This window comes from Hippopotamus amphibius, chromosome 1 (assembly GCF_030028045.1).
Source record: "Hippopotamus amphibius kiboko isolate mHipAmp2 chromosome 1, mHipAmp2.hap2, whole genome shotgun sequence".
NCBI classification, from domain to species: domain Eukaryota; kingdom Metazoa; phylum Chordata; class Mammalia; order Artiodactyla; family Hippopotamidae; genus Hippopotamus; species Hippopotamus amphibius.
In genome coordinates this window covers 183749872-184038229 of record NC_080186.1, presented here as the reverse complement: position 1 = coordinate 184038229, position 288358 = coordinate 183749872, and the positions used below count along the sequence as shown (strand labels likewise).

General features: G+C 38.0%; 1 protein-coding gene across 1 annotated transcript; it reads left to right on the top strand.

The window, feature by feature from the left end:
- Positions 1 to 64070: 64070 nt before the first annotated feature.
- Positions 64071 to 216575, top strand: KCNN2 (potassium calcium-activated channel subfamily N member 2). The gene is made up of 8 exons (XM_057737202.1): positions 64071 to 65177; positions 65825 to 65920; positions 102833 to 103251; positions 169710 to 169851; positions 190437 to 190547; positions 206915 to 207042; positions 213307 to 213376; positions 215934 to 216575. Exons 1-8 carry the CDS (start codon positions 64086 to 64088, stop codon positions 216219 to 216221), a joined length of 2346 nt encoding a protein of 781 aa, XP_057593185.1. The 5' UTR covers positions 64071 to 64085; the 3' UTR covers positions 216222 to 216575.
- Positions 216576 to 288358: the final 71783 nt, after the last annotated feature.

The window sequence follows — 288358 nt, the reverse complement described above, 5'->3', positions numbered from 1 at the left end:
TGGGCAATTTGACCATAAACAGAGCCAAGGTATATTTTTTTGGAATGTGATGCCAGGAATAAAGATTGAGGGGAGATAGGATAGGAAAGAGAGGAAGCAAATACAAAGATACATAAGCAAGTTGGCCACCACTGCTCAGTCCTGCAGGACTTTCTGAGAAGTTTTGTGTAGTAATCAAAGAAATACCCACATTGGTCAATATATGTATTTTATCTTAGAGCCTAATCTTGGCTTCTCTAGTGATTGAAACCCAATTAATATACAGGAGCAGGAGCAGTAGCTAATATGAGAGTAAGCTTGGTGAGCACTATCTCGGTGAGATGGAATTGCCCAGGGGTAGCCTGCATCTTTTCTCTCATGGCTATTTCATTCATGAGTCCATTGGGACGTTGGAATAGCTGTGAAAATATGCTGGTTGGCATACACAAGGAATGTTCTCTGGCAGACGTTGAGAGGAGACAGAAATCCATTCTTCTCCCATAGGTCCATCTATGTACTTATTCTCCAGAATTTCTTATCTCCAATTCTCCAATAATATCCATTCCAGGCCCCTGAGCAACAGCCAAGCTATTTACCATTGCCCAGGAGGCCATACATATCTATACTCAAGCTATGTTTTTCACATACAAAATGAAAACCACGTATACTGATCAAAGCTCTGCCCACTGGAAGAATTTCCCTCATCACTACCCTTTAGAGCCACCACAGAAAGAGAGTACAGGCAACAGCCGTCTGTTCTCAGCTGGTGCTAATATATGGAACCAACCCGTCTGCGAAGCAGGCTTGAGACTTTCCTCTTCCATCAGTGAGTTGTAGGGAATTTCTCATGGGGCCATAGGTGTGAGTTGGAGAAAATTTGGTGTTCAGAGGCAGATGCCATGGGAGTCTGGGCCATCTTATCATGCAATGTTTGTAGGCCTTTTGGACCTGTTGGCTCTAACCCTGAATATATTGGGTTGGCCAGAAAGTTTGTTCAGTTAGTGAATACGTTGTTCAATAAAGTTCTTCATGAAAATGCAAAACGTGTCTTATTTTTACTTAAAATTGAACGAACTTTTTGGCCAGCCTAATACCATGTTTACCGTACAGTACAGTAGATTGTTATTGAGCCTGCCCACACTCAGGATTTTGGTGAATTTTATAAAACCAGCTTATGATGGGAATTTTGGTCACATGGTCCCTTGGTGGCTCATAATCAAATGCTTCATCTCAACCAGGGATGAAGAGCATGCCAGAAGCTGTCTGTGGTACCTTCAAAATCCAGGGAGACCAGCCAAGTGGTATGCCTGTCTTTTAGTACAAGGGTTTTGTCTTTTACTTTAGAGGGGATGTCTCAGCATGCCACAGACCATTAGACTCTTGAAGTATTGACGAAAGTAGTAGATCCTGAATTTTTGTGAGAGTATATCTCTCAGGGTATAATCATATAAGTTTAATATCAAGAATTAACTATAACAGGAGAATGACTATCAAGGTTTAAAAAAACTCTAAAGGATACCCTAGGATCCAGAGAGAATATGCAAAGAAGGAACTGACTTACTAGGGGGTCCCCTCCTCTAGGCTGGGATACAAATTGTGGACTGCATGTGGTTGCAGCCCACTGGATAGCAGAGAAGTCACTGGTTTGCCTGGGCAAACAGGAGACATCTCCCCAGGATGCTGGCAGATCAACGCTAACGGGTGGGTTTACAGAGGGAGTTGGGGCATCAGGAGCTTGCTCACCAGCAGGGTAGCATAAGGCGTAGGGTGCTTGTGTCCACATCCAGCGGGCATCATCCAGGTGGTCCTTGGGCCAGGACTCGTGCTGCAAGCTCCCCAAAGGATTGTATGTGCTGAGCTTACAGCAGCGGCAAAGCATCTCTGAATGTCGCCATGCATGCACTTCCGGTAACTGCAGAATAGGAGTAAGAAGCATCAGAACAGCGCACCTGAACCAAAATGAGAAGCCCCTTTCTCTGCAATGTCTCTCCAGTGCCCTCTATTGACAAAGATTAATATTATATGCACTGCGAAAGGAGAGATGCTTAAATGTTCCTAAGTTCCCAAGTATTCCCATAGAAGTAGTTCGTAAAGGGTGAGGTAATAAATTTGTAACTCACAGAGGGATTCAGTCCCCACGCTGTGGCATACATGTTTCTATTAGGATAATTGTTTCCTGATCAGCAGGTCTAATAACATGATGTCATCAATGTAGAGAAACAGCATGATCTGTGGTATGTCAAGGTGAACAAGGTCTCCACAGCTTGAATTGTGTCAAAGAATTGTCATAGCCCTGGAGGTAGACAGTGAATATAAACTGGTATCTTTACTACATAAAAGCGAACTGCTTCTGATATCCTTACTGATGGGATTAAAAAAGATGCATTCACCATATAGCCTTCTCCTATGAAGATCTATGGCTGTATGCTCAGCACCAGAGTCTCTATTGATTCTCCCAGTAGGATACGTCATTCAGCACAGCAGCTCTGATTAGAGCTAGTCTGGTTGACTTTATGAGGGCCCACTGTCATGCCTCATACTCTAACTGGTTTTGCAGATAAATTGATATGGGAATATATGGGGGATATTTTCATCCTTTAAGTCTTTGGTAGTTATACTAATCTCTGCAATTCCTTCCGGAATATGCTGTTATTTCTAATTTGCTATTATGATGGGGGGGTTAGTTTTTGAGGCATACATTTGACTGTTTCTACAAAAACAATTCATATTCCAATGGGGGTTCTGCTAGCTACTATTGGTAGCCCTATATACCTAGGTCCCAGGAAAATAACCCACGGGATTGGTCTGAGAACCCAACTAAGGTGTACTTGGGGCAGAAATACACTTATCACCTGCCTTCCACCAGTCCCCACTTTAATAAAGGGACTGTGATGATGTTTTGGTACCCCTAGTGTCAGTGGTAGACTCTGTGTCCAGTGATCCCTGAAAAGTCGGATACTATCTTTTCTCCAGTGCAGGGTTACCAGTAAATGGCTGTAGAAACATTAGGAGAAGGATATTGGATATATTTATTGTACACATTTCTGGTGACATTGCAGGATTATCTCATCAGTCATTGGGTTGTGGGTCTGTTTGACTGATTTTGATCTGGAGATTGGATAAGGAATCACAATTTGTTCCACTGTAGCGACTGATATCAGAGTTCTGCTTGCTGGTTCCCAATTTTGAAAAAGGAAGTAACTTTAGTTACTATTCATTTACATATTGCTCCCGGCAATTCTAGGTCCTATGGGTCTGATAGGCACTCTGGCCTTCTTGCCCATTCTGGAAATTACATCAACCTTGCCTCTGATGGTTAAATGCCACCCACCTTACTTCTGCCTTTCTAGAATCCTGTCAACCTCATTGATATTATGAAGCCCAGTCCCATGGTAGAATCTCTTTTTGTAAACTCTGACCTCTAAGGAATAGGCACCACTGTGGTTTTCAAAGATATCAGTGTTTCCTCACTAGTGCATTTTTATTGCCTTAATGAAGGGACTATTCTCTGGGCTATTCTGGAAAAATAGTCAAGGGATGAGTTCTGTGATTATATATTGCTATAATGAATTCATTCAACATTTCTACCTCCTCAAGCATCTAACCTCCATACTCTGCCAAGACAGTGTCATCATCTCCATGCTGTCTACTCTAGGCCAACATTGAGGCTAATCTTCAAGGAGTGATCCCAGTAGCATATTAGGAGTGGATCTATGAGGGCCTGCAAGGACGTTGACCGTCAGTCCTACTCCTCCTCATGTCCCCTACTCAGCTTTATCCCTCCCCATACCACAGTCCAAAATCCTTATATTCCATCCCCACATTTACCTTGCTCATTCCTCCTGGTGCATGTTAGCTGATGCCTTCATTGTGTGAGTATTTCTTCCTGGAGAAGGAAATGTATTTCATCTGTCAGGCTTAGTTAAGCCTTTCTCCTACCCCATCCTAATCTATCACATCTGAGAATAATTCTGATGCCACTGCATACTAGGTATTACCACGACCCTGCTTACCACCAACAATGGGTCCTTACTGACATTTGGCTGTTAAGGGGGTCCAATTCCAAAATTCCGTGATAACATTTTTCTCCAGCCAGTCCTGGTACCAGCCATTTTATCCTTGGTCCCCCTGAAAGCTCAGCTTAAGATGAAGGCTTGAATGCAAGTAGTTTATTTGGGAAGTGATCCTAGAGTTAGGGACTTGGGAAGAGAAGCAGAGAAGGAGAGAAAGATATACAATCATGTTTGTGAACTCCCCTGAAATTCCAGGTTATGTATATGTGAGTATCAAGTGTATTCCCACAAGTGTCCTGCATGCCAGTATCAGAGAACTCCCAGAATAGGAAGTAAGAGCACACTGTTCAAGTTGAGGCATTGTCATGGCATGCGTGAAGGTATTCAAAGCCAGCATGGGCCAGGTGGTAGTGATAATGGCTCTAGTAAGAGTTGGGGCTTAAAGGATGTGAAATGATGCACAAGAGTTATCCAAATCACTAAGGGAGAACACAGCAATGGTTCACACTAGGATAGATGGACAAATTATTATTATGGATGGAGGCACTGAATCAAAAACAAATCCCTATTTTTCTGCTTCATGTCTTGACATAGAGAACCAAAACTTAATCCTACATTATTCCCTTTCTGAAGGGGAAAGTGAAATTTTGCTAATAATTGTAATTTATAGAAAATTTGTTTTCATGTTCTAACAACTCTTTGTCAAAAGATTTGGTTATTGTGTAGGAATCTTTACTCCAGGACTCCAGATTAAAGAAACTAGAATGTTTATTCCAACACTTGGTTTAGGCCTGAGGAACTGAAAATTAATCTTTCTGTCTGATTTATTTCCTTGCCCTTAGTAAACTAGTTGAAAATATATTTAATTTAGGGCATGTCAGTAGTTATTCTCATTCACTTGCGTCTCTTTAAGAGGCTGCACATTACCTTTAAAACGCTTTATATGGGCCAGTGGTTTTCCTTGAGGCAGACAAAATTAGGGCAATATGTTTCAGAGTAAAATAGCAATTCAAAGTTAAAGTCAGGGTCCATAACATAACATAACATAACGTAACATAACTAGACATGGTCATCAAAGGCAAGTCCAGCTTTCAGCTTAATCGTTCATGGGAAGCTGTGTAATAATACATCAGGGTTTTTAAACTGGCTTTTCCTCCTGACTTGCATACAATCTTGTAAGAAACCAATATGCAGAGTACAACCTCATGCTATAAGTCCCACCTTCATTGTGTATGAGTTTAAGCTTCTTAATGTATTTCCCCCCAGTGTTAGGAAAGAGAAGCATTTGCTTGGATTGCTGCTTTGTAGAAAGGGTGGGCACATAGTACCACAGGCCAGTGGATATAATGAAGCGGAAGGTAAATGAAGTCATTCATGTTTTTGTCACAGAGAGTCACTGGGGACCTATAATACAAACCAGACTACATGCTGAAAGGGACAAGGAAAGCTGGGAAGAATTAGCTGTCCAGTACAGCCAGCCGCTAAATACACAGACAAGTGTAATACAAGAAAGAACATGATAGATGCTACAAGAGGAGTGCGAAATGACTCCCGGTCCAAGAAATGCAAAGAAAATATGAACAGGTTCTGGCGTGGCTTCAGGAATGGCTTTACGAACAGGCTAGAGTCCAAAGGAGGGATAACTTGGATTTGGAAAGGTGACAGCAGACGTGGAATGGCATACCAGGTGCAGAGAACAACTCTGCTATCCTTTAAGGCTCAACCCAAATACGACTTCTTTTGTGAAGCCTTTCTTTCCTTATTCCTCTCAAGTTGCAGAACCACCTCCTCTTTAAGCTTTTTATACCTCTTGTCTAGCATTTATAACACACTGTTTTAGATTATTGCTGCATGCATGTCACAGTTGCCTTACCAGAGAGGGGACATCTGAAAGCTGGGTTCATGTCTGACTCCTTCATGGAGCGTGAGTATCCAGGACAAGACTCCAGACAGAGTCAGTTTGCAATAAAATCAAGGCATGAATAAGAAAGCACTGAGGAGCACAGCTCACAGATTTTGTTCTGGTCTTATTTTGCAAATCTTATTCTATGATCTTCTAAGGTGGTCTTATTCTATCCACCTGATAAGATTTTTCTCTCCAGTCAAGTCCTCCTTTCTGTCCTTTGGCCACGTGTTCTCCTGTGCTTATGTACTAACATAAGAGATGAAGAGAAGGGGGAAGGGAGAGAGAGATGAACCACCTTAATACACAGGGCCCACAGTGCTCCAGCGACAGCACTCCACGTGATAAACAAAAGAACCTGCGCAACACAAGGCTGCCTTTCACAAGGTCTTTGCAGAAGAGCGGTCCAGGTGTGCAGAAGTGACGAGGTTAATTTTCTTTTCTCTATTATAAAAGGACCAGAAAAAAAACAAAAAGTGTTACTTTACTAATAAACATAAAAACTAGGAGTTGGGGATTAAAATATACACACTATTTTCTATAAAATAGATAACTGACAAGGTCCTACTGTATAGCACAGGGAACTATATTCAATATCCTGTAATAACATATAATGGAAAATAATCTAAAAAAGATTATATATATATATATATATATATATATATATATAAAACTGTATCACTTTGCTGTCTACCTGAAACTAACACAACATTGTAAATCAACTATATTTCAATAACATTTTTGTAAAAAACAGCTAAACCTAGGACAGCTCAGTATCTGTAGAATATGTCATTTCCTTAGAGACTCCAGTTGCAGTGGGACTATACAGGATCCACACTAAAATACTCCAAAGGTTAAACTTTTTCAAATGACCATTTACTAAATATATTCAGAGAAACCTGGAAAATTATGAACAGAGAGCTAGGACATAGCAACTGTGACTATATTAGACATGGATATTTCATAAATTGTAAGTTCTTAAAGGGTTGGTGCTACATCTAAAGGTGGGTAGATAAAACTTCAGTTACCTGTTGAATAAGCACTATTGGAAGTGGAGGGCTTAGAGGCATATGTGAAACCAGTCTGTGTTTATCAACTGCAACCTATGGCTAATTAAATGCTCTATTTTTAAAGCAAAATGAATTTTCCTTTCCCTGAAGGCAAATATGTGCCAGGAAATGAGATGCAGTGCTATCTGAGGTCCAATAGATCATAATATTTGAGTTGCTCATCAATCAAAGTCTATCTTCCTTTGCTGGCATTTGACAGTTTCCTGCCTCACGTAAGCTGGAAACAGGGATGCTTTCTGACCGGAGACTCTGCTTTTCTATAAATCTGGGCAATGACCAGCTGAAAGATGCTCATATTAACATTAAGCCTAAGTGGACCTTATGTTTAAAGTGACCTTGTGTCTCTGCGTGGAGTGCATTTTTTTTTTTTTAGTTAGGCATTGGTAAATTTCCTCCTCAAAAGGTAATGGCACTGACTAGAAATGACTTAGCCCAGATATATTTGTGATTATTGAAATAAGAGATAAAAATATAAATAAAATGGCCTTTGGTTTGCCATCTCATTTGTGGTTAATGAAGATATTCTTTGGGTTCCAGGAATTAAAGCGACTCGATTAGCAACAGCTGATTTATACAGTAAGAATCTCAACAGTTTAATAGCCATGACCATGAATGTGGAATCTATCCCATGAGAAGCTGGCTGCCTTTGGCGAGCACGGCTTGGCAGAATCTTCTTCATCTAGAGTTGAATGAAAATTAAAATCTTCCTTTCAAGAAGTTTATTTTCACTGTTTTTGGTAGGCTCCCTCTCTCCTGGAAAACCATTGTCATGTCATCTCTATCTGCTTTGTGACTTGCCTTGATATGAAGATGTTTTTTCTCTTACTTTGTGTTGTTTTATGATGATTCAGGAATCAAGCATGCAGAATACCTAGCACAGGGCCAGATATTTACTAGGTGCTCAGTTTCTTACCGTTATAACTAAGAAGGTCTTTCTGCTTGGATTAGGAATGCACCTTTGGTTCCATTTTCAGTGAAATCCACTTGACTTGAATTTCCAAATTCTTGCTCTGCCACTTATTATGTTGATACATTAAACCACTCAGTTATAATTTCCCTGAGCCTCAGTTCCTCAGCTCTAAGTGGGAAGAGTCATACCATCTCACAGGGTGCTATGAGGTTTAATAAGATGCTAAATGCAATAATGATAATGCCTTGAATTCTGCGAAGTGCAGTACACACAATAGCAATTAGCATTGAGAGGAAGAGAAATCCAGATCTCACTATGAATTATTTCCCTTTGTTATCTACTGCTATTTGTATCAGTAAATCACAGACCCACTCTTAGAAAGTGATAGAATGAATGGAAGGAAGGATCTTAGTAACCAACCCACTTTAGAAAGTGTCCCTGGCTTTCTCAGACCCCTGGGGAGTAGAACCATTGACATGCTCATTCACAGCAGGGGGGCTGCCCCAGCCCTCTCAGTACTTGGCCTGAGTTTCTGGCACAATCTCTCCTCTTCCTGCTGCTGGCTCTTTGAACAGGCTGTCCAGGCATTTTAAGTTTGGCAACCAGCGCAATGAATTGCTTCTTCTTAAAATAACTCAAATCATTTGATTTGGCTTGCCACTAAGCCTTTTTCCCTTGGATTCATTCTGTAGAAACAGAAGGGGAAGATGTAAATGTCCACACAGACCAGGCCTAGTTCCATCTTCTGTTCTGTACAAACCCCCATATGGTCAAGAACCCAAGTGTTGCCCTTTTCCAGAACAGCTGACCCTGCCCAAAACTCTTAGCACTAATGCCTAAGGCCTTCTAAGGATCGACTGGAACCCCTGGAAAATTTATATTTGCTGAGGTATGTAAGCTATCCTCATGTAAATTCCTGTAGGGGTTAAGCCCTAATGATTGAGGAAGATATAAAATGGAAAAATCAGATATAACTGGAGAGGATTGCACTTGACATAATTCCCTAGCAACCTCCCAATTTTCAAGGCAGTGTTTATTTTATATGTGGTGCTTTTCAAAGTAATGCCTTTAATGTTATTGCTATGTAACAGGCTAATTTTCTCAGTAACATATGTAGCTCAAAGAAGCTCTATGATAAGACTGAAAAACACAAGTTGTCAGTAATTGCAAAGTGCCTGGTTAATTATATTTTGAGCTAGAAACATTTTTTTTCTGATTTGTTCTACTGCTATTATATTTATAAGCCACCCTGCCTCTCTGGAATCTTGTTTTGATCTCTGTAGAAAAGAAGATATTAGCCTGAGTTGCTTTTGTATGTTTCTTTTGTTTTTTGTTCATATGGCTTCCGTTAACATTGCTCCTGTACAGTTAGAGTCATCATTCAAACATTTATTCTGAAATACAGTGGGATTTTCACTTTCCTTCTGCCGAGGCACTGAATGTTCTGAACTCCTTCAAATTAAAGCAGACCTTCTTATTCAAGAGGGAACCTTGCCAAGGCCTTCAAGAATCCTCAATGGATTCATTTCAAGAAATATTTCATTCTTCCTCTCCACAAAACAGTTAACAAGAATTGAAAATATTAGCTGAACTCTTCAGACCCTTAGTGCTGGGTATATGAACTTGTCATTTGTACATATATAGCTTTAAAGACTAAAATAAGCCCAACCCTTTATTACATTGTAATCATTTGCTAGTAACTTAAATCAGCAAAACTGCCTCAGTAATGATAAAATGTGCAGACGTGTGGATAAGGGTGAAGATGAAGATGAAATGTATTATGTAGAAGCATGAAGTAAGTCACAGCATGGCTCAGGAAGGTGACCCTGAGTCATGGGGTGTATTTGCTAGATGTCGGAAAAGATGGTCTGATCTCAGACTCTTTAGATTCCAAAATTAGTTCTTCCTTCCTGGATATGCACATTTGCAGAAGGCATCTTCCTTTAATATATGTCCATTTCCTCTCTGAGGACATGTTTTTGCAGCTACACTGCCCTCTCCTATCAATTTCACGACATGCAACACTTCCGAGAACACTTCCTTAAATTTTACTCACAAGAAAGGTCAGCCTGGTAGTCTTACTGGTAGCTTCATAGAAATACTTGTACAGGCTTTTGGCTTATACCACTATCACTGTTCAGCTAAAAAAATTTTTAACATAACCAGATAACGAGTTACTCCATTTTGATAAACATTTATTTGCCAAAGGGGAAGCTGAGACGAAGTGAGAGAGTAGCATAGGCATATTTACACTACCAACTATAAAATAGATAGCTAGTGGGAAGTTGCTGTATAACAAATGGAGATCAACTTGATGATGGGTGATGCCTTAGAGGGCCAGGACGGGGAGGGTGGAAGGGAGTCTCGGGAGGGCGGGGATATGGGGATATATGTATAAATACAGCCGATTCACTTTGGTGTACCTCAAAAGCTGGTACAAGAGTGTAAAGCAATTATATTCCAATAAAGAGCTTAAAAAAAAACATTTATTTGCACAGGGTGTACATTTATTATACTTGATGAACCACTATTGATACATTATTATAAATTAATAATAATATATATTATTACTATTATTATTTAGTACATGGTTTACATTAGGGTTTACATGTTCTGTAGTTCAGTCTCATGGCTTTTGACAAGTGCACAATATCATACATCCAACTTTACAGTATCATACAGAGTATCTTCACTGCTCTGAAAATGCCCTGTACTCCACCGATTTGTCCCTTTCCCTCACCCTTTTCCCCCAGCAACTCCTGGCAACCACTGATCTTTTTGCCATCTTTATTTTGTTGCCTTTTCTAATACTGTTCACTGTTCAAAATTATTTTATTTCCCGGCTAAGAGCCATGCCTTGAATTTATATTATTCCCTTCGTTTTCATCACTGAACTAGGAGGGGATTTTCTTTTCAAGAAGGATATGAATATTACCACCAAAACTTATTGCCAAGGTAGCAAAAGTGTAGAACAAAAACGGCCAGCCTGAGCTATTGGTATTTAGAGACCACGTAGGCCTAGTAAGCTTGCTAAGTGACTCCTTCTTGCATATTAAGCTTTGAAGCCTAAGAGTCAAATATATTCCTTAACAAAATGATAAATTGCTGGGTGGCATGGACCTTCAGTTGCTCTGGAGAGGTCTCAAAACCCTGAGGGTTAAATCCAGAAATGCCAAAGATGAACTAAAACCAGCAGGTTGGAGCATGTCACCAAGGCTTGTTTCTTTAGCAAGATCACACAAGTTTGACTGCTGTCCTGCACCCTGCAGCTAAGCTTGATTCCTAGACTGCTAAATCAATGGAATTAAAAGGTATCAGTGACCCCAACTAGACCTCTTACAACAGGAACAAATAGGAATCAGAATCCTCTCAACAAAGCTTCATTGTTCTCAACACCTACCATTCTCCTGTCTCCTTGTATGTTGTCTAGTGGATTATGTTTCTCATAAACTACTATACCTGGTGAATCCAATTAATTCAAGCAACACCACCAGTGCCTACAGGCCCCTGATGATTTGAGTTCTTTAGGTATCTGGTCGAATGCAGTGCAAGCATTTATTTTACAGAGCTATCAAAAGACAAGATTAATGTGTTCCATGGTACACAACTAAAATAAACAGCTTTATACAATGACACCCATTGAAAGCAGAAACTTTTTAAAATATCTCATTTCTATGTCTAAAAAATGGGGCTTTTTTCATTATTTGTGACTCATTCTCATATTTTATTTCTTCCTTGGGGGTTTAAATGGTTTAAAAGTGAAATATTTTGTTAGATTTTCACCTTTCATGAAATAAGAAACACTGATTTAACACAGACTCCAATAGTTGTTAGTTACAATTACTGGAAACTCAGAGACCCATTCACATTTCTGTATTTTATTGCATTTGGGCTAATCAAATATTTTAATTGTTGGAATAATGTGTTTCTTAAAGTAAGGTCTTAACCCTGTTAAGACATTTAACAAGGTGATATCTAGAAAGATGTAACAGAAACATATGAAGAACACTTATGAGTTCTTTGGGTGCTTAATGGAGGAGATTTCCTTTGGAGTAATTTTATGGTAACATTCTAATCTTAGAAGGGAAAGTAATCTAAGACTCCCAGATACATAGAGAAAGGAAGTGGGCAGGAACCAGATGTTATTCTGAGAGTGGGATTTGGAGAGAGACAAGAAAACCGTTCGACCTTGGCCTTGTATTTACCAAGGACCTCAAATTGAGAGGCTGTCTCCAAGTAAGTTGATGCATGCAGAAACAAGAAACATTGACATCACTGAAAGATGTTCATCGCATACCTTATGTAGCTCATCATTTTTGGAACATTTTTTAGCTTTTCTTTATCAGGAGTCCCCCAAATGAAACTGACCATGAGTTTTCTTAACTTACAGGAGGTGTGATATGGTACCTTACAGAATTTACAGGTCTGGATTATGGTAAATTCCTCTTTAGCAATAACCTTTTTTCCCCATGACAGCCTGTGAAGAGTCCCAAAGTGTAAGGCAGAGCTGCTCTCTTAAAATCAGAGGTCACCTGGGTCTCCTCCTGGCCCTCTAGGTAGCACCAAAGATACCTCTGAGGAAACTTAAGACTTCAGAAAACAAGACTTGGAAACCACTAGACTGGCTTAACCAATCTTGACTTACAGTTACCAAAATCTAGATTCAGAAAGATTAGATATCCTATTGAAGATTGCCCATCTGGGAGGAAGTAGATCTCCAGATATACAATGGAGCACTTTTTCCCCAGTATGAATTGCTGAACAGTAATTTCACTTTGATCCCATGTTATTCTGAGTTTAGAAGGCCAGGGTCCTCAGGAATGATGATGTATGGTAAGCTATTAACATGGGTCCAGAGATACATCCTCATAGAAAACATACCACAACCAATCATGTTAAAACATGTGTGTAGAAATATTTAATACATATTACTATCTAGCTCAGCCATTTAAGACATGCTTCAGTGCAGTGATTATAGCATTAAGGTTTGTATGTATAGTTTATAAATATGGTTATATTCACACACGAGTGTAGTAATCACACCTGAGTTCATATACACACATGCACAAAAAGAAGGCAAGGAAAGGAGCAGTACAGGATGCTCTTTGAATCATTACATTCACTTAGTAAATGTTTACGCAATAAATTCCAGATTCTGGGCTCATGCTAAAGCCCTTTGAGACCAGCAAATGCCTTTCAGAAGGGGCTTTTCAGAAGAGTGGCTTCCTTGCAACTTTTTCCAAGATCATTTTTTTTCACTTGCTGCATTCTGTCATCTCTTTTCCTAGTGAACCTCTATCGACCCTTTGCTGCTACCATAACTTTCTGCTTTTGAGACAGAGCCCCTTGAGATCTTGTAGGAATAAAAAGAAAATAGAGGCTTGTCTGAACTGCAGAAATTTGGAATTATTGATCTCATTTTTTTTCAGCAAGCCAGCTGTGTAATATCTCAACTCTAGCTTAAAGGAATACACTTTTTACAAAGCTTACATCACCTGCCTCCAGGCTTTTATGAGCACATCACTTCTCAATTCACTTGCAGTTAAGCGGTCCCTTTCCAAGGTAATTTTGACTTTAGAAACCCCAGCCCCTTAATCAAAAGATACCGAATGTTTCATGCCAATTTTATTTATCACTGTTGAAAGCTTGCAACAATAGCAAAAATCATCCATTCTCCCTTAGACTATAATTGTTGGGCCCAAACCTGTGTTGACTTTTTCTGACTTTTTCTTCTCAGGGTTTTACTTTCATACCTGATACCCACACTCCTCTCCTGGTTTTGACTTTAGCTGTCTTTTCCTGGTGTTGACCACTCTGAAGAGTCCTGTCCTTCTGTGAGGTGTGTGCTATCGCACATTTTTGAGGGAGCAGGAATTTTGGAGATTATCTAATTGCTAATGCCATTTTTCAAATGAGAAGTAGGGGCTCAAGGAAATGAAGTGCTTTATACAGTCAGGAGGCTATTGGTGGTATCAGTAGTATGGAGCTGAAGTATGAGAAAGGAATCAAGAAGCAGATCGCATGTCAGAGAACTGAGGTGACGATTCAGAACACAAAGGAGAAATACCAGTAGAAATGAAAGTGACTTACACATTAGCTATTACACTCAATTCCACAATAATCCCATATTGAGCAAAACAGATATGATGTGTTGCCAAGGAACTACCCACCATGGCCAGTGTGCTTACCGATCTTCACAGTAGCATGAGTGTGACCATGAAATGGGTTGTAAGACACTAAGGAAAACAGAGACGGGACCAAGGGGGGCCAGAGCCAATGGGCAGACCAAAGCCACAGATCAACAGAACACCTGGATATTTGCTCCCCTGTGTAAGAACTAGAAATCGATGTGTACCCCCTAAGCTTTTAGTTCCATCTCTGCATTGCTGCATCAGGAGACCAATGAGCACTATGATGGTTGCTGCTCTGCACCTGACAATGTCCTGCTCATTACCTGCCTTCTCTTCAATTGCACTGACTACATTTCTACTCTCTGGAATGCTTCTTAGTTTAGATTCTTTTTGCTTAGGCAAGATAAAGCTGTGTTTTGAGGAAAAGGCAATACAGTTTAAAGACAGGTTCTCTAAGTGCCCTATTAGTAGCAGAGGTAGCCTAGAATTCATTTTGCAATATTTCAAGTTCATTGCCAAATTCTTGTCATCATTCACTTTTTGTTTGATGTTCTCAAGTAACATTTTTTCTTTCCTAGTAAAATCCAAAGGGTGGCCCCTTATGTAGCTATCTGTAAAGTATATATTTTGTTTAGTGGGTATATTTATAATTCCAGATCTGAAAGAGCTGAGACTTCAAACAATACACATACTGTAGCTGTAGTGTACCATATTATCATACAATATATATATAATTATATACTTTTAAGAATTGTAATTTAATATACTGCTGGATTTTATGAGTAATTTTTTGTGATAATTCTTTTTTATTGAAGTATAGTTGATTTACAATGTTGTGTTAATTTTTGCTGTACAGCTAAGTGATTTAGTTATACATATACATATATTCTTTTTTTAATATTCTTTTCCATTATGGTTTATCTTGGGGTATTGAATATAGTTCCCTGTGCTATACAGTAGAACTTTGTTGTTTATCCATTCTATACATAATAGCTTACATCTGCTAATCCCAACCTCCCACTCCACCTCTCCCCCAGCCCCATCCCCCTTGGCAATAACAAGTCTGTTCTCTATGTTCATGAGACTGTTTCTATTTTGTAGATAGGTTCACTTCTGTCATCTTTTAGATTCCACATGTAAGTGATATCATATGGTGTTTTTCTCTAACTTCACGTAGTATGATAATCTTTAGTTGCATCCATGTTGCTGCAGATGGCATTATTTCATTCTTTTTTACAGCTGAGTAGTAATCCATTGTATATACGTACCATATCTTCTTTATCCATTCATCTGTTGGTGGACATTTAGGTTGTTTCCATGTCTTGGCTATTGTGAATAGTGCTGCTGTGAACGTAGGGGTGCATGTATCTTTTTGAATTATAGTTTTGCCTGGATATGTGCCCAGGAGTGGGATTGCTGGATCGTATGGTAATTCTATTTTTAGTTTTCTGAGGAACCTCCATACTGTTTTCCATAGTGGCTAAACCAAGTTACTTTCCCACCAACAGTGTAGGAAGGTTCCCTTTTCTCCACACTTTCTCCAGCATTTGTTACTTGTAGACTTTTTAATGATGGCCATTCTGACCAGCGTGAGGTGGTACCTCATTGCAGTTTTGATTTGCATTTCTCTAATAATTAGCGATGCTGAGCATCTTTTCATGTGCCTGTTAGCCATCTGTATGTCTTCTTCGGAAAAATGTCTATGTAGGTCTTCTGCACATTTTGGGATTGGGTTGTTTGGTTTTTGCGTTGTATGAGCTGTTTATATATTTTGGGAAATAAGCCCTTGGTCTCATTTTTTGTAAATATTTTCTCCCATTCTGTGGGTTGTCTTTTCATTTTGTTTATTGTTTCCTTTGCTGTGCAAAAGCTTGTAAATTTGATTAGATCCCATTTGTTTATTTGTGCTTTTATTTCTATTGCCTTGGGAGACTGACCTAAGAAAACATTGGTACAATTTATGTCAGAGAATATTTTGCCTATGATCTCTTCTATGAGCTTTATGGTGCCATGTGATAATTCTTATACTTATTACATGTAAATTGTAATACCATATTACTATTCACTGGTTGTTAAGCACTACAATTACATTATTTATATAATATAATTTTACTGAGGTTCGCTGACAAAATTTAGACACTGTGAGTAAAATCATAGTTACTGTTTTAAATTCTCTTCCTTCAGAAACCCTCTTTCATACCTGCTACATTGTGTCCCTTTCATATTTCCTGTATAACCATGTGATACTTCAGTGTTTTGGTTGTGTTTATTTAACCATTCTCATTGAATAATTTAAGTGTTAGAACTGAAAGAGACATGGAGAACCAGGATTTAAACCAGTTTATGGGTAAACTCATGTGCAAAGATGCTGAGGCATTAGTCATGCCATCCTAATTTTTATCATTCTCGTCTTCATTCCTTTCTACCCTACCATGTGCAGACTTTGTGGATATGTTCAGAAATCCCTCATCCCTCCCATAGTTGACTTGCCAAAAATAGGGAACACAAGACTCCTTGCCTGGAGAAGATGAAGGTGGGGAAATGTTTGCAAACCCTCAATATAAAATAAGGAAAGAGGACAACAATGGGACAAACTGCACTTCTGTGGATTGGAAAAGCAAGAGTTTCCCAGCAAGCAACTCAATACTAAAGAAGGTAGCTAGGCTCAAGGTGCATTGAAAGGACTGCTCTGTGCAAAGATGTGGGAAAATAGAGATGAGCCGACTGGGACAGGAGCTAGGGAAGAACTTTATGGGTTCAGCTGGAGACTATGTCACCCCATCAGGGACTTGTGCAATATGGGGGACACTGTGATGGGGTGTCCCCTCTAGTGAACCTCATAAAAAAGTTGCATCTCAGTGCTTGCCTTGACAGAGGATATTTGACACCTAAGAGAACTGAGAGAGGCAGCATCAGCTAAACAAACAACAACAACCAAGCTCTGCTCCTTTACTTTCACTTTCTCCCACTTTATGCCTTCTCTTAAAACAGTGGGGAAGGAGATGCAGCAAGGATGGAGAGGAATAGACCATGCCCCCCACTTCCAATCCTGGCTATGGAATCACTGGTTGGGCCAGATCTGGTGGGAAGGGAGAAGCTTGGAATTGGATGAATTCTTTATAACTTTCTATTTACATTTGACTCGGTTTATTTTAACCCTAATATTCTATAGTACTCAGAAAATGTATGAGATCTAACTGGGAGATCATCCAGATTTAAGGAAGGACAGAGATTATTTAAAAGAAGTGGTAGGGAAATAAAACTCTTACCTGATTTCACCCTATGAAGTCAAACCATTCAGTAAAAGTTAAACCAATCAGTTACATGATTAGCCTTGAATCTCTCCTCATTTATGATTACTCATTCATGTTTGGGGGTGTAGGGGAAATGGGGAACTGTTTCTGCATTTGTGTTAACATTTCCATTGAAGAAGAAGACAGTGGGGTATCATTGTTATCCATTTTTTCCCATAATTTCTATGCATTTCAAAGAGGGAAACATGCTGGGATGGAAATGGGAGGTCTTTCTCTGAGCTCTGTGTCAAGGGAAACATTAGATTTCTTCCTTTGACTGATAACCAGGAAAAAGATGGAAAGTGTCTATAAGCAGATTATATATACCACAATTATCACATAGAAACATTACAGGGTGGGATGGTACAAAGGGTCTTTGGTTGGAATTTCTTTAAAAAAAAAGGGGGAAAAATGATGGCATTTTGGTATGATAATGGAACACTGAATAAGGCATTGTAAAACATTATATTATATAGTGTTTGATTTAAGAGCAAGAAATAATTGTATCATACTACATTTTGTTTAACCTGGATGCAACTTAAATCAGACGTTTTCCTGAATGTATAAAGATTTATTGACAATGAACAAGAAAGACATTAACTGTAGCACAGTAGATATTTTCATATGAAACAATGACTTTTTACCCAGCAACTCATCTCAGCTTTGAATATATTTATGACTCTAAAAAGATTCCTCTATCTCTCTGAGCTTCAGGCTATATTCTAAATTGCTGTGTATGAGAGAGTTAATTTCAACTATGAATTTCCACTATGTTGAGGCAAATAGCCAAATGATGATAGAAGGGCAGAAGCAAAGGCTGAGTGTGAACTGCGTGAAAATCCATCTGCACAGTGTCTTCTTACTTACCCTTGCAGGCTTCAGGGAAATACCTCACCCCCTTAGGAAAGCATCCTGCCAGGGAACTCAGGGTGCATACAGCAATGGAGAGGGGCTGAAAACCCTGTCCCACTAAGGAGAACATGGTAGGAGCCTGACTGTGGAAGAAGCCAGTGGACTTTTCTGCCTTCCGACCCAGAATGTAATCTTGTTGATGATCAAGTATCAAGGGTGAGTGTAATCACCCTTGATATACTTTATTTTCTCTATTCTTGTGAAAGTAAAGGAGGAGAGTTTTGTTCTGTCTTTGTTTGTTTAGCTGATAGTGCCTCTCTCAGTTCTCTTAGGTGTCAGATATCCCCTGTCAAGGCAAGCACTGAAATGCAACTTTTCATGAGGTTCATTAGAGGGGACCCTCACATCACAGGGCCCCCCTATATTGCACAAGTCCCTGATGGGATGACAGTCTCCAGCTGAACCCATAAAGTTCTTCCCTAGCTCCTGTCCCAGTCGGCTCATCTCTATTTCCCCACATCTTTGCACAGAGCAGTTCTTTCAATGCACCTTGAGCCTAGCTACCTTCTTTAGTATTGAGTTGCTTGCTGGGAAACTCTTGCTTTTCCAATCCACAGAAGTGCAGTTTGTCCCATTGTTGTCCTCTTTCCTTATCTTATATTGAGGAATGTTTCAAACATTTCCCCACCTTCATCTTCTCCAGGTGAGGAGGCTTGTGTTCATATGTGCTCCCAAACTCCAAGACCCCTGAGCTCTGCCAAGAACTCTGTTACACTCCTCTTTTCTGGTGGCAGCATGGGCAGGCCGACTTGTTTCTTCAGGGACTTTGGTGCAAGTTAGGGGATGAATGAAATAAAAGTGTCCTTTTCTGGAAAACAGCTACTCTCTATGAGTAGCTCTCTTGGCCTTCCCTTCACTTGGTTTGGTGACAGGGAATTAAAAGCACAGGGCAGGATAGGTAAATGCTACAATGTTCTCAACTATGAAAGATCCTTCATGAAGTTTCCTCTCTATAATAGATCTCTTGCCTTGTCTTATATCAGCTCTTATGTGTGGCTGTCACTAGAAATTTTATAGAGATTTGTAGAGGTGTATCTAGCTTCTTTCTTCAGAATATGGTAGAATTTATTGCCCTCCATTTCCTCAGCTTAGAAGCTTTAAATGAAATTCTAAGACAACTGGAAATCTCATTGAATAGCTTGTTACAATAAAACCCACAGTTAAGCTGCAAATAACTTGAAGACTTAACAGTTTGAATTTCCCATTTCTTGGGTGTATTTCAAAATTAGTTTATTTGTAGAACCCACTGTAGTAAGAGTTATTTAACTAGAGAATGACAGAATGTTGGTGCTTGAAGGAACTTTGAAATTTTCTTGGTTCAGTCACTCCACTTAGCAATTAAAAAAACTGAAAAAAAAAAAAAGAGACGTTAAATAGCTTAAAGACAAAGAAGTGTGTTTAGCAGATTAAAAGAAATTTTTCAAGTCTTGGAATTTTTAAAATCATCATTCAACTAAAAACCAGGACTTTTTTTAATGCAATCTCTAAGTTCTAGTTAAAAGCTACATTTTCAGAACTTGCTGGAGACCTAAATCTCACGTAGTCATATTCATTTATTTTGCAAGTCAAGATGCTAATTAGTTACAATTCAAGGGTTATAAATCAGATATGTTGAGTCCCAGCCCTCTTTTCATTGAACTTAGGATTTAGTGTGTGTGTATGTGTGTGGTGTGTGTGTGTGTGTGGTGTGTGTGTGTGTGTGTGGTGCGTGCGTGTGTGTGCACTTACACACACACACACACACACACAAATTTGGTTCCAGGAAAGCAGTGTAGCAGAATATTTTATAGATGCTTGAGGTAGTAGCTGAACATGTGAGAGACTTTGAGAGTGAGGGAGACTGGCTTAAGGAGCACCTTGGTCATCTTGTGCAATTCCTTCTTTGTTATTTTTTTGAGAGATTGAATATACTTGACATTTTGATGGTAATGTATTTAAACACAATAAAAAAATAAAATTACGATTCTTCTTTAAGTGAGTCCATGCTCAGACTGGACAATGAGGAGCCCAGCTTACATTAAGGTTACCTAATTATTAAGCCACCATCAATAGTAAATCTCCTCATTAGGAAGCTGCAAAGCATAGCGGTTAAGAGCATAGACTCGGCAGTCATACTTCTTAGGTTTAAACCTGGATTTGCTACTAACCAGCTGTAAAATTTTAGCAGAGTTGCTTGATGTCTGTGTGCCAGAGTTTTCTTATCTACCAATTGGAATTAATAGGGGTACTCATCTCATTTTGGTACCATCATAAGCACCAAATGCTGCATCTCCCTTGAGTTAATATTTAGAGTTCAACCACTTACACTTAAATCATTAAAGATAAAAAAACTGAAAATTAACTTGGTAAGCAAAATATTTATTTTGTCATTTACAGTGTAAATGGAATTAACTTAATGAGCATTAGTGTCACATTCACTGTATGATATTTTATGATTTGTTTTTCCTGTATGGATAACATGACAGAAAACATGTTGAGCATAGGGAATAGGTATCAAGATATAAACATATCAACAGATTTAATCAGTTAATCAGTGAGATCTGAAAGCACGTTTTATTCTATAAAGCTCTATAAAATATAAACAATAATTATTATTATAAACCCAATCTTGCTAGAATCCAAATTAACCTGTTAATTAACAGGTGTTCATTGAGTGTGAGCTAAAATGCAGTGCACGAAGATGATTGCTAATTTGATCATCTTTTTGTCAACTTCATTACAGAATAACTTTTGTTATGATGTATATTTTACATGCTGTACCAAGGCCTATGAAATCTTAAGTAAATACTATGTAGTAGGCAAAATAATGCCCCCATAAAGATGTTCATGTCCTAATTCCTATGAAAAAAGCATCTTTGCAGATGTGATTAAGGTTAAGCACCTTGAGCTATGGAGGTTGACCTGGATTATCAGATAGGCCTAACTTAATCATGTGAGTTCTTACAATGAAGAATCTTCTCTGGCTGTGGTCAGAGTCAGATGCAGATGTGAGTATGGAAGAAGGGTCATAAAGATGCAATATTGCTGGCTTTGGAGATGGAGGAAGAGGACCAGAGCCAAGGGATACAGTGGCCTCTAAGAGCTGAAAAAGGGAAAGAAATAGATTCTCCTCTAAAGCTGCCACAAAGGAATACAGCCCACAGAAACCCCTGTCAGACTTCTTACCTACAGAACTGTACAGTAAGATAATAGACTTGTTTTAAGCCACTAAGCATATGATAATTTGTTACAGCAGCAATAGAAACCAATACAGACTTTGGTACCTGGAAGCAGGATGGGGCTGTATCAAATAACTGAAATGTGGAGGTGGCTTTTAATTGGGCAGTGGGCAGAGGCTGGGAAATTTTTGAAAAGCATGACAGAAAAAGCCTGGATTGTCTTGAATAGGCTGTTAGTGGGAATTTGGACGTTGATGACTCAGCTAGTGAGGATCGGAAGCGAGGAACATGGTAAAGAATACATAAATTGGCTTAAAGAATACTTCAATCATTGTGAAAATACTGTTACAGGAATATGGAAGGGAAGGTAACTCTTGGTGAGAGCTCAGGATGAAATGAGAGACTTTTATTAGAAACGGAAGAATAGGGGATCCTTGATATATGGTGGTGGTAACCTTAGCAGAGTTGTGTCCTGTAGGTATGTAGAAAGCCGATTTCGTAAATGATGAAGTTGGCTATTTACCCGAGGAGGTTTTCAGATAAAATGTTGAAGGTGCAGCCTGTTTTTTTCTTGCTACTTACAGTGAAATGTAAGAAGAGAGATGAATTGAGGGGATGAACAGAACCAGGGTGTGGAATCATCCTGAAAAGATGGAATTATCCAGAAAAGACCTGCAGACAAGCCTTACTGTGGAGTGAAACACTGTGACATACACAGGCATCCTTGGGCCGTCTGATGGACTCCACAGTGCCCCAAAGGAGAGAAATGAGAAGAAGGGCCCCTGTGGGTCTGGGCCTGGGCCTTTCCCCTCAGACTTGCCGCCCCAGCTGGATCTTTGTATTCAAGGGGAGGGAGTTTATGGAAAATTTCCAGGAGCACTTCTGGTTCTCAGAATCCACATAAGTCTTAGGGCAGTACTGCGTACACCAAGTATGATTTAATACTTTCAGTGAAGTCTGCAATGGCAGCCTGTGGTCAAATATATGTTTTATTTTGGGTGTGTGTGGAGGGGGGTGTACAGAAAATGCATGAATTCTCATAACAGTGAAGTAAATCAAGATTATAAGTTAATTCAATTTCAGTGTTGCCACCAAATGAATTATGAAAAAACTTTCAACTTTCAGGATTTGGAAGATTTTGGACTTGGAGAGAGAGAGAGAGCACACACACAAGTGAGTGTGTGTGTGTGTGTGTGTGTGTGTGTTTATGTGTGTGTGTAGAAAGAAAGAGGGCGAGAGTGGGAGAAGAAGAAAGAAAAAAAGCAGAGATAGGTATTCAGACATACTGAGAAATTAAAGGGAGTGTTTTGGCACAAAGCATTAATTCTGTCTAGGAGAATCTGAACTAGACCCAAATGGCGGGTAGAGTTTTACAGAGGGCCATGGGACATAACAGAACATTATAGGTAAAAGAATCAGCATGGACAAAGTGGTCAAAGACTGAAAGTGAGAAGACCTCTTTGAGGGCAATGAGAAGGATGATGTGGCTGGACCATGGATGCTCAGCAGAGAATGGTAAGAGACAGAGCTCCTGCCAGATTGGGAAGGCAAAAGAGTGTGGTCTTTATTCTGTACCAACATAAGCCATCAGAGGCTTCCAGAAAGGGAGTACCATGGCCAGTTCTTCCTGCGGCCATGTGTTAAAGGGTGAGTGCATCTAGAAAATTGTGCTTCTCCACAATTTCTCTGAAAGCCCACGAGAGACCAAACCTTGCCAGACCGTGCCTAGAATTCCCTTGATGTCCTGTGGTCCAAGTTCACTTCTCTCCCTACATCCAGTACAGCCTGCTGGCCACATGAGGCATCCCAGCAAAGGATTTTTAAGGATAAGATTTCATTTTTAAATTACGTTTTTTAAAAATCTATGTGTACTCCAAGTCCTTGGTCCTGTTCTTGCCTTTTCATTTGGCAAGTTTCCTCCTGGCTCTAGCATCCATTTTTTCCTGGGACACACCAAATTCTGTTCTGTTAGCAACAGTGGGCTCTGACTTGGACAGAGAGAAGATGCTGTTTACAAGCTGAGGGAACGTACTGCAGAAGTGAAATATTCTCCTTCCTCTAACTAGTTCTTCCCACCCAATAATTTTAATTCCTCAAAATCCAGAGGAATTAAAGAGGGCAAGAGCAAATTACACACACACACTCACAGACACACATGCACGCACGCACACACAAGTGAGAGGTGAGGTGGGATGAAAGCAGGAAAGAAATGAAAACACTGTGTTTTGCTGTCAGTAGTTTTCCCTGAGCTCAAATGAAAACAATTCTTGATTTTGATACTATGAGAAGATACTGTGAAAGATACTGATGATCCCAGCATTCACCCTACAAGACACATTGTGAACAGTCATTTGAAACAAAGTCTTGGTGGGTATTAAAGCATCCCTGGTTTTCATTTTTTCATCTGCCTCTTTTTTAATAGATGTTTCAAAGTTGGTCTTATTGCAGATTGTTGTACACAGGAGCAGAGTCCCACAGCTCCCAGAACCAAGCTGTCCTTCTGAATGTCCTTCACTTCACAGTAGGATTTAAGTAAACATTTCTGGTGCAGTGCTTTTTGATCTATTAACACAGCTACCATTACATCACTTCAAAGCACAGGCAAACGTCACAAATCCATCCTGGAAAAAAAATTATCTTAAATTTATTTTAACTATATTGTAAGAACTGAGGAATAACTGTCCAACACAAACAAAAATGTGTAGGGCACAGACATTTGGAATTAGAAAAATTTACCCAAAGGAGTGATTTCAGTAAGTTGGTCATCATTATCATTTAAAGTGTCTCTATCCATGCTTGCTTTTTCTGTGCTATGACTCCTCTTGGACCAACGGTGAGGCAGAACTTGGGCAAAGATGTCCTCATTATCACTTCCTAAAGGAGAGTTCAGCTGGTTCAATTTTAGAAATCAGAGTGGTATATGAAAATATAATAAGGGTATGGCAAGTAGTGAGTTATCGTCTAATTTTACTTACCTTCTGGAAATACTGTTACCTGAATCAGCCAATCTGCTTGCTTGACATCTGACTCTACTTTCATCAGAAAACCTATGGATATTACTTATTGAACAGGCAAGTGACCTTCTATAAAGATGTAGATCCTGAAGACTTTGAGCACTTAATGCATGTCCTGTGTTTCATCAGGACTCATCCTGATTGCCATGGGAGCTCTTAGAACCTTTTATTCTATATCACTGTCAATGTTTTAGTCAATTTGTGGTTGGCTTTTATTTTGTATTTTTTGGTGAGTCTACAGTCTAACCACAACTTTAATCACGTTATATGCTCTTACTAAAATTTACAACCCCAGGATGTGCCAACTGTGGTTGAATCATTCATAAGACTCTACCCTGGGCCATGCTGGGTGGATCCTTTTTGTTTTGTTTTGTTTTTTTGTTTTTTTGTGGCTCACGGGCTTAGTTGCTCCGTGGCACGTGGAATCTTCCCAGGGCAGGGCTCGAACCCGTGTCCCTTGCATTGGCAGGCGGATTCGTTACCACTGCGCCACCTAGGAAGTCCTGGGTGGATCCTTTAATGGACCTGTCATTAGCTGTCATACTCCAGGATCTGAGACAAATTCTCCAGCAGCACAGTACCATGGGTTAAGGAATAGACTTTACTGAGGGCAGGAGAAACTGATGAAGCCATGAAGTAACAAGAAAAGGGAAGATTGCACCACCCCCACTACCCTGCCACCTTCTCACCATCACAGGATGCTTTGCTGGGACAGTTTATGTTTCTGTTCTTTCCCACCTCCCATTCTCTTTTATTATGGTTTGAGTGCTAATGCAACTTTGTTATTGGGGGATAAACAGAGATCTTGATGCCATGTTTGAGGGACAGCTGTTTACAGGTGTGGTTTAGGGAACCAGCTACCCAGTGCTTTCACCTTGGGGCCTACCTTGCAGCCCCCTTCTTCAAGAAGGAGGTCACTGTTCTGTGGGAAACTGAGCTTTGGAGCAGCCCCTCCTATAGGAAGAACCCTGCCTCCACCCTCCCTCCCCAACCCAGCTAGGTCATTGTAGGCAGTGCCAAATGGACACCAGGGGTCACTTTCTAACACTTCAGATCATTGCATCTCACACTGCCAGCCTTAGGATAGCAAATGCCACAGACATTCAACAACAGTCCCTTTAGCTGGCCAAAAAAAGTGTACTTCTGCCTCATAAATTCCTTAATTATAGTCCTACAGTCCTATCCTCAATGCATGCCTGCCCTCATCATTCTGTACTTAGAAAATTCTAGTAGCCTCATAGCCAATCTTTGTGTCTATATTTCCTTTCTTGTCTTCCCAGCTAAACTGTTCTTTCTGTGGCCTAAATAGCTCGTCCGACTTTCCTCTCTATGGATACTAATAGTGTCTATCCATCCCTGAATGTCCTTGGCACATTACACCCATCTACTGAGGCAGGATGCCCAGTCCCCTGCCAAGTCTAGCTCCCTCGAGACTCTGGAATCCCCAGAAGCCCTCCCCATATCTTCTGCCTGCCGACACTTCTCTGCTAAGAGTGGTGGGGCCCTCATGCTGCTCTGTCCTCGTTAGGGTGCCATCGTTTCTCCTGCTGCTCTTTCTCTGCAGGCAGCAACCCTGAACTCCCTTGTGAGAATCACCCTCTGTAGAGCTTTGCAACAGAAAAGGGAAAATGGACTCTGTCCCCTGTGGGCCCTGCTCTCTTAGATGGAGCCCAAGGCTCCATTGTGTTACAGAGCATGTTGAGAGAGCCTATGTTGGTACTATGTACAGCTCATTTTCCTATTAGGAACTTGACCTTTACTTAGTTGCCTGCAGTTGAATTGTAGCACGAACTACAAAGCTGAGGCTGTACTCAGATTCTTTCATCTTCTCAGCTAAGTGGTGGCCTTGTGTCAGGCTTATTGTGCCTGGTTCAGGCACTCCATTCGGTCGCAAGCGTCCCAGGCCGCTCCTTATCCACACTCTTCACCTGCCCAGCACCCCGGTCATACACACATTCTCATTCATTCTCTCTCTCTCTCCCTTAATGGAGTACTCACATTTCCCATTTATGCCCCCTGATCACTTTTGAATTCCCGACAATGTCCATACTCAGCTTAGGTGTTGATTACATTCTGAATGTAATGGATACCTTCATATTTTAAAGACTTTCCATTATATACAACATGACAGTGCTCTTAGAGTGGCCCCTATCATGCTGCACAAGATTCTTTTTGCCTCATTTCCTGCAACCTGTAAGCACCCCAACCACTATGTAACAGCCTAATGTTTGCCCCTCTCAACATATATGATTCTCACACATCCAAGACTCTGCAAAGGGTGTGTCCTTTCTTGGAGTCAGCTGCCCTCACTCTATTTGACAACAGCCCACTCAGTCATTAAGATACAGTTCAAAAGTCACTTCTTTGTGAAGCTTTCCCTGATGGCTGTAGTTGCTTCTTCCTCTGGGCCCCACGGGCACTTGTTCATGCTGGAGAACTTGCTTTTCGTGTGGTAATTACCCATGAGCAGAATCTTTCTCTCACATTAAACCATACTTCCCTGCTGGAAAGGATGACCTTGACTTACTCAATTTTATATCTCAATTGAGTGCATAGCAAATTAGCAGATGCTCAATGTTAATTAAATGATGGCCAAGTGTGAAAAGAATGACACTAATCATTATACACATATCTTTATTTACAAAACACAGCTACCTTATCATCATGAGTGAACTCCCCCCCAGATTTTCCACTTTTCTGGTGGATAATTTGTTCTGTTTCTATCACAGGCTGAAGTGCTGTAGAGCCAACAGGTTGCTTGATGGCTTTGCTACAACAATTGAAGGGGTAGTCCAGTTCTGAGTGTAAGCAGATAATGAAGATGGCAAAATTCTGAGGCATGGAGAAAACATTAAATGATAGCTTATAAGGAAGAAGATGCAAATGAGTGGAGGAAAGTTTGGGAGGAAAAAGAGCTAGAAGAGCTCACAGTTTGGAGACAGAGAGAGAGAGCAGTTGATGGGCTGAGTGGAAGAGCTGGGAGCCAAAGGACAGGTGTGCTGAATGATAGAGGTTGAGCTGTTCTACAGAGATTCTGTTCTCCCCTCCCAGGCTGCAGAAGGCAGTATGGCATGGGGTAAGGCTCGTTCAGCAATGCTTCAGCCACATGAAGGCCAAGAAGACATGTTGGTATTTTATTAATATAATCAAAACATCAGGAAACAAAGACGTCTCATTGAATTCTACTAAAGTAAAATCTGTGGTAATTTATGGGAATGTGGTAAAATGGAGCTTTATGCAGAATTTACTAGGCAAATTATAATATAAATAATTAATCTACTTAAAGTCAACTGCTTTCAAGTACCCTCAAGTACTTCAGAAGCACTGATTACATAAAAACAGTGATTAATTTTCATCTTCAACAAGTGACCAAGTATGTTCTCTATAAACATCTATCAGACTACAGTTGGCATAACATATTTTAAATGATAAATGTGCCTGTAACAGGACTGCATTTCTTGAGAGGTATTCCAATTTTCCTCCCATGCAAAATCATCCTCTTCTCAGAGAACACTCATCTGTAGGTTTAGGCCCTTCATTGCTTTAATATATATTGAACCCCTGCTCAGTTGCAGGACTTGTGCTTACCAGCTAGGGCTGCAGCAGAACCAAGTTCAACTCTATTTGCAAGTTGCTGAGAGTTTAGTTAGGAGTTTTATATATACAAAAATGTCTATTATACAAAAGCTAAAAGCCTAAAAGTTCCACAAGGGAGAGGTATGTATGAGCTCTTTGGGAGTTCATAGGAGGCAAAGATTGGATTAATTAATTCGTTTCATTTGTTTATCCTTTCTAGGGTTTTGAATTCCAGGGCCCTCGCAGATTAAAAGCATAAGATACTCTCTACCCTCAAGGAGTTTACAGTCTATAGCAGGGTGGAGTAGAAGAGATAGAGAGCATGTGACAGAGACAGGTTGATATTAAGTAGTGCAAGAGGGGGATGATCTCCTACTGCCTGAACTGAGTGTGCCGGTCTCCTCAGCACCAAGGCTGTGTCTTGAGGGATAGATAAGAATTTATCAGACATTGGAGAATGTCTCCTCCACTTTCCCCACCCCCTGTAAGAAAAACTAACCCAGTGAAAGGAAGTAGCATAGAAGATTCCAGAAATATTTAGTAGTTGGTGAGGCTTTATGTTGGGGAGATGAGTGGTGATGTGATAAGCAAAGCTGGAAAGGGATTATGAAATGGCTCATTTGTTGTGATAGGAATATGTAGTTTGTTTTGGGCTGTTATCCAACTAGATCTAAGGAGAATAAGATCTGAGGTGGTCTTGCGCTTCGGCCTAGCTCCTCCATAGTGGCAGAGCTATCTGTATCCAGCAAGCCACGAGCACAGTTCATTCATCACCACACCTGCTGAAGTAACCACCCATACACTTGCCATTGACTTTGGGGGTGAGGACATCAGCTGAAAACCATGAAGGGGCACCTCATTTAACGGCTTGTTAAATTAAATTAAGCCTTCACAGAATCCAAAGAACCATTCTTTCCTACATTTCCCTTGACTCCTTCAGATGTTACCCCTTTTTGTCTGCTTTCATTGGTGGTAACCCCAAATATAGATTGAGAAGAGTACTCTCAATGTCAGAGCCACCTAACTCCTCTTTGGGGAAATCCACTTCTCCCCACCTGCACTGCTGCATCATCTGGCCTCACCTCACAATAATACAGGCCTTGCTCACCTTAGTGGGTACTTTTTCTACCCATAAAAATCATCTTTATTGGACAACATATGGTGATTCATACCCTTTAAAAGTTTACAGTCTGAAAGAATAAATGCTAACATGAGTGAGAATGAAGAGAGCACCTGAAGGAAGAAGTGGCACATTTTTACAAAATTTAAATAGCGTAGGGAGAAGGAAGAGGGGGGAATGCGATATGGGGATAAAACGTGGAGGGGACATGTGGCAAACTGGCCACCGAATGAAAACTGGAACAGGGACTGAACGAGCAAAAAAACTAAAAGAGGAATGTAGATTGATACGGGGAACACAAATGAGATTTCTTTATCCTTTTTCTTCTTTATGCCTTAATTATAGATTGCATTTTTCAGTCTGTAAATACCAAGATAGAATATATTCCTACATATTCTATCTTAGTATTTTTACATTGAGGGTTATCATCAACCAATATTTCCTTTCCAAAATAATGTTTCTTGTAAAAGTTTACAGCACAGACAACCTTCCCCTTTTCTGGGTGGTTTATTCTGAATGAATGAAGTATATTTGATTGGTGCTGGGTGTCACAGGTGCTGGTATCATAGCTTTTGGATATCTTAGGTGCCGACTTCCGATATTTTCTATGCAGGTGATTTTATAAACAGTCACCAACTTGTGTAATTGGTGTAGATTTCTGTAGATTACATTTATTATTGTTGTTGGGATATTTTAATAAAGGAAATATTTGGGGAGATTCTTGGCTGTCTTCTAAACACTTCCATTTTACAGATGTATTATAGTTTCTTTGATTTATTTGCTTAGTAATTCTGGAAACAGAAATCAATGTTTTAGATATTTTATTGCTATAATCCTTCAATGCCCACCAGGTGCTGGGTTATGTAGATACATACAAAGGCAGAGTCCTTCCTCTATACACTGTCCTGAAACATGGAAGAATGGAGTCTAGGGCATTTCTTGTGACATTAGAATTCTGTGAGCTTGTTTGTTATTTACCAAGTCTAGAAATGTAAGATATGGAGCTAGTTAAGTTAGAGGCAAAACCTGGCAGGATAATTTACTAAGCTACTCAATTGTGTTTTGTTCTTTCTGCTGTAAAAATGATGCATTATTTTTCTCTTTACCATCCCAAGAAGCTTACATTTCTCATTCCCATGCCTGATCTTCAAACAGCCATGTGATTGTAAATGTATCTATGTTACTGGACTGTCTCTAACATCATTTTGCATCACTTAGTCTCAGTTGCAAATATGCAAGTGAGACCGTGGTTTCTACAGTGATCGCTCAGTATCTGAGATGGTTCCAGGACCCCTGTGAATGCTCAACTCCCTTATATAAAATGGCATAATACAATGAATATAGTCAGCCCTCGGTATGTGCGGGTTCCCCATCCACAGATATGGATGGCCAACTGTATTTGTCTCATAAACCCACCCAGCACCGCTACTTCTCAAGGTTCAGAGAAGCAGAATCACTTCTGTAAATGTGGAAGCAGTTTTACCTGCTGGCCCCCTCGAGCACAAGCCTCCTTCCATTTCCCTGTATTCTCCAGATAGTCTATCAGAGGGGTGTTTTGCAGGTTCTGGTTTGGGTTCTGTAACTGAAACCGTTATTGACCACCTTAGACTTTGGAAGCTAGATTCAGAACGTGAAGCTTCGTAGAATGGGGGAAGATGAAACATCTGTCCTTCATTTCTGTAGTAGAGATGACAAAACATAAATATCTCTGCAAGATCCCGACACAAAAAGAAAGGGAAGATACAGCACGGGGAATACAGCACAGGGGTGATAACTACGAATGGAATATAATCTTCAAAAATTATGAATTGCTATGTCGTACACCTGAAATTTATATAATATTGTACGTCAACTAAACCTCAATGTTTTTAAAAAAAGGTAAAAAACGGGGAAGGTAGTACAAAAGGAAAAGAAAGGTCTACATAAACTATCTATGTTCGTAAACTGAAACTATGTAAAAATTAAACAACACCTCCATGCAATTACACTGATGAGTCTTGTGACTATAATACACGTTTTGTTAATCAAAATGTGTAAAATATGCATGGACTAAAATGGCCCAGCACCATACTAGGTACTGTGAAAGATTTTAAATAACAACAAGAACCTTGAAGTGAACCCCGTCTGCACTCTTCACTATGTAATAGCATATCAGGGGCATGGAGTATGTTCCATACCGTGGGTCAGAGTAGCATGAAAAAGTCTCCAGGAGGTGAGCCTTTTTCATTCATTCAGAAAGGGAAGTGTTTGGGAGAAGACTGGACCACAATTAGCAGATTATTTCCTAAATAAAGCGTGAGGTACTAAGAGCTTTAAGTATGACAGGAGCTTTGCAAATAGAAAGAAAGGACTGGATGTATGAAACATTTAAGCAAACATTGACTTCACTTATTGACAGCTGTATATGAGGCTAAGAAGGGTGATATGAATTAGGAATCTCAAAATGACTGGGATAAAATTAGGATCATTGAAAGAAACTGGGAAGGGGAGCCAGCCTTCAGAGAAAAATAGTAGATTCAATGTCGGCTGTCTATAGTTGGCGCAGTTATGCATGGGACCCTTAATTTAAGCTGGTCGCAATGACATTTTTATGTGTAAGGGGAATTTTTGTGTACAGAAAAAATTATTTAAAGTGACTTGAATTTGAAATTAATACTGAATTTATTAAAATATAAATTTTACAATGTGGTTTTTCTTAGCTCCTTAAACTTACAAATATTTTTGTTTATAATTCTCAATCATATAAAATAGCTGTCCCTAACCTTTTTGGCACCAGGGACCAGTTTTCTGGAAGACAATTATTCCATGGATGGGAGCTGCAGGATGGTTTGTGGATGATTTAAGTGCATTACATTTATTGTGCACTTTACTTCTGTTATTATTCCATTATAATATATAATGAAATAACTATACAGCTCACCATAATGCAGAATCAGTGGAAGCCCTGAGCTTGTTTTCCTGCAACTAGATGGTCCCATCTGGGGGTGATGGGAGACAGTGACACCCAAAGTGTGTTGCTTATGTCCAGTCTACTTTGTAACCTTGTTTTGGTTGCTGTCACTGCAGAAAACCCTGCTTCACAAAGATAGGATGTTGGAAATGGAAGCAGGCTTTTCAGTGCTTTTGTGGCAATCTCAGGATATTCCGCCTTGACTTTAATCCAGAATGTATGAAGATTTGAAGTTGTCTCAGACATACTTTTAAGGCCATCATCACTTGCAATTTCAAGCAGTTGATCCTCTTCTAGAACAGACAAAGTCGATTCACTTGGCTTATTCACAAATGGGTTGAGGATCCATTCCTTCCCAGTTTGGGAGTCTTTTGTGGGTGGGAAGTAATGCTCAAACTGTTTTGAAGGCTGAGATAGGTGATCATGCACCAGCTGAGAGAAAGAAGGCCCTGGCTCAGTCTCTTTCAAAATCTCTGCTAAGTTTGAAGCATGTCAAAAATCCCAGTGTTCATTCATCACCCCCATAATTCTAGTTTGGCTTTGAATACAGCCACTTTATCTGCTGACTTGAACACAGTTGTTGCTCTCCCCTGAAGTAACAGATTAAATTCATTGAACGGGTTGAATATGTCACACAAGTAAGCAAGTTTTGTGACCTATTCTGTGTCACTGAAATGTGCTGCCAGTGGTGACTGTTTTTCTAAAAGAAATCTCTGGAGTGGCTCTCATAACTTGAAAACTCTGGCCAGTGATCTACCTTTAGAAAGTCATCTCACTTCTGTGTATAAGGGAAGACTTGTGTGCTCTGTGTCCCTCTCCTCACAGAGCTGCATGAACAGATGTGATCAAAGGGCATGTACTTTAATGTGGTTGATAATTTTAATTGCATCTACAAAACGTTGTTAAGCTCAGGGGACATTTTTCAGCTAGCCAGCATTTCTCTATGGATGACACAATGTGTAGACTCACATTCAGAAGCGACCTCTTTGACCTGAGTAGTGAAACCAGAAAGTCATCCAGTTATGGCAGCCGCTCCATCCTTGCATATACCAACACAAAATGACCAGTTCAGTTGTCCTGCTTTGTAATCATTCAAACTTGAATAGTTCTGCAGCTGTGGTGCTGGTTGGCAACAAAAGTGCCCAAAACATATCCTCATGCACATCCTCCTGAAAAATACATGGCACAACAACAAGCATCGTTGTCTGGTCAACATCGTTAGACTCGTCAACCTGGACTGCATACCACAGTGACTCGTTAATCCTCTCTAACAATTGTGCCTCAATATCCTCTGCTATTTCATCAATTAATCTAGTTATGGTGCTAGCCGAAAGAGGAACATGTGTCACCTTTCGAACTGCAGCCTCTCCTAAAAGTTCACGACAAATGCCCTTAGCAGCAGGTAGGATCAACTCTTCACCAATTAGTAAAGGGTTCTTAGCTGTAGCAATGCAGCTAGTCACTAAGAATGATGCTCTTAGTGCAGACACATTTGATGAAGTGGTGAACTTCAATAATTGCTTTTGTTCTTTGTTTTCACGGTTTTTTCTTTTGAAAAACTCCAAAGGCTTGTCTTTTAATGCAGGGTGCTTGGTTGCCTGGGATGAAGCAGTTTTGAAGATTTCATGGCTTCATTGGATAGCCAGTCCCCACATATTATACAAAGCAGTCTTAGAGAATAAGAATCACCTGTTACAATGAACCCGTAATTTAAGTAGAACTCTTGGTATTGGCTTCTTTTTTGTTTAGCCCTTTATTGGAATATAATTCCTTTACACTGTTGTGCCAGTTTTTGCTGTACAAAAAAGTGAATCAGCTGCATTGACACATATATCCCCATATCCCCTCCCTCCCGTGACTCCTTCCTGCCTTCCCTATCCCAGCCGAGTCATCACGCATCATTGAGTTGATCTCCCTGTGTTATGCAGCAGCTTCCCATGAGCTATCTATTTTACAATTGGTAGTGTATACATGTCAATGCTATTCTCTCACTTTGTCCCAGCTTCCCCTTCATGCCCTGCCCCCGCCGCCGTGTGCTCAAGTCCATTCTCTACATCTGCATCTTTATTTTTGCCCTGTCACTGGGTTCATCAGTACCATTTTTTTAGATTCCATATATATGAGTTAGCATATGGTATTTGTTTTTCTCTTTCTGGCTTACTTCACTTTGTATGACAGACTCTAGGTCCATCCATCTTACTACAAATAACTCAATTTCATTCCTTTTTATGGCTGAGTAATATTCCATTGTATATATATATGCCACATCTTCTTTATCCATTCATCTGTTGATGGACAGTTAGGTTGCTTCCATGTCCTGGCTATTGTAAATAGTGCTGCAATGAACATCATGGTACATGTTTCTTTTTGGATTATGGTTTTCTCATGGTATAAGTCCAGTAGTGGGATTTCTGGGTCATATGATATTTCTATTGGAACCTTCATACTGTTTTCCATAGTGGCTGTACCAATATACATTCCCACCAACAGTGCAGGAGGGTTCACTGGTAGGGTTTTGATATGAGTCTGCAAGCAATTGATTTATTATGGTCTCTGTGCAGTCAGACCTCTCTGCTAATAATAATCTGTATTTGCAGCTGCTCCTCAGCACTAACATACTGTCTCAGCTCCACTTCAATTCATCAGGCATTAGATTCTCCTAAGGAGTGCACAACGTGGAGCCCTCACATGCGCAATTTAAATAGGGTTCACGCTTCTAAGAGAATCTAATGCCACTGCTGATCTGACAGGAGGCAGGGCTCAGGCGGTAATGCCAGTGATGGGGAGCAGCTGTAAATACAGACAAAGTTTGGCTCGCTCTCCACTCACCACCTGCTGTGCGACCTGGTCCCTAATAGGCCACAGACTGGTATTGGTCCGTGGCCTGGGGATTGGGGACCCCTGATATAAAATAAGAACAATTATTTTCAAGGGATCTTTTGAATAATTTTTGTTAAATTCAGATTTATGAAATCTGTGAACCCCATTAAACAGTTTGCCCTGTTTACTAGCTTAGTTAATCCCCTTAAATTGCATGTATAAATTTACTACAAATAATTTAATGTTTAAACCCTTAACATGTCTAATTTGGTGGATTTAGAACCCTAACAAGCAAACCCTTCCAAATATGAATGTGCAATTTCTTATAAATCTAGTAAAGTATACATATTTGTAAGTACATTTATAATTTCAAACTTTTATACATATCAATAGTTTTAATAGAATTAATATATTTTATTTTAACTTTCAACTTAAAAAATCACAAGTATAAAATTGTTATTACATTTGAAACTGGATTTCAAGATTAATCTGTTGGATTTTCTAACATTGCTAACTTTTCTCACACATTACAACCGTTAAGAAAAATCAAATATGGAAATTATCTTGACCTTCACACTAAAGTACTAGTACTTGCATTTAATTTATCTCATTTTTATATTTAATTCTAAACTTTCTCATGGATAAAAGCTATCAACTCATAAACAGAATAATTTGACCCATGTGAGCCATGTAAGGTTTATTATTAACCAGTGATGTTTGAACAGGACAGAGGACTCAAAAGTCATGTGTTTTTAGAGTGATTCCACTTGTGGCACAGATGGGCACATTGTGTACTTTCTATGGTCAATATAACTATTGGGGACTCAGAGTCCTGCCTTTTCAGTGAATTCTTATTTCTCCTAGATTTAAATTCCCCTTGCATACCCTGGCATTCCCGCAAAGGTTGCAGAAACATCCTTTACTACTAGATTGGATTCTGCCTGTCTAGCTTTTAGGACACTTAAAGGCCATTTAACATTTCTCTTTTGTAGAAGGAAACCCGTACTCCTTACACAATGACAATTAACTGTCTCACAAACCTGTCAAATACCTTCTGAATGCTCTATTCTTTTCTTATTTTTCCACATCTTTTCTGTCAGGTTAGGCCCTGTCTCTTAAGTATTTTAATCTCATCCCTTGGGTTGTGCATACGTCACTACCATCATCCGGATCAGCGGTCACCTGAATATATTCGTGCTACTGAAAAAATCTGGAGAGGTTTGGGGTGGTCTTCATAAAATGCGGGTGAATTCTATATCCATAGAAGTGAGTTTGTGGGAATATTGTTTGTAGGAATGTAAGTTGGTACAGCCACTATGGAAAACAGTACGAAGGTTCCTCAAAAAGTAAAAATAGAGCTACTTTATAATCCAGCAATTCCACAAATCCATATATCTGAAGGAACAAAATCACTATTCTAAAGAGATATCTGCGTCTCTGTGTTCATAGAAGCACTATTTACCTTAGCCAAGACATAGAAACAACCTGTGTCCATTGGTAGATGAATGGATGTAGAAAATGTGGCATATGTATACAGTGGAATACTATTTAGACATAAAAAAGGAGGAAATCCTGCCATTTGCAATACCATGGTTGGACACTGAGGGCATAATGCTAAATGAAATAAGTCATACAGAGAAAGACATATATTGTCTTATTTAGATATACGCAGAGTCTAAGAGACTGAACTCATAGAAGCAGAGTTCAGATTCGTAATTGCCAGCAGTGGGGGAAAGTTGGGTAGGGCAATTGGATGAAAGTGGTCAAAAGGTACAATATTCCAATCATAAGAAAAACAAGTTCTGGGGATGTAATGGACAGCATGGTGACTGTAGTTAACAATACCGTATGTACATCTGAAAGTTGCTAAGAGAATGGATCTCAAAAGCTCTCATCACACAGAAAAAAAGTTTTTAATTATTTGAGGTGACGGGTGTTAACCAAACTTATTGTTAATCATTTTGCAATACACATGCACACACACATATATCAAATTCTACACTTTTAACTTACACAATATTATGTCAATTATGTCTCAGTATATAATTGACATATATAGAAAAAAATGAAAGAAATGAGTGAATGTGGAAATGAGCAGAGCAAATGATAGAGCCTTGAGTGTTGCTGAAGTTTAAGAGTCAAGAGGAGAGGGCAAAAGAAACAGAAAGAATGGTTAGAGATAATGCGAGAAGGTCCAGGATTCACGTGAAAACCAAGAATGGAAAGAGCTTCAAGAAATGGAGGCTGATGAATATTTTCAGAGAACTAAGTCCTGTGAAATTAGAAATGAGGAAAATGTCTTCAAGATTGGAAGGAACCTAGTTGAGAACTGGTCTTGATTTAAGTTATGTTCGTGGTATTATTGCCAAGTTACTCTCTCAAAAACTAAATGATGGGAATGATTGAAAGTTGACTTCTTAAAGACATTCTAAAGTAACTGATTGATATTGTCCAAGGCTGAAGGGTGATCATATTTGCCTTTAACCATATGAATAAGAATGAACAGTTGTGCAGCATGTTTTACAAAGTGCTTCATGAAAGCAAACATGCTTGAAGCACTTACATATAAGAAAGAGCCATTAAATATAGAGAAAAACATCTTAGAAGCTGTGGAGTATCTGGCCTTAGATGTCTTCAAAAGAAGCATAGAAAATAATTATAAGTATTGTGTGTATATGTATGTATGATCATTTCAGGAAAGCAGGAAAGTGAAATGTATCTAGATTCTTTTAAAAGCCTTATTATTAAGTCTTACTTTTAAAGGAATTGAATAACGTATCTGAAATGCCAACCAGAATTCCTAGAACATAAAGAGTACTCAAGTAATATTAGTCATCTTGTCACCAGCTCTAGATATTGCTTCATTCATTTCAAAATTTATGTGCATCCACTGTCCTAGGTACTAGGGATAAATCATTGAACAACATACTATACCAACACTCCTTATATCATAGTGAGGGAGACAGATTGAAAAAGTAAACAAATATATGAATAAAGTAATCACAATTTGTTAGTTGTTATGAAGAAACCAAATAAGGGATAGAAATGCAGAACCCACGAAAGGAGAATGAGGACGGCTCCTTCAGAAAGATCTTTAAGAGTGATACAATCTGATATTTGGTGTAAAACGACCTTGCCTTCTGTATAGGAATAGATTTGAGAAGGGCACAAGTGGAAGCAAGAAGACTAGTTAAGGAACTGTTCTAAGGATCAAGTTGAGAGGATGGCCACCAGAGCATAGATGGAGAGATCTGAGTTAGATTTGGGAGACAATATTGACAGAATCTGCTGAAATAGTGGGCGTGCTGAGAGAGAGAGAGTTGAGGAAAAGTGATTTATGCCATAGGCAACTTGGTGCCATAGACAGACACAGGAATTTAAGAGGTGGACAAGGTCTAAGAGGAGTGTGGGATGAATTGCCGAATTACTATTTGAACTCACGGAGGTTCAGGGACCTGGAAGACATTTTAGCTGTGCTGTCAAACCAGAAGAATGGTGTCCTATGGAGTCAGAGACAAGAACATCTGCATACAATAATGGAGCAACTTGCAACTGTTTATAGAACATGTCAGCATAGGAAAAACTGGACACAATCTACATAACAAGAGTACACAGAGTAAACATTTTCTTATCTTGCATTCTGTATGGCAGTTTAGTGCTACTGCCACAGAGAACGAATATACAAAGTTTAAGAATGTAGCCACAGCTCTCCTTGTTCTCATTTTGCCAGGACAAGGCTAGCTGATTTCTGAGAATTTCAAGTTGCTCATGGTGAATGACTATAGTCAATAGTTTTCATCTAGGAAAAAAAAATCTCTTGGCTTGTGTTGAATTTTGATATTCAGAGCCCAGCATGAATTTGTAACTTCAGTCCACTAGATTTTTTTCTTTCTGGTACAAATAAGCTCACGTATTAAAAGTTTTATTTACATTTGGCTTGCCTTCAGTCATTAGACAGAAAAATTAACTAAGGCTCCAAATCTGAATTACACCTTTGATAAATGTAGTCACTGGGAAGAAAAGGATTAGATGTAGTGAAATTATACCAGCTAGAGAGGCTATGTTTTCATTTTTCTCAAGGCTTTCAAGTCATTTCCTTGAACAAAATCAATGAGCTATGCACTTTGAGTACCTTTTGCAGTACTTTTTATGAGCAATTTTTTTTAAAGGTCCATTAAGCCAACATTGTACTTTTACGTCTGTATTTTAAGTTTTGCTTTCCTTTTTATTTTTCATGCACAGTTTGGTAGGTGAATACAAATCATTCAAGTACCATTTCCATCTGAAATCCTATTACTGAAAACTGGTTGGAGCCAAAAGGACTTCCATGAATTAGTAATAAGCACAGGGAAGTGATGATAAAGTAGATCTAAGATGCCACTGATCTCTCCTAAATATGCATACATATCTAGGGACAAGGAAACATAATCTTCTTGTTGTACACGTAAAAGAGTTTAAATATTTCAGGTCATGTCTAACTTGTGTTCTAAAGGTCCTTTTGGTACCTTTAGTAAGTATCAAAGTGAGTCATTCTCATGACATTCCAGAAAGGTAAGCACTGTCCTCACTTTACAGATTAAAATATTGAAACTTGGAAAGGTTAACTAATCTGACTAGAAAATGAGTGGAGCAGGATTTAAATTTAGTCTTCCTTCCTTTATAGCTTTTTCAGTTACTCTACATCACTATATCAGGAGGCTAGATACTAGCACCAGCCCGTAGAATTGGTTATAATCCACAAGGGAATGAACAATGGTACTACAGTTACAGCTTTGGAAAACCTAGCGTTATTTCTGGGTTTGGGATTTTCTCCTGGGAGTTGGAGCTGGAATTTCTCTGTCCCTAACCCCTGTTGTGACCCCAGCCGTCTGGGACAGCATCTCCACCAGGGTCAAATGTAATGAGGTAGGAGGCAGATACCTATTGATTTCTAGTGCACTCTTTCTTAGAAGTCACTGGAGAAGATGTTCCTGCAAAACAAGGGAGAAAACCCAGTTCCCATTTGAGAACCCTGGGACTTACAGGTCAGTCCTTGGTGCCAGCGTCTGCTGCTGCTTTGTGCCTGAGGCCCTTGGCCTATTCAGAGTAAGGCAGTTCCACTGGTGGTTCTCTCCTTCCCTGCCCATTCCCAGGGAATCATCACAAATGTTCCCCAAGCAACAGTACACCTGTCATGTGCTTTCTCATAGTCACCTAGTCAGCCACCTCTCCCTGGGATTTTGCTGCCCAAATAGCATATTTGAGAAGGCTGAGGTCTTGGCCACTCAGAAAACCTGTAACCGAGGACTCCTTCCCAGGCCACAGTTTTTGGTTCATTCCAACCTCTGTACCTTGTCAGATCATTCCAATTCAGTCCTTCATGGTTCTGGCCCCAAGTTGCAAACTGGTGGTATTAGATTAGCTCTGAGCAGAAAACATTCCCCTCTACTGCCTTGTGTTTTAAAAAAGTTTAAAGCTACAAATATTTAAAAATTAGGAGAGTTAATGTAAAATGTTGGGTTTCATACTTCTCTTAAAAACACAGGAACTCTGGCAATTCTAAGTCCTCAGACCTGGATGGCAACAGCTAGATTCAGCTGAATTGGGTCAGCTTCCATTAAGTGGGTCAGATACTTCCCAGTTACTACAGTCCCTACCATTCCCTATTATCTTATACCCTAAGGGCTCTACTCACTTATTTCAGGTCAGGCCCCTGGAGGTATTCGAGTTTGCAACCTCTCCCTAGACCTCCAAACCACAAAGTCCAGTTTATTTGCCTTCCACCTGGTGAATAAAGAGAGTCCCAGTTTGAGATGCAAAGTCCGAGCTTCCTCCTGAGAAGAGGGAAGAAAACACACCCATTACTTTTTCACTCATCCTACCACATACAACAGAAGAAACTTGCTTAGAAAAGATGAAACACTTGAGTTATGGATAACACATAACTCAAGTAAGGGTTTGAATTCAGGATTTCTGCCTCCAAAGTCCAAATGTTTTCCATTACACAATGAAAAAATGCATTGTGAAATAAAGTAGAAATTAACATTTTTCCCAAAAAGGAGATTTTAGTGATTCTATCTGACAATATTTAACTTCACCTACACAAAGAGAAATTCAAATGATTACTTGCCAAAAGATTGAACAAAATGTCAATGCTTGTATTCTTTTTAAGTTGTCCCAGCCTCCCACTTGACAACCAAATTATAACGGAGTGTACAAATATTTTCATTATTTATATGAGTAAATTCATATAGTCATATTCCAAATGACTATAATCTGAAGATTGCTGTGTGTATGTGTGATATCACATCTCTCTCTCTCTCTCACACACACACACGTCTTTTCCATGGTTGATGTTGCTTTCCCAAGTCTTCCATTAAAATGAGTAATAGCCAGAGTATAATATAAATTTCTCTAAAAATATATCATTAGAGAGATTTTACTCATAGAATACTAATGATGAAATTTTTTAGACTTTTCTATTCATAGTTTTGGTTTTATGGCCAAAATATAGAAGTTTTTAGCACTTTTAATCTTTTCAGTTTTATTTGATAGTGACACAAACCTGCTGTTGGTTAAAATAAGTAACAAAAGAGAAACTAAAATGTTTTCATAATATTTTTAAAAGTTCCCTCCTGAAAGATTTCTTAATAATTAATGTTTCACCAAATACCTTGACAGTTCACATAAAAATACTTATCATTACAGATGGTATTCCTGACTAATCAATAAGACTTTAAATTAAGTACATCATGGTCTATTTAATAAAATAGGGAACTATACAACTCATTTTAGAAAGAATTAACTACAGAATCATTAACTTTATCTTAGAATATTGATTTTCTACAAATAATTCTAGCTTTCCAAGAATTCACTGTAGTTGAGGTTGTTAAGACTTTACTGTGACACATTTACTTTGAGGTCACATATGTTGGTTTGACTGTTAACAATGAAGAAATCTTTCTGGAGGGAACTTTCATCTACCTTCCACAAATAGTGATCTTGCTCCACCCTCAAACCCCTCCCCACATACATCACATGGCTTGTATGAGATTAGAAAACTTCTGCAATTCTTGATATTCTGTGCATCTGGTATCAACTCACTGATGCCTCTAAAAAGTATGCTCTAAGGAATGAAGAGTCAGTTATAAGGGAACCCCCATAAGGGTGATTATTCTGCAGAAACTTTGCAGGCCAGAAAGGAGTGGTGTGATACATACAAAGACTTTAAAAGAAAAAACCTGCAATCTAGGATACTCTACCCAGCAATATTATTATTTAGACTACAAGGAGAGATAAAGTATTTCTCAGACAAGCAAAAACTAAAAGAATTCAGAAATACTAAACCCACCCTAAAATAAATATTGAAAGTTCTTCTCTAAATAGAAAAGAAGCAAGAATCTGTAGGAAAGGGGAAATCATAATAGGAGAGGCAAATACATAAAAGGATTGAAGATCATTTAAATAATAACAGATTAAAAAACAATCAAAACTTTGTAAAAGTGATGATAACTACGATTAACATCAAGAGGATAAACATGAAGATGTAAAATGAGACATCAGAATCACAAAATGTAGGGGAGAGAAGTACAAAAATGTAGCTCTTTCAGAATGTGTTTGAACTTAAGTGAATATTAGTTTAAAGCAGGTAGATATAGTTATGGGTTAACATAATTGAAAACGAGGGTAACCACAAATCAAAAACATACAATAGATTCACAAACACCAAAAATAAAGGAACTCAAGCATACTACAAAAGAAAAGTATCAAACCACAAAAGGAAAAACAAAAAGCAGAAATGAGCAAATAAGAAATACAAAATTAACTGGAAAACAAGGTTTAAACTGGCAATAAGTACAAACCTATCAATAACTAATTTAAATGTAAATGGACTAAATGCTCTAATCAAAAGACATAGAGTGGCAAATTGGATTAAAAAAATAAGAACCAACAATATGCTGCCTATAAGATGCTCAATTCAGGCAAAAGAGACACAGATTGAAAGTGAAGGCACAGAAAAATACACTTCACATAAATGGAAGTGACAAGAAAGTGGGGGTAGCAATACTCATATCAGACAAAATAGACTTTGAAATAAAGACCACAAAGAAAAACAGAGAAGGACATTATATTCAATATAACGACAAAGGGATCAAAACAAGAAGAGGATATTATACTCATTAACACATATGTACCCAATATAGGAGCACCTAAATATATAAAGAAAATAATAACAGATATAAAGGAGAAAATAACAGGAATGCAATAATGGTAGGAGACTTTAACACCCCATTGACATCAATGGATAGATCTTCCAGACAGAAAATCAATAAGGCAATGGAGGTCCTAAATGACACAATGGGCTAGTTCAACTTAATTGATGTCTATAGGACACTACATCCAAAAAAAAAAAGGGCTTAGGATACATATTCTCTTTAAGCACACATTGAATATTCTCTAGGATAGACCACATAATAAGTCACCAAAAGAGCCTAAGCAAACTTAAGAGTATAGCAATTATCTGAAGCATCTTTCCTTTTTTTTTTAATTTATTCATTTATTTACTTATTTCATTGGCTGTGTTGGGTCTTTTTCCTGTGCACGGGCTTTCTTTTTAGTTGCAGTGAGTGGGGGCTACTCTTCGTTGTGGTGTGTGGGCTCCTCATTGCCGTGGCTTCTCTTGTTGCAGAGCACGGGCTCTAGGTGCATGGGCTTCAGTAGTTGCAGCACATGGGCTCAATAGTTGTGGCTCACGGGCTCTAAAGCACAGGCTCAGTAGTTGTGGCACACAGGCTTAGTTGCTCCACAGCATGTGGGATCTTCCTGGAGAAGGGATCAAACCCATGTCCCCTGCATTGGCAGGCAGATTCTCAACCACTGCACCACCTAGGAAGCCCTGAAGCATCTTTTCTTACCACAACGATATGAAACTAGAAATCAACCACAGAAAGAAAAACGGAAGGCTGAACAATGAACGCATGGAGGCTAAACAATATGAGACTAAAAAATCAATGGGTCACCAATGAAAATTGAAGAAGAAATCAGAAAGTACTTCAAGACAAATAATAATGAAAACACAGCCATACTAAATCTATGATATGCAGCAAAAGCAGTTCTAAGAGGGAAGTTCATAGTGATTCAGGCCTTCCTCAAGAAACAAGAAAAATCTCAAATAAAAAACCTAACCTACCACCTAAAAGAATTACAGAAAGAAGAACAAACAAAACCCAAAGTCAGAAGAAGGAATAATAAAGATAAGAGATGAAGTAAATAAAATAGAGATAAAAAAAAAACAATAGAAAAGATGAATAAAACCAAGAGTTGGTTTTTTGAAAGATAAACAAAACTGACAAACCTCTAGCCAGGCTCACCAAGAAGAAAAGAGAGAGAACCCAAATAAGCAAAATAAGAAATGATAGAGGAATAACTGATACTGCAGAAATACAAAAATTCATAAGAGAATACTATGAATAGTTATATGCCAATAAATTGGACAACCTAGAAGAAATGGACAAGTTTCTAGAAGCATGCAGCATACCAAAGTTGAGTCAAGAAGAAACAGAGAATTTGAATGAACTGATCACTAAAAGTGAAAGAGAACCTGTAAATAAATAAATATTTTTAAAAAGGAAAAAAAAAAAGTCCCTGCAAACAAAAGTCCAGGACTAGATGGCTTCACTGTGGAAGTCTACCAAACATATAAAGAAGAACTTATACCAATGCTCTTCAAACTACTTCAAAAGATTGAAGAGGAGGAAACACTCCCAAAGTTGTTTTATGAAGCTGTCTAACCTACAACATAAACCAAAACCTGCCACCTAAATCTACCACCCTGACACCAAAATCAGACAAAGACACTATAAAAAAGAAATTTACAGGCCGATATGTTTGATGAATATAGATGCAAAAATCCTTAACAAAATATTAGCAAACCAAATCCAACAGTACATGAAAAGGATCATATATCATGATCAAGCTGGATTCATTCCAGGGTTGCAACGATGGTTCAACATAGGTAAATCAATCAATGTGATACACCACATTAACAACAGAAAAGACAGAAGCTACATGATTACCTCAATAGGTGCAGAAAAAGCATTTGACAAAATTCAACATTCATTCATGATAAAAACTCTCACCAAAATGGATACAGAGAGAATACATCTCAATATAGTAAAAAGCATTTATGACAAACTCACAGCCGGCATGATACTCAATGGTGAAATGCTGAAAGGCTTCCCCCTAAATTCAGGAACAAGACAAGGATGCCCACTCTCACCACTTCTATTCAACATAATATTGGAAGTCCTAGCCACAGCAATACATCAAGAAAAAAAAATAAAAGGTATAAAAATTGGAAGGGAAAAGGTAAAACTGTCACTATTCACAGATGACATGATACTATATAGAGAGAACCCTAAAGTCTCCACACAAAATTATTAGAATTGATCAATGAATTCAGCAAGTTAGCAGGATACAAGATTAATTACAGAAATCTATTGCATTTCTTTACACTAATAATGAAATACCAAAAAGAGAAAGTAAAAAAGACAATCCCATTTAAAATCATTCCCCCCTAAAAATACCTAGGAATTAACTTAACCAGGGAGGTGAAAGACCTATACACTGAAAATTATAAAATATTGAGAAAGGAAACTGAAGATGATTCAAAGAAATGGAAAGATGTCCCACAGAAGAGTTAATATTGTTAAAATGGCCATACTACCCAAAGCAGTCTACACATTTAATACAATCTCTATCAAAATGCACATGACATTTTGCACAGAACCAGAACAAAGAATCCTAAAATTCATATGGAACTCACAAAAGACCCCAAATTGCCAAATGAATCCTGAGGAAAAAGAACAAAGCTGGAGGCATAACCCTCCCAGACTTTAGACAATACTAAAAAGATACAGTAATCAAAATAGTGTATACATCAATAAAGCAGAATAGAGAGCCTGGAAATAAGCCCACACACCTATGGTCAATTAATCTACGATAAAAGAGGCAAGAGTAAACAATGAAGAAAAGACAGTCTCTTCAACAAATCATATTGAGAAAGCTGGACAGCCACACATAAATCAATGAAATTAGAACACTCACACCTATACAAAAATAAACTCAAAATGGTTTAAAGACCTAAACATATGACATGAAACCATCAAACTAGAAGAAAATATAGGTAAAAAAGTCTTGAACACAAATCATAGCAATATTTTTTCTTAGATCAGTCTCCCAAAGCAAGAATAAAGAAATAAAAGCAAAAATAAACAAATGGGACCTAATCAAACTTAGAAGTTTTGCACAGCAAAGGAAACCATCAACAAAATGAAAAGACAACCTACAGAATGGGAGAAAATATTTGCAAACAATGTGACCAACAAGGTGCTAATATCCAAAATATTCAAACAGCTGATACAACTCAATAGTGAAAAAAGTAACCTAATCAAAAATGCACAGAAGATCTAAATAGATATTTCTCCAAAGGAGACATACAGATGGCCAACAGGCACATGAAAAGATGGTCAACGTTGTTAATTATTAGAGAAATGCAAATCAAAACCACAATGAGGTATCACCTTACACAAGTCAGAGTAGCTATCATCAAAAAAAAAAAAATCTACAAATGATAAATATGGAGCGGGTGTGGAAAAAAGGGAACCTTCCTACACTTTTGGTAGAATGTAAAATGGTGCAACCATTTTGGAAAAAATATGAAGTTTCTTAAAAAACTAAAAATAGAGCTACCAAGTGATCCCATATGATCCAGCAATCCCACTCCTGAACATATATTCAGAAAAGATGAAAACTTTAATTCAAAAAGATACATGCACCCCAAAGTTCATAGCGGCACTATTTGCAATAGCCAAGACACGGAAACAACCCAACAGGTGAATGAATAAAGGAGATGTGGTACACACACACACACACACACACACACACACACAGGAATATTACTCAGCCATAAAGAGAAAGAAATATTGCCATTTGCAGAAGTATGGATGGACCTAGAGATTATTATACTTAGTGAAGTAAGTCAGACAGAGAAAGATAAATATGTGATATCACTTATATGTGGAATCTAGAAAATAATACAAATGAATCTATATACAAAACAGAAACTGACTCACAAACGTAGAAAACAAACTTACAGTTACAAAAAGGGGAAGGGAGAAAGGGAGGGGGTGGGATAAATTAGGACTATGGGATCAACAGATACAAACTACTATACTTAAAATAGATCAAGCAACAAATGTTTGTTATGTAGCACAGGGAATTATATTCAATATCTTGTAATAACCTATAATGGAAAATAATTTGAAAAAATATACATACACATAACTGAATCATTTTGCTATATACCTGAAACTAACAGAATATTATAAATCAATTGGACTTCAATTAAAAAAACATATATTCACCTTATTTTGGATTCAAGGAAGACATTAGGGATTATTCACATATGGAAGACCACTTACCCCATGTTGTGTTTTTTGAGTCTTTATGTTGTCTGCCTCTTAATGTGTATTAAGTTTTGTTTATAGATTGACTATTAGGTAGTTTCCCAAGCAATTAGTTTTCACCTCTCAATTTCTTGCTATTTTCAACTTTTCAGACTCAATAAATCTTTTTTCTTAGTCTTATTTTAAAGTTTTGTTATGTGGAAATCATGATTACTGAAAATCTGAAAGCTTGTTTAAAAATAACCAGCACAACTCTATGACATACATCAAAGCAAGATCCTTTTGGACCCACCTCCTAGAATCACGGAAATAAAATCAAGAACAAACAAATGGGACCTCATGAAACTTAAAAGCTTTTGCACAGTGAAAAAAACCATAAACAAGACTAAAAGGCAACCCTCAGAATGGGAAAAAATAGTTGCCTATGAAACAACGGACAAAGGATTAACCTCCAAAATATACAAGCAGCTCATGAAGCTTAATACGAGAAAAGCAAATAACCCAATCCACAAATGGGCAGAAGACCTAAATAGACACTTCTCCAAAGAAGACATACAGATGGCCAACAAACACATGAAAAGATGATCAACATCACTAATCATCAGAGAAATGCAAGTCAAAGCCACAATGAGGTATCACTTCACACCAATCAGAATGGCTATCACCACAAAATCTGGAAACAACAAATGTTGGAGAGGGTGTGGAGAAAAGGGAACTCCCCTGCACTGTGGTGGGACTGTAAGTTGGTACAGCCACTACGGAAAACAATTTGGAGGTTCCTTAAAAAACTACAAATAGAACTACCGTATGATCCAGTAATCCCACTACTGGGCATATACCCAAAGAAAACCATAATCCGAAAAGAAACATGTACCATAATGTTTATTGCAGCACTATTTACAATAGCCAGGACATGGAAGCAACCTAAATGCCCATCAACAAACAAATGGATAAAGAAGATGTGGCATATATATATATATACAATGGAATATTACTCAGCTATAAAAAGAGATGAGATGGAGCTATATGTAATGAGGTGGATGGACCTACAGTTTGTCATACAAAGTGAAGTAAGTCAGAAAGAGAAAGACAAATATTGTATGCTAACTCACATATACAGAATCTAAAAATGGTACTGATGAACTCAGTGACAAGAACAAGGACGCAGATACAGAGAATGGACTGGAGAACTTGAGGTTTGGGAGGGGGCAGGGGGTGAAGGGGAAGCTGAGACGAAGCAAGAGAGTAGCACAGACATATATATACTACCAACTGTAAAATAGATAGTCAGTGGGAAGTTGTTGTATAACAAAGAGAGTTCAACTCGAGGATGGAAGATGCCTTAGAGGACTGGGACCGGGAGGGTGGGGGGGACTCGAGGGAGGGTGGGGGGGGGAGTCAAGGGAGGGAGGGAACATGGGGATATGTGTATAAAAACAGATGATTGAACTTGGTGTACCCCCCAAAAAATAATAAATAAATAAATAAAATTAAAAAAAAAAAAAAAAGGGAATAACCAGCACAGGCTTTTTGGCATTCATTTTGGCTCCTAAAGGCTGTAGTTTGTTTCTAGTCTTTGGCTAAATTCTGGAAAGATGGATTGCTTGGTAAGAGAGTGCTATATAACTGACTTGTTATGTATTTTTGGTTATTGAGATAGAACAATATTTCCCTAATTCAAAAAATATTAATGTATAAATGTACATAAGTAGAAATGAATAAAAGGAAGCTTATGGCCTGAATACATCTTTTTTTTAACTGTGACTAAAATTAAGTAGGACAGATAGGATTTGGAGGAAATCTCAGATACAAAGTTTCTGGATTGGTTTCTGGACTATAAAAAAATGATAGTTGTGGAAACACTGATGAAGCTTGAATAGGACCTTAGCTTAGTTAATAGAATTGTAGAAACTAGAAATTCCTAGTTTTAATAAGCATATTTGTTGTATAAGATGTTAACATTAAGAGGAGCTGACTGAAGAGTAAGTAGAACGCTCTTTACTATTTTTCATAAGTCTAATATTATTTCAAAATAAAAAGTTTAAAAAACATAATGAGAACTCTCCAGGAGAGAGTTTTAAACTTAAAGCATGATTTTAAAAATTTAACGATTTAATAACGTGACTTAAAGTAAGAATGTGAATGATGAGTACCATACTAGCATCCTGGAAGATTAAATGGAAGTTGTATCTCAAAACATAGGCAAAAATACAAAAAAATTGAAACCCTGAGTGAAAAAAATAAATGATTTGGAAGACTTATCTAGGACACAAAATATATAAATAATTAGTATTCTAGAAAAAGGAAAAATAACAGTTGAAATATAAATAATAAAAAATAAGTAATAGAAGAAAAATACCCTGAACTAGAGAATGGCTATAGCCTTTAGACTGACTCGAGTTTGTAGAAGAATTAATGGGGCAGGGGGAACACACATGCATCTAAATATTAAAATTTCCTGAACTCTAAGAATATAAGTAAATATCGCAGGCTTCTAAATAAAGGGACTAATGGTTATTTTCATTAGAAAGGAAAGCAAACTAGCATCTGAATTCTCAATAGTGATGCTGGAAGCTGGAATACAGTGAAATAGCTTATGTTGGCTACTTAGAGGAAATGACTCCATTCTTAGAACCCTATAACTGGAATATATTGATATTTTATTCATCTGAAAATTAAAGGACATCTCAGGCATGTAAGGATTTTGAGAGCATGCCCCACTAAAGGGAACTTAAATCAAAACAACAGTTGAGTAGGGAATGATAAAGACTACAAGAAATTGTGATAAACAATGATATTTATACATGATATATATACAGACACATATATAAAAATTCACTGGAGGGGTGATGAAAATGTGAATAGGAATTGCATTTTTAGTGTGTTTTAAACTTCTCTAATCAAAGTCTTACTATGTAGGAAGATGTGGGTGAGCAAATGAAGTTAGAAGAGAAAAAAAAGGAGTCTAAAATACAATTAAGGATTATAAAATTCTTCACAGATATTATTTAGAAACATTATATTTGCAATGATTATAGTTTTGAAAAGGTTATTTATTTATTGCTTGCATGTGGCCTTACTATTTTCAGCTGCTAGAACTATCAGTTTTACCTTTTATATTGTATTTTCTTTAAGATTTTCTTGATTCAATTTCTATATTTTTGTTTATTTCTTAAAAAGCTAATGGGGTGTGTTTTGTTTGTTTGTTTGTTTGCCCATAGTTCTCATTTAACATGGTTAGAAAAAAATATTTTTTATACTTGCTGTTCCCTTAAAATAAAGGCAGGAGATTTTTTAACTCTATAGGGAACCGATGTTGCCACATGACCGTGACCATCTCTATCTCCTCCTCAACCAGTGATAGAAGAAATAGTTCCAGAGAGTTAAGTGGAATTAACCTTTTATTGCAAAGTTTAGGAAATTGTTATTTTAGTTTGCCTAAAGAACAAAAAAATCATTTGCCCCCAAAAGGTAAATGTGTTGCTACTTCATTAGTAAAAACCAGCTTCTGGTTCATCTCTAGTTTTGCTCTTACCAGCATAAAAAGCTGATAGCTAGAATCTGATCCTGGCACAGTTCTTGCCCACATGATTACAACCATTTCCATTTTGGAAAAAGAAAAAAACTTCACTGGAGGCCTAATTAACTCTGAGATGGCAATTACTGTCTGCAGTTAACGGACAACCAACACAGAACATTTCACAACCTTGATTAAAGACCACGATAAAATTTCCTTTCCATGAAGCAAAATAAAGCAAAGCAAAAATTAAGTTCACATCTATAAGTTCAGTAGTTCACTTGCTACATCAGTAAATAAAGAAACAAGACTTTGATTCTTGGATGTTTGCATAGCGTCTAGGTTTTACTTTTTTTTTTCTCCTAAAGCCACAATTTTAAAGTTATGAATTTAACTTTAAGTTAACAAACACTTACTGGACACCTCCCATGAACCTGATACTAACTGGGATGAGGAATCATTTGCTACAATATGGGGAAACAGCAGTGGGCATGTAAGAGATCAGGAAAGGATAGGTTCACATGCCTGAGCTTTATGGGCTTATTTTCCTTTCTTTTATTGTATTTTCAAAAATTTATTCATTGTTTAAGATTCACCCAGCAAGCAACACCTAAAAACTGCCCATGATGCCCACAGCCACATCTACACCTCAGCACTTACCACTACAATGCTAATGGTCTCTGTTCTATGAATTTATATACAGATAGAAGCATATAATTTTTATGTTTGAGATCATACTGTATAAATTGTTCTGTCATTTGGTTTTCTTTAATGATAAGAGTACTGGTGGTAATTCTATAGGTCTTATTCATCCTCTACATATAGGTCTTATTTATCCTTTTAAAAAATACTATAGGATGCTTTTTGATGTGCATTTATTTTATTCTGTTTTGTTTTCCTGTAATGTACATCATTGTAAATATATCTTTGTGCACACATGCAAATATTTTTAAAGAATAGACTCCTATTAGTGGACTTGTTAAGTGAAAAGATGTTGTTCATTTTACATTTTGAGGAGTCTTTTCAAATTGGTTTCAAATAGGCTTTACCAATTTACACTTCTATCTATGGTATATGAAAAAGCTGGCATCTTGCATCCTCACTGATGCATTATACAGTATTATTCAGCCTAGTGGAAATAAAAATAATCTCAATTTGTATTTCCTTGATTATTCAGAGGTCTTTTTTGCTTTCTTGGACCATTCACATTTCATCTTCTTTGAATTGCTTTTATTATTATATTTTTTATTATTTTATCCTTTTATTATTTCTCGATTCAGTTTTTTTTTTCTTTTTCTCATATCAAATTCTTGGACCTTTTTATAAAAGATATTTCTTGATATTAATCTTTTGTCTGTTAAATATGGCACTCATCTTCTTGGTTTTGGTCCCTATGGAGGTCTTGTAATGCTATAAGATAAAATCAGTTGTGTTTTCCTTTATGGCTGTTGGGTTTAGTCAATTGTTTAGGAAAACCTTCTCCATCTTAAGATAGTAAAACTACATCTCCTTTATTTTCTTCTTACACCTAGTGAGTTGTGTTTTTAAAGTTTAGTTAGGTCAGCTACATAGAGAAGGTTTAGAAAGCTTTTCTAAACATTTATTTGAGGTCAGTTTCCTTGTTTTTAGAAATTGAACAAGAAAGAAACAGAGTACCTTGTCCTTTTAGCTTCTAGAGGAAATAATCTATGTCATATCCATTACTATATTTAAGTGTGATCTAATGTTCCCTCTCCTTACCTATTTCTTCTTCCAGGCTGCTGGGAATTGAGGTTTCTCTAGTTAGTTATCTGAAAGATTCCATACTTCTCACATTTTCTGACTTCTCCTGAAGACTGTGAAACCATGATCCTTAAACCTTCGAGAACGAAGGCTGTTTCCTAGGAAAATCCAGACAGTCCTTTCAGGGAAAAATAATGAGAAAAAGAAAAAAGAAAAGAAAACAGATCGTAAGGGCCTCCTAAGGACTATAAGTCTAAGACATACAAATGTAAGATATTTTCTTTGCTACTTGTTAAATAAAGAAAGGGACAAAAGTGAAGTGAAAGGCCCTTCCTTGCCCTATCTTTGTAAATCCAAGCAAAACCAACTTCTCTACCCTCCCTGAGTGGAGATCTAAGAAAAAGGTCCACACTCAGGCACCTTAAAGTAGCAAGTGATACCCCATCAATTATGTCAGAATTTACTACTTTTAGGTAAAGCTCAGTTTTAAAATTGTTATTCTTCTCTCTGTTGTTCTCCAAAGTCCTGATCTTGGGATAAGCAAAATACTAAAATCTAGAACAGGAAATATAAGAGTCCTTTATCTTGGAACTCTGCTTAATAACCTAGAAAAATCTTTTTGATTAATCTTATTTCAGTGGATTAGTACAGTTCATATAATTTATCTTCAAGAACAAAGTGTTCTGTTTTCTGCATCTTTTTTTCCATTATCTATGGGACCACTAAAAAAAGTAAAAACAAAAAACAAAAAACAAAACTGTTTTAGCAAAGTATTTATTAAATTTAAGCAAAAAACATGATCTTTATCTTATCTAAAGATACAAACAAACAAAAAACTCCATGAACAAATTAGTTCTTCATGTAACAACGGGAAATCGTCAGCAACTTTGCATTCCCTTGATTTAATACCCAATTCTGAGCTCCCCTAGACAACCATTCATGAGACAGCTTTGAGCAATGGCTCAGCTTTCATAAGAGGGCCTCTGACTCCCCTGGTCTCTCTTTTGAAGTAAGCGTTGAAGTTAGTCTGATCCTGGTGCTACAGTCACTTGTCAATATCAAATGAGACCCCTGCCACCTACACAGTGCCTGCCTTATGCTATGTCTTCTTGACTGCTGAGTCCTTTAAGAAGTTTGCTTCAAACAGCTGAACCACATGCTGTGAGCTGGGTGCAGAGTGCACTTTTGCTGCCAGCCCTCAAGACTAAGAGTATATACTTTGCAAATTGCCCCGGATAACCTTTTAAAAAAGGCTTTAGTCTCACCATGCAATAAGTATTTGTCTGAACTACTGAAGGGTGATGGAGCTAACACATTACAGAGAAATTAATTAGGTCACAAGTAACCATTACAAGTCATCTTCAGAGAAAGCTTTAGTCTTAGTTCCTTTATATTGTTAGAATCATATGATGACAGTGATTTTAACTGTAGAATTCAGTAAAAAATATACCTGATCTTTTACTTATAAGTAAGTGAGAGAAATCTACATCCCACAATTAAAATAATAATGTCACAGCTCATTTTTCTATTGAAATTCTTCTTGTATATTTATTAAATCATGATACTGTTAGGATTTTTAAGCCATTTAGATAGTCTCACAGAAAAAAAGTTTTGAATCCTTAAATTTCTTAAAATACATAGATAATAGTCTCTCATACCACTTAGGAAAACTTATTCCTGCTCCTCTCTAATTTTATGTATGTTGTCTCAGCACTATTTGTTTTAAATTGATACTTCCACTTTAGCATTTAGTTTTGTTTGGGGATTTCTCTCATCCGTTTTTAACAACTTTCTTGAGCTATAATTCACATATATACAATTCACCCATTCCAAGTGTACAAATCAATGATTTTTAGTATATTCACAGCATAATATGAGTATTACCACAATCTAATTTTAAAATATTTTTATCACATCAGTAAGAAACACTGTACCCATTAATAATGAATCCCCATTTACTGCCCCGTCCTCACCCAAGCATAAGACAACCACTAATGTAACTTTTTGTTTATAGCTTTGCCTGTTCTGGACATTTCCTATAATAGAATCATACAACATGGTCTTTTGTGACTGACTTTCCTTCACATATTTCAGGGCTCCTCCATGTTGTAGCATGTATCAGTACTTCATTTCTTTTTACTGATGAATAATATTCCATTGTAAGAATATACCACATTTGATTTATAAACTCACCAGCTGATAGACATTCGAATTCTTTCCAATTTTTAGCTTTGATAAATAATGCTGCTATAAACATTCATGTGCAAGTTTTGTGTAGATGTATATTCTCATTTCTCTTGACTATATACATAGTAGAATTTCTGGGTAATATGGTAACTTTACATTTAGTATTTTAAGGCACTTCCAAACTGTTTTCCAAAGCTGCTGTACCACTTTGCATTCCCATCAGCAACGTATGAGTGTTTGAATTTCACCATGTCCTCTCCAACACTTGTTATTATATGTCTTTCTGATTAAAGGCATCCTAGTGGTTATGAAGAGATATCTAATTGTAATTTTGATTTACATTTTCCTTGTGGCTAATGATGTTGTGTATTTATTTTCATGTGCTTATTTATCACTATTATATCTTCTTTAGAGAAATGTCTATTCAGAGACTTTGCCTATGGGTTATTTATTCTTTTCATTATTGAGTTGAAAGAGTTCTTTATATTTTGGATACAAATCCCTTTTCACATCTATGATTTGCAAATATTTTCTCCCACTCTGTAAATTGTCTTTTTACTTTCCTTCTGGTGTCCTATGAAGCACAAAATTTTGATAAAATCCAATGTAGCTATTTTTGTTTTCTTCTGTAGCTTATGCTTTTAGTGTCATGTCTAAGAAACTATTACCTAACCCAAGGTCACAGTGACTCACCCGTATGCTTTCTTTTAAGAGTTTTATAGTTTTTGTTCTCACATTTAGGCCTTTGATCCACTTTGAGTTAATTATTATGTATGGTATAAGGAAGAAGTCCAAGTTTGCTTTTTACATGTGAATATCCAGTTTTCCTAGTATTGTGTGTTGAAAAACTGTCTCTGTTCCTATTGAATTATCTTGGCACTCTTGTCAAAAATGAATTGACCATAAATGTAAAGGACTCTCTATTTTGTTCCATTAATATATATACATATCCTATTCCATTATACATTATCTTGATTACTGTAGCTTTATGGTAAGTTTTTAATTCAGCAAGTTTGAGTCCTTCAACTTTGTTCTTTGTTTTCAGGGTTATTTTGACTATTCTGGGCTACCTGCATTTCCATTTGAATTTTAGGATCAGTTTGTCAACTTCTCCAAAAAAATCATCTAGGATTTTGATAAAGATTTGAGAGAATCTATAGATCAGTTTGGAGAGTATTGACATCTTGACTATACTAAATCTTCTGATTCATTAATATGGGATATATCTCTGTTTATTTAGGTCTTCTGTAACTTATTTCAAAAATAATTTTTAGTTTGTATATGTTTCACATTACACTGTTGTGCCAGTTTCTGCTGTACAACAAGGTGAATCAGCTGTATTTATACATATATCCCCATATCCCCCCCCCCATAACTGCTTCCCACCCTTCCTGTCCCTCCCCTCTAAGTCATCACCAATCATCAAGTTGATCTCCCTGTGTTATACAGCAGCTTCCCACTAGCTATCAATTTTACATTTGGTAGTGTATATATGTCAATGCTACTCTCTCACTTCGTCCCAGCTTCTCCTTCGTGCCCCTCCCCATCCTGAAGTCTGTTCTGTTCTCTACATCTGCATCTTTATTCTTGCCCTGCCACTGGGTTCATCAGTACCATTTTTTTAAATTCCATATATATGAGTTAGCATACAGTATTTGTTTTCTCTTGTTTTCACTCTGTATGACAGACTCTAGATCCATGTTGATATATTCTTAATCTTTTTTTTTATTATATTGCACATGAAATTGTTGTAGTGGATTCTTTAGGATTTTCTATATACAAAATCATGTCATTGGTGAATAGAGATAGTTTTACATCTTTTCCATCTGGATGCCTTTCATTTCTTTTCCTTGCCTGATTGAGTTGGCTATAACTTTGAGTATAATATTTAATAGCAGAAAGAATGGGTATTGTTGTCTTGTTTCAGATCCTAGGAGAGAAGTATTTAGCCTTGTACCAGTAAGTATTATGCCAATGGCAGTGAATTTTTCATAGATGCCTTTTACTGGGTTGAGAAAATGCCTCCTATTTCTAGTCTATTGACTGCGTTTGTTTTAAAAGGTATTTGAACTCTGTCAAATGTTTTTGCTGTGTCTACTGAGGTGATTATATTATTCTTGTCCTTTATTCTGTTAATATGTTGCATTACACTGATTTTTAGATATTAAACCAGCCGTGCATTCCTATGATAAGCCCCTTTTGGTCATAGTATATAATAATTTTTATATGTTGCTATATTTAATTTGATTGGATTTTGTTGAGAATTTTGCATCTATATTGATAAATGATAATCAGTCTGTAGATTTCTTTTCTTGTGATGTCTGCAAGTTCAGTGATTTTTTTTCTGCCAGCTCAAATCTACTGTTGAGCCAGGCCCTCTAGTGAATTTTTCATTTTGGTTATTTTACTCTTCGACTCCAGAATTTCCATTTTGTTTTTTTAAAATAATTTATGTCTCTTTATTGGTATTCTCTGTTCGATGAGTCATTCTCATCATACCTCCCTTTAACAATTTTTTAAGTATGGTACAGCCCTGGGTTTGTGAACTATGCTGGTTCAATAGATATGTCAAGAGAGTTTTTTGGAATGTTGGGACACGGATGATCTGCTTCCCTCTGAATAGCATGGTTGTGGATATGAAGCCTAGAACTGCTACAGCCATTTTTACCCCCATAAGGTAAATTAGTGTGACCAATGTATGAGAAGGAGGACAATGACAAGAAAATACCTGAGGAAAGTTGCTGGAACCCTGATGATGTGTTAACCTCTGAAACAAACAGCATTGTAGTCTTCCCTAATTATGATATTTTCAGTTATAAAAGCCAAGAAATACCCTTTGTTAAGAGAACTTGACTTGTGAACAGAAGTATCCAATAGTTTTAACTAATTAAAACATTTCTGAGAAGGACTCATTCTGAGGAACAAGGGTAAAACACTGTGTCAAATGGAGTGTTTTGTCATTATATTTGTGTAGTATATATCTGTTATTTTTTTTTCTGTCATATTGTATCATGTATGTCATTTTGTAGCATATGGATAGGAATAGTAGAGAAAAAGTGCTACTAAATTTATAGCTAAAAATAAAACATCAACAGAATAGAAGTCATTTTTTTAAAATAATCTGGCTTATTAGATGAGGATGAATATGTAAACCTTAAAGACTTATCAGCATTTACAGTGTTTCATTGCTGATGACATTGTTATGTTTAATTGTACTTAGAAGAGCATGTTTTTCACCTTTATATGAGTGAGCACCAGCTCTCTCCTTGCCCTAAAGCAGTTATTTGGGAGTAGGAATTTACAAATAGTTCCAGAAAGGGAGACAGTAACATAAAGATAGACAAAGGATGATTAATTGATTCCTGAGCCTGTTTGGCAAGAGGTAGAAAAGAAAAAGGAAAACATAGAGGGTTGATGAATAACACATGGGAATGAAATTATTAGGAAAAGAGAAAAAAGAGCTAACGCATCGTGGATCCTAATCCTGTGAGAGAAGAGAAAATAATGATGGGAAAATAGATTGGATTTCAGGGAGAAAAATAAACTTCAAGAACCTTTGTAGCATCATTATGTTTGAGCACAGAGCCACCACGAAACTTTGAGGATCATCAAGTGGAATCTTCGACCTCCATACTTAGGCAAGGTTTTGCATGTCCTTGATCCCGCTTTTGGTAACTCTCTATTCCTGCTGTAAGACACAGTGGTTTATCTCTCCCTGTGGCATTAGAGCCTCACCTCGTTTCTCTGGTTCCCTGCTCACTCTTTGGTGCAAAGGGAGATGCAATGAGAGGACAGCTCTGCCAGAGCACAGAAGAGCCAAGAGCCAGGCTGGATCCCTGCAGGACTGCAGAAATGTTCCTCTAAGCCACAGGGCAAACAGCTTGAGCCTCTGTCTTCTCACTTATTATATAAAAAGACAAAATAGACTCTGTTAGTGCTAATAAGTAGTCTTCATTGGCCTTCAGCTTTTACTATGGATATTGCCCAAAATGAGAAATGCCTAGGCTGCCAGCAAAGTCAGCAGAAGACTGTGTCTGAATAGACTAGAATCTGTATTTTTTTCCATACTTTTTAATTGGGCACCTTGGACCTGCATGACCACAGCATTGCCATTTCATCCACACTTGTATTAGATCCTCATGAATTATTCTGTTGATCAAGTGAACTTAACAAAAGGGCACTAGTTAAGGATCTCAGAATCCCAATCAAGCCAGTGAGGACATGTCCATGAAGTCACCCAAAGGCAGTGAATGGTAACGGTAAGCCACTGCTGTCTGTTCTTTGACTATTGGTGGGGTACCAGCCTGTATGAGTTGATAGTCAATAGGTTATTTTTCTGCTATGGAGGAAAGGCTGGAAGAGTGTTAAACAGACTCACCAGACAGACTCAGAAGAATGTATTTGAAGTCTGGTTTTTTCTCACTACTCACTAGCTGTGTGACCTGGGGTAGCCCAGGCACCACATCTCAGGATTATCTTTACCTGTAAAGTAGCGATGATCATAAAAACTGCCCTACCTTGCATAAGGGTTCTTAAGAGATGCAAATAAAATAACACATGAGGCCCTGCTTTATAAACTAGAATGTGCTATCCACTAAGTCTTTTTTTGACTTTCTATTTAGATTCGGATGTGTATTTCTAGCTGCCAAGGAATATTTGTTTATGTAATCCATAGACTATTTTAAAAAGACTTATAGTCAATAATTTCAACCTGTTCACCTATTTAATTGTGTAACATAGTTCAATTCTACTAGCAAAACTAGTATAAGTTCTTTTTTTTTTTTCTGGCACTACTGAGACTTTTATAGATCCGCTAATTAGCTGACAAATGGTAGGAGGCAAGGACGAGGGTAAAGCAAGTTTGGAAAAGTTGCTGATGTTAATGAATAGGCCCTAACAGGAAAATTAATCCCTGAATGATAGTGGTATTACTAAACATTAACAAGCCTATCCTCAATAAGCTCATTCAGGTCTTGATATTTTCTAGTGGAAACAAAAGAATACATGTAACAATGATATTCTAATGTTTCCTTCAGATGTACATTTCTTATGAAATTAGGACAATACATGGTTTAAGAATAAGTTTTTTAATGAAATGTGTCAGGAAGGAAACAGGAACAACTTTGATATTATCCCAAGTCCCAGTTGTACTGATTGCTAAGCAAACTTAGAAAGGCTATGTCTCGTCACAACCTCTGTGGTTGGTACCACCAAATAATTTGCTTAGGCAAAGAAAAAAAATCTCAGAAAAGCATTTACTTTGTAGGTCAAAGTATCCTTCGGAGCACTCAGTGTGGGAAACAGATGCTCTGGACCCTGCATCAGCTGTTCTGACTGCCTTTGCAGGTAGACCCGAAACATCCAAATTCAAGGGTCCTGCTTCTTTTTTTAAGGAACAGAGATACCACAGACTATTAATTCCTATGAAAAAGAGAATTATTTTTAAAAAATCATTGGCATAATATAAATCTGCATAAAGCAAGGGATCAAGTGCAAACAACCTGAAGCTTTTTCCCAAGCCCCTTTGGTCTGGGAAAATCACTCTTCTAAGACTGTTATTAAGTGTTTGTGGGGTGCTTTGGGGGTGTTACATGAATGTGCCTGTTCTCAAGCTTGAAATACAACACATATGGAAAAGCAATCTTTGCAATCCATACGGGAAAAAAAAAACAGGTAATTTTTACAAGAACATGACACTGGAAATAAAGGTATTTAATTGATAGGATTTGAAATGTATTTTGTGGGTGAGTATGACCTCTGGTGTTAAACTAGAGAAATTCCAGCGCTTATATATCTTAATGACAGAAAGAGAAGCAAATGCAATTTTCCAAGAGCTTATCATTGGAGGTTGCAGGCCCTTGTATTGTGACCTTTCTTTCAATCTTTCTTCATTCCCTCCCTCTCTCCTTCTCTCCTCACTCTCACAAACATAAATGAGTATTTACTATGTGTGAAGTACTATCCACGTGGAAGAATATTGTCTTTGTTTTTCTAACTGCTTAACTTTGCATGCTCATCTATAATCCTATATAGGGGAAAAATCAAAATTATGGTATAGTATATGAAAAGTTTACATATAAGCTTAAAATCCATTTGTTAATTTTATAAAGAAAAGAGGATTGATGAAAAGAGGACCTTCTTAAATATGACAGGGGTCATAACCCAACAGTGTAAAATGCCCCAAACAATAAAGTTATGAGGATTCAGACTAAAAACAAAACAAAGTTGTCAGGGCATCTTGTCCTGTTTCATCATCATACTAATAGCAGATTATCATACTCTCCAAATACAGACATTTATTAGCAAGAATATTTTTTGAGTGTGTGATCAGATGATTCTTTGAAACAGAAAGATGATAAATATCTGAGTGATTTGCTCTCCTCTCTCTCCAATCACAGTGGGTTTCACATTACTATATTATTTCGTGAGCTTTTGCAAGGTATTGGCTTGGTGGAAGCACTGGTAATCTGAATTCTGGTATTCTGACAGTTCCTCATTTTGTTCGCCAAATCTCTGTTTCTTTCTTACCTTATGCATCCTTTTCCTTCCCTGACCCTCCTCTGTGAGAGCAGTGGTAACTCCATCATTGCCATAAATCTCAGCAAACACTCTTTGTTTCTACATGACTAAAGGCACTGCACCTAATCTGGTACTAAGACATAGAAGTATGCATGGTAAAAGACACAATAATTTTTTTCCCTGTTATTTTGTTTATGGAACGTCTTTGAAGCTTTGAATTTGCTATTTGAAAAAGTCAGTTTAACAATAGATGATGCAGCCATTATTTTTTTTTTTGCAGCCATTAATCTTTTAAATGACATTTTAACAATTCTAGAACATTATATCTAATTTCATGCTGGTAACAATTATTGTGCTATTTGGAGAGGGGATTGATATAGCCTTTCATCCAAATTTACCAAAGACTAATGAAAGTATTAATTTACCGTGATAAATGTATTAGATGTATTTAGGTTTGGAAGGATGAATCAAACTTTTTCACTTAATCAATTACATGTAACAACTAGAAGAAGGTTATATAATTTGTTATAAAGTGAAAATAAATGCATTATGAATTTTGTGCTTGAGTTGAACTTTGTTTCACACCAGAAGGTGAACATTTTTTTAATTTGGAAGCTTTCACTGTAATTTCAAATTATGCATTAGAATTGTTTGTAATAGTTATGCTCACCGCACAATTCATGCAGACCTACTCAGCTACCCCAAAGATTCTATGAGCTTCATAATTCTAAACAAGTTTTATTAAATTGCCAAAGTCATACTAGAATATAAAAATAAAATGCTGTCTCCAATTTTTAGCCATTCAAATTCTATTCTTGACCAAGACTACTGAGAAGTCCAAGTTCTATGGGACTGAAAGCAACCCTTTCCCTTTTTTTCTTCTGGATCTGTTTACTTGCATGCACAAAAAATTGAAATTGTTTAACTCATGTCCAGATATCCTAAAATGAATTATTCACTCCAAGGCATTGAAAACACACACTCTTTGGAGCAGGTACCTGGTAAGCAACTTTAGGCAGCTGCCGAGTAGAATATCAAGAAATTGGATCCAGCTGAGAATTCCAATTACCTAATGAGGGTGATCCGTTTTCACTTTAATTTCTTGGTCTATCTAACTCGTTATAACTTCTCTCGTAAAAACTGTGCTTTAAAATCGCAATTTAAAAGGGAGGCAAATGTTCAACTGGCCAATGTATTTCATTCCCTTTTCTGGAGATGGGAATCTTAATTTACAAAGAAATATAAACGGTAAAGACTTAAGATGGAGCAGTAACAAGGAACACCTGAAAGGGTCCTCTACCGCTTTGTGTTGGTATATCGCCTAAAAAGACGTATCATAGGAAATTTGTGAGACACAAAACGTAATTTTTACTGGTTTACTAGCAAATAAATATCACATTTAACTCTAGCAAAACTCCAGCACTGTCCCCCGGCAGCTATTATTCAGCCTGAGTTATCATTATTAATAATTTCCCAACCAGGCTATGACTGCCGGTGTGAATCAGCCCTTGCCAGGTCCCTCTCCATCCGCTGCCGCTGCAGCTAGGGCTTGGCACAGAAGATACACGGTGTTTGCGCATCAGTGATCTGCCTTTGCTTTGTGTCTGTGCTGCAGGTGGAGAGGAGGAAGAGGAACCGAAGACGAGCTGATGGCCGGCAGTCGCTGAGTATCCCCCAGACCCGCGAGCAAGCCTCTTCTCTTCTCCAAGGCAGGAAAAGCCCGAGGACCTATCCACTGGGGCGGCCAGAGGGCCTGAGCGCCGTAGCCCAGGACCCGGCGGCCGGGGGCGCCAGCCCCTCATGTTCCGCAGAAGGAGCACATGTGAGCGGGCGGTAGCGGGGAAAGCCCTCCGCCCCCGCCAGGGGGACCCGGGAAGCCCGCAGGAGCTCCTCCCGCCGACTGAGGGGATCCCCTCCTCCGGCCCCGCCCCCATCCTCCCCAGGCCCAGGCGCCGAGGCGGTTAACCCTACCCGCGCTGCAGCGCACTAGGGCGCGAGCACCGCTCAGCCAATCCCAACTACCCGGGCGCCAGAGCCCAGCGGCGGGGGAAGAACGGGGAGCGGGGCCCGTTCGGATCTCTCAGCGGCCAGACTGGGGCTCGGGCCCCGGGGTCCTCACCAAGCCCTGCTGCACTGGCTTAGCTAGTCGTCAAACTTTTTCTCTCCAAAGCAGGTGCCCCCGCAGTTATTTGGCGGGCAGCTGGCAGCCCACTCTCAGCGGGACGAGTAGGGAGAAGTGGGCGTGGGGCGAGGGGACTGCTGTTCTGCAGCTCTAAGAGGCGTGCATGCTGGTAGAAGAGTGGCACGGGTTCCGCACTGCTCCCTAGCCTGAGCCCCTGGCTGGGGCGGTTCAACGTGGTGCAGTGCCCAGTGCAGGTGATCTAGACTGCGCGTCCGGCACTAGTTAAGGGGGTGGCACGGGAAGACGGGACGCCCGTTTTCTTTTCTCCTCCCTCGGAAGATCGCTGCACTGCCTGGGGGCTCCCCATCCCTGGTGGTGCTCACGAGTACTCCCAATCAGCAGGTGGAATCCCTGCCCTCACCCTGTCCTGGCCTGCGCATCCTCAGGTTTCCATCCTGCAGATTCCTCGCCCCCCCGCCGCCCCCAAACCCTCTCTCACGCGTTCCCCTAAACCTCGCGCGCCGCAAACTCAGTTTCGGTCCCGCAGGTGATGTCATGCCCATTGTTTTGGTGCGCGCAACCAATCGGACTCGCCGCCTGGATTCTACCGGAGCCGGCATGGGCCCTTCCTCGCACCAGCAGCAGGAGTCTCCGCTCCCGACCATAACGCATTGCGCAGGGTGCACTACCGCCTGGTCTCCCTGCAGCTTTAACAGTCCTGACATGGAAACCCCATTGCAGTTCCAGCGCGGCTTCTTCTCAGAGCAGCCGCCACGCTCCTCACACCTGCATTGCCAGCAGCAGCAACAGAGCCAGGACAAGCCGTGCCCGCCCTTCGCGCCCCTCCCGCACCCTCACCACCACCCGCACCTCGCGCACCAGCAGCCGGGCAGCGGCGGTAGCAGCCCATGCCTCCGGTGCAACAGCTGCGCCTCCTCCGGTGCCCCCGTGGCGGGGGCGGGGGATAACCTGTCCCTGCTGCTCCGCACCTCCTCGCCCGGCGGCGCCTTCCGGACCCGTACCTCCTCGCCGCTGTCAGGCTCGTCGTGCTGCTGCTGCTGCTCGTCGCGCCGGGGCAGCCAGCTCAATGTGAGCGAGCTGACGCCGTCCAGCCATGCCAGTGCGCTCCGGCAGCAGTACGCGCAGCAGCCGGCGTCCGCCTCCCAGTACCACCAGTGCCACAGCCTGCAGCCCGCCGCCAGCCCCACGGGCAGCCTCGGCAGCCTGGGCTCCGGGCCCCCGCTCTCGCACCACCACCACCACCCGCACCCGGCGCACCACCAGCACCACCAGCCCCAGGCGCGCCGCGAGAGCAACCCCTTCACCGAAATAGCCATGAGCAGCTGTAGGTACAACGGGGGCGTCATGCGGCCGCTCAGCAACTTGAGCGCGTCCCGCCGGAACCTGCACGAGATGGACTCGGAGGCGCAGCCCCTACAGCCCCCCGTGGCTGTCGGAGGAGGTGGCGGTGCGTCCTCCCCGTCTGCAGCCGTGGCCGCCGCCGCTTCGTCCTCAGCCCCGGAGATCGTGGTTTCTAAGCCGGAGCACAACAACTCCAATAACCTGGCGCTCTACGGGGCCGGCGGCGGAGGCAGCACTGGAGGCGGCGGCGGCGGCGGCGGCAGCGGGCATGGCAGCAGCAGTGGCACCAAGTCCAGCAAAAAGAAGAACCAGAACATCGGCTACAAGCTGGGCCACCGGCGCGCCCTGTTCGAGAAGCGCAAGCGGCTCAGCGACTACGCGCTCATCTTCGGCATGTTCGGCATCGTGGTCATGGTCATCGAGACCGAGCTGTCGTGGGGCGCCTACGACAAGGTAAGTGCTCGAGCCCTTAGCCCACCGTTCCCGGGCCGCAGAGGCGGACACCGGGTGGTTGGGATGGGCGCTGTTTGGAACTCCCTGCCTGCCAGTTCCGAGCCTTCCCCAGGCGATTGGAGGTGCCCGCCGGGACGGCGAACACCTCGCAGACTCGCACCCCTCAGACTCGCACTCCTCAGACTCGCACCCCTAATCCACGAGGCAACTCCGAAGAGGGAGCTTTTCCGTGCGCAGCCAAAGTTCTGGAGGCTGTGAATGCCCAGCGCGTTTGGGCACGTTAAAGAAGTGATTTCGGGAATCGGTGGGGAAAGCATGCTCTGTTCCTTTCCTGGTGCTCACCGTGTAGGAGGCCCCTTTCAAACCCAAGCGCTTAAACTCATGGATAACTTCCTTGAGGATTTTCAGAGCCACAAGCTGAGCTTAGGGCTGTGTTGTCGGACCTCGCTGCTTGGCCTTCCTTGATCTCCTCTCTCACTTTCCTGTGAGGCCAAGTGATCGTACAGATCGCAGAGCCAAGACAGGTGCCGCTACCCCCATCCTTTTCCTGGGAGTTCAGGTCCACTTGCTGGGGGCTGAGCTACCCCCAGGACTTGAAACATGGTTAAAAGTGCTTCTTTTAAAAAATGCTTCTGTTTGTGTTGCAGGCGTCGCTGTATTCCTTAGCTCTGAAATGCCTTATCAGTCTCTCCACGATCATCCTGCTCGGTCTGATCATCGTGTACCACGCCAGGGAAATACAGGTAACTTAGGTTCTGCTGTTTATGAATGACCCCAGCCTGGGGAAATGCAAGGCAGCAAAGGCTTTTTCCAAGCTCTGGTGTCCTTGCTTGAGGTTACAGAAGACACATGTTGTATTCTTACCTTAGCACCTGACCTGTTCTTTCAAGAAGTTAAAAACAAAACAAACAGTGCAGCATGTAAATGTGCAGTAGTTTCCAGGATGCATTTGTTAAACCTTTCAGATTTTTCCCGCTTTAGATAGATCCACTTCTCCATATCAGTCACTGCATTTGTTTTCCTTAAGGGCAGTTGTGCACTAGCCTTAATCTGTCAGGTAAATGTGTATTTTTGTCTAATATACATTTAACAAGATGGGTGGGTTGTTATGGAAGATTGTGCCCATCTATATCACCTTTCATAGCTGTAGCTTAGATAAGAAAATAGGCCCGTGATATTCCTTGCTAATGTATATCAGTAAGACAAGAGGAGAACTCTAACCTTTTCTATATCTTACTCTAATGTTAAAGAAAAAAATCTGTTGTAAATTTAGAATAGAAATTCTGTATATCTGGTAGTTTGGTAGATTTTAAGGTGCAATCATCCTATTATTCATTAAAAATGTCATTTAAGAGCAAAGGCCACTGCCTTTGTAAGTGGACTTGTTAGGAAAATGTTTGTTTCATTTAAATGCAGTCGGGATCTCTAGTGTTAGATTTGACTGCTACTGACAATTTCAGAATACTCCATATAAAATTCATAGATCATCTTTTGAGTTGTTTACTTTGCTGTAGCTTTCAGTTAAAGGAATAGTAAGGTTTGTAAATAAAATAACTGGAGTTTTCAAAAATTAGGAGAGATTGAGATTTTCTAGTTTAGAACTTTACACTAGTATGCATTTTCTGATTTTTTTGGATCAGTTGTTAGGCATTTGGCCGAACTATTAAACCCTCGAATTTAGGCTGCTTTCCTTTAGGAGCTGCCATTGAATTTAAATAACTTAGCGTTAATTATAGGTTAAACTAATTTTATGTTAGTAATTCACAAAAACATACTAAATATGGAAGAAACCAATTTTAACTATTGTCCAAGCAAAATAAAGCTACACATGACCCCACGTGAGGAGGGAGAAATTACTTCATCATGCTTTCAAATTTGCAAAGACTTTGAAAAGTGTGATTTTGAAGGAAGGAGGACAGAGAATGAGAATTAGAAAGAGCGAGACTATTTAGAGGTAAGTAATAAAATTGCTCTGGCAAAACAAGGCAAACACATTTGAACTCTTTAAAATTTTAATAATTTATACAGGTCCATCTTTAATTCAGCACTAGTGATCGGGGGCTTTTGAGATTCTTTCAAACATTTTAAAGTAATCCTAAAATGTAACTTAAACATGGTGAGAGTATCTTTTCATTTTGACTTGACGGATAGACACTTAAGGCTGGGGGACCGAGTAGGTCTAATGGCCCGTTTGACTTGGTTTTCAGATGAGGAACGGGCAGTCAGAGGAGGTGACCAGCTTGCCAGATCCCGCAGCTAGGCAGCGCAGAGCGTGACCAGCCCTGTCCACCTAGCTTCCACCCAGAATGCTTCCTGCTGCGCTCTGCTGCGGCTTGTCAGCAGCCCTGAACATGGACGTGCCTTTGTGTGTGGTTCCCCTCTAAATCCCAAAGTTAGGTATTTGAATAAGGTTAAACTCAAAAGATTTTTCTAAAATCTTCTTAGGTATTTATAAAAATCAAGCAACTTAATTTTTTTTTTTTTTTTGGCTTGAGGACCAGAGTAGTTTTACTTAATCCACCCTAGAAAGAGACCTTGCTGGGTTTTTGGTTTTTGTTTTTTTTTTAGTTAAACATCAGCTTTCGTATTATTCATGTTCCTTCTGAAAAACACACAGCTAAACAAGCATTCATGGTGGAGGACATTTGATGGTATTAACACCAAGAACAAAGTATCTTCCTGGAAACACTAACTTTTTAAGAATTATGGGGAGATTTTTTTTTGAAATAACTTATAGGAGTTTGAGAGAATCAAACACTGGCCATTAACATTGGCCATATGTTAATTACATGTTGTAAAAAACTTCTGATACCCTATTAGAACTCTTAAAATTTAGAGAAAGTAATACAAATTTAAAAAATCATATTTTTAAAGATCATTTCACACTTGAAAGAATTCCACCTCTGGCTAATTTTGAAGATGATTTCTGTTATACAAGTGCGTAGATATATCAATTAGAGTACATATAGTATGGGTGATAAAAATGAAGACATGGATTCCCCCTCTAAGGGTTATAAGCACAATGAACCTTTTACTGTTGAGGCAACATAAACATCACAAAAAGTTAGATTTTTATAATTGGGTTTATCTGACCTGATATGTAGTTTCTGCTAAACCAGTCACACTTAAGAGAATTTCGAAATGAATGCTTGGGTAATATCATTTAGTTGTTTTGAATGTAGCTTTTACATTCAGTGTTTAATCTAGAGGGATTTTTGTTTTCCTCAAGCTGAATTTCCAAATTCTTATCTGAGATGCTTTTTTAAAAAATATAAAATGGAAAAGGAACAAATAAATATGGAGACCCTGAGCTAGAAGTGAAAAACCAGAAAAAACATGTTATAATTTATCCAGAGAGTAGAGTCAGTGATTGCTGCTGAAATAGTTCACTCAGAAACACAGTAAAATCAGGTGTACAGGCTAATGTATCCATGTGTAGAAAATGATGAATTGTGCCCTTTGTAACTTATTGATGTCACTGCTGTAGATGTACTTCTTTCATAAGTTTTAAGCAAATAGGTACTTCTCAGTTTACTATTTAGAATTCCAAGTATATAGATTAGCTTTGAGTTAAGGGACTCAATGCAGAGCTTATGCTGCCATTCAGAGCATATTCTTGGATATAGCACACAGTCTAACATGACACTTCCTCATTTTCTTTTTAGCGTAGCAGTGTGATTGGATAGTGAGAGCTAGCTAGTATGAGTTTCTGGTACATGGTAGGATTTCTCACTGCGTTCAGGAAAAGTAAGTATTGTAACCAATGTTCTGGCTCTCTGTCCACCGGAATTGCTTTGACGAAGCTTGGGGAGGTCCTGACATTTCCATGGAGAACCTTGGAAAGCAAGTCAATGTGACCTTTTATGAAATGTTTATACACAGTCTATCAAAATAAGATGGTTCAGGTGAGTCATGGACAGAAGTACTTGAATTAAAATGGTGTGGTGGGGAGGCTTTGTAAGAACTTAGCTCAGTACATTTCAGCTTTGGTGTCATTTTTCAGTACCACAGACAGCTCAATGTACTAGGCTATAGTTTGCTCATTTCACTAATTACTTTTAGACCCCCCCCCCCCAAACAAAAATGTAATCACTTTTTTTTGGTGGGGGGAGGTCAGAATGCTTATATAAAATCAGATTTAGTGGGAACAGGTTTTCAGCTAAGTAGATATTAGATTGTTTCAAATAGACATTTGGCCTTTCTGTATTCGTCAGTAAAGCCAAAAAATGATGAATAAATGCATAAAATAAATTTCTGCAAATGCCTTTGTATCACAACCTTCTGACAAAGGAAAAGTGCTATGGGGATTGTTTTATACAATTTGGAAAGGTCACTTGATACTGAATAAGTAGCTTCCCCACCTAAAGTCCAAGGTCAAATAATAAGAAAAACAGAGGAATGATTTCCCATGACTTTTCTTTTTCTTCCCCCTCTTCTGTGGGGTTGGAAGTATTTCTTTGATAGAAAAAGAACAAAACAATGTTCAAATACTCTTTAAGATCTTCAACATCAAATAAGTTGAATGTAGATTGCACTTCATCTTTTCAACTTTAGTGCACTCCATTTTCTCTTGCAGAAGCAGTTTTACTTGAAAGAGTTGTTTAGTATTTTGGGATAGGCAAATATAAGATTCTAAGTTGGGAAGAAAGCCCCTTGGACCGTGATCTTTTTGGTTCTCATGGGATTTGGTGGAATGGAGAGCACCGTAAAGTTGAAAAGGATTTTGTTTCCTTGATTTTGTTTTGGTAATAATATAATTATAGAATAAATAGCACTAGGGGAAAAACTGACTTTCTTTGATATCTCTTGCAGTGGAATAACTATGCATTCTCCTTCAAGTTAGCTTTTCAGAGATGGATGATGTAGATCTAAAAGTGGAAGAGCAGAAATTAAAATTTCCCTTTACCCATGCATGTAGGCCACACAAAGGAGGAAGGAGTGAGTGAGGGCAGGGACCTTAGCAGCCTCTGAAGACTCCTGGACTGGTTGAGGACGGGTGGCAAAAAAAAGTGCCCACGGAGTAGACTCTGGCTCACCTTGCGGAGAGTGGGAAAGAATGCTCACTTTCCCACTTCTGCAGAGAGCAAGTCGATGCTTCTAGACCATGCAGAAAATACTGCATTTAGTTATTATTCTTATTAATAAAATAACAAATACATGTAATAAAAATAACTAGTACAGAAGAGCTTAAAATAAATATGATAGTCACATGCTCAGTCCTGTTTTTCAGAGACAACCACTTTTAAATTTCTCATACATTTCTCCAGAATTTTCAAAAATAAATATTTAGTTGTGTTTAGAGATGCACACACTGTGGTTTTTGTTTTTTTTTGTTTTTTTGTTTTTTGCTTAATATATCTTGCAGGTTTTTTGTTATCAGCACATGGAGACCCATCTAATTCCTTTTTAGCGACTGTTCCTTATCCCATTTCGTGGATGTACTGTGGCTTACTGTTAGGCTTTTACTGTTATAAAAGCCATAATAAAAATGAACGTGCTTGTATAGTATTGTAATCTGCTAATTAGAGGATACACATGTGGTATATATCTAGCAGACAGATTGCTGAGTCAAAGGGAGTTTGTATTTTAAATGGAAAGGTACTGCCCACCAGCCCCTGAGAAGGGTCTTCAGAGTTTTCATTCTCTGCTTCCCCAGACATTATTTCCCCCACGGCATTGTTAACACCGAATGTTATAAAAAGGGATTTTAAATATCTTTGGCTTCGTAAAGTTTACTGTCTTCCTGAAAAAAAAATTTTTTTTGGTGAAAAATTCATTGAGGACAAACCTCATGGCCTCATAAGCTTATTTGCAACGTTTTGCAGTATCTAGTGACAGTCCTACCGGTCCTTGTAAAGGTGCCATTAGAAGCAAATATTGGCCAAGTTTTGGGGGGTTTAACTTTAAAAAAATTTGGAGATGAAGCTGAAAGAGTAGAAGGAATGGTCTTCGATTGGTCTTTAGGTCTCTCCTGTATCTATTTGTATGAGGGAGAGAAGGGTTAACTCTTTGCCTGTAAGACTCCAAAAGATTGTGAGGTGGATACCTTGCCTGAATTGCTTTGTTGTATGGTGGTCAGCTCCGTGACCGCTGTCTATATTGTCAGCAACTCCTACAGCGTTGTAGTGAGACTCTCAGTCCCTTTGACTTCGTGTATACCCTGTAGTAACGAAATCACTCAGGACTAATTTTTCTCCACCTGCCTGTGTAAAGATCTCTGCATTATTAATGGGTGTGACACTAAATAAAGCGATCTTGGTGTGTTTACAGAGCAGCATCACAAATGAATGAAGAGTGGAACTTTGGGTTTACTGCAAGTGGGTTCGCTTGATCTGCCAACTCATTTCTGGGCCATATTTTGTACAGCTTGGAAAGAAGGCCACTGTGAGCTGTCATCATCCCAAACCACATCTGGGAGGGTGGACAGAGGAAGCCTGCATTGATTTAACTTCAGGAAGTTACTTTTGGTCAGGGTGTAAAGTGGTTTCTTAGGGCTGTTTTAGTGAGAATTTCTGCTCATTAGGACATAATGTTCGCTACTTTGGGAGTATATGTTTAACCTGAAACTCCTTAGAATTCTCTTTATAGAACTGGAAACTGTGTGGAGAGGACCTGGGTCCCACCTAGTGTGGAAACTTTCTTTATGTCATCTCAGGTAAAGGTGGCCACCAAATGCCTGCTTGAACCTCTTCCCATGGCAGTCAGTTTGTCTGTACAAGGCTGTCCGTTCCATTGCCAGACAGCTCTTAATTTTAGGAAGATTTTCCTTATGTTGTGGGTGAAGTCTGGCTTTATTCCGTCCCATATTCAACATTTAAAAAGTTTTTGAGCTCTGCTAATACAATGAGGAATAAGGTCCTTCTCTCTTGGAACTGACATTCCAAGCAGGCGAGGTTAAGGAGAAAGACAAAAATTAAGGAAGAAAATCCTTGGAAGTGTCATAAAGGGGCCACGAAAGGCTGCAGTAGAAAATTATTAGGAGCAGAGGGCTGAACACATCAGATAGGCTGGTGCCGGGAGTAGTCTCTAAGGAAGTGACTTGTAAACTGAGATGTGAAGGAAAAGAAGTTACCAGCTATTGGCAAAGTCTGGAGGAACAACTTTTCCCAAGGCCTCGTGACTGAGTGGAGTTTCCTACACTTATACAGTTGAGAGCAAATTAGTGTGGCCCAAGCGGGGCGATGGCCTGCTGGATGGGGTGAGAGGAGATACGCAGGGTTCTGATACTGAAGGGTCATGAGGCCGTGGTGAGAACTTTGTGATATTTTCTTCACAGTGCATAAGGCCATCATTAAAGCATAGAAGAATCATGATTCAGCTTACTGTTTAAGCAGACCTTGTGTTGAAGCTCTGAGGAGACTGGTCTGGAGACCATGAGGAGACCCTTGGCAAGTCACATGGTAGAGATGACGCTCACTTGACTTGAATAGCAGTGGTGGAAATGAAGAGAGGTGATCCGATTTGAGACCCAGGTTGGAGGTCGAATGTACATCTCAGTGATTGGATTTGACAGGTGAGGGCAAGGGATGATGCAAAGATGATTCCCAAAGTTCTGGGTGAAGCATCTGAGTGTGTGATGCTAAGAGGAGAGGACTCACATTGAAGAGTAGCATGTGGAATCAGAAATGCTTCTGGCGGAAATGCTTCTGATTATACAGGAGAAGCCTGAGTTCAGAGGAAGGTGTGGAGTGGAAATTTAAATCGTTGAATAATCAGCATAGAGACTATTTAAACCCACAGGAATTGATTTCACTTAGAGAAAATAGAGAAATGAGGGAAGAAGGTCGAGAGTGGATCAACCTCTGACATCTAGAGATTGTGTGAAGTAGGAACTAGAGAAAAGAGATAAGAATGACTTGTCCTTGAGGTGGTAATGGGAGTGTCGGAAGGAGGGCACAGTGCTGTGTATTGAATGCCATGAAGTCTGTTAATATCGGATAGAAAGCTGCCTTTTGGATTTGGCAAGTTCAAGGTCATTGCTGACCTTAATGGGCAGTTTCAGTGGAATGGTAGAAACAGAAGACAGACTGTAATCTCCAGTATAACAGAATAAACTGATTCCCCCCTTCCCAGAATTACAGAGCAAACATTTAAACATTGCTTAGGCTCCTTTAAATGCTCTCCTAATTAAATAGTTCTAGTTTCTTTGAATATTCCTGATCAGACTTAGAATGTCCCTGATCATATTCTTCTGGACCTACTCTGTTTTGCTGAATTCCCTCTTAGAATAAGAAGGTCAGAAATGTACTTCATACTTTCAGATGAGATCTGCCAGTGAACTTGTTACCTCCCTTCCTCAGAAATGCTCCATTATGCTGACTGTTATTTAGTCTAAAATGGTCAATGCTTCACATGAACTTTTGCCAAGTACACTTGTAAAATTGTTATTGAACTGACTGTAGGGCTTTACATTTATTGACTCTGTTAAATAGCATCTTGGTTTCAGACGGGTGTTTTAGCCTGTCAGAATTATTTGAATCATAATTGTGATGTTTATTTGACAAACACTTATTTAGCTTTGGAAAATGCTGTGTATGGACTGGCTGTGGCATTGGCAAGACCCAAATCAGTGCTAAATTCTGTTCGAGAAACATCGTCAATATTAGTGGCTGCTCCCCGGTTTTCATACATCCAACTCTTCTTCCTAGCTTCTCACTAGCCATGACTTTGAAAAGTATAGCTTGGGTACCCATACCCAAGGCATTAGTGAGCCACAGTCAGAGCGGGGAAGTAGGACCTTCTATGTAGTTAGCCATCTGCTCATCCGTGATATTTGGTAGCCTTTCAAGTACTAACACCTCTATACACCCTGACTATCAGCCAGCCTGCGTTTCTCTGCAAGAATGTCATGAGGACTGTCAGATCCCTTGCTGAAAGCCATGTATTATATGAAGTCTCATGATCTGCCAGCCTATTCATGACATCCAAGAAGGAAACAAGATTGATGGGCTTATCATTTTAAGCATTATAATATATTAGGCTTCATGACCAAATGCCTTTTCTCTTAAAAGTTTTGTTTTTCTCTCCAGATTATAAAATTAGTAAATATTTATGTTAGAAATCTGTGAAACATAGATAATGTGAAAAAGAATATGTTAGTTTAATCTTACCACCAGAGATAATTATTATTGTGATATAATGTATTTATATGAAGTAGATGGACCTGATATTTGCTATGTGTCAGTATAAAGAAATTTAGTGCTCTTTTCATGCAATTTTCTATTCATTTTCCCATGCCATTAAACATTCCAATTCTTTTACATCATATAGCTATAATCAATTTAATCCTTTCCCTTATTTTTAGACACTTAAGAAAAATGAGAAAGAACCTATTTAAAATATTTGTATAATAAATACCTTTGCAGATGAAGTTGTGTAAGCATCTCTGATGATTTCCTAAGGATAAATTGCCAAGGCAGAAATTAATTAGTTAAAGGATATTATTTAAGACAATTGAGAGTTCTTCGAATCATCCTCCCAAAAGTTTATATCACTCCTTTCATTTTTAAAGTACTTACAGACCACTTTGTTTAATAACTGTTATGATTATTTTCTTGAGTGTCTAGGATCAATTTACTGATTAGTATTTTGAGTACTGTCCTACTTTGTGAATCTAGAAATGTGTTTCCCTGGGGTCTCCTATAGCTTCCTATTTCTCCATGATTTTGGCTTCTTAATCCTGGCTAACCAGGTTTGGAAAAGGGGATTCCTGCTTAACAACTGAAGTTTACACAGAAATGATGCAAAAGCAGTATTGGAGGATAACTTTGTCCACAGATGTTCCCAGGCTTTGTTGTTATAGGAAGCTGTAAAAACCATAATTTCTGAAATTTTTCTCTACAAACTTTCCTGCTGAGCAAAGCAATCAGACTCTCCTTTGAGTTGTTTACTGTTTTTTGCAGCATTGCCTCGTGGCTTTGTCCGCTGCTTCTGGAGTCAGCCTGTTTGGGCTCATACCCAGCTCTGCCACTAATTAGCTGTGTGACCTTGGACACAGTACTTAATTTCTCTGTACTTCACTTTCCTTGTCTGTAAAATGGGGAATATAGAGTACCTCTCTCATTGGGTTGTTATGAGGATTAAGTGTATATATATTTATGTGTATATATATATGTGTGTGTGTGTGTGTGTGTGTGTGTGTATATATATAAAGCACTTAGAATGCTGCCTGGCATGTGGTGAGGGCTGTTTAGGTGTCAGCTGCTAGTTATTGTTAGCTATTTTGGGGTTTGTTGGGGTGGAAGGGGGGGAATTGCAGCCCAGCCTCTCTAGGCTTTAGGAAACAGTGATATTTTTTTCTTCTTTTACATGTCTTACAGGAGGGAACAGAAAAAGAAAAAAGTGTGCATTCAAACGGTGTTCATTAGTTTATTCACACTTAATCTAGAATAGGTGTATGTGTGTGCGTTCTTTTTTTTTTTTTTTTTAAATAAAAGCTTTTATCTCCATTAAGGACAGCCAATATTTTTTTTAAACTGAGTTAGTTCAGATTTTCCCTGTGGGCGCGTTGGCTGTCTGAGGAGATAAGTGTTCATTTTGGTTGTCACGTTTCAGATCAGTAAGTAGTGTTAGAGTACTACAATGTTAGGGCTCACCATTTTTTACCAAAATAGCCATTTCCCCTGTAAATAGGTGTGGCTTCTGGCTGGAAGCTAGGCTCTTTGTGAGCTACATTAACTCCTTCAGGCATCCAGGGCACAGCTGATGGCATCTCCTACTAATTAGGACCCTGGTGACTTAAAAGAGTTAAATGCAGCTCCCTGAAAAGTAAGCAAAGGGAATAAGTTGATAATGGAAAATTCTGGTATTAAACCTCTGCTGAAAGGATAAGAGGTAATAAACAGCTAAAGGCGTATGTATAAAGAACTGTAATTGACAGCATTTCTGTCTGTATGCATTGCAGGTCTACAGGATATTTAAATAAAAAGCACTTTTTTCTTTTTCTGGATTAGGTCTACCTCTGGCAAGAGTTTTGTTTAGTATGCCACCACCCTCAGCCGTGCTTGGAGTATGTTGGTTGGAAAGAATTGAGAAGAATTTTTGTGTGTCAATATGACAAGTAACATCTCAAAATATACTTGGTTCAGTGATTAGGTTTACTTTTTATCAGACAGCGTATATCTTCTCTTCTGTTTCGTTTCAAATGACCATTCGTTGAGTCTGTATTACGACAGTCTCTCTTTTATAACAGTACATTACTGTTGGGTGAGTTTTCTTCTTTGCTTTATGCATTTATAAAACACATTGAGATTCAGACATTATAAACTTTGAACTGAACCGTGTAGACAAGTTTTAACAGCCAGTGTTTCATATCTGTAATTTGTCATGTGCTTTCTTGAATATCTGAGCATTTTTACCTGGTTATATATTCATCTATAATGGTTATCCAGAAGGTATTAAGATAGGGTTGTTTCCAAGCAATCTGACTGTTGAAATTTGGATATGCAGCCATTATTGGTTTTATTCCTTGAGGTAATCTTCTTTCTATCAGGAAGTTTTGGTCTTCCAAGGAAATTGTATGCAATATTCCTATATCAGTTTGGACACAAGCATACTGAATTTGGGGAGGAGGCATTAAACACTATAGTATGGTTGTCATGGTCTTGGGTAATGCTTTTTTGAGGATAGTGTCTGCTGTCAAGAGGGTTAAAAAATAGACAGGTGCTAATCCTTAAACTGCTTATATTTTTGCTGAGTGAGTAAGGGAAATTACATCCTAGTATTGGATTTATTTTTAAGGTCACAGATTATTTAAAATATTGAAAAATAATAATTAGGCTGAATATTGAAGTTTCATTCATATAAAGTGACATAAAATGATGGCAGTGGGATTTATTATAGTCACCTCATGCCTTTTCACACATACATCTAATACTTCAAGACATACCCAAGCAAAGTTATTGACTGAACACTTCATTTCATTTATGTGGATTTAGCTATGAAATTGTAAGATGAAAAGTTTTAGCTTCTAGAAACTTGCCTTAGGTCAGTTTTCATACTGGTAAATCCTCCCATATCTGGAAAAAAAATTTTTTTTATCAAAGAGCATGAATTGCTTTCTGTCCTTTGAAGTGAAAATAACTTAAGATATATTTATTTAGTTAAACATGCTGTTAGTTTAAACCTTACTGCTTAAACTGGTGGATAATATTGTAAGTTTTAGTGCTGTCACTGAAAATTATTTTGAATAGAATTTTACTTCTTTCTCATTAGTATTTTAGTCAAGAACCATCACTATTTGTTCTCATTTGTCAATGTCAAAGAGGATACTTGATGAAAATGCATTTGGATAGACTTTCAAAAATTAAGCAGTAGTGATACGAAGAGAAGTCTCTAATTTGCTTGTTTTGGGGGGAAAAGCAATAATACTGTATTAAGGCTGAAAACTGGTTTTCAAAATATCTTTGATATGGAATTCACTGGCTTGTGTAGATTTTTTAAATATCATTTTTAAAGGCCTAATCTCTGTATTCTTTTTTTCCCTTTCAGCATATCTGCTTTACACAGTCTTTTTTATCCCTTTTGACAACTATTGCTACTTTTCAGTTGTTACGTTTGGGCCATGTTCTGCTTCACATCTCAGAATGTGTCCCTTGGGTGCTCCTTACATTGGGGGATGAAGATCCAGCCCACTGGCTGTCATGTTCACTGTGTCACATAGTCTGATGCTGTGTACACAAATTGCTTCAGTGGCAGCTATTTCAAAATCATGAATCCACCAAGTGTGTCTCATTGCAGTTTTATACAGCTGGCCACAGAGGGAAAGCAAATGTGTGTTTAGGACTTAGTCCCTCAAGCCCATGTCAGAACGTCCTGAGCAAAGACCACACAGAACAGTCAATGATGAGCATTTTCTCTGCAGCCTTTGCCCAGAAACAAGCAGTCTTCTCTGCACTGTTGTGCGGGAGCACACCTCACCACTGCAAGATGATCGGTGTGGTGGAGGGTGGGATGAAGGCTCATCTTCAAGACCTGAATTATGCTGTGTTGCCACATGGGAAACAAATTCAACAAACGCAAAGGAATAGGATCAGATCAGATGGCTGGTGGGGTGGAGGTGATGAGCTCAGATACCATGGTGACATGTACTCGAGCTGCATTCCCAGGCTGAATACAGGTTTTTATTAATTGGCTCTCATTTCCTCTCTCCTCTGTTGGTATAATGATGACCTGTACATTTACAGTGGGGTCAAAACAAAGTTGATGACTTTTACCCTTTTTTCTTAAACACAGTTGGGAAAATTACAATGAAGTGCTGCAAATCTGGTCCCCTTTACCAAGAAGATAAGAACAGTAGGATTTTCAAATCATCTCACTGACTTTGTTTTAAATTTGCCTATTGATTCCTTTCTTCTGAGGAGCAGCCCTTCCTACCCAGCAGTCTCTGAGGTCCCTGCTGGGTGTGTTTACATAACTCATCCCTCTCAGCTTCTCCAGCTTTGTTTTCATTGGGGAATATTCTGGGGGAACACATGCTGTGTTTTGATTCCAGCCGTGTCAGGATTCCCTAGCTGACTCTGAGCCTAGGGGACAAGTTGAGGATACGTGCTGATCTCTAATACTCCTGGGTGCATCACTGTTGTTGGAGGGAGGACAAACAGGCGTAGATACAACATTTTCCGGTCATGGTGCATCACATCTGGTGCTTGTACTTGTGTTTATGTCAAAACGTTGTACAAAGTAGAAGAGCCACTGCCTGGAGGCAGTAGATGCCATCTGGCAGGATCTGTCACTGTCCACCAGAGGGTGGCTGGCAACACAAAGTCTGCCTCCCCGCCCCCCCCACCCACCCAAGGACAGTGTAAGTAGGAGGAGTGGTCATATAGACACCTTCTGTTGGTGTCTGGGCAGCCACATGTGCTTTTGGATCCAGACAGATTGGGGTTAGAACTCAGCTTCACCCTGGGTGACCATGAGAAGAAACTTTGACCCCTGTCAGGCTCATTTTCTTTGTTTGTAAAATGGAGATGAGAATTATACCCATCTCACTAGATTGTTTTGAGGATTCAGTGAGACCGTGTTTATGAGGAACCTAGTGTGATACCTGGCGCATTGGAAATGGCACATCCAGTAAATGGTAACCCTTTCTGTTATCACTCTTCCATCATTGCTATTATTAAGCAAGTGTTATAGCCCAAGCAGGGAAGCAGAGCCTAGAGTCTAGGAGGATCTCAAAGTGGGAAGGGGGTTGAATAATAATGTACAGTATTTCAAGGTAGTTGAACCAAGCTCTGGTAAGAGGGAAGTTGGGCAGAGAAGGCAAATACTAGGTTAGTTAGGGCTGGGGGCTGGCAAAATATAGCCCACGGGCCAAAGCTGGCCTCCTGGGTAAATCTGGCTTACCTGTTTTTATAAAGTTGTATTAGCACACACACTTGTTTACATTCCATATACACCTGCTTCTGCACTACAACTTGCAGTATGAGCAGAGTTGAGTATTGCAACAGAGACCGTGTGGCTGCAAAGCCAAAAATACTTACTTTACAGTTAGAGCCCAGGATGGTCAACAAAGGCATAGAGAAATGTGCACAGAAGTGTTTCTTCTGCCTTTGCTTCATAAGTTACTTGCTCCAATTTTAGGCTTCTTAAGGTATGTGGTGAGCAGAGGGAAATGCAGGTTTCTGTAGGGGCGAGGTCTTGTGCTATGATGCAAGCGCTCCGTCTCCCTGTAGGATCTGCACTCTGGAATTGAGCTGAATGGCCAGTGGGAAGTAGTTACGTCATCACAGCTGAGTAGAATGGCTGTAGTAGGAACTACTACTTTCATGGAGAGTCTGAGCGGGAGCCTCAGAATTTAAGTGTCCTTTCTGGTGGAGGCCAGTGATGGGCCTGTCTGACCCTTGGTGCTTTGTAAGTTAGTCTCTGGAAAGCTAAGCTGGGGGTGGTTTACATTCTTATGATCCTGTTGGTGTGGCTGGCCTCAGTCGGGAAGCTCATTTGTTTCAAATTTTGAAGAAAGCGTTTTAACTCCACATTTTATCACAAGAAGAAATCACAAATTAAGTTGGGAAGCAATACAGAGTGTTGGCTCTCTTCTTTAGTTCTGGAATTCTGGCTGTACGTATAATTTATTAATTTGTGTATTTCTGGTCCCTCGTGATTAAAGTTATATTTCATGTGGATCATCTGCTTCATGTTCAGCTGCCGGCTGGACAGCTCCCCTTGGAAGCGCTGCTGTCCCTTCCCATTCCCACTCCTCCTCCTCCTCGCCTCTCACGCTTGCTCTCTTCCAGAAGGCAATGCCGTCCACCTAGGGCCCTACTGGGGACCCTTGCTCTTTCCTCCACTCACCTCCCTTCCCCACCCCTCACCCCCGGTAGAGTCACCGAGTCCTACAGGTATTTCCTCCTTAGTGTCTTTTGCCTTACCTCTGCTTTCTGGTCACATTCTCAAGGGCCTTGGTGTTGTGTTTCCTGAACTTCAAATTTTCTCAGTTACTCCTATAATCACTACTTTGCTTGCATTTCATTAATCTTTTATGTTTATATTATTTATAGTATATACTATATATTATATGCAATATATTTTATATTATATATAACTACATGTACATATATAATTACATATGTTATATATTGATATTTGTATAATATATACTTATATATGATGTTATAACAATAAAATATAAATATACTATATATAATATATAACATATGATTCACACTATATAAATATAATTCAGTAATATACATTGTAACTATTATATAATATACTATGATATAAATATTATACTATATAGTCACATATAATTTATATAAATGGTTTAATACATAGTATATATAATACATTATATTATCATTCATATTTTAATATTTCTATTATTTTATTTTTATACTATATTAATATTTTTCTTTCAGTCAGCTCCCTTCTTTTAGCCTCATCTTAAGTAACAATATCTATGAAATTTTGATTGTAGTATAATCGCATATGTGTTCTAATACACCATGAATTAAAACTGTAAATAAACAACACACAGTCTAGAATCACCTCAGAGGAACATCTCAGAAGAAACTCCTTTTGGGAATTTCTGCCTTGGTTGTTACCCTTGTTGTTTTTAATACGTGTGAATGTAGTCTCACTGTGGTTTGACCCCTCCCCCCACCTCTTTCTGTGGGTCCATCCCCCCACTGATGCAAGGATATCTGTCCCAAACATAAACCTGATCCTGTCGCAACAGTTCTAAAATGCTTCCATGGCTCTCTGTTGTTGTCAGGGGACATTCTTTAATGCAGATACTTCACAACACGTTTCTCATGACCTGGCCCCTGTCTGCCTATCAGCCTGCTCAGCCCTGTTTTTATCCCCCAAATAGGCCACTTCTGCTCTAGCAAGACGGAATCACTTGCAGTTCTGAAGGATATCATACTGTTCCATACCTCTGTGCCTGGAATGCCTTTCCCCTTTATTTGCCCAGATCCTGCTGGTGCATGAAAATTCAGTTCAAGGATCCTCTCTGCCAGGAAGCCTTCCCTGCCCAGCCCCTCACTCACCTGGACTTGGCCGCCCTCCTGATTTTTCTGGCTGCCCCTGCTGTTTAACACATTTATAAAGAGCCCTGATGAAAAATGGAACTTGATTCAAACCCAGGTTTCCCTGACTTTAGCAGTGCCCTCTGACAACCTATTAACAGCTCTGAGCTTCAGGTTCTCATTAGTAAAATGGGGAGAATAGAGCCTATCTCATGAGGTTACTGTGAGGATTATACTGAGATTATGTGCTTTGCCCAGCGCTAGACACACAGTAATCACACAGACTGTGGCATTATTATTGTCTTTGTTGTACTTGCCATCACTCCTCATGACCTCCATGATCCTCACTTTCTCATATGTCACTGGGGATAAGGCACTGGGGAGGCAGTCAGGCTGGGAGAGAACTGTGAGGTGCTGGTACAGCGTGTGGACCTTGGGATGCATCAATGGGAGATTATTACTACAGCAGCATTTATCAGGCTCTGACTCTGACCTTGTCAGCTCTCTGAGGGCAGGTGTCATGTCTGATTCTGCTTCCCAGGGCTGAGCAGCCCAGTGAGCAGCTCTGCGGTGGCTGCATCTGGGACTCATACATCTTACTGTGATCCATGTGATAGTGAGCAGGGTGGTCATCTCGTCTGTCCCTGTATGGTCGTCTGTGAAATGGAGACGGCTATCGCTGCTCCTGCTTCTCAGTTCACTGACGGGTAATGGAGCATGTGTGTAAAACAGCCTGTCTTAGAAGAGGTGGTATGACAGTCTAATACTAGTAATAGTTTAATGAATGTACCTTATCTTAGCATATGCTCTTTTACCTCTATTGTATTTCCTTACCATAATTTCTGTATCACTAAAGTAATTTAGCTTTCACTATTTGTCATTCAGTTTGACTTCAAAGTATTTAAGCTAAATATTAAAATGAGCACAAGTATAGTTAGATATCATTGGGTGAAGCTATAGCAGTGCATTTGTTTCTATTCCTCATAACTCTGTCAAACGAGATGGATTTTGTACATTTGTCTGAAAGAAATGTGAAAATGAACCTATCCCGATACAACAGTGCTGTGCTTAGGAAGCACTGGTCCTTTTAGGAGGGGGTTGTGAATCACGAGGCTCTAAGAGGTGACAGGTCAGCTTCCAGCACTTGTGTCTGATGGCAGAACCCTCCTCTTGGGGCCCTTCTCCATTCCTTGCAAGATGGTGTTTCCCACTATGCCTGTCCTCTTTCACCTCTTGATCCTTAATACCTTCTGACTTCCTCAGTTCATCTCAAACATCACCTTCTCTGTGAAGCCTTGTCTGATCATTTCAGATACTATTTTTCTCTTTTTCTGAGCACTGTTTGTATTGGTTACCATTCTGTATAACTGAGTGTTTAAGTCTCCTTGAGTTGTTTTCATGGATATGCCTTCTCACAGGCAGTTACACAGTTGTTTGCCCCCAAGCTGCACCATTGTGTGCTGTCATCCAAAACTCTTGTGGAACTAAACCAGGGGTGGGGCAGGGCAGGAGCTAGTTTGCCTCTGTTATCCGTGCTTTCTTCTGACAGTGCCAGGACAGTGTCGGGCAGTGGTTGGGGGGTGATACCTATCCTTTGGGTGTGCAGATTTCTCTGTAATCTAATCTAATATTATCATGTTCTTGAATCTGGAGACTTGTACTTGCAAGAGAATGACAGATTATCATCCTATTAACAGGTGAGCCATGAGGGTAATGTTCTTTCATGTATATAGCTTTTCCTGTATTTTAATCATGGTTCAGAAATAGGCTTTGAAAATGGTTGCACAGTGGGAAGCAACGTACAAGGCCATGGCGTATGTTTCCTTTTAGTTTTTCTTTATTAATAATCTGCAGCTCAGTCCTTGCTTTTCATGACTGTTAAAATGTTGTTTTTGAGCTTTTCAGTTAGTCTTAATAGATGACCATCTCTGGCATCCATAATACCTCCAAGTCGGCTGTCAGTTCTGATCCTCCTATGATATACAGCCATTTGGGGGCTTTAGTAAATTAAGTAAATTATTGTTTGTCGTGGATATTCACCAGCCTGAACTCAGGTTATAATTGTTCGATGCGTAGGTATCTACACACGATTATTGCTACCTCTGGAGAAAATAGTAAATCTCTCATCTTATGTTTCTTCACGTGCTGGTATTTGTGTTCTCCATGTCCTTGCTTGCATAGATGCCTCTTTCTCTGGATGTTAGAGACAAAAAGAGAAAGTTAACAGAGAAAAGCCACGTAGGGGAAAATTCCTCTCCCTCTCAGGAATCAGTAGTTCCCTCGTCTGAGGAGAGAGTTTTGTTCCCCTTGCCCGTTGGTTCAACTTTCTGCTATAAAAGTAAAGGATAGCTGGCGCCTGCTCTCACAGTGCTAGCCGTATGTCCGTCCCTGGAAATCGGCCACTCCCAGAATTAGCTGCTAGCACTGTTAAACCAATGTGATTGGACTGGTTCATGTTGAGAACTTCTCTCCGGGCTGTTTGTGTTTAATATCGTGTTCCCTGGCTTAAAGATGGTTGGAATAAACATTTCGTGAGTGTGTGAACCTTCTTGGGTGTAGCCATTGAGGCTAGTAGGAACAAATGAGTATCTCAGAAAAGAGTTTTCCAAATTGCTCAGGTGTTAAGCTATAATAACCAATCTGTGACCTTTAGTGGAAGAACCATTTAGTTGGGTTTCGTGCAGTTATTGGAAGGGTTTGGATATGTTTCTTTTAGTGCAAGTCTCCTGTTTCTGAATTTGAGCGTTAGGCTACAATGAGGTCTGTATATTTTGACCCTGTATTTTTTTATTGCTCTTGCACTCATATGGTATTTGGTGATTGTATCAAAAATTAAATGTGATCACTAAGATAATGATGAGATGCAAGTGATATTCCTTAAGGAATATGCAAAAAGATTGACTGCCTGAGGATGAATATGGCCTTAGAAGGAAAGACAAGGCAAAGGAGAGATATTGAAAGACTTACTAAGCACTTAATGCTTTTGAGTGGATATGGGGTAGGAACAGAAGACCACCTACATGATTAATGTGGAAATTGTTGAACTGTATAAAATAGAGGTCAGGGTTTGTTAGCTACATGCTTAATGGCTAGTCTTTGGAGAGGTGAAATAACTAATATGTATGAGAATAACCAATATATGTTATGTATCTACTATGAACAAGCGCTGCGCTGAGTATATTTATAAACATTCTCATTTTATGTGGATTATAATTCTTTTTTTTATTGGGGTATAGTTGTTTTACAGTGTTATGTTAGTTTCTGCTATACAAGGAAGTGAATCAGCTATATGTATACATATACCCCCTCCCTCTTGGACCTCCCACCCCCCGCCCCAGATCCCACCCATCTAGGTCACCAGAGAGCATCGAGCTGAGCTCCCTGTGCTATACAGCAGGTTTCCACTAGTTATCTGATTTACACATGGTAGTGTGTATATATCAGTCCCAATCTCCAAATTCATCCCACCCCAACCCCCTTCCCCTGCCCCCATGTCCACGCATCCATTCTCTACGTCTGCGACTCTATTCTTGCCCTGCAAATAGGTTCATCTGTACCATTTTTCTAGATTCCACACGTATGCCTTAATACACGATATTTCTTTTTCCCTTTCTGACTTACTTCACTCTGTATGACAGACTCTGGGGTCCATCCACGTCTCTACAAATGACCCAATTTCATTCCTTTTTATGGCTGAGTAATATTCCATTGTATACATGTACCACATCTTCTTTATCCATTCATCTGCCATGGGCATTTAGATTGTTTCCATGTCCTGGCTATTGTAACTAGTGCTGTAGTGAACATTGGGATACATGTGTCTTTTTGAATTATGGTTTTCTCAGGGTATGCACCCAGTAGTGGGATTGCTGGGTCACATGATAATTCTGTTTTTAGTTTTTTAAGGAACTTCCATACTGTTCTCCATAGTGGCTGTATCAATTTATATTCCCACCAACAGTGAAATTCTTATTCAGCAGGTGAGTAGCAAAAGCTGAGGATGAAATTCAGATCTAGGACTTCAAAAGTTCTTTTCTTTTCTTTTTGCAACATGGCCCTTACTTTTAGGTGTGAGTTTATCTGAAATTATGAGAAAAATACCATTTTCCATGTCAGCTACAGTCATAAAATAAAGTAACCACTTCTTGGAAACGTGATGTTCAAACATTTGATTTACTTCCATGTAGATGAGGGAGATCTTGCCTCTGAATTTTACATTGTGTTACTTTCACTTCACCACAGTTGATGCAAGGAGACTGTGGTAGAACAATCTTTATCCATAATTAATCGTTCCATAAAATGTCTTATTTAGTCTTTTTCATCTGTCTCTAGGAGTTGTTCAGAAAGAGCCACTGTGTTGGGATAGAAGCCAATGTTCAATTATCCATGAAAGTCAAGTAGAGGATGGGAAAGAACACTGATGCCTGTAATAAAATCTGATGGTATCTGAGTCGGTGCCATATCTGCACTTTACTCTGGGATTCCCATCTTAACCCTCTCATTCAGGTCTCACAGCTTTTTCTTTGGCATATTTCCCAAATGCAGTCCCATATTCAATCAAACCGAGTGACATGGTAGTCCAGGAAAAGATTTCTTGGGAAGGAGACGTATTCTAGTTGCATGTGGCCAATAGGTTTCCTCTCACACATCAACTCCTATTGGTTGATTGTCAGTGTGGCACAGTTTGTGATTGATTCTTAAGGCCACACAAGGGCTGTACTGGTGAGGATCTGGGTTGATGAACTGTTTCTGCCATGAGTATGGGAGGGGAAAGTGAGTGCTGGCCTGTGTAACACATACATGCCGTCCTGTCTCTACTATTTTAAATATATAATTTGTGTTCCCTTCTCTGTACAAATAAATTATGAATCTCTGAGTAAAGAAGTTACTCAATTTCAAAAATAATCATTAGGGAAACTGTCTTAGTTATGCTCTTTTTACATGCTGAAATTTGTCGCTATCTTGGGAAGTTTATTTTCACAGATGTGGAATGAATTCGGTGTGGTGAAATGCTCTACCTCGTAGCATTCAAGGTGTGCAGATATGTTGCCCCATTTGCTGTTGTGGAAATTGGAGTTTGAAGATGTAATCAACTGTCAGGCTATTGTGTTCTCTCTCCTGCCTGCATGCCTGCCCCCCTGTGTTGGCTTCCTTCCTTCATTTCCTTCCTTCCTCTTCTTTTTTTTCTTCTTTCCTTCCCTGCCCTCCCCCCTTTTTTTTCATCTTCTCTCTCCATTTCTTTACAGTATTGGACAGGAGTTAAACCCTGGTCACTAAAACCTTAATTTTTTTTTCTTGTACTGTTTCTGATTTGAAATGTACACGTACATATTCATCTTGATTTATATAACTGATATCAATCATGAGAATCGCCTTCAATACAAATAGTGAATACTGTGGTAAGAAAGCCAAAATCCTTCTCGTAGCCTATAAGTTTCCTTGTGGTCTGGTCTTTCCCACCCCTTCAGCTCCATTATTCATTAACAGCACCACCACCTCACCCCTGTAGACACACGTGTGCGCATGCGCACACACACACGTCAGTGGAACGCGTGTGTGTGGCTCTCCAAACCGTATGGAGAGCTAAAGCTGTGCTATTCTTTCAGCTTTCTGTGCCTCTGTGGGTTGTGTGCTACACCTTTTGCCTGGCACATACTACTCTCATCCACGTGCCTTTGGACCCAGCTCAGGTTTCCCTCTTGTGGCAAGCTTTTCCTCACCCTATAGGCTGACCTAGTTGTCCTTCTGTATTAGCGTCTTATCATGATCCTACCACTATGTAATACTATCATAAACCATGGTGATGCACATGGGTAACGTGTTCAGCCTTTTCTGTGTGCTAGGGACCATGCTAAGGGCCATACCTGGATTGTCTTAGAGTCATATGATAACTTGATGAGATAGATATTATTATTTTATTGAGGAAAGTGAAGTATAGATTAGTAAAGAGACTTGCCCAAGATCACAATGCTTGAGTGCAGTGGAGCCTTTTCAACAAAATTTTAACTGTTGATTTACACAGATTTTTCTCCACTTCATTGTGAGTTCCTTGATGTCTTGGGCTGTCACTGATTTCTGTGTCTCTGCTAGTGGCTGGCATGTCATATAGGCTCTAAACATTTGTTCCATTAAATTTGATTGATGTCTCATTTGTAATAGACTATCCTGTCTTTCATCTCTGCAAATTTTAGAGTGTAGAAACATATAGTACACTGGTTTTCCTTCTTTATGTTTCCTCAGATTTTTGTGTATTCTCTGCATATTTAAAAATCATGTATCCTCAGTTTCACTTATTGGCAGTAGCCATAGTTTTGAATTTAATATGTTCAGAAGAGTTATGGAACTTTAAAGTTCCTGCCACCTGAAAGATTGAGTGAATCTTTTCTCTCATTCTTGATTTTTTTGTCTCTACTGTAAACACCTAAGGAATATGAGGAGGGACAGCTGATATTGTGTATAAGGCAAAGAACTAGTTGGCTGAAATAACAGTTGATATTTTCTTTCTGCCTCTCAGATTTATTTTGCCAGGAATTGCTTCCACTCTCTATTTACCACCACTGATTTATCCACAAGGTTGGTGGTTCTGCTCTTTGATAGAGAACCTTTCTTAAGAAGTAGGTAGATTTTTACTTTTACCTTCTTTTCTACAGCCTGCCTGTACGATGCAGTATTTTAATGTTAGGCCAGTTGGCAGCCATGGAGTAAGTCCTGAATATGTGTCATTCTCCAAAGCGTTAGAGTGACGTGGACCAAACAAGGACTCCGGAGAGCACCAACTTCATTGTGGCCCCTCTGGTTATTTCTTCTTTATTGGAGCACTGAGCAAGGATATTTGTCTGATTTGAATCCAAAGAATACAAATGTGTAATCTTTATTAAGAATCACCAGCACTAGCCATGATTCGGACTTAATTACAGGCATGGCTAGTTGTGACAGACTTGTCACTTAATGTCTACCTTGTCATGTTGTTTTCAAATCAGGAAAGTAACTATTAATATAACAACACACAACAGACAGGAAAGAGTAAAGTGGAATGTTTTAAAAAAGGAAGTTTTGGGGATTCAACACTAAGCTACAGTTGGGAGCATTTTTGCTTAACCTTGAGTGTCATCAGACTAAGTTTAACATGTTTCATAAAGCTCCGTGCTAGCTAACTCTGAGGGCTGAACTTAGGAAAAGAAAAATAAACAACAACTAAAAAAGATTCTTCATTGTGATTTGTACTCAGACTTGGGGCTCTTGTTTCTTATGCTGCTGGGATGCGTTCCCAGTTGCCAAGACTCTGAGCAGCAGAGCTCGAAGAATCATGCTGGTGACTTTCTTCTTTCACAGCTTCTCCACTGGTTTCAGCTCCAACAGAGCCTTTTCGTTGTACATGAGAAAGGAAAGAAGAAAGGCTGCATAGCCCAGCACTGCAAGGGAGACTCTGAGTCTAGATTCCCTGACATTTCAGAAGGGTTTCTTTCCAGAGACTCTCTAGGTTTTGTTCTTCAGCAGTAGAAGTTTTCTGTTTCTTTTCCCCCCAGATTTTGTCATAGGTGAAACAGAACATTACAGCCAAACTTGAAATATTCTTCGTTTTCTTCCAAGTCTCATTGTTTTCCCTTCCTTCCCTAGAGGCAAGTGCCATTCAGAAATATGTGTGCATTTTTCCAGTCCATGCTTTGATGTGTGCACTAAGTTTATATGTATTAATAAACAATCTATAGTATTTAAAATTATTTAAATTTCACAGAGATGCTATGCTGTGTCTATCATTTGACAACTTGCTTTTTTTTCACTCAACACTATGTTTTAGATGTCTAGTATAGTTCAGTTCCATTAATTTTAGCAGCTGTTCTTTTTTGTACCGATTTCTGACATTTACTTCGAGTTTGTAATGTTTTTTCATGACTTCTATCTTTCTCCTTTCTTTTCTTATGTTGGGTGATGTAAGGATTTTTAAAAATTTACTTTTCCTCTAATTTTTTCTTAAATTTGTAGCAAATATATATATTTCATGGTGTCTGAAGTCAATCAGAATTTCTCTCCTTGTTTCATACAATAGAACGACCATTAGAGGCCTTCATTTAATCTCCCTTCCTCCCTCCATCTAGGTCTTTGATGTCCATTTTTTATTTATATATTGCTTTTCCAACCTCATCAAAATTAGTCACTATGATGATGTTGATGACTATCATTCTTTACAGCCAATTTTTTATTTAGACTTACTAGCATGCTTACCTGTTCCTTCCCTCTTCCAGCTCCTTCCTGAGTCCCATTTCCTGAGTGTGTAGTAAATCCTTTGGCAGCCATTCTCCTCTTCATCTTTATGTCTGAAATGTCTTTCACCTTTTTTTCCCCGAAAGAGGTTTTACCCATGTATAGAGGTTTACAGGCTGACTCTTATTTTCTTTTAGAACTTTGAAGATGAGAATCCATTATTCTATATCAATTTTTATTTTAACATTTTAGATAGAAATTTTTCTAAAATTTAGACAGAGGTGTAATGATTCTGCACACTCCTGCCTTTCAAGAGAGCATAAGTTAAGTCTCAGAGAGCCTTTGTGCAAGGCAGCACTGGTATCTGAAAAGTGAGCTTGTGTGTGTCGTAATGCCGTGATGTCCTTTGGATGATTGAAGCTGTACAAGGTGGTTTGGTCTTTCATTAAATGAGTTAAGACTGTAAGGTCTTTTAAGACCTTGTGTCTGCTCTGTGTGTGTGTGTGTGTGTGTGTGTGTGTGTGTGTGTGTGTGTGTGTGTGGTGTGTATCTTTCCTCTCTGTCAGGACTTCCTGCTACAACTGATTTACTAAATGTAATAATTCTCTTCCTTCAGTCTGCTGTTTCCTTCCTTATTGTGTATTCTTTGTTTCTCCTTAGCTGAATGCTAGCGTCCTAGGTAACCAAACTTGTCAATAATACATGGGTTTGTTTGATATTGTCACTAGCGTTGTCTCTGTTTTCTTCCTAAAATTGTTTTATAACTGGCTAAATGTGCGATGTGCAGTGGTAGATTTATTATGGATGCAAATTCTGAAGCTGGAGTGCTTGGGTTCATATCTCAGACCCATACCTTAGCACCATATAACCCTGGCTCACCCCCTAACCCCTAAGTTTCCTCATTCCTAAGAGAGATGAAAATTGTATCTACCCTTTTAGGGTATGTATTTAAGATGAATTAATACACATACAGGTTAGAGCAGTGCCAGGCCCTAATTAACACGTAGTGAGTTAAGTACACTTTAAAGCAGCTTTTAAGTTTCATCTCAAGTACTATGTACAATTTGAGGTTTATGCAACCAAAGTTTTTAAAAAGTATTCAGGATGAAGAATATCTAACTTGGAGAAAAGCTAAATGAGGAAGCGGTTTGTTACCACAGGGCATTGAATGCAGTGTGCAAGTTTACATAAGTATTTGCTTCTGCCAGTGAAGCAGGGAGTCTGAGGAGCTACTGTCACCTAAGATCATCAGGGAGAAAAGATGTGACATTTTAGAAATCATAATGTAAATTAGTGGGTAAGCGTTTATTTGCTTTATAAATGTTTGGTTTGCATCTAACTTTTCAGTTCAGCCTGATGCCCCCATCAAATGATGTGACTTTTGGATGCCCTGAACTTTAACTCCAGGCTTTTCAGTAACTCACCATGTGACCATGACTAAATCCTTTCAATTGCTTGTGCTTTAATTGGACTGTTATAAGGGCAAATGAGCTAATGCATGTGAACGGGCTTTTAGCTAGTTTTTTAAGTGCTTGAAATAACTAAGGTGATGATACTACATTTTAGTCATGTAGCACTAAATTGCTATAATGCTTCAAGTGAAAATATACAGTTTTTATTTCAGGTGAAATTTTTAGAATCAACTGATTTACTCATATTCAGTTATTTCCTGGCTTTAGGACTTACCATGTTTATTTTATTCGTTGTTTATCCCCTATCAACTCCCAAAATGATTTCAGGATGCTTACAAAAATTTATAGACAGTTAACATAAGCATGTCATTGAAACATTAGTAAAAAATTGACCATGGAGAAATTTTATTCCAGTTTCTTGTTTGCTCTATTCTTTTTTTAATTTATTTATTTATTTCTCTATTAGCAGCACATGGGCTTTCTCTAGTTGTGGCGGGCAGGGGCTACTCTTCATTGTGGTGCACGGGCTCCTCATTGCAGTGACTTCTCTTGTTGCGGAGTATAGGCTCTAGGCATGTGGGCTTCAGTAGTTGTGGCACACAGGCTCAATAGTTGTGGCACATGGGCTTAGTTGCTCCTCGGCATGTGGGATCTTCCCAGAGCAGGGATAGAACCCATGCCCCTGCATTGGCAGGTGGATTCTTAACCATTGTGCCACCAGAGAAGTCCCTGCTCTAATCTTGATTTTCATCCTTTCCAATACTATAATCAGTGATGTCAGTGTCTGTGACCATCTCTTCTTACTCTCCCTTCCGTTAGGTAAGAGTACATTCATTGGAGGCCACCTGTTGACCCAGGACTGAAATGAATTATTATGAAAGAAACTAACATTTGTTGAGCCCTGTCTCATCCAGCTGTCCTTCAGTCCTGTGAGAGAGAAAGACTGTAATTAGACCTTCTTAACAGATGATGAAGTTCAGGCTTAGAAAGTTTAAGTGGCTTTTCTGAGGTCAGAGCTAGTCAGTGGTAGAAGGTCAGAGTGAAGCCTAGGTCTGTCTGAATCTAGCCAGATTCTAGAGCACAGCCTCCCAAGCCATGCGCCTTTGTGCTTACTGTCATATCACTTCTATTGAGAGAAACAAGAGGAAAAATAATTGTTCTATCTTTATGGAAGTTCAAAAATAATTTTTGGACACAATTTGTATGAATTCCAAGACACTGTGACCACAATTACCCAATAATACATGAGCATGTGTAAAATGCCTGTGCGGCCCACAGAAGATGTGGGCCCATTTGTGAGAAACCATGTGAAAGGGGGTTAAGATTTTAAATAAGTTTTAAGAGCATCAGGGCATGGATTCATGATAACCTTATATCACCTGACCCCACTGGACAAATCTAGGATTTGGTCTGTAGACAAAGCCCTTGTCTAAGTCATAAGAGGATAATTTCAGAAACTCATAGTTGGATAAAAATTCTTTCAAAATAGGTACAGTTGAAGTTTCTAGACCTCCTTTCAATAATAATTTTGCTCTGTCTTTCCTTATGAACTTCCCTTCCTCCTCTTCCATGACTTTCTCATTTTCATATCATAAGTTAATATTCAATTCATGTTCTTGCCCCACTTGAGGATCTGTGGAATATTATTATTTATTCATGGGGTCATTTTTACTGGCGTCTTCAGACTGGGTGATTGTCTCATAATAATCATACAAGGTTGATTTTAGCTTAATTTTTTTTTTGTAGATGAGCAAGCTGAGGTTTAGGGAGATTAAGTATCTTGCCCCAAAACCACTAGCTAGTAAGTGGTCAAGTCAGAAATTAAATTCAAGCTTCTCTAGCTCCAAAACGTGTGTGTGTGTGTGTTTCCTATGAGTCATACAATGTGATATTCTGAGCAGTTGGTTGATATTTAAAAGGCATGAACAAAAGCCTCCCACCCAGAAATAACTCTACCACTCAATAGTTATTGTGCTTTAAATTCCAATATTTGAGAGGCATCCATTTTGAATTACTGGCTGCTCTTCCATTAAGGGTTTAAGTTAATGATTATTCTTTACTTCTATAGACCTTCACATAGCACTTTAATGTATATTAAATTAAATGTAGGCATACTTTTAGCTGCTCAAATAACAGAAAACCCAACTAACCGTGGCTTAAACAAATAAAGTACATGGTTGCTGGTGCAGTAGCTTAAGATATCAGGGCTGTCATGACTGTGATTCTTTTGGCCTTTTTCCTACGGTCACAAGATAGCTGCTGCAGACCCAGGCATCACCCCTATTTAGGGCCAGAGGAGGAAACAAAGAGTGCTTTGCCAGCCAGATGCCATTTTTATCCAAAAAAGCAAAACATTCTAGTAAGTCTTCCAGCAACCTTTTGCTTGTGACATCTGGTCACAGCTACATCACATGGCTACGCATACCTGCCAAAGAGTCTGGGAAAGTGGATATTTCTATAATGGAGATGGGCAGGAGAGAAGAGGGAGGGGAATGGCGTTGGGTTTGCCAGGAACAGTGTTGACCACAACATATGCTGTGTGTTCATTTCATCACTATAACGACTTTCAGAGACAGCAAATAACACTATCTCCATTTTACCGATCATGGAAATAAGTCCATGACGTTTAGTTGACTTCCCAAGGTCATATAACAAGTTAGACTATCTGGAATCTAAGCCTTGGTTTCCTGCATTCTAGGCAAGTTCTTTACACTCTTCGCCCAGGGAGGAGTTGGCAATAGTGATTAATGTTTTACTGCATTAGTTTTGAAATCCTTCTCCTTGGGTGCAGAAAACTCTCAGGGCAGCGTGAGTGCACAGGGCTGCTGGAAAGAGCAAGAGGTTCCAAAGGCGAAGAAAGGCTACAGGGTGGCTGATAAGGAAATGACAGACATCAGCATTGCTTGTTTCTTCGCAGTTTGCTCAGGAATGAACATTGAATATGAGTTCTGAATGTAGCTTTTCTGTTTTTCCCTCCTACAGTCCTGGGCTGAGGGTCTTGGAGGAAATTTCAGTGAAACCATTGACATCTTCTCTCTTCCCCTGTTTGTCCTTTGACCTCATCTGTGGCCGGCAGTTGTGGTCTGAATTCTTTATAACTTAGTCTTGGCAATGCCTTGATGAAGAAATCCTTATTATTTGTCTTGCCTCTGTAATGGTTTTTCACTCTGTTTCATCCAAAAGCTAGTTTCTGAGGAAAGAGCCTCTTTTTTGGATGAACACATTTTGTGCATTTTCTTTTGGGCCACTATCCCCCAGATATCTTAGAACTGAACTTGGAAGTTCCTAGTCCTGAGTTATATGAAGAGTCCAGGCAATGGCAGTAGAAGGGAGGAGTGGGTACCGTGTACTAGTCTATGATGGCGCCTCCTCTGTAATTTCTCAGTATCTTCTTCACACCTTCGTTCTGGCAATTTCCACCAGCACTGTAATCATTCAGTTATATTTCACTTCCTCATCAAACACTAAGAGGCTTTTTAATCTTTGTATTCATAGAAGCTTACAAATAGCAGCATTCAGTAACTGAATGAAAAACAGAGCTTGATTTTATTGAATGTTTGGTTTAAAGGTTAACCAAGAAATCTTATTTATTTTTGTTCATCCTGTTGAAAACAGTTATGTAATGTAATGGTTCAAGGTCTTGCCTTGGTAAGCAGAATATTTTCGATATAAATTATATTCAGTGTGTTTGGTTCTGTAGATTGTCGTTTTGAATGTCCGTTACTGTTTTTTAGTTTAGCAGGTTTGCACGTGTAAACTATTTGTTAGGGTGCATTTGAATGTCTAATGACCTCAGTCATTCTCATTTTCCCTTCCTCTCTTTTTTAGCAATGATTTTCCCTTATTTTTGTTATTAATTAACTTACATTTATTTATTCACATGGTTCCAAAATAAGAGTATTAAAAAATATACAATTAAGTCTCCCTTCCATTTCTCATCCCCAGCCACTCAGTTTACCTCCCCTAAGCAACACTTCTCATTAAGTTCTAGAATATTCTTTCAAAGATATTTTATGCACATAGAAATACAAATAGATGTTCTTCCCTTAACAAAGGTACACAAGTAATATCATATAGAATGCCTTTTTTGTTTGTTTGTTAAACTGAGTGACAGACCACTTTCTTAAATAGTATATAATAATTTTATCATTTTTTTAACAGCATACTATTCCATTTTGGGAACATCTCTGATTTGTTTAACCCTTTTCCCTATTGGTGGATATTGAGATTATTTCTAGTCTTTTGCTAATATACAATCAATGCTGTCACAAATGCGGTCATACATGTTCACTCTCACATCTGTAAATATGTCAATAGGACAGTTACCATCTAAGGAAATGGAATTGCATGATCAAAGAGTTTGTACTTTTATGACCTGATAAATTGCCCTCCCAGGGGTTATACTGATTTACATTTCTACCAACAATGTATGAGAGTTCCTGCTTCTCCACACCTTCACTAGTATGGTGTGTTATAAAACTTTTAGATATTGTTCAATATGACAGATCAAAAACACGGTATCACATTTTCCTCTTATGACTGAATTTGAGCATTTTTTTTTATAGGTTTAAGAGCCAGTTTTATTTCCTTTTCCATGACCTGCTATTTGTATCCTTTAGTTTTTTTTTTTCTGTTAGGCTGCTCATCTCTTTCTTAAGGATTTATAGGAAATTTTATACAATTAGGGAAATTAGTTTTCTTTGGTAACAGTTGTGAAGTGTTTCCCTGTGGTTTTGTGTGTTTGTCTTTTTTATTCTCTTTATTATAGTTTTGGCCAGGTGCAGAAAACAAAAGATTAACATAGTCAATTCAAAAATGTATCAGTATTTTCTTTTAAGGCTCTGTTGTTTTTGTCAGAGTTAAATGGCCTTCCTTACCATAATAGAAAAGAATATGAAAAAGAAAATATACATGTATAACTGAATCTAACACCTGAAACTAACACAACATAGTAAATGAATTATACTGCAAAAATAAATAAATAAAAAAGGCCTTTCTTTTAGTGAGCTTGCAAAATAATTCTTACATGCTTTCTTCTAATATGTTAATGGTTGCATTTTTATGTCTAAATCTTTCATCTGCCTGGAATTTTTCTTGATATATTTGGTATGAGGCATCCATTCAACTTTATGTTTCTCCAGATGGCTATTTAGTTGTCCCCAGATCATTTCTTAATAAACTGTGTTTTCCCCACTGATTTGATTGTCTGCCTTTATAATACTGTGAAATTCCCAGCGTGTTGGGTCTAGTGTGGACTTTCTGTCCTGTCCCATTGGCCTCTCTGTTATTTTATGTGCCAGTACCACATGGTTTCAATCATTGATTTGTTTAATAATCTATCAGGGCTATTTCTCCCTATTCCTCTTCCTTTTCAGAGATGGATTTGTTGTTGTTGTTGTTGTTTTGTTTTTGCTATTCTACCTATACTTTCTTAACAAACACATGCCTAAACTTATTGTATTTAGAATGAATTTCCAGCACCACTTTTGTGCTCAGCACTGCTGTGAATTCTCTACCAGAAAGGAAACCCAGGTTGCGTAAGACACTGTCCCAGGTCAGACCATAGAGCTTTCAACCTCATTGAAGAGGGAGAGCCTATGTCAAAGGCAGCTGAGGCTTCTGCAGCTGAGGCCCTCGCTCTCCTGAGCTGGCTGAGCAGAGGTGCCCAGGCGGCAGGCCTCTCCAACCCTCTTCCTGCTGACGACTCTCACTGCCAGTTCATCTTGGACAATGAGCTTGAAGCAGATTATGTTTGGGGTATCTGAACAAATATAAAGCAGTTGCACTGGAAAGTTCAAGCTCGTGGTGGGATATATTCGGAGGGCATATTCTGTTTTGCCTACAAGTTACTTGACTCTGGCAAAGACCAGTAACCACAGCTCTAGAATTAAAGTATATGAAAGCATCATGCTTTTGCCCTAAAATCTTTCTTCTTTTATCAACATCAAAATGAAAAATGAATACACAGATGGTTAAATATCTGTCATTTTGATTACTCTAACTCCCCCACAAGTTAGCTTAAAAGAGACCATGTGTATATTATATGGGTCATATGGAAGGTAAAGGGAATATTTTTACAGTTAGATTTTAATTCTTGACAGAAAATTAGCTGATGAAAAACATGATGTTTAGAGTGTTTTCATTTTCTATATAGAATATTGATTACATTAACATAGCTCTGAATCTGGTTAACGTTATTTTCACAGTTTATAATTGACAGCCCTCACCCTTGACTCCGAAAATAACACTTTCTTTTCTTCCTACTTCATAGACAGGCTTGACCTTCCAGCTGCCCTCCACATTTGGGGTTCCTCAGGACTTGGCTTTGTGTCCTGTCCTCTTCATTTTCTCTAATTTTTCTTTTGCTCTCATAAAACTACCTAAATACTGACACCTTCCAAATTTATTTCTGTAATCCAGACTTCTCCTCTGAGTGACTTGCATATCCTGCTGCCTACTTGGCATCTATACTCAAATGACAGTGGCCAAAATGGAACCTCCCCACTCCTTGCATCCAGCCATTTGTACTCAGGAAGTGGCACAGACATCCATTGTGTTTGTCAGAGTAGAAACTCAGTTGTCTATGATTCTCTTCTTTTTTTTAAAATCACTCCCACATTCAGCCCATCAGCAAGTTCTAGCAAGATCTCCAAACTATATTTCTCATGCACCCACTATTTTCATTTCCATGGCAACCCCTTACTCACCCTGGTCCAGGTCAGGGGGATACTAACTACAACCAATCAGAAGCAATAGAACTTCCTAACGAGTATCCTCCCTTGTAAACTCTGGTTTTCCCACAGGAGTAGGATGAGCTTTAACCTGTAAATCACATCATGTCATTTCTCTGCCTAATACCTTTCAGAGGATTCCCACTGCACTTGGACTGAAATCCAGTCTTGACATTCTGGCCAACAAGGTCCTGCAAGTCTGGTTCATCTTTGTCTCTTCAAACTCAGCTCCTTTCACTCTGCCCCTTGATCATTAACTTTCAGCCACTCTGGTGTTCTTTCATTTCCTTAAGCATGCTAAGCTTTTCTATTCCATGGCCTTTACGTGTGCTATTTCCTCTGCCTAGAATGTTTGTCTCCTGGCAATTTATATGACTGGCTCTTCTCTTTGTCCAGGTGTTGCCTTAAATGGTACTTCTCAAGATGTCTTCCCTGATGACCACATCTGCTGTCACCTCCAATTTGTTGTTCTCTATTTCATCTCTTGTTTGTTTCCTTCATGGCAGTGCCCACAGACAATAATTACTTTATTAAATTGCTTTAGGTCTGCTTTTTTGATTTTGTCTTTCTTTCTTGGTGCAAGTTAGTTCCATGGGGCAGACTCTCTGTCTGCTATAAATCCTACCGTGTGGCTAGTACGTAGTGCAGTGCCTGGGCACATAGTGAGTTTTCAGTACACTGGATATTTAGTATATAAATGAAGAAGCAAAGGAACAAGCAGCAGTTAAGGGTGGGGATTATGTGAAGAGTAGAAGGAAATCTTTCTTTCTTAACTTTGGCATTGAAGTATGTACTATGATAAGACAAAACCGAGAATTAAAATCATTTCAGATACTGATTAAACCCCTGATAGTAAAAAGCAACTACATGTTAGAAATTTCCTCTGGGGATATTCCTGAACTTGCTATGGAATTGCAAAATTATGCTGCTGCAATGACTTAGCATTTAATAGAATGCATTCTCTACAAATTTGCAAAATGTCATAGTTTTACTTCACTTATGTTCTGTGTTACTGTTCTCATCTCCCATGAGCATGTTTAATTAGTGTTAGGACCTGTCCAATGATTAGGATAATCAACATTAACTGAAGAATAGCAAGGTAGTTCATTTTCTAAACATTTATTATTCTCTACTAGGTAGATGTGGATCCTGTCCTCAAGGAGCCTTACAGACAAGTAGGGGTGACAGTCTGACAAAGAAATCCTTTTTGTCTTCTGTGGCAGCATCAATAAGAGGCACACACGGGATCATGGTGTAACAAAGGAGGGAGTTTTGCAGATTTGTCTGGGGCCTGGACAGTGTCCTCAAGGAGACAGTGGAATTGGTCTTAAAGGAATAAGAATTTGCTAGGTGGAAAGACTTTCCAGTCCTTAAGACATAATGTGCAAGGACATAGAAGCACGATTAAGGTAGCATATTCTGAAATCTGCAACCAGAGGAAAATGTAAGAAGAATAGCAGGCAATGAGATTGAAGAGATGGGCAAAACCAGATTGCCGAATGGGAGGCTTGGAATGGTTTTAATCTTGATGGCAATGGGATTATATAATTTACATTTTCAGAAGGTCCTTGGAGGATGGAGGATGGCTTCCAGTAGGAGGAATCTGGTAATGGAGATTAAAAGGCATGAAAGTGATCACCCAAGAAGGTACAGAAAGAAGAGTCAGAGATGGACCTCAGCAGAGCAAGGGGACTTGAATGGGGAGGAGGAAGATGCTTTTTTAAGGAAACTGAGGTGGATTCTTCAGAGTGGCATCAGATGAGAAAAGCAGTATGTCACGCATGCCAAGAGAAGAGATCTTTTTTAGGAAGGAAGGAGTGATTAATATCAGACAGATCAAGTGAGATAAAAATTAAGATGGAAGGACCAGATTTCATAACTAAGGTATTTTGAGTGACCTTTAGCAAGAGCTACATTGGTGGGTGATGAGGATAAAAGCCCCATGGGGTTGTGGGGGGATGAAAGAAAAGTGAGAAAATGATACCACTTAGGGCAGACATAGAGCCAGCAGGGGTACTTGTTTGTTTGTGTTGCTTTGATTTTAATGAACAGTAGAGATTTGAACTTGCTTGTATACTCTGCTGAGAGGAAGAAAGCACTGGAACTAGGCTGTCAGTGCAGGAGAACTGGATTTTTGTATAACATTGCTTTGAATAGGTGGAACAAAAGAGAAGGGAAATAAGGAGAAGAGGGTGAGGTGTAGGTGAGTTTGTGGCTGAAGTATAAAATAGAGGCACTTCTGATACTGGGGAGAAGTATACTGATAGGGGAACAAAATAGGCTCTAGAGGAGAAAGATGATTGTTCAGGGCAGAAGCTATAGGGGGCCAGGGCATGATCGCAGGGATACTAAGGGTTCAGCTGAGTTTGAACGCACAGGCATGTGGTGGCCCCAGCCCACCTGCAGGTCCCAGATGGAAAGTTACCAGGGCAGGTCCACCAGCATATAAAGAGTAAAGCTGCTGAGAATACCAGTGGTATAATGGTTGAAGCAATGGGAAAGAATAAAGAGAACCCGTCTAGTTAGGAAAGTGAGTAGAGGAAACAATGAATAGGGGCCTGGAAAGAGAGAGTAGCATGAGATCAGAGGAACAAGTGCTCTGCGAGTGATGGGAGGAGAGTCAGGAGACTGGAAGTAATATTGGGTTACAGAAAAACCCAAATGAACTTTTTGGCCAACCCAATAGATCAGAATTATACATTTCTTTACCACTTACCTGGGAAGGTACTCATTCTGCACTTATGCTGCTGTCGCCCAGAATGGTGTGGGGAGAGCCTATCTTGGAATTGTGCTCAGAATCTGTAGCACAGCTTTTGACTATCTGGAGTCTTGGTGCTTGTTACTCCTTTTTGGGGGTAGATTTGATTTTTTGCCAAGTCATTCAGAGCCATGTTTGGTGAAGAAAGTAGATAAACTGGGTAATACCATTTTCAGTAGAAATGGAAATGTAGATTTAAATAACAATACTGTTTTTCTTCTGTGATTTATACTAGGCCCTGATAGCAGTTTACAAAGAGAGCAGTGATAGCATCTCTAGAATGTATAGAGCCTCTCAAAGTAACTAGTTGGAGGGATACATTCTTTTGGACATAAATACCTTAAGAGATTTTGGGGTTGCACTCCTTTAGGGTTATATAGTACCTGGTAAATACTCACTGATATAAAGTTTAGAAGGCTTCTACCATTATTTCTATACAACCTTTTGTATATCTTTATTGATGAAATCCTTTATGCCAATGTGGTATTGAAAGTGTGAACTGAACAGGAATATTTCTGTAGCCAACTTGGAGGCTTTATTTATGATCTATTTCTTTATTGGACACTGGGAAATCTAATTTTTACTGTCTGTCAGCATTTATTTATCAAACAGTTTGAGGTCCCTAGATGAAAAGTTATGATAAAGGCACACCCAGAGCCATTATGTTGCCATAACTTAGTTTGTTAAAATTTTGACAAGAGATTCTGCTTGTTCTCCAACTTTTTGAAGTACCAGAAAGAAGTGATCATTTTTGCCCTCAAATCCCTGTCCTTGCAAAGTAGCACTGATGGCACTGTTTGAATAACAACATGAATAACAATAAGTAGCTGTGACCTGCAGGATAATTAACCTAGAATGGGAGTTTGTAACCATTTAAGTGGTGGGAAAATGGCTTTTTTGACCCTAGAGGAGCAGAGATCACAGAATCCAGTCATCATGGAAATCTGCTCAGCCAGCTTCCTTTGCGACTCACTTACCTGAGAATGCACTGTTCTCACTTGGGTTGCTTTCATCTCATGCTTTCTACGTAAGCTGGCTACTTACCAAAAGGCAAAGAATATGTCATTTTTCTCAGTGGGGGAGCACTTTTGGCATTCTGGGCAGACAGGTCTTTTTTCTTGTGCGTGGGACTCCCAGAATTGCAGCCTGCTTGGCACCGCTGACTTCCTGGCTCTAAATGCCAGTAGCCTTCACAAGTCACTGTGGCAGTCAGAAATGTCACCACACTTTTCTGGATGCCTCTGGTTGTTTATGGGCTAGAAGCTGGGGGCCTTGTTTACTGAACAGCCCAGGGAAGACAGGAAACATTCTTTTCTGTTCCTTTTACTGTCTATCTGTCTATGTTTATCTACTTACCTCCTTTTTCTTTCTTTTCTTTTTGTTTTCTTTCATTGCGGAGTGAGAAATTATAGAAATAGGAAAAAGTAAACTTTATTAGAGGAAGAAAGATTGAAAACAAATTAATAAACCAAGGGAAGACTACGGGAGAGCAGAAGAAAAGAGATAAAAAATAGAGCAGTAGCAAGGAAGCTGGAAGAAATGTTTTTGCCACATTTGTCTGTGGTCCCTTGTGATTTTCTCTCGGAAGCCAAGAATAAGATTTCCTGTAAGAATGCTCATGTATTGTTGCATTATAGGGTATAACTGATTGCAGAGGAACTGTAAATAGATTTCACTGAGAATATAGCTAAAATTGTGCAAGGTTTAGATCTAGACCCTCAAAGAGGAGAACAACTTGTTACAAGGCAAGTTTCTCTGACTTCATCTAAGAGGGAGGTACTGATAGGCCCAAGCCCCTTCTTTTAAAATGATATCACTTACATGATTGTCTAGGAGAATGGACTCCAATATAGCTTAAGCTCCTGTATAGCAAGTTTGTAATTTTAATTTTTACAAAATAAAGTTCTCCTTTTGTGCCAATACCATTTTCATAAAAGAGTGTACCTGACTAGCATTTAGAAGTTATGACCTAGAGCTCGCCATGATTGCTAAAAGTCACCTGTTATGTATTTTAAAAATCTGCACTAACACTTGTGGACCATTCATGCCATACTGAAGCTGATTTTCTACTTTATTTTTTCAGTTGTTCATGGTGGACAATGGAGCAGATGACTGGAGAATAGCCATGACTTATGAGCGTATTTTCTTCATCTGCTTGGAAATACTGGTGTGTGCTATTCATCCCATACCTGGGAATTATACGTTCACATGGACGGCCCGGCTTGCCTTCTCCTATGCCCCATCCACCACCACCGCTGATGTGGATATTATTTTATCTATACCAATGTTCTTAAGACTCTATCTGATTGCCAGAGTCATGCTTTTACATAGCAAACTTTTCACTGATGCCTCCTCTAGAAGCATTGGAGCACTTAATAAGATAAACTTCAATACGCGTTTTGTTATGAAGACTTTAATGACTATATGCCCAGGAACTGTACTCTTGGTTTTTAGTATCTCATTATGGATAATTGCCGCATGGACTGTCCGAGCTTGTGAAAGGTAAGTTCGTTTCTTTTCCTGAGAACATAATTTGCCTTATGGTGTCTTTGAAAGTGAGAGAAAGAACACATTTTAGATTAGAGGTGTATAGAGACTCACTCTTGAAAATGTGGTGTTTTATAATGGGCTTCTTTTAAATGAGTGCGACAGAATTTTTCTTAAGATTCTTTGCATACAGCAATGTTTTGATGATTGTGTATTTTTCTTTCTAATTTGATCAGTTTTCAGTAGAGGGCTGCCTTTATAATCCGTGTCAAAACTTGGAGACCTACAAATTGTATAGGAGACTTCTATCAGAAATGTTTGTTTAATGGTAATACTGAATCACTTTGGCGCCTCTTTGGTTCTGTGTTGATTATTGTTGAGACAGAAATCAAGTGCAGAAGTGAGGATGCAAAATATCTGAACTTTTAGGGAACGTCTCGAAGTGGTTTGTTGATTGTAGTGCCTGCTTATAATAGTGTTCACGTGATTACTGATAAGGAGCTTATAGGTATATATTTGGTTTTGTTGAGCTCTCAACAGGTAGTGAAAAGGGGCTGCGTGTCCTTGTTTTATTGTCTGAAGAACTCTGGTGGTGTAGAGCTAGTCCAGCCTCGGAACCCAGGAGCTGCTCAGTGAGCCTGGGTTAATCAGTTAGAGCATCTGTGATTAACCTTGCCATTTAACAAACAAACAAAAATAGATTTGTTACGTAAATGAGAGGAACTCCAACATAATGAGTGACTTCTTGTGACCTTGGTGAAGAAAATTCCAGTCGGAATTAGCAATAGACATATAGGAATGATTTAAGAGTTTACAGAACTGTTAACTATTAGAATGCTGGTGTTTGTAGTAACTAGGTATTTTTAAATTTAGTTTTTGAAATGTAAAGATATATACACATGCACAGATAGTTTAACAAAGAAAAATATCTGTATGAGAATTGTTCCAAAAATAGCAAACTCAAAACACACCTCCCCCATTTCTACTTTCCAGAAGCAATCACTTTAAGTTCATTTAGAATTTCTTTCCATGTTTCTAAATGACATTGCTTATATTGCTACCTTTAAATTTTTCATCTAGGTTTTTAGGGAAGTTGGAGTTTTGGTTTTCTTTCACTTTCACGTACACACTTTCCCGTCTCTACCCCCCACTCCTAAAAGTAATTTTTCTTCCCAGTAAGTTATGTAAATACCAATAATTTTTATTCCATATTTACATTATTGTGACTGTGTGAACTGCACTTGTAGTTGAACTATATAGTATATTATAGTCATTTTGGCTTTTCTGCACATCTTTTTACTTTCTCTGGAATTATTAATCTCTTTTTATTTGCTTACGTTTCTACATTGGATTTATATACTGGGGAAAATCTATCAATTTTACGTTGAACTTCTGGAGACTTTCTAAACTGCTTCTCCATCATATTGGGGATTTCTTTTGCCTTGTTTGTATGCTGAGTACCTTTTCTCTTGAACCTCATTTTCCCCTCTTTCTTCATTTATTCCCTCGTTCTGGCAACATCCATCTTCCAGTAGCTTCTGAGGAGAGGCCGTGGGTGAGAGGGAGATTTTTTAAGACCTTGCAGGTATGGCAGCGTTAATTCTTCCTTCTTGCTTCATTGACGACTGTGCTGGATAGAAAACTCTGGACTGTAAAAGACTTTCTCTCAGAATATTGAAGACTTCATTTTCTTCTGGCATCCACAGTCCAGCAGTCTGATGCTATTCTCATTTTTTAATTCCCCTCTTTTTTTCTGGAAGTTTTTAGAATCTGTGATCTAAAATTGCACCAGGGTATATCATGGTGTGCTTCTTTATTAATCCAGTAGGCCTCTTCAATCTTGGAATTAATCTCCTTCGGTTCTTGGGAATTTTCTTGAATTATTTAATGATTTTTGTTCCTGTTTTTTTTGTTGTATGGATATTGACCCTCCTCTATTAGTTCTTTAATTTTCTTCTTTCCTTCTGTATTGTTTTCCATCTCTGTTTTTGCTTCATATGTAGAAGATAACCTCAATTTATCTTTCAAACTCTTCCTTTTGGTATTTTATTTCTTGCTTACTGTGTATTAATTTCCATAATCTCATATTTGATCCTCAAATGCCCATTTTTTAAACTACCATCCTGCTTTTTTTTCATAGATGTACTGTTTTATTTCTCTAGAAATGTTAATGGTAATCTTTGAAATTTTCCTCTTTGTGTATTTTTTGTTTCCCCAAAGATGTATTTCTCTGATTTTTGTTTGTTTGGTTTTTGTTTTTGTTTTTGGCTTCTGTTTTAGAAGCTTTCCTTAAGTATTTAGGTAACCTTGGCTGTCCACTCAGACCTAAGACTGAGGCACTAAAGACCTGATTAGAAGCTTTCTGTACAAATCTAGAACTTGTCGATTGTGGACTTCACTACAGAGTAATTTGGGTGGGGGCATGGAACACCAATTTTAGTATCTTTACATATTTTTATTTTTCTCTGAACAATCCTACTGGCTCATGGGAAGTCTTTTTTTACTGTCCTGCCATGAAGATGGATGCTTGGGTGACAGTGTTCTGGAAATTGAAAGATAGGATAAAGAAGAGGCTTTAACAGTTAATATGTGAACATTTATTTATCTTCCTAGCTGCAGTGGAGTAAGCTTACTCTCTCCAGTGCTTAATGCCCTGCAGTCAGCCCACAGGCCTTGTTTTTTACCTTGCCAGACAATAAATTTGTAAACTTCTGCAAGGTTGGCAAAAGGCATTACCAGTTACACAAAGTGGAAGAGGGAATCTAGGTGTTTAACCGCTTTTGTGCAGTATTTGAACCTGTCCTTGTATTGAAAGCTCTGTCATTATCTCCTCTCCCAGAGGTACTGGTGCTGAGAATTCCTGAGTCTTTGGTGTGTGTGTGGAGGGAGGGGCAAGGTTGGTGGTTCTCAGTGCAAATACGGTTGTTTCCTGACTTTTCACCACTGCCGGTCTAGGATTCTCCTTTCTCAAGCCAGGTAAGCCAGTTATCACTTGTCAGTTGTCTTTCTGGCAACTTTATTACCATCTTGTCACTCATAACCCCTATAGGGTTATGCTTATTTTGTTCGTTTTCTAGTCATTTTAAGGGGGTCTAGGGAGGGAGCTGAGGCCAGCCTGTTTGTTGAGTCCACCTGCTTTTATGAGAAATTCTGTAGCGACTAGTTTTCAATATTATGTGTCTGAATATTTTTTTAAAACTTCTCTATATAAACATGGCACTTGAGGAATTAAAATTTTTCCCTTTAAAGAAAGGTAGACTGCTTATGGTAATGCTTTGTTTCCTAGCAATCATGGTATTTAGAGGCTTATGATATTCTCTGGAGTAGCTGTACCTATAAAGTTTGAAGAATAAATATGGAAAACCTTACTTGATATACCTATTTAGTTTATAAAGATTACTATTCCTTAAAAGTTGTGCATAATAACATAACAATGGAGATGAAAGCATGATTGAACAACATGTACATTTATATGATTGGTCCCTAGTGCATCTGCTTCCCAAGGACCAATTAAATAACACAGCTTCAAAACCGTGCACGTCATTCATTTTCTTTTCAAAATCGTTCATCTTAGCTTTTTAACCCATTGTCCCTAAATACAGAAAGCTTGAGGCAAGCTGTGCCAAATCTTCTTCACATCCCAAAGTCTGTGTATTTTTTAACGTGCCGAGATTGTTAGACAACGGATCATCCCTGCTTTCATATAAAGAGGCATGACAAAGCGAAAATTGTCTGTTTCATATCAAGTCTGTGTCTGCAGCCAGCAGTTACCTAAAGGGGACAAATCCATGGGCTGGGGAAGGGAGAGAGCCCACACTCATGATTGGGACACTGGGATTTAGTCCCAGCTGTGAAACTTAGGGGCTGAGTGACCTCGGGCCAACCAACTTGCTTCTTTTTGCCTTGGATTCTTTATTGCAAACTGCATGGATTGATAAGCTTTTCTCTTCCAAAGATACCATTCTATAATTGTACGAGTGTAGAAAAGAAAATCATTAACCAGCATTGTGATAGCAGAAGATTTTCCACGTTCTGTTTTTCATTAAACTTCCCGTTTTGCTGCCCACAGTCTCTAGACTGTAATGTGTAAGATACAAAGATATTTTTAAAATTTGCTTTGTTTTTCCAAGTTAATGTTGAACATGATGTAGCCTGCAACTTTCACTTCCTTAGATGTTTACTTTCTGGACTTCCTTCCATCCATCCATCCTTCTTTCCTTCCTTCCTTTCCTTTGTGAAATCTGCAATACTTAAGTATAATACACAACTCTCTTATTATCTGGTTTGGAATTTGGATTCGAATAGCTCTGCCAGGCCCATCTTTAATTCACCCAAACATTCTTTCCCTATGAAGGGGGATTCACACCTGACAGAAATTCTCTTCTTAGTTAATCAGAATAACTCTAAAAATATTTTTTAAAGGAGAGAGATTTTGAGAGAGAGAGAGAAAGGCAGATGGCTTTCTGGAGCAATTTATTTTGCAAACCTATCTGTCTCCTTCTACGGAGCACAGCACATCAAGAGGTTTCTGGAAAATATTTTCCACTAATGAGGAGGGCATCTTATAGGAGGCGTCTGTTCCTGATGGTGTTACTTTCCCTGGCAGATCATGTACCTTGGACTTACCTATAAGTAATAAGAACTCCTTTTTTTTTTCCTTCTCTTTTTTCCCTCCCTCCCTCTCTCTCTTACTTCCTTCCCTTCCCTCCTTCCCTCTCTTCTTTCCCTTCCCTCCTTCCTTTCTCTCTCTTTCTTTCTTTTTCTTTCTTTCTTTCTTTCTTTCTTTCTTTCTTTCTTTCTTTCTTTCTTTTCTTTCTTTCTTTTTTCTTTCTTTTCTTTTTTTCTTCCTTCCTTTCTTCCTTTCTCTTTCTTTTTCATTCTTTCTTTCTTTCTTTCTTTTCTTTCTCTTTCTTTCTTTTTCTTTCTTTCTTTCTTTCTTTCTCTTTCTTTCTTTTTCTTTTTCTTTTTCTTTCTTTTCTTTTCTTTTTTCTTCCTTCCTTTCTTCCTTTCTTTCTTTCTCTCTTTCTTTTTCTTTCTTTCTTTCTCTTTCTTTCTCTTTCTTTCTTTCTCTTTCTTTCTTTCTCTCTCTCTCTTTCTTTCTTTCTTTCTTTCTTTCTTTCTTTCTTTCCTTCCTTCCTTCCTTCCTTCCTTCCTTCCTTCCTTCCTTCCTTCCTTCCTTCCTTCTTTCTCTCTCTCTCTCTCTCTCTCTCTCTCTCTCATTTTCTTTCTTTGATAAGAGGAAGCAAAGCAGTGAGTATCCGGCACTTATTTTTGTGGCCTACATTTGTCAGAAGGAGGCTGCCCCAGAACAGATCACAACATCCCTTCTCTTTCTGATTCTGGTCTGGCCTTGTGTTGAGGTGGACATTGGGCCTGCAAAGAACACTTCCTTTTGAAGCAGCCTGAGAAGTGTGGCCTGAGGCTGTGCAGGAGAAACTTCAGGAACATTTATTTTATCTTCGAAGAAGTCTGACTTCCCGAGCTTGTGGTCCTGGAAATTGGGAGTTATCCCATCCTGACTTATACTTTTTGAAGCATCACTGGCTCTATAAAGATAGTATAGGTGAGTGTTCATCCAAAAGTGTGTTTCACTGGATACTGCTTCAGAGGAAGCTTCATAGCTGTTTTACAAGGGGTAGGACTGGATACCATGGGCTAGTGCTGTGTTACATAAAGTGTTTTGGTTTTTTTCTTTTTTACTTCTCAGAGCATTTAATATATGGATGTGCACTGAGAATATCCAAGAGGGGAGAAGAACAATTATTTGGCCAACATAGCACTAGGTCAATACTGAAGTTTCAGGAGATAAAAAGGGATTGTAACTTTCCACACAGTTTGAGAATTTTAAAAAATGTTTATTTGTTCACTATATTCTTTTTCTTTTTGCTACAAGTTTTATAATGTGGGAGAACGGCCAACTTTAGGATGGAGAGGAAGAAGGGGAAAGAAAGGCAAGCTGGGAACTTCGGTGGCAACGTTACCAAGCAGAAAAGCAGACATTGTAGAAATCTGTAATAAACTAGACATGTTGGCGCTGTTTCTGTCACTGGAAAAGATTCCTTTAGTTAAGACATTAGTAGCTGAAAACACTTTCTGTTTTTATTCATCTCATTGTTTTATCTCAAAGCATTTAAGTATGCATTAACGAATAGGCAGTAGTTAGAGAAAATTTTCTAAAAATGACTTAAGAATGCTTTGCTTTTTCTCAAAGTAGGAAAATTGGAGGAGCAAACAATGAAATTTATTTTGAATAGCTTCTAATAATCTAAACTGCATTTTAGGTGGATTAAGAATAAATTCTTTTCATCAATAAAAATAGTTGAAATTTAGCATTTATTTTTTAAATTATCCAAGACACCTGAGGAATGGAGTTTCAATTGTGTTTAGAATCTACTAGTCAGTGTCTTAAAAGCATGTTTCATTTTTTCCATTAATCAATTTAGACTTTGTGTTTTTTTAAACTCTGTCAATAATAGAGCATTTTAATTAATTGCTTGGAAGGTGACTGAAATGCAGTTGAAACTTACTTTATTATAGTGTAGGATATTGTGGAATATTATAGTCAAATCATGCCCCATAATGAAACATCGTACAACATACATTTCATGTAAAATAGCTGTTTTTAATACAAGGATATGTTATGTCTTAGACATCAGTATTTTGAAGGAGGACTTACTAAGGAAAGTTTTATAGAATTAGAATAGCTTATTTTGTAACTAAACAGGTTTTTATTCTTTTAGCACCAGTTCACAGAGAACATCTGATTTGAGCCTCCACTTTCTCTTGCATATGGGTCCTGAATATCATCTAAATTTTATACATACTAAGGTAAAATGAATACCCTTATTCCTGAGAACCAATAAAACCAAATTATAGAATGGTAGTTGTTTACATCTAGGAAATTAATTAACCATTGTGGTGGTTACTGTTTTATAACTAGGTGTGAACCTGTTCCTGTAAAATCATACAGATTTGTGGCTTCCTCTGTGTAGAGGACAATTTTACATAAAACTGAACTTTAAGTTTCAATATGTGATAAACTGTTTAGGATGATTTAATGATGTGGATTCTCATTTTCAAGTTTCTCGTTTCAAAAAAGTTTTTGTTTGCTTTAGTTTTTTTATATGATATAAGCCAGTTTTCAAGGAGGAGAGGTAGCTGGGATCTGAAAGTTTCATTTGTTCTACTTACTTGTTTTTTATTATTTATATAGGATCACATGTAGAGGGATGTGAAATGATAAGCTACATTTTAGAGTGTGAGCTTGTTTTCTTGATCTGCCATCTATGATTTATTTTTTACATTTTTTAGGAGACTCACTCAGAGGCCTGCCCTTTTTCAAGCCCTGATCCCTAGAGATGCCTCATTTCCTGTTGATTTACTTAAATTTGAAACATGTTACTTGTAATCAAATTTCTTTAATAGTTGTAAAAGTAGTCATAAACTATGCATGGCAGTGCTCAGGAAGTATCCTGCTGGCACCTTGATTTATTAGAGTATCCTGGATAATTAGATTATTTCTTACCACTTCAAGTTTCAGCTGTCACTAAGTAAAGTCTAAGCATTTCATCAATGGGTTTGTAGTTTGTGGTTGATGGTAATGTAATACTTTGTAAACTTATACTTCCAGGGTCTGATTCATACATACGGATATAGCATTTTCAGGCTCATAAGTGAGTCACAACTTTAAAATGGGCCCTTTCAAGTTAGAAAAGTCGGCAGTTTGAAAGCATTCATCACGCATCTGTGCCTTGCAAAGCATCAGTGCTCAGTATAATGTTCGCCAAATAAATTGGTTGTTAAAGTCTTACAGAAAGAAAGCCAGTACTCTCTCAAGCTCAGTCTCCTCCTCATTCCTATATAGATAGGATTTGTGTTTTGGTCTTCCTCCTGAGACAGCAATAAGCATTACTGTTTGTTGGCAAGATGCTTTGAGATCCTGGTCTGGTGAGTACAGTTTGAAAATACCAGCAATGGTTGTGTTAAAGCAGAAAAAAATGAGAAGCCGAACAGCTCAGAAATCCAACCTCGTTGATCTAGTCATTTCATCACAGTCCTTCCATCCTGACATCCATGCCAATGTCCAGATTTTATGCAGTATGGGTTCCGAGTGTCTTCCCTTTTCAGAAAACCCTTTGGGTCACCCATATAGTACATTGCACAGGATGTGTGTATGCAGTTATGGGCAGCGTCCTCATTCTCTCTAGCTTTAGAACCACCGTGCCAGATAGAATGAAAGAACATAAAGTCTAGACGTAGATGTTCTGACATTCAAGCCATTTTGTCTTTAAGAAAATTAATATATCTCTTAGACGTCAATGAGGCTTGATTGGCAAAAACTCAAGTGTTCCCTACTTGCCTAAAGGATTTTCTATGTTCTATTTCTTTTTAAAGTTTATATCCTTTATTTTTTTAGTTGTTCTTTCTTTTAAATTTAATTTTTATTTTATATTGGAGTATAGTGGATTTACAATATTGTGTTAGTTTCAGGTGTACAGCGAAATAATTCAGTTATACGTATACATACATCCATTCTTTTTCAGATTCTTTCCCCATATAGGTTATTACAGAATATTGAGTAGAGTTCCCTGTGCTATACTGTAGGTCCCTGTTAAATATCTATTTTATATATAGCAGTGTATATATGTTCATCCAAACTTTTAATTTATCCTTCCCCCTTCACCCCCACCTTTCCCCTTTGGTAAGCATAAGTTTGTTTTCGAAGTCTTGTGAGTCTGTTTCTGTTTTGTAAAGAAGTTCATTTGTATCATTTTTTTTTGGATTCCACCTGTAAGTGATACCCTTTGATATTTGTCTTTCTCTGTCTGACTGACTTCACTTAGTATCTAGGTCCGTCCATGTTGATGCAAATGGCATTATTTCATTCTTATTATGGCTGAGTAATATTCCATTGTATGTATACTGCATCTTCTTAACCACTACATCCTTTATTTTTAATGTTACCGTATTGCAACATAGCACTAGAATAACAAAAGAAATTCAAGACAACGTGCCTTTATATGCGATAAAATGTACACATTTTGAACATTTATAGAGTTTGGACAAATCTGCGTTCTAGTATAATGTTAAACTTTTATGACCTTAGTACGTGTCAGTAGTCTTGCTTAGTGTTATGAGAATTCAGTTAAGAAATGAGGTGGGTTTTCGAACTGTATCCCAGAGCTGGCGGTGTCGTGTAGGGCACCTGCTGTTGACAGGAGGGCTGCTTGGCCTGACTCCCTTGAGAGGGACTGGATGAACTGTCCCTCCTGCTTGCCAGCCTGGTCTATTGATGCTTCCCGAGGCCCCACAGAGGGGATTGTCAGTCCTTGAATTCCCCCACTTTATCAGTTCCAGCCCTGTTTTGTCCCTGGTTCAGAATCCCATGGATTAATAAATAGTCTGATCCCTGCCAAATTCCTAGGGATGTTGGAAAAGGCCCAGTCATCAGATATTTAAATGTAGCATGGTGGTGAAGTCAAAGCCATTTGGAGTCCATGGTCATTATTCACTAAATGTTTGGTGAATAAATAAAGGAATAAAAAAAAAAACTCACACAGAGTTCCACCATAATTTTTGGCTAAAGCATGAAAAGAAAAGAGGATTCTTGTCATGCGTGTGGGTTTCTTTTTTAACAACTTTATTGAGGTGTAATTTATATGCATATTTTAATTGTACAATTCAATAGTTGTAATTGTTTAAACCTGTGCAACCGTCACCACTATTGAGTTTTAAAACTGTTTTATTACCCTCCCCCACATCGTATTCCCATTTCCATCAAGTCCCTGCTCCCTCCACTCCCAGGCAACCGCTAATATGCTGTCCGTCTCCATAGATATGCTTTTCTGAGTGTTTCATAGAAATGGAATCAGATAGTATGTGGCTTATTTTTGCATCTGGCTGCTTTTACTTATCCTAAAGATGCTGATGTTCAGCCATGTTGTATGGTATGTATCATAGTCTGTTCCTTTTAATTGATGAATAGTATTCTGCTGTGAGGATAAGCCACATTGTGTTCATGCATTCACCAACCGATGCACATTTAGTCCCTGTTTGGGGCTGTTATGAATAGGATTGCTGTGAATTTTTGCACAGAAGTCTCTGAACACGTTTTTGTTATTCTTCGGCAAACACTTAGGAGAGGCTGCACCATTTTACATTCCCACCCACAATCAGTAATGCACGAGGGTTCCAATTCCATCACATTCTTAATCTTGTCATTCATATACATATACATGGAAAGATAACATTGTCAGTCATATATATATATAAAATCTTACTTGTATAACCATGTAACCATTCTAGTGAGTATAAAGTGACTGTAACTTACAGTTCTCTAATGACTAATGATGATGAACATCTTTCCATGCAGCCATTAGCCACGTGTATATCTTCTCTGGCAAAATGTCTATTTAAATACTTTGCCCATTTTTAAATTGGGTCATGTATCTTATTAAATTGTAAGCGTTCTTTATATGTTCTTGTTCCCGGTTATCAGATACATGTTTTGCAAATATTTTCTGTGGCTTGTCTTTTCATTTTCATTCCTGTTTTTTGGAACGTGTTGAAGCCCTGTATACTTGCCTCTCTCTAAATCAGCCTTGACTCCGAAAAGCCATACAAGAAGGAAGCCACCTACACATACCCAGGGGACTGTGAACTCTTTGAAGAGACTTGACTCCCTTGTTAAGTTTGCTGCTTCATGTGCTTCTCCTTCCTGCCCTTTTCCTACCCTGAAGCCTTGCTTTTCTAGTAACCACTATTTTCTAGTAACAGGAAAGAGAGGAAGAAGCAAGGGAGATTGTTTTTCAGGTCAACTTTTAAAATACCGTTCTAGTTCTTACATTGCTTTGATGATTGTAGTCACTATGAAAAATTAAGTCCAGACACTGTCTGTCATTTTGACGCTTAGGGTGAAGATGTTCCTGACTTGCCTCCCTCGGGGATATTTAAGATTCTTCCCCTCCTCCTCCAGTTGAGGCAATAATTTGATTTAATTGATCCACGGCTCTCTTCATAACCAAGGGCAAACTTTGTAACATGTCTGACCCCATTTTAGGGATGTAGCTAGAGATTGTTAAAAAACCAAGCTCCCCTCTTCTTTGTGTGACTTCGCTAGATTTTATGACAGTCCACGGTCATGACTTTGGAATAGTGAGGCTTTAGCCATGGGCTACCTGACCAGATGACCCTTGTTTGACTATTCTTCACAGTGTGCTTTGTATCACAGTGACAGGATATCATAGTACAAATCACGGGGACATGGCAATTGATACTAACACTCAGTATTTCACATTGGCTCAGGAACAAAAGATTTTTGAGTGACTAGTACCAATATCTTTGTGTTCAGGTCTCTTCTCATAGATTTCATGTTCTAAAAGCTTTCTGTGTTACATAAAACGTACTCTTTTAGTTTATCAAATTGTATTTAATATTCTAACAGAAGATGCAATTTAAAAATAAGTTTTAGCAGACTTTGTGAAACCTACTGCTGTGGCTTTAGAACTCTTATGAAACTTCGTGTAAGAATGATGGCCTATAAACATGAAAGCCACAATGTAAGGCAAAACATATTCAGATTGAGTTAGATTGGCAGAAAATATCTTTTGCCAGTAATCATAGTGGAAACTTAAATTTCTTTTTTTTTTCATGCTTGCATGATACTCCTCACAATTGTTGCATTATCTCACAACAATCCTAAAGGCAGACAATAACTTTCTTGATTTAAAGAAATGGTTCCCAATATTTCATGTGATTGAGTATATTAGTGATGATAAGCTCTCTGTTTTTGAATGAAACTGGGGACAGGCTAGCTATCTATGGAGAATTATCCTGAATCTCCACTTGTTATTATCTTGATGTAGTTTTATGCTTTTGTCCCAGAAGGTGTTACAAAATGAAGCATCTAGTACAGAAAGATCAGCTTGGGTCAGTAATTTCAGTCTGGTTTAGTGGTGGCCAACCCTTAGAATTTCTGGCTTGCTCTATGTCTGGAAAAGGATGAGTTTCTTAGATTTACTACTGTTATTATGATAGTCTGCCTAGTGTGCTTTCTAGTAGTTAGTAAGGTGGTTTTCTTAATACATTCTAAGAAGCTCAGGGGTGTCAGTGTGAAGTGAGAGGCCACTCTATCAGGTTTTATGTTCCTGTATAAGATTCTCCATTTCTTCAGAATTTCAGTATTTCAATACTGATAGCTTTTTTTCCTCTTCTCATCTACCATTCACCTGCTGTATCATCTGGATTCCTGTTCTTTCAGGCCTACTAAGGTCAGTGGCAGTTCTCATGAGGGATCAGGTGTTTGGGGTAGGGGTGTGATGATAAAGGGAATGAAGTTGCCAGGTTTGATGTGGCAGGTTTGATGTGGTCTTAAGGAAGAACCAGGAAGGCAATTGTAGTCATTTGTCACTGGTATAATATGCTCAAACATTTTATCTAATCCTGGTAAGATGAGGGGATGAGTTTTCTCTCCAGTTTAAATGTATTCTTTGAGTGCCAATGGCATTCTATACTCCGTGCAAATGGAGATATAAAAGCCCCACCTGAACTCAACTCCTCAAAGATAAAGATGATATCTGGTACGATCTTGAGCCCCACAGCCCAGAGCCCTTTAGTGTCTGGGTCAGATGAGACCCTACAAGTCATCTAATTCTGTCAGGTCAAGAGCAATACCACTACCATGGCTCCATGAGGACTTACAAGTCTAGTTTTCTGACTAATGTGTGCCCATTAGTCAGAAAACTAGAAGGCTGTTTTGTAACACTTCATGAGTGACTTCATGTATTAAAGTTGAACCCTACAGGAGTCACTATGAAGGATATTAGTAGTGGGAATAACAAATGTTAAATGTGGGGAAAAAATTCTTACATCTTTATCATCTTCTGGAAACTGGTTCGTTGGCAAGTAATTAGAGTTTTACTGTTTAGTAAGTTAACAGAGGTTAATGAGGAGCTCTGTGTTAATTTAAAATTTCTTTGAAGCAAGGGCAAAAATAGCTCTCAGTGAACTTTTGAAGAGTGCAGGCACATTGGTCTTGGAAATCTGAAACCTTCATCATATGCTGGACCAACAGGCAGAAGCCCTCACAGAAACGTGACAGGCATGGTACAGCACTGCTTGAAACGCTTCTCAGCGTTCAGCCTGGAAGTATTTTCATTGACTCTGCTGGAGCACACAGACTTCTGACAAGGTTTCTTGGTCTTTGATCTTGGGTGTCACTTTATGGGCTCTCGGCGTCTGTGTGGCTCCCATCACTGACTGGGGATTGCAGAGGGAAGGCAGAGGGAACCCCATCTCAAGGCGACAATAGTGAGAGAGCTCCACAGTGCAGAGAAGCATAGGGACAGAAGGGAGTGCCTCTGAAGCAGCATTCCATCTTTCCCATGTTCTAAGTTTCCCATGTTCTAAGATCACTGCTGTTGCCCCCTGTACCACTCAACCTGGGTCCTGCAGTGTGTTTCATGGAACGGGTACCTGAAACTGCTCCTTTGAGGAATGCACACAAGTGCTGCTCCCTGTGGTCTGCAGAACTTCCCAGAATCCTGACCACAGCCTTCTGGAAAGAAAGCCTCATGAGTTTTAAACCACCTGGATTCACTTCCTCATACGGTCATATCGTTAAGTAAGCACCGCACCGAAGGAGTCCAAGTAAGCTCTTTGAAAGATAACATGAGATTTTTTTCATGGCCCTTTATCCACTTTTACTTTTTATTAGAGGTCATATCTGGATTAGTCTTTGTCTTAATTGGTGCTTCTTATTGATCAGTTTTTATTGGAACAAATATTAGGATGAATCAAGGAAATGAAAATATTCTTTGCAGGGTGCTGAGCTATCTGAAGCGGGACTTCGTAAGCTATGGCCCAGGAGTCAAATTTGACCCACTGCTTGTTTTCAAACAGACCACAATAAGAACAGTTTTTACCTTTTTAAATCACTGGCTGGGGAATATTGTATGACAGAGACCACATGTGGTCTGCAAAGCCTAAAATGTTTACTATCTAGCATTTTACGAAACAAGTTTACTGACCCCCAATCTTAAAGAAACATCATTTTTGTCAAGTTTGTTTCAAGCACAATGTGATATTATCAATTACAAAGGATTTTTCTAATTTTACTTTGAGGTTCAGACAATGAATTTATATTTGCCACAGCTTAAATCAGGAGGGTTTTTTTTTTTTTTCAAATAATCTTTATAATATATTTAGGACTAACTATAAGCTACTTTTGGTGATCAAGGATCAAACACTGGCATTGGCTCAAGTACAAACGTCATACAAATGTTATTCAGTGACCTAAGCTATACTGACTAGTGCTAGCTAGATGCCAGCATGGTTTATTTTTAATATATGTTAAAAAAAAAAAAAAAAAAAAAAAACTACCTCCAGTGTCCACCTTAAGATAATGCAGCAAGATGTGAAAGAAGTCCTTTGATTTATCATGGGTCTAGTCTCCTGGGTTTTGACTTCACTGACCTTGGGTAACATTAGTAGAAACACTGAGTCATTAAGAAATCTAATCTGGACATTGTGGAGGAGCGGATCTTGAGATGGATTTAGAATTAAAGCCGTTAAAACGTGGTCATTGGCAGAATGACTCTCCTTTGCCTAAGCAAATCCTCTAATGTCTTCTTGCAATACCGTTCTCCACAGTGTGGGGATCTAGCAGCGGCTCCATGCTGCCTGCTGTTGGCACCTTAAGGGTCAAACAGTCTTTATTCTGTTAGATAACGGGAGATCATCATAACATACCATGATTGCCTTTGTCCTGTAGTCTCTGCTTCCAAATGCAGGACTGGTTCTATCAAGTCAGCTGATGGTACTTAACATGGGTCTTCCCATCTGACTTCCTTATATGAATCTCTCCTAAGCCCTCTCGTGAGGTTTGCTTGCTATTTCTCTTAGGCGTGACTGCCTTTTCTCTGAACATCATGTGCATGTCCTCAGAAGAATATAAAGGCAGAAGCTATAATTTGGCTAAGATACCAGCTATCTGGGACAATATCATGGTTGTGATAACATTTTTATATTAAGAAAGCATTCACAAAACGGGTTTTATAGGAGATCCAGAACTTGAATGGCATTTTAGCCTGATAAGAATTTCATATTAGTGTCACATCACCCATCCCCCCTCTCCATCTCCTCATTCCGTGTGACCCTTCAGAGTGGCTATAGATCTGTCTCATTTTGGCTGCGCCTGATCTGGCCCCAGGGGACTATCTTTGCATAGCCGTTTTCAAGCTAGGTAAAAATAATGTTCCTCTTCCTTACCAAATGTTTTTGATGGGCACATTTTTTCATTCGGAAGACAGGTAGGTGGGATGTGACTGAAAATTGCAACACGATTCTTTCTCCAAACAAGTTTATTTTTTGAATGCTGCAGATTTTTGTACCTTTCCAATACAGCCTTAAGTTGTCTTAAGCATTTTCCAATCTATTTTGCACATAGCCTTGGATGTTCTTGATTTAAGCATATATTACATTTCCTTTTTATAGACTGTCTTTGTTGGAAAGGAAGAAATCCTTTATGGTTACTAGTGAACCAGCCTATTTAGGTGAAATTGTAAAAAAAGAAAAGAAAAAAAGCTAACATGTGGGCTAAGTCTTGTTAAGGTAGATTACATTTTAAAATAAGTATCTGTAATTTGCCCACTTTTATTCAAATTGAAATTAATTTTCTTGGTATGTTTTGAAAGGAAGCACAGTGTTTGAACCACTTTTATGTTTCCCAGTTTTTCATTATCAGTATTTAGTCATTGGTAGTCTACTAAAACCATTCCATTCTTCTAATCAGGCTTTTCTAAAATCACCATGAGGCACAAAGGGAAAGCATGACTCAGTCAGAAGGAGAGTTCTTGCAGTTCCAGGTATATCGCCATATTAACAATATTGTTTAGATGTGTCTCAGTCTTCCATAAAGCACAGAAACAGGCTGTGTGTGTGCAAGACTCTTAAGGACCAGAAATGGCTACGCCTTCCCCCAGTAATAATAATAAAATATTATATCAAGTTATATACATTTAAAATTTGACTACCATATTTTCAGTATCCTTTGGATCAGTGTGAGTCAGTCCTTCTTGTCTTCGTGGCCCCTGTGCTGATGAGGCCAAGTCACTAAGTCTGACCGTGTCATCCCCTGGAGTTTGCTTTGGGCACAGGCATAAGTTCTTCTCTTTGAGCAAACGTGAACCTCATGGGATGGGCCATGATCAGAGACTCATAGATGACTGACACAGAGCTGACTGGAATAGTTCAGAGAGCAAGTTCTACTAAGGCCAGTTGGCATCTGGCCAGGATAATGATTAGTGCTTTCATAATCGTTAGAGTCCATGGTTCTACAAGTCTATTATTTAATAATAATGGCGCTTATTATTATTGATTGGCCAGATGCTGTCTTAGGGGGTGAAAGTGACAAATCATACACTGCGGCAAATACAATTAAAACAGAGTAGCACACACATCCCCAGTGCCCAGCACAGGAGCCGGTGCACAAAGCTGGTGTCCAGTAAGTTCATTAACTGTCCATTGCTAGTCACCTGAAACAGAGCAGCAAGGCTTGTGTCCCTATTTTCAAGGAGTGTGGTGTAATTGATCACAGCTTGGCTCCTCCAGGGCAGAATGGTGGCTTTGATTTTCTGTGTGCCTGGCACCAAGCATAGAATCTGGAACCACGCCAGCCATCAATAAATAGTTGTTGGATTAAAGAATAAGTGGTTAATCCTAATTTTTAAGGTCCTTTCTCCAACTCCTCACACTTAATTAGACTGGAATACAGCTCCCCACCTACTCATCCCCACCAAAAAACAGCACACAAAAAACAAAAAAACAAACAGGAAAAAAAAGCCAGAATCATATGAGTTTGGATGAGGAGACTAATAAAAATCTATTCTCTTCAGGGACTTGGGAAGTGTTTCATAAGTTGTTTTCCACTTAGTAAACTTGAGTTGCTCTTATTTATATTAAGACCAATTTCTAAAGTTACTCACTTAGTAAGAGAAAAAAAATGCAACCTGTGGGTTCCGGAGCAGACAATGAGATAAGATCGAAATTTCCACTTGTTATCTCATTTATAAAAAAAAAAAAAATACACACACACACACAAATATACAGGCATTTTCAATATCTATATTGGGAGCAGAAGTGTAAAAAAGGCATAGTCTTTGCCCCCCAGGAATTTACAGTATAGCACAGTACATGTGTGAACAAACTCTAACATGAGAGAGAATAAAATGAGCACCATGGCCGATGGACAAGCACATGGATCTGTCAATCAGAAGTTCAACACTTAGCGGAAGACTTCCCAGAGGAGAAAACATTTGACTCAGGACTTCAAAATAAATAGAATTGCAAAAGGTCAAAAAGTGAGCAAGGCTAGTACACAGGGAAAGAGCATCATCAATAAGGATGTGGAGCAAGGCAAGTGCAGGGCGTGGTCCCAGGGCAGAGAGGCCACTGCGTCCACAGCAGAGAATTTATGAAGCAGGGCTGTGGTTGGAGATGAAGCTAATTTGGGGCTGATGCACGGGAGAATGAGGAGTCTGGATTTTCGTCTATGGCTCTCTTGCCTTATACCTTCTTCGTGGTGCTTGTGTCATCTGCGTCATTTTTTATGAGAACTTTTATGAAATTGGCATATATTTTTCTTGAATACCTTTACTTTAAAATGGAATTTGCTGTCACTACGGTCAATAGTAAACCCATATTACTTGCTCTAAATAAATCCAGAAAACCCAACACAATTGTTAAATTCTAATTTGACACTGTTCCTTCACTACTGCTCTCAATTGAGCCTATAGGCTTGTTGAAAAGAGATCGGCAAGTATCTAAGGCCTGATCTGGACCTGCTGACACTAACCAATGCTTTTTCTTAGACATACGGAAAGGATCACAAGAAGAGCCAAATGAAAATAAACGATAAAAATGATATTTTTAAATCTTGAGTTTCTGTGCTAGGGAAATTCATCTCAAATACCTCCTAAAACTTTGGCCTGTGTCATTGCCTATATCTTACACTTTCAGAAACTGCTAGAGACACTGGAGAGGGCCTGACAGGTTTTAGGTATCTGAGTGATATGAATGCTGCCGGTCCTTTAGAAGGAAAACCCTGGGAGTGTGTTGTAAAGGGCTCTGGGAACAGGAAAACCAGCTGAGAGCCTATCACAGGATCTAGGCCAGAGGGGAGGGGCCTGGACTCAGAGACTGTATCCTTCCCTGTGCCAGGTGTTGAGAGAGCGGTACCCAGTGACGTATGGGGGTCAGGGAGAAGGTGTGGAGAGCAATCTGAGATTCTAACTTGTGTGAAGTGGTGACTGTTGTGGGGATTTAAAGATGCACTGAATACAGGAGGAGAGACTTGAAGAGGCAATGAAGGGATTTATTTTGGAGATACCAAAAAGATGTTGAAGGAAGAGAATAAGGTGGTTAAGACCAGCTTGGTCTTCATCGCAAGAGATGGGAGGAAGGAAAGAGGGGAAAAGAAGTTAAGTCTCAAAGAAAGGAAAATTAAGGGAATTCTTATCAGAAGGCCTTTGGTCTCTGAAATGGAAGTTAAAGCTACGTATGGAAAGCAAGCTTGGTGGAGAAATGACAATAATCTAAATTCAGTAAATGAAAGATATTGCAATCTGTTCTACCCAAGGCCTAGGTATGAATAAGGAGCTTAACTGTTGTATTACAAACTCTTCATAAATCTCAAAATATTACAATCTCAGTTTCACATGACGCCTTAGGACATTCAGCTAGGAACTGATATGCTCCGGTTCTTGCACATGTCTGCAGGGTCCCACCTTCCTAATTCCAACTGACCTATACCAACAATCCTAAAGTGTACACATCTATGTGTCAGAGTCACAGGATTTTGGAAGTTGAGGGATGGGAAGGACTTTCAAGGTTACCTTGCCAACTATTAGCTTAATTCTTAAGTCCTGTAAACCAAACAAAGGATCATTCAAGCCATGCTTGGAACCTCAAAGGACTCCCTTATCAACTCCTGGGGGAAAAACCCCTGTTCTATCCTTGGACCAACTTATTCTATTTTTAAATATACCAAAGTTTGATAAAACAATTTTAGTGCCTTTACTAGCTGGCTAAACCTGAGTATCTTGGTGACATCTCCCTGCCTCCCACGCCATCCCCGCCCTCCTGAATCCCATTAGAGCAAGAAGTAAGACTCAAGACTCGTGCTATGCTGACCCCTTGTTTCCTAGCAACAGAGTTTACTTGATACAAATATGGGGTTGTTTCTATTCGATGGTGTTTGGAGTATTTTAATTAAATATTTATAGTGAAATACCACTTGAATACAGGTTTTAAGATGCATTGTGTTTCTCTCTTCAAAGCTTCTAAAATGTTTTCATCTCTAACCTTCTTAAGCATCTCTCCTCATTTTCTACCTGGGATGATACTGCTATGGCTATTCACATTGGACCCATCAGACCGTGAGCTCTCTGAGGCATTTATTTCTCTGTCACACATTGCTTCAGTTATCCACCCATCAGCCACGTATGACGGCCTGTGCCATGCAGGGCTCTCGTCCAGGGCCAGGTTGAGAACAATGACAGGTTCCTCACATTCTTCTGACTCCTCTGTGGATGAATCAGTGGGCCTCGCCCAGTGTTGGGCACATAGCAACTCCTCCATAAATAGCTGACACATCAGTAGAATGTGTCGTAGAGCAGTTTGGGGGATGATAAGCTCCTTTGCTTTGGATAAGAAATGGGAGACAGGTGCTGGAGCCCTAGCTCCTATCTCAAACCTCACAGAATTTAAGGTTTTGACATACATTGAAAATCAAATAAATGAACAAAAAGTTGTGCCTGGTACCTAGCCTCAGGGAAGTTTGAATGCCACAGAGATGAGGAGGTAGGTCAGGAAGCAGGGGGAAGGAGCCAGTGCTGATCACCCCTCTCCTCCATCCTCCCTACCAGTTAGCAGCCCTTTCAAGTTCTGCCTTTTATTTGCCTGATGAGCACATGATTTCTGTGTGAGGTCATCTGGACTTGTAGCACAGCTGGGGCTACAAAGAAGAAAACTGGTGGTAAAACACTTATTTTTAAAGATATTTGAAGCGACGGCTGAACTGGGGACACAGGTGTGGCCAAGTGCAGGGTTGGAACTCTCTCCTTTAGAGCTGTGGGAAGCAGGGGAAACTGGTCCATGTGTATCCCTGGGCCACCTGTCACGGTCCTGAGCATTTGTCATTCTCTTTCTACCCCTGCTGCTTGCACACCGTTGGCAGCAAAATGAGACAAATTCCAGGGCTACATTGTATTTTCTCTCTAACAATAGTATCTGCTTCAGCCCTGTCACAGGGTCCCTTTCCTACCTGATGCTACCTTCACTCTTCAGGGTCCTGGTAGCAGTAGTTCTGTCTGTCGGCTCCTCAGGGCAGAGTTGTGCTTTATTTCACAAAGGAAGGGAAGGACTTGCCATGCTTCAAGGATGAGTCTTCAGTCTGCTTATTCAGCCTCTGTAAAAATTAGCAAATAATGTTTTTTTCCTGAAAATAACTGGAAAACAAGGATTTTCTTATTATCCTCAGTCAGGAAGAACAAACTCTGAACTTCGATTTACAGGGAAAAAAGAAAGGGTCATCCCTCAGTTATGCCTGTGAAATGATTGTATATGGCTACATGCAAACTGTCATCTCTTTAAAAGAGATGCTGAGATTTGAGTCCATAACTTCATTGAAAAGTTCACATAGTAGAAGAAATGGAAAAAATAATAAAGCTTGTTTCATGGTCACTTCTAAGTGTATAACAGTCTCTTTTGCATTAAATAATTAACATAAAGGAGTTTTTTAAAAAATCATCTTGACTTATGTTAAGGCACAGTTGAAGAGTACGTTTTGCCTTTCCTTAAGGTTTCACAAATTCAAAAGGATGTATACATTTTTATAAGGATTTTAGCTGGACATATTGCCTATCAATACCTGCAAGCTCAGTGCTTGTAACTCCACTGAGGGTCTCCTTCCTGAGAACTGAGGTTAAAAAAAAATACACGTTGAAAAGAGACCTGATTTACTCATGAGCAAACTAACCAGTTCAGTCCCTCCCAGCTCCGATTCTGTGTTTTGTGCTCTGTGACAGTTTAGAGGCCGTCAGTGGGGACCCTAGAGATGTGTCCTCAGCACATTGATCAAGTTCTGTTACTCCATTTACATTATTTAGCCCAGTCTAGCAATATGTGGTACAGGGATGCATTGTGATAAAGGATAACAGTTCCTCTGTCCTCAGGGAAATGTGCATATACATAGATTAACCACTAAGACATCAGTGCCATAGGAGAAAGGTCTCGACTATGCCTGGTGCCCAGTCATGCTCATTGACCCTTTGCTGAACAACTCTGGAAAACATACATCATTATCCCATACACCCTCAGCAGGGGTGATGGCACCTTCAAGGAGGTGGACATTGGTTCTTGGGGGATGAACAAATTTTGCTCTTTATGTGGAAAATTTAAATATACATGAAATACAAAATCAGACCTAGAGTAGCCTGTGGTATTGCAACATCATGTGGATGATTAGGTTATGAAACAGGCTTCTTGGTGTATGGAGGTGGGGAGTGGCGAGTGATATGAAAAAAAGGCTGAGAAATGCAGATTATCCTAAAGATGTAGCTGGACAATCTGTCCGCAGAAAGTTAAGGTGGCCTGCCTTTGGTTGAGCCCACCCTGACTGATCCCAAAGACCACTGTGCACTGCAAGCTTGTTAGCTGGCTTTGTTAGCTGGCTGGCAGGGGTCAGCAGTGCAGGTTTAGCGGCTTTGGATTATTGTTTTATGTTCATGAAGTTTACCCAGATGTTGATGGAGGCACGGGGGAAGCAGGGAAGGGAATCTCCCAGTGTTTGTTAGCGGGTTGTTGCCATGTGCAGATAAACATCCTGCCGCGGTGCTCGTGCTAAATTCATTTGACTTATTTCTGTGATAGCCAAGCTGGATTTTTAAAAGGTATTTCAGCGATTCTAAAAGATATTGCATTGTAATTGGGAGGAATATATATATTCTTTTTTAGATTCTTTTCCATTAGGTTATACAAGATATTGAATATAGCTCCTTGTGCTATACAGTAGGTCCTTGTTTATTTTAAATATAGTAGTGAATTCTTATCAATGAGTTCTTATGATAATGCTGTTCTTACTGTCGCTAGCTAATGACACAGGTGGAGGCGATTTGTAAGAACAACATTGCAGCTTTGGCTCCTCTGTGTCTGTGCAGCCAGAACCTCTGGGTTGTGTTTACTGAGAGTGAGACCCAAAAGCAGCACATCTCCTTGGTGACATATGCTTGTCCTCAAAGCCTCCCCACAGAGGTAATTTCCACTCAAGTCACATAAGGACGCTCGGTCACACCTTTGATGTCCCCAGCTTTTAATGCTCCAAGTTAAGAGCAGATTAGCAAGGGAATCACAGTCAGGGCATTTTGGACTTAATAATGAATGTAATGATTCAGCACAGGAAACTTCTAGGGTGTACAAGGAAAAAAAAGGGTGAGAGGGAGGTGGCCCTGAAATGAAATGGATTTAAAATTTCAGAGCCTAGCAGGCTGATTTTCAGAGACCTGCAAAGGGGAAATGTGCTTACATTGCAGCAGCAGTGTTTCAGGTTAAGTGGAAGAAGAATACCTTGGCAGTCAGAGGTATCCAACATTGGAATCAGTTATCAAGGGAAGTAATGGCATGGCCTCTCGAAGGCTCCTTAAATATAGGATTGATTTCTTATCTGTCTGGAAAGAAGTTGGGATACATCTACCTTGAAAATAAACACAATTTGCTGAAGGTTTCTTATGTCCAGTGAGTCTCTGATTTTTTTTTCGAAGAAGCTTTTCTGTATTGAGTTGAAGAAAAGTAGCACAGTGGTTATAGCACAGACCCTGGAGCTCCGTGGCCTGCCTCTGAATCCCAGCTCTGCTGTTTACTAGCTGTGAGATCTTGTGGAACTTACCTAAACTTCTTTGGGCCTCAGTTTACTCATCTGTAAAGTGGGAGTAGGATGGTACCCTCTTCATACAGGTGTTATGAGGATTCAATAAGTTAATATTTTAAATGCCATATAAGGGTTTATTAAAATAAAATCTTTTAAAGACATATCATGTGAAGACTTTAGGTCTCTTCATTTAAGAACTTAAAAAAGACTTTTATCAGTGCTTTTGAAATTGTTTGCATATATTACTATCTCCGTATCCACAAGAAAATTATTTAAATAAACTTTGGCGTGCTTTTAAAGCTTTCCGTATTTAGAGATGCAGATATTTTCACACTGTGTTTGAATTGTCAAGAGAACCCAAAAGAACAAAACTTTCCCTACTTTGATGATTTTGGCACTTTGACAGCTGTGGGTTGGATGTTATGTCAGTGTTACATTCGGTAACCTAAACGGACTGCCTCTTAGGACCCTGCTTTTCTGGATGCTTTCTCAGGTGGCTTTCACTCACACACCTCAATTACCTTCTCACTAAAGGATCGGCTGGGGTCCTTCTCCTGGGTTCTGCTCCCAGACCAGTGTTTCTCTCTCGCTCCTTAAAAGACTCCAGCACTTTTTGCAGCACCTGCTGTAGGTGCTCCTCCTGGTAGCAACTCTCTCCTTTCCTCTTGGCCACTTCCCCGGGCATGCTGAAGATTTGTTGACTTTCTCTCCACCACATGGCAGCATCATTCCCGATGCGGTCAATACCCATGTGGACAGCACATCCGTCACCCTGGACTCCCAGCTTCTTGAGCTTCCTGTCCTTGTCCTCTGTTCCAACTCAGCAGCCACCCCTGTGGCACCACCCTAGACTAGTGCTTCTCAAGCTCTACTGTGCAGAGAAGTTACCTGGAGATCTTGTTGAAATACAAATTAGATTCAGATTCTGCATTTCTTACAGGCTTCCAGGGGAGCTGCTGATGCTGCTGGTCCAAGGACCACATTTGGAATAATAAGGCTTTCAACTGTCGAAAGCATCTCACCTACAAATCCTGTTGGCTCTCCCTTCAGAGTAGTATCTGGCATCCATTCACTTTCTAGTACCTGCCTGCTACCACTCTAGTCCACGTCACCCCCATTTCTCATTCTTAAGGGAAAACAGGTTGTAAAGATTGATTCACACCAAATCACTTTGCTGTGTACCTGAAACTAACATACTATTATCAATCAACTATACTTCAATTAAAAATTAAATTAAAAAAGAATGACTCACATTCTTCTGCTTGGGCTCCCTGTGGCCACTTTGCCCCTATGTCAGATCCTCTCCTAGCAGCCAGAGGTCCTTCAAATTGCAGATAAGATCATATAACTTTCATAATCAAAACCCTCCAGGAACTTTCCATTATACTTTGAACAAATCCAAAGGCCTTTCCTTCTGGCTGTGTCTCCACACTGACCTCTTCTTCCTTACACTCCTCAAACCCCACCTCAGGGCCTTTGCACTTCCCTCTGCCCTGAATGCCTTCCTCACTTTTGCACACTTTTCCTCACAACACTCAGCCCCTGGATCAAATGTCACCTCTTGAGGGAAATGGGTCCTGACAACACAATGAAAATTGTCCCCTCTTCCTTCCCAGATGCATCTCTGTCTGTCCCCTTATGCTGCTTTATTTTCCTTCAAGGCACTTATCACCTGACATTTTATGCAACAAAATCCATGGTACTTTCTGCATACCAGGCAATGTTCTAAATGCTTTACATATATTAATTCATTAAACTTCTTAATAACCCTACACAGTAGCTATATTACTATCCACCCCCCCCCCAGCTTAGAAATGAAGACACTGAAGCACCAAAAGGGTTAAGTCACTTTTTGAGGTCATACATATGTTATATAAGGGAGCCAGCTTTTGTGCTTGGCTGTCTGACTTCAGAATCCATATTCGAAGTCATTCTGCCCTCCACTCTTAGGTATGATATAAATATATTTTGAGAAATATTATCTAATACATAAATATGTGTTTGTTACAGCCTCTCTCTCCTCCTGGAACGTAAGCTCCATGCAGAGCAGGACTTGATTTCTTCTAGTTTCTGCTGTATCTCCAGCACTTAGAATCCTGCCTGACATGTAGTAGACACTCCAGAACATTTGTGAAATAAAGGAATTCTGCTAGTTTTGCTCTCTGTATTTAAAAGCATCATTGGGTGAGTTAAGGAAATTTCTGTAAAGATTAGTATTTTCACGAAAGTTTGGGGCCTTTTTTACATAAGAGTATATGCTACTAAGGTTGTAAATTTTTAATAAATCTATTTAACAATACATATTTAAAACCTAGTCTCCCTTAAGAATTTAAGCTCAACTTACAAATCTCAATATACTGTTGACAAATATACTAAAATGAAAGACAGGCAGCTTTACTGTTTGTTTCATTAACGATTGATTCATTCAAGTTGATAAGACTAAATTCTTAAACATTCGTTCTCATTTACAAACTTTGTCAAATTGTCTTTACTTTTTTAAGTTCCGTTACAATTTAATATATTCATTTTTCTTTTTAAGCCTTTCAAATGCCTGACAAGAAACATTTACAAGGCAAACAAGCCAAACTTCTCAAACCCTTAAATTACTCTTATTGATCTAAGAAACTAACCTTAGAGCAAGTCAAATTCACTTAAACATTCTAACACTGTTTTACAAACTTAATCACATGATTTAATATCTCTTAGCATAAAATTACAACTTTGGTAAAAATAATAGATGATTCCTAAACTTAACTTTAAAAATAACTAATACAAAGGGGTTGTTATATGGCATTATTTCTGTTAAATTTTAAGCCTACTTAGTATTTAAACATTTAGCCCACCTTGGGGAGAGTTCTTTCCTCCCAGGCAGCCTGAAGTAGTGACCCAGCTGTTCACTGAGGACACACACAGGACATAGAGAGAATGCTCATCTGATCACTAGATCTACTCATGCTGCACGTGGACACGCCAGGCCTTTTCTTCTAGTTGTTCCAAAAGGAGGGGATTCGGAGGCCACCTTCCTTAGATGGAATTGATTCTCACTCCCAAGTCTCATCTTTGTGTCCTTTCCTTACCTGCTGCTTTTGCAATTTTTTTTCAACTTTTTAATTTGATTGCAACTACTTCCCTTACTGTGATTAAACTCTCCATCCTTTCCCACTGGTCTGCCTCATACCCTTGAGTCATACTGTCAGTGAACATTTGTTGAATTGTATTTCAGTTCACTGATCTTTTTTGAAAAAATAAAAGCTTTATTGAGTAACAATACACATATATCAGTACTTGTAGCATATATCAATACATCATTCCTTTATATGGCCCAGCAATATTCCATTGTATGAATACACCGCATTTTTTTTAATCCATTTGTCAGTTGATGGACATTTGGGTTGTTTTCACCTTTAGGCTGTTGTCAGTAATGCTGTTGTGAACATTCATGTACGAGTTTTTGTATGCACATATTTTTCAGTTCTTTGGGGTTTATTCCTAGGAGTGGAATTGCTGGATCATGTGGTAACTCTAGTTTTAACCATTTGAGTAGCTGCCAAAGTGTCTACACATTTTACATTGCCAATAGGAATGTGTAAGGGTTCCAGTTTCTTCACATGTTATTGCCTGACTTTTTGAGTCTAGCCAATCCTACTAGGTGTGAAGTGGTGTCTCATTGTGGATTTTATTTGCATTTCCCTGATGGCCAGTGATGATGTATATTTTTTTCATGTGCTCATTGGCCATTTGTATACTATGGAAAATGTCTATTCATAATCTTTATCCCATATTTTAATTGGGTTATTTGTTTTTTTAATACTGAACTGAAAAAGTTCTTTATGTATTCTAGATACAAGTCTCTTATTAAATATACAATTTGCAAATACTTTCATCCTGTGGGTTGTCTTTTCACTTTATTGATGGTGTACCTGGAAACAGAAATTTTTAATAAAGCTCAATTTATATGTTGTTGTTGCTCATGCTTTTGATTCATATCTAAGAACCCATTGCCAAATTTAAGTTCATACAGATTTACCCCTAAGTTTTCTTCTAAGAGTTTGTATAGTTTGTTACTTTTAGTTCTTACATTTAGATCCTATACCCATTTTGAGTTAATTTTCATATATGGCATGAGATAAGATTGCTAATTCATTCTTATACATATGGCTATCCAGTTGCTTTTGGCACCCTTGTTGAAAATCAGTTGACCATATGGATTTATTTCTGGACTCTCTATTTCTATTCCATTGATCTCTATGTCTATCCTTATTTCAGTTCCATTTTGTCTTGATTATTGTTGCTTGGTGGTAAAATTTGAAATTGGGGAGTATCAATCCACAGCTTTGTTCCTCTTTTTCAGGATTGTTTTGGCTATTTTGAGTCCTTTGAAATCCCAAGGGGACTCAGTTTTTGGGTCAGTTTTTTCAGTGTCCGCAAAGAAGCCAATTGGGGCTCTGATAGGGATTGCATTGAAACTGTAGATCACTTTGGGGAATGTTTCGTATTTACGAAGATGAAGTCTTCTGATCCATGAACATTATGTCTTCCTACTTATTATTTATTTATTTAAATTAATTTTTATTGGTGTGTAGTTGCTTTACAATATTGTGTTAGTTTCTACTGTAAAGCAAAGTGAATCAGCTATACATATACATATATCCCCTCTTTTCTGGATTTCCTTTCCATTTAGGTCACCACAGAGCATTGAGTAGAGTTCCCTATGCTATACAGTAGATTCTCATTGGTTATCTGTTTTATGCATAGTATCAATAGTGTATATATGTCAGTCCCAATCTCCCAATTCATCCCACAACCACCCCTTTTCCCTCTAGGTATCCCTATGTTTGATCTTTATGTCTGTGTCTTTATTTCTGCTTTGCGAATAAGATTATCTATTCCATTTTTCTAGAGTCCATTTATATGCATTAATGTACGATATTTGTTCTCTTTCTGACTTACTTCACTCTGTATGACAGTCTCTAGGTCCGTCCAAGTCTCTACAAATGACCTGATTTTGTTCCTTTTTCTATTTATTTAAATCTTTAATTTCTTTCAGCAATGTTTCATACTTTTCAGAGTATATGTTTTGCACTTCTTAAATTTATTCCTAAATATTTTTTTTCTCTTTGATGCTGTTTTAAGTGGAATTACATTCTTAATATCATTTTTGGGTTGTTCATTACGAGTATACAATTGATTTGTGTGTATTGATCTTGGATCCTGCTAATTGTATTAGTTCTAATGTTTTTAGTGGATTCCTTAGGATTGTCTATATACAAGATCATGTCATCTGTGAATAGAGATACCTTCACTTCTTCCTTCTCAGTATAAATGTCTTTTATTTCATATTTTGGCTAACTGCTGTGTTAGAATGTCTAGTACAATGTTGAGTAGAAGTGGTGAGAGTGGACATCCTTGTCTTGTTCCTGACCTTAGAGAGGAAGTATTCAGTCTTTTACCACTAAGTGTGATGTTAGCTGAGGGTTTTTCATAGATTAAATGGCCTTTTTCAGATTGAGGAAGTTCCCTTACATTCTTACTTTGGTGAGTGTTTTTATCATGAAAGGGTGTTAGACTTTGTTGAATACTTTCTTTATGTCTATTGAGATGATCAGGTGATTTTGTTTCTTACTCTGCCAATATGATATGTTACAGTAATTGATTTTTGGATGTTAAACCAACCTTGTGTTCCTGGGCTAAATCCCACTTGGTCATGTTGTATAATTCTTTTTATATATTGCTAGGTTTGGTTTGCCAATATTTCTTGATAATTTTTACATCCATATTCACAAGAGATATTGGTCTATAGTTTTTTTCTTGTGATGTGTATTACTGATTTTTGGTATCAGGTAAATACTAGCTAATAGAATGAATTATGAAATATTCCCTCCTCTTTTCTTTTTCAGGAGTGTTTATGAATAATTGTTATTAATTCTTTAAATTTCTAAAAGAATTTATTGATGTCTTTTTGGCCCACTCCTCTGACTTTCTGTCCCATCTTACTTATTCCTAAAATTTCTGCCAAATGTGAATATCTGGAGTATTAGTGGTTATTTGAACTAAGTTTTTAACACGTTAGCACTTTTTAGTGCTATTGTGGGTTGAAGAATAGCACCCAAATGAGAATTTTTTTAACGTGTATTGAATCATTTCATGTCGGGAAGGGAAGAAAATCACCTGAACTGTTCATCTCACATCATGTCTAGTACGTGCTTTTTAAGGTTATAGTTTTACATTTCCAATCTTTTCCCTCAGTTTGTAGGCAGATTTTCTAATGGAAGTACATAAAACTAAGTTCTGAATCTTTCCATGCGTAGAAGCACTATAAGGCTCTTAAAGGAAAGGACAGTTTCACATTTCATAGACATTTTAATGATTCCAAGTATACCATGTGGAAAAATACCTGTTGCCTATGCCTTTAAAGATGCTAAAGTCATCTCTGTCCTGCCACTGCACACACCTGTTTCCCTTACTCTTCCCTTCTTACCTTATACCTTTTCCCAGAGCAAAGTTGGCCTGGAACTTCTCTGACTTCTACCTCACCAAGTTCTCTCCTTTCTGCTCATCAGGTACTTTAGAAATTTTGCTATTTCTTGGAAAGATTTTCCAATTAACAATATAAAAAAAAAGTGACATGTGGGTGTGGTGGGAGTGCTCAGACTGCAGGGGAGAAAGAAGAGGAGAGTCATTACATAGGGCTGGTAGAGAAGGAGGGGGATTGTGAGGGCCAATGTGAGGATTGTCCAGTAGACGGGGACAGGGGATGACAGTGGAGGACAACAGCTCAAGTGGCTGTGGAGATTTTTCTGGCTTATAAATTCCCACCAAACCCACTCTTGTCTATTAAAACCTGAATGATGTTAATGTTGGTCTCAGGGTTTATAGATCCTATTCTCTGAAGCTGCTTTACTCCAATGGGTGATAAAAACACTATATAGAGAAGAATATTCCTCTTGTGTGCTGATTTCTCCTGGAATATTTCCTCATAGCTTTCAGTAAAGGGGTCTTCCCCAGATAAAGAAAGATTCTTTCTTGAAAAAGTTTTGGAGGTTGGTTTGGATGCTAAGGGAGAGCCTTATTGATAAGGTGGGGAATAAACTAAATGACCTGTAGGCCTTTGAACACTTCAGTGTTTTATTCTGTTTAATCTTTTAAAGGCGCCTTTTGCCCTCCTTAGCATTGCATCATAACAGAGTGAATCCATCATAGACGCGTATAAATAAATGAGGATCATTTTTTTAAAAAGTGCTATTTCAGACCGAAATTATATGTGTCTTTGTGTCTTGTGAAATTGGAATGCATCGTAATGGGCATTTGCTCTTATGGAAGGACCATACACGCGTGAGAAAGTAAGGAAGAGCGGAATGTAATGCCTCAGGCCTAATTCTGTCACAAGTTGGGAGTAAACCACATTTATTTCAGTGCATTTAAGGGCTGCTCAATGATTATTCCCTCTTCCTCTGTTTCTTTGTATCTTTCATATTTATTCAATGAAAAGATGATAGCTCTTTTATCTGTATTCATTCTCAGTTTTACAAAGTAATCTTGTTAGACTGTGGTTTTTCATTTCTTTCAGTTTTATGAGGATTTTCTCATTAGAAAAATGAAAGAATGTTTTAATAACAAATACAAAAAGTAATAAATGCTTTAAAGGAACAAGCATTAAATGAATCCACTATACTCTTTAAAGGGAAATATTAGTTCTTTCAGACATATTTGCGATATGTTATTTTACTACGGAAGACTTGATATCTCCTAAAGCATAATTCTAATTCTGTTCCTTGAACCTATAAAAATACTAGTTTTGAACACTTTAGAAAAACATGTTTTCAATATAACGTACTTTTCTACTTATACAAGTATTTATTTTAAAAGTGTGTTTAAAACACAAGTAAAATTTTTACAAGATCACCTAAAATAATTTCATCCAGATGTAATCAATGTTAATACTTTTGTCTTTCCTAAGTTTTTAAAAATTTCTTTCTGTTTCTTGGTTTTTTTACTTCTCAAGACTCTATAAACAGGATGTAATCCAAAGCCCCCGATGAAGTCTTGAGGTCACACTAGCCTAGCCTGTGCTTCCCTCATAACTGTATCTTTAGCCACTGTCCCCCCCCCCCTGCCCCCGTCGTTGCTCCAAATACCACACAAGTCTTTTTGGTCTCCTCACAAAGCCAAGACTTTTCTTGTCTTGGTGCATTGGAATGTGATATTTCCTCTACCAGCATATTACCCTTCCAGTGTCTGTCTTTTTTTTTTTTTTTTTTTTTCATTTAAAAATACTATTTTATTTTTTTTTAATTTTATTTATTTATTTATTATTTTGGGGGGGTACACCAAGTTCAATCATCTGTTTTTATACACATATTCCCGTATTTCCTCCCTCCCCAGTGTCTGTCTTTTTTTCTGTACTTCAGTTGCAGAATTAAGTCTGTCATACTCTGAAGTTCACCGCATCTTTATTAGTCTTTATTAGTTTTATTTTATTATTTTTTTTGTCTTCAGATCACATGCCTACTCTCCCCTTTCCCTTTCCCACAAAAGTAGCCATTCAGTTTTATTAAGTATATGTTTACAGATATGTCCATCTTTGAAAGATATATCATGTTTTCTGTGAGTGTCTGTGTTTTTGTTTCATTAATGGTATTGTGTGATAAATCTCATTCAGTTTTTTTTTCCTTCCCAACACTGTTTTGTTGCTGTTTGCAAATCTAGGTTATTCATTCTTCTTCTGGGTAGCACTCCATTGCATGTGTTTTTCAGACTTATCTTTCCCCCAGTAATGGGCACCTACGACATGCTGGGAACAAACATCCTCACACTGGTTCTTTTATTCCCCTCTTCACAAGGTTAATCCTTACTCCTCCTTTAGGTCCCAGTCTTAATGCCACTTCCTCAAAGTCACATTCCCTGGCCTTTAGTACCACTCCACTCCCCTTTCCTATCTAAATTAGGCCTTAGGTGGGCTCCTGGGACATTTCTTGAAAATCGTTGTTATAATTTGCAGCCATATATTTATTTGCATGACCTTTTGTTTTGATGTCTTTCTCACCAGACTGTGAGCTCTTTGGCTGTCAGGACTGTAATCTGTTATGTTCATCACTTTCTTACTGCTTAACATAATGCCTGGCACTCAATTGAGGTCATACTCTATATAATACTGCTCCTTTTTAACATTATACTATTACAGTTGTGATATAGAAGCATGTTTTAATATTTAATAGACTTCATTTTTTGGAGTAGTTTTAGATGCACAGCAAAATTGAGGAGGGAATAGAATTCCCACATACCCCTCAACCCCCCACACATAGCCTTCCCCACAGTCAACACGCAGCACTAATGTGGCATCCTTGTTACAGGTGATGAACCTTCCCTGACACATCGCTATCAAGCAAAGGCCATAACTTATGTAAGAGTTCACTCTTGGTGTTGCACATACTCTGAGTTTGGAAAAATGTATAATGACATTTATCTACCATTACAATATCATACAGAGTAGTTTCACTACGCTAAAAATTCCCTGTGTGCCATCTATTCATTTTTCCCTTCCTACCCGAAACTTATGTCAACCACTGATCTTTTTTACCGTCTTCACAGTTTTGCCTATTCTTTTCTTTAGTGTTATATGGTTGGAATCATGCATATGTAGCTTTTTAAGATTGGCTCCTTTTGTTTAGCAATATGTGTTAAGACTCCTCCAAGTCTTTTAATGACTTCATAGTGTTGTTTTGGAGTTTTGTTTGTTTGTTTGTTTTTTAGCAGTGAATAATATTCCATTGTCTGGATGTACCACAATTTGTTTAGCTATTCACCTACTAAAGGAAATGTTGGTTGCTTCCAAATTTTGGCAATTATAAATAAAGCTTTTATAGATATTTTATGTGCAAGTTTTGTGTGGACATAGCTTTTCAACTCATTTGAGTAAATACTTGAAAGTATGATTGATGGATCATATGATAAATGTATGTTTAGAGTTGTAAGAAACTGTCTTCCAAAGCACCCGTACCATTTTGCATTCCTACCAGCAATGAACAAGAGTGCATTGTTCTACATCCTTACCCACGTTTTAATGTCAGTGTTTTGAATTCTAACCATTCTAATAGATGTGCAGTAGTATCTTATTTTAATTTCCAGTTTCTAGTGACATGATGTTGTGCATCTTTTCATATGCTTATCTTTCATCTGTATATCTTTTCTGAAGAGGTGTCTGTTCAGATATTTTACCCATTTTTAATTTAATATAATTTTCATATTGTTGAGTTTTAAGAGTTCTTTGTGTATTTTGTGTACCAGACCTCTTTACCAAATGGGTGTTTTGCAAATATTTTCTCCCAGTCTGTGGCATGTATTTTTATTCTTTTAACAGTGTCTTTAGCAAAGCAGCAACTTTTAATTCTAATGAAGTTCAATTTATCAGTATTTTTTTAATGGATCATGCCTTTATATTTGACTATAACAGTTCATTGCCAAGCCCAAGATCACCTAGATTTTCTTCTGTGATATCTTCTACAAGTTTAAAGTTTTGCATTTTACATGTAGGGCTGGAATCCATTTTGGGTTATTTTCATGAAAGGTGTAAGGTCAGGGTCTATATTCATCTTTTTTTTTTTTTTTGCATGTGTTTGTTCAGTTGTGCCAGTACCATTTATTGAAAGACTATCTTTTCTCCATTGAATTGCCTTTGTTCCATTGTCAAAAGTCAGCTGACTATGTTTGTGTTGGTCTATTTTCTGGGCTCACTATGCTGTTCCCTTAATCTATTTGTCTAATCTTTCACCAATACCACATGTTTTGACTTATAGCAAGTCTCAAAGTCAAGTAGCATCACTCTTCCAAACTTTTTCTTCTCCTTCAGTGTTATATTGGCTATTCTAGGTCTTGTGCCTTTCCATAAATATTCATGAAATAACTTTCTGTGATTTTGATTGCAAATGCAATAAATCTGTAGATCATGTTGGGAAGAAATGACATCTCAACAATATTGTGTTTTTCTATCCATGAACATGGACTATCTCTCCATTTATTTAGCTTTTGTCTGGTATCTTTCATCAGAGTTTTGTAATTTTCCTCATATAGGTCCTGTACATATTTTGTTAGATTTGTACCCAAGTATTTCATTTTGGGGAGTACTTATGTAAATGGTGTTGTGTTTTTAATTTGAAATTCCAATTGCTTATTGCTTGTATGTAGGAAAGCAATTGACTTTTGTATGTTAACCTTGTATCCTACAATATTGCTATAATTGCTTATTAGTTTAGGAGTTTTCTTTGTTTTTCAAGGTTTTCTACATATAAAATCATGTCATCTATGAACAAAGACAGTTTTATTTCTTCCCAATCTGCACACCATTTGTTTCTATTTCTTATCTTATTACATTAGTTAAAATGCCTAGTACAATGTTGAATAGGAGTGGTAAGAAGGGATATCCTTGCCACGTTCCTGATCTTAACAGGAAAGTACCTAATTTCTAATCATTACGTGTGATTTCAGCTATAAGGCTTTAGTAGATTTTCTTTATTAAGTCGAGGAAGTTCCCTTCTATTCCTAGTTAGCTGAGAGTTTTTACCATGAATGGGTGATGGATTTTGACAAGTATTTTTTCTTCACCTTTTTATAATATCATTTACTTTTTCTTCTTTAGTCTGTTGATGTGGTGGATTACATTAATTGCTTTTCAAATATTGAACCAGCCTTGCATACCTGAAATAAATCTCATTTAGTTATGTTATGTAATTTTTTTTGGGGGGGAGAGGTACACCAGGTTCAATCACCTGTTTTTATACACATATCCCCGTATTCCCTCCCTTCCTTGACTCCCCCGCCTCGAGTCCTCCCCACCCTCCCTGCCCCAGTCCTCTAAGGCATCTTCCATCCTTGAGTTGGACTCCCTTTGTTATACAACTTCCCACTGACTATTTTACAGTTGGTAGTATATATATGTCTGTGCTACTCTCTCGCTTCGTCTCAGAAGGGGAAACTGTAATTGTTTTTATACATTATCAGATTTGATATTATTTTGTTGAGAATCTTTGCATCTACATTCTTGAGACATATTGGTCTATAGTTTTACTTTCTTAAAATGTCTTTGGTTTTGGTATTAGGGTAATTTTGGCCTCAAAGAATGTTAGGAAATATTTCCTCTGCTTCTATCTCTAGACAAGATTGTAGAGAATTGGTATAATTTCTTCCTTAATTCTTTGGTAAAATTCATCAGGAAACCCATCTGGACCTGATGTTTTCTATTTATTTATTCAATGTATTTGATCAATAATAGGCCTTTTCAGATTATCTACTTTTTTCCTTGTGTGAGTTTTGGTAGATCATATCTTTTAAGGAATTTGTCCATTTTTTTCTAAGATATCAAATTTGTGGGCACCATGTTGTTTATTATTTCCTTTATCATCCTTTTAATGCCATGGTATCAGTATAATGACTCCTCTTTCATTTCAGATACAGAAACTTTTGTCTTCTCTCTCTTTTTCATTAGTCAGGCTTGAAATTTACCAATTTCATAGATCTTTTCATAGATAGGCTTTTGGATTTGTTGATTTTTCTCTATTGATTTCTTATTTTCAGTTTTATTAATTTCTCTCATTTTTATTATTTCTTTCCTTCCACTTACTTTGAACTTAACTTGCCCCTCCTTTTTTAGTTCCCTTGGGTGGGGGCTTAGATTTTTTTTTTCCAACACGATAAACAGCATATATTTAGAGTGTACAATTTGGTATCCCAATCTCCCAGTTCATTCCCCCCCAACCCTCCCCGCTTTCCCCACTTGGTGTCCAAATGTTTGTTCTCTACATCTGTGTCTCTATATCTGCCTTCCATTTCCTCTCTCATAGTTGTTAGCATTTGCCTTATGTATTGAGGTGCTCCTATATTGGGTGCATATATATTTATAATTGTTATCTCCTCTTCTTGGATGGATCCCTTGATCTTTATGTAATGTGCTTTCTTGTCTCTTGTAACATTTTTCATTTTAAAGTCTATTTTATCTGATATGAGTATTGCTACTCCAGCTTTCTTTTGACTTCCATGTGCATGGAATATCTTTTTCCATCCCCTCACTTTGTCTGTATGTGTCCCTAGGTCTGAAGAGGGTCTCTTGTAGACAGCATACACATGGGTCTTGTTTTTGTATCCATTCAGCCAGTCTGTGTCTTTTGGTTGGTGCATTTAGTTCATTTACATTCAAGGTAATTATCGATATGTATGTTCCTAGTACCATTTTCTTAATTGTTTTGTTTTTGTTTTTGTAGGTCCTTTTCTTCTCTTATGTTTCCCACTTAGAGAAGTTCCTTTAGCATTTGTTGTAAGGCTGGTTTGGTGGTGCTGAATTCTCTTAGCTGTTGCTTGTCTGTAAAGCTTTTGATTTCTCCGTGGAATCTGAATGAGCTCCTTGCTGGGTATAGTATTCTTTACTGTAGGTTCTTCCCTGTCATCACTTGAAATATATCGTGCCACGCCCTTCTGGCTTGCAGAGTTTCTGCTGAGAAATCAGCTATTAACCTTCTGGGAGTTCCCTTGTATGTTATTTGTCGTTTTTCCCTTGTTGCTTTTAATAACTTTTCTCTGTCTTTAATTTTTGTCAATTTGACTACTATATGTCTTGGCGTGTTTCTCCTTGGGTTTATTCTGCCTGGGACTCTCTGCACTTCCTGGACTTGGGTAACTTTCCCATGTTAGGGAAGTTTTCAACTAGAATCTCTTCCAATATTTTCTTGGGTCCTTTCTCTCTCTCTTCTCCTTCTGGGACCCCTATAATGCAAATGTTGGTGCGTTTAACATTGTCCCAGAGATCTCTTAGGCTGTCTTCAGTTCTTTTTTCTTTATTCTTTTCTGCATCAGTGATTTTCACCATTCTGTCTTCCAGGTCACTTATTCGCCCTTCTGCCTCAGTTAACCTGCTATTGGTTCCTTCTAGTGTATTTTTCATTTCAGTTATTGTGTTGCATATCTCTGTTTGTTTTTTAATTCTTCTAGGTCTTTGGTAAACTTTTCAATCTTTGCATCCAGTCTTGTTTCAAAGTCCTGGATCATCTTCACCGTCATTATTCTGAATTCTTTTTCTGTACGGGTGCCTATCTCCTCTTCATTTAGTTGTTTTTCTGGGGTTTTATCCTGTCCCTTCATCTGGTACAAAGTCCTCTGCTTTTTCATTTTCTCGATCTTTCTGTGGCTGTGGTTTTCAGTTCCACAAGACAAAATACTGGGTGGAGGCTTAGATTATTTTTTTTAAAATCTTTATTCTTTTCTAATATAAGCTTTCAGTGCTATAAATTTTCCTCAACACTGTTTTTACTTCATGCTACAAATTTTGATAAGTAGTGTTTTCATTTGCATGTAGTTCAAAATATTTTTTAATTTCTCTCGAGACTTGTTCTAGGAGCTTTGTGCTATTTTGAACTATGTTGTTTAATCTACAAGTATTTGGAATTTTCCCGCTATCTTTCTGTTATTGATTTATGGTTTAATTTCATTGTGCTCTGAGAACATACGTAATGATTTCTATTATATTTTTAAGGTGTGTTTAATGGTCCAGACTGTGGTCTATCTTAGTGGATATTTTGTGATCTTGGGAAGAATGTGTATTCTGCTGTTACTGTGTAAAGTATTCTATAAATGTCAATTAAATCCAGCTGATTGATCATGCTGTTCAGTTTAACTGTGTGCTTAGTAATTTCTGCCTATTGGATCTTTCAGTTACTAATAGCAAAATGTTGAAATTTCCTCCTATAATAGTGGATTTATCTATTTCTCCTTGCATTTTTATTCACATATTTTGGTGCTCCATTGTTAGGCCAATACACATTAAGGATTTTTATGTCTTCTTTGAAAATTGACGCTTTTATCATTATACAATAAGCCCCTTTTTATTCCTGAAAATTTTCTTTGCTCTGAAGTCTGCTCTGTGAAATTAAGATAGATAATCCAGCTTTCTTTTGATTAGTATTACCATGATATATCTTTCTCCATCTTCTTACTTTTAATTCATGTGTCTTTATTTTTTTAAAGTTGATTTCTTGTGGACAACATATAGTTTGGTTTTGGGTTTTGATCCATTGTGTTTTAATTGGTGTATTTAGACCACTGACATTTAAAGTGATTATTAATATAGTGGGATTGATAACTACCATATTTGTTGTTTTCTGTTCATTGGTCTTATCCCTTCTCTTTTTTGTCTTTCACTCCTTTTGCCTTCTTTGGTTTTAAATGAGCATTTTATATAATTCTACTTTCTTTCCTTTTTTAGCATATTGATTATACTTCTTTTTTTATCCAGTGGTTGTCCCAGAGTTTGCAGTAGATGTTTACAACTAATCCAAGTCTACTTTCAAATAACACTACAGGCATACCTTATCTTATTGTGCTTCACTTTAGTGGATTTCACAGATAGTGCATTTCTTACAAATTGAAGAATTGTGGCAACCCTGTGTCAAGCAAGTCTATTGGTACCATTATTCTAACAGTATTTGCTCACTTCATATCTCTCTCTCACATTTCGATACTGCTCACAATATTTCAAACTTTTAAAATTATTATTCTGTTATGGTGATCTGTGGTCAGTGATCTTTGCTATTACTATTATGATGCACTAAAATCTCAGATGATGGCATTTTTTAGCAATAAAGTATTTTTAAATTAAAGTATGTACATTGTTTTATAAACATAATGCTAGTGCACTCTTAATAGACTATAGTATAGAGAAAACATAACTTTTATATGCCCTGGGAAACAAAAAAATTCATGTGACTTGCTTTTTTGTAATATTCACTTTATTGCAGTGGTCTGGAACTGAACTGGCAGTATCTCTCAGGCATGCCTCTGTATTGCTTCACTGGATGGTGCAAGTATCTTATAATTCTTTGCTCCCATCTCTTATATCATTCCTATCATTTATTTCATTTCTCCATAATATATAATCACCATATACATTGTTCCTGTTATTATTTTAACCAAACTATTGTCTGTTAGATCAATTAAGAATAAGGAAAAAAAAAATGAAAAAATTTACCTTCACTCATTCCTTCTCTAATGCTTTTTATTTCCTTTATGTACATACAAGTTTCTAACCTGTATCATTTTCCTTCTCTCTGAAAAACTTCTAACATTTCTTGCAAGATCTACTGACAACAAATTCCCTCAATTTTTGTTTGGTCTGAGAAAGTCTTTATTTCTCCTTCACTTTTGAAGGATGATTTCTTTGGATACAGAATTCTAGGTTGGTGGGGTTTTTTTTTCCTCTTAAGACTTTAAATATTTCAATCCTCTCTCTTGCTTGCATGATTTCTGAGAAGTCTGATGTACTTCTTATTCTTGCCCCTCTATAGGTAAGTTGTTTTTTTTTCTATGCCTTTTTTCAGGATTTTTCTTTATCTTTGATTTTCTGTAGTTTGAATATGCTTTCCCTGGGTGTTGATTTTTTGGCACTTATTTTGCTGAATGTTCTCTGAGCTTTCTGGATCTGTTGATTAGTGTCTCATGTTAATTTTTGGAAATTCACAGTCATAAATGCTTCAGATGTTTCCCCTTTTCCTTTCCTTCTTTTCCTTCTGGTAGTCCCATTACATGTATGTTATACAGTTTATAGTTTCCCATAGTTCTTAAGTATTCTATTTTATTTTTTTCAGTATCCTTATCTATTTTCTGTTTTGGAAGTTTCTACTGACATATCTTCAAGCTTCAGCCTTATCCAGTCTTACAGTGTTTTGTCTTATTTTTAACCTCAAGCATTTCTTTTTGGTTCCTTCTTACAGCTTCCATCTCTCTCTCCTTATATTATGAATCTGTCTTCCATGTTGTCTATTTTTTCCATCAGACTCCTTAGTATTTTAATCATATTATTTTAAATCCTGCTCTGAGAACTCCAGCATCTCGGCTGTATATGAGCCTGGTTGATGCTTACTTCATTTCCTCAATTTTTTTTTTTTTGAAAGCCATACATGAGATATTGGGTAAAAGGAACTGAGGTAGACTGGTCCGCTGTAATTCCCTGTTATTATGCAGAAGCCCTATTGATGTGGTAGTGAGGTGTGGGGGAGGGAAGCATTCTATATACTGTGATTAAGTCTCAGTGTTTTAGTGAGCCCAGGTCCCCGGGCTATGATCTTCACAAATGCCTTTTAGGTGCTTTTTCCCCCTTTAAGTGATACATGAGGATCAGAGGGGGCTAGAGTTAGGTAATGCTCTTCCTTCGAGTCAGACTGGGGAGAGTTGGGTATTGCCCTTTCCCTACTTGGTTAGATGCTGGTAAAATAGTTATGAGAGCAGGCTTTTGTTAAGGAAAACAAATTGCTCTGGGTTTATTATAAAATGGTTATTTTCCCCTTCTTTCTGGGAGCAGCATGGAATTTTTCTGTGATCTTTCCCCTAAGTTCCTGGTGGAGCTCCTGAAAGTGAAACTCACCAAAGTGTTTTGCCACTCCCACCCCATGCTCAGGCCTCCAGAGGTTGTGTTATCTCACAAGTTAGTTCATCTTCAGTCTTAAGCAATTAGTCAATTAGCCTTGAAGTGTTCCCATCAGATACTGGCTTCAGAGGGGGTTTCTGAGCAGTTTCTGTGCCAGGTAAGTTTTGGTTTTCTCTGTCCACTTGTGGCTCTAGTTTTCAGGGTGGTTATTTGTCCAGTGACCTCAAGTGTCTCCTGGATCTAAGAAGAGTTGTTGATTTTTAGTCGTTCACCTTTTTCTTGTTGTGAGGATGGGCGTGACAACTTCCAAGATCCTACATATCAGACTAGAACCCAGAAGTCTAGAAGCATTATTTTTAATTACTGAACAGTATTTCATCATGTGGATGTATGTCTAACTCTTGACAAAATTTTCTTTTGAAAGAAGAAAAGGTTTTTTAGTTCGGTCAAAGACCCAAGTGTAAGTATCATAGAATTTTTGGCATTTTTACACTGGGAATTCATTTTATTTTACATGTTTGTAATTTTATTTATTAACTTAGGCTTTTTAGATTCTTTCTAAGCCTTCCCTTCCATAGTTTCAGGAGTAAATATGAAGTATTAGATGGTAATCATTTTGGAGTCTTTTAATTTTAAATTTTTACATGAATCTAAAAGCAAAATTTAGTCATTTCTTCTACAAGGAAACTATATTTGGGGTTATCTTCAAGAAAGCATAGTTCATTAACTAGACATATTAATGAGCATTTGAAGTTTATTTTACTTTTAGTTATTAAGCTTCTTAGAAAGGATTGTCTTAAATTCTTCTGATCCCCCAGGTGTGGGTCCTTATCATTGAAAACCTGGAACTGGGTAGCAGGGTAGCTTGCTTGCTTTAATATGCTTGCATGTTCTCAAAAAACTACATTTCATTTTTCCTGTTCTAGTGGAGTAGTCAAAGTCATCTCATCATAGATGAAGTATGAAATGACACGGTACAGCTCATCATTCTCTGACTTAAAACTTTAAGAAAAGGCTCTATCTATTGGCTGTAGTTTATAAATATCAGAGTAGTTAAGTCATTCCAGATGGCTGTTTTCTTGCTCTCTGTACATCCCCAGCTCAACCAGTCCTTGCTTCATTCATATAAGTAGCCAATTCTTTTCATTATAGGGCTTAATTAGTCCCTGGTAACTTATGAGCCTACCTGGCATCAGTTCCTCCCAAAATGGTAGCCTCCTTCTCTCCCAAGGAACAGAGCCTGCTGCCATGTCCTCTCCTCCAGGACCCTTTGTGTAAGATCCCTCTGTCCAATAAGCCATTGATGTCTCTGTTGCTGTCTCCAGGCTCTTCCTTCAGTCTCAAAGATGGCCCACTATAAGGTTTATAGGCTTGCAAGATGCAGTCCAACACTTTATATTGGTTTTTGTAATATTTTTTAGGTTTCAGATGGTTGGTCAGAGTAATAGAGTTAGGAATGGTTTTCTACCAACCTTGAAATAGTCTGTAACACACTATATTGGACCTGAGTGTATGAATATAGTAATAAACAGTTCAGATGGTTCTCTTCTTTCCCCTGTGGAACCATTAAACTATTAGGAGGTCAGGGAATGCCTTAATATCAACAGTCTTGATTTTACTTGTATGAATGTGATTAGGTGGGTAAGGCCTTAGAAAATCCACCCCTGTGAAGTCAGCATTCAAAGTCCTGACTTTTGACCTTGACATTTATTCTGAAACTCACTTGGACTGGAGTTTGTTTATTTTTTATCCTCATAATATACTTTATTTTTCCATCTTTTGAACTGTATCTAACTGACATTTAATGAAAGACATCTGTGTACATTTTTCATTTGGTTAAAAGAAAGAATGTAAAAACATGAAAAAAAAATCAGTGAGTCATGTATTTCAGCTTTCCAGTGTTTTTGCAAATTCTATAGACATTTTAAAACAATGCCATCCAATAGAACTTTCTGCAGTGATGGCACTGTTCTTTTGCATTATTCAGTATGATAACCTCTACCCATATGTGGGTATTGAGCCTTTGAAATGTAGCTAACATGATTAAAGTACAGATTTTAAAATTTTATTTAATTTTAATTAAATTTAAGTAGGTACTTTTGGCTAGTGGCTACCATTTTGGGTAGCACAGATTTGGACTTTGGTTTGTTGACTAGTTGGTTTTTTAATGTCTATAAGATTGGGTGTGTGTGTCTATGTGCATGTGTTGCAAGAAAAGTTTAAGGACAAGTCTTTCATCCAAAGAAAGCTACCCAAAAGAAGAACTGGTGCAAAAACTATACAATTGGTTATATATAGAATCCTAAAGGATTGTCTAAGAGATAATTTAAAGCATAATAAATTTGATACACCAATTAAATGGACTTCTTCCCAGAACAATGAAAGAGTAGTCTAGGAATTGAAAACAGTGTCTGCTAGAAAGAGAGAAGAAGAGAGGGAGCCAGTGTGGAGAGAGAGATGAAGGGAGAATATGGATGAATGTAGGAGTTAATTGTTGAAATTTTAGAAATTCTAAATGACGTGCTATTACTGCACTGGCTTTCTAATACAGTAGGGGAAAAACTGATCTGCTTTATATGGTGAAGACCCATGAGTTACAGTTAAATAAACAATGCTCTGCAAAATCTGCTTATTCCTCCATAACAATTAACTTTCAGATTAAAGATGGAAAGAACTATAAGTAGAAAATAAAAAGTTAAATGTATAGATTTGGGTACTCCTGAAACTGTTACATAAATCAGATCCTTTATGATGAACTCAAGAGTTTTTCCAACTATTTGTGGTCCTATAATACAATTTGAAATTAAAGGATCAACATTCCTGTAGGACAATCCAGTGTAAGTGGATCTCCTCCACCGTGGGAAGGTGGCAAATTGTGATTCTGGGGAAGAGGAGGTCAAGCAGCAGTTCCCCGGGTGATGTGTAAGGAGTCAGACTTCATCTAGGTGGGCAGTATTTTTTTTTTTCTCTCCAAAGCTTTATTTCTCTCTTACTTTTTTTTTCTTAAACATTTATTTTTCTCTAGTTACATTTCTCTTGCTTTTTATCTATCCCAAAGGATTATCATCCAGTTCTATGGGCATAGTAACATATTTAAATGTTTTGACCAGTTAAACCAAAACAAAACGCAAAGCCCCATCTTACCTCAGTCAATCTGTTAATGTATTTCATTTCACCTTTATCTCCTTCTTAGCGTTTCTAAAGCAACTGTGCAGCTGTTTACTTCCTTGGAGAGAGAAAACAGATTGCCTGCAATCTGCCAAATTTCAGTGTTGTGGTTTGGGTGTGACAGTTCTGTACATAATGATTCCAGGAGAACATACTTACTATATTTACAGTTTAAAATGTAGGAGCACAACAACAGTAATATAGAAGGAGGTTGAAAGTTTCAGATAATGAGATGCTTAGCCTGGTTTGAACAGACTGCACTGTAAACTAATTCCTATCACTCCACGCAGGTGGATGGAATTTTGGCCAGGTCGGTTGCGTTTGGGGGGATTAAGATAGGAGAAAGTGTTGAATTCCAGAGATGGGACATAGCAGTATTAGAATAATATTTCTATTGCATCTTTTGATGTGTTAGGGAGAGAATAGTAAAAGGGTTTAACAGCTAGAATCCCTAATCTCGCACCTCACTTAAAAAAAAATTGTGCTAAAGAGCTTTGGGAAGGTGCTTGAATGTTCCCAGTGGCTAGTTTAGCCATACCAACAGCAACAACAACAACAAACACAGTGTCTATGATGCCTTCAGTTTACTGGGAAGTGGTAACGTTTCTACGCTTCAGCCATGCCCTTCACTTTGCCCACTGGTTATCTTACTTTAGCACTTGGTCAAGAAGAAATTCTGCCCTAGTTCTTCCTGTTGAGTTCTGGCTGTTCTCTCTTATTTCCCCATCTGAAAACTCCTGTTGCTCTTGTGAACTGGGCAACAAAAACTTCAAAGCCCCGATTTCTAAAGAATCTTCCTACAGATCTATGACAGGCTTGGTGCTGCTGTGGGTATGTTGGAAAGGCACAGTTCATTGCTTTCTGTGATGTCTTTGTAGAATATATTAATATTCATAGAGTATAATTACAGCACATTTTAGGTGTAAAATTAACTTAGACATTATAGTGTATGTTTTTGAGTAAACTTCAAAGAAAACAGAAGTGTATACATGAATCTGGAATTTCATATTTAGCGATATAGTAGATTTGATATCCTGATAACCTTTTACCAAACACCTAGAGGAGCTGGATGAAATGGAAATGTACAGCTGAATGTCCAAGAAAGTTAGGGAAGTCTCCACATGCCAAAAAAAAATTGCAGTAGGAATGCAGGTAAGAAACTGTCTCTCATGCTTCAGCTACTCTGAGGTCAGCTTCTAATCTTGGTAACCAAGAGGCTTAATGTTTTTAGGTTTTTTTTTTTTTTAAGGGAAAACCACAGTAAAGAATAGAATTTATATTAGAACACGATACATAGTCACACACACACCACTGAGCAGCAGCTCTTGTAGCAATGTGCAGAGTTCTCACTAAGGAGCAGGACTAATGTACTCTTAGTTCTGTTGTATTCCTTTCTGCTTTATTATAAAATGCTGGTCATGATGATGGTTCTCAATCTTGGCTATTCATTCAGGTCCCCTGGGAGCTATAAAAAAAATATACATTGTTGGCTCCTACCCTCTGTGATTCTGATTTAGTTGGTCTTAGGTTGTGGCCTGGGAGTCAGTGTTTTAAAAGCTCCCTTGGCGATTCTAATGCATAGCCAAGGTTGAGAACCACAGCACTAAATTGATTTCACTATCTACTAACGGGACTTGACAGCAGTTTGAAAAACACTGCTCTAAGGGGATATACCTTTAATGAAAGAGTAGACTAAATATAAAATCTCCCACCACAGAAGGAAACCAAAGAAACACAAAACATATACCTAGCATATACCTATCTCCCAGCCTGGGTGGTATGTTGAAGTGGAAAGTGGTCTCCCCTGAAGAATATGTAAGCACTGACTAATCATACTTGCTTTTGAATTTACTACACATTGAGAGATCAGTATTTAAATCCCTGGTATGTGACATCCTGAGTCACCTGGCAGAGCAGACACAAATCTCTCCGGAGGGACACACCTCAACCCAGGTCCAGCAGGAAGTCTTCCCTCACCTAAGATGTATGCCTGCCCCACCCCATTCTCCATCCTCCAAAGCTGCAAAATGCACGAAGATACAATCCACCAAGAGAGAAAGCAGGAATAACAAACAGAAAAATTGCACACCAGTCCCCTCAGAACTTCAAATGTGAAGAATAAGTATGTCTAAACTGATTGAAGAAAGATAAATGAAAAGCAGGAATACGCTATCAAGAAGACGGGGGGGAAACTTTAAACATATCCAACAGGCATCTCAGTGATTAAGTAGCAGATTAGATACAGCTATCTCACAGAGAGTTAATAAATTTCAAGATAGAGCTAAAGAAATATTTCTCAAATGGTGTATATTTCTTTATGTATAGAAGTAGATGGAAAATATGAAAGAAGAGACATATGGGTACAATGAGAAGATATAAGTACCTCAAATTAGACTTCCACAAGAAGAAAATAATGAAAATGGGAAAGTGGCTTGGAATTTTTAAAAATCGATGAGATATGAATCCTCAGATTCAGGAAGCCAAATAAATCACAGGAGGGCAAAGAAAAAGAAATATTTACGTAGACACATTGTAGTAAATTACAGAACATCAAGTAAAAGATCTTAAAAGGAATCAGAAAAGGAAAAGAAACTTGTCACAGTGATTACTATTCCTATTTAGGTGAGTATCCCAACTTCGAAAAAAACAGAAGCGGGAACACAGTGGCATATCTGCAAAGTGTTGCAAGAAGGTAATTGACAATCTAGAATTTTGTAACTACCAAAATTCCATTTAAAAACAAGGTCAAGATAAAGGCATTATTAGATAATCAAAAAGTAAGGGTATTGACCACCAATGGATCCTCCCTATAAGGGACTTCTAAAGGATGTCCTTCAGAAAGAAGGATTAAAGTTCTACAGGCCATGTAGCACTTGGGGGAGAGGGTTATTGAACTTAACGTCTAAAGTTCTTGTTGAAAGTTGTAAGGATAACCAGTGAAAGAAAACTAGAATGCATGACACCCGAGCAAATAGAGGATTGAAAAATATGTGGTATGGAGGAGGCGTATAACAAATAGGACAACTAGAAATTCGGAATAGTGTGATAGAAACAAACCCACAGACACTAGTAACCGCCATAAATGAGATTATTATTTTTCTTTTAAATTCTACCCACGTAAAGTTGACAAGAGATATATCTAAAGTACATGAAGAGGTTGAAAATAAAAGACTGGGAAAAGATACATCAGGCAAATAATAATCAAAAGAAGGTTGATATAGCTTTGTTAATATCAAATAAAAATTGTCTTTAAAGCAAAAATTTTATTAGGAGTGAAAGAGATCATTACATAACATAAAGGTACAGTTCACCAGAAAGATTTAAGAATTCTAAACTTGTCTGTGTCTGTCTCATTATATAACTTCAAAAATATATAAATAAGATAACGAACAAATCCTAAACAGAAATTTACACATGTACCATCATAGAGGGAGACTAATACACCTCAGCTTTTAATAGGTTATGCAGACCAAAAGTTAGTGAGAATATAAATGACTTATAGATGATTTGAATAACAATTAATAACCTTGATCTTATAAACATATATTCAGCCCTGTGGCCAGCAATTAGTGAAAGAGAAGACATTCTTCCTAATTTTCATAGACTTTTCCACTCATTGCCAGATGTGATCTGCAAAATGTCTTAGTAGATTTCCGAGAATTAGCATCAATGTGTAGTCTGTGTTTTGGACAATAATGCAGAGAAGTTAGAAATCAAAACTCTAAAGATAACTGACGTTAAACCCAAAACATCCCACTTTAGCCTTCCTGCTCCCTAGCAATAACTGCTATTTCCATAGCAAAAACTCCATGATAATAATAGGTTTGTATTCTTCCAAGCTCTATATCAATATAGACTTTTAAAATGGATTATTCTTATGATTACAACATTCTGTGTGTCTTTTAACTCAGCAGGCTATCACAGATAGGCTCCCATGGAAGTACCTACAGGTGTCCTTCTATAAAAGATTACTGACATAACTTTCTATCTAAAACAAGAGCTTCATAAAAGAGGCACATGACCTTGGGTAGACTCTGCTCCCAGTGATCTATTTTCTAACAGCCTGTCCTTCTAGAATTCAACTGAGAAAAAAAAATCAAAATTGTCAGTGAGTCACCAAAAATATAGGTTTTAAAGCTGAAATGTGCTTTATTCATAGAAAAAAATAATTGGCAGTCTCAGTGAGAGATTTTTACCTTTGATTAGACACTATTTTAGAGCAGCTTGGAATCCCATTTCTCTAATAGCTTCACAGTAGAAAGGGAAGAACACTGCTGAAGTGGGATAACAGCAGTTAGTGACAACCTGTCTGCATGGGAATAGGACAAACAAAGCAATAAGAAAGCTACTGCATTACACACCACAGTCTAGTGCTTTTTCATTTGGGGACAAACGTCACTCCTCAGTGCCGTGTCACTATCGCAGCAGAACAGATACCTAGAGTCAACTGGAGAGACAAGTTTTTCTCATGAATGAAAAAGGAACTTCTGTGTAGTCGAGTCAGGAGGACAGGGACATTTAAGTAGTGAATTTTAGAAAAACATATATAAGCAGTAGAAATGATTTGATGCAGAAAGTTAGCTGGTTATTTGGCATTCAATGATTAGAAATTCCCCGGTGTGGGCTTAACTTTGGCAAGACCCTTCGTCAACCTGGACTTCTGCATCCTGGGATTCAGCGGCTGTTTCTGTGCTTCTCAGCTGGGGTAGATTAGCCTCCTTCCTGCCCTCGTTCAGCACATCCTCCTTGAGTGCCTTCTGGAACAGGTCTTGCCAGATGCTGTCATGGCTGATGGATGCAATTAAAGAAGACTCGGACCAAGGACCCACCTTGAAGGCCCACAGTCTAGGAAAGCGAGACGATGTGCACCACCACCAACGATGAAAATTGGAAAAGCACACATACCCAAGGGAGGGACAGAAAATGCTACGATGGTATGAAAGAAGTGTCATTTGAATAGAACCTTAAGAATATGTAACAGTTGTGAACCAGGGATACATGTGGGACAGATTGAAGAGAGAACACCCAAGTTAGTTGTTCTGTTTGAGAACATAGTGCGTAAAGTCAGAAGGGCAGTTTGGAGCCTCACATAACAGACCCCAAATGCCAGCATAAGAGATTTTTAAAGTGTTTTCTACAAGAGAATGACTGATTATTTAAATGCCTGAGGACATGAGGGTCTTTAATTCAGTACTAACAGTTGATTTAAAATGTTTCTGCTTCAGTGGAAGTCTTTTAGGTTCTTTTCAGCATTTGGTCACATAATGTTCATTGTTCTCATGGAGAAAAAGCTTTAAAATCATTAGGAGCTGCTTCATGGGGATTATGTAAGGAATATCTTGCTTCCCGGGTCTACATTGGATTGAAGAGTTAAAAAAGAACAAGAACACAAGGATCTCAAATTATCCATTGCATAAAATATTTAATTTCTTATGAATAAGTGGATTTTACTAAAATTATTTTTCTGCCCTCAAGGGCTCTCAGGAAAGCAGTTTAATGAAGGGTACTGATTTTAGAAGCTTTTAAAAATTTTATAGTAGAAATAATCTGTGAAGGCCTGTGAAATAAGTCCATGGGGAGCAAGTCTTGAAACCTGGATGCTGGTTGGCAAAGCTCAGATTTACTTAAGAGGGAAAGCCTGAGTATGTGGTTGGAAATAAGAAGACCTGGGTTCTAACTTCTGTCTGGTGATCGTTACTTTTCTTACCTTGGACATTCAGTTCACATGTCTAGGCCTGTTTCTTTAGCTATTATTGAGTTGGTTGAACTGAATGGCTTATAAGATCTATTTATCGGTTCATAAGTGTAGGAAAGTAAGACGATAAATAAATAGAGAAAAAACTTCAGAGGGAAGAAATTTAAGTTGTCATTAGTGTGTTCCAATTTTCTCTAAACTGAAAGTAATGGAGAGGGGATTATTTTTTTAATTTAATTTCATTTTTAAAATTTTTAATTGAAATGTAGTTGGTTTACAATGTTGTGTTAGTTTCAGATGTACAGCAAAGTGATTCAGTTATACATATATATAGATATATAAATAATCTTTTTTTATATTTTCTTCTGTTATACTTATTACAAGATATTGAGTCTAGTTCCCTGTGCTGTACAGGAGGTCCTTGTTGGTTATCTGTTTTATGTATAGTAGTGTGTATATGTCAATCACAGACTCCTAAGTCTAAATCATTTCTCCATCTTTTTTTTTTTTTAACTTTATTTTTTGGCTGCACCAAGCAGCTTGTGGTGTCTTAGTTCCCCACCCAGGGATTGAACCCACGCCCTCAGCAGTGAAAGTGCAGAGTTCTAACCACTGGACCACCAGGGAATTCCCCATTTCTGCATCTTATGGGTACAACTTGTTTTATTTAATAAGTTGTTTTGTTGATTGCCGTTTAAAATCAGGTGACTGTTTTACTTCCCAACCTTATCAACTTCATTTTCTGCGGAGGCCTTTGTTACCTTTTGTCCTATGGATTTTGTAATCATCAGACCCTTTGGAACTAAGGTGTATTTCTGTTTATCTGTGACACACATACATGGTAATAACTGGGGGTATTTAATACAGCAATAACAGTTGTTTTGAAATTGTTTTCTGTCGCAGTGCTATTTCTTCCCATCACCAACTATATGCCAAACTCTGCTGCTTTTGTCCTTTGGCTTCTAATTGTCCTATACTGTCCTACACAAATAGTGTAGGCTTTTTCCAGCATTTTGTCACTTAATCTTCGTTTTTCACCTATGGAAAGAATTTTAGAATTATTAGGTGCTGCTTCATTGGGTGCTGCTTCATTGGGATTATGTAAGAAATATCTTTCTTCCAGAGTCAAAATCAAACTGAAGAGTTAAAAAAAAGAACAAAAACACAAGAATCACAAATTAGCAAATGCCTAAAATATATAGTATCCTACACATTGAGGGATTTCTCTTTTTATGTTGAGAAAAGGGGTTAGTAATAATTTTAATTAATTTGATAGGTTTAGAATTATTGAACCAAAACTAATGAAAATCCAGATTTTCTTTGCATTCACTAGTTGATCTTGAGACTCATAAGCATCTAGCAAATTGCCACATATTACAACACAAAGCAATACAAACTAGAAGTGAGAACGTGGACATTGATATTCTAAGTAATGTATTTATCTTACTGTTTGGCTACATGACAAAAATACACCTGTATTAAGTTTGATTTGTCCTCCCTTTATGTTCCTATTTAAAGCAAATAACTTCCAAAACTAAAATTCCTTTAGAGATTAAGCATGTAGGGTTTAAACTTGTTGTAATTTGGTATTCAAACATTTATTGGGCTCCTATTGGAATCAAGTATTGAGCTAGTCAGTGGGATTTAAGAGACATTCCCTCTTTGGGTTCTTAATGACCAGTGGAAGAGACAAATAAACAACAAAATAAAATTACAGTTTAACACAAATGCAGTGACATAAGGACTTATGCCTCAAGAAAGTAAGGAATACTTCTCAGATGGGATGGGTGTTTAAGATGGAGAAGTGAGATAAGGACAATTAGAAGCCAAGGGACAGAAGCAGCAGAGTTTGGCATGTAGCTGGTGATGGGAAGAAATGGCAAGAATGGTGGGTTGGACCAGGTTATAAATGGCCTTGGATATTATGCTAAGGAGATGGGACTTTTCTTTTTAACAGGGAGCTATCCAGGGTTATGAGACAAAGTAGCATTGTTAGATTTATGTTTTAGAAACATAACTCAGGGAACAGAGAGGAGGAGGATGCAGAAAGAGAGGACGGAGACAAGAAAGCTGGGAAAATGTCTGTTGCAATTGACTAAGCCTCCATCATCTCAGCCCTAGAGTACAACAGTGGGAATGGGGAATCTTTCACTTGTTCATTCACTAAAAACATCTATTGTTTATCTACCGTGCATTGGTCACAGTATCAACTAGCCCTGAGCATGTAGCTTTGAACCAGAAACAGTATGCACCCCTGTGGATGAGTGGTGGGTGGTAAGGTGCAGTGTGGGAGCCATGAGACCTTCCAGTGCCTGACCCACTCTTAGGAGGAAGAGGGTGTAAGTGTTAAGATATGACTTTGTAGATGGAATTCGAAGGACCAGAAGCCAGGCTAAAAGGGGGATTAAGGTATAAGAAGAAAGGACAGTATGTGCAGAGGCCCAGAGGGGTGAGAACAGCGTGTACCCCGTGAATTGTGAAAGTTCTTCAGCTGGAGCTTAGAATCCAGGTGTGAGACGAGAAAGAATTAAGACAAGAGAGGCCAGGCCAAGAAGAAATGGCTCAGTGTGGGAACATTTGAAGGTGGATGCCTCAGAACGTCACGGCTCCTTGATTGTAGAGATGAGGCACCTGGTCACCCCAGCTTGTCTGACTTGGGGCAGCTTGGTGTCTGGAGTTACCCTTGACAGAGGAGAGGGGTCTGGAGGGAGAACAGCAGTATGCTGCAGAAATGGCACAGATTGGAAGCCGTACTGTTTCTGTGTCTTGGTGCCGACCGACCAGAGCCTCCGCAGAGGCCGGCGTGCACCCCAGCTGTCATGGTGAACACTGTACCTCTTGTCTCTCCATGCAGCCAGGGGATTAGACACAGACCTGCAGGAAGCCCGCTGCTCCTCTTAGTCAACCCCGCAACAGCCCCTGAAATAGTTTTTCCCCTTGCACCCTACATTGCACTGAGCACAGTGTGTGTCTTCATTACCTATACATCATGTTCTGTTCTTAAGCCACCATACGTCCATGCTGGTCATTCTCAGAAAACAAAATTCAGTGGTTCCTGAGCTGCATATGATGGAGATTACAATTCTAAATGCACTAGTAATATAACATATATGTGTGTATGCATGTGTGTGTGTGTGTGTGTGTGTGTGTATATGGACAATATATACTGTGACACGTACCAGTTGATTGCAGGATGAGCATGCCTTATATTCATAATGTGTGTATATAAACTGAGAATGATATAAACCTTAATATGGAAACAGAAATGTCCCAGAGTAGACCTTATGTCCATTGAATGACTCAGGAAAAAAAAAAAAAAGTTGTGGCAGTTATTCCTGAACCCCCTCTGTAATTTTAGAAGTCAGCACTTGTATAAAGTGTTCAGCTGACTTTACATCAGTGACTTTATGAAAATATCATTTTTAAGTAAAATATTACAAGTTCAGAAACAAACATTCATTAAATCAAATGAAGCAAAAGAAAGCCGTTGTGGGCTGCGTGATTCTTCACACTGCTTCAAAACTATTTCTATGTAAGCTAAGTAGCTGCATGAATAAAATATTCACACCATAGAAACATCTGTTTGGGAATAATGTTGACATTTATCAAAAGATGCAGAGTAGTAGGAAATCATCCATGCACCCATCCCCATGACTTTTTTTTTTCTGTACTTTGCTATCAGTATACTGACCACTAAACATTACACAGGATTATCTTGTAAATATATGAATGGAGGCTGCTTCTGTCATTTTTCCCAATAGGATGCCATGTGAGCAGAGTTTGAGTACTGACAGAGGAGAGCTCTGGTGTTCAGGTTGTCTGATTTGGAAAGCAGTCAACCCAAACGACACCTGCCCTGCTATAATCTTTTGTGTGGATTCCTCCTTGGGTACCAGCTGTGTCCCACTGTATGAGCAGGATCATGGAAAGTGACTAAAGTAGACCTGATAGAACAGGGTGCTTTGCCTGCCAGTGCAGACTAGGGTGATCCTTCACTCACTGTGGATTTCAGAACCGTTGGGTAGGGTACTTTGCCTGTCCTGCTGGCCCAAGCACCTGGTACACACTCTCTGAACTTGGGGAGCATTGCATGTCTAAATGGATTAATATACACAAGGTAATCCAAATTCAATTTATTTCCTTAAAATACTTCTTTTCTTTATCCAAGAAGCATAACAAGAAAATAAGTAACCAAATGACAATGGAACATGGAATATCACGTACGTATATATGTAGTTTAAGGTCTTGGGAGTCAGGGAATATATTGTACTTCTTTACTCTGTTTCACTTTGGTGGAAAGTTCAGTGTGAATGTTACAGCTGGATTAAAGCAGCTGTGTATTAAAGCATGATTGTGTGTGTTCTGTGGCTTTCCTGCCAGTGTGGCCCACTTGTCCTCACTGTCCAATATGGTCGGCAGGCAACCCACATGGATATTTAATTTTCATTTTAAATTGATTACATCAGTTCCTCATTTGCACTACCCGCATTTCAGATCTTCAGCAGTCACACGCGTGTAGTGCCACTGAATTGGACAGTACAGATAGTGAACGTTTTCACATTTTTTGCAGCAAGTTCTTTTAAACAGTGCTGGAATATAGTTCATACTTCCTATTCTAATTTGTATGTTTTCAGGTTAGATATTTCCTATAAGCTGCTCATGGCCGTTGTAGAACCCATGCAAATACTTTATCCCCGGGACACTCTACAATTACCAAACTATACACATGGTCATTTTTAACCAGATTTGGTAGGATGGAGGAGAAAACTAGTGTTGAGCGATTGACTTTCACCTCCATAGCTACCCCTTCATTATCTAAGTTCGACACACAGAGGACTCTGCTTTTAGATCCAGCTGTTGCACCTGGCTGCTATAAGCCCAATTTTGTCATTTTAGCAGAAGGAAATTGTTTCTGGCTTGGTAGGTTCACATTTGGTTAGTGCAGTTTACCAGGAATAAAGTTTAAGGAGATCACATCATTGCCATATGATAGTACTATAGAGATGAAGAGATGACTGACAAGCATTACAGTCCTAGGCTTAAGCTCATGGGTTTCTTTGATTGTTGTAATTCTGATTCTTGATGGCTTTTGGTTACGTGCACACAGCCAGAGTGCAGAGGTCATTTTCCACCCAGGTTTCCATTTGCAGTACTCCTTTTTATCCATTCCTGAATTCTCTGGTTAAAGATGTGAATCTCACCCATTTGGCAAGCTAAAATTATGATTCTTTGGGGACAAAATATCTGTTGTTTCTCACATCAGCTATCATCTCCAGTGTATTTGGTGAGTTGAGCAAGTAGCCCACTTTACTGAGTGTATACTCTCCCCACGTTGCTTTTGCAGGTGATACACATTCAGCCAGGAGTGGTTTTGAGTATCATTTTAAGTTCTGAAAATACTAAAAATTGAAGGATAATAAAAGAGTTTTGAGTTGGTTTTTCTTTTCTCGTTTTTCTTTTTCTGGAGTGGTTGGAAACTGAAGTAGGAACTAGTGAAGGCTATGGGATCTATTTGTGCATGATGCTAAAAAATGAAGCTGATTTTTTGTTTTTTTCAGTTAGTAAGGTTTGGGGGTTTTCATGGCTTATGTAGTGATTTTTCTCCAGTCATTTATTTACATTTTTCCAGAGTGTTACTTGCGGTAATTTCCACTATTTTTTATTTGCTTTTGTCACTTTCAGCCTTTCTTGCATGTTAGCCCCTCTACTTCCCTTCCCTTCATCTCTTTCCTCTTTTATTTTCTGCTTGTATAAAAGCATGTTTTCTAGGCTTTAATGAGACATATTGTTTCCATTGCAGACCTCTGAGTACTTTACATAGTGGAGGATTGACAGGTCCTTCTTGACAGCGAGTTGGGTTTGAGGAAAGTCTGTTCCCCACCCGAGTTCCTCCTTCATGAGCCTAGACCTGGGTTTTAGTTCAGTTCCTGATGTTTTGGTGTTGCAGTCTGTATTTTCACTGCTCATGCTTATTCAAGCAAGGTGCAATTAGCAGGCCCTCGAAGATGCATTTTTAGAATGGAAGTAGAAAAATTTAACTGGTAAACCTTGCAAATGACCTTCTCAGAAAGCCTGCGATCCATCTCCTCAGCCTGGCCAGAGTCGCCTTCAGCTCAGTGTCCCTGAGAGCTCTCTCTCTGCTCTCTTTTTGATTAGGTGGCTCAGTTTTCTGACTCTCTGCTTCTTCTTGTCTCTCTCCCTGAGAAATAAAATGACATTCTGGAATGTTTAGCTTCCCTAGAAACGTAGCCTGGAACTGTGAAGTGCTGGTGGCTAAAACTTCTTGTCATCCTACGTTCTAAGTGGGAATATTCATATGCTGTTTTTTGAAAACTCAAGCTTTAAAAATCAATTCATGATAGTTGCCTGCTGTTGAGGAGGCAACTGAGAGCTGGGCTGATTGGGGTCCCTGGGGTATATTCTTCTTTAGTTGACTGAAAGCCCTTAAAAGAAGTCAAACATTTCTCTGGAATGCGTGATAGATGCTGAGACACAGAAATGTACCTTCCCCACCCCCTGTCCCCCTGAGGACAGAAGTCCTAGGACGTGTGGGAGGGAGGGCAGCTGAGGAGTAGGGGGACAGAACGGCATAGAAAGGCGGTGAGGTTTTTCTTGTTTCTTGTTCAGACTTCTTACTCTCCTTATTTTGCAGACTGATCTACCCTAACCCCCTGCTACCTTTGCTGTGCCAAGATAGTGCCAGACTTACCGTTTCCCCTCCCTCCTTCCTTTCCTCGGTCCTCTTTCCGCTCTTTTACATCTCCGTGGTACTAGTCACTGTGCTCGCTGACAGTGACAGCAGAAGCCAGCAAACCCAGAAGTTGCCTGTGCTCGGAAAAGCCCCAATGTTTGCCACTCCGCCTGCGTGCAAGAAGGCACACTTACAAAAGCAGTGGCTTTTCTTTGTGTCTGTTTTTACACACATAGAGAGGCATTTGGTCAAGGAGAACACACACACAGTCTGTATGTACTGATCAAGTAGCATTTGGCTAGTGCTTCCTGATCTCAGTGCTGGCAGCCACCTGGGAGGTAGATGGTGTGAGTCTCACAAGAGAAGAAAGGGAGGCTCAGATGTTAAGGCTTGCTGCTTTGGGTGAAGAAGCTGGGGCGTGGATGCGATCACTACCTCTGAATACAGGGCAACCCTTCCTGGACGGATCTCAGAGTGAGTAAACAAGACCCTGGCATCTGTATCCTCAAATGCTGGTTCAATTCCAACATGGCCTGGTTAGAAAAATCCACAGGGATTTTTTTTTTTCTTACACATTTATCAGGTATGGTCTGGTATTTGATCTAGAGAATCTCAGAGGGTTGAAATGTGAATATATGCAGCTACCCTAGATCTACATTAGATTGGATCTAGAATGGAATGCACGTCCAGACACACATATACACACGTTCTCTCTCACCTCAGCTGATGCCGCTAAGATGCTTGGTAACCCCTGAGGGCTGCTGGTATAGGCATGGCCCCGGGCTTGTGTGTATTGGTCGTAACTGCTGTTCCTTAAATGGGACAACCTGTGCTTCCAGGATGCCCAGGAGAGGGGCTTTCGCTTTTCCCAGGAAAGATATTCCCAGGAAAATCCCCTCAGAAACCTGACACTGGCACTGGTCAGCCCAAACTTCAGCCAGGCAGCAGTGGGGATAAACTGGTGTGGCACTGCCACCTAGTGACTGCCCGCCCACCGCTCTTCCCAGAAGGCAAGTGAATCACTGCTGGTGGAAAATCACGGAGGGTGGGGAGTAGGGGGCCTTCTAAAACCATAGCCCACCAGGCCAGTATAGACATGCTCTCTCTGCTATCAGCAGAGCCTGGCACGTGTCAGACATGAACTGTATTAAGGGGTTTTGGTAAGGGAATGCTTGAAAAATTGACTTTTTTGGTGAGGAAATCTTGGGCCTGACCAAGTGTGGCTCCACGTCTGTCTCCCAGCTTCTACCTTCGCCTCAGAGGAGCTCGCAGTGTGTGGAGGATGCTTGGCACATAGCAGGATTGGAAGGAAAGGAGTTCACTCCAGAAAAATTAAAATAGCTACTGGTTGGGGAGTTAGGAAAGACACAAAGAGGGAAGAGAAGTTTGGTGGAAATGCAAGCCATGGTTATAACATTGCTCTGGAACTTGGTATGTTTTTGATTGCCTGGGTTGTAGCCACGGCTTAAGAATATAATTTGTGCCAAATTCCAGGCACAAAATAAATTCAAAGTAGAAAACTCATTTTGGTGTTTTAGAGTTAAAGCATTATACAGTTAATGAGAATTGAATCTGGCTTGTGCCCAAAGGAAAGTTAGGCTTTATAGGTAACAATACACAGCCTGTCTCTGCCGCTTTTCTCTGGATACTTATTGGTTGAAGGAAGTCTGTATCCGGATCCCAAAGCCCCTAAAGCCATGTCTGTGTTTTCGTGACTCAGTGATAGGGAAAAAAGTAAGAGTATAAGAAGGGATTAGGAAAAAGTCACATAGATTGGGGCAATTCAAATTCTCTGACCTGAAGGGATTTCTGTAAATTATTTGAGTAGTTTTATACATATAATTAAAGTGTTTTCACTTTAGAGCACCCTTACTCAGAGAAGTTTTTAGTAAAGGGACCTACAAAACTTTACATTGTATTAGAATTTAAAACTATAATTTCAGCTGTCAGTGTTATATTAGACACACGTTATTACTTCTAATCTGTTAAATACATTTTTCTTGATCTGCCTTTACTGCTCATATTCACATTTATTGCAACTTGCATATTCCCTTCTTATTTCTTGCCATCCGTTTTTCCCCTTACTACATTTTAGGCTCTCATGAATGCTTACTATTTTTTATTCATCTACATGTTCCCAGTGCCTCCAAAAGTTCTTTTATGCCTATACATGCTCAACATGTTATGATATGAGAACTTCTGAAATAAAGCTAATAGTTGGTTCTCAGCCTTGACAACACATAAAAATTATCAGAGGAGCTTTTTAAAAAAAATCTCTGTCATGGCCCCACCCCCAGAGTTCTTGGCTTCATTGGTTGATCATGGGGCTTTTGCACAGCTTATTTTTAGTGCTTCCCTGGTGATTTTAGTATGCAGCTACAGGTATGCACCTTTAATATAGATCAGTGGCAAATAAGAAGTACATGTCATTTATCTGAGCCATTTGGCATGCAGCACTTTTCTCTTTTGAACCTAAATATGTGCCTTCATTGGACTTCTTTTATATGTTTTAATTATTGAATCATTTATTTGTTTGCTTTTACTTTAGGTCAAAACTACATGCACATATTTGGAGCTTGGAGGGAGATAATTTCTCACACTCCTCTCACTTCTCTGGGTCTTCAGCTGGCATACATCAAAATACCAGTTTCATTACTGACATGAAGCAGATGTGGACACCACCTCTTGACCTATATTCCAGTGGGCTGCCTGGTGTTCTGATGATTCACCACTGAGTTAGATGGAGTCACAGGTGCACTTTTCTACCCTGTAGGGGATCACCGCTGGCCTAGGAAGCTTACCCTGTAGAGAACCATATACATCTGTTCTGTGGACAGGCAGAGCAGGGAGAGGGCCGGGACTACTCCTGTTCAGTTCCTTCCCCCAGATTCTCCATCCTTCCCCTCTACAAACCTGGGAGAAATATATTGCCTCCCCTTTCCTCTCCCCATACACACACCACACACACACACACACATTAATACAATTAAGTAATGTTAGAAGCAACGATTTTTATTTTTTACACTTTATTGAAGTATAGTTGATTTACAATGTGTTAATTTCTGCTGTACAGCAGGGTGACTCAATTATACACATATATATACATATATATACTTTTTCATATTCTTTTCCTTTATGTTCTATCACAGGATATTGAAATCGTTCCCTGTGCTACACAGTAGGGCCTTGTTATTTATCCATCCTGTATATACTATTTTGCATCTGCTAATCCCAGACTCCCAATCCTTCCCTCTCCTACCCTCCTCCCCCTTGGCAACCACAAGTCTGTTCTCTATATTTGTGAGTCTGTTTCTAAATATGTTCGTTTGTGTCAGATTTTAGATTCTACATATAAGTGATATCATATAGTATTTGTCTTTTTCTTTCTAAATTACTTCACTTAGTATGAGACTCTCTATGTCCATCCATGGCATTATTTCATTGTTTTTTATGGCTGAGTTATATACATATATAGACACATACACAATAGTGCATGTGTCTTTTCGAATTATAGCTTTTTGTTGGTATATGCCCAGGCATGGGATTGCTGGATCATTTGGTAACTCTATTTTTAGTTTTTTGAGGAACCACCATACTGTTCTCCACAGTGGCTACACCAGTTTACATTCCCACCAACAGTGTAGGAGGATTCCATTTTCTCAACATCCTCTCCAGCATTTATTTGTAAACTTTTAAGTGATGGCCATTTGACTGGTATGAGGTGGTGCCTCATTTATGGTTTCCTTTGCTCGTAAGTTTGATTAGATCCCATTTGTTTATTTGTGCTTTTATTTTTATTGCCTTGGAGACTGACCTAAGAAAACATTGGTACAATTTATGTCAGAGAATGTTTTGCCTGTGTTCTCTTCTAGGAGTTTAATGGTATCATGTCCTGTATCTAAGTCTTTAAGCCATTTTGAGTTTATTTTTGTGTACGATGTGAGGGAGTGTTCTAATTTCATTGCTTTACATGCGCTGTCCAACTTTCCCAACACCACTTGCTGAAGAAAGTGTCTTTTCCCTATTGTTTATTTCTGGGCCCTCTATTCTGTTCCATTGATCCATGTCTGTTTTTGTGAGGCAACCATATTTAATATTTATCTGTGATCTATTTTTCCCCTCTGAAACTTTCAAAGATCTTCTCTCTATTCCTAGTATTTAAAAATTTACAGTGATCCCCCCTACACAGGTTTTTGTTATTCTCTATGCAGACACTAAGTAGAACTTTTCCTTTAGAAATGCCTGCCTTCCAGTTTTCCTGGAAAATCAGAGAAAAAAAAAGAAAACTTCTCATGTCTTTTCTTCCACTTCTATGTTCTCCTTTTGGAAAGTTAGTTGTTACACCCTCTGTGTTCTCTGAGAATATATCTTTTTTGTTCTCTAATTGTATTGTGATTTTTTTTTCATTATACTTTTGTTTTTTTTTTAACTTTTTTTGTATTCTTTAATTGCACCACTTTGTAGCATCCTGTTCCTTTTTATGGATGTCATATTTTCCTTTAGTTCTTTCATGATATAACTTCGAAAGTTCAGGAGTCCCACACCCCATCACTCTACACTGTCTGGAGAGTCTTCTCTTTCCTCCCTTTTCCCTTCTTCCTTTCCTTTCTTTTCCCCTCCCATTTTTGTCTGTATCTTTTTTTATAGAAAGTATACTTCAAATGTGTGGTCATCATTTGCTATTCTTTCATGTTCAAGAGTCGGAATTGGAAGTTTTGCACGGGGAGAGGCTGGAAGCAGAATTCCCCATGCACTTTTGTTTGCATAAAAGTCTGTTATTTTTCATTCTCTGATTTCTCTTTTCCTTTCTTTTTGTTATTGTGGGTTTATATCTTTTTAAATTGCCTTACTATCATATTAATGGTATTTAAGGAGAGAATGGTGGATTCAGGAGAGAGAATTGATGGTAGATTGATTGCATGCATTTAAATCTCCATAATACTTTTCACTATATAACTGAGGCTGACATTTGAGATCAGAGCTAAAAATTAAGGTATTTTTGCCATTCATAGTATTAATAGCATGTTTAATAGAAAAGGATTAATGAACATAGTTTGTCAGGTGTAAACCTCCATTGCTGAATTATTTTTCATATGTGTAAAAATAACTTATAAGTTGCATACAGATCTTGGAACATAACATGGCAAATCTCATTCATATTGATTGATGGGAAAGACTCATTTCTATCCTCTTTTTGTATCTTTATATATGTGCTCCTGAAAGCCTAATATGTGGCCAAGGACAAGTCAGTTTGAGAAAAATTGTTTCATATTGTCATATTATTTAATTCAGTAAACACCAATTCCCTGCTATATTCTTCTAAGCAAAGATGAAACAATGAGTAAGGCATAAACTTTTTCCTCAAATTCTTTGTAATTTATATTCTTGGGGCATGTTTGATAAGCAAAGTATACATTATATGTGTTATGACCCATGTTGACATTAACTGATGGCATGAGAGATATGTATAAGAGGCTTCTGGGATATAGAGAAAGGAGGTATGGTCCAGCTTAGAGGACCATGCTAAAAAATGCTACGTAGAGTCTAGAAAAGGGGAGTTATGAGCAGATTCTCAAAGTACAAATCAGGGCTAGGAAGGTGGGGGAAGGGTGTTGTTAGGCAGAAGGAAATGTACCTGTAGAGAAAATAGCTGGGGAAGAGGATGGCATAACTGCTGCCTTGACTATGGCCAGAGCTCCTGTTGCTTGTGGAATGGTGCTATGAGAGAGGCAGGAGTGATGGGCAGAGGCTGCCTCTTTCAGAGGGAGGAATTCAGTAATGCTGTTGGAAAGATCACCCTGAGGAATTTAAGCAAATATTATAGAAAGCTGTCATAGTTGTGATTGAAGAAACAATGGTAGACCCACAGTCAAAAATGAATGAAGAAATGAATAGAAACTAAGTAAAGGAACATTTTACTTCTTTTAAAACCTTAAAACTGATCTTACAATCTTTAAGTCTCTGAAGCATGCAGTTCTGTAAAACAGTTCAATAAGTCCTCTCCCTAAACCCTAAAGTCCTTTTTTAAAAACCCTGAGATCATTAGGCATTCGTTACACCAATTTTAATCTTCTTTAATATATTTTAATTAAACAAGCATTCATGTTGATTAGAATTTGAAATTTGCCACGTGAGTCATTTCTTCAAGTCTTTCCCAGAATAGTTCTTGTGGAGAAGGTTGGAATTGTCTGAGTAAGTTTGTAAAGTGAACTTGAACTGTAAGAAACATTTTGAAAATTTTTAACCATTTAAATTTTATATATTAATCATTCACAGTGGTGTGACTCTGGCATAAATTCAAAACCTGGAAGTGTTCTAAGCGATAATGTCATCCTGCTGACATATTAAGTCTAATATTTGTTTCTGAGTTGCCAGGAAAAGGAACCTTGATTGTTCTAATAGTACCTAATGTGGTCCCTAATTACCTGCCTCTTCTTGACTAGTCACAACTAAGTATGCCTGAATGTAACATAAACGTTAGTATGAAATGTTATTTTTCCATTCTGAGCTACTTTTCAGGTAGGTTAATTGTTTAATAAGCAAAAAAGATAATTTATCATTGAGCCCCCCCAAGCCCTTAAATACCAACTCCTAGAAAGACATTTCTTTCTAATTAGGCCCTTCAATACAGCAGTACAGTATCTGACCCAATATAATGTGCATAGCATATTACAAATAATGACTGAATGATATAATGGCATAATACTTGAGAATGGCAAAAAGTTGAATGAGGATGGGGGAAATTTGTATATTTAAAACTTGTGTATTTATTAAATGTAGGCAACTGAAGAAGAGTCAGTGAATGCTTTTCATTGTAACTTTCAAAGTCATTTACTGCTCTAAACTTTGAAAACCAAATCAAAGTGCTTCAGGAAGAAGAGATGAGAAAGACTTTCACACCCTTGCCAAAGTTGAGGAGATTGACCTCTGGGCACCAGCAGTGAAGATGCCCCTTAAAGACCTTTGTTTATAGTATGAAATCTCAAACTCCTTTTTGTAGTTGCTCTACCAAAGGAACACCATGTGCCTAGCAGATGTCTTCTGGTCACTAGCAATGTAGCAATAACTTGAGGTGGTCACATTTTCTAAGTGGCTAGTGATTGAGGACACTTTGTTGATGTAGAAAGGGAGAAGAATATAGCTTTTTCAGCCAAAAAGTTGTCCATGTCTTTAAAACATCAATGTAAAATGAGAAAAGGCAAGTCAAGTGTTGAACACATAGGGAGGGCTCAACAAATATTTCATATGCATCAGGGAATTAGGGCCATCGGCTCGTACATGTATCAGATCTTTGTGTAAATCATGCTTTGTTAAGAAGAAACTTTGTCTCACAATTAAAAATTGAATAGGACATTAAGCTTTTGCTTTCCCTCTCTTGTGTAGCCCACACCCATGCCAGGGTAACATATTCCCTGTTTCAGGCAACTGCTTGATGAGGACTATTCAGAGAGTCCAATATCATAAGTGGGTTATAATCCAAAGCTTACTTCTAAGGGTCTTGTTTGAAATAAAAACCACATTGTCCCATGGAAGCCTCATCACCCAGGCATAGCAGTCTCCCCAAGCAGTCCACGGAGCCTGGTAGCTCACGTGTAGCTGAACTGAGCACGGATCGCATCACTCTGCTCCTATGTGCTTGCTATTTAACAGAGTTTCTCAGAGGAAATACACTCATCTGGCTTCCTTAAAAGCTAGGATCGAAAAGATACGTGCACACCGATGTTCACTGCAACACTATTTACAACAGCCAGGACACAGAAGCAACGTAAGTCCATCAACAGAGGAATGGATTAAGAAGATATGGTACATATATACAATGGAATATTACTTAGCCATAAAAAGGAACAAAATAGTGCCATTTGCAGAGACGGGGATAGACCTAGAGACTCATACAGAGTGAAGACAGAGAAAAACAAATATCATATAATATTGCTTGTATGTGGAATCTAGAAAAATGGTACAATTGAACTTATTTGCAAAGCAGAAAGAGAGACACAGATGTAGAGAACAAACTTATGGATACCAAGGCGGGGAAGGGGAGTGGAATGAACTGGGAGACTAGGTTTGACATATATACACTACTATGTATAAAATAGATAACTAAGGAGAACCTACTGTGTAGCACAGGGAACTGTACTCAATACTCTGTGGTGACCTAAATGGGAAGGAAATCTAAAAAAGAGGGGATATATGTATATGAACTGATTCACTTTGCTGTACAGCATGAACTAACACAACATTTGTAAAGCAACTATACTCCAATAAAAATTAAAAATATAAATAAGTAAATAATTAAAGAAATAAAATGCCACAGAGCTAGCTTGCTGTTCGTACTTTAAAAAAAAGCTAGGAATACATTTTCTTAAAATTATAGTTGATTTACAATGTATTCGTTTCAGGTATACAGCAAAGTGATTCAGTTGTATATTTCAATATATATATGTGTGTGTGTATATGTAATAGGTTATTACAACATATTGAATACAGTTCCCTGCACTATATAATAGGTCCTTGTTGTTTATTGTATGTATGTGTGTGTATATATATATTAAGTGTGTGTGTGTATATATGTATAAAGTGTATATCTGTTAATCCCAAACTCTTAATTTACCCCTCCCCTACCCCCCCCTTGTTAACCTTAAGTTTGTTTTCTGTCTGTCTTTTTTTTTTTGTAAATAATTTCATTTGTATCATTTTTTTTTAGATTCCATATATAAGTGATATATGATCTTTGTCTTTGTCTGACTTACTTTACTTAGTATGAGAATCTCTAGGTCCATCCATGTTGCTGCACATGGCATCATTTCATTCTTTTTTATGGCTAATATGAGTACATCTTGACCTCCCTTCTTTTGTCAATGGCAGCCTCTCCTCCGAGCCATCCTGCCAAGAGGGGACTGTGCATCTAAGTCATAGTGGTAGTTCTCTGGGGTAGAATGGTGGAGGTTGCTGCCCTCCCACCACCATACACTCACAGGATGCTCGTCAGCCGGGGTGGCTGCCTGTGCACGTGCCCTGCGATTTTCTTTTTGAAAATACCGTGATGCCCTCACTGTTCCTTACTCTGGGGTTCCACTCACTCCAGCCAGAGGTTTCTCTTTCCCTAGACCAAAGTAGCAAAAAATACAATATCTTAGCTTCTTTCTTCTTTGGAAGAAAACAAAGGTACAAAAGTGATAAGCGCAGACCTTTCTGTATCTAAAGACAGAGGTAAGATCCACTGTCTCTACTGTCAGAGGTATGATAATGCGGAGGAAAGCTTATACTCTATAAACTTTCTACACTTTGGGCTATAGATGCAGAAGCCTTGGAATGATATGAAGGACGGAAGAAAATAAAAAACTCAGAGAGTGCAGTGGCCCAGTGTAGGTTATATATGGGATTGATCCTGGGGCTCAGGTCATAGGGCAGCCTCGTTGCCTCCACAGCTCTGGCTACACAGACAGGTAGTTGACTTGAAAGGCAAGACTGAGTAAGTGCAAGCCAGGGGATTATCAGCATGCTTTGGAGAGCAAGAAATAAGGATGGGAAAGCCGTCCCCTGTAGTATCTGAGAGCTGGAAAGAAAGGGTGGTCCTTAACAGAAGCTGGATGAAGAGCAAGGAACGCCTCTAGTGAACAGAAAGTCTGGGATGTGACAGCCACGGAGGAGGGCCACTCTGCCCCATGACTACACAGAGCATACATCCAGGGCAAGTTTTTCTACAGGAACAACTCACATGGCCTCCCAGTTGTATGCATGGTAGATAGTAGTGCCCCATGACGGGCCAGGGTTACTATTTAACACTGATAATTCAAGCAAAATGTTATATCTGTTTCTGATATAAAAATCCTTCTCTTCATTGGAAAAACTTGACACCTCATGGAATAATGAGGATAAACTACATCCCTCTCTCTCTTTTTGACTACAAACTCTTTGTGTGTATCTGGTGAGGTAATAACCTATATTAAGCTCCAGTTCTGAGCATGGACTATGCAATCAAAGGTACATTTTCAATCTTCAAGGAGCACAGCTAGTGCAGGACTTCTAGGTAGACAGTTAAAATATAGTCCTGTGATGGAGGAATACACAGGATATTGAGGGAGCCCCAGGGATGGGTTGGGAGCAGAGTAGACAGAAGAGGCTTCCGCCTGAACTTATTTTGAAGGATGACTAGGAGTTGGCCCATTAGGAAATAAGGGTAGCAAAGGCAACATCATGGCTCCTTTTGGTACTAAGGTGAGGAGGGAGATCAGGCAACCGTATATTGTCTCTCAAGTTGGGCACATCAGTGGGCATCAAGGACAGATGAGATGTGAGCAAGACTAAAGCAGGATTCAAAGATACATGTGTGTTAATCAACGTAAACCAGTGAGAAAAGCAATTTTCATATTTTACGGTTTCTCTTTCAGATAATTTTTAAAGTTGAGAAATTGTAATGTCTTTCACATCGCTTAGGTAGAATCCCAACTTTATTTATAATAATGAGCTTTGAATATCTCTAAATAGAGCATTTTATAGAAGCTACTTAGTAAATTCACTGAATTGAATCAGATTGCCCTTGGCAGCCCTACTCTAGATTAATTATAAAGGACTGGCTTTGTTTGCTATTTTTCAGGTATCATGATCAACAGGATGTTACTAGCAACTTCCTTGGAGCAATGTGGTTGATATCAATAACTTTTCTCTCCATTGGTTATGGTGACATGGTACCTAACACATACTGTGGAAAAGGAGTCTGTTTGCTCACTGGAATTATGGTAAGTGTCTTTTCACTTTCTGTCTGTTGATGAACACTCAAGAAGGTACTTAGACCGTTCCATCCATGTGCATAAGTCAGAGTAAACTACTTCAATTTCCAAACAGCAGGAAGGCAGCATAAATAAATCCGCTCTCTATTAGGGGAGAACATCAACAGTTTTCATCCTAATTCTCTTCATTAGGAAGCTCCAGTGAGGAGAGAGTGCTGTTAGAATGCTCTTTGTGGGCTGTGTGCTAATTTGATGAGTAAATGTGATCTTAAAGCTTCAGCTTCAAGGTCAGGAAGTTCTTTGTTTAAGTCTGGATTCTATTAGCCAGGTGAAGTTGAGTGAAATCCTCTTCTCTGAAATGTACTTTCCTCGTATGTAAATTGTGGACCATAATAACTATTTTGCAATGTGTTGAACGGTTGAAGAATTACATTTTTTTCAAGTATACAGTTAGATAATATTTATCAATTTAACAAATATTTGTTGAGTGCCGATCATGGTGCTGGCCTAGCAATTGAGAATACAGCAAAAAAGAAACAAAGTATCTCTGTCCTGCCTTCATGGAACTTATAGGGGAATGCCTACTTTTTAAAATAATTAACAAATGATCATTATTTACATTTGTGACAAGTATGTGAGGAAGTAAATCTTCTGATCAGATTCAGGGACTAAGGGAGAAGAATGGGATCTACTAAGAGAAATAAATCCCTGGAAAGTTGACTTTTAAACTGAATGGGAAGGGTACGTAGCCAGGCAAAGTCAGGGGAAGGAAGGGCATTCCAGGAAGAAGAAATGGTTTATTTGAAGAGAGTGAGACATGGAGGAACTTGTTATGTTGGTGCAAGACCACTGGGCTAGGCGTGTACAGAGTAAAGAGGGAAAGTGGCATGAGGCTGGGGATGGAGGCCAGATCTTGGGGAGCTCTTGGCTGAGGTTTGCTGCCTTGTGGTGATGTGGCCACTCTTCTAGGACACTTGGCAGACTCAGACATGTTCCTTGCCCCTTACACACTATGATGTAGCCAGGGCTGGTGTGTACCATTTGTTTTAGATGTCTGAAAATGAAAAGCTAGCAAATTGTCTAAAATTTATTATAATGTGGTGTGAACTTTGAAATGTCTAAACCAGCTGCACCAGTTTTAGTGACCTAGGTTCTCTCCATTCCTTATCTGCTTTTTATGGCTGGGTTACAGCAAAGAGCACTATCCTGATACTTGTTTGGTTCCTGCCTACAGAAGGATGTGAATTAGTACTAGAAGCTCCTTTGGCAGGAAATTCCCAGAATGTCTGAAGTTAGGCATCTCTGCCCAACGCCTCCACTGTGTCCACCCCCAAGTTGGCAGCAGAGAGGCAGGCTCTCCATGTGAAGGCCTTTGAATGGTGGCCAGGGCAGCATGTACCCTTGTAGCAGCTGCCTAGGAAGATTGTTCCAAGACTCAGAACTAGCTGGAAGGACTGAGTGCCCATGACATGCATAGTGTGGTAACATTCTTCTCCCACTTAGTAGCACTGAACAGCTAGATGTGAAAATAAAATCTGGGGGCTAATTTTAAGGTTACGATAGTAACAAGATGACCATTTGTGGAAAATGTAATTTGGGGTCATAATTTAACATTGTTTGTTTATAAAAGAAAAATACAGCTTTGTGAATTTTAGTGGGTTTTTTTTCATTATAATTGGTATGATCCTTTATGTTTACTCTTGGATCACTTCCTTTTTCCTCAAAAGATAGCATTCTATTATATAGTATAATGCTTTGGGAAATAAAATTTGCACGGATGTATTTTTGGAGGGCCCATAACAAACCCACAAGGGACATAAAAGATGCTATTTATAAACACAGAACTGATAATTGCAGGGTCTTTCCCATTATGCTTCTTAGAAACAACTTCCTTGGTGTTGCTTTTTGGCAAGATATTCCCCCTTTTATTCCTGAATCAGGTATGACTCAGGGTTTGTGCAAACCGCTTCATTTGTCACAGATCAGAGCCAGGTTTGAGGTTAACCTTGCCTGGATCTTGTAGTACTTTTATCTTTCCTTGATTTCTCTCTCTGTCTCTAATGTCTCAAGAACAGCTCCTGCAAAGTCTCATCTGACAGCACAAATTTTTTATTTAGTTCCTTGAACTACTTCCTTGCTTTGGCTTCACTGGTGATCTTACTGTTTTTAGAAAATATTTTATAAGCCACTTTTAATCTATATGGATGCAAAAATGTTATATGCGAAATTTACAGTGACTTCACGCCTGCCCTCCAAGTGGACAGTCAAAACAGTTCCTGTGTCCTTAAGCTGAAGCTCCATTCTGTCTCCCTCTTAAGGAACAGACATTTCTTAATTGACCCAATCAAAAATTGTTTACTTGCATATAGAGCAGTTGAGTTCTCTTTGACTAGCCTATTTGAAATATGGTGTAAAGTTGCATTGTCTCTATCCATCAGCCAAGCAAATTCGCACAGTCAGGCCGCAGAGCAGTCTTCCAGGGGTGAGCTTCTGGGAATGGGTTTTATTCCATGTAAATTTCCTAGGGATCAAGAGCCTGTGTATTGAGGTTACCTAGAAACTAGTACAAAGAGTGGCTGACAAATATAGTTTCCTAAAACATGTTTTTTTAGGATGTATATAAAAGGTTAGTTTCCTTTAGATGAACTGTGTTTCTATTTTGTCAGACAAATATTTTTTTGCTTTTGATCTCAGGAAGTTTAAATACCAGTTTGTCACTTTGGGATTATCTAAGCCAGATATGTTTTAATTTCAGGCTTTTTTTTTTTTTTTTTTTTTCCCCTTTCTTTTTCTGTCCTATTCTCCCCTGGACTTTTGCAATGCATATTTAGGTAAAATACACATTGTCACATTTCTCATGAGTCATCTCTCTGTGTTTCTCTGGCCTTTAATAAATCGTGAAAAAGAAACACAATTCATAACACTCCTGGGAGGGCACAGGGTCATCCCTGAATCATCTTTTTATTGTCTCTGAAGTACTATGATTCTTTGTGTTTTTTTTATATTTCAATTTTCTTGTTCTTGTGTTTATGAAACTTTGGTAGAATTTATACCTTCATGTGGTTTTTTTCACTTTGAAGTAAAATACAGTTGATCTGAATGCTAATACCTACAAAGTTTTCCCGTTTCAAAAATGTAAACATAAAGAAATTAGCACTGCATTATTTCTTCATAAAGCTAATGAAACTAATGAATTATTTCATAGAATCATATTACATGTTCACAGGTCCTTGGTAAAAAGTCAAAATTAAAACTGTAATTTTAAATTTTTAAATAGCTTAATTTATGTCATGAGTTATATTTTTGGGAGCCAAGGACATGAAAATTAAGGACATTTCTGCCATGGTCTTGGCAGAAATATATTGTTAAACCATGAGGAGAGAGAGTTTTCCAGAATATTTCTAAGAGAGAAACAAATGGTCTTATCAAAAAATAACTTCTCCTTGCCCAAAATGTAAATTGTATATCCAAGACAATCATGCGAAGCTTTTAAAGTAAGTTTTAGGTTGTGATTACAATGCTACACATAGATGATTATGAAAATACTAAAACAAGTGGATTTTATATACTCAAATGCCTGAACAAGATTTCCATTGTGATAGGTCAAACAAGTCAAATAGTAATTTTTTCTTTTACTGAGACCTAACTAATATTAGAGCTTAAGAGACGAAGATCTCTTCTTCTCCCTGGGTATTGTTTTGAACACATGAGATCATAGGATTGCCTAATAGCTAAAGTCACTCGTTACCCTTCAAGAAAACACCGTTAAGGTTGTAATTATTTACTTTTTCCTTATTCTTCTATCCTTCCTCCATTTAAAAAAATTTTACTGGCATATAGTTGTGTCACAATGCTGTGTTAGACTCTGCTGTACAGCAAAGTGACTCAGTTACACGTTTCTCATAGTCTTTTCTCTATCGTTTGTCACAGGACATTAAATATAGCATAGCTATATGCAGTTACAGTGCAGTTACAGTACATTTATACACAGTAGGGCCTTGTTGTTTATCCATCCTGTGTGTAATAGTTTGCCTCTGCTAATCGCAAACTCCCACTCCTTCCATTCCCTACCCCACCCCTCTTGGCAACCACGAGTTTGTTCTCCATGTCTGTAAGTCTGTTTCTGTTTTGTAGATATTTTGATTTGTGTCGTATTTTAGATTCCACATGTAAGTGATAGCATATGGCACTTGTCTTTCTCTTCTGACCTACTTCATTTGGTATGATAATATCTAGTTACGTCCATGTTGCTACAGATGGCATTATTTCATTCTTTTTATGGCTGAGTAGTATTCCATTGTATATATGCGTCACATCTTCTTTATCCATTGCTCTGTTGATGAACATTTAAGTTGTTTCCATGTCTTGGCTATTGTCAATAGTGCTGCTCTGACCATAGGGGTACTTGTGTCTTTTTGAATTATAGTTTTGTCTGCATATATGCTCAGGAGTGGGATTGCTAGATCATAGGACAACTCTAGTTTCAGTTTTTTGAGGAACCTCCATACTGTTTTCCATAGTGGCTGCACCAACTTACATTCCCACCAACAGTCTAGGAGAGTTCCCTTTGCTCCAAACCCTCTCCAGCATTTATTTGTAGGCTTTTTAATAATGGCCATCTGACTAGTGTGAGGTGGTACCTCATTCTAGTTTTCCTTTTCATTTCTCTATTAATTAGCAACGTTGAGCATCTTTGCATATGCCTATTGGCAACCTGTATGTCTTCTTTGGAGAAAAGTCTATTTAGGTCTTCTGCCCATTTTTGGATTGGGATTTTTGTTTTTTTGTTGTTGAGTTATGTGAGCTGTTTGTATATTTTGGAAATTAAGCTCTTGTCAGTTGCATTGTTTGCAAATATATTCTCCCTCTCTGTAGGTTGTCTTTTCATTTTGTTTATGGTTTCCTTTGCTGTGCAGAAGCTTGTAAGTTTGATTAGCCCATGTGTTTATTTTGTTTTTATTTCTATTGCCTTGGAAGACTGACCCAAGAAAACATGGATACAATTTATGTCAGAGAATGTTTTGCCTATGTTCTCTTCGAGGAGTTTTATGGTGTCTTGTCTTGTTTAGGTCTTTAAGCCATTTTAAGTTTATTTTTCTGTATGGTGTGAGGGTGTGTTCTAACTTCGGTGTTTTACATGCAGCTGCCCAAAACCACTTGTTGAAGAGACTGTCTTTTCTCCATTGTATATTCTTGCCTCCTTTGTTGAAGAGTAATCATTTTTAGGTGTGTGGGTTTATTTCTGGGTCCTCTATTCTGTTCCATTGATCTGTATGTCTGTTTTTTGTGCAAATATCATGTTGTTTTGATTACTGTAGGCTTGTTGTATTGTCTTAAGTCTGGGAGGTTTATGCCTCCAGCTTTGTCCTTTTTCCTCAGGATTACTTTGGCAATTCTGGGTCTTTTATGATTCCATATAAATTTTAGAATTATTTGTTCTATTTCTGTGGAAAATGTCATGGGTAATTTAATAGGGATCACATTGAATTGCTTTGGGTAGTATGGCCATTTTAACAATATTAATTCTTTCAATCCAAGAGCATGGGTTATCTTTCCATTTCTTTGAATCACCTTTAATTTCCTGTATTAGTGTTATGTAGTTCTCAGCATATGTCTTTCACCTCCTTGGTGAGATTTATTCCTAAGTATTTTTTTTTTTTTTTAGTGTGATTTTAAAAGGGATTGTTAGTTTACATTCCCTTTCTGATATTTCATTGTTAGTGCAAAGAAATACAACTGATTTCTATATGTTAATATTGTATCCTGCTACTTTGCTAAATTAGTTTATCAGTTTTAGTAGTTTTTGTGTGGAGTCTTTATGGTTTTCTATATATATTATCATGTCATCTGCATATAATGACAAATTTACATCTTCTCTATGAAACGGAATACCTTTTATTTCTTTTTCTTGTCTGATTGCTGTAGCTAAGACTTCCAATACTATGTTGACGAGAAGTGGTGAGAGTGGGCATTCTTGCCTTGTTCCAGATTTTAGTGGGAAAGCTTTCAGCTTTTCACCTTTGAGTGTTATATTGGCTGTGGGTTTGTCATAAATAGCTTTTATTATGTTGAGATATGTTCCCTCTATACCCAATTTCATAAGGGTTTTTATCATGAATCGATGTTGAATTTTATCTAATGTTTTTGTCGCATCTGTTGAGATGATCATGTGGTTTTGTCTTTTCTTTTGTTGATGTGATGTATTACATTAATTGAGTTATGTATGTCAAACCATCCTTGTGAACCTGGGATGAATTCCACTTAGTCATGGTGTATGACATTTTTAATGTGCTGTTGGATTCAGTGTGCTAATATTTTGTTGAGAATTTTTGCATCTATATTCATCAAAAATATTGGCCTGTAATTTTTGTGGGGGGTAGTGCCTTTGGTTTTGGCATCAGGGTGATGCTGGCTTCATAGAATGTCTTTGGGAGTGTTCCTTCCTCTCCAATCTTTTGGTAGAGTTTGAGAGGGATCAGTATAAGTTCTTCTTTGTATGTTTGGTAGAATTTCCCAGTGAAGCCATCTGATCCTGGAGTTTGTTTGCAGGGAAATTTTTATTACAGATTCAATTTCATTTCTAGTGATTGTTCTGTTCAAGTTATCCATTTCTTCTTGATTCAGTTTTGGTGGGCTGTATGTTTCTGGAAAGTTATTCATTTTCTTTGAGGTTGTCAAATTTTGTTGGCATATGATTGTTCATAGTATTCTATTATGGTTTTTTGTATTTCTGCAGTATCTGTTGTGATTTCTCCTATTTGATTTCTTATTTATTTATTTGGGTCATGTCTCTTCATGGTAAGCCTGGCCAGAGGCTTGTAAATTTTATTTACTCTTTCAAAGAATGAGCTCTTGGTTTTATTAATTTTTTCTATTGCTTTTTTATTTTATTTTGTTTTTATTTTATTGGCTGTGTTTGGGTCTTTGCTGCTGTGCACAGGCTTTCAATAGTTCCAGAGAGCAAGGGCTACTCTTTGTTGCAGTGCTCAGCCTTCTCATTGCGGTGGCTTCTCTTATTGTGGAGCACAGGCTGTAGGCAAATGGGCTTCAGTAGTTGTGAAGCATGGGCTCATTAGTTGTGGCTTGTGGGGTCTAGAGCACAGGCTCAGTAGTTGTGGTGCATGGGCTTAGTTGCTCCACGGCATGTGGGATCCTCCTGGACCAGGGATTGAACCTGTGTCCCCTACATTGGCAGGGGGATTCTTAACCACTGTGCTGCTACCAGGGAAGCCCTTTTATATTGTTTTTTAATCTTTATTTCCTCTCTGATCTGTATTATTTCCTTCCTTCTGCTGACTTCAAGTTTTGTTTATTCCTTTTTTTTTTTTTTTCTTTTTTTTCTTTTAAGGGGTCTTCCCGTATCAGGGCTCGAACCCGTGTCCCCTGCATTGGCAGGTGGATTCTTAACCACTGCACCACCAGCGAATTCCCTGTTTATTCTTTTTATAATCCTTTTAGGTGGTGGGTTAGGTGGTTTATTTGAGATCTTTCTTGTTTTTTAAAGAAGGCCTGTATTGCTATGAACTTCCCTCTAAGAATTGCTTTTGCTGAATCTCATAGATTTAGTATGGTTGTGTTTTCATTGTCATTTGTCTCAAGGTATTTTTTAATTTCTTCTTTGATTTCATCATTTACCGATTGGCTTTTTAGTAGCATATTGTTTAGTCTCCATGTAATTGTTTTTATTTTTGTTTTTCTCATTTCTTTTTCTGTGGTTGATTTCTAATTGCATGCTGTTGTGGTCAGAAAGGTGCTTAAAATAATTTTTATACACTTAAATTTGTTGAGGCTTCTTTTGTGCCCAAGTATGTGGTCCATCCTAGAGAACGTTCCCTGTGCACTTGAAAAGAATGTATATTCTGCTTTTTTTTTTTTGTATGTAATGTCCTAATTGAGTCTAACTGTTCTGTTGTATCATTTAGGATCTCTGTTGCCTTATTGATTTTCTGTCTTGAAGATCTATCTATTGATGAGAATGTAGTGTTAAAATCTCCCACTATTGTTGTATTCCTGTCAGTTTCTTCCTTTATGTCTGTTAGTGTTTGTTGTATCTATTTGGATGCACCTATATTGGGTGCATATACATTGACGAGTGAAATATTCTCTCCTTGTATTGATTCTTTTATCATTATATAGTGTACTTCTTTATCTTTCTCTATAGCCTTTGTTTTATTTTATTGTTTAAAGGTTTATCTTATTATTCATTTATTGATGGCTGCATTAGGTGTTCCTTGCTGCACACAGTTTTTTTTCTCTAGTTGTGGAGAGTGGGGGCTATACATTGCAGTGCATGGACTTCTCACAGCACTGGCTTCTCTTGTTGCAGAGCATGGGCTCTAGGTACATGGGCTTCAGTAGTTGCAGCACATGGGCTCAGTAGTTGTGTCTCGCACGCTCTAGAGTGCAGGCTCAGTAGTTGTGACACACAGACATAGTTGCTCCGAGGCATGTGGAATATTCCTGACTCAGGGCTCGAACCTGTGTCCCCTGCATTGGCAGGCAGATTCTTAACCACTGCACCAGCAGGGAAGCCCCTATAGCCTTTGTTTTAAAGTCTATTTTGTCTGATGTGAGTATTGTGACCCCTGCTTTCTTGTCATTTCCATTTGCATGAAATATCTTTTTCCATCCCCTCATTTTTAATTTATGTGTGTCCTTTGCCCTGAAGTGCATCTCTTGTAGACAGCATATTTTAGGATCTTGTTTTTTTATCCAGTCTGCCACTCTGTGTCTTTTGATTGGAGCATTTAGCCCATAGATATTTAAGGTAATTATTGATAGATATGTATTTATTGCCATTTTAAAGATTGTTTTTCCATTGATTTTATATTTCTTCTTTGTCCCTTTCTTTTTGTTTTTCCTTTTGTATTTTGATTATTTTCTGTTGTATTGATACTATATTTGTTCTCTCTTTGTGTGTGTGTGTGTGTGTGACTCTGTTGTGTGTTTTTGATTTGTGGTTGCCATGTTTTTCAAGTATGATAACCCCTTCCTGTATCTGCTTGCTTTAGACTGGTAGTTATATGGACCCAAACACATTCTAGGGGTAAAAAATCCACATTTTCTTACTCTCCTTCCACACATTTTATGATTTTGATGTCCTGCTTTGCATCTTCATGTTCATCCTTTTTCTGTTCATTGTGGTTATCATTGCTTTCACAGAATTTTTTTTTATTTATTTTAATCTGTGTACTGTCTTACTTAAGTGATTTACTTTCCAATTGTGGTTTTCTGTTTTCTATAGATTCTTACTACTTCTCTATTTAGAGAAGACCTTGATATGTTTCCTTTAGGATAGGTTTAGTATTGCTGTACTCTTGTAGTTTTACTTTATTTCTCCGTCTAGTCTAAATGATAATCTTTCTGGGCAGTTTATCCTCAGTTGCAGATTTTTCCCTTCTAGGACTTTGAATATATCTTGCCACTCCCCTCTAGCCTGCATCATTTCTGTAGAGAAATCAGCTAATAGCCTTATGGGGATTCCTTTGTGGTTAATTCTTTGTTTTTCTCTGCTGCCTTTAGAATCCTCTGTTTATCTTTACCTTTTGCCATTTTTATTATAATTGTCTTGGTGTAGGTTTGTTTGGATTTATCTTATCCAGGAACTTTTGTGCTTCCTTTATCTGGATATCTGTTTGGGGGAGTTTTCAGCCATAATTTCTTCAAATACATTTTCAATTCTCTTTCTCCTCTTCCTGGCATCCCTCTTGTGTGTAGACTGGCACACTTTACATTATCCCATAGGTCTCTTATATTGCTTTCTTTTTTTTCATTTGGGTTTCTGTCTGCTGTCCTGATTGGGTGATTTCCATTATTCTATCTTCTAGATCACTTATTTGTTCTTCTGCATTATTCATTCTGCTATTCACAGCCTTTAGTTCAGCCTTTGTATCTTCAAATGAATTCTCTAATTTTTCTTGTCTTCTCAATAGTTTTAGTTCCTTTTTATATCAATCTGCATTTCTGTCAGTAGCCTTTCTTAATTCCTTCAGTATTTTCGTTATCTCCATTTTGAACGCCATGACTCTTAGACTGAAGAGGTCTGTTTCATTGTTCTTTCAGGGGAACTATCTCAATCTTTTAATTGGAGTGGTTCCTCTGCTTCTTCATTTTACTTATATTTCTGTTGCTCCATGAGTTTAGGAGAAACAATTATCTACTGTGGTCTTGGAGGGCTATTTTTATGTGGGAACATCCCTGTGTAGCCTGCATGGGTTTAATATTTTTGGTGTGAGAGCTGTTTTTAGTGTGGATGCCTGTCACCTGTTTTGTCAGTGTATGCTGGCCATTATCCCCTTGATAGGACGTGTGACTGATGTTGTGGTGACCAGAGTCTGCCCTGGATATTGAGCAGGGCCTCCTCTTTGCTCTGTGGTTGTCACTCTTCTGTCCAGGGCAGGGTCTGCCCCCAAGTTGTTGGAGTAGAAGCCCTCAGCTCTGTTTCTGAGCTTTGTTTCTGATATGCAGTGTGAGGTAGTCAGGATTGGAGCACTCCCACAGGGAGAGAAGCCGCTGAGTATTCCTCCACTTGGCCTGTTCACCTGTGAGTGCACGCTATTGTGTCACCTTTCACACATTGTGCAGGCTCACAAAGTACACTGTTGTTGGCACTGTCCTTGGCCCCACCATAACCATGGGTATGCTGGCTATCAGCCCTGGTGCCTCTCAGGCTTTGTTTTTCACAAGGCCACCAGCACAGGTCCCCTGAAGTCAGGTCCCAGGACTGCAGTAGTCACGCCCCTGGACCCACTGTGGGAGCTATGGAGGCAGCCCAGACCCTGGTCCAGCCCAGCCCAGCCCCTGGCCCAGCCTGGCCCAGCCCAGCCCAGCCCCTATGCCTATGTGCCCCCAAAGCCTAAGGCCAGCCATGGGAGCACCAGTTGTCTGTTCACATGTTCCAAAGGCACTGAATTTACAAAGCCAAAGCCAACAGCAGAGGTGTAAATCTGCAGTTTGTGCAGCCATGGAGAAAGATTTCAACTCTGCTTCATAAGTTGTACAGCCAGTGGGGCTCACCTGTGATTTCAGCTCCACTTCTGTGTGTGGACAACCCATTGGTATCTGCTCCCAGGGCCACCAAGGTGGTGGCTGGAGTACACAGGCCTGCCTGGGTGTGAGGGGGCCAGGTCAGGGGCTGAGTTGTGCAATCCTGCCTGTGAAGGAGCCTCTCCTGGAGCCCGTGGAGCCAGGAGCCAGTGGGTGAGGAAAGAGGCTATAGTGGCAGCCCTGCCCCTTCCTTTTCGTGCCACTTAACAATGGCACTTCGCTTCTATGGCAGCCCAGGGTTCTTCCATGAGCACTCCCAGTTGCTGCATCCCACACCCCAGCCCCTTCAGGTGTCTCCACACAGCCAACAGCAGTCCTCTCCCCGGGTCTGTCCTCTAAACCCCGTGTTACAGCACCCAGCCCCTGCCCATACCAGCAGATATGCATCTAAAGCTGGGGCACACAAGGTGGTGGCACAGACCATCTGTGTAGGTCTCTCTGTGTCCTACTTGCCACTAATCAGTTGTTGTGCTCTTCTCTGAGTCTCTGAAGTTCTTTTCTGTCCCAGCTGATCTCCCTGCCAGCGAGGTGAGGGGACTTTCCAGGGTGCGGGAACCTCTCCTTGCCTTCAACTCCCTCCCAGGGGCACAGGGCCTGTCCCACTTTTTTTTTTTTTTTTTTCCTTTCATCCTACCCAATTACATGGAGATCTTTCTTGTCCTTTCAGATGTTTGAGGTCTTCTGATAGTGTTCACTAGGTGTTCTGTGAGAATTATTCCATTTGTAGATGCATTCTTGATGTGTTTGTGGGAAGAGGTGAGTTCTACATTCTACTGCTCCACCATCTTGATTCCGATTCCCTATCCTTCCTCTTTTTGGGGAGGTACTAAAGACCTGAGGATGTATTGTTGTGGATGTCACAATAAGCTCTGGGATGAATTTTAAATGGCTTTATTCTTTTGGTTGAAGGTAGGCAAATAACATTGCTAGATCATGGTGTCTTAGATGTGTGTCAGTACCAGCTAGTTTCTCAGTATCTCCAGCTTCATAATAAAGTAATTGATTTGCTTAGCATTTAAAAAGTTAACCCTAGCTACCATTTTATATCTGTACATAAAGATACAACACAAGCTGAGTGCTATCATTTTTCCTTACCTATGAGTATATATGCTTGTTTCAAGAGTAGAATACAGCCTCATTGGTAAGAGTATCTCTTATATTAAAATGAAAGTCATTCATTTTTAATTTTTGCTTGTCTATTTTTGTAAAATTATGGCATCTCTTGTTGACCCTTTAACTATTTAGAGTATGGATGACTATTTTTTGGCATAGATTATTTTTAAAGATGTAGCAATATCTGCACAGTCCTAGGGGTATTGGTTATTATCTGATAAGTGGTCCTCTACTGATAGTGACCAAGTTTTAGACAAAGTTGATTATGGATTCCTCAACAAAAGTAAGGTCACTTCAGATTTGAGCAGTTTAAGCTTCTTGCATCCCATCAGTAATTCTGTATAAACAGAAGCAATGCATAAAGGTTTTCCACTTTGTAACAATTTAAAAATCACGCCAGTTAATTTTTAAAATTTTTTATTCAGGGAGCAAAAAAAAAAAAGTTATCACTTTTTACACCACGTTAGGATAAGAACACTTTATAATTCTGTCATCATCAAATTTACCAGGTATCAAGGAGTCTTGATTTAAGGTCACATGGCATCTTAGTCAAGTGTCAGAATTCAGTAGTTTTCATCCTGAAGGGTAGTAACACTACTCTGTTAATTCAATTAGAAAATATTCCAAAAGAGAGCCATAAATTAGCCAGCGCTTATATAAAGAGAATGACTGGTATTAAAGAAGGCTAAACCTAAAGTATGTATATATTCCTGCTACTTCCTGTGTTTGCATTTAAGGATTACTTTTCCCCTGCCAGTAGAAGTAGGAGTACTCAGAAACTAGACTAAAGCCATTCCTTGGTGTTGCATGCGTGAATAAGGAAAAAAAAATCCTAGGATCTTTTATATGTCTTGTACAATTGGACATGAGGTGTTTAATATCAAATAATAATTTTTAACAGGTTTTTACTTTGCTTTTTGTTTGTGGTTCTTTTTGGTGTATTCATTGAATCTCATCAAATAAAGAGAGCATATCTTTAAATTCTTACCATAGTTTCTGTTTTGTGCAGAGCAGCTGGAGGGGATGATGGGCCTTTTCAGTCCTATGGGTAAATTCCCCACCATTGCCCTAAGCAGACCTTCGCTTCTCCCTAAGAAAATTTCTTAAGAAATAAGACAGTGCTTTTTTTTTCCAGGTACAGGCAAGTATAACTGAAAGTTGTTGTGACCTTCTAGTCTTCTACTACCTGACTCTACCATTTCACCTACATTTTCTAAACTATCAGCACTCTGAATTGGCAGAGCTGCCCTTCCTGTTTCTGAAATACGTGTGCTCACATTGGCACCGTTGCTAATAAGGAGATTTAAACCCAAGGATGACTCATTGTTGATGACCAGTTTTATGCACCTCTTCCTTCTTTCCAGCCACCAAAGCACACAAGGAGAAGCTGAACAAACAAATCACTTGAAAGGAGAGTTGGGGTTCCTAAGCCCAGCTTTTATCACTGAACTCAAAAACCCACACACACTTTCTCCCCTCTTCCTTAGGACATGACATTTTAACTGACCTCTACCCTCCTATCAACAATGCAATTGAGCCTTGAACAATACAGGTTTGAACTGCATGGGTCCACTTATATGCAGATATTTTTCAGTAGTAAATACTATAGTACTACATGATGTGGAGGTCCCACTATAAGTTATATTCAGATTTTCAACTGCAAGGAGGGTGGGCATCCCTATTCCCCTCCTTGTTCAAGGACCAACTGTATTTGAAGACACTCAGAGGGAATTTGTCTTCAAAGTTATCTTGAATGTTGCTTATTTTCATGACCTAAAGAGATCTTGTAAAACTCTAGTGGGATATAATATTGCAGCTGAATGTTTGATAGAATCTTACTTGCCAGAAATGCGTGTTTTATGTATTTTTATGAAAGAATAATTGTGTCAGGCAAGTGCACTAAAGATGTATTTATTGTGCTAGGATATTGAGTCAGTCAACCTCAGGGACAAAAAAATGGGCAATGTTTTCAAGTGCTCATTTTACCTTCTCTTTGAAGAACAAGTTAATATTTAAAAATGAAAGTTAATCTTTCAGCTATTTTATTAACTTAGGTGTATTTTAGGTAGAAAGCACGATTTTTTCAAAATAACTATGTTAAGAAATTTTTATTAGTGATCGTCAATCAGTTTTCAAACTGAAGTTTGACCTTTTTAGGAGCTATTGTAAGACCCAGGAGGATAATTAATTTAACACTGGAATAATTTGAACTTTAGCAATTTTTAACAGATTCATTCCCTGCAGTGGTAACTATTCTGGAATTTTCCCCAGAATTATTATGTTGAATCTTTGGTGGATGCCTATTTAAATACAGAAAGAATAGAAACCTTTCCCCAGTGTGCTACTAAAGGAATTTCCCTTTCCTTAAGCTTGTGTATTAAGTTATTAAACCTTGATCCCAAAGTTATTAAAGCTTGATCTCAAAATGATTCTTAGAAGTATTTGTAGGATCAGCATCACCAGTGATCTAAAGTAAAAATATGTCACTTCTCTGAATTTTTCAAACACTGATACATGATCTTGGGGAAAATGAGCTACTTGAATTTCTTTTACATTCTAGGGATCGATGTGGCTTTCAGTGTATGTGCTATATTAGAGAAGAATACAGCAGAGAAAGGCACTACATCTTATCTTTTTTTTATTGAAGTATAGTTGATTTACAACGTTGTGCTAATTTCTGCTGTATAGCAGAGTCACTCAGTTATACACATATATACATTCTTTTTCATATTCTTTTCCATTATGGTTTATCACAGGATATTGAATGTAGTTCCCTGTGCTATACAGTAGGACCTTGTTGTTTATCCATTCTAAATGTAATAGTTTACATCTATTAAACTCAAATTCACAGTCCATCCCTCCCCCCTCCACCTCCCCCTTGAAAACCACAAGTCTGATCTCTTTGTGAGTCTGCTTCTATTTTGTAGATAGGTTCATTTGTGCCATATTTTAGATTCCACATATAAGTGATATCATATGGTATTTCTCTTTCTCTGTCTGGCTTACTTCACTTTGTATGAGAATCTCTAGGTCCATCCATGTTTATGCAAATAGCATTATTTCATTCTCTTTATGGCTGAGTAACATTCCATTGTAGATATATACTGCATCTTCTTTATCCATTCATCTGTTGATGGACATTTAGGTTGTTTCCATGTCTTGGCTATTGTGAACAGTGCTGCTATGAACATAGGGGAGCACTATCTTTTTGAATTGTAGTTTCGTCATTATAGTTTTGTCCAGATGTATCCCCAGGAGTGGGATTGCTGGATCATATGGCAACTCTAGTTTTTTGAAGAACCTCCATACTGTTCTCTGTGGTGGTTATACCAGTTTACATTACCACCAACAGTGTAGGAGGGTTTGGCCATTCTGACTGGTTTGAGGTGATACTTCATTGTGGTTTTAATTTGCATTTCTCTAATAGTTAGTGATGTTGAGCATCTTTTCATGTACCTGTTGGCCATCTGTATACCTTCTTTGGAGAAATGTCTGTGTAGGTCTTCTGCCCATTTTTCAACTGTTTTTTTTATATTGAGTTGTAAGAGCTGTTTGTATATTTTGGAGATTAAGCCCTTGTCGGTAACATCGTTTGCATATATTTTCTCCCCTTCCATACATTGTGTTTATGTGTTTTTTCATGGTTTCCTTTGCTGTGCAGGCACTGCATTTTAATTTGGCAGCATCTAAGACTCTCCAGGTGTTGGGATTCAACTATAGTTTATGCTTTCTGATTGTCATTGGTCTGTTCACTTTGATCTGGCATAATGAGCATTAATACTTCCCTTTTCGAAACACGTACCACAGTGTTCATTGCAGCACTATTTACAATAGCCAGGACATGGAAGCAACCAAAATGCCCATCAACAGATGAATGGATAAAGAAGATGTGGCACATATATACAATGGAATATTATTCAGTCATAAAAACAAATGAAATTGAGTTATTTGTAGTGAGGGGGATGGACCTAGTCTGTCACACAGAGTGAAGTAAGCCAGAAAGAGAAAAACAAATACTGTATGCTAACGCATATATATGGAATCTAAAAAAATGGTACCGATGAACCCAGTGACAGAGCAAGAATAAAGATGCAGATGCAGAGAACAAACTTGAGGACACAGGGTGGGGGATGAGGGGAAGCTAGGACGAAGTGAGAGAGTAGCATTGACGTATATATACTACCAAATGTAAAATAGAGAGCTAGTGGGGAGCTGCTGCATAACAGGGAGGGATTGGTGATGACATAGAGGAGTGGGATAGGGAGGGTGGGAAGGAGTCGTGGGAGGGAGGGGATATGGGGATACATGTATATATATACATATATATATGTATAGCTGATTCACTTAGTTGTGTAGCAAAAACTGGCACAACAGTGTAAAGCAATTATATTCCAATAAAGAGCTTTAAAAAAATCACACACACAAAACAAATTAAAAATTAAGAGAATATTTACCTTTTCTAAGGACAAGGCCTTTCTCTCCACTCCTCCTTTCTCTCTTGCAACATCTAATTTGTTAGAAGATGATAAACTAGTCAAGGAAAACCTAAACCTTTGACTTTAATATATTGGCTTCATGAACAGTGTGTTGCCTTTTTTTTTTTTTTTTTTAGTTTTTAGTTGTCTGAGCATCTTGAAGTGGCAGGTTAGTTATTTGCTTAGCTTTTTCTTAATAACATAAATGAAATGGAGATAAATTACCAGGATACATTTTCTGACTTTGGTGAAAGGACTATGACTCATCTTGTTAAAGGCATGCAGGGATCTTAATTTCAGAGAGTAACATATGTTAGTCCCAACTGTTTCTATATCCATTGTGATCATGACAAGAGTTGGAGAAAATGTTGTAAAAGCATATTTACTTTCATTCGTATTCATTTTATGAAACAAAATGATCCAGGAAATAGACACTGAGTGGACAATAACATCATGCCATTACTTAAATTACTATAAATTTCTATACAGGAACTTACCTTGAACCTTTCAGGAGTAAGCCAGCTTCATTTTGCATAACTCTAAAAGTTTTTTGTAAGTTACTTTTTCAAAACCTCCTATGATTTATTAAGAACCTGGGGAGGTATAAGACTTACATATAAGGAGTAAAGGACTTTGAAGGAAAAGAAGTTTCTAAGTGGCTCTTGGGATATAATTTAAAGGGTACAGTTAGAATAATGGAGTGAGGGATACAGGCAGTGGTTTCACTAATTACTTAATTGTCAGATTCACTTGCTTCTCTAGTTTGAAACAGAAGTCATCCTTTAATACACAAGACTTTTGCTGAGCTAGAGAACACTCAGCAAGGAATGGGCCTGCAGTGGGAAAAAACAGAGCTCAAGAATAAACACAAAAATCAACTTCCAAAGGCTCTTGATACCAGTGATTTTCCACTCCTGTTGGGATTTTGATTTCTTTCCAGAAGAATCGCGGCAGTGGCCTCCTGCCAGGGGAGAACAATATTTAGCTTATAGTGCCAAATGCCACTTACAGATATTTCTCCAGTGGTAGAAGCCCCTCAGAGTTTTATACCTGCTGCTTATTGAAAAGCCACTGCTGCTCTTGACTTTCCCGTGGCTCACTAATCGAGGAGTACCTGGCAGCGTACGTGCAACAGGTGATCCTGTTCCTGTCAAAAAAAATGCTTTCACACCGTGGGTAGGTACAGAAGGCTAGCCTCAGTGGCCGCCGATTCCTTCCACCGATTCAGGCTAGCCTCTCATCAATATACTTGAACTTATTTAGATTGTGTGCCAGATGTCTGAAAGTCAACAAAATAGGTGTAGATGTTTCCAAAGGCCATTCTTTTTCTTCACTGGTATCCAGCTCTAAAATGACTTGATTTCATTGTCTATACATGGCCCAAAATATCAAGATAGCTATCAGACAGCCCATACATTTCTGACCTTGACCTCCCTATCCTCTGCCTTTATGCTCCTTGTTTATCATTTCCTGAATGTCTTAATAAGTAAGTGAAATGACTCTAGTGAGAAAACTTACCTTGTGTTTAAAATAGAAAGTAGTGGATGGAATTTGCCATTTTCTTTCCATATCCTCCTTCACTTAAAGCAGTGACTCTGTGCTGGAATCACATGAATTAAAAGATTTAAAAGATTCTGGTCACAGTTAAGTTTAAAAAAAAAAACACTGGTTTAAAAGTTGCACCAGTTATAAAATAAGAATAATGTTTTGCCTTATTTTGGTAACTAACCATATTCCTCAATTTTTAAACATTCATACTTTAAGAGTTTATCGTATAAAACAAGCTGAATTTGTTTTGCTCTGAAATACAGGGTTTCATATCGTATCATGGATATGAAAGTTAGACAAGTTAGACTATACGTGATCTTACATACAGATAGAAGTGTTATGAGATGAGGTAAAGGCTAGGAAGTATACCAATGCTAGTCAGAGTTCATAACTGAATAATCACTGATTCTGCCTTCGTTGCCTCATCTCCAAAATCAGAAGGTTTAACCAGGTAGGTCCAATACCTTCCGGCCTCTTTCTCTGACTATATGATCAGTATCACTTCATTTCTGAGGATGCTGATTTCTCCATAGAGCTAGGTGAAAGGGGATATTTAAACCCTCTGGAAATATTGTATTTAAATGGTACTGGCTCATTAATAAGGCCACATTTTTATGATTGTAATTATAAGATGGTAGCAAGTCAGGGCAAGTGTATTTATTTTCTCCTTTTCTCCTCGCTCTTGTCACTTCTGCCATATTTGTTGCCACAGCTCATGCAGTGAGACTGAAAATTCCTTCTTTGGTTAGTAACTGAATGGTTAAATTATACTTATTCAAATAAAGGCAATTTTATAATTAATTATGTAATAAAACATAAGTATGAATCATGAAGAAAGATCATTTTCATAGATTGAATTTTTTAAGGTTAATAAAGATATGTAAAGTTTAGGTTAGATGTTTTCTTAAACTACAAACTTGTCACTTTTTAAATGTGTAGGCATTTGTTCATATAAGTAATATCATTCATTGTAGAAAATGTGGACTGTTCAGGAAAGCACAAAGAACTAAGTAACTTACTGGTATTCGAACCATTGAGGGAGGTGCTCTTTTCACAGTTGGACTTATCTCTCTGCTTCACAAATATGAATTCCTTTTAAAAAATAAAAGTAGGAGCAAATTTTGTATACATGTGTCTAGCTTGTTTAAATATTATATTGTCTTTAAATATTATGGAAATAAAGTTTTAATATATTCGTAATATATTATGGAAATACTGAAGTAATAACCAATCCGTCAAACTTAGATATTTAAGATGTAGACCACATCTTTAAGGTGCAGAGTTGCTATTATAACTAGTGATTTTTAGACCTATTGAGAGTGAGGAAAACCAGGTTAACTTGTGGGAATTTGAGACTCTCTTGGATTGCTATCCAGTGAGCATCCTACCATCTTAGCTAACATAAAAGGGATGCTATTTAAAACTAGTTGAAAAGGATTTCAGTCTGTTGAAAGATCCCCACATATTGTAACATCTCATTGTTTGTGCCTCTCTTCTGTGGGTCCTGCCTGTGCCCTGTGGCTCATTGTTGTCTATCTGCTGAGATGGCTAGGCAATTTTGACTCTCTGTGGTCCTGCCATAGGTGCCCCAGCCTTGCCTCCTGATCCTGCATGTAATCACTGGTCTTTCAACCAAGAAGAGCCCATACCTCACAACTTGGAATGCATTCACCTTGCTCACGGAGCAGGAGGGCTTTAATCTCTGGGGCACCACACAATGTCACACATCTCCTCCTAAGAGATAAGCACAATAGCCTATAATTCCAAAAAGGACCACGGTTGAGTTTTGCAAAATATAGGTAGGCCATGCGTTTCTTCATACTGGTAACCCTCTGGAATAGTAAGGCAGTTATCCTTTCAGCACTTCACGTACGTCTGTTGTCCAGGCTCAGATCACTGTGTTCCTTTCTCTTCTGCACGTGGACCAGTATGAAGTTCTGTGTATGATGCATCAGTTCCCATTCCTGGCTTTTCACAGTTGATTGTCCTGAAGACTTGCTGCTCTCATCTTGACAGAAGATTATAGAATATTAGTTTTCAGAGAATAATTCTTGCTTCCTCTCTGTGCATTTATGCTAATTCAGTAATTTATATATCCATGTATAACGGATTTGCTCTATTTTTAAGTCTCTGAAAATTCAGCAAGTTTCCGTTTTACCATTTTTTTATGACTAAAATGTGTTTGATACAAACATCATGCTTTAGTTCTTAGCTCACCTATTTTAAGTTTTTTACCATCAATCTAAAGGCATGTTACTTGTGCTTATTGGCCATGTGGTTTCTGTCGTATTGATGGAAGGCACTACAGGTTTTTATTTCCAGATAGTTGTGTACTTAGTACAAAACATCGTCTAATGTGGTCAAGACCAAAAATAATAACGCTTCGGGGTTCTTTTCTCTCCTGGCTTTCAGGGTGCTGGTTGCACAGCCCTGGTGGTAGCTGTGGTGGCAAGGAAGCTAGAACTTACCAAAGCAGAAAAGCATGTGCACAACTTCATGATGGACACTCAGCTAACAAAAAGAGTAAGTTACCACCCTTGTATCTCCCAAGGGAATATTAGTGTTTTTTTTCTTTTCTTGCTTTAAATTTTTCTTTTATTTGAGACTGGAGTATTGTTGATTTACAACGTTGCGTTAGTTTCAGGTGTACAGCAAAGTGATTTAGTTATATATACCCATATATCTGTTCTTTTTCAGATTCTTTTCCCATATAGGTTATTACAGACTATAGAGTTCCCTGTGGTATACAGTAGGTCCTTGTTATCTGTTTTATACATAGCAGTGTGTATATGTGAATCCCAAACTCCTAATTTATTCCTTCCCACACCTTTCCCCTTTGGTAACCATAAGTTTGTTTTCGAAGTCTGTGAGTCCATTTCTGTTTTTTTACTTAAGTTCATTTGTATCATTTTTTCAGATTCCAGGTATAAGTGATATCATATGATATTTGTCTTTGACTTACTTCACTTAGTATGAGAATCTCTAGGTCTATCCATGTTGCTGCAAATGGCATTGTTTCATTCTTTTTTATGGCTGAGTAATATTCCATTGTATATCATACATACTATATCTTCTTTATCCATTCCTCTGTCAGTGGACATTTAGGTTTTTTCCATGTCTTGGCTATTATAAATAGCACTGAAATGAGCACTGGGGTACATGTATCCTTTCGAGCCATGATTTTCTCCAGATATATGCCCACAAGTGAGATTGCTGGATCATATGGTAGCTCTACTTTTAGTTTTTTTAAGGAACCTCCATAGTGTCCTCATAGTGGCTGCACCAGTTCACATTTTCACCAACAGTGTAGAAGGGTTCCCTTTTTCCCACACTCTCTCCAGCATTTGTTTGTAGACTTTTTGATGATGGCCATTCTGACTGGTGTGAGGTGGTATCTCATTGTAGTTTTGATTTGCATTTCTATAATAATTAGAGATATTGAGTATCTTCTCATATGCCTCTTGGCCATCTGTATGTCTTCTTTGGAGGAATATCTATTTAGGTCTTCTGCCCATTTTTTGATTGGGTTGTTTGGTTTTTGTTGTTGACTTGTATGATCTGTTTGTATATTTTAGAGATTAAGCCCCTGTCGGTTGCCAATATTTTCTTCCATTCTGTGGGTTGTCTTTTTGTTTTCTTTATGGTTTCCTTTGCTGTGCAAAAGCTTTTAAGTGTAATTAGGTCCAATTTGTTTATTTTTGTTTTCATTTTCATTACTCTAGGAGGTGGATCCAAAAAGATACTGCTGCAGTGTATGTCAAATTGTGTTCCACATTTTCCTGTAAGAGTTTTATAGTATTTGGTCTTACATTTAGGTCTTTAATCCATTTTGAGTTTACTTTTGTGTATGATGTTAGAGAATGTTCTATTTTCACTCTCTTACATGTACCTGTCCAGTTTTCCCAGCACCACTTATTAAAGAGACTCTTTTCTCTATTGTGTATCTTGCTTCCTTTCTTGTAGATTAATTGACCATAGGTGTGTGGGTTTATTTCGGGGCTTTCTATGCTGTTGCATTGATCTATATTTCTGTTTTTGTGCCAGTACTATACTATTTTGATTACTGTAGCTTTATAGTATAGTCTGATGTCAGGGACCCTGATTCCACCAGCTCCATTTTTCTTTCTCAAGTTTGCTTTGGCTCTTCAGGTACTTTTGTGTTTCCAGACAAATTTTAAGATTGTTTTGTTCTAGAACTGCAGAAAATTGGTAATTTGATAGCAATTGCATTGAGTCTGTAGATAACCTTGGGTAGTATAGTCATTTTGACAATAATTGATTCTTCCAGTCCAGGTACATGGTATATCTTTGCATCTATTTGTGTCCTCTTCATCTTTCATCAGTGTCTTACAGTTTTCTGCATATAAATCTTTTGTCTCCTAAGGGAGGTTTATCCTAGGTATTTCATTCTTTTTGATGAAATGGTTAATGGGATTGTTTCCCGAATTTCTCTTTCTGACCTTTAGTTGTGAGTGTACAGAAGTGCAAGAGATTTCTGTGTATTTATTTTATATCCTGAAACTTTACCAAATTGATTGCTGAGCTCTAGTAGTTTTCTGGTAGCATCTTTAGGATTTTCTGTGTAGAGTACCATGTCATGTCATGTTTACTTCGTTTCCAGTTTGGACTCCTTTTATTTCTTTTTCTTCTATGGCTAGGGCTTCCCAAACTATGTTGATTAAAAGTGGCAAGAGTGGACACCCTTCTCTTGATTCCTGATCTTAGAGGAAATGCTTTTAGCTTTTCATCATTGAGTATGACGTTAACTGTAGGTTTGTCATATATGACCCTTATGTTGAGGTATATTCCCTCTATGCACATTTTTTGGAGAGTTTTTAACATAAATGGGTGTTGAATTTTGCCAAAAGCTTTTTCTGCATTTATTGAGATGATCGTTTGGTTTTTATTCTTCAGTTTGTTAATGTAGTATATCACACTGATTGCTCTGCAAATTTAGAAAAATCCTTGCATCCTTGGAATAAATCCCTCCTGATCGTGGTGCATGATCCTTTTAATGTATTGTTGGATTGCGTTTGCTAGTATTTTGTTAAGGATTTTTGCATCTATGTTCATCAGTAATGTTGGCCTGTAATTTTCTTTTGTTGCGGCATCTTTGTCTGGTTTTGGTATTAGGGTGACAACGGCCTCTGCAATTTTTTGAAATAGTTTCAAAAGGATAGGTGTTAACTTCTCTAAATGTTTGATAGAATTTGCCTGTGACTTCCATCTGGTCCTGGACTTTTGTTTGTTGTGTTTTTTAATCAGAGTTTCAATTTCAGTGCTTGTAATTGGTCTGTTTATAGTTTCTGTTTCTTCATGGTTCAGTCTTGGGAGATTGTACCTTTCTAAGAATTTGTCCATTTCTTCCACGTTGTCCATTTTATTGGCATATAGTTGATTGTAGTAGTCGCTTATGATCCTTTGTATTTCTGCAGTCAGTTGTAACTTATTTTCCATTTCTAATTTTATTGATTTGTCGTCTCTTTCTCTTAATGAGTGAATAAAGGTTTATCAATTTTATCTTTTCAAAGAACCATCTTTTAGTTTCATTGATGTTTTCTATTGTTTTCTTCCTCTCTATTTCATTTATTTCTGCTCTGATCTTTATAATTTCTTTCCTTCTACTAACTTTGGGTTTGGTTTGTTCTTCGTCCTCTAATTGCTTTAGGTGTAAGGTTAGGTTGTTTGGGATTTTTCTTGTTTCCTGAGGTAACATTGTATTGCTATAAACTTCCCTCTTAAAAATGCTTTTCCTGTATCCCATAGCTTTTGGATCATCGTGTTTTTTCATTCTCATTTGTCTCTAAGTATTGTCTTTATTTCCTCTTTGATTCTTCAGTGATCCATTGGTTGTTTAATAACATATTGTTTAGCCTCCACATGCTTATGTTTTTTAGGTTTATTTCTTGTAATTGATTTCTAATCTCATAGCGTTGTGGTCAGTAAAGATGCTTGGTGTGATTTCCATTTTCTTGAATTTATCAATGCTTGGTTTATAGCCCAGCATGTGATCTCTTCTGGAGAATGTTCTGTGTGCACTTGAGAAGAATGTGTATTCTGCTGCTTTTGGACGGAATGCTCTATCAGTTAAGTTCATCTGGTCTAATGTGTCATTTAAAACCTGTGTTTCCTTATTGATTTTCTGTCTGGATAATCTGCATTGCTGACAGTGGGACGTTAAAGTCCCCCACTATTATTGTGTCACTGTCGATTTCTCCTTTTATGGCTGTTGGCATTTGCCTTACATGTTGAGGTGCTCCCATATTGGGTGCATATATATTTATAATTGTTATATCTTCTTCGTGGGTTTAATCCCTTGATCAATATGTAGTGTCCTTCTTTGTCTCTTATAACAGTCTTTATTTTAAAGTCTATTTTGTCTGATATGAGTATTGCTACTCCAGCTTTCTTTTGATTTCCATTTGCATGAATACCTTTTTCATCCCCTCACTTTCAGTCTGTATGTGTCCCTAGGTCTGAAGTGAGTCTTGTAGAAAATGTATATGTGGGTCTTGCTTTTGTATCCATTCAACCAGTCTGTGTCTTTTGGTTGGAGCATTTAATCCATTTACATTTAAGGTAATTACCAATATGTATGTTCCTGTTGCCATTTTCTTAATTGTTTTGGGATTGTTTTCATAGGTCTTTTCCTCTTTTATTCTCTCCTCTTCTGACTTGATGAATATCTTTAGTGTTGTATGGATTCCTTGTTCTTGTGTGTATATGTGTTGTAGATTTTTGGTTTGTGGGTACCATGAAGTTTTGATAGATAGATAGATAGATAGATAGATAGATAGATAGATAGATAGACAGACAGACTGCTATAAGTTTTAATTTGCTGGTCTCATGATTTCAAATGCATTTCCAGTATCCTGCATTTGAACCCTCCTCTTCTCACAATTGCTGGTTTTGATATATTTGCGTGTGGATTATTTCTTACCTTTACTATATGTTTGTGTTTACTGGTGAGCTTTTCCATTCGTGATTTTCTTGTTTCTAGTTGTGTCCTTTTCTTTTCTGCCTAGAAAAATCCTTTTAGCGTTTGTTGTAAAGCTGGTCTGGTGGTGCTGAATTCTTTTAGCTTCTCCTTGTTTGTAAAGCTTTTGATTTCTCCATTAAATCTGAATGAGAGCTTTGCTAGGTAGAATGTTCTTGATTGTAGGCTTTTCTCTTTCATCACTTTAAATATATCATGACACTCCTTTCTGGCCTGCAGAGTTTCTGCTGAGAAATCAGCCGATAACCTTATGGGGAATTCCCTTGTTGCTTTTAATATTTTCTCTTTAATTTTTGTCAGTTCAATTAATATGTGTCTTGGCATGTTTCTCCTTGGGTTTATCCTGTATGGGACTCTCTGCACTTCCTGGACTTCAGTGAGTGTTTCTTTTCCTATGTTAGGGAAGTTTTCAGCTATTATTTCTTCAAATATTTTCTCAAGCTCTTTCTCTCTTCTCCTTCCATGACCCCTATAAGGCGAATGTTGGTACATTTAATGTTGTCCCAGAGGTGTCTGAGACTGTCCTCATTTCTTTTCATTCTTTCTTTCCTGTATTCTGCTTTGTGGCAGTGATTTCCGCCATTGTCTTCCAGCTCACTTATCTGTTGTTCTGCCTCATTTAATCTGCTATTGATTCCTTCTAATTTTTTTTATTTCAGTAATTGTATTATTCATCTCTATTTGTTCTTTATCTAGCTCTTTGTTAAACATTTCTTGTATCTTTTAGGTTCGTGCCTCCATTCTTTTTCCAAGATCTTCACTCATCTTTACTATCATTATTCTCAATTCTTTTTCAAGTAGCTTGCCTATCTTCACTTCATTTAGTTGTTCTTTTGGGGTTTCATCTTGTTCCTTCATCTGGAACATATTCTCCACCATTTCATTTTGTCTAACTTTCTGTGTTTGCAGTTCCACAGGCTGCAGGATTATAGTTCCTCTTGCTTCTGGTTTCTGCCCACTGATGGGTGGTGCTGGGTCTTTTCCCTCCAGTGGGCAGGGCCATATCAAGGGGTTTGTTTTTAGGCAGCTGTATACTCAGGAAGCCTTTAAGCAGCCTGTCTGCTGTTGGGTGGGGCTATGTTCTTGCCCTGTTGGTTGTTTGCCCTGAGATGTCCCAGCACTGGCGCCTTCTGGCTGTTGGGTGGGGCAAGGTATTGGCATCAAAATGGCAGCCTCCAAGACAGCTCATGCCTATGAGTGTTCCCCAATACCTCTGCCACAAGTGCCCTTTTCCCTGCAGTGAGCCACAGCTGACCTCCACCTCCCCAGGAGACTCTCCAAGAGCAGCAGGTATGTGTACTCCAGGCTCTAATGAAGTCACTGCTTTTTCCGCTGGGTTTCAGTGTGCACCCTCCAAGAGTGGTATTTCTGCTTCCCCCAGTCCTGTGGAGTTCCTGCTATCAAGTCCCACTGGTCTTCAAAGCCAAATGCTCTGTGGGCTCCTCCTCCCGATGCCAGTCCTCCAGACTGGGAAGCCTGATGTAGGGCTCAGAACTCTCACTCCTGTGGGAGAACCTCTGCGATATAATTATTTTCCAGTTTGTGGGTCACCCACCCAGGGGGTATGGGATTTGACTGTATCACAAATGTACCCCTCCTACCATCTCATTGTGGCTTCTTCTTTGTCTTTGGAACTAGGGTATCTTTTTTGGTAGGTTCCAGTCATTTTTTGTTGATGATTACTCAGCAGTTAGTTGTGGTTTTGGTATTTTCATGAGGGGGAGGTGAGCTCAGGTCCTACTCTGCCATCTTTTCCAGGGCTCCTGTTTTCTTTCAGTGTTGGACAATAATAGTTTTTACTTTGACCTCTGAGGTTGAAATGACATGGTTTAAAGTTAAGGCATTCTTGGAGTCAGTTCCAGTTTTTCATGTTGAGAGTAAACTCTTCCTAATTTTAGATCAGTCAGGAAATAATTGGAAAACCTTGGTATTTACTAAAGTATAAGAATAGACCACATAAATCGAAAATAGGCATACTTAACATTTAAGTTTGCAGCATACAATAGGAGACCAATATTGGACTGAGTAAGAAAAAACATACCTTCAGTGTATTATAAAAATTTTATGGGAAGGTGATTTAACCTTCAACATTTTACTGAGCGTCTATGAGACAGTCACTGTTCTAAAGACTGGGGATTCAAAGACAAAGAGAAAACAACCACTACTTTTAGGACCCCAAGGTAGGGGCAGAGAGATATTAAAAATGGTATGGTATCTGGACAGGAGAAAACAGTAATCACAGTGTTTACAGAGCCCTTGCTCTGTGCCAACCACTGCTCTAGGCATGTCACCTGTGTAAACTTGTTTTATCCTTACAACTTTCCTAGGATCATAGCCATTATACAACTGTGGATGCCAAGACACAGAAGCTAGGTAACCCATGTAAAAAGAAAAAGATTTTTATTATGCTAAAATTTTAGCTTCTTCATAGTCACTTGAGACACCAAACTAACAAGATGAAAAATAACTAAAAATTATTTTAGAGCAGTCACCTTGCTATATAACCACTCCTAAACATGGAATCCAATCAGTCTGTCATGGAAATAACAAAAGACGTTGTCATACTTTACCCATAAAAGAATCAACAGAGGTTTCAAGCAGTGTTCTACTTGTAGTGTTTTTGAGACTTCATTGCAGTTAGTAGGTCCACACTGTCCTAGATGGTCAAAGACACTCGGTTGCCACAATGCTTTCAACCTGGATTTACCACTTTGGAAAGTCTTCTACTTTACACAGTTTTCTCTCATTTTCTTCAATTCCTGAATTCATTCTCCAAACTTGTGAACATTTCTGAGTGTGACAGAGAAGCACGTGGAAGTTAGAAGGAGAGAGGTAAATGAGCTGAGGGAAGGTTGGGGTTCTTATAACCTTCAAAGATATCCCAGGAAATAAAAATACATGCACATTCGATGTATTAGTCCACATGTAATCCAAAATTGTAGCTTGTGTTTTGTGTATCTCATTGTGTGTTTAAGGATCAGAAGTTCTACAATATCAAAAGAACTCTGCCATAAAGTCCCTTGTATAATCCAAATAATTTTATCATGAAGATTATATACATTATAATTTTCACAGGAATTAACTTAATGCCACACTTAAGATACTATGCAGAAAAATACCTTAAAACACCATATAATCCATATATGTCCATGTATTGATGAATCTTTTCAATAGGAAAAAAAAAAAAACTTATGACAAAATACAAATAAACAAAATTTAAAAAACCAAATTAGCATGTGTTTAGACAGGTTCCCCTGTGTTTTCATAAGCAGATATTTAGCTTTATCTTGAGAAGGAAAAAATGTAATTTCTTTACATTTACCTTGGGATATTGACATTACATATCCTTATTGAAACATTCTAGGAGCTAGAAAAGACAAGGGCTTTGATTTCAAAATCTATAGTTTAACATTGTTGTAAACTGCCTTTAATGTATACTGCACAGTTCCTTTCAGGAGACACTCCAGGTTGATTTTATAGTTCAGTTACTTTACTTGAGGATCTCTCAACCTGAGCACTATTGGCCTTTCGGGCTGGATATTTGTTGTGTGAGACTTTCTTGTGAGTTGTGGCATATACAGCATCATCCTTCACCTCCACTCATTAGATGCCAGTAGCACGTCCCCTGACTTTTGACAACAAAATTGCCTCTAGACATTGCCACATATCTCTTAAAGGGACAAAATCGCCCACAGTGAGAACCACTGCTTTAGCTTGTTACTCCCAAAAGATTTAGAGACTGGGACAAGTCCTCTTAACAGATATTCTTTGAGTATCCCGAATTCATTGTCATCTCCTTCTTCCTGGGAATAACTTATTCATGTCACAAAAATATACCATGGATCCAATATACTTGAGGTTCTGAGTTAACTGCTATAATGCAGGAATCAGAGAATTTTAAGCTTTTATAATGCTGTTCCTTCAGCAAATCAGGTGAAAGTTCTGCTTCTTCCTGCTTGGCAGAAAAATGCACTTGTGCTACTGCTAATGTTGCTCTTAGGTCCCCTTTAAGGAAATATGGCTTCAGGATCTAGATCTATGGATCTAGGTGACCTTCCTTTAGATTTTATGACTAAGAGTCATTTCCCCAAACTGATCAAATTTTCTGATGTTACTGCTTTTCTATTGTAAGTTCTTGTATATAGTTGATAAACTCCCTATAGATAATGTTGAATTAGGAGTCATATTGTTTGTAGAAAGCTTTTTTTCCCCAGTCTTCTGCTATTATTTTTGTTTTAGATCTTTATTAGAATATAATTGCTTTACACCATTGTGCCAGTTTTTGCTGTACACCAAGGTGAATCAGCTGTATTTATACATATATCCCCATATCCCCTCCCTCCCGCAACTCCCTCCCACCCTTCCTATCCCACCCCTCTAAGTCATCACCCATCATCGAGTTGATCTCCCTGTGTTATGCAGCAGCTTCCTATTAGCTATCTATTTTACATTTGGTAGTGTATATATGTCAATGCTACTCTCTCACTTCGTCCCAGCTTCCCATTCGCCCCCCCCCCCCCGCCCACCGCTGCCGTGTCCGCAAGTCCATTCCCTACATCTGCATTTTTATTCTTGCCCTGTCACTGGGTTCATCAGTACCATGTTTTTAGATTCCATATATATGAGTTAGCACATGGTATTTGTTTTTCTCCTTCTGGCTTGCTTTGCTCTGTATGACAGTCTCTAGGTCCATCCACCTCACTACAAATAACTCAACTTCATTCCTTCTTATGGCTGAGTAGTAGTCCATTGTATATAAGTACTGTTCTAGTTTCAAAACTCGCATTCTCCATCATGCTTATGATGCTTAATTCTGTTATCTCACTACTCTTTCTTAAAAGTGCAGCTACTTTGCAGTATTTCTCATGAGCAGAGTCTCTGATAGGTCTGAGAAAGACACTTGAGCAGGCCTGCTGACAGATCTATTTTTATAGGCAAAATGCCACTAAATACAAGAGGAAATGTTAAATGGTATTAAAATCAAACAAATTTCTAGTTTATGATACCCATTCCATTATTATACTCAATACAACATATGAAAATAATAGCCCTTTTATGGTCCTCTCTGTATTATTTTATACAAAGACTTGGAATTGATTCCATTTGGTTATTTATGGAATTTTTAAGTGGGCCTATTTATAATTTTTTAAGTAAATACTGAATGATCACTTAAGAATTATTTCTGGATAATAACCAAGAGTAAACAAGAACCTAAAAGCCATACATAGTTACTAAGATGACAGATTAAAAATGAAAATTCAAGGGTGCTACTCATTGCTTCAGAAAAATGCAACTATCCCCTGAAACACTACCTCGAAGTTTTTTGGTGGTCAGCAGGGGTAGTGGTTACAGACATTCTGAAATCTTAATATGACTTTAAAGAAAAAGCAGTATTAATGTTAAAAAAATTATTCTTCCAGGAAAAAGTGTAACCTTCCAAGCCTTCCATTGGGTATTTTAACTAAACTGAACAATTTCCATGAAAAAAATTATTCACCATGTACAAAGTTTGAGGAACAATTTAATACAGAAATCATTTCTCTGCAGGACTACATTAACCACATAAAACACTATGTTTGAGAGTAGAACAGACAATTCCCTGGGCACTGGCATTGATGGAGGATTGCCCTATATAATTCCAAAAGTTTACATGACACTCTGCGATTCAAAAATGGTCCATGTAACCTGAATAATCTATGGATTTCAAAATCAAAGCATAATAGTGATAACTTATAAGTAGACTTAGTAAGACAGGACCAGCTATGTACTACATTTGTAGCATATCACCTTATAGAGGCAATGTGTCTACCATGCTAAAGCTTTAGGAACTATATTATTATTCCTATTCATTCAGGTTTGAACCAAGAGAAAATCTTGGAGTTTGGCCCTCTGGCTACTTTCATTTTGGAAAGAACCTGGAAAACTAACAATTATGCCTGGGCGCTCAGAATTGCTTAAGTCACTAGATGTACCATGTAGGATAATTATACATATTAATGTCCACTGTGGGTGTTTCCAATCCTGTTAAGAATTCTCAATAAGATCCATAATAAGAACACTATTATGCAGTTATGTAATTTTTGTTGTTGCATATCTCTTAACAAGTGAACAGAAGTTCTAGAGGATTTACTGTGTGTAGCTTTTATATCATGCTTGGCTACACATCCCGGTGGGTTAAAATACAAATGTGTGGATCCCTTGGCCTTGCCCTGTTCCATTCACCCCGCCCCAGATACCTGGTCTAAAGGAGAATGGGCTGGCAAGACAGTTTGGTCCCTGAGCACATCCATTTCCACTGCTGCAGAGGCAGTGAGAGCACATGCTGTCCTACTAAGCTGCACAGGCCTTGTCCCCTGGGCATCCTGGAGGCATCACCCACAGCACCACAGCATTTGGAGCAACAGTTTACGGTAATTATCAGAATGAGAGGCAAGAAACTCTTATGCTTCTTAAGACGGGGGTTATGTTCCTTCCCCTTAAATTTGGGAAGAGACAAAGTATTGCACCGAAAAAAAACGTTTGAAGGGAGAGGCAAGAGGAAGAAAAAGAAAGAAATATAAGTCGAGAAAGAAAGTAGTAAAAAAGCAAAGGAACTCTATTAAAAAAGTAGCCTGTTAAATAACTTAAATAGTGCTCTAATTATATGTATCATATAGCATTGAACGAAGCATTCAATCAGCTTGAAGAGCTTTTATGGTTTACAAAGTATTGTTTCACTTGAAAAATATATTTTACCTTACTACCTATGGCTTTAATATTTTATAATTACGTATGAGTCAGTAATATAACATGTCATGTCCTTTATACCTATGAAAGTGGGTTGAAGGCATCTAGTGACTATTACTACTTTTAATAGTATAAATTGCTTACAGGGCCTTTGTAGTCTCAAATTTATTACTAAAGTATCTGATTATTTATATACCTTTCAAAGTTTTTCTGATAAAAAAAATAGTGGTCAACTCATGTGCGTCTTCTACGTTTTATTTTATATTAGAGTATAGCTAATGAACAATGTTGTATTAGTTTCAGATGTACAGCAAAGTGATTCAGTTATGCATATATCCATTCTTTTTCAAATTCTTTTCCCCTCTAGGTCATTACAGAATATTGAGCAGAGTTCCCTGTGCTATGTAGTAGGTCCTTGTTGGTTATCTATCAATATTTTAAATACAGCAATGTGTACCTGTCAATTAGTGAGGTAGAACAAATGTTCTTATTTTCCTTTCTTTGGATGTGAGTGTGTCTTTAGGGGTAGAGGAAATGGAGGGAGGAAGGGAAGGTTCCTGTTAAGAAAGGACCCTCCTTTCACTTTCCTTATTTTTTGAAGTAGAGGAAATAAGTTATATTTCATAGTGATGCTGGGCCATTAATTAGCAATAGAATTATTACAGCTACTAATTATTGAGGGATATCTGTGAATCCCTAGTACCAACTCTCATAGTATCTAGCAAGTGATAGAGACTCAATAAATTTGTTGAATTAATAAATGGAAATGCACTGACCCATTTAGACCCTAGGTCTCTTCTTTAAACCTGTACACCCTTCTTATCAGGAGGGTCCTTTGGTTGATAAATATGCATCTATGGTTCATGATTAGAAGAAGTTTTTATGATAAAAATTATGTATACTATGGTGCCAAATTTAACACTATAGACATTCATTTAGTACCAGCTATGCCCAAAGCACTGAGATAGGGAGACACAATAACATGACCTTTAAAACTTTGTAAATGCCCTGGAAAAGGGAATAGGGGGCTCCAGAGTTACATTGTTATCTGACTGTAGGACAGGGTTCTTAACTGCAAACAGACTTTCATCTCAATGATCACAAATGCATAGACCTACTTCTCCTGTCCCCACCCCCGTTTTTCCTGTAAGTTTGTATTAGCATTTTCATGTAACAATTCCCATTCTCCAAACCTGTAAAACGCTGAGGTGCTTCCACCCTGTCTTCTGCTCCCTTTCAACCCTACTGAGAAGCCTAGAGAAAAATCTACTGTTATTAGTAGGGGATACGTTTTTCTATGTTTGGATGTATTGTTTTGTTTCTGCTGTATTGAAAAGTAGCAGTTAACTAAGATGCTTTAAGAGACTTATTCCTGTATTTGAAAGAGAGGTAGAAAGGGGATGTTTCACCATAAATGCATATATTTCATAGTTCTTAAAAGCAGCTGTTGGAGTCAGTTTTCAGATGAGGAGTCAATTATTTTTCTGCCTGTCGACTATATTGCATGTTTATTGAATACTAATCCTACAATAAGGTCCAGGGGTTATCGCCTACCACACTACACTCTGAAATTGAGGTTCCCTACTCCCCTCCAGTCATCCTCCCACCATCCCAAAGAAAAAGAATCACTTAAAATACATTAAGGACAAACATTGGACCACCTTTGAAAATTTTATAGACTTTAACATTTGCTCCTTGTAGATGAGAATCGAAACCAAAATTAAATGCTGTGTTCTGTTCCAAACGCTGCTATGTTCAATGCTGTGTTCTTGTCTCATCTCTTCTTACCGGTTTTCTAGCTGCCTCACTGGTCTATATTCTAGGTTCTTACTCTGTGTCTTGGGCTGATAAAACTAGGGAGGGAGGATACACTGGGGGCCTTACCAGTCTTCCAGGCATATAGCTGCTCAGACAGCTGAGACTTCCAGTAGCCAGCCTTTCTCCTTGCTAGCAGGGAAGGGCCTGTCCTAACCCCAGGCAGTGTTGGCCAGTCACTTCCCACTCCTCTCTTTAAAAGCAAGGTCCTCCTGCAAAGCTACAGTCATCAAGACAGTGTGGTACTGGCACAAAAACATAAATATAGATCAATGGAACAGGATAGAAAGCCCAGAGATAAAGGCATGCACCTATGGGCAATTAATCTCTGACAAAGGAGACAAGACTATGCAGTGGAGAAAAGACAGTCTCTTCAATAACTGGTGCTGGGAAAACTAGACAGCTACATGTAAAAGAATGAAGTTAGAACATTCTTTAACACCATAAACAAAAATAAACTCAGAATGGATTAAAGGCCTAAATATAAGCCCAGACACTATATGACTCTTATAGGAAAACATAGGCAGAACACTTTGACATAAATTGCAGCAAAATCTTTTTCGATCTGTCTCCTAGAGTAATGGAAATAAAAAGAAAAATAAACAAATGGGACTTAATTAAACTCATAAGCTTTTGCACAGCAAAGGAAACCATAAACAAAATGAAAAGACAACCCACAGAGTAAGAGAAAATATTTGCAAACAATGCAACTGACAAGGGATTAATCTCCAAAATTTGCAAATAGCTCATGCAGCTCAATAGCAAAAAACCAAACAACCCAGTCAAAAAACGGGCAGAAGACCTACACAGACATTTCTCCAAAGAAGACATACAGATGGCCAGGAGGCACATGAAAAGATACTCAACATCACTAAGAATTAGAGAAATGCAAATCAAAACTACAATGAGATACCACCTCACACTAGTCAGAATGGCCATCATCAAAAAGTCTACAAACAATAAATGCTGGAGAGGGTGTACAGAAACAGGAGCCCTCCTACACCGTTGGTAGGAATGAAAATTGGTACAAACACTATGGAGAGCAGTATGGCGGTTCCTTAAAAAAATAAAAATAGAGCTACCATGTGATCCAGCAATCCCACTCCTGGGTATATATCTGGAGAAAACCCTGGTTCAAAAGGATACACGCACCCCAGTGTTCATTGCAGCACTGTTTACAATAGCCAAGACATAGAAGCAACCTAAATGTCCATCAACAGAGGAATGGATAAAGAAGATGTGGTACGTATATACAATGACATATTACTCAGCCATAAATAAGAATGAAATAATGCCATTTGCAGCAACCTGCATGGACCTGGAGATTGTCATACTAAGTGAAGTAAGTCAGAGAGAGAAAGACAAATATCATCATATGATGTCAATTATATGCAGAATGTAAAAGAAAAATGATACAAATGAGCTTATTTATAAAACAGAAACACAGACTTAGAGAACAGACTTATGGTTACCAGGGGAAAGGATGGGGGAGGGATAGATTGGGAGTTTGGGACTGACACGTACACACTCCTATATATGAAACAGATGACCAATAAGGACCTACTGTATAGCACAGGGAAGTCGGTTCAATATTCTGTAATAACATAAATGGGAAAAGAATTTGCAAAAGAATGGATACTTGTATGTTTATAACCGAATCACTTTGCTATATACCTGTGACTAACACATCATTGTTAATCAACTATACTCCAGTATAAAATAAATATTTAAAAAAAGTAAAAATAAAAAAATAAAAGCATGGTCCTCTAACGTCAGCAACTTACACTGCATCCAGTTCCCTACCTTTGCAAAGGAAGTCAGTGTCAGATGGAAGAGGCTTCTGAATGGTGACTCCCACCTTGTGAAGAAGAGAAATGTGTTTCCATAAGAATGAAGAGCCGAGAGATAACTGGAACATCTTTTTAACTTCACTGTGGACGTGTCATTTACATGCACTGTTGGTGCTCAGTGCCCCAGGTTTCAGTCATTTTTCTGTCGGGTGGAGAATGTTCTCCATGCAGAGTCTAATGAATATCCACAGGAAGTCACAACTAAAAGCAGTCTTCAGAAACCAGCCATTTCCTTAAAGTGGGTTCTGGCAATACAAATTTCACTCAAAAAGAAAACTTTTCAGCACCAGGAAAAAGCATTCACTATCAGCCACCCAACCCGATGCTTTCTCTGCTGAAGTGAAAAAATATACACACTTGGCCCATAGTTTTGGTAAATTATAGTACTCTTCCTTATTTTAAATCTAAGTGCTGAAAAGGACTTCAACAATAACTCTCTCTAACCTTCCCATGGTAGAGAAAACTAAAGTTCTACAAGGTTAGCTAGTCTCCTTGACCTGACTCGGTTGGTCCAAAGTCAAGAACTTAGAATCCATTGCTGAAGCCCAGTTCATTGTTCTGTCTCACCCCACCACACTGCCTTTCTTAAAAAAAAAGCTGTCTTCCTCCACCGAGGCCCCCTCTAGCCTGCAGCTCTTTGTGAGACATCCTTTATCCATCACTCAAAATAATTAAATGGGATCAACTTCTCAGAATAAGTAGCTAACAACAAGCACAAGTGAAAGCTCTGGGTCATCAGTTCTTGTCTCGTGAGCAAGGAAGAGGACTTACCAATTTGCAGGAATTTCTGAAGACTCAAATCAAGCAAGCATGTGCTTGAAGTATCACTAGGAAGTAGTCACACCTTCCATCAGCTGCAGCAGGTCTTGGCAGTGTTACTATAATGCCTTCATCCTTTCGGTTTGTCCCGTCCGTGTGAAATGCAGTGTATTTAAATTACCAACAAAATCATGACAACACAGACTCTCTGTCAGTTGACTGAAGTGTGCTAACAAGTATGCAGTTAGCTAAGCCACTCTGGGAGGCTGGATGACTGGGTCTCCTTGTACATTCAGCAGTGGAAACATGCGCTTCCTGTAGTGCACAGCCAGAAATGCCAAGCTAGCTTGCAAAGGACAAGGTTAACCATGGCCTTCTGGCATTTTGTCTTTCTCCAGGGAAATGAAGAACAAGGAGAGAGCAATTGCAATATAGGGTGAAAAAAGCAGCACCTCTTGCTTAAGAAAAAAAAAAAAAAAGTTGGAAAGTTCCTCATGGGGTGGGGTAGAAGTTAGCCCAGAAAGAAATCAGTAGCCCCTCCTATTTCAAGGTAAACATTCCCAGACAGATATAGGTACTTTAAAGAAGGCACAGATTCAAGAAACAAATTTTTGAGAACTAGTTACTAAACAGAGCTAGAGCTCACCATGATCATTGGGGTGAAGAGTATGACCCCCCGCCAGGTTGCAAAGGATTCTGCTCTGGGATTTATCAACTGCTGTGTGTGTTTGTTTCCCTAACAGGTGAAAAACGCAGCTGCCAATGTACTCAGGGAAACATGGCTAATTTACAAAAATACAAAGCTAGTAAAAAAGATAGATCATGCAAAAGTCAGAAAACATCAGCGGAAATTCTTGCAAGCTATTCATCAGTAAGTACCATTCTTCACTTTCATTCTGCATTTGTATCTCTGGGTTTTAATTCTTGCACCTGCTTATTCTCCTCTCATGAGGGCGGGAAAAAGAGAACATTATCATGCTTGTTCCCAGAAGACATTAGTTGGCATTTTAATAATTCCATAATTTTTCTCAGGATTTCATTTGTCAGTTCATTTTATGATTAAAATCATTTATTATTGGGAGAACAACCACATAATATATTAAAGTATCTATTCAGTTTCTGTTTTTAGATAGAAGCAATCATTTCAGTGAAAATTGTATTTATGTATCCATATAATTTGCTTTAAGATGTTTAGTTTATATCTACTGCAAAATCTTTAAAGATATTTAACATGTTATGATCTACCTGGATTTTTTTAACATACTGCCAAGCATCTTTATATGAAGGTAGTACATACAATTGACTTAATACTCTAATTTTGAAATTAGTTTTTAATCAGGACTTGCAGGATTTTCTATATGCTACGTATTATACATTATAGATTTTAGAGTTCCTATAGGCCTTGCCGTCTTCTGTCATTTTTATGACTTTATCCAGGCCACTATTATTCAATTTGTGTAAGTCCTTCATGCCATTTTATTGTTATACCTACCGTCATAGACTTGTAAAGTACACATCTCAATCTAGTAAGTTTCCATGATAATTTGAAAGCACAAGGTCTTTCTCCCCCAGGCTGGCAACATCCTTACCGTAAGTACCTTATGCCATGCAGCCTTGCTCTCAATGCCATTTCCATATGGGGAAGGGTAGAGGCATCACGTTTGTGGGTCAGAAAAGTGGCTTTTCTCATGCAACCTGGCAGGGTAATCATGGAAAGGTAGGTAAATACTAGGTATCCTGGTTATAGAGATGTGTTTTCTCAGAGCTAATTAGCACAGCAGACAGGAAGTTTTGAGGCTGAAGTGTTAATTTTACCTATTTAGGTAATTCATATGTATATTATACTCACATTCTGTGAAAAATCACCAAGCATTCATCTTCTACCTTTTCACCTGCCCAACCACTGCCCTTTTTAAATGGGTATCACTAAAAATGTGGAATATGTCTATAATGATAGACATACATGTGCTTCTATAGAAATCGCTACCTTCCTTAATGAAAATAACTCCAAGTACCCTGAGCTCTAAAATAGGAGACACATATGGTAAAGTAGCTGGTCCTCGTGGCTACTCTCAGCAGTTCATACGTGTTCTTTCCCTCACTGCCACCAACACCAAAGTGACAGTATTTCTCCTTTAGCTCTGTGACTTGACTGGACACACAACTATGCATTTTCCCTATATAAGGAAAAGAATTTTAAGATGGTACTCTTTCAAAGTCTGGGAAAGAGTAAAAGTGAAAAACACAGAGAGGAACATTGTATTAGATCTGGCTCACAAGCAGGAGCTTGCTCCCTGAAAACTCACAGCTACCTTTATCACCAGGTACCACCCCCTAGGACCCCTTGCCTCCACATCTTGAGTCCTTGAAGATTAAACCTAAGAGAGTGGGTCCCCTGAGAGATGCTGAGCCTTTACTCCCCTCAAGGGTCACCTGGTGAACTTTTCTGGTAGAGTGATCATTCCTACACCCCCCCCCCCAAATCGTACAACACCATAACGCCAACATTCATACGAGATGTACACGTGGTATACAGTGGAGAAATCATTCTTTGTGCTCTGAGTGTTTCAATACTAACCTATATTGTTCAGATCTATTAAAAAGAAAACTTACCTTTGTGGGTGTGTGAAAATGTGGTGTCCCAGGATGGAAAGGATGTGAGGTGACGTGGACGTGGGCAAGTGGGTCAGTCTTTGGGGTGAGCAACCACACATCCCTTTTCCTCCAGGATTGTATTTGTGTCCTTTCCTGTTAGTGTCATTTACCTATTCAATATGTAATGAAATGTGACTTGCCTTTGATGCTGTTGATAAATTTCCATATAACAAGAAAAAAAAAAGAAAGGGAGGAAATGCTTTGACAACTTTTGTCATATAATTCTGTAGCCATGTGTAAATGGTGGGTATTTATATATTTATATAAATTGTCATAGAACTCTTAAGTTCAGCGTACATTAACACTCAAAACCCTGGGGGACAATTTAGGGGTGTTCATTGTAAAATGTTTTCAACTTTGCTTTAGGTTTGAAAATTTTTTAAATAAAATGTTAGGCAGAAAATTTTTGGTGAAACTCAGGGTAGGAACTGTCCCTAAGCAGTTGTCATATTGCTGCAAGTTGTACTGACGTGGTCTGAAGGGTTTCATGGTGTAGGTTACATGGTTTGTTCAGCATGCTGCTTTTGGGTAGAGTAACAGAGGAAACCACACATGATTCTTCTGCTTCTTTCAGACATTTCTCATTGTTTCTTCTGTAGCCATGTGTACATCTAAAGTAGATGAGCTTTAAGCAACTCAAAAATGTTCTGAATTGCTTTACAGATTATAGTCTCGGGGCTACTGGGTTTTCTTTGAGGTGGGCGGGTGCTTTGTGAAAAGTAGATGGGCTGGATGTGGCTAGGTTATACTAATTATGCATAATTATCTTTCATTTGAACTTAGTGAGTGACGTCATAAAAGAAAGCACATAGGGCTCGATTCTCAAGGGCAAGGCCTTTACTGCCTTCACTGCCCAGCCTTGTCAGTCAGCACCGGTGAAATCGGACCTTGCCAGTTGAGGGAAGAATGTACCAACTCATTTGCTAGAGCTCTCCCGGCCTCTACTCTCCTCTGCTTTGTCCAGAGAGCTTTTGCAGTAGCTCTCTTCCCCTTCCACCAGCCTCCTCTATCTCAGCTCTCCTTCTCTCTTCCCAGCCTCCCAGCCTCTCTCCTGGACACATGACCTTTCTAGTCTCCGATATTGCCTAACTCTGCAGGCCTGTGTCCTCCTTTTGTGATGTATCTGTCTTTGGCGATCGTCACTTAGTGCCATGAAACATTCTATTTCTGTAACTTTTACCACTTTTTCTGGTATCAGCTTTATGGTTTCTCATTCTTCGGTCTCAGCTAGAGACCCATCAATTAACATGAACTTGTCTCACAGCCAAGAAATCCAATAAACGTAATGTCTATAACAAAGAGCATTAGGTTACCCACCTCTCAGAAGACCAGGCTTCTTAATAGCCCCAACTTAGAAAAGACATACCCCCCCCTTCAAAAACATTATAATCCTATTGTTTAGAATATTATCCTTTTTAACCATATCCTATTCATACTAGGCAAAAACGTCCCCTATTATTTACTTGAATATCATGTTTCAAAGAGGCCAAGATGACTTTACACAACTTCTTCCTTCCGAACTCTAGTTCTGGAGGAAGCTGTATGCTTTCAGGTGGGGAAGTATAATAGTGATACAGAAGGATGATAGCCTAATGGAATAGCGTTTCTCTCTGATCAATATGCCAAAGTCCTGCAGAATCTTAACAGGACCTTCCAGCTAATGAATCGAGCCCCCTGTGCACAGCTGAACACCGCTCTGTGTTATTTTGTTCCAGAATATTTTACAGTTTCTTTTCTTTTGTTTTGTCTTTTTATTTCAACAAAATGAAAATAGAGCTCGGAAGTAAGTTGTGTGAGCCGCTCCTTTCAACATTCGCAGAATTTTCTACTGGCTGCATGCACCCAAGCGGATCCTTTATTTGTGAATTTTAGTAGTCTGATTGCTGCTGTGGAAATGTGTTCCAAAATCATGATATTTTCCTGTGATAAGTGAAGTTCACAAGGAAGAAATCAACATATGTTTCTTATTCTTTTTTGGGGAGTAGAAAAGAAGTAAAATACACATCTGCATGGTACCTTTTATTCTGGCAGCTGCAGCTTACATAGGCTTTTTGTACCAGTTCTACTTTTCAGGCAGTCTAAGCGGCAATAAGGCAAGATGATTTAAGTTAAGGCTACTCGATGTTAGCTTTCCAGATGAGCAGAAAATAAAATGGGCAAAATTCTACTGTCAGAAACATAATCGAGTAACCCAAGAGAAGTAAATCAGGCTCTGTTGTTTGGAAGAGGAAGGACCCACCTTAGCCGAGGGACCAGCATTGGCCCTTCAATCTGGCTTGCAGAGGTCAGGACTATGCTGCCCTCGCCAGTGGCTGGAGGCTTCCAATCTGGTGTCCTCAAACTTTAGTTGTTCATGTGCCAACTCTGCTATGACTTACCTATATTTGAAAAGAAAGCTTGATATAAATCCCTTTCATAAGTGGATTTAAAAATATATTACTCCCAGCAAAGAGAGAGAGGTAAAGATAACATCAGTTGACAATTGAAACACTGGTATTGAATTCTAGCCACAAGCTATCGCCTGCAGAAAGCTCTAAACTGAGATTCTGCTCCCTCTTTTTTTAAAAAAAAGGGGAAGAGCAGGTGTTAGAAGATAAAAACAGCATAGGACTAGCCCGAGACATTTTTCTTATAATAATCAAGAATTGGAAGAGAATTAAAGGGAATAACTCTCTCTCCATCTGCTTTAGTATTGTTTATTGTCTGGTTTGAGTATCACTTAGTCATCTAGAACACCTCTGTTGGTATAAATCCAGCACTTCAGAAACAAAGTCCTAATCTAAGCCTCTTCTTTTCATACATGAAGAAACTGAATGTCAGGTTAGGGCCAAGGAGGACAGAATCCATGTCTGACACTGTTATTCTTGCTAGTACGTTTCTCTATAATGACTCACACATGTTTCAACTTGGTTTGCTTGGTTTGGGGGGTTTTGGGGGTTTTGTGTGTGTGTGTGTGTGTGACTTGTTTTTAAAAGGCACACATCAAGAATTGTAACCCTTGTAAGTACGTAGAGAAACATTTCTCAACAACATATTAGATTTAAATATATGTTTCTAAATTTCTTTCAGACTAAAACATATTCCATCACTATACTAGCAAAAAGGAGCCAGTTAAATTCGTTCCAAGTCTTCTAATAAAGAAACACATAGTCACAATCACAAGTTCTAACCTTAAACTGTTTTAGATTGTTAAAAATCGTGTTGTAAGCAGGTGTCAGTTAAACTTTTACTGGCAGAAGGAACTGTCTCTTCACTGTGGAGCAGATTTGGTGACATATTGGATATCCACATTTCAGAACAAAATCACTGAGCATCATGAGCATGTGTTACAAAAATCTCCCTGGCAGTAAAATCTTGCCCTGTGAATTTTTTTATCCCTTCTAACCAACTACCTTTAATTTAAATTGGGAAATAATTAAGAGTACTCTCTCCAACATTAAAACCATACTTTGTAAAATGACTCGTCATCAAAGTAATAAGGTTAGTGTGGGTTTTTCACAAAGTAGCTCAGAGAGACCTACTTCTCTTTTGGAGCATGGCTTTGAACTGTTGGTTTAAAGAATAATAAACTAGTTTTCTCTGGTTGGAAAATCTTTATTCAGTGCTTGTTGTGTAGCAAGAAATTAATATTTGTTGAAATATCACTGCCACTAAGTTAAGGAATAGTAAGTACTCATTCAGAATTTTTTTTAAGAAAACAGGCTTTTTGATTGTCAATCAGATATATGCAATGATATTTAAAAGTTTCTAAAAGTAACTTTGCAAGTAGAAGAGACTCCACCTGTCGGACACTTTAATTGTCCTGTGACTTTAATCTGCAATAAAAATTAAATTCTCCCAAGGAAATGGTCTGGCTTCCCTTCAAATTCAGTGGCAGTTTAAGACAAAAATCAAGTGAAATACAATGGAGAAGAAAGAGAATTATGTGCTTTGAGTTATCTTGCTGCTGGTTGAATAAAAGTTTTATTTTTGCTAATGAGAATCTCACTTATCACTGTGTTTCATCAGGTTCAAATACCTAACCCAATCCATTTCAGACTAAACAGGGCTAACACCTGTATCTAGTCATGTAGGCATAGGAAGGTGCTCACTGCTCCAACACTGATAAAATTCCAGTTGCTTTTCATGTTTCTTCCTATGTCTATTTGTCACGATACTGGGGCTTTAAGGAATGTTTTGGCTTTTCTCATATGGTTAAATCCTTATGAGCCTTTCTCAATTCAACTTTAACTACCTGGTAAATAGTTGTCCTGAGGACACCTCATTCCTTACTCTCTCTCTCCCTTCCTTTCTGCGGTGTTGGGGAAGCATGCTTCTCATTGTACCAGATACATAACTAGTTTGGACTTTACCCCAAATATTCAAGGCATTATCCATGCAGTTATTTGCTCTTGTCAATTTCGTGCATGCTCTTTGGAAGGCTTATGACAGTCATAGGAAAAAAAAGGGAACCTTTCTGACTTCAGATTCTGTCTTTTAGATTAAGAAGTGTAAAAATGGAGCAAAGGAAATTGAATGACCAAGCAAATACATTGGTGGACCTGGCAAAGGTAAGCTGAAGTCTCAGTCCTCATGATTGCATCTGTTAGAACTAACCACTGCACAGAAATCAATAATGCTTCAGGAGAAGGCCACCCCAAACTTATTTAACAAATCAAACCAACAAACCATGCTGACATGATGGCACAACTTGCAAGAATTTTTCTAAAACTCTTACTTAATATGCACTTTCCCTACATACATTGTTAAACCCCATTCTAAAATCTTTCCTTCTTGCAGTGATTCGGAAGTTCAGTAAGACACATAAGTGGGCTATAAGACAGTACCTTTGGGATGCCTGTATATAGTATAGTCTCATTCCTGTGAGAGCAGAACCACATCCTGGGTTTGGCTATGAGGTTCAGGGCTAGATCATAAATAAAATTATTTTTTATGTATTTTAAGCAACAGGCTTTCTATCCTGTTCTGTTGATCTGTGTGTCTGTTTTTGTGCCAGTACCATACTGTTCTGATGACTGTAGTTTTGTAGTATAATCTGAATCAGGGAGCCCGACTCCTCCAGCTCCTTTTTTCTTTCTCAAGGTTGTTTTGACTATTCAAGGTCTTCATACCACTTTTTAAAAGTACATTAATAGTCCCCAATTCTTCTATCACATTTATATGCTTTATCTGCTTTATTTTTGGTTGCTCCTCTCAAGTGAACTCCACTTATAAAATGTGAGTATTTGTCAGCAGTGACAATATTGCCTTTCAGTGTTCTAAATTTTAAAGGCGGCATTAGGATAGCATTTACATAAGTGTTGAGACTAACACAAATCCTTTGAAAGAGGCAGCTCTCAGTTGGACCTGTTTTGCTGTTTTTTGCTCTATCAGCTATGTCCTTTATAAAGCCTCCAGTGTATTCTTCAAAAATTACACTTATTTGTCCTCGTCCCATGAAATATCACAATTAATTATATTCATTTTAATGTGTATCAATAATACATACTATATAAATATACTGGAGATGAATATTTGATATCTTATAAATAGAAGATGATTAGTGATGTATTTAATGACTTACCCCTGGGAGATCACATATCATTCATGTAAGCTGGGCAGCACACATATATGAGGCCTGAAGAGGTGTTCAATTAATATTTACACACATGGTTCTCACTGGGACACATCATGAACAAAGATGGGGCGGGTTCTTACATGACTCCTAGGTCAAATGATAAAAGAAATTGGGTATTTTTATGAAAAAATAAGAGACTGCTTGAAAATAATATGTCATTTCACTATATGTAATATAGCATATATATAAATACATGTTATATATACTATTATATGAGATATACTCTTTTAGTAAAAAAATATATCCATGAGGCAAGATGCTGTGTCTTTCAATTATTTCTTTAGTGCCATGTTTATTATTTTGATTGCAACCATCCATGCCATAAGGGTTCAGTATTTTCTGAATGAATGGATGTTGCTCACATAGTCTCAAGACTGTGTATCAATAGTAAAAATAAAGTAAATGCACTCTGTCTTCCTGGCCAAACTCAGACACAGTGCCTGTATCGGAACCCCCTTATTTAATCAGTTCACTTATCATCATTAAGCGGTTGTTAAGCAGGATAAGAGACATATTATAGAGGAAATCAGATGGGAGGGCAGGCTTAGCCAAAGGGGTCTGAGGCTTGGGAAAGGCTGCACTGGGCTAAGGTTTATGTCTCCAGCCTTCCTTTTTTGACCCCCCTCTCCCCTCTCTGGCTCTGAGCTGATCAGCCCTGAGGTTCTCTTTCCCTGTCTCTTGGCTATTTCTGGAACTATAACTGGGAGTCAGAGTTATAAATACCCTCTGATGAGGACAATCAATTGCAAAATTCCCTAGGACACCAAAAGCATTTTCCTATTTCAAACCACTTAGCTCTGATTCAGCCGTAGCCAACAAGGTGGATTGGTAACTTTAGTATCTCCCCCAACTGTTATTCTCTCAGTGGTTATCTATAAAAATGCTATTTGACCCAATGGAGAGCCTATACTTTGTAACATAGGACAGCATAAAGATATTTAGGAATTTTCAGTTCCTTTAAGTTACTAAATTACTTGCTCAAATCAGTTTGTCCTAAACTTCATTCATATTCCATGCTCCAAATTTCTGCTACATTCCTATACCATCTGTACTATTATATATTATTCTTTAAATCTTGTTTTCGAAAATCAGCCTTGACCTAATTGGTAATACATGTCACAAAATGAATTTGGCATACTAACTTTTCTAACAGCCATTAAAATACATACATAAATATGAAATTGAAACGTTTGCCTGCCTGCACACCACCTAAAATCCTTGACATACCACCAACAGTACCTGCACACCATTTTCTGCAACTGGGTCAAATTAATGCCTAGGATCTTACTTTTCTAAATCTTGGCGTTGAACAAACATACTGAATTTGCTTTGCCAGGTCAAGTGTTCAGTTAGCTGACCTCACTGTTGCATTGCACATCACCAAAAGGGAACCAGCCCTCAAGCTCTGAGAATTGATAGTTTGCTTCCAGGGCAAGTGTAATTAAACCTTCATTCTTTGTGTCTCTATTCCTCTTAATCCTGTTTTCTAGACCCAGAACATCATGTATGACATGATTTCCGACTTAAATGAAAGGAGTGAAGACTTTGAGAAGAGGATTGTTACCCTGGAAACGAAATTAGAGACTTTGATTGGTAGCATCCACGCCCTCCCTGGGCTCATAAGCCAGACCATCAGGCAGCAGCAGAGAGATTTCCTCGAGGCTCAGATGGAGAACTACGACAAGCACATCCCTTACGATGCTGAGCGGTCCCGGTCCTCGTCCAGAAGGCGGCGGTCCTCCTCTACAGCGCCACCAACTTCATCTGAGAGTAGCTAGAAGAGAGTCAGTTAACCACAAAATAAGACTTTTTGCCATCATATGGTCAATATTTTAGCTTTTATTGTAAAGCCCCTATGGTTCTAATCAGCGTTATCCGGGTTCTGATGTCAGAATCCTGGGAACCTGAACACTAAGTTTTAGGCCAAAATGAGTGAAAACTCTTTTTTTTTTCTTTCAGATGCACAGGGAATGCACCTATTATTGCTATATAGATTGTTCCTCCTGTAATTTCACTAACTTTTTATTCATGCACTTCAAACAGACTTTACTACTACATTATATGATATATAATTAAAAAAAAGTTAATTTCTGCACATACTTGTTTGGTCACTTGACATTTCTAAAGGTTCACTTTCCACATTATTTTCAAGGTAAAATGAGTGGTTATCATCTGATGCATGTTGATCATTTTTATCCCCCAAAGTTTGGCCGAAGAAACCTTTCAATTACTCCATAGCATAGTCACTAAGATTTTTCCCTCATTATGAAACATTATAGTCAAAACCATTTGACCCAGCCAGGTTACTATTCTTTTTGACTTCACGCTGTCTCATTTCTAATTCAGTTTGTTTCTAAGTTACGTGGAAAGTGAGGCTGTTACATCAAAGCCTATATATAAACTAGAGGCACAGATGCTTTCAAGAATTATTTTATTCCCAGTTTACCAGCAAATTTACTTGAAGACAGTATCAGGGTACACCACTGTCTATGAACTAATGTTGCAGAATTTTAGACCTAAACTCTTCATATGTACTTATTTATTATGAGGGGCCCGTGGTGCACTGTAAATGTTTGGATTAAACACATGCCTATTTACATATACATATAATTGCATAGCTGCTAATAGCATAATCAACGAGCGTAACTCTTAATATGTCACATTCCTCCTGGCAAATGGTCTGTACTCTTGGTCTGTGCTTACATTTTTGGTACAGGGAGGTGAGTGGCATCTAGTAAATTTCACAAGTTTTATTACACTTGTTTCATGGGCAGTTAAGATTGGTTTCTGTGAGAGGGAACTGGGTAGTTACTGCTGCAAACACATCTCTTTCCAGATTCATTCTAAGAATCCAGCGAGTTTGGAAAGACCACCTTCGTGGTGACAACAATGTGGATTTTGCTCACACGGTGGTCTCTAGAGTCCACAAGAAGAGCTGATCAGTTGTAAGGGTAATACAGCATGAAAATAAGGCTTCAACTGGACAGCTCTTAAACCAGCCCTCTTGGATTGGCCTAAACTTACAAATGGCTCCATTTTCAGAGAAATCTGCTTTGGCCGTCTTCTCCTTTTATTCTACACCATACCCTTTAGTGTCTACCTTACGATATTGCAAGTTGCTAGCCTGCCACATTTTTTTCTTCTTTAACACAAAACTAGAGCTGTATATTCACCACCTTACACAATTCAATGAATAACATTACTTTCATAACTATTCTATATAATTGAGGCAAAAATCAAACATTTCCATTCAAGATCAAGGACATAAAAGTATGATTCCTTTGGATTGCTTGAGACTCACTTACCATTTATTACCCATCCAGAGTGGCTGAAAAGAAAGCTCTTTCGCATGTCTTATATATGTCAGTGTAGGATGAGGACAAAGCCTGGAAATAAGTGAAAGAAAAACTGTTAGATCACTGCTTACCAGAACATACTGCTGAGTTAAATGAACTTCAAAATTCTACTCCATCAGGATCTCTACTTCACAGATGAAATAAAAAAAGTCGCTTTTATTTATTCTGGGTAACATGCAAGAATATACCAAGTATTAGGTGTAAATACTGGATGTAAGGAAGAGAGATATTGTGAAAAGGTGATTAATTTCTTGCAATTATTGCAGTTAGTTCTTGCATATTCTACCTCACTGTGACTAAAAGGCAGAATATTCTGCAGATAATTCAGTTTCATTATCATCTTACTGATCAATTAGCCCCACCTTTCCCAGAACACTAGAAGATTAGGGCAAGAATAATATATTGTTTCTCTTGTTGAAGAAGAGAGAAGAGAACGTGGGTTTCAATTTCTATTTCATTGTCTGGTGTTTATTCTCCTATTCCCAATTAACTGCATCTCATGTAGGATGTAATTCTTTAGTCCAAAATTAATCTTACTTTTCCTGTTTCTTTATGCAAAGTATGTGAAGACTGGTAATGATTCAACCAGTGTATGATCTCTTGTTTCTGTATTTTAAACAATACCAAGTAACCAAAATTTGGAAGAGGAGGTGAGGACCCATCTGTTGCATAGACCTTGCGGTTAACGATTTGCTGAATGAACCCAACTTGACCTGACGTTACCAAGCCTCTCCCCACATGGCTTGGAACATTAAGAAAGATCCTCTGAGGACTCCTTAGATAACCAGTCTTTGGTGAGATCTATGACTTGCTCTAATTTACACTTTGTTTTCCAAAATTTTTAATGATAATTGAGTCTGTTAGACTTCAACCTACCACATCCTAGCCTCTCTCTTTTCTCTACAGCCAGTACCAGAACATATGACCACCACCAATCATTGTGAATCACAGTGGCAGTACCTTTCTCAGTAATTTTCTTCATTTCCCCTACTTATACACAGTGTCATGAGTTAGCCACTAGAAAGAAGATTCTATGCTCAAAAAAAAATGATGAACCAAAGTCATAACAGGTAGTTGATCTAGGAAATTTCATATGCTTTCTCCCTAATTTCACCTCCATTGGCAACTGTTTTCCCAGAGACTCTCCATCAAAGCATCTGTAATATAATAATTATATTCCAAAACAGTATGGGAATTGGGAGAAAATTCTGTTGGTTAGGTTTCATTCAAATATTGAGAGATGGATTAAAATTTTACAGCCCTACTGTCTTTCAACTTTGACAAGTTTGGGGAAGTAAAATGACAAAATGGAAAGACTAGGGGGTTAAAACAAGTCACAGTTGGGTTTGGAACTGAGTTCTGCCTCTTGCTAGCTCTATGTACTTGAACAGCCTTAATCCTCCTGAGCCTCCTTTTCCTCATCTACAAAATGAGTATAAAAAGACACAGATATCAGTAGAGCTCTGTAAAACCTTGCATCTACTTTACCAAATGATGGCAGTTATTTTTTAATGCTATGTCCAATATAAGGCAACAAATATTAAACATCCCTACAATATTACCTATCTTATAACTTCTAATACCTCACAGTAGAGGTTATAAATTCCCCCCCCCCCCCCGCAACCTAATTAATTCTTAGAACAAGTTACTGGACTCTGGATTCATGTATTCACTTCCTGATTCTATCACTGTTTTTTTTTGTTTGTTTGTTTAATGTGGTCCTAGAATATCAACAGGTATATATGCTCTTTGTGATTCTGTGATACCCTTTCTTCTTCTTGCCATCCCACAAAATCTTGTCACAAAAATGATCCAGAAATGTTGATGGTGCTTGTGCCCTATGCTTAGGACTTGGAATACTTGATTAGGGGTGTGCTGGTACTGTCAACCAAGACTTGGACCAAAGGGCTCACTTCCTTTTCCAAATCCATCCTTATAGTCCATGAGCCTTCACTTACTTCTCCCTGTCTGTGTAACCCTCCCTGACACAGTGTGTGTGTTCTAGCTGAATTGTCAAGGCAGCTATTCAGAAAAAAATTATCAGACTAGTTATTTGACAAATCGAGTCCTGGAAGATGTGAGCCCCTGCATCAATGGGTATGACATAAGGAAATTTTCACTCTCACTGTCGCAAGAAGCCCTGATGGGCATGCTCTGTTTGTTTCATAGGCCAGGGAACAAAAAAACAAAAGCCCTGTCAATAATGCTTTCTAATACTTCTATTAAATACGTCACAAGTCAGTGAACCCAGAAATAGAAAATGTAAAGTCACAGATATTTCTTATTTCAAATTGCTAGAAGTACTTTGAATTTTTTCCCCCTGACCTGGCCTTTTCTTCAATTAAGAGTTTTCCTCTGACCCAATGTTCTTGGCATCCCCACATGGTAATGGGGGTAGGGAGCGGCTACAAAAGTAATTAGAAACTACTGGGCCTGCTTATCCTGGCAGTGTTAGGACCACTAGATAGGAGCTCTCACTCAACTTCAGATCCAGCTAAAAGTTGAGTGAGAGGGAGGCAGTGGTCCGCAGACTGCAGCCATGCAGAAGACAGCAGAGGGATACTTCCACTCCAGGCATCCCACTTTCTTACTAACTTGCCTCCTCTACTCCTTATCAGGAAAGCAACTCTTGCCTCTCTCCACAGCCCAACTATTTAGTTATCGATTTCCCTGGGATCATCTACCCTGATCAAAAAAAGAAAAGTAAAATCTGGAAAGAAGATATTTCTTGGTAATCAGTTCTAACACTTAAAAAAATATTTGGGGGCAGTGAAATCTAGTGCCCTCAGCTAAGGTACAAGAATGAACATATTTGAGGACTTTAACTCAGAGGAAAAATGCACATTCACTGTGGGATATTCTGTGGATATGAGTGACAAGGGACACAAAGAGATCACAGAACAAACTGTGTTGCCACCCATGTTCTGAGGCAATACCACCTACCACCTCTGCTGAAACTGGGCAGTTACTGAGCCCTCAGTCATGCAGGTCAACACCTCACATGCTTGTAGAGACTGTGGGCACCAGCCCTCCTCAGATGGAGGGTAAGGAATGGGATGTGACACTAAAATGAAGATATCCGTATCTTTACTATAAAGAAAGAGTCAAAACTGCTTTAGGAAGAAGGCATTTGGTACAACATACAACAAAAATCTAACACCTTCTGGTCTTAACATTCTAAATCTACATTATTCTGTCTAAAAGCCCAGAAGTTTCAACATGTCACTGACCATCCCTTTCAGAGGGCTAGAGTAGATGCAGCCTGTCTCTTTGGTTTTTACACATATAATGTGATGATGTGTCTGAGTCTGACTACCTATCACCCCTCTATCTCATTCATTCTCACTTTCATTCCTTTTACTGCTTATAAATGGAATTGTTAGGTCAAACATTCATATTTTTGGAAACATAAGTCCAAAATTAGCATTTCTGTTGGATAAACATCACAGTGCTTCAGAGAGAAATCTGACAGTGACTAGATAAAAGGCTTTAAGGGAGCCAATATTTTTATTTTTGAATTTGTAGAGGGAAAAATATATACCATGAGGAAATTCTGGCATCCCTTAAATATGACTGTAACAGGGCAATTTTCACTTTCTTTAAAACCTTAATTTTATATTACTTGTATATGTTCTAAAACATGTTCATGGAGTTTGAAGGTTATAATTCACTTAACAGAGAGCACTGGTGACAAAGGTGTCATTGCTCTTAAATCAGGCTGCAGTGGGGAAAAAATGGTTAAAGAAAATTTCTAGTAATTGGGCAATAGCTCCAGTGTCGAATCCTTTGTACCTTCATGAGATTCCTGGCCCCTCTCTTTTCTAGAAACAATCCCACTAAGAGGATATTTTTTCTGTATCAATAATAAAGAGGACCTGAAAAATTAGTAAAAAGCCAAATACTGCTTTTTAAAAAAGCAGTGTTTGTTTTTATTTGAAGATTAAATGTTTAGAGGAAAACCGCTTTGCAACAGTATTTAATGAAAACTTGTTTATAAAAAGGAAGAAAATAAAGGTCTGATGTGTTTTCATTCTTGACTTTGAAAATTAGAAAACTGTAAATTAAAATGATCTTGGAAAAACAAAAAACACCAGCAAGAAAAAATTAAAATGAGAAAGCACAAAGAAAGGAGTGCAAAGTAAAATGTAACATGACAGCCTGACAAGTAACAATGATTTAATTTACACTTTTCAAGAATAGAGACTATACGATTGAGTTCAACACAAAATGCATCCATGTGCTTTTAACAAAAGACATAAAATTATAGAAAAAAAAATTAAAACCCACATTTCAGGGGATAACTTAGGCTAGTGCAAATAAACAAAAACAGTATTCATTTCAGATTAATGGAATTCAAGAGAAACAATATAAAATTATAAAAGGAAGGCCATGTTAAATTGATCACTGAAGAGAAAGCTGACATGAATTGTAAGCACTAAAGAGCAAAGCATATCAAGCAAACCTATCAGAAATAAAATAGAAAACAACTGTTGTGGTACATTTTAAGATCCTTTTCAGCCTGGAGGGATCAAATGAACCAAAAATTAATAGTCATGGTATCAAGAAAAATAAATATTATCAGAATTGGCCCAAGAACTAACAAAAACATGAAAGATGTACTTTTTAATAAATGACCTGGAGGAACTAGATAGGAATTTTTAAAAAGATAATATTAGTTCCATACTTTACATCATACAAAAGATTAAACTCTAAATGAATCAGAGAGCTCAGTATTAGAACAAAACATGGGTGAATTTCTCTAAAACCTAGGTATAATGAAAGGTTTTCTAGACTCTAGAGGCAATAAAAGACTGATAAAGTAGACTACATAAAAATAAAAGAACGATTGCATAGCAATAGAAGAAAAAAATGGCAAGTCAAGTTAAAAGAAGGTGATAAACTGAAACATTTGCAATATTTATCACAAAGGATCAAAACCTCTAATATAGAGAAAGAACCCCTAAAATTGAGAGAAAAAGTTCTAAAACCCTGATAGAAAATAGAAAAATGGGCAAAAACACATGACTTACCAAAAAGGGACATAAACTAATTCTTAAACAGATCGAAAGATATGCATTTCATTCATAATAATAGAAACGCAAATCAAAACCACACCGATATACCACTTCTCACCTATTAAATTGGCAAAAATTGAAAGTTTGACAGCCTAGTTTCCTGGGAAGTGTGCATAGAAGCACTTCAATACTTTGCAGGTGGGAATGTCAAAGGATCCAACCCTCTGGAAGGAAACTTGATAGTATCTAAGAAAACTACATTGGATTTCTTTTTGACACAGAAATCATTCTTTTAGGTTTTTTCTCTGAAGAGTTAACATCAATGTTATGAAATTATATACAGAGTCATAAATTATAGTATTACTTGTAATTGCAAAACACCAGATACAATGTAAATTCAGACATTTAAAAATTTTTTTTGAAATGGAATACTATGAAACTACATAAAAGACCAAGGAAGACCGCCATGAACAAATAAGAAATGACTTCCAGGATTTACTGATAAACATCAAGAAAGCAAAATGTAACAGTATGTATGTATGTACCTGTGTGTGTGTACATATGTATATATGTATACATACATATATATATATATATACATACGTATATGTATAAAAAGAAGGGGAAACAAGAAAACCACATCCATTTTTGCAAAAGGAAATACTGGAAGGATGAGCCAGAAATAAGTGAAATTACACCTACAGGGCACAGGTGGGAAAAAGGTGGAAGGGATGGAGGAAGAACTGCTGACACTTGTCTGTGCATAATATTAACAATTTTATACTTTTTGAATCATGTTGATATTTTTGTGCTCAAAAAATGCTATCAATGAGAATATGGGAATAATCCTAACACAGAATACAAGCAAAATAAACCTCACTGTATTTCAAAAGAAAAATACAACCATATCAAATTGCATGTGTTGGGAGAGGGAATAAACTTAGCAATATTTTATAATTTTTTATTCTGTACTAATCATAGACTTATAGAGAAGTTGCAAAAAACAAGTTTCCTTATATCCCTTAGCTCACTTTCCCTAATGTTAACATCCTCCATAGCCAGAGTATAATTATAAAAACAAATTAACATCAGTACAGTATCACCTAATCAACGGACCTTAAATAACCTCAGTCTAAAGAAATGCACTAGGCTTGCTTTTCACACTAGAGTGGGTTAGCATTTCTGAAACTATTTTCTGTATAGTGGAAGGCTGAGAAAATGAATAAATCTATTGAAGACAGTTTCTCGCTATTGGAGATGGGAGTTACCAGTGCAGAACAGCATTAGGCTGGGAACAACCTTGTGCCATTGGAATGGAATTGGAGGCATCCGTGTGGACTCATGGATACAGAAATAGACAGAGATATATGCTTAAATAAACATATGTTTGTGTGTTTATTTCCGAATTGTTTCCTGAAAACACCTAGAAGAAGAAAAAAAAAAAAAATCCCAAACCTACTGTTCCAATCTTGTATTCTTAAAACAAGTCTCCACTAAACATTGAATACCATCCTCCTTGTAGAAATGCAGATTCCAGGAGTAGGGTGGGGAAGTTTCAGATAAGTCTGGACATCTTATGCCTGAGGGTAGGAAACATTCAAATGAGAACATGAGGACAAAGAAGGCACATAGGCCAGCCTGAGGATGCACAAATCATAAAATCATAAATCTGGGATAACCGGAGCATCAAAAATACTGATATTAATAGTTTATAACTTTAAATTACAAAAAAAGAATGCATGAGTCCATGCTTAATAAATAAAAAAGCAATACTCTTCCTTATAGTGGGTGAAAGTTTGTGGAGAACAGTATGGATATTTACAGAGTATCAAAATATCTCCCAATACATTATTCTACTAATTACAAAGGGTTAATTGTAATTTTACTGTTGAAAAAAAAAGTAAAGGAAAACCCAGTGACCGCTTCCTTAACCAAGGAAACAAAGTAACATCACCAGTAATGGTGCAGACTAATGTCATACGTCTCCTGATACGATGCAATAAGGAGGATGCTCCACGTTTGTGATAGTCCTGCCAGAAATTCACACCTGAATCTTGTGATGAGGAGCTAGCAGAAAGTCCAGACACAGACCCAAAAAAATGCAAATTGATTTCTTTTAAAAAACAAACCTATACTCTTCAAAACTGTCAATTTTAGAAAAGACAAAGCAAGTCTGAGGAAATATTCCAGATTAAGAGAAACTGAATATATATAACAACTAAATGTTAGTCATTTTTCTGGATTAGATCCTGGACTAGGAGAAAAAAACACATTATTAAGGACATTTACAGGGAAAACTGGGAAAATCGGAATAAAGACTATGGATTAGGTAATAGTTTTATATCAATCTTAAATTTTCTAATTTTGCTAGAGACGTGATTATAAAAGACAAGTCTTTGTTCTTAAAAAATACGCATTTAAGAATTTATCATAAAGGAGCATAATGTTTTCAACTTACTCCCAAATGGTCCAGAAAAACGTCACCTGTCATGAGGCAGAGAATGGGGAGTGGGTGGGGACTGAAGGGAGACTGATAAAGCACTATGGAAAAAAATGTTCATAATTAGTGAATTTAGTTGAAAGGTATACCAAAGTTCTTTGTATTATTTCTACAACTTTTCTGTAAGTTTGAAATTATATCTCAATTATATCAAAATGAAATTACAGTCAATGGGGGCAGATATAATAAGAGTTCTTCACAGAAAATAAAAAGAATAGGATAGGTATATATACAGTCATGGAAAGTTCTCCAAGGTATGGTATTATAGTTTTCTTTTTAAACTTGGAAAATAAATGAATTATTACCCCACATATGTAACACACAAAACCATCCATGCCTCTGCTTTCATGTACATATGTGCAAAGGGTATGAGAATCCTACCTCTCCTCTGGGGCTCAGTGCAAACACTCCTTCCTCTGTAACCTTCCCTGCTCATCCCAGCTGAAAATAAATGCTTCTTCCCCTGGGCAGACAGTTTCCACATTTTCCTTGAGTGTTTAACACACCCTGTCTCCTGCTGCAGCTGAGACACGCAAGACCTCTCATCCATGAACAGAGAACAGACTCGTGTTTATCTGGGCATCCCTCAAAGAATCAAAGTACAGCGAATTGCACACACTCTGCACCCGTGAATGTTTGTTAATTGAACAGAAATATGTTGGCCTGGCAGCCGATATCCTAGCAAGAATCCTCGATCCTGATTAGAAGGAAAATATTCCTTGTCTCCTATCTGTGTGTTTGGAGTTCTAAGTTTTCTCAAGATAATATCTTGAGCAGTCAGTTGCTCTTAGCCTAGAGCTTGATCTGGAGCCCCTGCTGCTTGGAGCCTACCAGCAGGCTGAACCACACCAAGGCCGGGCTCCAGGGATATTTGCTTTCAAACACTTAACATTTGCTTTGTGTTACCCTTTTATTAGGAAGATTAAAACTGAAAGGGAAGCAAGTGAGGCAGGGCTTTCTTCTTTTCTCTCTGCAAGAACAGCTTGTTTCCATGACATTTATACAGGGAGCTTTTTCTAAATGACAAGCAGATTGTTAGAAGATGTTATTTTCTGTCTCTTTGCTTTGGATCTTCACTTAGTGGGTGTAATGTAAGAGAGACAGCCTCACTAGGAGGGTGACTGTCAGGTATATGGATCCGGGAGGGGGTCGGGTGGGGGTTTGTTGAATCCTTTCTGTTGGGGTTGCTATAGCAGCAGCCTAACAGATTCTGGCTAGGAGTTGTAAGATGTATTCATGTTGTTATTTTTTACATGGAGTAACATTTCTGCAGATATAAGTGTCTGCTCTTTTTAGCCTTTTCTCTTAGTGAAGAAAATTGAAGTCTCCCAGAAGAAGCCGTCCGTGGGGGCAGCAAGAAGTCCTGAGCACCCAGGCCCAGATGAAGTAGCCAAGTTTAGGCTGAGGACAGGGCCTGTCTTCTGCACAAAAAGGTCAGCCTCGAGGCCATGACAATGGATGAAGGGAACGCCAGGCTCTCTAACCCTGACCCCAGCCACACTCCATGCATGTAGGGGTTACCATCAACTCCCATGCGCACCACACTGTGCTGGTTACAAATTGCTTTCACGTTACCCTTTTGAAAGAACTCTGAGGGAGACTGGCTTTATTCTACATCACAAATCTCTCCTTTTACTAAGGCACTCATCAGTCTCACTATTACTGCCTTGGTTCAGGCCTCATCCTGATTCCCATGGATTTGAATACTGTGTTTCTGAGATCTCCACATCCTCCGTGGGGGCGGGGGCAGGGGAAGGGAGGTGGAGACAAACTACCCTACAAAATAAACCTTATTATGTCATTCCTCCTAATGGAAGGACACAGTTGCTGTCTACAAGATAAACTTCAAACGCCTTAGGCCCTTCACACCTACTTCCAAATCCCCTTTTCCCCTTGCACTTTCCCTACTGTGCTAGCTGCCCCTACCCCCAAGCATCCTACAGCGTGTTCCTCACACACATTATGCATGGAATTACCACTATCTGCCCACAGATTTTTGTTAGTTTGGTCAGTAGAGCTTTTAGAAAACTATTTTGAGCTTGAGTAACTTGAAACAGGCATACTCTTGAGTTTGCCACAGGCTCCTTTGGCATCCCGCCTACCCCCACTCCACTTTGCATATTTATATCACTTTCTTGGCCCCTGAAGGCATTGGAATTTATGCCTCTTGATTGGAAACTGTATTTCCTTCCTGGTAATTAAATCCCCACCATAAGGATCTAGAACAAATATCACCTACCAATTTAAAGCATGGCACGGCTTGCCCAGGAAGGTGGGCTGCTGCATTGGCTGGGCTCCCTCCCACTCTTCTCATTCCTCTACAACAGCACTGATGTAACCATTATAATTAACATATAATTATGTTTATGTCCTTCTACTCAAACCATATTGTCAGCTTCCTTAGAAGAAATTAATCTTAAAATATTCTATATACACACTGACAGGCAGAGTGCTGGACTGCGTGAAAATTTGTTAGATAAATGAGCACCATTTTACAGGTGACAAAAGCAGGTCTCAAGCTGGTTAAGCATATTCAATGGGACAGTCCCTGTAATAGGCAATGCCTTAAGCTGAGTTCTGGACTTCTAACTCTAAGACCAGGTTTTTCACATGCCCCCATGCTCCCAGAGCCTCAGAAGCAAAAGGGCCACCATTCCTTTGTTCTAGTTAGCCTTCTTCATTACATATAGCTGGTCCTCACATCAGGGAGGTCTCAAAGCTAAAACATTGATTGAGTCCATGTGACATTTATGGTGGAGACACTAGTAATAAATATCAATATCCCCAAACATTCTCCTTCCCTCACCTTCTAAGGAGGAGTTTGGCTATGGGTCTACTGTTGTATCTTCAAGGGCAATGGAATGAAGCAGAAGTAAAGAAACAAGCCCAGAAGGAGGAATGTGAAATAGAAAAGATCGAAAATAGGAGGGGAAACAAGAGAAGCTGAGGCATGTGAGACTTGGTAAACAAGAGAAGTTTTAGGAAATTTTGCTGCATATGGAATTAATTTTCTGCCTCACCCCTCCCCTGAAGAAGACCTTCTCATAGAGATCTCTGCGACCTCTCCTCCAAGCCCTTGGAGCCATATTTGTGTTTATTTGGGATATGCCACAGTGCTGTGTTATGCAAAACAGCAATCAAAGCTCAGAGTCATTTGGTAACATATTTACCTATTGTCTCATATTCAAACTTGAAAAAAAAGTAGAGAGGAGGTGGCATGTGAGACAAATACCATCAAGGACAGATTGATGTGGTCTTCTTGAGGAACTGATCTTTTATCATTTTGAAGTGACCCTAATCTTCTCCTAGTCTTGAAGTCTTCTTGGTCCAAAATCATTAGAGCTAACCTATCTTTCTTATGATTAGTGTTTGCATGGATATCTTTTTCCATATTTCTAATTTCAATTTGTCTATGTATTTGCTTTTAAATTGAATCTCTTACAAACAACAAGTAAGTGGGTCTTGTTTTTCATTTTAAATCCAGCCTAATAATTTCTGCCTTTAACTGAAATGGTTGGTCCATTTACATTTAATGTAATCACTGATGTGGTTGAGTGTAAGTCTATACCTTGCTGGGGTTTTTTCTATGTGTTCTACCTGGTTTTTGTTCCTCCTTTCCTATCTCCTTTTTGGTTAATTGAATAAATTTTAGTATTCCATTTAAAAAAACTTAAGAATCATTTTATTAGATATTAAAGCAGAAGTGCACAGAAACCACCTGATTTGTTGAGTTTCTTCCAAAGTCAGAAGAGATATTACAAAAAAAAAATTTTTTTCAGATACTGAGAAAGGGCTGCCTGAAGATAAAATAGAAGAGCTAGGATCCTCCAGGATGCTAATAAAAAAATTACAAGCAAAGTGAATTAAAGAAAAAAAACTCTTTGAGTAAAAAGCAAAAATTTTCAACCATGAAAAATGTTGCTGTTCTGTTGGATAGAATTTGTAAACCATGTTTTATCATCCCCCTGTGTCTCTGCTCCTCTATCTAAAGTAGTAACAAATGAAGCAATGCCTGAAATTCCTGTGTAGACAATAAAACTCTTCACTAATATGCATAGAAGCGTTACTATTTGTTTCACCAGCTTTCTCCAGTCCATCCATTTTTTAATCAACTTAAGATCATATAGGAGACATTTCGATACCCATGCTTCTTAAAAGATTTCACTTGGTAATTATGCTATCCCTCCTTTAGATATCACACAGCATAGTGCAGCTGCAAAAAGAGAAAACACTTTTACATTGTAATTGAAATGATGTTTCAAACATAGCTCAAAGAGGTGAGGAGAAATACTCTGAAAGGCAGGAAACAACAAAACATTCAAATCAGACATGAGCCAGCTGAAGGTATATATGATATACACACATTTAAGGATGTTGGGTTGAATAAGTCAGCAATATACTGGTTGTCTAGTATGTTCGACTTCCTCCACCTCTGCCATCAACTGACTATGTGACTGCCCAGAGCACTGAAGCTTTCTGGTTCTCTAATTTTTCAAGTATACTATGTTCATACATTGGAGTACTTAATATTGTGTTAAGGCATTAATTCTCCCTGAATTGATCTATAGACTCAGGCTATCTCATAAAATCTCAGCAAGTATTTCTGTAAAAATTGACAAGCTGATTAAAAAATGGAAATGCAAATAACCTAACATAGCCGAAGCTATATTGAAAAAGAAGAAAAGATCTGAAGTCAAACTACCTGATTTCAAGATTTATTTGAAATCAGTGTGATATTGGCATAATGGTATAATATATAAATCAAGAGAACAGAAGAGTCCATAAAATTACAAATAATAAAATTTATGACATATATTCTCCAAAGAGAATGTATACATGTGTATGTGTGTGTGTATACATGCACCAAGATAATTAAACAAGGAAAGGATAATTTTTCAACAAGTTGGACTGAACAGTTGGATATTCATATTTTAAAAAAGTAAAACTGACCCTCATATCATACCACATATAAAAATTGGGAACTAGGGCAATGTTTTTAGTTTTCCAAAATTCCACAGGGTTTGGTAGTCCAAAGATGAATTCTCTCTCCATAAGCTTCAGTATGTTCTCTAATGGGTTTCCTGACAATTCTGTTCAAAGTAAATGAACACTACCATGAGTCCAGTAACCTTCTTTGAGAAGCTAATTTCTATGAAAGCATCAGTGGAGATTCTATTTTTTATGCTACATACGTTTTACCCTTAAGGACAAAGAAAAATGTCACTGTTATTCAGAGAAAATGCTTTGCAATTTCAGGGACTCTGATTATTAAACCCACATTTGCTATATATTCCATCATCATAGTCTTTAACAACAGTGAAAAGCTTTAGAAGTGTTTGGGTTTTAATGTTATTTTTGTTACCTTCATAAAACTAGCAATTTGGGATACTTTGGCACCCAAACAAGCTGACAGCTACTAACATTGTAGATTTAAGAAATGTTGTACTTGGCGTACTTAAAAATCATCCAAGCATGTTAACTTTGCTGAATGACCGTTCTGATGCACTTAACTCTGCAAGTCATTAGCTTCTTTATTGCCATAGTCCATCTAGAGAAAAATAATTTTTTTCAATTATCTCTAAGAAAAAATATACTGACTTGTTAACTCCATGCAAGACAGTAAGATATAGTCATGAACCAATGATTTAAGAAAATATTGGCAAAAGTTAACAGCCATCTATTAGGACATTCCTAGGTGCTTGATACTGTATTAGATATGAAATCCAAAAATGGGTAAGACATATTCTCGTATGTAGGAATCCAGACATTGTCTCTGCAGAGTTCAGGTGAAATATACTTGCATTAGATTAGATTAATGCGGTAATTGCTTCAGTTTTCTATTCAGGCTCTAACAATGTGATCTTGATCTGACAGATAAAGAAGTGAATTGGGAATTAGATCATCTAATCAGGAGTTTGATTTAATATAGTTTATATATATTATTAATATAGTTTATATATATTAATATAATAAAGTTTGATGTGACTTTCTTGTCACATCACATCTTACCTATCTCCCTGACTAGAATGTGGGGCCATTCACTGAGGAAATAGCATCATTTATCTCTATATTCCCATCCTGTAACAAAGTACCTGTCACTGAGTAGGCACTAAACTAACACTGTTGAATGAATGAATGCTACACTGTAACTCCAACCACCTAAGAAGTTATAGTTGTGGTTCTTAATCTTTTCTGATTCATGGACTCCTTTGAGAACTGGGGGAAAAAACATTTTTACCAGAGACGAATGCATGTAATATAACATTATGTAGGTGATTTTAGGGGTACTCTGAAAGCTCATTTCTGGTATATATATTAATAACTTTATACAGAATTTTTTAAATTACTGATGTCTTCCTGTCTATAAACTAATAATCTTCTATTTAACCTTCTGATTAAATAAACAGCTGCATTTCACCTGTTAGATCTCTTAAAATCTTTTTTTGGAATAAAAAATGCTCTAGAAGTCTACTATCCAAATTATATTGGTTGTATTTCCAGCTCTGTCATTAACCAGCTGTGTGGCTTTGGATAAGTTCCATAAACAATCTGGGCTTCAGTTCCAGATCTGTAAATTAAGGAGGTTGAACTAAGATGATTTCTAAAGTTCCATATGGATCTGAAATTCTCAATTCCAAAGCACTGGAGTTTCCCTGACGAAAGAAGAGACGTGCATTATAAATCAGCTTCGACAGGGAAGCATGAATATCGTAAATATTCAATGATTTTTTTATAGGTTTTTAAAGTAAACTCTTTGCCGATAACTGTAGGAGTCCAAGAATCAGATCTATAGCTTAGACACGTATCATGTATCTTAGACTCTTGAGATTTCCATTGTGTAAGGGAGCAAATACCATCTATCCACAGTGGCTATTTGACTTTTAACATAATCTATGTACTGGGAATAGCTCATCAAAATTACTTCTGAATCCCAAGTCTAAAATAAGGGATGCCCTATAGAAAAAAAGGTTTGAGCAATAACAGTCACAAGAACTAATGATGATATTCAAAATATAGCATACTTCCTGTTAGACTAAAGTCTTTTCTCGGCATCAGATACAATATTTTGTGACATCAGTGCACACAGGACTGTATGCTGTTAAACTCATTTTTATAAAGTGCCACTTACATTACTTCTCTCCCCAACTCCAAAATCCTGAGTGTCATACCACTCTCCCACAGGATAAAGCCCTAAGATCTATCTGTGCACATGAAACCCACCCACCATCTGGCCCTAGTGGACATTGGCTCTCCCTGTTCTACCTAAACAGCGTTCTATTTTAGACAAGTTAATCAGCCAAATCCTGCCAGTATCTTCGATCTTGATTCCCTCCATGCCATGCTCAGGCTACAATCGTCTCTTACAGTCAAAGTCCTAATAAACATAGAATTCTGTTTTCACAAATGGTAGACAAGAAAATTTGACCAACCCTCTTACTGAAACTATAACTCAAAAAATATTGTTTTAAAAATCCATTTGAAGTTGTCACAGAGCTAATAAATAAATAAACAAACAGACAAGCAAAATTTTGAGAAGTGAAGAATTACAAGTCACTATCTGCAAGACAAAGGAAAGGTAGATAATTGAGTAGAATATTGGGGGCTGCTTTTGCCCACATTATCTACCAGTCCTGCAATTCCACACTGAGAAGCTGAGAAGAGGTTTTGACAACCACAGTAAAAAAGTAGCATGGGTTACAGTTCAGGGCATACAGAGAAAGTCAGGGAGACTGACATTTTAGCAATAGGGGTGGGACAGAAATTGATCCTATTTCAGAGCCTAAGCCTCAGATTAATATCATTTCTGATTCTAACAGAATTAAGATAATTCAGATTGCTAGTGCCCATTCTTTCTCTGAGGAGAAAATAAAAAGTAGCTCTTCTGCAAAGGATGATAAAACAGAAAATAGAAATTTAGGCTCCATATTATCTCTAAATCATTTCACATACTATATCCTAAACCCAATTATAAAAATCACCAGCTGTAAAGGAGAGAGAACATTTTATAAAGCCAAGAAAACTAATAAATTATAGAAATAAACCCATAGGAGATCTTCAAAATGGAGTTATCAGACATAGATTTTAAATTAACTCCATACAGTTGACCTTTCAACAATGCAGGAGTTAAGGGTATTGACTTCCAGCACAGTTGAAAATCCACATATAACTTTTAACTCCACAAAGACTTTACAACTACAAAAAAACAAATAAAAGGAAAAGCAAACAAAAAAACCCAAACCCTTAAATACTAATAGCCTACTGTTGACCAGAAGCCTTACCAGTAACATAAACAGTTGATTAACACATATTTTGTATGTTATATGTACTACACATTGTATACTTACAATAGAGTAAGATAGAGAAAGATTTAAGAAAAACATAAGAGGAAATACATTCACAGTACATAGATGTATGTATTTTAAGAAATTCACTTATAAGTGGACCCACACAGTTCAAACAGGTATTATTCAAGGGTCAACTGTATGTTTAACAAAACAGAAGATTGAATTTTTTTCATAGAAAAGGAAAGAAAAAAAGAATCAACTGAAAATTCTAAAACTGGAAAATAAAATAACATTAAAAATTAAAAAGATAAAATTAAAAGCAGATAAGACATCATGAAAGGGAGGATTTAGTGAAGTGGAAGAAATGTCTGAGAAAACATCAATGATGCAGGGTCAAAAAATTTTTTTAAGATAAAAACACAGAAAAGAATGTAAGACACAAAAATAGTATGAGAAAAAAGAAACATACTAAGAATGCAGTGGGAAAGTCTTACACACATGTAATTAGAACTCCAGATAAAGAGTTAATGGAAAATGGGACAGAAGCAATATTTTAAAATATAATGGCTGAGAATTCTTCAAAACCAAGAAAACACATTGTTACAAATTGATGAATCCCAAGTATGATGTATATAAATTAAAAACAAAAAACTCTAAAATGTATTACAAAAAAACAAAAAATTTAAAAAGAAATGAAGAGTTTTTTGTAAAAAACTAGAGGAATAAAAGATGTTATCTCCAAAGAAGCAAAAATGCAATTGATGGCTACCTTTGACAGAAGCAAAGAAACGATAACTGTCAATCTAATATTCCATAACCAGCAAATGTTTACCCTCAAAAATGAATGTAGAAGAAAATGTTTTTCTTGAAAAATAAAAAGAGAAATATTTTAATCAAAGGAGTACTATGGGGATTTCCTTAGGTAGGAAAAAAAAATTATGCTAGAGAGAAGTTCAGAGATATAAGAAGTGAAGAGTAGTAATCTAAAGGATTAATAAATGGGAAATTTAAATAAACACTAACAGTAGAAAACATTAACAAAATGAATTATGAAGTTTAAACATATGTATTTAATTAATACACCCCAAAACAATACTGTTTACGTAAGAAGGGGGATAAAGAGAATTAAAGAATTTTAAGATCCTTGCATTCTCAGGAAAAGGATAAAATACAAACTTATAAACATTTAGAAGCGAAGGACACATATTGCAATCACTAGGATGGACTATTAAAAGTAAAATAAAAAACGCTGTACAAATGACATGTTAATAGAAGATAAAAGGGTAGAATATAAAAATTAATCCAGAAGGCAAGAAAAGAGAAAGGGATAAACATCTTTAAGTATACAGAATGTCAAAGTAGATTTAAAACCATATATATCAGTAATTACATAAATCTAAATGTACTAAATATCCAAATTTTAAAAAATCTTCAAAATATTTAAAAATATTAAACCCAAGTATATGCTACTTCTAGAGACAACTAAAAAATATAAGAATACAGAACAATGGAAATTAAAGGCATGAAAAAGGATAACATAAAGAATATTGAACCAAAAAAGCCTACATAGCTGTATTAATTAAAGAAAGTAGAGTTTTTTTCACACTTCTCTCAGTTGTTACTGAGGTCAAGCAGACTAAAAAAGAAAAAAAATTCAATATGACTATAAAAGATTTGACCAACACAGTAGCAAACCAGACACAAATGAATGTCTAATAAACTACCGAAAAATACATATTATTGGCAAAGATACACAGAACACTTACAAAAGTTGATCTTATACTGCCCACAAAGACAGTCTCCAAAAGCGTCAAAGGATTGAAGTCATACAGAGTATGCTCTCTGACCACAGTGAAGTTAAGCTAGAAATTATTCTTTTAAATTGTAATTAAAAATCTCCACATCTTTGGAGGTTAATCAAAACACTGCTAAACAAACCATGAATCAAAGAAGAAATCACAACGGAAATAAAACATATCTGAAATGAATGATTTTAAAAGGGGGCAGAATTTATAGGATGCAGGTAAAGGCATTTAAGAAAGAGAATTGCACCTTATTTATGGCTTACATTATTTTCATAAATTAAAAGTTCTTTCTAGAAAAAAAGCTGAAAAATCAACACAATTACCTTAAGAAATTAGAAAAAATGCTAATCAAATTTAAAAATAATAGAAGGCTGAATATAATAAAGAGCAGAAAGAAAGAAAAAAGAATCAAAATTACAGTGAAGCGAATCAGTTAAAAGATGCTTTTTTGATAAAATTAATCACATTGATAAAACCCTAGTGAAAGTAATTTAAGAAATACGAGATAAAGGATAAATAAGCAATATAGAGAATGAAAAAAAATAGGCTATAGGTCATATCATTTATGCCAATACCTATCAAAATTCAGATGAAATAAAAATTCCTTGAAAAAAATATTTTACCAAAACTGACATGAGAAGACACAGAAAAAAAAATGATTATCCTAATATAATTATTAGGGAATTGAATCTATAATTAAAATCATATCCATGAAGAAAAATCCAAACCAGGATGGCTTTACCAATGAACTCACTCAGTACTTATGGAAAAATTACTATCTGTTGTACTTAAACTTTTAAAGAGAATAGAAAAAAAGAAAACTTCCCAGATCATTTTATGAGGTTAGCATAATCTTGATGTCAAAACCTGTCATGCATATTAAAAAGAAGAAAAATATAGGCTGATTTTAAAACAATAGGTGAAAAAGACTTTTAAAAATTATCAAATTCAGCAACATATAATAAGGGTAATCTATCATGAAGAGGTTGAGCTTATTCTGGAAATGAAAAGATGCTACTACATCTGAAAGCAATCAATGTAATTCACCTCATTAACAGAATAAAGGAGGAAAAATATACTATCATCTCAACTGATTAAGAAAAAGCATTTGATAAAATCCAACATCCATTCATTTGAAATTAAAATATAACTACTAGCAAGCCAAAACTTCTTGAGTTAAAATGTCAGAAAATTTTCTTTATAAGATCAGAAATTATACAGGAATTCAGACTAACACCATCATTGTATTAAACATTGCACTGGATGTCTGGTAAGTGTTATAAAGCAAGAAAAGAAGAAAAAATTTAAAAGAATCAGAATAGAGGAAATAATACTGTTATTTTTAAATGACATAATTGCATACACAAAAATTCAAAGGAAAATACAGACAAATCATTATTAATAAATGTACTCAGTGGAATTGCTGGTTACAAGGCCAATGGCTAAAAATTACATTTCTTATACCAGTAGCAAATAATTAGAAAATGAAATTTCAAAATAGATACAGTTGACTATAGTACCAAAAATATGAAATACCTAAAGTAAGTCTATAAAAACATTATGTAAGAACTCTAATCATAAAGTCAAAAAACATTATTGAGAGTAATTTTTAAAGGACTTACATAAGTGGAGAGATATTCGTGTTCGTGAATTAGATAACTTATTACCATGAGGATCACTGTCAGTCATCTCTCCTCAAAATGGTCTACAGTGTCAATGAAATCTCAACAAAAATTCAAGCAGTCATTGTTTGGGGGAATTAACAAGTTTATTCTAAAGTTTATATATAAAATTAAAATGGCCAAGACTATTCAAGACATTCCTGAAGAAGAAGAAGAAGAGATTACTTATCCTATCAAGTTTTAATTTTTTAAAGTAAGAAAACAATGGAGCACATAGACGATTATACTGGAGAACAGTCTCATAATTTGAAATACAAAAAAATCATAAACAGAATAAAACTACTACCCATAAAAGAAAAGGTTGCCAAATTGAGCTATATTAAAATTAACAAAATCTGTTCTTTAAAAAATATCATTAAGATAGTGAAAAGGCAACCACAGAATGGGGAGAGAACATTTGCTGTACTTATAACCAGCTAACGGTTCACTTTCTGAATTTATAAAGACTTCCTACCAATAAAAAAGATGACTCACATTCCAATAGAAAAATAAAGACATGAATAGGCACTTCACAAAAGAGGATATTCAAATGGACAATACATATTTTAAAAGGTCCTAAACCTTAGATTTAATAGGCAACTGGAAATTAAAATTGCAATAATATTACAACTATACACACACAAGATTGGCAATAAAAATTATTGACAATATCAGAAATATCATATGCTATCACTTACATGTGGCATCTTAAAATATGATACAAATGAACTTATTTATAAAACAGAAATAGACTCACAGACATAGAAAACAAACCTATGGTAACCAAAGAGGGTAGGGGAAGGGAGATAAATTAGGAGTTTGGGATTAACATATACACATATAAAACATGTAACATATAAAATAGGTAAAAAAACAAGGACCTACTGTATAGCACAGGGAACTATCTCAATATCTTGTAATAACCTATAACGGAAAAGAATCTGAAGAAAAATATGTGTACAAATTGGTACAATCACTTTGGGAAACATTTTGTCAGTTTTTACTTTAAAATAACGTTGCCCTAGGACCAAGCAATTTCTTGCTTAGGCATATCTTCAACAGAAAAGTATGCATATGTGTGACAAGAGTTTTGCAAGAATAGTCATTGCAGCATTATTTATTCTAGTTATAAATTAGAAATAGTTCAAATGCCAATCAACAGAAGAATAGATAAATTGTGGTATACCCATACAATGAGATATAATCAAAATGGAAAAATAGAGCTATATCCAACACTCCCAAACTCATTCTATGAGGCCACCATCACCAGGATACCAAAACCAGGCAAAGATGTCACAAAAAAAGAAAATTACAGGCCAATATCCCTGATGAATATAGATGCAAAAATCCTCAACAAAATACTAGCTAACAGAATCCAACAGCACATTAAAAAGATCATACACCATGATCAAGTGGGGTTTATCCCTGGAATGCAAGGATTCTTCAATATATGCACATCAATCAATGTGATACACCATAGTAACAAATGGAAAGATAAAAACCATACGATAATCTCAACAGAGGCAGAAAATGCTTTTGACAAAATTCAACATCCATTTATGGTCAAAGCTCTCCAGAAAATGGGCATAGAAGGAAATTACCTCAACATAATAAAAGCCATATATGACAAATCAAGAGCCAATATCGTCCTAAATGGTGAAAAACTGAAAGCATTCCCTCTAAGGTCAGGAACAAGACAAGGGTGTCCACTCTCACCATTATTATTCAACATAGTTTTGGAAGTTTTAGCCACAGCAATCAGAGAAGAAAAAGAAATAAAAGGAATCCAAATTGGAAAAGAAGTAAAATTGTCACTCTTCACAGATGACATGATATTATACATAGAAAACCCTAAAGACTCTACCAGAAAACTGCTAGCAATAATCAATGAACTTAGTAAAGTAGCAGGATACAAAATTAATGCACAGAAATCTCTTGCATTCCTATACACTAACAACAAAAAAGCAGAAAGAGAAATTAAGGAAACTCTTCCATTTACCATTGCAGCAAAAAGAATAAAATACCTAGGAATAAACTTGCCTAAGGAGGCAAAAGACCTGTATGCAGGAAACTTTAAGACACTGATGAAAGAAATCAAAGGTGATACAAACAGATGAAGGGACATACCATGTTCCTGGATTGGAAGAATCAATTTACTGAAAATGACTATCTTACCCAAAGCAATTTACAGATTCAATGCAATCCCTATCAAATTACCAATGGCATTTTTCACAGAATTAGAACAAGAAATCTTACGATTTGTATGGAAACGCAAAAGACCCCGAATAGCCAAAGCAATTTTGAGAAGGGAAGATGGAGTTGGTGGAATTAGGCTTCCTGACTTCAAACTATACTATAAGGCCACAGTGATCAACACAGTATGGTACTGGCACAAAAATAGAAAGGAAGATCAATGGAATAGAATAGAGAACTCAGAGGTAAACCCAAGCACATATGGGCACCTTATCTTTGACAAAGGAGGCAAGAATATACAATGGAAAAAAGACAGCCTCTTCAATAAGTGGTGCTGGGAAAATTGGACAGCAATATGTAAAAGAATGAAATTAGAACACTTCCTAACACCATACACAAAAATAAACTCAAAATGGATTCAAGACCTACATGGAAGGCCAGACACTATAAAACTCCTAGAGGAAAACATAGGCAGAACATTCTATGATATACATCAAAGCAAGATCCTTTTTGACCCAACTCCTAGAATCATGGAAATAAAATCAAGAATAAACAAATGGGACCTCATGAAACTTAACAGCTTTTACACAGTGAAAGAATCCATAAACAAGACAAGAAGACAACCCTCAGAATGGGAGAAAATACTTGCCAATGAAGCAATGGACAAAGGATTAATCGCCAAAATATACAAGCAGCTCATGCAGCTTAATACCAAAAAAGCAAATAACCCAATTCACAAATGGGCAGAAGACCTAAATAGACATTTCTCCAAAGAAGACATACAGATGGCCAACAAACAGAGGAAAAGATGCTCAACATCACTAATCATCAGAGAAATGCAAGTCAAAGCCACAATGAGGTATCACCTCATGCCGGTCAGAATGGCCATCATCACAAAATCTAGAGAGAATAAATGTTGGAGAGGGTGTGGAGAAAAGGGAACTCTCCTGCACTGTTGGTGGGATTGTAAGCTGGTACAGCCACTATGGAAAACAGTTTGGAGGTTCCTTAAAAAACTACAAATAGAACTACCATATGATCTAGTAATCCCACTCCTGGGCATATACCCAGAGAAAACCATAATCCAAAAAGAAACATGTACCATAATGTTCACTGCAGCACTATTTACAATAGCCAGGACATGGAAGCAACCTAAATGCCCATCAACAGATGAATGGATAAAGAAGATGTGGCACATATCTACAATGGAATATTACTCAGCCTAAAAAGGAATGAAATTGAACTATATGTAATGAGGTGTATAGACCTAGAGTCTGTCATACAGAGTGAATTAAGCCAGAAAGAGAAAAACAAATACTGTATGCTAACACATATATATGGAATCTGAAGAAATGGTACTGATGAAACCAGTGACAGGCAAAAGTGGAGATACAGAAGTAGAGAATGGAGTTGAGGACACGGGGCTGGGGTGAGGGGCAAAGGGGAAGTTGGGACGAGGTGAGAGAGTAGCATAGACATATTTACACTACCAGCTGTAAAATAGCTAGCTAGTGGGAAGTTGCTGTATAACAAAAGGATATCAACTTCATGGGAGATGCCTTGGAGGGCCAGGATGGGGAGGGTGGGGGGGAGTCACGGGAGGGAGGGGATATGGGGATATGTGTATAGATGCAGCTGATTCACTTTGGTGTACCTCAGAGACAGGTGCAAGAGTGTAAAGCAAATATATTCCAATAAAGAGTTAAAAAAAAAAAAAAAAGAATATTCCAAAAAAAAAAAAAAGAATGGTGCTATATGACTGCAAAGCATTTAAGGTAGAGGTCCCAGGCTTGGTTGCTTCCTAGGCTGAGGTGATCTAGTCAGTCAGTCTTTGTCAAACTTGTGATTGAGGTGTAACTCTGTGTGGTGCTTTGAGGCACCAGAAAATGCATCTGAGTATCTGTGGTCTCTGTGATGAAGCTGCAGTTACTCCCTGATCTGGATCCTTCTTGAAATCTAGGTAAATCATTCATTTGTGTACTTTTCTATGTCTTTTTTACTTTACTTTTACTATGAAAAAGTTTAAGAAAACTAACCCGCCTGTAGGTCCTAACTTTAAATATGTCTATCCTTTCTAGCTTTGTTCCCAATTCTATTTCTTTTGGGAGTTTTACCTTTCCTGTGTCCATACCCACAGTACAAGTTAGCTATCTGTTCAGCTCATTATTGCAGTGTTGTCACTTGTGGGTCACAGTTTTCCACAAGGAAGCATTTTTCTTCACTCACAAGAGTTACGAGAAATTCAAAAAGAAAAGGTCGTGTAGGCTGGGTTGATTGGGAGATACAAGGCCTTTGGCCACGCCAAGTATTAACTCCTTCTGCACACCAGCCTAAAAGTACAAGCAATTCTAAACCACGCCCCTGCAAATTTCTACATGCCATGGGCTCGGTTGCCTGAACAGATCCTAACACTGATTGTAAAATCCCCAAATGCCAATTGCCTATATGATGATAATAACTTTTCTATTTCTTATCTTCCCTAATCAAATGTACGCCACCTTGCGATCAGTTTGTTTCCTAGCAAGCACTGAATAAATTTTAACAAAATAAGTAAAATAAATAAAAATAGAGTATGTTTACTTATTTTAAACTTATTTTCCTTTGACACAACAAGAATTCTTCTAAGGTTAACGAAAGCTTAGAGATCTTTACATTTAGGGTGGTCATATATCTTGGTTCACCTAGGACAAGTCCCAGTTTACATATCCTGGCCCATGTACTTCTTATCTGCTTTACTTTTAAAAATCTCAGTTTCGGCAGAAGTTTAAATTGTTACTCTGCTTAAACAAATGGTGTGTATCAGTTAACTATAACCACAATAATATTATTTAACAACCAGAAAGTGTTAGTACCATACAATAGTAATGTTTAGCTCTCTAGCATGTGCATTGGTTGGCAGTTTGCTAATTTCAGCTAGGATGACTCATCCTCCTTCTCTGACGCAGTGGCTAATATTGGCACCTTCTCATGGCGAAGGTAGCGAGCACAACCAAATGCATAATACTTTCCAAGCTTTTCATCACACTATACTGAGTAACATTCCATTGACCAAAGGAAACCACATAGGAATTCCAAGTTAAGGCACAGAAAAATATAGCCCACCTCTTGCGGAAGGAGCTGCAAAGTCCTATGGCAAAGAACCCGAACACAGGGAGAATGTAATCTACGATAGCTCTCCATAATTGCAAATATTTACCACCACCTTGGAGAGTCCATGAAGGAGACCTCCTGCCCTGCAAGCTTGTCACCTCGCACATCGCTATATTATACTCCAGTGTCTTTCGTAGAACTCTGTGTGAGGAACTTCATCACAAGCTGAAGCTGCCTGTTTTTTACAAAGCCTTTAAGCTTCATAGATAACAGTGACAGTGGTAGATGTGTAATGTTTTCCTCTGAGAACCCTATCCCTAATTCTATACACCAAATGCACGTGAATGGGGTTGACAAGTCCCGTAATTACGGGCAAGCCCAATTTTTCTTCTGATGTCTATCTCAGATCATTCACTTTCCCCTCAGCCTCTCTGACAAACAACAGAATCAGAGCCAGAAGTCACTGAGCACAGTACAAAAAGTGACTCTTTTCCTTAAAAATGGAACAGAACTGGACAGGGTTGATGGCTTTCTTTTAAGCTGCATAAACCACGTTCTATTGATAACTGAGGAAAATTTCATGTTCACTTCACTGAAGTGTACCAGAGACCAGCACCATTCCATCAGGACCCTGTACTCTCCCTTCCAGTGTAAGCAGCTGGATTTATATAGGTTCCCTATGCCCACCTGCTGTGTGATTATTTGGTCCCTCAAGTGGGAGACTGTCCAACAGGGAGGAACTTCTCTAGCAATAGCTACCACCTTTTGCTCCTCTTCCTATTTCCTATCTATGCGGAAGGTAAAAGGATGTGTGTACATCCAAGAAGATGTCAGTTTTCAAGGCTCTGAAAAATTAGGTAAGTACATATTGGCCCTCATAGCTGACCATTCTAGCTCAACAAACAGAAGCAATTACCCAGAACCTATCACATCAAATTAGATGGAACAGTTAGTGCACAGCACTGGAACTGGCAGATATGTAATTAAGTTAGATTTTGCCATTAAGTTGATGTGAGAAAGTGAGGTCACCAGGCCTCCATTTTCTCATCTGTATCAGTATGTACTGAACAGTTTTCGTGATTCCTTTCAATGGTCTCTGAGCTCATGGAGTCAGGGATATACTCATCACATAGTGCCAAACATGGATGCTCTAACTTCACTGGGAAATAAATACCCAGTCATTATGATATCCTGGACAAGGAGAGAGATACTAATATTTCTTAGAAGGAATATTTTCTTCCTTCTTACCTTGTTTCCATTAATTCATTTTCTAAACAAATCCCACAACTCTCCAATTAGAAACATGCTGTTTCCTGTTACTAGGGTCAAAATACCAGCCCCTTCACTTACACGATTCCTTTGGGAGGTTGTAAAATGTAAAACACTGAATGGATAAATGAACATTGACAGAAACAAGAATGGTGTGCCAAAATCCTCTCTCCTCTACTTCAACATTATTCATTCATTCATCCTAACATTTCTGGAACTAGGCAGCAAATGAAGATTGGGAATGCAAAGAGGAATAAAGAGAAAAGCAATTCTTTCAAAGAGGACAGAATCCAATAGGGAGATAAATTCACCAGTAATGACCAGTGAGCTATAGCTCTGTCATACGTGTTGTAATAAAGATTCATACAAACATCACGGAGGTCCAAGGAATGGAAGACCTAGCCACAAGTCATTTTTCAAGCAATCGTTAACACTCATATACTGAGCTATGCTTCACAGTCTTTGACACCAATTATTTTAATTTCCAGCATCCATGATGGAGATATGATGCTTTCATTATAAGCCTCCTACTTGTACAGGAAAAGAAACCAAGGCCAAGAGAGATTTAACAGCTTACTTTTAGGTATTACTGAAATTATACAGATGCTATGCTAGAAAAAAATTATAAAGATACTCCTAACGTTTAAACTAGTAATCCCATGCCTAAGAATTTAGCTTCTTTGTCTCTCCCCTAAGACCAAAACATAGATTATAAATATTAAAAATATTTTCCTATAAAGCTAAATATAAAGGATTCCTTGTCATTAATAAAAATAATTGTTGTGCTAATAAAAATACATTAACCAAAAATTTGTATTCCCAAAGCAGCCAGTTTAGTCACATATTGCATTCAGTTTAGAACAAAAAATAAAGAATATTTTAGATAAAACTGTTTTCCAACCTGTATATTTATTTTTCCCAACTTTTTGTGTATTTTTTTCAGCTCTCTAGAAACTTGTCTTCTTGCTACTGTGCATGGGGGACAATCAGACAGTTTGATTATTGAACTTTTCTCATAAAAAGTATACTTAACTTCTTCTAATGTATCCTCCCTGCTCCAGATTTTAACAATAACTTGTAAATCTTTGCAAGAAAAATCACAACGTTTTAAGAGAAAGAAGCAAAACCCTGTGTTGCTTCCATAAATGGTACAATGCTAAGAAAAACTGCAAGAAATACATTAAATATGTTCATGTTTGATGCCACAGTTTTAAGCATAAGCCAGAGTAAAGGAAACATTACTTTGCAAAATGCATTAGTGGTTCCTTCTTTAAATAAATCTATGGATATAAGGTGATGGTTTACATTGTATTAATATTCTCCCCTCTAAAAGAAAACATCCTAACTGCACTGAAGTGATACTGTATAGTAGATAATTAGCACCAGACAGAATGGGGAGGGCAAAAATTAGGGTGAAGTAAGATAAAAGCCACACGTTAATCAAAAAAGATAAAATATTCTCTAAAATTACAGTATAAGTCAGTAAGAAAATGATATCCAATTGACAAACACACATGCATACACAAAGAACTTGCTTTACTCCAAATTTTCAGGCCTTTATCAGTTACCTGAAGTGAATGACAACTTTGTAAATAGTTAATATTACTGAGAATTTTTCAGTAATTTCAAAGTATTATTATTAATTTCAATGTATTAGGTGCTTATTTATGCCATGCATAGTACCAGGCACTTTATATATCAGTGGGTTTTAATTTCATTTTTCACAATTCTCACTGTAACAGAAGAGAAAATAATCACAGGTTAATTGATGTGTCCAAGATGACACAACCAGGACTTCCCTGGTGGTGCAGTGATTAAGAATCTGCCTGCCAATCCAGGGGACACAGGTTTGATCCCTGGTCTGGGAAGATCTCACATGCTGCGGAGCAGCTACGCCCATGTGCCACAACTACTGAGCCCATGTGCCACAACTACTGAAGCCTGTGTGCCTAGAGCCTGTGCTCCACAACAAGAAAAGCCACAAGAGGAAGCCCACACACTGCAATGAGGAGTAGCCCCCACTCACTGCAACCAGAGAAAGCCCACACAGCAACGAAGGCCCAATGCAGCCAAAAATAAATAAATAAAAAATAAATTAAAAAAAAAAAAAAGATGACATAGCCAACAAGAGAGTTAGGATTTGAATTAACTAATACTAAATACTTTGTCATTTCCACTACACTGTATAACTCTTTTGTTTGAATGTATGTATGTATATATGTGTATTTGTATGTGTTTTTCCTTTAGTTCTCTCATCACAGAATATATTTTAGGTTTGTGAATTATTTCATTAATATCTGTTACCTTTCTAGTTTTGAAGATTCACAGGGGCAAGGATATTTCACTTACCATCAACCCTCTACCATGTACCATATTGCATGGCATGTGGTAAGTATTCAGTAAGTAGTCTTTCATGATTGGTCCTTAAGATTCAGGCCAGTATTCTATGAATTATGTCATGATCATGCTGCTGAAACACTACTAAGCATTCAAGATCCTACAGGAATGTTACCTTCACTCTCAAAAGAGCTCAGAATATGCAATGACAACGAAAATAAATTACCACCATCATGGATTAGTGAGAGAATTTCACCAATTTCAGGGGAACCACACCAAGAAAACACAATTCCCATACTTTTTCAGTTTTAAGAAATAAAGCATTGACTTCTCAGAGAGCACAGTATTTCCAAATTTCCAGAAAGGAAATCACACTCACCAATGGTATTAAAAAGCTTGAAAATCAGAGTTTAAAAAAGTTCAGTGAGTCAGTTTCCCTGATTCATGTCCCCCTTTGGCATAACATAGTATTACCTCCATGCTTACTCTTCTCCAGTCAGATTGGAAGGAAAAATGATCTTTTATTTAGCCATTAAATATAATGCCCACTATCAGAGTGAGGTCAGTCACAAAAAGACACGTGAGTGAGTGCCAGGGCCCACTTAACTCTGACAGTCTCTTTCAAGGTGCTTAATGTGGCCACAGCTACCCCAGCCTGGAGCCACTTTGACAGTGATGGTTTTTAAACAAGGCTTATTAATAATGTCCTCAATTTTTTTTTTTTCGTCCTCAATTTTTGACAGTTCACCTATTCAAAAAACCATACATTCACTTACTGGCCTAGACATAATGGATAGCACTTTGGAAACTATCTGGTAATGAATTCTAGGGGGAAAAAAGGAGAAACATCTCTAGGAAATTGATTTACATTCTCCTTACAGAAATATTAGGTACCTGGCTGTAATTCTGGTCAAAACTTATTGTTACTAATATATGACCATACATATAGAGAACATTTCCACCATAATCTAAGTTATCGTGACATAAATTACTTTTTTTGGAAATAGACCCAAAGGTAAGGAAAATAGACTATTTTATTGAACATTCTTAGATACAGCAATACTATATAATTACTTTAATTCCTCCAGTACTCCTGGTAGGCAATCACTATTATCCCATTTTATAGATGAGGAAACAGATTCAGAGAAATGAAGACAATTTTCCACTTCACTGATATATTAAGCAGTGGAGTCCATATTCAGCCTACAAACCCTGGTTCTTTGCATGATTTCACCTACTCTTTTCTTCTGGACTAGATCTGCAAACCATACTATATTCCCATCTCACACTGCCCTTTGCTGTGGTTACTTTCATAAGAAGCTCTCTTTCCTCGGGCTCCACTCTGCCAGGACAGAAGAGTGTAGGCTTCTATGTAAGGGCACTTGGCAGGGCTTTTCCCCATAAAAAATCTTTATAGGGAGCATGAAACTCAGCAGCCATGTTTACCATGTGCTATAGACATAACTATTCAAATTGTAATGCTTTGGGAAACTCAAACAGAAAGAACTGGAGCATTAAATAGAGAATAGGGTCAGGATTAGTGAGGGTCATAGCAGCACTGTTCATTATTCTAAAAAATAATGGAACTAACTAGATGTCTATTGATAGTAGATTGAAGGAATAAACTGAAGTACATTCATTTAATGGAATATAATACAGAGATGAATATGAACCAAATCCAACCCAGCACATTGAAACACACTGATGGCATTTGGGGCTATTTTCTAGCATGACCACACATTCACAGATTTAGATGATTAGTTTTATCTGTCTACTTGACTGAGCCATGGGGTACCTAGATATTGGATGAAATGTTATTCTGAGTAAGTCTGTGAGGGCGTTTCTGGATGAGACTAGCACATGAATTGGTGGACCAAGTAAAGCAGACTGTCCTCCCCAAAATTAGTGGGCTTCATCCAATCCGCTGAAGGCCTGAATTGAACACAAGGTTGAGTAAGGGAGAATTTGTTCTCTCCTTTTGCCTGTCTTCTAGCTGGTACATAGGTCTTCTCCTCCCTTCAAATTTTAACTCAGATTAGAATTTACACCATTGTCTCTTTTGATTCTCAGGCCTTTGGATTTGCACTGGAATTATATCATTGGTTTTCCTGGGTCTCCAGATTGCCAAATGTAGGTCTTGGTACTTCTTAGCCTCCATAATCAAGTGAGTCAATTCCTTACAATGTATCTCTTCACACACACACACACACACACACACACACACACACACACACACACCCCTATTGGTTCTATTTCTCTGATGAACATTAACTAATATACTTACATAGAGATTTTATGGACATCTGTCAGAATCACTGTCTTAGAGGGATATGGTCCTGAGCCCTGGGTCAGGGGGAAACCACAGAGCTCTGAAGCACCTGGATCTCTAATACCACAAAAAAAGAAACCAGAGGGAGAGCTTTTGAAAACAAGGGAAACGATCTCCAACAAAATCAGCAAACAAACTAAACAAGCAAGTAAAAATTGCTAAGGGAGAAATAGTCCCAGCATATCAGTCAAACGAAAGGAGAATAACTGCAAAATATTAAACTGATCAGCTCCAATAGTGAGAGAGAAGTGGACAATAACAGTCTAACCATGAGGAAGCTGTGAATGCAGCAGAAACAAAGAAGCCATGAGACCTTCAGTAAGCATTCATTCATTCCACAGACATTGAGTGCATGTTAACTAGAAGGCTCTACTAATCCTGGAAGGTCACTAGTGAATAAGAACAAACTATGCTTCCCAAGTTTTGAAATAAGATGGTCAGTTTGGTTTGAGACAAGTCTAGTTTAATTTAAGGTAAATCATAGTATCCAGGTGAAGGTGTCTAGATATACTAGGGACTGGAGTCTGGGGGAAAAATAAAGAATAGCAATCCAGGACTTCCCTGGTGGTGCAGTCGTTAAGAATCTGCCTGACAATGTGGGGGAAGTGGGTTTGATCCCTGGTCCAGGAAGGTCCCCCATACCACGGAGCAACTAAGCCTGTGCTCCACAGCTCCTGAGCCTGTACACTGGAGCCCAAGAGCCACAATTACTGAAGCTCACGAGCCACAATTACTGAAGCTCATGCGCTTAGAGCCTGTCCTCCACAACTAGAGAAAGCCCATGCGCAGCAACAAAGATGCAACACAGCCATAAATCAATCAATCAATCAATCAATCAATTTATATTAAAAAAGAATAGAAATTCAGATTTGGGAGTCACAAAGAAACAAAAGTTGAAATCGTTAAGAGAGAAGAAAAAGGATTCTGTGACAGGAAAATAATTTAGAACTGAGAACTAGACATTAGAGAAGATCTGTAAATTAGAGATAGAAGGAATAAAACGAGTCAAGGAGAAAGAAAAAAAATCTACCAGAGACACAAGAAACCAGGGTGGACAAGCTGGCAAAGAAGGCAAAAGAGGAAAAACTTTCACAGGTCAGAGGGTGAGGAGGAGAGTTTTCCAAAAGGCAGAGGAGAGGAGTGGGAACAACAAAAGAGTTAGATGCCATGGGATCTCTAACAGGCAGTGTTACCCTCTGCCAAGTTCTGACTCATGGGAAAGCCAACACGCCACCAGTTATGTTCAGAAATTCAGAGTGGAAGGAAGTTGTGCGGCAGTTCCTTTTAGAGATCTGGATGGCAGATGGTCTTGCAGAGTTTCAAGGTCTGCATACTGCCCTGAAAGATCAAGAGAGACGGGATCAAGAGAGATGGGCCTGAGAGGAAAGCACAGAGATCGCTGAGCCTCAGCAAAATGTATTCCTTTGACAAGATACTAAGAAGTGACAAGTCCAAGGTGACAGGATACAGTATAGAGAGCAGTGTGAAGGGGTAAGAGTGACCACAAACACTGAGGTTAATGTCCAAAGCCAGTGTGAGCTGGTGGATAATGAGAACCAGATGCTCACCATTCCTCCACGTCCTGACTTTATTTATGTAGGACTCCATGAAACCTGAAATCTAGTGGAGACAGAGAAGATGGGAAAGAGCTCTGATTTGACTGAGAAAATATGAATTTACCATAAATTTAGCTTGGGTTAAGTATTCATGATTTGGCAGAATTTGGCTCACAATAGAAATGAAGAAAAAAATGAGCATAATATAGACAGAATCTAAAGACTGGCTGCTTGAGTTCAAATCACAGTCCTATCACTTACTAGCAGTGTGACCTTGAACAAGTCACTTAACTTCTCTATGCCTCAGTGTCTTCATTTATAAAAGGATTAAGAACAGATGTATCCTGGAGAAAAAGATGGCGGTGAAGTAGAGGGATGTGGAATGCATCCCTCTCCACAGATGCATTGGGAATGCACCAAAAGACGCAATAATTCCCACAGAGAACCAACTGAACAACAGCAGATGGCCTCGGACACCAGAAAGGACCACAAGGATCCCGATATAACCGGTAGGGAGGCAACTACGACGGCTCAAAGAGGGTGAAACTGTGGAGCTGTGGCAGACCGGAGGGAGTGAGAAACACACGGAGGGTCCGCACTGCAGCTTAGCGTTCCCGGACCAAGACATCGATCCACAACTGAACAGAGGGTCCGGGAGGGGGAGCGTGGGAACCGGAGAGCCGGTTCAGGGTGAGAAATATTGTTGCCAGTAAGGTGACAGACCGAGAGGACAGGAGGGAAGAGGTCCGCGGCGAGGAGTGCCTGCCCCTGAGAGCTGCCCGGCCATGATGGCGGCTGGAGGCTGCAGGCTCACGGGCGGTGGGGGGGGGGGGGGAGGGGGGAGGAGCCGCGGGCATAGAGTCTCTTTCTCTTTCTGCACCTGCAACAGGCAGTGGAGAGACGCCCTGTGGGTCACCTAAGGCACTCAGGGATAACAACTACCCTCAGGTCCTCGGGCAGGGCTAGATTAAAACCCCTTGGAACGCCAGCAGCAGGGAGGCTGCTGAGAAAACAAACAAACAAACCCCGAGAGAGGCCCAACTCTGAGACTTTCTGTTTACACCGGAGCCACCAGCATCCCTCTGCAACAGGCAACTCCAAGCCCGACTGAAACAACAGTGCGCCACTGCTCACTCACTCCCAGGACAAGGAGCCACTATTGTACCCTCTCCCTCCCCACATACCAACGCTTACAGACAAACAATAAAGGAAGCTCTGCTGGTCACAGAATAATACAAAAAACCCAAGGCAAGTAGAAGGACACTTACAGCTGAGACTCTAAGAAAACAGAAATATTAGTATCATTTCTATTGAACTGGTCCATTCTGGGATCAGTTCTGGATATTTTTTTTCTTTTTTTCCTTTATTAATTATGATCTTAGTCCTAAGGGATCTACAAGTTTTATAACATATTTTTTAATTCTATTTTTTATTCTATTTTTATTTTTTTGCCTTTTTATATACATCTATTTCTAGCTAAGTTTTTGGTAGTATGGACAATATATCTCTCATACCTTCCTTTCATCCCTATCTTTCATACATTTCTATTCCTTTCTTTTTATTTGCATATTCCCAATCACACTACGCTCTTCTGTTCCCCTGTCTTCCAGCCATTTTTAGTTTATTTTATCTTAACATACTTATAAGCAACACTATCGATCTCCTCAGACTCCTTGTTCTATTCTCCAGATGAGGCACCACCTTGGTATTTAATGTTAGGTTTTTGTCTTTATCTTAGTTCTTAGTACAATTGTCGAATTTCATTCTGAGAATCTCCATTCTGTCTGGTGGTACTCTAGCTCTTTTCTATATTTGATCCTAGCTTACAAAACCTCCCTGGATTAGTGTTTGTACGTGTAAGGTGTTATTTGTTTGTTTGTTTGTTTTTGCTTTTGTTTCTGTTTTCTTCTGTTCTGCTTTTGAATTTTTGTTGGTTTTCTCTTTGAATATCTGATAGCATACTGGGGTTCTTCTGTCAGGTCTTTCCAGAGCCTTATGTCCTAATGGATTCAGTAATGGTGTGTCTTATACATGTATGTGTTTCCTAGACTGAGTATTTGTTTAACCCAACACTCGGACATTAGTCGGAGGCTTGGACAGTCTTCTATAAACACCTCTATCACCGGGACAAGCAACCCCAAGAGTTCGGACTACCATGAGAAAACATGGAAACACCATGCAAGCAAAGGAGCAGGAAAAAAACCCACAAGACCAAATAAATGAAGAGGAAATAGGAAAAATGCCTGAAAAAGAATTTAGAGTAATGATAGTAAAAATGACACAAAAGCTCAATAACAAAATAGAGAAAGTACAAGAAACAGTTCATAAGAACTCAGAAAAACAAACAGCAATGGATAACAAAATAACTGAAATTAAAAATACTCTAGATGCTATAAATAGCAGAATGACTGAGGCAGAAGAACGAATAAGTGAGTTGGAAGATAGAATGAGGGAAAGAACTGCCACAGAGCAGCAAAAAGAAAAAAGAATAAAAAGAATAGAAGACAGTCTCAGAGACCTCAGTGATAATATTAAGCGTACCAACATTCGCATTAAAGGCATCCCAGAAGAAGAAGAAAACAAGAAAGGGTCTGAGAAAATCTTTGAAGAGGTTATAGTGGAAAACTTCCGCAACATGGGAAAGGAAATAATTCACCAAGTCCAAGAAGCACAGAGAGGCCCATACAGAATAAACCCAAGGAGAAATACACCAAGACACATATTAATCAAACTAACAACAATTAAAAACAAAGAAAAAATATTAAAAGCAGCAAGAGAAAAGCAACAAATAACACATAAGGGAAAACCCATAAGGATAACAGCTGACCTCTCTACAGAAACTCTGCACGCCAGAAAGGAATGGCAGGATACACTGAAAGTCCTGAAAGAGAGAAACCTACAGCCAAGAATACTCTACCCAGCAAGAATCTCATTCAGATTTGAGGGAGAAACCAAAAGCTTTCCAGACAAGCAAAAGTTAAGAGAATTCAGCACCACCAAACCAGCCTTACAACAAGTGCTAAAGGAACTTCTCTAAGTAGGAAACATAAGAAAAGGAAAACACCTACAAATGCAAACCCAAAACAATTAAGAAAATGGTAATAGAAACACACATGTTAGTAATCACCTTAAATGTAAATGGATTAAATGCTCCAACCAAAAGACACAGACTGACTGAATGGATACAAAAACAAGACCCTTCTATACGCTGCCTATGAGAAACCCATTTCAGATCAAGGGGCACATATAGACTGAAAGTAAAGGGATGGAAAAAGATATTCCATGCAAATGGAAGTTAAAAGAAAGGTGGAGGGGCAATACTCATATCAGACGAGTTAGACTTTAAAGTAAAGAATACTACAAGAGACAAGGAAGGACACTACTTAATGATCAAGGGATCCATACAAGAAGAATATATCACAATGGTAAATATCTATGTACCCAACATAGGAGCACCTCAATACATAAGGCAAATGCTAACAGCCATAAAATGGGAAATCGACAGGAACACAATGATAGTGGGAGACTTGAACACCCCACTTACATCAATGGACAGATCATCCAAACAGAAAATAAATAAAGACACACAAGCTTCAAATGACACATTAGACCATCTCGACTCAATTGATATTTATACGACATTCCATCCAAAAACGACAGACTACACGTTCTTCTCAAGTGCACACGGAACATTTTCCAGGATAGATCACATCTTGGGTCACAAATCAAACCTCAGCAAATTCAAGAAAATTGAAATCATATCAAGCATCTTCTCAGACCACAACGCCATGAGACTAGATATCAATGACAGGAAAAAAACTGCAAAAAATACAAACACATGGAGGCTAAACAATTCACTATTAAACAACCAAGAAATCATTAAAGAAATCAAAGAGGAAATCCAAAAATATCTAGAAACAAATGACAATGAAAACACAACAACCCAAAACCTATGGGACACAGCAAAAGCAGTTCTAAGAGGGAAGTTTATAGCAATACAGTCCTATCTCAAGAAACAAGAAAATTATCAAATAAACAACCTAACCTTACACCTCTAACAACTAGAGAAAGAACTAAGAAACCCCAAAGTGAGCAGAAAGAAAGAAATCATAAAGATCAGAGCAGAAATAAATGAAAAAGAAAGGAAGGAAGCAACAGCAAAAATTAATAAAACTAAAAGCTGGTTCTTTGAGAAGATTAACAAAATTGATAAACCATTAGCCAGACTCATCAAGAAAAAAAGGGAGAAGATGCAAATCAACAGAATTAGAAATGAAAAAGGAGAAGTAACAACAGACACCTCAGAAATACAAAACGTCATGAGAGACTACTACAAGCAACTATATGCCAATCAATTGGATAACCTGGAAGAAATGGATAAATTCTTAGAAAAATACAATCTTCCAAGACTGAACCAGGAAGAAATAGAAACTATGAACAGATCAATCACAAGCACGGAAATTGAGGCAATGATTAGAAATCTCCCAACAAATAAAAGCCCAGGACAAGTTGGATTCATGGGCGAATTCTATCAAACATTTAGAAAAGAGCTAACACCTATCCTTCTCAAACTCCTCCAAAATATTGCAGAAGGAGGAACACTCCCAAACTCATTCTACAAAGCCACCATCACCCTGATACCAACACCAGGCAAAGATGTCACAGAAAAAGAAAATTACAGACCAATATCACTGATGAATATAGATGCAAAAATCCTCAATAAAATACTAGCTAACAGAATCCAACAGCACATTAAAAAGATTATAAACCATTATCAAGTGGGGTTTATCTCTGGGATGCAAGGATTCTTCAATATACGCAAATCAATCAATGTGATACATCATACCAACAAATTGAAGGATAAAAACCATATGATCATCTCAATAGATGCAGAAAAAGCTTTTGACAAAATTCAACATCCATTTATGATAAAAGCTCTCCAGAAAATGAGCATAGAAGGAAATTACCTCAACATAATAAAAGCCATATATGACAAACCAAAAGCCAACATCGTTCCAAATGGGGAAAAACTGAAAGCATTCCCTCTAAGAACAGGAACAAGACAAGGGTGTCCACTCTCACCATTATTATTCAACATAGTTTTGGAAGTTTTAGCCACAGCAATCAGAGAAGAAAAAGAAATAAAAGGAATCCAAATTGGAAAAGAAGAAGTCAAATTGTCACTCTTTGCAGATGACGTGCTATTATACATAGAAAACCCTAAAGACTCTACCAGTAAACTGCTGGCACTAATTGATGCGTTTAGTAAAGTAGCAGGATACAAAATTAATGCACAGAAATCTCTTGCATCCCTATACACGAATGACGGAAGAGCAGAAAGAGAAATTAAGGAAACTCTCCCATGCACCATTGCAACCAAAAGAATAAAATACCCAGGAATAAACTTGCCGAAGGAGGCAAAAGATCTGTATGCAGAAAACTAAGACACTGATGAAAGAAATCAAAGACGACACAAATAGATGGAGGGACATACCATGTTCCTGGATTGGAAGAATCAACATCGTGAAAATGACTGTACTACCCAAAGCAATTTACAGATTCAATGCAATCCCAATCAAATTACCAATGGCACTTTTCACAGAACTAGAGCAAGAAATCTTACGATTTGTATGGAAACACAAAAGACCCCGAATAGCCAAAGCCATCTTGAGAAGGAAAAATGGAGTTGGTGGAATCCGGCTTCATGACTTCAAACTCTACTACAAGGCCATAGTGATGAAGACTGTATGGTACTGGCACAAAAATAGAAAGGAAGATCAATGGAGTAGAATAGAGAACTCAGAAGTAAGCCCAAACACATATGGGCACCTTATCTTTGACAAAGGAGGCAAGAATATACAATGGAAAGAAGACAGCCTCTTCAATAAGTGGTGCTGGGAAAATTGGACAGCTACATGTAAAAGAATGAAATTAGAACACTTCCTAACACCATATACAAAAATAAACTCAAAATGGATTCAAGACCTACATGGAAGGCCAGACACTATAAAACTCCTAGAGGAAAACATAGGCAGAACACTCTATGACATACATCAAAGCAAGATCCTTTTTGACCCATCTCCTAGAATCATGGAAATAAAATCAAGAATAAACAAATGGGACCTCATGAAATTTAAAAGCTTTTGCACAGCGAAAGAAACCATAAACAAGACTAGAAGGCAACCCTCAGAATGGGAAAAAATAGTTGCCTACGAAACAAAGGACAAAAGATTAATCTCCAAAATATACAAGCAGCTCATGCAGCTTAATACCAAAAATGCAAATAACCCAAACCACAAATGGGCAGAAGACCTAACTAGACATTTTTCCAAAGAAGACATACAGATGGCCAACAAACACATGAAAAGATGATCAACATCACTAATCATCAGAGAAATGCAAGTCAAAGCCACAATGAGGTATCACCTCACACCGATCAGAATGGCCATCATCACAAAATCTGGAAACAACAAATGTTGGAGAGGGTGTGGAGAAAAGGGCACTCCCCTGCACTGTTGGTGGGAATGTAAGTTGGTACAGCCACTATGGAAAACAGTTTGGAGGTTCCTTAGAAAACTAAAAATAGAACTAGCATATGATCCAGTAATCCCATTACTGGGCACATACCCAAAGAAAACCATAATCTGAAAAGAAACATATACCATAATGTTTATTGCAGCACTATTTACAGTAGACAGGACATGGAAGCAACCTAAATGCCCATCAACAAATGAATGGATAAAGATGTGGCACATATCTACAATGGAATATTACTCAGCTATAAAAAGGGATGAGATGGAGCTATATGTAATAAGGTGAATAGACCTAGAGTCTGTCATACAGAGTGAAGTAAGTCAGAAAGAGAAAGACAAATATTGTATGCTAACTGACATATATGGAATCTAAAAATGGTACTGATTAACTCAGTGACAAGACAAGAAGAAGGACGCAGATGCAGAGAATGGACTGGAGAACTCAAGGTTTGGAGGGGCGGGGGGCAAAGGGGAAGCTGAGACGAAATGAGAGAGTAGCATAGACATGTATATACTACCAACTGTAAAATAGCCAGTGGGAAGTCGCTGTATAAGGGAGTTCAACTCGAGGATGGATGATGCCTTAGAGGACTAGGACGGGGAGGGTGGGGGGGAGTCGAGGGAGGGAGGGAATACGGGGATATGTGTATAAAAACAGATGATTGAACTTGGTTAGCCCCCCAAAAAATAATAAACAAACAAATTTAAAAAAAAAAAGAAAGAACAGATGCATCCTGAGTTTCCAGCTGGCCGGCCAGACCTGCACAGTTGCGGCGGCCAGGGAAGATCATGGAGGACAGCGCAGAGGAGCTGGAGGACCTGGTGCACTTCTCCATGTCCAAGTTGCCTAGTCGTGGCTACAAAGTCATGGAGGAGATCCGGTGGCAGGGCAAGCTGTGCGACGTGATGCTCAAGAAGCAAATTTGTTGGGCTTCCTAGGTGGCGCAGTGGTTAAGAATCCGCCTGCCAATGCAGCGGACACGGGTTCGATCCCTGCTCCAGAAAGATCCCACATGCCACAGAGCAACTAAGCCCGTGTGCCACAAGTATTGAGCCTAAGCTTTAGAGCCTGTGAACCACAACTATTGAGCCCATGTGCTGCAACCACTGAAGCCCACGCACCTAGAGCCCGTGCTCTGCAACAAGAGAAGCCACCACAATGAGAAGCCAGCGCACCACAACGAAGAGTAGCCCCCACTTGCCGCAACTAAAGAAAGCCCACGCACAGCCATAAAGACCCACCACAGCCAATAAAATAAATAAATAAATAAAGTAAATAAATAAATTTATTAAAAAAAAGAATAGATGTATCCCATAAAGTTTTTTATGAAGATTAAATAAATAATTGCATACTCACAGACTGGTTCTTGGCAAGTAGTAAGTGGTTTATATTGTGTTTGATACTACTGGTATTACAGAAGCACTGGTATTTTGTTTCCTGCATAACTAATTAGAAGAAGAGTAGTCAATCATATAAAAAGAAAAAAGGAGAATGAGTAATGAGAGGAATACACTAGACTTAATGGTGAGAAAAATCCATGTGGACATTGGGAGTCAAGCTATAGCCAAGTTATAGAGGTAGAAAACAGTTTGTACAGGATAAACGGGGAGTATAGAGGATGAACAGGTAGAGGCACAATAGGGCTTAGTCGTTTGACATGTCTGGCTGTTGAAAGGAGAGCATGGTTCAAAGCCATCTTGGCATTAGATTTTGTGTTTATCAGAAACATTTCCACAGCATCCTGGTCTACAGGATAATAATGTAGATGTATTACATTACTTCTTCCATGCCTAACCCAAAGGGTGCCTTTACAATTATTCCAGGATTGGGGAACTGGAGACAGACTTATGATGACTGCCTTAACATTTAGGTACCCACAGTGGCAGAGTTTGCTGGCTGCTCCCTTTTTTCCTCTTAGGGTCATAGCTAGCCTACTCATTGAAGTCTTTTTTGAAGTCAGCTGGGTCTCCTGAGTGAGTTCTTGCCAAAAGAGTATGAGGGGAAGGGTTCTGTGTCAGATTCACGCCTGGATGACAAAACCTACCATGCTCTTTTCCTCTGGCAGCTTCCAGGACTGAAGACAATTCCCAGGGCTGGCTTGAAGCTTTGTGTGGAAAATGGCAGAGGCCCTACCAGCTACCACCCTGAAGACTGCATGGAGGAGGGTGGCCTGCCAACCTTTTCCCCTGCTCGTTCCTATTACAACAGGGAGACATAAACTTCTACTGTATGTGGACAATGTACACTTTGTGGGCCATCATATCAGTTATTACATGCTAACTAATGAGTGAAAGTTAAAACAGAGAGACTGTTACCTTCATAGAGCTGATACTAAAAAAGTTTATACAGGTTAGATTTACTCATTCCAGTTGAAAATGAAATTATGGCTTTGTGTATTTTCCAAAGTTTTCCCAAACTGCAGTAATTTTTACAGCAGCTTCACCATTTTTACTGGAATGAAGTTACTATTTTTATCCCCAGCGCTTAGAACATCTGGCTCATGGTAAGTAATCAATAGTTATTTGTTAAATGGAAAAAAAAAAAAAATATATATATATCACCTGTACTTAATATTTCTCTTTCAATAGGTTCACCTTTTGAACTTAAATATCTACTTTAATATCGTATAAGCAAAATATGTATGTGTTTACAAATACATATTTGTGAGAATAAGTATATACATAGGTGGATGTATATATATAAACATGAATACATATGAAATCATGGGTTTGCCATGCTAGTTATTTCTTCAGTTCATATTTAAATAACTAAAATTCTAGTACAATTGAAATTAAAAATCTGTACTTACAACCAAATTGATTTTGCATACTACCAGAGGTGGATGTTCCACATTTTCAGAAACACCAATTTAATGTAATTATCTTGCTTATTATGCAATCTACAAACGCATTCTCCTCTTCCATGTCGTGGAATAGACCCACCTCTATGAGGTAATAAAGTTCACTTCCAGAGAGACTGTAACCATCAGAGGGAGGCCCAGTGAATTCCTTAGTATGATACCATCTACTTGCTAATAATAAATATGGATGTGATATACAATGATGTCTTGGAATCAGGTACAGCATTTACTAATTTGTATTTAGTATGCTGAATTTTATGAATCCTGAACCTTATTTTTTTGCATGTTTCCAGGTAAAATGACGTATCCTAAAGCATGATTATAGAACATAGTTTTCTACAATTCTAGATAGGTCAGTTACTTATCTGAATAATTTAAGAAAGGGATTAGTCTGAAAACTGCCTGCTATTATAACCTTTCAGCAGAGTGTATAAAATTTTATAATTTTGTAGTTATTTCAGAAGAATATTTAAATTTTTTAAAATATTTTTAAAATGTAAAATTTTTATATATACATTTTTTGACCCAGACATTCCAGTTTAGAACTTCTTAGAGGAAAAAAAAAAGTGCCAATATTTAAAGACAAAGGATATCTATTGAATCATTACTAACGGTGGGAAACAATCTGAGTATCCAATACTAAGAAAACAGTTGCATAAATTATGTTATATGCATCCTATAAGATACAATGCAGGCATGGAAAAAAAACAAGTTAGATCTCTATCCACTCTCTTGAGGGCTCTCTATTATACATGAATAAATGAAAAATGCAAATAGTAGAGAAACATGTACAGTAGGCTCTCATTTTTATAAACAAACTTGAACTTATGTTTGAATGAGTAAGAATAATGGTAAAAGTACACACTAGGTTATCTTAGGGAAGACAAAGGAGAGAAAATTATTTAATTCTTTACACATTTTTATATTATTTTAGTTATATAATAATGATATATTTTTTAATTAAAAAATCTGACATTAAAAATAATTTTCTTTCTAGTAACAAGAAAAAGCTTAGTTATTTTTAGGGCATGCCTTTTGCATTTTTTCCTTGCTATTAAAAAATAATTTTATGTAATTAGGAAAGTTTATTTTCTAGTAATCATATATGCCTGCCTATTTAATATTTACTATGTACTTTTTATACATATGTTGTTTTTATTAAATGCCACAAATTTACAGGTTTGCCATAAAGTGTGACAAAACTATTAAACAAATGTAGGTTTATACTCATTAAGTTCATAACACAGTTTGGAAAAACAGCCAAATGTACTGCCACTTCACCAAAGCTGCTTTTGTTGACTTTTAATCAATCCTGTTGACTGAAGCTAATTAAAATAGCACTAGCTTTGATGGGTCTAAGGGGACCTTAATTGATGTTCTCCTAACAAACCAGCATTTTCAGAGGGAAACTTAAGTCCAAACTGGATTCGTTTTTAACAATGCCAGAAGCCAGTTCAATTTAGGGCCTTTTGTTATGGATGGGTGATTGGTCTGGAAATGTGATAAATGAACGTTGTGAAGAAGAGCCAACGTTTGAAAAGATATGACTCCATTTATTTAGGCACACTCAGAAGTGCAGGAAATTATAAGTGTATATGTCCATATATAGCCACTGAGAAAAACAAGTATTTGGAAAGAGAACATAGATTTGGAAAGCAGCAAAAAACGGGATACTTTAATTTGGTTTGAAAAGTGCTTATTGAGAGCATAATGCATTCATTCACCTGTTTATCCCATGGATATGTTGTTTAAATTTCATATTACCTTGTCCAGTTCTGTACTGCAAGGATAAAACAATGAAGACAAGCCCTGTCACAAGTCCAAATGCCGCCAATGCTAACATAAAATCATTTATTTCTGTTATTCAGCAGCTTATATATCACCAAGAAGAAGAAAGGGGAGCACTTGCCTTGGGTGGACTCAACCAGATATATGATTTCAACAGAGAATACATTTGAGCAGAACATGTATGGGTGTTGCCCTGGATTTCAATTGCTGTGGGTGAGAATCTTACCAGGAACCAGGAAAAAAGATACCGAGGGTTGGGGAAGAAGATAGGGCTATGTTTCTACATCACTGTTCTTTAAGGTACTCAGAGTGTTGGATAAATAAATATAGGTTGATTTGGTGAGAAGGTACAAGGCAGAGTTATTTGTATCAGTTTTACAGGTGCCGTAAAGAAAATACTAAAAGAACCTAGTTTATTCACAGAATGAGGCACTAATGGGAATATGTATTCCTCCCCATTTAATCTCACCTCCCTCTGTCTGTTTACTGGATAATACTATTTTAAAATTTTTTAAATATTTTACTAAATTATTGATAATTATTATTTTTACAAGAGTTTTAAATAGTAGTGCAAGATTGAGTTGCTGGGAAAATGTAAGGCCTAATGTATTTTATAATTAGTAAGTATTTTGCCATCTTTTCCTTTTGCGAACTAAACACATTCATATGTTTTTCTAAGCACTCTTTCCTGCCATTGGTTATCATCAGTGATTATATATATCAAGTCATAATTGTACGAAGACACTCAACATATGGAGGATGCCATAGCCCCAAGATTTTCTGTAGAGTTATTTTCATAAGCAAATTTTGGCCATAATTTTACTAATTGTAAAATCATGTGCTATGCCAGGGATCAGGCCACAAAACTCTAACGAGAGGAGCAGTATCTGAATTGTAACCACTGTGGACTTGTGCTCTTAACTCTTCACAGGGAAATGGAGATAAAGTGCCCATGAGAGAGACAAATACAGCCAAGACCCCAACTATGATTGAACAAAAAGTTTACCTAAATACAAAGCAAATTCCTATCTAGAGCTTAAGCTTTATAAAGTTGTCTTTATGTTGTTTTGAATCATCCAAGAGTGATCCAGTCTAGAGACATCATGAAAAGGATGCTCCCTTCCCAGTCTGTTTATGATCTGTAAAGCCCTGGTGGCCAGAACTTTCCCAACCTTGTTGTAAATATCTCCTTTATGCCAGAGGAAAGAAATACATCAAGGACTCTAAATCCTTTCCTGGAGTGGATCCAATCTTTTGTGACAGTCTGGCTAACTCTGAATGTATCAGGAACATACTTCAGGGTAACTAGAGTGGCAGGTAGAACAAGTCTGAGAGGAGCAGCGAGTGCATTTCATCTGGGGGATAGAAGACACCACTCTGGGAGAAATCTAACTTCAGGTATAAGTTATATGTTAAAAAGTTATATATAGGGACTTCCCTGGTGGTCCAGTGGTTAAGACTGCCCACTACCACTGCAGGGGGCACAGGTTCTATCCCTGGTCAGGGAACTAAGATCCCACATGCTGTGCAGGATGGTCAAAACAAACAAATATTTTTAAAAGACACCTACATTTACTGAGGGCTCAATTATTTAAAAATGTTAAATATAAAAAAAATTTACTAACAGGCTTGTGATAAACCAAAAGAGCAAAATGAGGCATTCACAGAGTAGGTTTCCATAATCTCATCTAGAACTGTTATTCCCCCATGTCACAGCACCAAATTATAGCCAGAAGAGGGACATGGGTTTTTTTTCCTTTTTAAATTGGCAGATTCCAGCCTTGGAAACACCAGGGAAATAAAGAGCCCATCAGAAACTGATTCTAACTTAAAAGCTTTAATTAATTGTCCCACATCAGGCTACCAATAGATTAATGCTTTTGTTTTTGGCACCATCACCTTTATAAAAAATACATGGGTGGAAAATGTGAATAAATAAACAAGAATGATGAATGTACTCAACATTTAAAGATGGAAAGGAAAGAAGAGAGACCTTTTCAAATACCACATGGGAGAAGAACTTAGTATTTTCCATTCAGAAGGTACTTATCATATATCCTGCCCATCTGATCAACTATGTTTACTATTTTAGTTTTCATTAAGTCTTAACACAAAGCTACTTGGGATGAATATGCTGACAAACTCTAGGATGATTTGCTGCAATCACAATAATTACTTTTTCCATTTTTTGAACCAAACATGACAACATAACCCCATGCTACATATTGAGGGTTTTTAAAAACAGACTATTTTTTTACATCACTTTTAGGTTCACAGCAAAATTGAGTGGGAAATACAGAAAGCTTCCATATACCCCTGCCTTCACATATGCACAGCCTCCCCCATTATCAACACACCACATCAGAGTGGTATATTTGTTATAATTGATGAATCTACATTGACACATCATTACCACCCACAGCCCATGGTTTACATTAGGTTCACTCTTTGTATTGTATATTCTTTGGGCTTGGACAAATGTATACTGACATGTATCCACAATAATATCATACAGAACAATTTCACTGCCTTAAAAATCCTGCGTTCCACTTATTCATCACTCCCCTCCCCCCTGTTCCCTATAAACATTTATCTTTTTACAGTCTCCATAATTTTGCCTTTTCCACAATGTCATATAGTTGGACTCATATAGTATGTAGCCTTTTCAGATTGGCTTCTTTCTCTTACTAAGATGCATTTAGGGTTCCTCCATGTCTTTTCATAGCTTGACAGCTCATTTTTTTAGCACTGAGTAATATCCCATCATCTATAAGTATCACAATTTATTTATCCATTCACTAACTGAAGGATATCTAGGTTGCTTCCAACTTCTGGCAATTATGAATAAAGCTGTTACAAACATCTGCTTGCAGGTTTTTGTGTGGACATAAGTTTTCAGATTCATTGGGTAAATATAAAAGAGTGTGACTACAAGATCCCATAGTAAGAGTATGTTTAATTTTTTAAGAAAAAGACAAACTGTCTTCTAAAGTGGCTGCACCATTTCTCATTCCAACCAGCAATCTATTAGAGTTCCTGTTGCTCCACACCCTTACCAGCATTTGGTGTTGTCAGTATTTTTAATTTGGCCATTCTAAATTGATACATGGGGTATCTCACTGTTAATTTGCAATCCCCTAAATACATAGGATGTTGAATGTATTTTCACGTGCTTATTTGTCAATTATATATCTTCTTTGTGAGGTGTCTATTCAGGACTTCTGCCCATTTTTCAATTGGGTTCATTTTCTTATTGTTGAGTCTTAAGAATTCTTTGCATATTTTGGATAACAGTCTTATCAGATATGTCCCTTGCAAATATTTTCTCCCAGTCTATGCTGTGTCTTCTTAATCTCTTGCCACATTGAGTTTCATTTCTCATAGAAAAAGGAGCCTATTTGGGAGAATGGGGTCCTTCTTTGGCAGTCTGTCTCTTCAAGTAATACTTCACATATCCAACTGATAATTCTACAAGTAGTATTTTCTGACTCCTCCCACATTCAGAAAAGCAGATATTTTATCCAACCTATAGTTATCCTGTTCACAAATTAATTTTATTAGACTTTAACTCCTCAAACTCTTTTGTTCCTCAACCATTTCATTTTCTCTTTTCCTACCCATTTCAAAATTCAAAGGTTTTAACATCCAGCCTACCTTTGCCAAAGATCAGCAGTAAATTGATCTTTGACAGGAGGATTAGGAGAGGAGAACTAAACTAGAAAGAGAATTTCTGTCTACTCTTTCAGATGGGGTATATATCATCTCAAGCTGCCCAGCTATATTTGACTTCATGGCAAGATAAGTTCTTAGGATTTATTATTGGGACAGCCACAAAGAAATATCACTTTAGCTTTAAACCTATGGATTCTAGAGAAAAAAAGCATACATCTCTGATGGGGAAGAGAACTGAGAGTAATTCTTCTTTGACAATGCCTCATTAGAGCATGAGAGAAGGCTTGACAGAGAGCAATGGCAATGATCACAGGAAAAAACAACACAATTAATTAAAGAAAAAAAGATTAACTCACGGGGGGATTCCATAACCTGGGCAAGATAGGATAGAAGATAAGCTCATATTAGTTTGCCTAGAATGAAAATCAACTGTTTGTCTTTACTGAATACTCAGAAGATATCAAGCCAAGCTGCTACATTTTAGAGTTAGGTAAACAAAGCACAATGCTTATCATTGCCTAGAATAAGTGGGTGAAGTCCCAACAGCATCTCTGTCAGGCCTGAGATAGTTTAAATGAGTTTCTGCTTGAAACAAAGCAAGCTGATCTTCCTTGCCAATTCTACTTTTCTTTGTTAAGAGTGCAGTCCTTGGTTATGCTTGTGGTTGAACACTGAATATTTCAAGAGAGAGCACTTTGCCTGGTAATGGCAAAGAATTACCAAAACACTCACATGCAAGATCGCATAAGAATCAAATCATCTTTCATTTGCTGACCCTTTCCAGAATTGTATCATGTAACTACTTAGTTGATGAAGACACAAAATCTTGCCCAGGTCTATACAATCAGCCCATACTGAGAGACCTATAGGCAGGGATGGAAAGAGGAAGTCATCCAGAAGCAACCCATGCCTCCTGTCAGAAAACTCCAGAAGGATAGATCTCCCCTTCTAGAATACAAAATAAATTAGAAACAAAACTTCTCATATGGGGCTCATGAGAAGTTCCCCCACACAGCAAAAGAGGACAATTATCATGAAGAAAAGTATTTAGCTTAATATTACTTTTTCTAAGAAAAAAAAAAATACATGAAGACAACACCTAGTTCATACTATCACTAATCATTAATAAGGGACACAAGTCTGTGACCTGATGGTAGAATCTGATCCACAGAAGTGTGCCATTTGGCTTCATGAAATAATGTATATAATACATATAAAGTTAATTTCCTGTTTTAAGCTGAATTTCTTGTTTATTTCAGTAAATTGGGAAATCTGGCAATATTTGGTCCCTATTCCCAAGTGCAAACCAATGGGCTGGACCTGAGAAGCAGCCACTCCTTCAGATGGGCTTATGGTACCCACCATCACTCCCTATATCCTTATCACAAGCTCATTCTCTCATTGTGTCACCCACCTGATCCCTGTAGAAATTTGGATCCATAATTCCTAATATATAAGAAACATGGACTTGCTGATGCCTCAGAAGTCTTAAAAAGTGATTTATACTTAAGATTTTTTTTAAATACAAAAGCTGAGACTTCTGGAATGGTGGAATGAGGAACTCCATAAATCTGCTCTTCCATAAAATCAAAATACATGCAAATTTGTCAAAATCAACTTTTTAGGAGCTCTGCAAATTAACCAAAGGCTCTCAAGAATCTGAGGAGCAATTTATTCAAGAAAAACTGCAAAACTTCAGTAAGAATGGCAGTGTTTGGGGCATATTAACTTGGCCTACTCCCATCTTTCTCTCCTAACTTCCATGTAATCTTGAAAACCAGTAGCCTTGAATCTGCAGTAAACTAGCAGTCAGGCTGCCATCATAGGGCAATTAAGGGGGCTTGACACCACTCAAGTCCCATCACCAGAGCATTTGTTGCAATTTGGTTTATCTCATGGTCTCCCAGAAAAGAAATTTTTCTTAAAGTCATTATTTGACCTGACTTGAAGCTTACTCTGCAGAAAAAGCCCCATCCCTGGGGTGTCTGTCAAAAGCAGTAAATGGCGATTATTTAAAAATGCAGCTGCCTAAGGCTGTGATACTAGTTGGGACAAACAAGAACCTGACCCAAAAAATTGTAAAAGGAAGATCTGAGTAATGAGATATCCACAGTTGACTTTGAGAAGTTCTGACATATTTCTTGGCATCTAGAAGGCCACACAAATGTTCAGGACTATGCATATGACCAGGAAAGACGTGAGAGGGCCCTGAACTCTTTCTTCTGGCTGACCTTGAGGCCCTGCACAAGCAGAAAGTAAACGTTAAGGTAGACTTGCAAGCTGCTTTAGTGTTGAATGCAAGGTTCAACACACACACACACACACACAGAATCTTCAACAAAGACTAAAGGACTTATTGGTTCAAGGCATGTAAGAAATCTCTAATCAATCATTAACTGACTGCTAAACTAACTGATAGAGACTTCAATGGCCACACACTACAGGGAATATAGACGTTACAGAATAAATTTTGACCCTGGAATCCTTGTTTTTTTTCTGAGAATGGAGTTTGACCAAGTACTTGTTATTTAAGATAGTTGGTATTAAGACAGAGGTCCTTCTACATGTATTGTGACTCCTAGTAAACATCTGCTCTGATTTGTGCCAATTGCATAAAAAGGTTTATTGTAGCATTATTTGTGAAATTGGGGACTTTGAGGAAATTTGGGTATTTGTCAGAGGGAAATGGGTAAATAAACTATGTGAAGGCATTCTACAAAAGTACTATGCAGCAATTAGAAACAACAAACTAGATGGACATATATAGCAAAATGGCATGAATCATCAAAAAGGCATGAAAAAAGTAAAACAGATTGAGGGCTATAAGCCCTCACACATGCACACAAAGTAATAGTATTTGTTCTGCAATAACTTACACAGATAAAGGATATGCATAAAACACAGAAAGGTAATGACTTTAGAGTAGAAGTGACAAATGTGAGTGGAGAATAACTACAAGAGGATTTTCATGGACCAATAAAGATGATGAGTAGTGACCTGAGATGTCTGATTGACTCAACCTCTGTAACTAAGGAAGAAAAAAAAGAAAGAAGGAACGAGGAGGGAAGGAAGGAAAGAAGGAGAAAGGGAGGGAAGATAAATATTGATAAAAGAATGAAAAGTAGAAAAGGCTGAAGGAAACCAAAAAGCAATGATGGGGGAAAAAAATCTACATTTGAGGTAATAAATCTTATAAAATTTTATAGAAAATCAAATCAGAGTTAGAATACTCTGGGGATATAAGGTTTCTGGACAACTAGAAACCTATAGGCAAAGATATGATGATCCATGGACACCTGGATGATGAGGTTACCTTTTATCCTTGTCTGTTTCCCATCTCCAGTGATAAGTATATGGTCTTCCTGGTGCTCAGTATGGTTCAAGAACAAGGAAAATCTCACATGTTAAACACTCCTTTGAATAGGAGTGTATAATTTTTACTGTAAACACTTTTGATAATGGTGATATAAGACTGAATATAAAAGGAAATGGCCTAATGAGAATTTTAATTTTTGTTAACTCTGGCAAGATTTTGCCTTCATGGAATACCTCATTGGGAAAGTTCATATCAAGTTAAACTTCATGTTAGTAAAATTTATCAATATTTTAAATGATAGGTCCTGCCTTTTAAAATTTTTTCTTAACCCAAGATTGTTAAAAACAGTTATAACATTGAAAAAAATTTTAACACGTTATTGGTATTGCTTCACTGGTCAAGTTATTTATAAACTGTAGTGAGAAAATGTTATAATCCAGAACACACTAAAATAGGGATTATGTTTGCTCATTTGTTTGAGAGTTTGGCTACAAATGGGGTCATTAATTATTATGAGAATGAGTTTTGGCCTTAGAATCACATGTACCCTTATTCCTTAAGATCTTTTGTACTAGACAGAGGTCTTTTCTGTGTATCATGATTCAGGCCAATTTCTTTACACATAATGCACTCTTCTCTACCTCTCCACATAAAATGAAACCTCTGAAATATTAAATCTTGCCCCTACCCATTTTACCATAAGCAAAAACATAAAAATATAGACAAAGAGCTATAGTGACAATCAGCTATGAAAATAAAAAGCTAAATGGAGCTTTCAATTTATTTTATGGGCAGGTATCATGTGCTCAGGAGCAAATAAAGGAAGCACATGAGAAAAAGGAAAAATAAACTTTGCAGAGGAAGTGGGCTCTCAAGAAACCTCACAAAAGAAGGATGAGATAGGGCTTGGTCAGTGAGAGGTACTGGTGTTCTAAGTCAGGGGCACAGCATAGATGTCTCTGGAAAAGTAATATGTTGGGAAAATCAAGATGGGGGCTAGTAGGCTAGGCTAGAAATAGCATACAGGCTAAGGTGGTGACTAGGAGGGGTAAAAATAAACTCAATAAATGGAACAAGTTAGCTCCAAGCAGTCACCGCAGACCACAGACGAAAGAAAAGGCTCAGGAACTGAAAGTCTTCAGAAATGACTGATTGGAGTGGACAATTTGGGCTGAAGCCCACATTGCTGACTGTAAGCAATAAAAGGCCAAACAGTCCAGTAAAGAGTAGATTTAGTCAATAAATACAAAGAAAAGAACTCACTAAGTGCTGAGAACCACTGCAGCTTACTTACGTTTTCCAGAAGTCGTAGCTTGGTTAGATATTCTCTCACCACATGTATATAGACATTTGTATCCTCGAGGAAGACTTTATTTCTTTGTAGTCAGCAAAATTACCATAGTGCCTACCAACAGTGCCACGCGTTCATTATACTCAGTTGGTGTGCTTTGAGTTTCAGAATGAATTTGCCACATTTTACTAAATTTCTTGAGTCAAATACTGAATACTTTCCTCAGGCCAAACCTTCTTTAAGTATTATGAGAGTGAACCGAATTACTCTAAGAAGTCTCAAAGCAGTATCAGAGACTTCTCAGACCAAAAGAAACAAAAATTATTTCTTACACAAACATATATATTCCAAGCTTCATACCCATTCTTTGTTCTGCCTAGGTTTTTTTTACAGCTACATCCCCAAGCTATAGCATAATCTTTAATTCAACATGTGTTGGCTAATGCAAATATATTTCTGAATAATGCTATTATTTTTGAAGCATAGCTGCTCAGTAAATTCGGTGTGGAATGAAGCAAGCATGCCCTCGGAATTTCTAATTAACACACACACACATTATACACATACACACACATTTATTTATATATGGGCAGGGAGGATTGATTGTGCCCCTTCTGGCTCCAAATGCTATGAGTGTCATGAAATAAACCATAAAGAAGAAACTATCAAAACATATACTTAAGATTTTGGGTTTCTGGTTCTGCTTGTCAGGAGCTAGGAAGTTGCTACCCTGTCCTGACAACAAATAAAAAGCTGCATACACTGAAAAACCAACAACTCTTCTCAAGTACCTGAGAGTGGAGAGGACACAGGGCAAACCACTGCCCCCAAGACCGGAGGGACAGACAGGCAACTAGAGTCATGGCTTACCACGGCAGACGCTCATGAGCAGAAACTCCCATGGGAACCAGGGCCAGGGTAGAAAAACCTTGACCTGTAATGGATGAATTGTTGGAGGGTCAGTGAGGACAACTCTAAAAATTAAAAACTTCAGGGGAACCGGGTCATGGGGGTGGGGAGGCACACAGTATTGTGCAATTTTCCTTCAGGAGCTGGCTCAGGTGCTCACGTAAATAAATATCAAAGAAAAGGATCTCCTCAGGCTTCAGGCAGGGGGAGGAGAAAAGCAGCCACTTTGAAATATGCCAGGGCACTCCGTTCTTCTTAACAAGGCCTGCCCTCAGGGGAAACTAGTCAACCAGAGCCTAACCTGCTGGGGGATTATCAGAGCCTAATGACCTGGGGAAAGGATATACCCAACTTCAACCCCCTCTAGAAATCCTGTCCGCCTTAAGGGAGGAAAACAAAATGAGAAACACTTTTGAAGTTCACTGAAAGACTGAGACAATTATAGGACTTTAGAAGATTTCCCCATGCCCCACACCTTACCGCCACATTACTAAAAGCCTATTACAGCATTTCTTTTACCTGCTACATCATGTCATTGTCAAAAAAAGCAAAAAAATTACAAGGCATACCAAAAGGCAAAAACCACCATTTGAAGAGACAAAGGAAGCATCAGAACCAGACACAACAGTGATGTTGGAATTACCAGATCAGGAATTTGGAACAACAGTGTAAGAGATCTAATGGATAAAGGAGACAGCATGTAAGAAGAGATGGGTAACATGAGCAGAAAGATGGAAATCCTAAGGACAAACCGAAAAGAAATGCTAGAGATCAAAAACACTGTAACAGAAATGAAGACTACCTTTGACAGGCTTATTAACAGACTGGACATAATTGAGGAAAGAATCTCTGAGCAAGAGGATATATCAATAGGATCCTCAAAGACAAAACAAAACAAAACATAATATCCAAGGATTGTGGGACAACTGCAAAAAGGTGCAACATACACATAATGGGAATACCAGAAAGAGAAGAAAGAACACAAGAGAGAAATAATTTAAACAGTAATGACTGAGAATTTCCCCAAATTACCGTGAAACAACAAATCCAAGATCCAGGAAGCTCAGAAAACATCAATCAGGATAAATGCCTCCCAAAAATGATACCAAGGTATGTCATTTTCAAATTACAGAAAATCAGAGATAATGAAAAATTCCTGAAAGAAACAAGAGGAGAAAAACACCTTACTTATAGAGGAACAAAGGTAAGAATTACATTCAGCTTCTCAGAAATCATGCATACGAGAAGAGTGGCATGAAAAAATGTTCAAAGAAGAAAAACCAACCTAGAATTCTGTACCCTGTGAAGTTACCCTTCAAAAGTGAAGGAGAAATAAAGACTTGCTTAAACAAATAAAAATTGAATTTGTTGCCAATAAACCTGACTTGCAATAAATGATAAAAGAAATTCTTTAGCGAGAAGGAAAATGATATAGGTTAGAAACTCAGACCTACATAAAGCAAGGAAGCACACTGAATATGGAATAAGTAGAGGTAAAACAAAATCCAAACTCAGATCTTCAGTAAAATGAGAAGTATAAGTGTGGGGAACACCCTAAGATACTGAGAAACAAGTTTGTCTACTTGGGTATCATTTAGATGATAGGAGTAGCTTTCGTTTCCCAAGTTGTGGCAACAATGCGGAAGGATGGGCATAAGCAAAGGAAGAGAGATGAGAAAGAAGCTATTGCCACAAAACCTGTCTACCCCTTCTGCAGTAATAGAAATTCTAACTGATCTTCCTGCTGTCTCCCGCTCCAAATTCCCTATGCTTATAAAAAGAGAGGAAACATGGCAGCATGGAAGGGTAAACAGGGAACTGTGGTTCTAATCTACGCTCCACTGCTAACTTGGTCATTTACAAGTGAAGCACCCTACTTTGCTTCTCTGGGCCTGAATTTCTTAACCTATGAAGTGGGGGCAGATAGTTAACCTAGGTAATAATCTCTGAAGACCCCTGTAGCTCCAAGATTCTTTGTTCTAATTAGGAGAAAGTCCAATGCTTAATGAAAAAAAAAAAAAACTTAAAAAAGTGTTTCTCTACTAGAATTTAATTCTAGTAGAGAATTACATGATTTCACAGATGTCATGTAAATATTTATGGGAGAGAAGAGGGTAGTAAAACAAATCTTTGTTCATATAGATTAATTGCGATCAAGATGCCTTGTTCTGATTAAGACAAGAAAAAGTCAAAAATCCCCTTATGAATTCAAATGGGAAGAGGAGGACGAATTATCTCAGGCTATCAGCATAGTAAATTCCAGACCCTGATATATTTCTCATTTAAATCAATTATTTTTTCTTCACTATGAAACTTTTAGACTTCTAAGTGAAGATATGAAGACTTTCCTGATTTTTTCCACTAGAAGAGACCTCTCCATCCTCTCATTTCCTGCTGGCCCTTACATCACTCTCATGGCCTGTATCACTTTCTACATTGCATTATAATTATATGAATACAAATGTGATCTTTCTTGGTAGACTATGGGCATCTTTAGTTTCTTATTTATCCCTGGTGGCACATTGCCCAGTGCCTTGCAAATAGAAAACAGTCATTATGAATGAGTGAATGAATGAATGAATGAGAAAGAGTGAGGGAGGGAAGGAAGGGGGGGAGGGAGAAGGGGAAGGAAAGGAGTGGGGAAGGATGGGAGGAAACAAGAAACACATATGTGGTAACAAATTGGATGGCATCTAGTTCCCTAAAAGAACTAATGACTTGTAACCATGGGGATAGTGTGCACAGTGAGGAGAACTGCACCCAATAAGATGCTCAGCTGATTAACAAGATAGCGTTTGAATTTTCACCCTGCAGAAGAAACAATCAGGCACACGAAGAGCCTGTCCTGCCTTATTTAAGGTGTTAGAATGCCTCGACACACCTGGTAACATCTCAGGGATAGGGGTTCTTATATTTAACAGTATTCAGTAGGCATCTCAACCCTCCCTCTCCCCTTACACTCCAGTCATGAATACTGTACCACAATACTTCTTATTCTTTCCTCTCAACTCTCCATCATTTCCCATCATTCTTCCTTCAAGAGTAGGACAAGATTTAGGCTTGATAAAAGCTGAACACTCTCTACCATATTCCTTGGGATCAGAAACTGCAAAAGTGAAACCTATTTAAACTAAAAACAAAGCAAAAACACCTTAAAATTGTAGTTTATATTTCTCCAAACAAATATTAGCATAACTGTAGAGATCAGTTACGTGCACAGGAAAGCAAGGAAGACAAAAACCTTAAGACCTAATTCTTAAAGACAAACCAATCTGCCATTTATGGCTACAAACAAAATAATAGCAACTTTCATTATAGGGAATAGGAAAGAAACACTAAAATGCAGCACCTTCTTGCCCACTTCCGTCCTTGCCATGTGACTAGGAAAGAAAGGGACAATAAAAGTCAAAGGTCACCTCTCACCAAAATCAATTTAAATTACTACCTCTGCTTTGACCCAATAAAATATGGTAATATGTTAAATTACAAACTATTGAATGATTCTTTGGTGGAAGAAAATTGCTATTCTAGGCTACAAACACTCTAAAGGTGGCAACATCTCAGAGGACAGAACCACTATTTTGTGCCCCAACTCCCTCTTGAGTTCTCCACACATTAGTTTTGGTCATCAAGCTGTCACAACAGGGGGCAAGCTGGTATTCAACATAGACATCTCTAGACAAGGAAATTGAACCTCCAGTGAAATTCAACGTACCTTTTGAAACTTAATGAACATCTTATCCATTTCAACAAATGAAAGCTTAAATTAGGTTGCTCTAGGATCTCAATGTTAAGTATGTGTACAATTCAATTACTCACCCCAACATTGTCCCTACAACTTTTTTTCACTCCACTCCCTTCTCCAAAAAACAAGCCCGAGGCAAATGAAGTAATGATGGAATGTTATGTGGGTTTTTTTTTTTTTTTTTTAAGTTGGAGTGCTTAGTCAGCACATCAGAGAGAAAGATCAGAGGAGGTCAGAAGCAAGACCTCTTTGCTTTCTGAGTGCAGCAGCTGCGTACAAGGGCTGGCTGGAACCTCGGTGAAACTTGAACCAGTGGATAATCGGACTGAAGTTAAAATGCCGAACCCCAAGAGTCATGTCTGGAGTTCAGGGAATCACATTGTTGGACCCTGCCTCCTTTGCCATACATCAGCCCAACTTTGGTTCATATAATTGGACAACTTTTGTTCTATTCAGTTTTGAAAGACCTCAACAAGGGATCTTCCAGGCAGATTCCAGCAGAGTGCTGGATCCAGGACTATATTAACACATGATACTGAGACAAAAACAAGACCCCGGGTCTCCAAAATCAAAAACACGAAAGCCAAGTGCATTTCTTTGGCTTAAATTATATGGATAATTGCCTGAATTTGCTAGTCACTTACCAATAGACAATAACCAAAAGTAAATCCAGCAGTCTTCTTGAACTCTGAGGTGTCAATACTCGACCTTCACTCAGAGTGATTCAGCTGTCACTTTTTAAAGATGCAAAGGGCTTTGTGTGGTGTCAAATGCATTTATACATAAGTATTTGAGGAGATGTAGAGACTGACAGTAGCCATCTGCAGGCATGTAAGGAAGCACAGAACCTGGGTGACTGAACAAGTGAACCTTCCTGATTGAGTGCAGGATTAATCACAGGATGACTCAATATGTAAAAGTATGGATGAAGGTAAGTGGACACAACAGTAGAGAATGAAGAAGAAACCTGGGTCCTGATCCCACATTTGCTACTGTGGTGAGATTATTAGCAGGTTATTAATCTCTTTGGGCTCCATGTTTTATATGTAAGAATAAAGAGGTTGAACTATTAGTATTGATATAGTTATGTTTTATGCCTCACCAGCTCCAGAAATGGAATTGAGGTTGACAGAAGTTGGACTGGAAGATTGGTAAATTTACTTTTAGCCCTTAATGTGATTTTAATTTAAAAAAAATCAGATTGAGAAAAAATAGTTCTTGAGACAAGACTTCTATAATGAAGTCACCAGGCACATGTCATCATAGTGAAGTGTCTCGGGATATCAGTTAGGATGAGTTTGACCTCAAGAAATAGAAATCCTCAATGCAATTTATTAAAAAGGAAGGAAATGCTTTCTCTCACATTGGAAGATTTTCAGAAGTCATGCCACTAAAAAATGTTCTCCAAGACCTAAGTTCTTGACATTCTGCCACACTGTCACCTTCAGCAAATGGGCCTTTCCTCCCATTAGCTCCTTTCATGCTTACCAGGAGGCTGCAGCAGCTCTAGGGACCATGTTCTCATGACCACATGCAGCAGGAAAACAGGAGCCATGTTTTCCCTCTTTGTGTGTCTCATACCAGAAAGAAAAATAATTCCCAGAAATTCCCATCAGATTTCCACTAAGGTCTCAGAATTTTCACATATGCCTTTGCCCCCAGCAACCATTTGAAGGTTTAAAAAAAAAAAAAAGGACCACCAGTGTTGACCTAGTATCAATACAATCATAGCTTCATGCCTTGGCCTTGGAAATGTGGCTGCATGCTCCAGAATTACAAGGCTGTGGGAAAATAGGTGCTATTAGCAAAGGATTGGGGAAATGCCTTTTGAGAGGGAACCAAAATTGCTATACAGCGAAGGTCTCCAAAGCATCATAACAATGCCTTATTTTAAAGGAATTAACAAGATCAATAATTCATTATTATGAAATTGGATACTGCTCAAATTCGCCACTTATCTAAGAAGGGTGTGCTTCACAAATTGAGTATAATCAGAAGAACTGTTGCCTCTTAACAGTCTCTAATGGATCAGTAGGAAAAAAGTTTTTAATAACATATAGATGTCAACTTGCTCTTTCCTACATAATGCTCTTGCATCTTACTGGAACAGAGGCATGAAGAGAACAGAAGAGAGGAGATTCAGTAACACAGACTAGAGCTAAAGGAGTCCTGAATTGAGGTAGATACAGAGGGAATAATAAAGAGGAGGAGGATTCAAGATATGGGCAGCAGGCAGAACTGGCAGCTCCTAGGGAGAGACTGGAGGTTATGGTAAAGGAGGAAGGGGTCTTTAAGGAGATGGAGAAGGAGAAAGAAAAGGAAAAAAGAGAAGAAAAGAACAACAACAACATTTCCAGGAGAGGAATGAGAGAAGATAATAAATCCAAGTTTGTGGACTGTTAAATTTGAGGCTGTTTGAGTCTGTGTTTGGAGTTCGTCAGATGTATCCTTAGACTAAGCATCTTTCTGTAGGAACAGAATAAGAGAAGAGAAGAATGGGTGAGGATAAAACTCTGAGGAAGACCAACACTGAACAATGAACAGAGGAAGAGAACTATTCAGAGAGAGACACAAGAACTAGAAGAGAAATATGTCGTGAAAGTTAAGGAGATAAATATTTAAAGGAAAAGAGTAGTATATACAAATTTAAACATGGCTCCAAAGTCAGTTGATTTTAGCCACAAAAAGAGAGTCTAATGGAATCTGGTATTATAGATGTGGAAGTAAGATTGCAGTGGCTTCAGGACTGAATAATATAAGGGAATGAGAACTAGATACAGAGTGACCAGACGGAGTCAGAATTAAAGGAGGACATTTGGCTTTGAAGACGGACAGACCCAAGCATGTGTATAGGCTGAATCCAAGGAGCCTTAGCAAGAGAAATTTAAAGGCCCCAGGAGAGGAGGTAATGATCACATTTCATAATATAGCAAACTTTTTAAAAAGTCACTTCTAACAGACTAATTGCTGCATTCAACAAATTCAGTTTGAGTACTATTATCCCAGCACTGGTGATATAGCAGAGAAAAAGCAATAAACAATAATTTTCTAGTAAAAGATCACAGCGATCCAAATTCATTCAAATAAGAAGCCAAGAGTACATACCTTTTGTTTACAGTTCTAAAACCTGTGTATCCTGCTAGGAAAATGTGGAAAAGCTTAGGCAATTCTCACTGGAGAAGCCCCCAGAATGAAAATATATTCATGTAGCTGTTCTGAATACCTGTTCACAGTATAGTTCTTTGAAGCACAAGCACCCCTAGTGGCCTCTTTCCTGAGAGCGGTGGGATGCTGGGTCTTCTTAGATCAAGCAGAGGGGCTTCTTTAAGGAATTTAGGAAATCTGAATAGGACTAGACAGTCTGATCCTGGAACGTTCACTCTTTCTCAGAAAGGCAGAGCAGGGTCTTCACAGCAGCAGTTACAAAGCCAATGGCAACAACTAAGCACAGCAGTCAGGGATCCAACTCTTCCTGGGGGTGTCACCCACCTGACTAATAACCTCAGACCAAGAAACCTTAGGGAACCTTGCAACAATTGATGCCGCCGGCTCTCACTCCTTCCTCAGGTCCATCCTAAAGGCAGCAACAGGACCCCCTCTAAGGAACTACACTCCTTACTCTGAGCCCCTGCTATTCTGACCATGCTCGCTTCCTCCCTCTTGGGTGACTTGACAGTGTCAGTCTTTTCTCAAGGATTTCTCCTCTTCCCTCAATCCTCACACCCCAGTTTGTCACTTCTCTAAATCCAGGGTTATTCCTTTCCCTGTTCCCACCCCAGGCATTTGCCCTCACCACTGCTTATGCTCAGAACACTCTCCCCTGAGAAAGCCACAGGGCTCACTCCTTACTTATTCAGGTCTGCTCTAATATCTTCTTATCAGAAAGGAATTTCCTGATCTTTCTGTGAAAAATAGCACCCCAGTCAGTCTCCATCACCTTCCAGATTATTTTCTTCGTAGCGCTTTTCACTGTCTATCACATCTGTTTGTTTTCTGTCCCTCACCTGCATCCCAGCATCAGAATATAAATTCCATAAAAGCAGGGATTTTTTTGTTCACCACTGTATCTTTAGGGCCTGCACTGGAGCCTGACACATTAGCAGCTGCTCAGGAGTTATGTACCAGATGATGCTGCCACACCCCAGGACATCACTAACACTTCCAAGGGGTTCATTCTTCCTCTTCTTCAACATCATTTCCTCCAAGATGATGTGCCTGCCCTTTTAACTTTTACCTCCCTCCAAATCCAGGCTCAGTCCATTACCTCCTTATCCAAAGCAACCTGGTCACTGAGTAAAGAAACAGATCACAACTTTCAAAATGTACTGTGACTCATGGTACAGGTGATCTGTACCAAAACAAAATTTCAAGACAAACTAAGCTGAAAGAGTTTTAATATCAGCCCATTCAGATTCATATTTTATAAGACCCCAGATCATCTGATTTAAAATTAAGTCTGAAAGAAACACTACCAAAATGGAAATCTACTCTAAAACTTTGTTCCTCCACAAAAACAAGGAGAACACCGGCAAAAATGATCAGAGTCAACTTTAGAACTCTGGAAATCAACTGAAGCCCTGCAAAAACTCCAAGGAGCATTTATTCAAGGAAAACAGTTGAGTTTCAGTAAGAAGAGCAAGCTTCACAGCTCGCTACTCCTCTCCTCAGCTCTGCGTTAGTTTGAAAATCAACAGTGTCACAGACACACAAGCTAGGAAAGCCATCAGCCAGGCAAATGCTGGCTAATCACCTGCACCAGGTGAATTCTAGAAAGCAAGACCACTTGGTAGTCCAGCAACTCACCTAGTTTGCAAATTTCAAAGAATCTCTACCAGAGATTCTTGCTAATTTCTGCCTTAAAACCACCTTATGGCAAATCCAAGTCCTCATATCCTTCTCCCCCACCACTACTTCAGTAAGAATATTACTCCAACTTCCCCTCTTGTAGATATCATTGGGACTCAGTCAGGGTAGTGCTCTCCTAGTTCATCAAGTTCAATAAACCCAGCTTTGCCTGACCAATGGGACCTTGTGCTGGTCTTTGGCAGGGCCTTGGACTTTACCCTATGGGTAATATTTTCTTGTTTTTCACTGTCACCTGCCTGTGAGTCAGGGGGTACTTTTTTTTCTCTATCACCAAGTATAGCACAAATTCTGGAATATAGTAGACACTAAGGATATGCTTACTAAATGACGGAGTTTATTCAAGATTGAAAGTTGGGAGATTTAAAATGTAGCATCTGGAGTTTAGTTTGCATTTTGTTTCAACATGAAATTAAATACCTTAGCCCACATGTCTTTGCCTACTCAGTGAAAGAATAGAAGCAAAGGCAAAGAATACAGGAACCAAACAAAATGCCAAGGATGTTATCTTGAAAGAATACAGAGCAGCATGCCAACAGGGCAGACCTGAGCTCTGCTGCATGGAAATGGGCAGAGATTGCATCAAAACCTCCTGCAGACATCTGGTCACAGGATTCACCTCATTCACTACAATGACACTGCACACATCGAACATGTGCTAAATTTGATACACACTGTTTCTTGGCAGGCAAACATTATAGATGTGATCAAGTTAATACAGAAGAGAGCAACTGGAATGCCCTCTCTCACCACTCCTCTCTCTCTTTTCTCTCTTAATGCAGACTTTATTGTCTATCTTTCATTTTTACCCTTTGTACAGAGACATGGGTAAGAAATGTATTTCTCTATCCAAGACAAACAATAATGTAGTGATGAACAGAAGCTAACATAATATGTTGGGGTTGGGAGTCCAGTAGGCGGTGACAGACACATGAGAGACCCCAACATGACACTTCTAATGGGAGGCAGGTGCCACCCACATCTGGGGCCACCATCCCTCCCCAGTTCCTAAGAGAATCTAAACAACATACAAAACAGAAATAGACCCATAGACATAGAAAACAAACTTATGGTTACCAAAGAGGAGAGTAGGGAGGGATAAATGGGGAGTTTGGGATTAACATATACACACTACTATATATAAAATAGATTAAGAAGGAACTACAGTACAGCACAAGGAACTGTTTTGTATTAACCTCAGTATTTTGTAATAACCTATAAGGGAAAAGTATCTGAAAAAGAATAGATAAACAGATAGATAAACTGAATCACTTTGCTGTACACCTGAAACTAACACAATAATTGTAAATCAACTACACTTCAATTAAAGATTTAAAAACAAACAATAAGCAGCAAGGATACAACACAGTCATTATTTTGTAATAACTTTAAATGGAGTGTAATCTATAGAAATATTGAATCACTATCTCATACATCTGAAACTAATATTGTAAATCAACTAGACAAATAAAATGAAATAAAATAAAATAAACAACATATATTGTTATAAGGGCTCTCCAAATATTCAGATTTTGTCTTAAATTTGTTGGAGGAAGAGGAAATAGAAATTAAGAAAGGGCTGGAGAAAGTAAAGGGAAGAGAGAAGCATCATGAAAGCCAAATAAAATGAATAAAATGTGTCTGTGGACCACCACTTTCTACCCTTGCTCTAGTCTTCCTACAGGTCTCATAGAGGTAGAAATTCACACCAAGAAACATGACTATTCAGGATCAGAAACAAGAATTCAGGTTGCTTTCTTCCTAGCCATCTCCTTTTAATACATCTTCCTAGCCTTGTTGTCACATAACCATAATCTCAATCACACAAACATTTTCTTTTGGCTCTTTGTAACCCGTCTCCAGGAAAGGCAGCATGCTCACAGAGTAATGCCACTCTCTGATACTTAAGGAAAGAAGAGCAAAGGTGAGCATATGCTTCTGTCCACGTGAAAGTATTCAATGAATGTTCAGCTCCTAAGACGTCTACTTCCCGAATCTTTTATAATATGACCCAAGAGGCTAAAGAGTGCTCCAAGTAAATAGTTTTTATTACCCCATCTTACCATCAAGCTCAGCCTGGCACAGTAATTTTGTTCTGAGCCTCTCATAGCATTTTCAAAATTTCCATCTCATGTGCTCACTACGTAAGCTTGCATAAGAAAATATTAGTCATGCTGAGGAAGGTCAGGTGCAGATACTAGAAAACTTTAGACCAGGTAGACAGTAATGAGAGTGCAGAGGAAAAACAAACAAACAACAGAAACAAACTCAGTGCATCAGGCCTCCTCTCCTTTTTTTGTTTTCCTGCGAAAGCTTATTCATAAGGCTGTTTCTGAATACCTGTCTCCCAAGCTGTCTCTAAACAGGGATTATTTCAGCACGGAGTTTAAGTTCATAAACTCTTTCTGAAATTGCATAATCTCTTAATTTCATAGCCCTTTCTGATACAATCTAATAACCGTTTATCCTTTTCAGTAGCTGTGGCCCTTTTTGATCCCAGATTAAGTTAAAAGAATTTAGGAGGCGTTCGAATTTTATGTCTGGTGGAAAAACAGGCTAATTAGTACATGGAAGGCACCAAGCTAGAGCCAAAATGTCCTGACCAGGGCTTGTATAAATAGAGAGATGAACCTCTCTTCCCCATACATTTTTTAAAATTCTTTCTTAGTGGACCACATAACCACCATTGAATCATGACAAACTACTAAATATTTCTCCATATTAGTTAGAGTCATCTGGGGGAATGTTAAGAATACAATTCCCTAGGTCTTACCCCAGACCCCATGGATTAGCATTCTCCAAGAGTAAATCTTGTAATATTCCATCAATTTTGATTGAGATCATGGTTAAGGAGGTGGCTGCCCCCTTAGACCTGCCTTCCAGTTTTTCTATAGAATGCTGAGCAAGTCATTTAACTCCTTTGAACATTTATAGAGTGGTTATGAAGTAGGTATAACCTCTACTTGATCTTGGAGAGACAGCAGTGAGTGGTCCTGAAGAGAGATCTTAGTTTCCCACCCAGGAATTGAAACTGGGTAGCCTGGATGAAAACCAGGAATCCTAACTGCTACACCAGGGGCTAGAGGCTAGAAGAAAAGTAGTCCTAGCTCTTTCCTCCGTTTGAAAGCAAGAGTGTTTCAAGAAGGCAAAAACTGTAAAAACAGGTACAAAGTTTATTGTTAGAGACACAGCACAATGTATGGGGGAGCACACAAGAGAAAGTTTATTTATTTAAGACAGAAGCAAGGCAGAAACATACACCTAGAGAGGAGTGAGGGCCTCCTGAAGGAGGAGCACAGTAAAGGGGTGATTTAAATCACTTATATAGGATAGTCCTTCCGGGTCTTTGTTTACCTTTGGCCAATTATCTTGTTTCTTTTTTCACACCTGACTGGTCCTAGGACCCTCCCCAAAATGCGTGTGCAACTTTTTGCTAAGATGGATCCCACCGCAGAGGCCTATGGATATACATCCATACATATTATAGGGTGGCACCCTTCCCTTTTTGACCCCCAAGGAGCCTGCCCAGGCATATGAAGACAGAGAAGTTTTCCTTGACCTCAGGAGTGAGCACCTTATCTCTACTTTAGCAGAGTTCAGCTTCTGCCACTAGCTTTGTCTTTGGAGTGTCTGGGTGAGAACAAAGCTTCAGTTTTACTACACTTGACAAACACCAGCTGTCCAGCCCAGGGGCCCATCTATCTCCTACCCCATACACACCAGCATGGTATAAGGCTAAATGAATAGCTATCAAGTGTTACATACATGTCAATATGCATAACTGTAATTTCACATGACACTCAAAATATCTTTCCATGATTGCTATTTGAGCAATAAGCTTTGATAATTAACCGTAAGATTATCAAAATGAATAGAATTTAATATTCTGGAATCCTTGACTAACCATACAGGGTTCCAAATAAGAAATGAAAGACAGTTGACTGAAGACAAGTAAATTAATTGTCCTTACCCTATCTTCAAGTTTCTGTTTTTCTAACTTTATCCAGGCTCTCTCTAGTTTCACATCATTACCATAAATTGGTCAGCTGAACCAATTCCCATTTTCCAGTCTTCAATATATTGTAGCCTCATGGATTTCCTAGTAGGGTATTCCTCTGTATTACTTGTCCTGGGAGATTATCTTAATTACTATTTTTTTTAATTGAAGTATAGTTGATTTACAATGTTGCATTAGTTTATGGTGTACAGCAAATATATATATATGTTTTTTTCAGATTCTTTTCCATTGTAGGTTATTACAAGGTATTGAATATAGTGCCCTATGCTATACAGTAGGTCCTTGTTGTTTGCTGGTTCTTGATAATATTACATCTGATAAATCTATTTCAAGTATTTCCAATAGACTCTCATGAAAGGATAGAGTGATACCTTTGAAGAATTTGGAATGTGACATCCATGGATAACATCTATCGGTTCAATCAGTTGGTAATACGTCTGCATTGATTACATACTAAGTGTCAGTTATTGCCTTGGCAATGGAAATACAGTCAAGAACAAGGACACCAAGTTTCCTGCTCTCATAGACCTCTCATGTTAGTAGAGATAGATGATATACTAACAAAATGAATAGTAAAGAGCCCTATGCAGGTAATTAAAATAGGATAATGTAAGAGAGAGAGTGGGTGCTACTGTTGTTCAGGTGAGTAGGAAAGACCTCTCTGAGGAGGTAATATTTAAGCCAAGATTTAAGGGAAAGGAGGGAAGTCTAGGATGTTGGGGAAAAGAAAACTGTAGGTAGAAGGACCAGCCAGTGCAAAGCCTTGAAGGCTGAAATGAACTTTGCACAGTTCAGGAATAGAAAGAAGGCTGGTATGGCCAGAGCAAGATGGGGTCAGAGAAGTTGGTAGCTTCTCAAACCAGAATAAGTATTTTCGCTATGAAGAATAATTGTGTGACAATTCATGAAATCTGGATAAGATTTGTTGATAAGATAACAGTGCTGTGTTAATGGTAATGTTTTCAGTTTTGATCACTGGACTATGGTTATGTAAGAGAAATTTCTTTCTTTTTTTTTTTTTTAGAGAAATTTCTTATATTTAAAAAATAAACACTGATGTACGTATGAGTACAGGCACATTGCCTGCAATTTACTCTCAAATGGTTCAAATTACACACACACACACACACACACACACACACACACACACAGTTAACGTTTAAGAAATCTAGGTGAAGGATATACTGGGATTCTTTTTGTTCACTTGAGAACTTTTTGAGAAGTACAAAATTGTCCCCAAGTTAAAAGTTTAAAAATAATTTTTTAAAAAAAGGTAAAAAAAAAAAAAGTCACTGGAACGTATATCTATTAGATGGACTAAAACCAAAAAGCCTGAAAATACCAAGTGTGGACAAGGAGGTGAGATAATTAGAACTCCCTTTTGGAAAGCTCTTTGGTACTATCTATGAAAGCTCAATATATATGCCTATCCTGTGACCTAATAACTCTATTTCTATATATATACACAACAAAATGGTCATATCTATTCACTAAAATACATGGATAAGAATAATCAGAGCAGTTCTGTTACTATTCATGATAGTCCCCAAATGGAAACAACCCAAATATCTCGCAGTGTGGAAATGGATAAATTAATCAAAATATATTCATATAATAGTCATACAGTGAGTGACTTAGAACTACACACAACAATATAGGTGAATCTCATAACCATAATATTGAATGAAAGAAATTAGAAACAAAATAACACATACAACATGATTCTGTTACTATAAACTTCAAAAACAAGCACCAGATCAGTAGAACAGGAAGGGACACGAAGGATCTTGTAATAACACACTTCTTGGTATGGATGCTGTGCACAGTATGTGAAAACTCATTGAGATGTACACTTATGCAAACTTATACTCCTGAAGAGTAAGAAGTTAACAAGAGGACATCCATAAGTAAAAAAAAAAAAAAATTTAAAGCCAAATTTCACTTTATGTAAAAATTAACTCAAAATGAATAACAGACTTAAATATAAAGCTATAAACTTTTACAGAGCAATAGGAGAAGTCTTCAGGACTTGAGGACTAGGAAAATATTCTTAGACTTGACACCTAAAGCATGATCCATAAAAGGAAAAATTGCTAAGTTGGATCTCATCAAAATTTAAAAGTTGCTCTGCAAAGAGAATGGAAGGAGTGTGAGAAAATATTTACAAACCACATATCCCCAAAAGGACTCTCAAGAACTCAATACTAAAAACCAATTAGAAAAAGGTTAAATGCATGAATAGATATTTCATTGAAGATGGAGTATAGATGACAAACAAGCACATGAAGAGATGTTCAAAGTCATTAGCTATTAGAGAAATGCAAGTTAAAACTCACATGAGATATCACTATACATCTAATAGAATGGCTGAAATAAAATTTAGTAATAACACCAAATGCTAGCAAAGATGTGAAGAAACTGAATTATTCATGCATTGCTGGTGGGAATGTAAAATGGCGTAGCTACTGTAGAAAAAACACAGCAGTTTCTTTACAAAAGTAAAACATGCCTTAGCCATAAACCCAGTAGCTGCACTTCTGGGAATTTACACCAAAGAAACAATAACATATGGTCACAGAATATCCTACATGCAAATGCTTCTAAAAGATTTATTCAATATAGCCCCAAAATGGAAACCCCACTCAGATGTCCTTCAACAGGTGAATGGTTAAACAAATGGTGGTATGTACATAACATGGGATACTAATCAATAAAAAAAAAATAATAAACTACTGACACACACAACAACTAGGATGAATTGCTAGGGAGTAATGCTGAGTGAGTGAAAAAAGCCAGTCTCAAAAAGTTACAAACTGTATGATTCCATATATATATATAAAACTCTCTTAAAATAACAAAATAACAGAAATGGAGGACAGGTTAGTGGTTACAAGCAGTTAAAAAAAAAAACAAAGCATGTAGTGTAGGGGGAAATTCTCTTCTAAAAATAATTTTGAAATAGATTAATAAAATTTCTATCAGTTAAACCAGAATAATTTGTCTAGTTTTGAAGGAAAATGGTTTTGCTCCTAGAATTTCATGCCAAGTAAAAAGTTATTCAGTTTTGAGAACAAAATAAAGATTTTCACATATACAAAGAAGAAAAAAACTTAATAATGGAGAATCTCTCAAAGTTCTTAAAGTGTAAAATTTTTGCTTCATATATGTGAGCAACATTTTACCTGCATGATTGGTTGATACTGTAGTAATTGTCTAGTCTCTAGTACAATTATTAGAAGAGAAACAAATAATGAATTTAAAAGGATGAACTTAGTTGAAAAAGCTACAGTTATTATTGTTTAACATACAGAGTTCACTTGTAAACAAGAACAACCATACTCTGAAGCAAAAATTCCAAAGAATATTAAGATGGTAGATTAACTGGAGGTGAGGGAAGGGGATGAAGAGGCAGTTGGGGGACATACAAGAGTGCTGAAGTCTTGACTTAATTGGAGGAAAAAAATATTCTAGATGTTGATAGAAAACATAAGCTTATTTAGGTGTGCTTTTATTAACACTTAAATGTACATTTCATCAGAGCACAATCCCTATATAGTTGCTATAGAATATCATGACCTGGAATTGTATCTGGCACTTAAGATTTGTTGAATAAATGACAAGTGAATATGTAAGTGAATAAATAAATGAGTAAATATATTTCAGGGTAACACTTAATAGGTTGAAGTTATTTCAAACATCAGTAATCAAAATAAATGCCAGTGGGTTTAAATATTCACTAGATAGCTTATACTTAACTGTCAGATGAGTTCTATTTGTCAGTCATTTTGTTAGCACCTTGTAAGTGCATTATCTAATTTAATCCTCACATCAACTTATTGAACACTCTATAAAGTATATTACTATGTAAGTATTAGATAGGAGTGCTATATATTAGTATTTTAACACATGAAGAAACAGGCTCAAAAAAAATTTAAGTAATTTGCACAAGATCTTATAGCTCTCAAGGAAAAGATTGAAAATGCAAATCTGAGAAATTAACTTCAGAGTACACTTTCTATAAAAAGATATATTCTAATCACTGAGATTGAGTTAACATATTAAAAGATATAACAATCATGAATCTTTCTATGCTTAACAACAGATTGGAAATAGAGGAAAACAAGATTGAAAAAAAAAATATCAAAGAATGTGATGAATCTAAAGATCCTGTTTAGAAATCCCTATCAAGAAAAAACCCAAGACAATAGATTTCAGTAAGACAATTTACAAGCCTGGTATTTTAAAGATTTGGTGGAATGTTCTTGAAACTCTCTGAAGCTGGTACATTTTTAGGTGGATAGAAATTTGACTATCTTTCCCTTTATTTTACAGCTGTCAGCATGTGAGGCACTAGAAGGGCAATATTCAGCAGTCTGCTAACATTAGTCAAAGGACACAGCATGTAGTTGTACTCACAGCTAAGACTTATACAGTAAAAGGATATAACCAAGGAAAAGAGGCATGGGTGAAATTTAGAAAAATCCATACGCAGACTTCCTTATATTCTCTCCTTCCTGGAAGGGCACTCATAAGAATCAAACCTGCTGAACCTGCTCCTTCCTCCAGCAATGAAAAATGCAGTAACATGTGCAATGTTTCTGACTAGTGAAGTTCATTAGAGACTCAGTGCCCAAGGTTTTCATGGGGTATGTGTGTGCGGGGGGTAGTCACATATCCTCTTTCTAGCTCATTCCAAGATTCCAGATTCTTAGAAGGAAAGCAGGTATTCAGCATAAATCAGAGTGATTTCTCAGTCTAAAGCACTGTGAACCACTTTTAATAGTGTGGAGAATGGATCAAGCACCAAGACCTCAGATGTTAGCCAAGAGCCAACCTGTAAGTAGGTCCTTCTGAAGAGAGCAGCTTCACGCCTGCTATGTTAACTCTTTTCTGCACATTGGTCTGCTTAGTTTTCTGTTTTTGAGCTTGTTTTTATAATTTATATTTACCTGGAAAATAATCTTTTGCTTGGGCTTCCGCATTAATTGTTATATTGCTGTCGATCAAATTGCATTTTTGTTCCTCATGTTGTATGTGTCTCATTCTTAAAAATCACTCCTGTGTAAAGTTTACTTATTAGTCTTTCCACACAACAAGATCTTAGTTATATTTATTGACTTAATTTTTTGTTTTTCTTTAATCTCTGCTTTGTCTTTACCGGTTCCTTTGTGTTTTATTTGGCTAATTTTCTCTCTTCTACAGTTGAAAAATAAATTGAATTAAAAACTGTAAAACACATGAATAACTTTTACGACAAAACTAAGTAACAAGGTATCCTCCGGAATGCCAAAAGACAGTTGGGTGAGCACCTACTACCAGTAGCCATAAAAACCTGCATGAGACCAGCAATTGTGTGGGGAGAAATAAAGGGAAAAACAGAGACAAAGAAAGAGAAGCTTCAGATAAATGTCAGGGTAGGGAACAAAGCCAGGGATTCTCAGAAAGAAAAAAAAAAAAGAAAAGAAAAGAAATAAGCAGAATAATATGCCTGTGATGTAAGCACACCTGAAAGACATACTCACA

Coding starts and splice junctions, on each gene's coding strand:
- KCNN2 (XM_057737202.1), top strand. CDS start 64,086: ATGGAAACCCCATTGCAGTTCCAGCGCGGCTTCTTCTCAGAGCAGCCG. Junction 169,852..190,436: donor GTTTGCTCACTGGAATTATG/GTAAGTGTCTTT, acceptor CCTGGCTTTCAG/GGTGCTGGTTGCACAGCCCT. Junction 207,043..213,306: donor TTCTTGCAAGCTATTCATCA/GTAAGTACCATT, acceptor TCTGTCTTTTAG/ATTAAGAAGTGTAAAAATGG.